This window comes from Pezoporus occidentalis, unplaced genomic scaffold (assembly GCF_034315485.1).
Source record: "Pezoporus occidentalis ecotype Australia unplaced genomic scaffold, CSIRO_AGI_Poc_V1 ctg333, whole genome shotgun sequence".
Classification (NCBI taxonomy): domain Eukaryota; kingdom Metazoa; phylum Chordata; class Aves; order Psittaciformes; family Psittacidae; genus Pezoporus; species Pezoporus occidentalis.
Genome location: NW_026915302.1, coordinates 19378 through 261777, shown reverse-complemented (window position 1 = coordinate 261777; position 242400 = coordinate 19378). Strand labels below are relative to the sequence as shown.

Here is a 242400-nt window from a genome sequence, read left to right as displayed (position 1 = left end):
GTAGATGGAGCGTTCTCAATCCCTAGAGCTATCAGAGCCATCACCATTACTGAGAACAGTTCTTGCTGCCTGTCTGTAGGGAAGAACAACGACTCAACACCTGGAGCTGGTTCTTTCCCACCTGGAGCTGGTTCTTTCCCACCTGTGCTTCTCAAGAGGTCAGTTGTACCAGGGGTAATGGCAAGGCAGCCTGCAGCTGTCACGGTCTCCCTTCCTTCACCGGTAAAGGCAGGAAGGAGAAAAGGCAAACTGGTGTTTTGTGGGGAAATACAATTACAGCAGCTGTAAAGCATGGAGAAAACTCCAGGCCTTGGACACTTGCCATTACCTGTTGTATGTAGGTCTTAGACACTGAGCATATCAAGGACTTGGTTATCATTTAAAAAACATAAAATAAATATAAATTGATTAACCAATGGGAAAGGTGATATGTTTCTTGAAGATCTTTCCAAAATTCCTATTGTAAGGACATGCCAAGCGTTCTCCTGTATTGGACATGGAGTCCCAAGACCCTTAACAGGTGGAATTAAATCACAGTCTTTTAATCTTGCAATGATGACCTCAATTGCAAAGGTATTCCTCATCATCTTGTCTTGGCACTGATCTAGCTCTTCTTAGCATTTCACACTGGAAGCTCAAAAGCACTGAATATAAGTTGAATAGATAATAGACAATTAAAAGCGTTAGCTCATTTTTTAAGACTCACAGGAACACCATCATTGCCTGTAGGAGACAGCTGGGGAATTCAGGAATCACTGTGTTCATAAGGTATTGTTATCATATTGAAGTCTAACTCTTGTAGGTATATGATGATAAAGTTTTGAAGATGAAAGATTGGCCTGTGGAAACTACATTATGGAACAGCCATTAAATATTAATCCTTGGGTACCTGAGAGATTTCCGATTAAAATTTATGATGTAGAAACGTATCCGTGCTCTCTTCACACAAAAGCACCGATTGTCTTGGTAAATGCAGTTACATCTGAGCAGGGAAAACAATCCGGGTGGAGAGCCAAGTGCAAACCATCTCCAAGTGAAAACGGAGGGATTTTTAGGGAAGCACCAGAGCGACTGACTGGCCACAGGAGGGCAGCAAGGAAACATTGTCCTCTCTTCCTCGGGTGCTCCTCGGTACCCAGGGCACCCTGATCCCTCCATCCCGGTAGACAGTTTTCAGGTGCTCTGGGACTCTGGAAGAAGCAAAGACTGTGTAGATACCTGATTTCTTGGCCACGCTTGCAAAGTGGAAAAGAATAATCACCCCCAGGTGAAATTGTAATTAAAGGTGTGCCAGCATTTTCAGTGAATGAGGGTAGAGAAAAAAGCCATCCCTTTAGGCCAAAAGATTCATGTAAATCCCAAGTTTTCCTTCATCTTTTGAAATAGAATTGAAATAAATCTGGAGATTAAGTGTTGATTGGAGTGTATGTTAAAAAAAGTGCTGAACTTGACACTTCAATTTTCTAACTGAATATTTCCAGATTGGTTTACCTTGCTTTTGGGTTATTTTTGTTAAGGTCATGGGTTCAAACTTAAGCAGGTGAGATTTAGGCTGGATATAAGGCAGAAGCTCTTCCCTGTGAGGGTGCTGAGGCGCTGGCACAGGGTGCCCAGAGAAGCTGTGGTTGCCCCATCCCTGGCAGTGTTCAAGGCCAGGTTGGACACAGGGGCTTGGAGCAAGCTGCTCTAGTGGAAGGGGTCCCTGCCCGTGGCAGGAGTTGGAGCTGGAGGAGCTTTAAGGTCCCTTCAACACAAACCAGGCTGGGATTTTCCCAAAGTAAAACCAGAATTCATGGAAAGTTTCTGTGTATCTGATGAAGCCCAACCCCAGCCCTTAGTGATGTTTGTCTCAAAGCCTTGCCCATTTCAGTACCTGTCCATGGCTCAGTCATTTCCTCTTCTTACAGGGCTGTGGGTCCCATCCAGCAGTAGCCAGCCCTATACAAAGCCTACCTCTGTGTCGATGTGCTATAGCCACCTCACTGCTAACTGGCACAACAATTTCATGTGATAAGTGTCAGACAGACTCTTTCAGTCAACAATGTTATGGAGAAATAAAAGAGGATAAAAGGATTTCAAGAAATGACGTGCTTGGGCAGACAGCAATTAAGCACAAGGGCTGAGTGAAGAGCAGATGTTTAATAGGGCTCCAGTGTAACTGAAATGATATGCTATATTAATACTTCTTTTTTTCTATTGATCTCAAAAGCTTCAATCCAGCAAAAGAAAGTCCACTGCCGACTGAACAATATGCTAAGCCTTATCTTTATTGAGCATTAGGGGATGTTCACGTGGGCAGCTCAGGGCTTTTGCTAATTCAGCGTTCACGATGGTATCTTCCAGTTACTGTGATTAGCAATATATGTATGGAAAAGGTTTTGTTCTTTTCCAGGGAGGCTGAGCACCTGGAAGTGTCACTGTGCATGAGCAAGGGTGCAGACCTGCCGTTTGTTAGCTACGCTGCTGTAAGTGCCCTTCTACCTGCTTGTAACCTCCTGGTAAATGCAATGTAGCTCACCCCTTTTTTATACTGTTGGGAAAGATGACTGAGATTACCTTGGACAAAACTGTGGGATTAAAGCCTGTGTGCAGGCAGACTCTTAAATTACTATGGAGAAGACAGCACGCTGTAAATCCACATCCCAGTGTATGCTGCGGTAACTTCTATACAGACATAACCCTTCCCACCCTTCACCTCCCGTACTGCAGACTGGAAGCTGCCATGGTGACTGGACTACTGCGAGAACCAGTACATCCAGGAGGCAATTTCTGGCTATTCACACACAGGAGTTTTGCTAGTTCATTGATTTACCCATTTCTCCCAGCCAGATACATTCCAATACCAGAAATCCAGTTTGTCACATTATCATTTTCCCTTTGGAAATGATTTGTGACTGGAGCACTACAAAAATATACACCAGCTGCAGTGTTATTGGGAAAATCTATTTAAAAATATGTATTTATTTCACCATGCAAATATTAGGGAATTGATTTTTTTGTTCACTCCTTCTCCTGCTGGCTGGAAGTGCTGTGATACTGTAGATCTCTTATATTATGGCCAGGCTTGAAGAAAGCAAACCAGATTGTTTTCTTGGTAACTTCACTCTTTATTCTGGATTTTGGGGAAGTTCCAGTGTATAGTATCTCTCCCTAGATTTGTTTTGAGCATGCAGGCTCCTCCAGATGAAGTTTGGAGTCTGGTGTATGGAGTTGCTGCTGCCAGATTATGTTGTGTGCAGCCTCAGAGATTTTGTTTATCACGTGGTTTCTTTACCAGAATACTCAAGATCATGTTTTTCTCAGTTCTTTCCTGAAGACATGCACAAAGTGATAGATGATTGTCATCTGGCAGAGCTGGTTGCTGTCCAAGAGCCGTAAGTGAATGCTCGCAGGCAGCTGCATAATGTGCAGCTTTAGAAAGAGAGCTGTTGTGTATCGCTGCCTGGCCAAGCAGAAGTTACCTATTCCAATGTAGGCTGCATATGACAGAGAAGACAACACTCCCATGATCTGGCCAGGAAGGACATGAAGATGTAGAAGGCAAAACTACTTCCCCAGCAACCTGGGGAATCAGAACAGGCAGCGTGGGCTTTGGCTAGGAAAAGAGATCACAGGGGAGGAAGTGGTTTTCTCTTGTTAAAGGTTCTAAGGAGAGTTGCCAACTTGACGCTAATTATATAGTATTCACCTACCACCAGGGCCAAAAGTGATTGAAAAAGACTTTTTATCCTGTCATGCAGTTTGAATTGTCTGTGCCTAAATGAAATTGGTCTTTGGAAGTCTCTCCTTACTTCTATCTTGGAAACTGAACCTCTTCAAGGACGAAGCCCTACAGTGTATCTTCCTATTCCCAGCCAGAAATTAGCTTAACAAACAAAAATGATTAAACTCAAAATCCAAGTAATTATAACCATTCAACACACCAAAGCTCTTTCAACAGTAAGTTTTGTGTGTCTTTCTGTGCTTTTACAAAATGCCTCTGTTCTGTCTCTAGACTTTAAAGATTTAAACATTCAAGTTCCCTGTTTCCCCTTAATGCTCTGTATTTTAGCAATCAGCAAGTCTGGATCAGGACTTCAAAGTAACTTATATTCTGAGTCTGTAAGGACCTGTTGCTGTCAGACGTGTCTACTCTGTCTTCCCTTCCATTTACAGCATTGCTGTACTCACAAAGTGCTACATAAATCCCTTTTAGTTGTCTTCCATATTGTCAGATCATTTCAGCTCTGCTGGAACTTTTCTGCTGCTCCTGTCTTCCATTTGGGATATTTTCTTTAATTTTCTCTGCACACCTGGTAGTGTGCAGCGCTCAATAATCTCTCAGGGTCCAAAACACTTGAAATACATCGTCTATATGCAGTCTCACATTTATAATGGCTTCTGTTTCAATGAGCATAGATTTTTTCAGTGTGTCATGCTCAACTCCCCTGTTTCTGAGATCTTTTTCTAAGTTACAGTCCCCAGTAATGTAGTTATCACCTTTACTAATTTTCATTCTCCATTTTTATCTTGGGGAGTTCTTTTTAAGGAGTTCTTGGGTGGGGAAAAAGCTGTAAAATACTTTAGTTTCAGGGTCATGCCAGAGCATTTTGGCAGGCACAAGACTGGTGCTTCATCCCTCCATTTGTATAGGTTCACTTAGCAATAAGAGTAGCTCAGTCATGAAGCTCAGCAGTATGTAGTGGTAAATTGTGTGTGACTTCTAGGAGTTGGACAAAAGATGTTGGCCATGGGGTGGCCAAGCTGATAAAGCTCCACTGCATCAATCCCCTTCTGGGCTGCCTTGGTCCAGATGAGCTGCAAGTACATCCTCAGCAGCTTTCCGAGGGCTTCCTGTATTCACATGACAAGTCAGAGAGCTGTAGCACATCACACATTAGAGATCCTAGTATGAAACCCAACTTATTTACACTGTAATTTCAATGCCTGTGTGCTGGGATGCCACAGGGTAGGTGAGTGCGGGTAGTGGGACTTACCATTGGCTCCATTTCAGCTGCCACCTTTGTGTCTTAATGAAGCTTCATCCTTGGCAATAGCTTCCTCCTCTGAACCCTCACAAAGCTCTGGTGTAACATGGTATTTTATCCAGCAAAGCTGTAGAGCTAGACAACCTCTTGCCTTGCTGTGCACGAGCTTGGGAGTAATAGAATGACTCATCAGCTGGGAGCTTAAAATGACAACGTGTGCCACCACTTCTGAAAAGCTAAAGAGATTAATAGTAAAAAAAATCAGATACAGTTCACTCACCAGTGTAATGAAGAGGTATTATATGTACCAGGCACCTGGTGGTGAAGGTATACCTTTAACAATCTATTACCATTCGAATGCAGAGAGATTGAATACACATTAGAAACTAAGCATGAGGGAAGTTATACTGTTGTTTCTCCAGGACTGTGCTATGAAAGAAAAGCAATGGCAAAGGGAAATGTTAAAATAAACCCCCAAAAGACTTAAAAGCATCTTCCTGTGCTATATTTTGGGTCTCTTGTTGCGCTCAGCACCAGCTGATTCTGTGAGAGGACACAAAGTCAAGGCGACAATGCACTATGCTGGAGGAGAGTTAGGTCAGCTGTTTTTCTTCCACATGCAGGGACTGAGTTTAGTGAGTCTTAATGGAGATGCTGCCAAAAGAGTTTCCAAAGTCCCAGTTTTGTAGCACTTTATATATGTTACTGGCTGTCATGTTTTGTTGGAAATAGCTCTCAGAAGAAGTTCTGTAATAAATGCCTGCCAAACTCCAGGAAACTAATACTTTACACACAGCTGCATCTTACCACACACAGGGAAGTACTTTCCTTGCATTTTCCTTCCCATTATTACCAATAAGTAAAATAATCTTACTTTTATCTAGAGCCTTTGTGAAGTGCTATACACATTATTTGTTCAAGAAGAATGCCAATGGATACATTCTTTTTTCCTTTACTTACACAAGGATAAACCCAAATTTCCCACATCTCCGATATCTAGATGGGGCAAGCCAGATTATTTTTCTATGATTAACTTGAAATTTAACAGTGCTAATTTGGGTGTTTTCTAACAATAAAACTACAAAGCTTTTGGAGTAGATCACTGTTGTATAGAAGTGTTACAAAGTCATTAGGTACTCTGCAAATCCCACACAGTCCCAGTACAAACTAATGTATTGATGGGTAGCTAAGTTTTCTGCTGTCTTCTGCAGCTCAAGATAAATTTCATTGGTGGTCCTTCTATTGCTCCTTCTGTTGATGGTGTGCGTGACCACCCAGAAGTTATTCAAAAGTAAGCTTTTTATGTCTTAAACATGTTTGCCCCGTTTGATGCCCCTCTGACTGCCAAATGATGGAGGGGTGGTCTTTGGAGCAGGTGAGCTTGATCGTGTTGTAACATCTCTTGGCCTTTGTTTCTGTTAGGAGCTGTGGATGTTGATGCAAGCCAAACCGTGGCACTAGTTGAGGCGTAATCTTGGGATCATAGCCATGTTCAAATTTCCTTACCCTTTATACAGATACATTTAGTTCTATACCTCCCTGCTCTCCTGAGTTCAATTTGTGCAGCAGAGTTTTATCAGGACATCCCCAAGCTATCCTGCAGATTGATTTGTTGGCTTATTTTCACTGAGAAAGATGGGTGGCTGAGGAGGAAGGATGTTGATTTTTCCTGCATTAACACCAGCAAAGAAAAGAAAGAAGCTGAAACCTAAGAAAATTGCACCGCTAATCATATTTTCGTAAGCAGTCCTCTGTAGCATTACAGTCACAGAATATATTTATCTCTTGGTTTATATGAGCAACAGTTTAAGTTGGGGAAAATTGGTTTCCTTTTTAAAATGTCATGTTTCTCATTTCCTCGCAGAATCTTGGGTTGCTTCAAGCTTTTATCAGCCTTTAAATCATTCAAAACCACACTCCATAATTAAAATGCCATAAATCCTCATTAATCAATTTAGGTTTTTAGATTTGTTCTCAAACACATTTAAATAAAGCTGAAAGCTTACTAAAATACCATATAAACCACACAAATGCAAAGCAAAGAGAAGATAAACCCACCCTAGGAAAGCTGCACAGTGATGGAGATAGACTTGAGATGAGAAACATGACTTCTGAACACAAGGGACATGGTTCTGGGTTCTCAAACCAGGAATGAGCCAACTGTCTTTTCAGGTATGGGGGCTCTGACAGCTTTTATAGTTTGTTGTTGCTTAGGCTTTGGCTTCTGCTCCTGTATCTTGTAACACAGTTGTTTTGCTCCACTGAAGGGTTGGTGGGTCTATTTGCCTCTAGACCCTATTACCTGTGCCAATGCAGTAACACAGTTGTAAACTGTCCCCAGCTACTTATATTCTACTCCTTACTACACCCATATAAAGGAAACAAATTAGTTATAAGTGTCTGCATGCTTCATACCTTGCTTCAGCAGTGGTTCCTTTACCTGGTTTGCATTTTTGCGTGCTTTGTCACTGACCACTCTGTGTCTTGGGTTAAAGGCTTCAATTTTCAACTTTGTGACTTTTTGGTTTGCTTTGGAATGTTTTCCTTCATCTCTTCTCTCTGAAGTATTTAATTCTCTCTACAGAGCCTACAGTCTCCAAGCAGTCTCCTGGATCCACGAACTCTTCCCTGGACACTATTTTATCCCATATTCCAATCAAGATCTCTATCTTCTAGGGTAAAGGCTCTGAGATGCTTTATTGGGATGGAAAGGTATAGAGCTCTGTCACAGTTCACAGACATTAAAGACATATTTTGGACATTTTTCACCATGATGGTGCTTGTTAGAAACAAATCACTGATGAACACAAGAATCTGCTTCTAAAGTCCTGCACAGTCTTGCAGCATTTGCTCTGGGGTTTGGACTTGTCCTGTTCGTAATTGTAAGAATGTGACAAAATCAGAGCATAGGAAAAAACATGGAGTCAGAAACTGTTGGCTCAAGGGACAAAAATTCTGAGCTTCACAATGCCGTGTTGGTCAGCTGTCCCTTCCTTCAGCCTACTTTATGTAACATGAAAATAGGCTGGTTTATAGCGTTACAGAGGTCCATGCTAAGGCTATGTCCAGCTATTGGTAACATTATTTGAATTTATTCAACCTGAGTAGTTGCCTTCAGATCTCCGTAAGTGATAGAATAAAGGAAAATAAACTGAAATTAAACCAAAGAGAAATGAAATAGAAAACAACTGACCCCTGGGCCCCAACAACATCTTTGCTTCCTGCAATCCTTATGCAGAGGCAGATACAGTTAGACACCGGTTGCATTAGAAACAGCAAATAAAGAAGCCACCCTAGAGGAATCAAAACATCAATATTTCAGAAAGGATAGCTCCAGACAGAAGAATACTGGGCCTTCTTTGTTCAGACTTTTCATGTCTGTTGTTAGGGCAGGTAGAGCCAAAACCAATAATTAAACCTAGAAATTTCCCTTCAAGAAAATGTGGCAAGGGAAAAAAGCAGGTTGCTGGGGATAAGCACTATTAATGCAACACTTCATGAAAAGGAAAAAGGAAGTTTGTCTGGAAAGGCAGACAGATCAGGATCCTTACATGTTTCTAATAAACTGTGATAAAGCCCTCTTCTCTCAAGTTACGGGACATTGACAGACACGGTGCATATAGATTTCCCTTTTCCTGCCAGCACTAGGCTGGATGAAAGCCCAGTGGTGCATTCTGTTAAGGAGCTTATTCATACAATTCAGTTTAATTGTCAGCAGTTTTGATACTTCAGACTAAAATGAAACCTGGCTCTACTTCTGCAGCTTAGATCCACCTGCACCCTAGGAGAATTCTGATGGTATTGAAATCAGAGTCTTGCATGGTTAAAATACCAGCCAGTTACAAGGAGAAATTCTGCATAAAGAGGTTTTTTCCTCCTAGGTCTGGGTAATTGGGCAGCATAGAACAGCATCGAACAGAGTTTATTTATTTTTTTAAGCAGTTTGTTGCATAGGGAGAGCATCTTCCCCCTTCTTGCCAGCAGTGTGGTTCTTCCACAGATCAGTGGGCTTCGGGGCAGGGTTTTGAAAGACAGACACACATACATACCATTTTTCATCTTTACATGAGGCTGAAACACATGGCATTTTGCAAATACCACTAGACTCATACAGTGTGTTAATGAGCCTTAACATTATTGTTTCCCCCAGTATTAGGACAGAAAACTTTAGGAATACTTTACTTCTGCTGTTGCTTCCTCTGACACTTAACCTTCACGCCCTCCTGCTTGAGAGCTCCCATGCTTCATTTCTCTTTCTTTTTAAAACAGGATCACAACAAATCAATGTCTGCAGTCCCCCAGCATCACTTTTTGCTTTTCTTGGTGCTCGTGCACATTCTCAGCTGCCTGGAATGAGGACTTTACACAGTTAATACTAGTGCTAGCTCCCACGCCATAAGAGGTAGGTCTGTCCAACATCATCCAAGCTCTCCTTTAATAACAGTATCAGGGTGGGGAGTAGGGAATTCATCATCTATTTTGGCTTATGTCTTAGTGTGAGGTTGTGACCATGACTGGATACTTTGGCCTGGAGGATAATAGTTGAGTTAGATACTCTTTATTTGAACAGAGATGGAACCAAAGTGCTCCCCTCTGTCCCTGAGTGCTTAGCCACTAGGCTGGGAAGCCTAACAGCAAGAGCAACAGAGCTGTGGCAGAAGACTTTTAGGTCTAGTGACTGGAATACTCTCATAAAAACCAGGAGTATTTGAGTCAAATTGCCACTCTAAGTCAGTGCAGTGGAGGACTTGAACCTGAATCTTCATCGTTTTGGATGAGTCTTTTAACACTTGGTATATAGGACCAGAAGGGTTGTATTCTATTTTCCCAACTGTTTTGTAAATGGTGGCAAAACCTTTTTCTAGATCCACCACTCTACTTCCATTTATCCTTTACTCTTCAAAGTATCCAAACTCAAAAAAAAAGTCTTTTGTTTAATTTAAACCACTGTTTCACATATTCATACATTTTGTTTTAAATGCTGTTTTCTTATGATTTTAATGGACGTTTCCTTTTTTTCCAGACCTCTCATTATAGTCACCTTGCTCACACATTAGTAATCATTTATTTGTGCTATAATCAACATCAACAGGACTATTTGCAGGAACAAGAAAATGTTGGGCTCATGTCACAGCCCAACTCACGTTTCTGTGACATGAGCAGTGCTTTGCAAGAGCAGAATAGCCACAACTAATCACATTCTGGAAATCATGGAAAGTGTAACATTAATTCATCGTGTGCTGCTGTGAACACTGAAACCTTCTGTCCTCCTTTAGAAACCAGATTACAGGAGAAAGACAGTATCATCAGAGCTTTACCTGTCCATTATAACACTGCTGGCTCATTAGGTAGAATAATTAAATATCAAGCAGAAATAATTATTATAATGACATTTGAGATTTCATTTGCCTTCATGAAATATGACTTACATAAACTAATTCCTTTTATAAAGGCCACTCATAATAGCAGTGAATGTCTAAACAGTTATCCTCTTTGCCTAGTTATTTTTGTAGCATTATTGGGCCAACCTTACAGTAGCCATTAAGAACTCAACAATTACCAACTATTATGATACCAGGATCTCCAAATGGCCTCTATATAGTTAGAAAAAAGGAAATTACCATAGTAATTGTATTCATTCGTTCTGTTCCTGCTTCTGGAGGGAATACGGGATGGAAGGGGGGAAGCTATAGGGGAAGAGCTCAGTGTTTTCTCTACCATGCTGGTTACTACAGAAAACGTTCAGCTCCCGATAGCAACAGCCACTGCTTTTATTTCTATGGTATTTTACATTTTGTGTATAGCTGGATTTTGGTCCTGGGATTCCTTGCTCTTGGTCTTGTAATATCCTCCTGAGCTGTGTTTGCTTGAGCATCTTTGCCGGCATGTCTGAGACAATCTCAAGTGATCCAAATTCAAACAGCAAAATGGAGCGCCACTGAAATACTTCAGAACAATACTTCAGCCTTTCCTAGCATAGCTGTTAAGAGAAGTAAGCTGTCTCATATTGAAACACAGGGCAGTTTCCCAAGGGACACTAATGAGCATGTTCTTCTGCAGCTAATCATAAGATTGCTTTGACACATGTATAGAAAAATATAGATGTTGTCAAAAGAGTGCATTAAGTTTAGACACTCAGACTTACGCAAACTACTCACCTCTATATTTACTGCAATAGACCAGATGACAAATGTACCGTGTTAGGTAATCTCATTCACAGAGGCTTGCAGTAAGAAGGCACAAGTCATGCAATAGCAAAATGCATGTGTAGTAAGAAAAAGGGAAAGAAATAACAGGAATATCAAAACCACCAGTATAATACTATCTTACAATTGAATTTCTCCAAAAAAGGGAAGCTGTCAGACTAGTAGGGCTCCAAAGCAACTTAAAAGATGGAAGTGAAACTGGAGAGATTGCATTTATGTAAAAAGCTTGAAACAGTTATTGTGGCTTGGCTAAACAAATGCTGTAGAGCTAAATTCAGAGCACTTGTAGATAGATATTGTTACTATTGCATTTAAACACCCCTGGATCAGTTTGAGGTTGGCAAACACTTCATGCAGGGTACAGGGAGAAGGATACAGTCTTGAAAATACATCCAGAAAATGCCACCAGCATCAGGGCAAAACAACTTTATCTTGCCTGATTTCTACTAAAGGCATTACCAGATTTACTTCCTAACATTGAAGCAGCAAAACAGGGCTCCAGGCTGTGGTAAAGGTTTCTCCCCATGAGCCAGCACAAGCAGAGCAGGGCTAAGCAGTGACAGTGGGCATAAATCAGGGGGAGGAAGTTATCTCTTAACTCTTTTTCCTGCCTCTGGAGTGGGGATACCTGATCCGCATTTTTAGTTTAGTACAAGCCTTCCTATCTTTCTTTCCTGCCCTTTCATGATCTCAGCTCAAATCAGCTATGGCCATCCCTGCTGAGCTGCTCCACCCATGATTTGCGCCAGCTGCCCTTTCTAATGGAAATAGGTCCGGACTGGTCCATGAATACAGACTTCTTGAAAGGTTTCCAGGATTACACTGAAGCAGGTGATTTGGGAACAGAAGATCAAAAAGAAAGTCACAGTCAAGGTTTGCTGAGGCGTCCAGGGAGCAACCTAATGAAGAAGTGTAAATAATGCCCAACAAGAGGCTAAACTTCTGTCAATTCAGTTGTTGGCTTGGCTCTTGGAGAAGCTCCTGCTCCATTGTTCTGCAAATGAAGCTCAGGTGGCTTTTTATTTGCTTATTTAAACACCCTCCCCGCTTTACCCTGAGTCCTGGTGGGTTTGTGAATGTATCAGGCCAGCACTGCTGCTCTTATTCCTTTGAATGGCTGAGTTTGTTCAACCCTCCATGGGATTATCAAACAAGGAAGAAGGTAACAAAGAGATCATCGTCTGCAGGTAGGAGAATAGACACATTTAAAATTAGTTCAGCATCTCCAGAAAAGTATTAACCCTGGCAGAAGATGTCCCTTCTCCTCATGCAGTGAAAAAGGAATTATAAAGCATCACTGAGAAACCAAATTAATACGACAAGCTGCTGTTAATGTATAAACTCAGCAAGCTTGGGTTTTAAATGTTTTTCTCCTATTCAATTTCAAATGCACATAATTAATTATTGCATGTGATCTCCGTTCTCCCTCTGGTCTGCAGCATGCAGACCAACACTTAATGGTGTCAAAGCTCACATCAGTGTTAGACAAAAATATATATAGGTTATTGTTGTGCAATTTCTAGGCCTCTCTGGTATAGCCAGACTAGCAATTAAGATGTAATTGGAAAGAAATTAATTTATATAAGCAAGTTATTAGCATCACCATTGATTAAGTATAATCAGAATCAGTGTCTACATGAGATACTGATTGCTGCTTGCTTTTGTAAGTGCAATTGTAACATGAATTAACTGTGCATGGCTGGACCTTTTATTGTTGTAAATACTCAACTGAAGCAAGAGATTAAATTTTGTGCAAGCTCTAAATTGTCTGAAACAAGTGTGACTCCCTTGCTTTCATTTGGTGCTGTGAAGATTTAAGTAGAGTATGAAGGAGTATTTTTCTGTTTCCTGGATTAGATTACAGCCCTTGTCATGCTTGTATGTGGATAACAGTCTCTAGACTGTGAGGCAGATTTATAACTAGACTGAAAATGGGTCTGCAGTCTCTCGGGGTTTATCTGACAGTGCCCACAAACCCTAGTGTGGTACAGAAGAAGTGAGTTCTGTGAGACAGATAGGCAACTCTACATGCATGGTTTAACTTGTATACATTCTCCAACTTGACCATAGGCTTTATCCAAAACCTAACACAGTAGGAGTTCAATTCTAGTAGACTTTGAAGAGCTGCAAGATCAAACCCACTGCATCTGCCTTTTGCTTATGGCACGTTTTGGTATTTGACAGCAGTATGGGACATTTTCACAGCCACATTACTTGAAAATCTGACTGCATGTTTCATCTGGGGTATTTGTGCCATAAAAAAAATAAAAACATAATTCCAATGATTCAGACTTTTGAAGAAAATACCAAGAATCAAAGAGGGGTTTGGGTTGAAGGGACCTTAAAGCTCATCCAGCTCCATCCCCTGCCAAGGGCAGGGACACCTTCCACTAGAGCAGCTTGCTCCAAGCCCCTGTGTCCAACCTGGCCTTGAACACTGCCAGGGATGGGGCAGCCACAGCTTCTCTGGGCACCCTGTGCCAGCGCCTCAGCACCCTCCCAGGGAAGAGCTTCTGCCTAAGAGCTCATCTCAGTCTCCCCTCAGTCAGCTACTACAATAATTTATGAATAGAAATAATTACAATATAAACAAATTTGGTGCCCATGATGATTAATTAGGAAGGTTACCTATTCAAATTCTTGTTTAAACTTCTTTAAACTCTGCTGATGCTTTCTCACTTTACACACAATGTGGGCCCTTGCTTTACTTTCCCTTTGCAAATTCCATGCAGAGCAGTAGGGAAGGAGGGGCTGGCAGTCTCAGGGCATCAGTGTCAGATTATGGTGTGGAATTCTTGCAGCCTTGGTGCAGTTTGAACAAAGTCTCCAGAACTTTGTGGCTGAGCTGCTTCCATTCATCTGACCAGGGAGTCACATTCTGCAGGTGAAAAATGAGGAGCAGATATCGGCACTCACGCAGCTAACATTGCCCTCAGATGGGTTAGTAGCCACATGAGAAAATCATTTTGGAATGCTTTAGCTTCACTATTGGGTTTTCCAAACCAAAGCTGAAGCTTGCTGATGAAGCAAGGCAAAAAAGTCTGCACAGCTCCTGTGGGTGCTGCCTGTTCTGTGCCCTGGAGATGTCATTCTCCAGCTCCACCACGGCTCAATTCTCCTACTTAATCATCATTAAACAAAATATAGATATTTCTTGATGACCTTGCTGATATCCATAGCTTGCATCACAGATGCAATCGGTTACGCTAGGATAAGATGGGCACTGGCTCCTAACCCATTTAGGCTGTTGGGTCTTGTCAATCCAAGCTGGCCTGAGCTCTCCGTGCAAAGAACAAATGTAGGTTGTCTGAGCAGGGTTTCCAAAGCTGTTTCTTCACCCTCATCAGCAAATTTAGAAAGAAATTTGAACCGAATGCATTCGGCTCGGAGAGTTGCCATGGTTGCAACACAGACGATCTAAATGTGGGACATTATATAATCAGCCAGAATGACTATTTATACAAAGAGTTTAATTTAAACAAAAAGGGAGAGAAAAGCCAATGTGTGGCATAATACATGGCTCTGTCAATTTGCACTCCTGTGCAGCAGAACTGCTGCAGCACCGATGGTGTTAAATCACAGCACTCACATCTGCTCCCCGTGAGGTGTTTATTCTGTGTACTAAATGTAAAATAAATATATAAAAAAGAGCATTAAGTAAAAAGTAATGGGCCGGATCTAGGCAGGCAGGAACGAGCCTATTCTATTGTACCTGGATCAGTGACAGATGTACAAGCTTTTCTATAACGTTTGTTGTTTCACTGTCTTACAGACTTAGTAGACACAGTAGTGTGGATCTCCTTTCTTGGAAGGCTCATCCTATGTAATACTATCGCAGGATCTAATTTATCTTAACTTGAAGCAACAAAACATATGGGAGCAGCTGCTATGGCCCACATGATGTTACCTATATGTGGTAGTTTCATGCTTTCATAAAATCATAGAATCGTTTGGGTTGAAAAAGACCTTAAGATAACCCAGTTCCAAACCCCTGCCATGGGCAGGCATGCCTCTCACTAGACCATCTTGCCCAAGGCTCTGTCCAACCTGGCCTTTAACACTGCCAGGAACAGAGCATTCACCACTTCTTTGGGCACCCTGTGCCAGCACCTCAGCATCCTCACAGTAAAGAACTTCTTCCTTATCTCCAACCTGATCTTCCACTGTTTCAGTCTAAACCCATCACCCCTTGTCCTGTCGCTACAGTCCTTGATGATGCAATTTCCCAAACACCTTCTAGAAAGGAAAGTTTCTGTTGAAAGGGTTTTGCTGTTTTGCACTGGGGGCTCAGGAGATGCAGCACTGAGCTGGGCCTTGGAGCTAAAGGTGGTTTGTTTTGACTTAGGGAAGGTCACTCTGCGGCCTCACAGAGGTTCACAGCACAGGCAGAAAAGCATTTGACATGGCTTTGGCCTCCCCAGGATGCCAGGTTTGTGAGCAATATGCTTTACTCCAAGCAAGACAATTCCTTTCTGCTCCCCTTCCTATCAGCACAGGCTGGGCTGGTCCAGCAAAGCTGTCCAGCTTTCCAACTGCTCCCTCAAGGCTGGTTCACTGGGTTTCCCCCTCTGGCACATATGAAGCCATCTGCTGCATCACTTGGAGTGTGGCTGGAGCGGGGTTCCTTCCCTGTGGATTTCCCTTCAAATGGGCAGTGCAGTTCTATAAACATGATTGAGCTTGGCAGGGATTTTCCTAGAAGGAAATCAGCCATTTTCCTATGAGAATATAAGCCATTAGCTGATAGTGTGGCAAGGAGCAATAATAATAATAAAATACATTAACTACAGGGAACGCAGGAAAATAGATGTGGCCCGAATGTAATGGGGTCTGTAGCTTGGTCTCACCCTTGGCGGTGGCAGAGTAGACAGATGTGAACAGATTGCTTTCATACTTCAACACCATATGCCTAGTGCTCCCATGAGGACCCCTGCATGCCCACCAAATAGAAGGTGGAAGGAGTGTGTATTTATTAAGCATCTCTTTGGAGTGGGGGAACTTTTTGTCCAGTGGCAGCAAATGCTGGGGCAGCCAAATTAAACTGAAGCTGCATTCTGGCATTAGTCAACTGAGCCATTCGTTTGAACAGTGGGTATTTCTCCTCCCTGCCTTTCACTTTCTGTGATGACAGACTTTCCATGGATGTATGGCTCTGTTCAAGTGACAAAGAGGAATGGACTGTGTAAAAGCAGGGAACAAGGACAGTAGAAAATCTCTACTGCAGGCACAAAAATATTAAAAATGTTAATGTTGCACAAGTAAATCCAGTTAGAGAAGAGAGATACAGAATACCTCTATCTAACAGGCCATGGAGGAAAGTGTTTCATCCCTTACTGATTTTCCAGGTTTATTTATTGCCTTGTAGCATAGTGTGAATACATCAAGAATGTAGTTTGGGTACAAATGAGCTCTCTCTATTTTTAGAGAAACTTGGCCCTACCAACCAAGAGGTGGTGTTTGATGCCTGTCACCAAGAGCCAGTGATGGGGCTGCCATAACTTCCCACAATGGGAATGTGAGCCAGTGCTGACCTCTGATCTGCAAGGAAAGGGTTGTGCTCCCCATGGCTGCTTGGAAGATGACAACTGCCGTCAGCGCTGAGCTGTCTGGGCATGTGGCTCCAATGGGAAAACTTGGTCCTCCAAGGAAAATGAAATCAGGCAGTTTTCTGTAGCTGTTCTGAGAGTTAGATGCTGTTTCACTGCAGAGAGAGACATCTTGGACTGTTCCAGCCTGTAGAACATAGTGTCTTTGGTACGACACTCTGCTTTTTGCTGTTCACTTCAAATCCTGTGATGCATGTCTCTTGCCAAGGTAGGGTTCACCTCCTCTATCTTTTGCAGTGAAAAAGACTTGCAAATGTTGGCTTTCTTCTGTGAAGTTCATTTTCATTTTAAGGGATTACAAAGAGAAAGCTTATATTTATAATTCAAGCAGGGAATGCAGACTCTCTTCTGGTTTTCTAAAGTAAAAGCACTGTGTGAGAGAGGCCTTGCAGCAGCCCAAAGCATGTTCCTGCTGCTCTACTATCGATCTCAGAAAACAGGGGTGATGCAGCCTCAGCTCTGGTTTTGTACAGACCGTTGTCACTAGAACATAAAAGGGATTTTTAAAGGTGATTAATGTTGCTCTCCCACCCCACAAGCAGCCATTCGCTTGCTGTCTGCAAAGCTTGTGTGAAAGGAAGGGATATATCGAGCTGGAGAAGAAGCTCCTGAGAAAGCAGAGTGTGAGCACCTTGCTGGTGGTCAGGGGGCTCCAGAGGTTCTGTTCCTATAGAGAGCTGGAGGTTTGTGGTGCATCTGTTAAATATCTGGTGGTTTCTTCTCCCGTTGAGCCTATTAACTGAGAGCATTAGATGCTACTGCTGCAGGCACACTGCTTTGCCTACCCTTTGCCACAGCCTTCTCGGTACTAGTGATCAAAATGAATATGAGAAGTGATCCTTAAACAAGGTTACTGGATGTGGGAAGTGTTTTCCATACACTTGTGGTCTGCCAGGCTCTGTTTGGCTTCCTTAACTGTCAGTCTGGACACAGTCTGAGGAGATGGTCCTAATTGTGTTTTCTAATCAAAGTCTAAGCAGAGCTGTTTTCTCATTATTCTATCTGCTGCATATCCTGAAACACATATCGGACAGCATCTGCTTCCTTCAAACCTTGTTTTGCAGGAGGATGACCCTGGTACTGCTCCTCTGTCCTTCCAACCTCCCTTTAGCAACAGCTATGGATCTAGAAAGATGAAAACTAAAATGTGGGTAAGACAGTGTTAAAGATCAGAGGTTTGTTACAACCCTCCCACCTCCTGCTCATGAGCAAGCTTTTGGCAAATAGTGGGATGGCCTTTTGAAGAGGACTCTGAGCTTTATTGGTCCATGATGTAGACATGATACCGGACTGAGTGACCCTTAGCTCACGAGAGAGGAGTGAATGCTTTTATGGGAGGATTCACCTGACTGCTCTGTTAACACAAGTGAGAAGTACACCCAAAAAATACTTATTTCTCTCTTTTGATAAAGGCAGTCCTGGCTGACTTACTGAAATGCAGACATTTACTTTGGGGCAAAGAGTCCTACCCTGATGGGTCAACAGACCCATGTGTCTGCCATATGAGTGTCAGAGATCTACATGGTGAGGTGATGAGTTCAGTTATTTGAAGGTGTTTGGTTGTGGTTTTTATTGAGATCTAAAGCTTTGCATTGGTTTAATTTTAGACTTTTCATTAGTAATCTTCCCTACAAGACATCATGTTTATTTTACCATTCCCCAAATCCTGTTCACTCATACTTGATTCCTTAGTGCCATTTCTGTGATGACATGGGATTGTACTCAAGTCTGAAGAGGTCCTTTTTCATCTAGTCTTTTATCTTTCTAAAGCCTCGTGTTATCTGAGAAGTACTTCAAACTGAAGTCTCATTGTCCTCTCATGTCTTCTAAATAAAAAGCATGAAATAAGCTTAGCCCAAATCTCTGGAGGAATTTTTTCTGATTGACAAGGCCGTGCAAATATGTCCTGGGACCTGCCTGTTCTGCTTAATAAATCATCATTAACCCTCACCAGATAAAGAGAGATTCTCTTCATCTGACAGCGTATCAATTCAGTTGCCTTAATGTCTATAAGGTTTTAAGTGTCTCCACCAGCAGGCTCCAAGAGAGGATTTTTGTCAAGTGGAAAAATGGAATTCAGGCAGCAGAACTCAGCTGCCAGGTTTGCCAGTGATGGACGATGCAGATGGGAATGCGGCTCTTTCCTCCTCTGCTTTATTGATCCTGTGGCTCTGATCAGTATAGCAATGTTTCTGTATCAGTAAAACCAAGCAGAAATGAATAAGGGGGAAGATGATGGCTTTAAGTCAGTGTCAAAGGCAGAGCACTGCTGGGGAGAGCTTTTGGGAGGTCAGTGGCAATGACAGCTCTAATGTGGGTAAGTGCTTGACCTCACAGGACGCTAAGTTGCAGTGTAGTACCAACTCACTGCACAGGAAAACTAAGTGGAAGGTAGTTTTCCATTTTCTTGGTCATCTCATTTAGGCACATCAACAAATATGTGCTCAGCATGGGCAAATCAAGAAACCAGTACATAACATGCAAGCCACAGTTTCACCGTTCATTGTTGGCCAGAATCATGCCATGCTGGAATTGAGAGGTTTGATCTCATTGTTGGGATGAATTCTTGCTAACATTAAATGTGATACAGATAGCTCACTATCTCCTTGGTTTTCTTTAGTCTTTCTCAATCTTAAGCTTTTTAAAAATTGTAGATTAAAAAATACTATTGCTCTGTTTGACTGCAATTTGTGTCCTTCTGCGTTTTCCCACATAAACAACAAGATTAAAAAAAAAAGTATTTAAGGATATTTCACTTAATCCTTTCCCTGCAAAAGCTGAGCTATTAAGAAATGCACCAGACAGAAGTCTTTTAATGCACTCACAGAAATGGCAATACTGAAATCACTGCAGTATTTTAGTCCTTGTGTTTAAGTATCAGGATTACAAAAATATATGAGTTAATACCCTAAGTAGTTTATTTTCTACCTGTTAGCTTACTTGCTCTGGCAGAGAGTTCAACATGAGTGAATCTGTGGGGAGGTAAATGCCACCTTATATCTGAAACTGGGCTATGGTCTTTAAGGAACTCAACAGAATTTTTGCTGCCCATTGAAGGAAAGCAAACAGGAAAGGACTGACTGAGTGTGGCCTTTGAAGAGCCCAGGGCTTTTCTGAGTTGCTGATGTCCCAGTAAGAGATTAGCGTTTCCAGATCCACACTGACAGCAATGGTACCAGGGCAAGTCAGATAAATATGCTGAGTTGGTTGTAGGGAGTTGATTTGAATCAAATAGACATGGGTAACTTTGCCCTGTTGGGGCAAATTCTGAAGGAGGAAGCTGGGCCATGAAGCAAAATACCAAGGAAACATACAGCAGATGGCCACCGATCATAGAAGAAAAGGAGAAGAAAGGAAAATGCATGTGGTCCAAGCTGTGTTATAAACACAGTTTGGGTGTCCAGATAAAGGTGTCATCTATGGGAAAACAAAAGTCAGTAGTTTTTTCTGTTAGCATCAGTAAAGTTTGTGTTCTGGAGCACAAACAAGATCAAAAGGTCTAGTCAAATGTTTCCTTTCTGAATATGCAATGATTTTAATAGTCATCCTCTTAAAACTGCCCTAGAGATAAACCAGGTCCTTTTTAGTATATCTGCACAACTGGTTTTTCAGCCCTCCCTGAATGCCAGCCCCATTCCACAGCTAAACTGAACACCTGAGTCTGTTCTCCTTTGCAGCCTTGGCTCTATAAATAAATGATAATTATTTCTATAGTGTGGTCCAATTCTTTAAGCTTTTGACAGGGCTTTTAAAGGAAACTGCTTAAAATCTATGTTAACACAGGAAATAAATATAAGCCACCTATATCCCTCATGACTTTGTTCAGTACTCGGTGAGAGCACAGTAATGCAGCCAGGATGTAAAGATGGCATTTGGGGAGCAGAGCTGCTGCTTGCAGTGCCTTTAGGGCTTGAAGATAAAACAGTGGTTGGGGCATGGAGCAAAACAACAAAGAAATGTGTAGCAGATGGCCACCAACCAGCAGAAGAAAAGATGAAGAAAGCAACTCATGTGGTTGGGGATGTGTTATAAATGCAGTCTGGGTGCCCAGGTCAAGGTGTCATCTATTGGAAAGTAAAAATAGGTAGTTAGAATTAGTAAAGTCATCCATAAAGCATCAGTGTCAAGAATTATGAAACAAATAGCAGAGTCCCCTTTTTCTGTCATTCTCATTTGCCCAGCAAATGAAGGAAGTGTTGGCTTATGTTAGAAAAGAAATATCTTAGCATGCCTCCCAGCACTCAACTTGGAGCCACTCAGTCCTTGGCACTTCTGCAGCACCTCTCATATGGGCAAACAGTGAGTGAGAGACCTTGTAACACTTATGTGGTGCAAGGTAAATCACGTCATTCTGATTATCACGAACGTGGTCGCCTTGTTGGATGGACTCAGGGATGCTGGAGTGCCAGAGGACTCTGGCTTGTCCAATTTCTCAGTTGGATAAAGCAGAAACAACCTTGTGGAATAAGAAGTTGTGATGTTTTCTTTATGGGATGTATCATAAACTTATAAAGGGTTCCCAACAGCACAAACACTGTCATGTTTGTTACAGCATTACTGCCTATTTATAACTGAGTTAATAGAACACAGACACAAAAAATTCCACCAAAATTGAACAGAATTCATAGCAGAAACTAACATTAGTTACTTACTGAACAGCAGTTTATCATGATCATTAAATTAGGCCTCCTTCTGTAGCCTACCTATGATTTTGTAACTGTCAGTGAAAGAGGCTAAGCTGTGTCTTACTGCGTGCACTGGCTGTATTTTCTCATGGCCTGTTACTGAAATACTATGTCTGTTACCTTTGTTGATTGCAGCTTCAGAAACCGTGGCCAGTTCCCAGAGCAGTCCCTTTTCTTCATCAGTGTCAGCTTCTGTCAGTTCATCTCTCAGTTACACAAATTATAAAACAAAGCCCGCTGCCTGTTGTCTAATATTTCTTCCATTAAAAGATGCCCTGCACTTTTGTTGCAGGCATCTGACATTAGCTTTTGGCACAGAGAGTGGTTTACAAATCGAAAATACCTTGCTGACACTACCTGACCCTCCCTCCATGCTTAGGAAATTGCCATAACTATCTCTACTTTACAGAAAAGCTTGAAAGAAGCCTCAGAGTGATACCCCAATTGTTGTTCAGGGCTGGTAATTTTGATGTGTTGTTAGCTGTGCTCCCAGCACTTCAGCCTGAATTTCATTCCTGTTAAATAATTGACTCTAGCAGGATACGTGTGTGCTTTATTCTGCCAGAAACATGGTGTTGCTAACAGGGTGCCCCAAAAGGATGTGCAAGCAATAGCAATTTTCGCCTAGCTAAAACCTGAAGCTTTGGTCCTGAACAATAGCCAAGGATCTTGAGGAGCCTTGCAGATCCTTGGCAAGAATTTCAATGTACTTACGACTGTTTTATTATCTGGCCATTACTTACATTTGTTTCCTTATCTGCGCTGTTTTCCCACAGTAATCTCCGAATCTTCTGCTGAGATACTCTCTGCCCCAGGTAGCGAGGTCTCATTCCTTAGTACTGCCTGCGCTGCAGTACTGCAACCTGTGGCTCAGTTTGTAACCCATCGTATTTTCCCTGACTCTCTCCTGAGGAATAGTGCTTCTGATTAACTTTATTAGTGGGTTTATTTCAGTTCAAAATGAGGCGTGGGTTTCCAAGTGACAGAAAATCGTCCCTTTCTTAGAGTATAACAATGTAGTTCAGAGATGTATTATCCAGAGAAAATGAGAAGATTTTAAAAGCTTCTTTAAAGGAGGAAAATTTCAAGCTTGATTAAAGACAGAACTAAAGGGAGAAAAAAAAAAATGCTAAGCAGTAATTCCAAAACAGGAGTGGCAAAGATTGCTTCCATGGGTTACTGCTGTAGTCTGTCACACAGGGAAACAGGCCTGAACACTGGGTGCTAAAAAACGCTTCATGCTAGGAGCTAATGTACAAAATAAAGAAGCTTCTAGGTAGAAGAGAGGAGAGGGGCTGGGAACTTGAGGAACTAAACCTTAGTGCAAGAAGGAAAGGAAGGAACGATAAACTCACGGCAGTCTCTTAGTCTGTGGCAAGAAATAGAGTGGTTTCCATCATCGCATCTCCTGCCTTGAGTAAGACTATTCATCTTCTTTCTCTTGTATCAGAAAGTATCTGATACAGTTAGCCATATAAGGCACAATACTTGATTTTTTTCTTGTTCTCTCAAGAGGGGTAGTCTTTTTCCACTGAGGACCATGGTCCTCAAGAAACATTTGCTCATTCTTATTCCAGCTTCCTACCTTCACAGCTGAGCTCCTTTCTCATCTATGAATCATGTGCCTTGCCTCTTGATACCAGAAGTGATCTGACTGCTCTGTTTTGCTTAAATGCAACGATCTTCTTTCCCAGCCCATCTTCTAAAGCATTCATCAAGCAAATGAAGAAGTCTCAAGAGCAACTGAGTCTTCCTGTTCAGCTATATGCTTCAGTTTACTTAAAGTTGTGAAGACAGAGAGCAGAACTCATTTACAGAGAACTGAATTGCAACTTTTGTCTCTGCCTTGGCTCCAGAGAGCTCTTAACACAGAGCAATTTCCTCTCATCAAAAGCTTTCTTCAAGGTGGTGCTCGCTTTACTCAGAGTGAGCTTATGCTTATTCATCTTCCTCAATACTTCATTAATCACACAGGGGAGGTCTGTTGTGGAGGATCCTGACTGAAATTCTACCTAGTCTCTTGTTTGGTTTAAAATGGGAGTTAATGGCTTAATACCTTTGTAGAAAAAACTCTTGAGAGCAGGGAGCACTCGGGGGAGGCTGGAAGCTCAGCTCAGCTCACAGTTGTTGACTCAAACTGCTTCATTTAAACTGGGAGTTTCCATTTAAGTTCTTCAATGTCACCAAGTCCAGCCCTGCCTGATTCTAACACCCTTTGCTGTGCCTTCCAGAAGTGACTGACTTTTCAGTGGTTGACATTTATAGTAATTTTATAAATGAAAGTTTGCATTGCTCTGTTCGTGGTCATGCAGCTGTTGACAGCTACACATATTTAACTTCATTTTTGTGAGTTACTCACAGAGGCAGTCAGCTGTAGTTGTTTGCTGCACAGTTTGCATACAGCACATACAACTTGCATACAACTTTTACACAGTTAGATTGTTTTCAGCATGAGTACAGTTGCAATACAAGATTGCTTTTATCTGTCATCTGATAGTTTATTGAAATTATTTATCATTGAAGTCTCCCCAACAGATCTTTGGTGAGTCCAATATATCAAGGCACACCTTGAATAGTAAGAAGCAGCCATTCAAAAGAGGAGAGGGTATCAAATAGGTACACTGTTGGTCATAGTTTAAGAAAGGTTTAAATGCATTGAAGAAGGAAAGTATGAACTCCAGACCTAGCACACACATAGGCCTTGCCCCATCTTACTGCGCTACCTGTGGAAAGGAATAGTGTCTCTTTCACCATTAAAAATACTTTGAATCAGGCCCCAAATTAGCAGAAGTCTGACCTAATCATGAGACATACTGTTTTCCCATTTCTCTTTGATTTAAAACTTGTGGGATTCCGAACATCAGCTTCCTTGGCACAGGCTAATAGACAGAAATGTTACTCATGAACTTCAGCTTAAATTTAATTGTAAGTCGTCAGAAGTAGCCCAATTATTTTACTTGAAAAGGGGGCTGAAACAGGGATGTCAGCAGGACTCTGCTAGTGTTGCACACCAACTAGTTAAACTGTTGGGAGTTGAATTAATAGACTCCAGGCTGCTTAATCCCATGGTGACAATCAGCCTTAAAGATCTTTTTAACCTTTCATTAGAGATAGGAAAAGGAAAAACAGTTAAAAAATGAAGATGTTAGGTATTAAGCAGGACTTTCAGTTTAACAATAGCCCTTAATCCTTTTTCCTTTAGCTATTGAGAGAGATTTTTTTTTAAGGAAAACCCAGGTTTGGAGACTTTCAGGTGGTACAAAAAAAAAGACATGTTTAGGAGAAAAGAGCAGTTAGTAGAGATAATGGAGCTGATGTTACTGCTGCTGCTATTGTTCCTACTGAAATCTAATTCTCATTCCCGGTGTGTGTGTGTGTGTGTGTGTGTGTGTGTGTGTGTGAAGGGGAGAAGAGAAGAAAATGAAAACGGGCGCAAGAAGAGATTAGCAAAGAAAAGATGCGTCCTTTGTTTTTTGTGGGGCAGATTTTTCCTGGTAGTCGTACTAGTAGAGAAAGAGAGATAGCCTGTGATCTGATCAGCTTCTCCAGCACTGATGTGATACTGAAACCTTTGCTTTTAGCTTCATTTCCAGTAGCAAACGCAGCAGTGCTGCAAATGCGATAGTGAAGTCTTGCCTGGCTGACAATGTCTTTTTGCTGTTTAAATAGAAGAAAACAGAAAATGAGAACAGAAAATACAAGTAGATCTGTGAGGACTAAAAATTAATGAAGCCTTGTTTTTTATGGACGAGTGTCCAGTAGCTGAGTGGATTTTCTGCCTAAGGATGTTGCAGTGGAAACTTGCATGATTAAGACCCTTATCTTACAACAACTACTTTATGTGCAGTAGCATTAGCTTGTAATACAGCCCTTCATGCCATGCTGGGCATTTACAGGGGACATGAATGTGTTTCTATTTCTGTTTCCCGTTCTCCCAGCTGCTTATGCCCACGAGACTTTTGAGGATCCAGTTGTCTTTGTTCTACTGTTCTGTCAAATTTGATCAGGGCAGAGATACAGGCTTAGAAGTAGTGTGTTAGGTGAGAGGAGTGAGAAAGACGGTGGGATCACACGTGCCTTGTTTCCATAGTAAATGAGGCTAAGAATGTGGAGGAAGAAAGAGGAGACATATGGCAAATGGTGATAGCAGGAACCAGAGCTCTCTTTCTGAGGGTGGCTTCAGGTTTTAGTCATATGTTGGAGACAGGGATGAATTTCTCTGAATCAGCCAAGATGCTTTTCAGGATCACATGAAGCTGCAAGAGCATCAGTGATACAGGAAATAAGATTTGTTGTTATGGTAAACACAGTTCTTCCTCTTCATATCTTTCTATCCAACGTCAAAATGCTCAACCAACTTCCCTTTAATTTCATCTATCTATTTTATTTTAAAAGATCCCCAAATGCTGATGGCTTACATAGTTTTTTAGGTCCATTCCCCCCCCCCTTTTTTGCTGTTTACCACAATAGGTAAAAATTTCTTTACCTTTTCATCCAGTTGTATTTAGAAGTAAATAGCATTTATTATTCTTACAGCATAGACCTCTGCATAACACATTTTCAAGAATTGTTTGTTGTAAAGAATAAACTAAATATGAAGAATTCATGGGGTTAAGGCAATAGCCAGAGTGTATGTGTTTGCAGTTCTAGTGAAAGAAACTTAATAACATTGTGACATTATATAGATGGGGTTTACTGCTTGCTGTTTACTACTAATAATCTGTTTTATAACGTATTCTTAATTATCTTCATTAAAAAGAGCTCAGAAAAAATCTTGTTTACAGCAATGCACTTACTGCCAAAAAAGCAAAGCGTTTTCCACACATTCTTCAGAGAAAATAGGTTTTAGATACATGGCTAAATCATTTGGATCACACACTGGAAGCAGCTGGAAAGCGGTAAATGCTCTAAAGAACGTAGGAATTTTCAGTTCTGCGAACACAGAAGTAAACAGGCAACTGACACACACTTGCTGGAGATGGCAGCTGTCATCTGGTCTGTATTACTGACTCCTCCTCAGATTTAAACTATAATGGTATATCATAGAATCACAGATTGGAGTGGGTTGGAAGGGGCCTTCCAACCCAAGTTCCACCCCTCTGCCATGGGGACGGACACCTTCCACTCTATCAGGTTGCTCCAAGCGCCATCCAACCTGGCCTTGAACAAATATGCCGTAGGCCTTCCCCATGTGCTTGGATGACAATCAGCTGGAGAAGTACATTCCTTGACATGGCAGGCGATGCCAGCAGCAGTGATAAGAAAACCCGAGCTGGTCTTTCAAAGCAGGTGCTTGGGATCCCTCTGCCAGGAATCCTGCCACCAAATCTGCATGCTTGATTGAATGCAACTTGTTTGACTCTGCCTGCCTCGTTACCTCATGCTCTGAATGATTCGTTGTCGGAGCAAAGATAAATGAAACCAGAGTAGAAAGGTATCTTTATCTGCAAGCCCTGCTCTCTGTGGCTTATGGCTGCAAAGAGACCCAGCTCCAGGATGCTGCTATAGGGAGGTGGTAGAAACAGAAGCTACTTGTATACCTTGTTCTGTGTTAAATCAAACCTAACCTTGTCTCCTTTGGCTGTGTTCAAACTGTGGGCTGCAGGGCAATGATAGGGAGGGAGATGCTGCCTTTTGCCAAGTGGCAAAGAGTGAATTAACACAGCAGGGGAAATTTTTTTTGCTTTTAAGTAATTGTAAAACATAATGGCAGTTGCCTGCCTGTTTTCTTGAGGGATTTGTACTGAACAAGGGGAAGAGCTGCTAACAGCACCCCAGGGTTGAAGAGAGATTTGAGAGGAAGGATCAGAAGAATTAAATATGTGGCGTGCAGTGAGGGAAGATGATAATGAATGGGTATATCTGCCTGGCCCGGCACCGTGCCACTCACTGCCAGCCACTTGAATAAATTTATTTAGGGAACAGAGGCAAAATAGCCAAGTTACCATGATTCTCCATCCAGAAACATACCCTTTTTTGTCAAAAATGCCAGTTAGCCTAAAGAAAGCCTCCCTTCCAGTCCCATGGGGCTGAATTGTTAGCATAGGTACACTGTTGGGATGATCCAAGTCAGTCAAGTCATTGGAATCCCTTCCTTTGCCCAAGATGTTTAAATCCAACCGTTTGAGAAGGAAGAGAGATGATAAAACTCTGGAGGCTCTAAATGCTAAAGTAAGAGGAGGGTGTTATTTCATGTTGTACAAAGAAATCTATTTAAGCACAGAGTTACACTAAAATAGGAATTTTTATATGAGCTATAAGAGTGTCAGATGGCTCAGATAATAATAATATCACATAAAATAAAGTAATTGTATTTTATAAAGGTTGTCAGTTTATTTGCAACACATCTAGTCATAAAGCTGATCATTTTCTGTTAAATTAGAGTTGCACAATTTGCCTCTGAGCAAGAAATAACCGGCCTTTTATTTTGTATTTGTAATTTGGGTTACTCTCTTTATTGGATTTTTTTTTTAAGTCATTAACTGAAAGGCAGAGTTTTACTCACTCAAACCCAGCGCATTTCAACTGAAAAGTTCAGGCAGCCTTAGAAAGTTGCTTTTCAAAAAGCCTTTGGATGATGGGAAAAGAGTGTCTCAAGGAAGGCAGGAGCACTGTGACTCAGCGTGGTTAGAGCAGGCAGGACAAGGCAGCAGCAGCCGTGTTGGATTGACTGTGCTCAAGGGTATGGGCTAGCTATTAAATTGGGCTCTTATTGAGGCTGGGAACAACTTGTAGCAGAAAACTCTCTGTTGCAGAAAAGCACAGGCCAGGAAAAATTAAGAGGCCTTAGTGGGCTGACATTAATATTGAACAACTTGGCCTGGATATCAAAGTGTCTCTCAAAGCAGGGGTTGAAAATACGTATTTGGGAAAAGTAGGCAGTTCTCCTTTCAGCACCTATGAAATGTCCCTGGGAAAGGCCTCAACACAACTTCAACTCTTAGAAGGCAATTTCAACTACCTGACAATTGCCACTGGAAACTTATTTTCAAGGTGAGTGACAAACTGGTTCCAACTCTGAATGCTGAGCAGTGAGTCTTGTGCATCTTCCATCACGGGTGGCCTGACTTTAGTGGTACAGCCAATAGGCACTCACATTCTATTTACTCCCTGGATCAGGACATATGTAATTGTCAAAACTTCTAATAAAATCCTTTTTTTTTTTTTTTTTTCCCTGCTAAATGAGTTTAAAACTTCAGCCCTTCAGGTCAGTGAGTCAGGAAGATGAAGTAGCAAAGCAGAGAAGATACTTGTTTCCAAATGGATTAGGAATTTGAGAACTCTCCCTATATAGGCTATAAATCCCAAATCGGATTTGATAAATCAAGTGATATTAGAAGAGGAGATCTGCAGGGCTCAGTAGACTTAAATATTGCAAGGAACTATTGCTCTCATATCCATCTCAAGAGACAACTGAATGATGTATACTAATGGATCAGTCTCCCTACACGTGTTGCATTTTTGGAAGACAATAGATCAGTAATTTAATAAATAAATGAAACCCAGTCCTAATTTTGTTCTGGAACTGCATGAAGGATGATTTGTAGCTATTCATTTATTTACAGATTACTTCTGTGGAGCAAAATCTGCTTCCCCTCCAGGGGTGCAATACAGCCACAGCTGCATTAGCACAGGAGCATGGTTAGGATCTCTGAGACTTGCAAATAATCTTCTGCATTTCATTGAAATTATTCCTGCTAGAAATAAAAGTAAGGTTAGCGCATCATCTTCCCTGCAGCATGTTCAGACACCGTAGTTAGAGAATCTGCACTAGACCTTTAATCCCTTCTGCTCTGAAACACGGTTCTACAATGAATTACAGTGAAAATCTTGCTAGTATTCAAACTCCTTTTGCTCGTGGAGATTCACTTCAGGCTCGTATCATGCAGGGGTATAGATGACATGTAAAGAAACATTGTGTGTGTGACATGCTGTACTGAAAGGATGCACCACAGGGAAATTACTCAGTTAAGATGCAAAGATGTGGCTTCAGCATGCACAGTGTTTACAGCGTACAAAGACAGGAGTTTAGCACTCTTCGGAAAGACTTTAAAGCAGTGGGGAACGCATCTCAGTTCTTCCCTTTTTTGTGTCTAGTACTTCATTAAAGTAAAACATGTGGCATAAATCTGCCACGCTTTCTGTCAGGCTGTCACCTGCACCAGCGTGCAGGGCTGAAAGCAGCAGCTGATGCCTTCGATCTGGTCTCAGGGAAACAAAACCTGCCTCACACAGAAGGCACCTCGGAGAACAACGCGCTCGTCTTCGCGTTGCTCCTGCCTTCACTTCCCACATGCCCTAATTCCTGGGAGCAAGAAGTCTCACTCAGCTCTTTGATTAGTGAGTAACTAGAATGGCATTGGGGATCGCATGTGCCAGCACAGGCAGAGCTGGTGAACGCGAGAGCTGGGGTCAGCCATGTGTTCCTGCTCCCCGAAAGGACTTCCATAGAGTTGATGTTCCTTTCCAGACACCAGCTTTCTTCCAGGTTTCCTGGAAAGTTTTAAGTCAAACACAAAACTTATTTAGACCAAGCGTGATGACCTGGATCATTTTGAGGATATTCATGCTTTTTTAGGTATGTAATATAGTGACTCTGAACAGTCCTATGTGGGTATCCATAGTTCTTGGTAGACAATTTTTTCTTCTAGGTGCAGGTGCTCTAAATTTTAGCTTGGATACCTGTAGTACACAGAAGCAGAGGCCACTAACACCTTCAAACTGCCTATGTCTTCACAGCTAGTTCAGTTTTCACTTTAATTGGGGTCTGACAGTTCCAGTCCTCTTACCTCCTGTACAGATACCAAAATAACAGTACTTATCCCTGATAAACCAAGGATTATTTCAGAGCCTGTATACTTCACTCCCATGAAGTATAAAAGTGGCAAAACAGAAAGGTAAAAATACTTTTGTCAACTTAGTCTTTAGCCCACCTTTAAAGCCTGGGCTGAATTCCACAGGCAAAATATTTCTCCCTTGTAATTATGATGATTTTTCATTATTATCACAACCAAGATCCATTTAACTGAAGATATTCTCATTAGTAATTTCTTCTCCTGCCATTCACCAGTGCATTTACATTGCCAGCACCTATTTTTGTGCGTCCAGGTTATGGAATAACAACCAGAGACTGGCCAGCTGCAAAGTGCGTGTATGTTCAGACATGTGAATTACTCAGTCTTGGAAATGAACCCCTTATAAAACCATCTAATACAGGGAAATATTTGTGTAGTGTAACGTCAGTGTAGGGCTGCAAGGACTTGTCAAAGGACTCCAATTAAGCTTCCAAGGAAGGGAATGCTGTCCAATCCAGCATGCAGTTTTGGCTCGGACAATCAGGCCCTAGACATGTACAAATGTGTGCATATGATGAGCCTATTTAAAGGGAATCTAATTAGAAGTATAGACAATCCACCTTTCTTCAAATGAAATTATTGTAGTCTCTGATCCATAAATCTGACATTTATACATATTTATATTCTACTGCTTAATGAATATCTGATTAAGGAATACAGCTGCCAAGTGAATAAATTTGTTGTTAATCAAATGGCACTATAAAGACAGATCATCAGACCTATTAGTATATACTCATTCAGCAGATAAATCTGCACACCACAGCCTGTTAGTGCAATGTGTAATGCAAATCAAATTGTTCTTTAGAGATAAACCTTGAGCTTTGCCAGAATAAACAAGACTTTGCACAGAGGCAGATGAGATGAAATCATATATTCTTACTGAGGGTGTGACAGCCCTTGGCATTATGTCTTGTATTGAAAGTAAATTTCACCCTAATTGAACACTAAAGACTAAGGAATGCTTAAGTCTGTGCACTAAAGATTTTACTGTGGTATATAATTGCCTCTCTCTTTTGTTAGTGTATCTAATTCAGCAGTATAAATTACCAGCTTAATTTTTTTCTTATTGTGCGATGTACTAATACTATTATTTTGTACTACCAAGAATTAGCAACTGGCATTTACGTTTATAGATCCTTTTATCCAGGGAAAATCTAATAACAACATTGCTCTAAATATTACATTAAAGGGCTGAAGCACGTTAAAGATGAAAAGATAGCCTGAGGTAACTGTGAAATGGCCACAGTGTTTACAGGGATCCTTCAAAACACTACAGTGACTTTCATGAGCTTGGAAATGTTGGTACATTTTTGAATTGAGATTTGAAGTGCTGTTTGCAGGATTGTGTTTCATACTGAAGCTTCAGAAGTGTGTCTGTGCTTCACATATTAACAAACTGCCCACTCTTCTCCAGCAGGCACCGATTCTGCCTGCATAACACATGTAGCTGAAGTTTCTAAATTCCCCTGGTGAAGAACCCATGTCTTTACTTCAGTCCTTTGCCAAGTCTGGGCAGTGTTTTGATGGGCAATGCTAGATCTGCACATAGCTGAAGTGCTCAGGGCAGTTTTATGTTCCACACAGCCCTTTTCACCCTCATCAGATACAGCACATGCAAAACTCCTGGTTACCTTGCAGAGAATATTAAATCAGGCAGATGGCCCATTTTTTCACTTCAAGCCTACTTTGACTCCCTCACCTCCCCCTCCCCTGCTTTTCACCTGATGAGTATTTGCTGATGGCAATAGATATAGTAAAATCATAGAATCACAGGATGGTTTGGGTTGGAAAGGACCTTAAGATCATGCAGTTCCAACACCCTGCCATGGGCAGGGATGCCTCACACTAAACCATCTAATCCAAGGCTCTGTCCAGCCTGGCCTTGAACAGTGCCAGGGATGGAGCATTCACAACCTCCCTGGGCAACCCATTCCAGTGCCTCACCACCCTAACAGGAAAGAATTTCTTCCTTATATCCAATTTAAACTTCCCCTGTTTAAGTTTGAACCCGTTACCCCTTGTCCTGTCACTACAGTCCCTAATGAAGAGTCCCTCTCCAGCATCCCTATAGGCCCACTTCAGATACTGGAAGGCTGCTATGAGGTCTCCACGCAGCTTCTCTTCTCCAGGCTGAACAGCCCCAACTTTCTCAGCCTGTCTTCATACAGGAGGTGCTCCAGCTCCTGATCATCCTCGTGGCCTCCTCTGGACTTGCTTCAGTAGCTCCATGCCCTTCTTATGTTGAGGATACCACAACTGCACACAGTGCTGCAAGTGGGGTCTCACGAGAGCAGAGTAGACCTGCTTTAGGTTGTGTTCAGCTGAAATTACTCCTACTAAGATTATTAGTACCTGTGAGTTAAAAAATGACACGAGGAAAAAGTCCAAGAAGAAGGGAAAAGCTTTTGAGAAGTTCAGATTTGTCCCAGCCTGTGGATGGGAGTACCAGGTATTTCCCTGCATTATTTTACTTCCTCTGGATGTTGAGGGCTTGTTGGAAAAGGCTTGGGGAGGGAGCACAGTTTCCTCCCAAGCCGCTGCCAAAGGAGCTGAGCTGGTTCAAGGGAGATTCAAGAGATGTCAGCATATCCAGGGAAAGATTGTAGTCCTTGGCTTATCTCCAGGAGCAAGGTGAAGGTAAGCATTGTGACTGCCCCTTGGTTGCTGGCCTGCTCCTGGCGCAGAAGAGCAGTTTCCTTCTTTATCTGCTGTCCAGGATTGAATGTGAAAATCTAATCTAGTGCCTTATTAATTGCATTTATCATGTACTTTTACCATGTCACATGAAACTTACCCATTAATTTGTCTCTGATGACTTGCTCTTAAGAAACCTTTGGATCTGCTTCAGAAAATGTTTTTCAAGCAAATGTTCTGGGAAATCTCTCCTTAAATCCCAGTTAAATCCCTTCAGTCTGCTCCATTCATTCAGAACTGCGGTGGGAAATGCACCAAATACAGGTCAATCTGCTTGCGTGTGCTGTGAATATTCCCTTCACCACTGACTATCCAGTGGGCAAACAGCAGTCAGCAATTTAAAGCTTGAGCCAAATAATCCAGTAAATGCAATGGAGGAAATTGAGATGCAAGTGGACACAAAATTTCATTGTCTTCTTTTATGGTCTAACATGAGGTGTTCCTGCCCATGGAAGGGGGTTGGAACTAGATCATCTTAAGGTCCTTTCCAACCCAAACCGTTCTCTGATTCTATGATTTCATTGACTTTTGGCATTCTTTTATATGTATGTGTATATGTATATGTATATGTATATGTATATGTATATGTATATGTAAATGTGTACAGATGTGTATGTGCACACATGCACATGCTACAGTGTTTCTTGAGTGCTTGGAGCTGGTCCTGGTGGATTTCCAGCTGTGGTGGGGATCTGTTCTTCTACTTTCAAGCAAACTGTATGTCCGTAACTAAGCAGCTTTCTGGTGTGATTAATGGGCTTGATGAAGGCTTTAGATATTTTCTTTTTTCCTAGTATACAGCATTCTTTTTCCCTCTAGCATGTGCTCAGAAGGAATCTTGGTGTTCTTTACTGCAGGACTTGTACAGAAGCTTTTTTCACTCTGAGAAGTTTCAACTGAGATTCGTTTTACACTCATCAGCCTTTCTCAGTTTGCATTGAATAACTTAAATGTCACTGAGAACAAGAAATAATAGTTTTGCCAGAGTCCCAGAAGTCTTGCAAGCAGTGGAGTCCACCCTTGTGGCCCAGTTGTGTCAAAAGGTCAGAAAAGGCCATTTTTAGTTGTTTTTTGGGTTCCGTTTTTGAAGTTGACAGAAGAAAACTGAGCAGCACTGTTTTGTTTGAGAATACAGAGGCTCGGCAGTCAGAACTTTGGAATTTCTATATTCAGAAGCATCAAATGTATATAACCTTGGAGGAAAACAAGGCTTGTCCTGAAAGCAATGAGTGACAAAGGGATCAGAGGATGAGCGAGAATTTGATTTTTGTCTTCTTTTTTTGGAGGTTGCATGTCAAGAGGGAGAAAATGGCAAAAAATACTTATAAAATTCAGAACAGGCAGAAGAGAAAAGATTAAGCAGTGATTATACACATGCTGTCTGAAGAATCAGGTCGTGCATATGCTTAGGTTATGCATAGCTCTATGATCTCACATCCCTCCCATCCATCTCCTTTCCTGTTTGTGCTGTTCCTTTGTGTCATCCCAAGTTAAATGGCAGGAAATCTGTGGAGGCTTGCCTGCTGTCTCCTGTTGACATACCATCCAGTGCACAGGATTTCAATACCAACTGGAGTTTCTGAATACCATTCAGTAATACAAGTTCAACCCTCCTTTTCTATGTACCAGAATCAAAATGCATATAGATGAGTGTTCCAGTTTTTCACTAAAGTACATACAATTTGAGTGGTTTAATACTTGCAGTTCAATTTTCAGTTTCATTTCAGCACAGGCAGTCCTTATCTGTGGTCCCATTGTGCTAAATCATTACAACCACTGGAGTATGAGATGGGCACAGATTTCTAATAGCTCTTGGATGGCCTGGCTGAGCAGTGCAGGCACCCTGTTTTGTGTCTAAGGTCCTCATCCCCCATCGTCCCTGAAGGCCAAACTGTGCGTTTTCCCTTGCTGTCTGTCACGGAGCAGAAAGATGTGTGGCAAGTCCTACAAAACTGCATCAGCAGCAAGTCTGAGAAAATTACTGAATCCACAGTGATGATAATCATAGCCTTAGCAAAGTGACTGAAATTAATGCGCCATCTGAACAGTTCTGTGTGCTCTGCCTTGATGTTCCTCATTTCAAATGAATCTCTTTAGACCTGAAGGCTGTTTGGAAACAGCTGATGGTGCCTATAATGAAGATTCCAATCTTCAAGTCTCCAAACTGAAATTAGACATATGTCCTGCCATGTTGACATTCATTTGAGCTGTTATAGCTGTAATGGGTTTATTTTGCTAGCATTTTCAATAGAGTTTCAGGGGAGACAGGCTTTGCTCCCTGAGTCAAGTTGGGGAAAGGCTGTGAGCAGCCATAATTCCAAAGGTTAATTTGAAAATGCTTTTCTCAACAGAAATTTTCTGAATTGCAAGATTACTTAAAATGTGGTATTGTAATAGCTGGTACTATGGCTGCAAAAAAAGCAGGCTGGATGCTGTGGTGGGAGTACACTAGCCTTTCATTTCCAGTATTCAATTCCATCTTGACTCTAAGTAAAATGCAATAATAAATAAATGCAATAAAGTAGAAGTAATAGATTCATTCTACTCCCTACATACGACGTCAATGTGTAAACCAAAAGGCCAGGTCCAAACTGCAGTTTTCTACTCAGACTTTTAAATAGCAACTAGAACACACTGGCTGAGCACGTTAACCCTGCAGAGCGTGGGTTCAGTGCCTGGTTTATGAGGTTTTTAAACCCATGAAGAATAGGTCATGTTGAATCTTGCCTGCTACAGGGAGCAGGGCCGACGGCTGAGCTGGTGGCAATGGTGGAGAGCAGCAGTGTGCACCCCAATGGGGAAGGCTGTCCCACGGCACCTCAGCAATGCAGCTGTCCCCAGCTACTTCAGCTTCCCCAGCCCAATGTCTTCAAGACACCGGCTGTTTATGGCAAAACTGCAAAAGCAGTTGCAAATGCAAAACCCCCTCACCCATTCCAGGGACTCACTGGCACTGATGGAAGAGCCTGTCTGCTGCTCCACACCCCCACAGAAGGTCCCGAGCTGAGCCAAAGCTAAGCCAAAACTATTCACTTGGTTTATTAGGTATCACTTAAACCCAGTTAAACCCCAGTCTTTCTAGTGAGATTTTGGCCCAGGGTGCCCAGAGAAGCTGTGGCTGCCCCACCCCTGGCAGTGTTCAAGGCCAGGTTGGACACAGGGGCTTGGAGCAAGCTGCTCTAGTGGAAGGTGTCCCTGCCCGTGGCAGGGGTTGGAACTGGATGAGATTTAAGGTCCCTTTCAACCCAAAACATTTTATGAGTCTATGATTCTGTGGAGGAGTTCTGTTTGAAGGAACTCAATATAAGAGAATGGGATATAGCAACTAGCTGTTGGTTTTGAAGGGTAAAATGTCACTGTTGGCAGATTTTAACCCAGCTCAAATTAGGAGATATTTGATGCTTTCATTTCCTTCTACTGACTTTATACAGTGGAACAAGAAGTGGTTTGCAAAGATTAAACAATATTCTGTCCACAAATTAAAATCAATAACTTATTTATAGGGCTGATGCTGCTCTCACAACAAAACAGGCCTGCCAAGTGGCTGTAAAAGTCCTGAATCAAATGCCCACATCTCCAGCCCATCTATGCACCTGGCTGTCTGTGACCACAGATAGATCACAGTCTATCCAGTAACTGTATCACTTGGTAATCATAATACATAAATAAAGCTGATTCCTGAGCCAGGCTGTGGTGATGGTTGTTTTAAGATCTCTGTTTTGCCTGGTTGTTTCCCACATTCACCATTGTTAAATCGCTCATCTGGAGTTTTCAGGAATCTATTTATTTTCACAAAAGGGGGTTGGACAGATGCTGCACTGTGTTTTAAACTTCTGCAGGTGTTCCAAAGAGCAAATCACAACCAGTCAGGGGGTATGACAGAAGAATGAAGCTTGATAATTGGCTTTTTCCTGTTCCTTTTGCCACTATGGCAGCAGTGGTATTTGGAGAAAATGAATATCAAAATTCAGTGCAAGTGCAGTTCTGCACTGTTGGTATGCTGGGTCATTATGCTCCTTTTGGGGCTAAAAGGTTTCCAAGATGTTATGTCAGCAGTGAGATCATTAGCTGGATAGGAGGCCTGGCAGCAGCTTTGTTCAACAGGAGAACATCCAAAAGTACTCTCTCCTTCCAGTAGCTGCTTTTCCTCTCCTCACTGGGTGCAAGACACCCTGAGAATGATGTTTGCTAAGCTCTAAATGTCTTTTTTCATCTGGTACCCAGCACTGAGAATGGATATTTCAAAACAAATGTGATTAAGTTAGCCACAGCAACTTAGGGATCGCATAACCCTCCATCGATACACAGCCATAATGAGAACGACTCTGCATGCAAACACTGGACAGCAACACCAGGACTGTTCTATCCTCGAGCCTGAGCTCCTGCTTAACAGTTCAAGTATTTGGCCTGAAGAGCTGGTAAAAGTTCTTTGAACCACCAGACCTTGATGGTGGGATGTAAAAGTCCCAGATTGTAGACTTATCTCTCTCAGGCTGAAATCACTGCATCCAGTGCCTTCTGTGCGTTGGAGAATCTGAAGCATTTAAGCATTCAGGTACTCATGCACTGGAGTTTTTTGCCTACAGCTTTCTGCCCTTTCCTATCCTTCCCTCTGTGTTGGTGCATGGGGCAGTGTCAGTGCCTGCTTCCTTAGCAGCAGAGCAGTGATGGACAAATCTCCCTACTGCTGCCGAGAAAATCGAGTGAATGGGAATGGGAAGAGGGATGAAAATAGATGCAACACGAATTGTCATTTTGCAAAACGACTTTTTGCAAGAGCACTGCTCTGAATACATAGTGACACTGTGCAGATGATTCTTGGCCTGTTAAATAACAGATTTCCTTATATTTATTGCTTTTGAGCTCTGCCTGGCAGTTTTATTGCATGCAGACTGGCACATTATGAAAAGAGAAGTAAATAGGTCTGTGGAATCATGGCCGCAGTATTCCTGTTTAAGGGGAAAACAGCTCTGGGTTTACCACGTGTTTGAAAAGAGAAGACAGTTCTCCCTCAGTGTTTTATGGCAGTTCCCCCTCCCACCACCCCCTTCTACCTTAAACAGTCTGGATTTGTTTTGCTTGTATAATTAGGCAATAGCAGCTGATCAGATTTGAATCAACGGCATTATATCATCCCAAAGCTGCCTCAATTGATGGACAAGAGAGGCAACAGTCTGTTGATTTGCAAAAGCTATAAAATGGCCTGCCTGTGCCATGCACATAGAAAAGAACATTAACTTTAGCTTTTTTATTATTTTTTGAGAGTAGATATACTGCTAAGGCACTTGAACTCTATTATTATGTCAAGCTTCTGCTACTTTCTGTTATCCTTGGGATGAAAGCAAAAGAAATCCTGTATATGGGCTCATAAAAGCAAATCTGTTCTTTGAGAAATAATTGTACCCATAGCCCTTAGTGTGCCATCGAACCTATACAAATTAAAAGACCATTATCAAAGTTAGTACAGCTTTTATTTAGGCTAAACCACCTCTTTGCTAAGTAATTGCAACGATGGTGCACAGCAGCACTGCTGGAAATGTGTTTTACTGACTTATTTCCTTCCTCACAAATTCAGCAAGAAAAGATACAGCTATCTTCTATCAGCCAAGATTTGGATTTAATGACTTGCCCTCTTTCCTCCCAGCCTTTTCTGGCTGGCCAGTTAAGAGCAGAAATAACGCTGTTTTTTCCATGTATACCTCCCTAGTTTTGCCCTCAATTGCTCACTATTATCTCCAGCTGTGAACATCTTCTGGACAGCATTCCTCAGTACAACTGCAAGTGCAATGGTACCTAAATGATGGCTGTACAAAAGGATGCTAACAAACTCAAGGAAGTACAACCCCACAAAGCCATGAGGTTTTCACTCATTTAACAGAGACTCAGAGGCTTAACTAGTTGGGTACAAAGCTGTGCTTAAGAGTTCAGCAATGTCTCTTCCAGCAACACAGCTGAAATTGTCTGCAGGACAGGATTAGAGCTGAATTACTCGGACAAGACATACATCTAATGTAAGCAGGCACCTGTGGATTGTTCACAACCAGATTCATTTACCAACTGAATTATTATTAATACTTTGAAATTTTTTCTTTTTTCATTTGAAAAGCAAGATGTTTTTTCTCAGTGCCAAGCCAATCACACAGATGCTTTGATGTCCCTGCAGCCCTCGGCTTGGAAGCTTGTCACATCAGGATGAAATGGTCAAAGGTCCTGAAAGATTGAGTGTAGGGGAGAGGAAGGACTCACTGTTGGACCAAGTATCACAGAAGCTTATTTGCTTAGCTTAAGAAACTCTGCTGCAAACAAGCTGTACCACTTTCATTCTCGTTTCTCTCCAATCTATGACATCTCTGTAATAGTCTCCAGAGTAGAAAGAATGAAATGCATCTTTGGAAGCAAATTTCTGCAGCCACAGTAGTGCCATGGGTCAAAGCGGTTCTCTGCAGTCCCCACATCACAGCTTTTATTGCTGCTCAGGTCACTATTGAGGAGTTCCTTTGTCTCTCACAAGATATTGACTCATAATAACACCGAATGCAGCAGCACAATTGTGGCAGGCTGGAGGAAGGGGGCTGCAGGGCTCCGCTGACTGCTGCTTGTCTCCATCAAACACAGAGTGCACCGGCTGAGATGTATGTGCAGGAAGATTAGATTTCAGTGGGAGAGGCTGTGCCTGGCCTGGCTGAGGCTCTTGCTCTCATTTTCATAAATACCAGATTTATTGTGACATTACAGTGAGTATTTTTCTCTTGTCTGAGAAGGGGGAGAACAAGCCAAAACCCAGCACTCGGCTGAACAGGCTCTTTCAATTCAGATGTATGAAAGGTACCCTGCCATACTTGTAAATATGAGAGAGAAAATGGTGTCATCAGCCTGTAATAAAGTATTCGAGCCTCAAATTGCCGTCTGTCAATGATATTTTAGCTTATTTTCTTTCAGGAAAGAAAGTGAGGTTATTTTCTTTAATCTCCTGATAAATTACTCCAGTTATTTACAGCACTGGTTTTCCGTTAAAAGGATTGTGCTGCAGCCAAGGGGATTATTTGACCAAATAGGGTCTTCTGCCTTTGTTTCACTGCATTAGCTCATTTTAAAGAAGTAAAGAAAACCTTCTCTGGTGCTTTGTGGAGGCTGCTACAAGTTTCTTTCCTTGCCATTTCTCTTTTCTCTGCAAAAAAACCCCACATGATACAGAATTATCAATGACACTCCTGTTAGAAGTTATGAAACCCAGACTACGAATGACTGATTTTTAAGGTAAATTTTACACTATATATTTTTATGCTTTTATTTGCTCTGTTTTGAGCCTCAGCTCATTGAAAATGCTTTATCATTTGGATGCTATCAGACTAGAAGCCTTCTGAGTGCAAGCAGGCCTTTGTGACCACCTCAAAGAACAGAGACCCCAGATAAAATGACCAAAACCTCAGCTGGTCATGGCCCTAGTTTTGGTGCACATGTACAGTAAAAAGACTAGAGAGAGAAAAAGTAAAGGTGAAGGAAAGTAATCCTGTTTGCCTCCTGATGACCAAGTGACACCCAAGTGACAAGTGGTGTGTGAGTTAATAAAGCAACACGGTGTGGGCATGTTTCCTTTCATCATTTCTAAGTCCTTGAGGAGTGTGTTCCTCACTCCCGATATACAACCTGCATTGAGCGAGCTGAGGCAGGATCAGGAATTCAGAATTTTAATTACACTCAAGGGATGCTGGTGAGATCAAATCCCATATCCTGATAGATGGAGGTGGGGAATACACCTGGAGGCGGCTGCACGGAGCTACTGATGTGCAGATTGGAAAACTGGGAAACATTTCCCAATAGGATTACTCTCCTTAAATATTACCTCTTCTGTTTACTAAAGCTGCTGATGTTGGAAAAAGCCTAAAGAATCAGCTCCAAACCCCATTATTCTCTTCACTACCAGCTAATGAATTTTCCCTCTGCCCTTCTACATCAGTTTTCTTTCAACAAGAGACTTCTTTCGTATTACTTTCAGCTATCTCTGGTGCCAGAGCTTTGATATCTAGTTAGTACAATCTGTAAATATGACTCTGCAGACATCGCTCAAAGGCAGATTTTGACCCTGAGCACTCCGGCTGTCTCAGCCTTAGAAAATACATCTACCAAAAGCTGTTCCATGATAGGGGCTGGCACTGCAGGCTGGTGCTTCAGCAGAGTTAATGCGAGAAAAAGGAAGTGGAATGTGATGGTGGCCAAACTTATCCCTGTCACACACAGTTGTTTTGGCATAAAAATACTCTATTATGACAAAGCGTTGCCAGCTCTTACAGTCTTAGTATGGTTCACATGTTATATTTGTTTGGGCTTTTTCCCTTCAAGTTCTGGTTCCTGGAGTTACGCCAGTGTAAGAAATTCAGCTTTTTTCCCCTCCTAAAAGTAAGTTTTTCTACTTCATGATTAAGAACAAAGGCTTGAAAATATGATTTAAATGCATTTTGAAGAATCAGAAAAGCAGAAGATAAATAACTCAACACATATTATTTTTCTGAAAGATAACACATGTTTTCATGAAGGCTGACTCGTGACTTTTAAATGCCGGTGGTTGGCAGCACTGTTGTTATAATTTATGACTAAGTTTGATTTTTCTTATTTTTTTTAAATTATCAGTCATATCCACATCTATGTATTTCTATACATTCCAAAATAAATGCACGTCACTCACATGTTGGTAATGCGGAAACTGGTTTCTATATATCTGTATAGATACAGTGATAATCTAAAGAGCAGGGAGAAGCAGTAGGCAAGAGGCATGGTTTAAATTTGGACGTGGTATCTTTGTGTAGGTGTATATAAAAAGCGGGGAATTTAGGCCCAAAAAACGTCTTCCTCCTCCCCACATTGAGCTTATCTATTTCAAACATGCTCAGGAGGAATTGTTGGCCCTCTTCATACTAATTAAATGATTGCTTTACCATGTTTGAGGATGGAGATGTTGCTCACACAGAACAGATGTAATGTCCAGTGGTACTTGGAGGGCTGATGAGCAGCTCTGGCAGAAGCAGAGCTTCTCACTCCCAACATCTGCCTCGAGGATGTGTCTTTTTACAGTGCTTTTTAATGAGTTAACCTTCACAGGCAGGTTTTATGCTGAATGAGGTGGCATCCATCATAAAATGTAAATCTTTACAAAATGAGCTTTGATCTGATAGATGGGTATCTATGTGCCTACAGCTGACCTGGGTAAAATGGTGCTGATGAGGGGTCCAGCAGCATGGGGATGATGGGCTAGTGGAGACTGTGCTCTGGTCTCAGCATGTACACGCCAGTGTGAATTATCCCTGCGCAGAGCTATGTCTCAACTCGTGAGCTGATAAACACACTCATTACAGGGCTTTAACAGCCTTAACTCACCCAAGGCACAACCAGCCCTTCCAGAGTGACAATAGTGCAGGGGTGGGAGGCCTGGGGAGCCCTCCCTGCCTGGAGGCTGGTTGAGTTGTCAGGCTCTGCTCCTGGTGCCACCCTGGCAAAAGGGCACCCAAAGCGGAGAGTGTTGGCAGAAGAGAAATAGGATTCAGTATTTGCTTTCCTTTTCACAGCTCCTCCTCCCTTCAGCCCCAGAAACCTCCCTCCTCCCCATAAAAACAAGGAAAAACCTTGTATCATTGACATATGTACCCATTGAGGCCACTGCAAAGCAGAACATCTTGTGATAAAGAATATTTCAGAGAACTGCAGCATCCTGAGCGGAACTTTTCCAGAGTCTCTTCCATGTTGACAGGACAGGATTTCATGTGTGCAGGAATCTCTTGCTCAGTACAAACTTTAGTGAGGGTCTTTATCTCAGTAAAGCCTTGGCATTGCAGCAGTGAGCAAAATATTCAGGAAGCACATGAAAATATATAGAAATAGTAACAAGGAACCAATCATCTTAACCCCAGATATGCTGAACAATCACTGCAAAGCAGCACTTACTTCCCTGAGGACATTTTGTGTCTGCCCACAGGGTGAATAAAGCGGATCTGTAGATACAGAAAGTGCTGTGCTGCAGTTCTGGCCCTGAGGAGCAGCGCTGCCTGCTCACCTGGGATGGGATATTTAGCTCTGCCTGTCTCAGCAGTCCCAGTGTCAAATGGGACCAAGCTGGAAAACAGCCTTAGAGCATGAAGGGCGGTGGAACTAAATGATCTTTCAGGTGTCGTCCAACCCAAACTGTTCTGTGATTCCATGTCTTGCTGAACCACCTTCAGCTTTTGCAGTTAGAGACCTGTTTTAGTTTCTAATCACACGGTTCACAGCTACATCTTCCAGTTTTAGGTCTGCTCTCCAAAACCCAGTCTTCAATAGTTCCTGGGCTTCCAAGTCTCCCAAAAGTGCCCCCTTGCCAATCCACTGCTGTGGCATGTGATCCATCAGCTCACCAGGTGCTCCTTCAACCAGCACGCAGGGCAGCCAGTTCACTGCTCATAAACACTGCAAGAACCATGAGAGCTTGTTTGAATGCCCGCAGAAATAATACTGGATATTGGATTTCCAGTGTTCAGAGCCTCCTAAGGATCACAGCTCAAAATTAAGAAGGCAAAACTTATTTTTAACAGCTTGGAGGATGAGTAGAAACCAGTAACTGCTTGCTTCTTTTCTTGCTTAATTTAAACTTTTGATCCTCTCTGTCTAAACATAGTCTTGATACTTCATTATTTCACTCCGGAAAATTCCTGAAGGGTGACTAGCTGGAAAATCTGGGGTAACATTTAGTTTAAGCTTTTTAACTGGAAAGTATTTTAACTAACTTCATCCTACACATTTCACCCATTTTCACTGATGCTCGCTCTTTGTTTTGCTAAAACTGCATGAGTTTAATCAGTCTGTATACTTTTGGAGCAATAAAGAATTAGTTCAATTAAATCATTTCCTCCGTTATCATTATAAGCATTTTTATTTTTTCAAGGATTTACCTTTATACAAACACCTCAATTAAAAATGTTCAGTATTTTCAGCCCTGAAAAGCATAACAGGGACCAACAAGACAGTTAAGATCTAGGCAGCACCTAACTCAGTTGAAGCACAGCCTCTGCTCTTTAGAAACTGAATGAAGCTGCAGAAACCATGGCCGAATGAAAACAAATCCCTGCTAGCCAAGGTACCCATGAAATTCTGCAGCACACGGCTCGATCCCTCCCAGAAATTGAAAGTACACGAAGGAAAAATGAAGAGATTCACGCAGCGTAGCAAGTTCTCCTCAAAGCAGGAGCACGAGGCATCCTCCTAACGTGTCCCCGGTGACTCTCATTTTGAAGAGAGCATCTTCCTGGCTGTTCAAAGAGTTGCAACTGCCTCTGAACTTCAGCCCTCCGTGCTCGGTGAGGCTCTCTCGCTTGCCTTATCAACACTTCATGTGGCAGATAGAGCTTAGATGAAATTTGCAGTGGGTGGAAGCCCGGCAGCCTCTTGTCTCTTTGTTCCCCACCCTTTCAGTCTCAGAACCAGGTATTCCACTGGCACTCAGTGGCTGTGGAGGGGTGAGTAAAACCCCCCTTTCCTGGGGTCAGATGTCCAGGAAAAAGGTTTGTGAGCTGGCATAAACCAGAGAAATCTGGTATTTTTAGTGAAAGCCTTTGTTTTTTTTTTCTTTAAGTGAGAAAAAACTTCTAGTTTTCCACAGTTCTGGCTGCAGCACCTTTTCCAAATCCCATTGCACTGGCATGGGCAAGTCTGCCACGATGGTTTAGCAGGATTTGGAGCTTGACAGAGCTGTTATCTTAATTTTTCATTCAGGAAACCCCAGTACATGGACACAAAATACCAAGAGAGGATTCCGAAGACAACTGCTTAAACACCTGGTTGGCAGCAGATGAGGAGCTTGAAAATCAAAGCACAGGCTACATGACAAAAATACTTGGTGGGTTTTGGCTTTTCTGGCTTTTTTTCTGTTTGGGGGAATTGTTTAAATTTTGAAGAGTCCTAAGAATTGTTCTCTTGATGTTGGTTTTTCTGTAATAGTATAAAAAAAGAGACTCGGGCCCTTCATTTATATGATAGGATTTTCAATACACACATGAATACTGAAGGTAAGTAACTATGTCCATCTCTCCTGGGAAACAAATTCATTGCTGCAGCAAAGGTTTTCTATCATATTGCTGTGATTTGATAATTTCAGTGCTGGTGGTAAGGGAGTCTACAGCAAAAGCTTAGAAAATTATGAGCTAATAGCTCCTGAAGGCTTGCAGCTGATACTGAGCTTTTATGAAACCAGATTTTCTTCTTCAAAGCTGTAAAAAGCAACTTGAATCTGTGCTAAATGTGAAACCATGTTCTCCCTTTGCATGGGGTTATCTGCTTCAACACCTGCCCTGCCAGACCTGTGGCTAGCAACTAGCAATATTTGGCCACTCCTGCTTGCAGAGCCACTGTTGACATGGCTCTACAACTGCCCACTGGGAGAAAAGGGGTGGTTTCCACACTTGGCTTCTTATCTGCATGGATTCAACCACACTCCACTCTTGATGGCAAGACAGCATATTTGTAGAAGGTTGTGGGGAAAATGTGACAGCTGCCAGCACTGTGGGAAAGACTTAGAATTAGTCATAGTGTACCCACAATGGCCGAGTGGCCCAAAAATCCTTGTGGTGCAGAGCTTTGATTCAAGGCTTGTGGGTATGAATGGGAGGTTTATCACAGATTTGAGAAGACTCAAGTGCAGAAGTTGTAATAATGAATGATTTAATAAAGAAACCATAATTCGATGAGCCTGGAGAAATAAAGGGCATAAGGAAAAAGTCAGGAACTAAACACCTAATGGCATACAACCTGCACGGGCATGTTCTTGCACATGGCTAAAGTAATGAGGAAGCAGCATTATTAGAAACTGGGTAAGATACTTCTGTCACCCTCTAATTGGACACACTTGATCTTGAGACAGAAGGAAGTTATATTCTTGCTATCAATCAGAAAGACAAACTAGAAAATAATGCTGAATTACTGTCTAAGAACCCCAAACCTAGCTAAGAAAGGCCTTTGAGAGAATACTGGATATTCTGACTGACCTTCTCTTTTAATATATCTGTGGAATATGGAAAGTCGCCTTCATAGAACCATCACATTGCAGAATCGATTATTTCTTTGTCATAGTGTGCTGCTGGCATTTGAGACTTGCATGCCTTTTAGACATTGCTACCTTTGTGACTCGCATGATGAGAATAGATCACATACCACACCATATTTTAATCACTCACATTTTATAGAAGAGCTCTTAGCAAGCTAAATGAAGCATGCTGTATAGCCTTTTAGCTGCCTGTTAATACCTAAATTTAATACCTAAATTCTCTGTCTGGGTAAAGTTGCTTTAGTCTGCAGGTGCTTGAGCAGGAGAATTTTAATGGAGAATGAGCAAATCTGGGCCAGGTGCTTGCAGCAAATCTGAGCAAGGCCCCAGCATGGACACTCCCAGGTCCTGGCAATGGGAATGACCCTGAGTTTTCAGGCACTGCAGGTATTCTGCTCCCAGGAGTCAAAACTTCATGAAATAAATGAAGACTGCAAATTATGGGGAGTCTGGTGGCTGTGGTCAATCCTCTTTTTTTACAAGTGATAATGTGCTCATCCATTCTGGTCAGAAGACAATTCAAAGTTCAGTCAGGGAAACCCAACGGTGGCATAAAACTGACTAGGAGGCATCTGAGGACTGGAAGACCCTCAGCTTGCCAGGCTCCAGAGCAAGGAGTGAAGGAGATGACCTCACAAGATTACCATCTTCTGGAAAATCTGTCTGCTAAGAGCAGACAAGATGTGAGAGCAAGCAAAGCTTTGTAGACAGAAGTAATGTCTTCTATTATCTATTTATATACCAATTAATACAGTTATAGAAAAAGATCTGGTGAGCTATTAATTCATTACAGAGGTTTTCCAGGCAAGGCATTGTTCCAGGGTGCAATTGGGAGAACGCTCTCCTAGGGCTTCCATTACCCAGTGAGCCTTTGGGTGTTTTCTGTCACTGTTTAAAATCTTGAGTTTCACCAAAGTGCTTTTATAAAGGTCTGGCTGCAGCAGTCTCATGGTACGTGTTTCTTGTGGACTATAATTAATCTGCTAACTGATCCCAGCTGGAGCACAGAAGCAAAGAAACTTTCAGTTGTGGTTACAAAAATGTGGTGATACACAAAAAGCTAAATCTTCTCATGCTTCTTCCAGGTTTTCACTAAGTTTCTCTGGCTGGGGAAAACCCCATCATTTAGTTTGCTCACTCGTGTTTTAAAGCAGTGCTTCGGCCGGGTGAGTCCATGCGGAGGATGCAGTACAGGAGCCAGCTGTGAAGAGGTGAGGGAAGCAGAGTACAAAGAAGGGGAGGGAAACAGAGAAGCAATCAAATCAGGTGTGAGCAGGGGACCCAGATCACCTTGGTTAATTACACAGAAAACCTAGTCTGCAGCAAAGTCCAGTAGGGTCTAAAGCATAGAGAATAAGTAAAGATAAAAATATATTGAAAAATTACATGCTTTTGATCATCACAGAGTTGCCCATTCTTAAAGTCAAACCCCTCTCTCTGCAACACTGTTAACAAATCCTGCAAACTTTGAAGCCTGCTGGGATAGCATTTTTTTTACTGCCTTGTTTTGAGGTGGTATTGTGAGAGAGGGTGCTTGTGTATCTTTTCCAATGAAGAGAGAAGCTCTGTTGGATAAAGGGAGGTCCTGCTTTTGACAGGGAGGTGAGTAGAGATGGTTCTGGGAGGGGGGGACCTGAGCAAAGGAAGGAGGTGGTCTAAGGGATGTGTCTGGCTAGGGACCTTGCTGAGATGGTGCTCGAAAAGGCTTCCCGGAGAGATGTGAGCAGTGTTTAGAGTTGGCAGCAGCCCAGAATTGTGATAACTGGACTAAAGAAAACCTGAAAAGATCTCACGTGTATGGGTATAGTGGTAGGGAGCACACTCCATTTAGAAATCCCACTTACTTCTACTGTGTTTATTTCCTCTGTTTTAAAACTATATCTGGTTAGTGCCTGTCCAAAGAAAAAGGGGGCTTTCAAATGTCAATGCTCTCAGGTGGTCTAGACTCACCTACCTGAAAGCTGGGGCTCACCCTATGTGAGCCACACTCCTACTATGTCAATCTAGTTGGGAAGATGATTGTGTGCCTTTTTTTACCATTATAAAATGAAGAGTTAGTAAAAAAGAAAAGAACAAAGGAATAACTAGAGGTTATCCTGTGAACTGTTCTGACTTGAGGGATTTCAGCTTGCTTCTAAGTGTGTTTGGGTTTTTTTTTTCTTTCTGATGATCTTTTTAGTAATGGGAATGCAAGTTATTTAAAAGGGTTTAGAAATGTTGATGGTGCATTGTTATTGGTCTGTTGGGTGTTTAAATTGCAAATATACTCACAATCATGCTTTACAAGGCAAGCTCTTCTTGAAAGATTTATGGCTATAGTCACATTGGAGTATAATAAATTTAACATTGGATATGAAGCTGTATTTGTCATGGCTGTCCTTATTGGATTATTCTTTGAATAAGTTTTCATAGCTGCTACCTGCTCTTGAGACTTCATCAAGTAAATCTGAGTGCATGACACTAGCAGGAAGAGCTTTCTGGAAGCTGTGGAAGTCACCACCTGACATACAAGGACTGGAACTGATTGTGTGTGTCTGTCCAGGGGCCTGCTAGTGGAAGCAGGTCTCCTCTGTGCTTGTCTAATGGGGATGAAGTCAGAAGTGAGGTCCAGAGTTTAGAAACTGCACCTCTTATATCTGCTTCCAGATATATTTAAGGTAGCAAAACCAGAAGGAAAACTAAAGAGGCTTCTAAATAATTTAAGATCCATTTCAGTTGTGGGTCAGATATAGTTTTTATTGTGGACTGGATGTGCCTTTTGGGTGTTTTCTTCAGAAGTAGGTTGAATTTACTTATAATTCAGCACCTGAAATTCATTTGCTCATTTTAGTTCTCTTCTTTATACTGTGACTGCAGTGACTGATCAGCTGCAACAGAAACAACATCCCCATCCAAATGGCTTACTGAAATAAACACCACTGCATGAACAATGACCTTAAAATCCCATCTGTTCTGAATGAGTTGCCTGGTAGAGGTATGTATCTTGCCTTCCCATATTCTTGCATACCAAAAGTAATCAAAGTTGCTTTTCTGTTCTTGTTTTGAGTTGTAATTTACAGCACAGCTCCTGTGCTCCACTCCATTCTGAAGTAATTAGGAGATTATTTTGGTCAATATGACTGAACTATGATTTAATGCTTTTCAATGGCTAGTTGCATTAGTGACTCTTTAAGGATTAGAAGCTTAATGAAATGCACACATCAGGGCAGCAATTTAATCTTTTTCTCATAAAAAATGTTCACAACGAGATAATAAACTATAGGAGTAAAAATCATTTTGACAAACCTGTCTAGCTTTGAGGCTGTGTGAAGTGAGAGATAATTACCTGTGGGCCACTTCTGCTATACCAAGGATTATTGAAAGGGCAGCTTTCAGTAAAGGTGTAACGTTCCTTTGTAGACAATTGCATACAGAGAGATGTATCCTCAAACATATGAAAGTGTGTGTTTGCCAACAAGTTACTTTACATTTCCCAGTTTTATTTTCTTTTAAAAATCTCAGCTATTGTACTGGGAGGAATCACTCTTAGGAATCAACTAGGTTTCAACCAGTTCTCACAATTAAATAGAACAGCTAAGCCAGTTTGGTAACCTTTTGCATTCTTAAACAGTATCATCTCATTCCGATTAGTCAAACAAAATCTCTCTCTTTGGGTTATAGAGCTGACATTCTCCAAGGCTGATGGAGAAGCCAAAGGCTTCATTTGGCAGGTCTCCAATGTGAAACAGGTTTAGTGTCTCAGTCCAGCCTGCAGTTTACAGACAGGTCTTTCCCCCTGTGTATGTGTTGTCTTCTACTTCATGCCTGTACTAGGAGCCCTTTGTTCTTTTCTGCATTAACTGTAGGACACGGGTAACAGAGAGAGGACCAGTCCTATTCTGTACAACCTGTTAAACCCATGGCACTTCTTGAAAGTAAATAACTTCTGAATGCTGCTGGAGAAGGGATTTATGCCACAAAAGTAGAAAAAGAAAAGTAAGTTTAAAATTACTCATCTTCCAAAATTGTTTCTAAACTCAAACTAGAGCTCTAGTGCTGATCTACTGCAAGATAGAATGAGCTGAAGGCTGGATGCTTCAAGGCCAGGTTGGACAGGGCTTTGAGCAATTTGATCTAGTGGAAAGTGTCCCTGCCCATGTCAGGGGGTTGGAACTGGTTAAGGTTTAAAGCCCCTTCCAACCCAAACCAGGCTGGGATTCTATGTGTTTTCCCACTCTCTTTTCCTCCCCCTTAGCTCCCCTTTAGCTGGTACATGTGGAGATGTGTGCTACTAGAATCTGTCTCCCAGCTGTGTAGAGAAAGATATCACATCCCCAGATTGTCCTTCAGATAAGATAAGGAAATAAATGGAGCTTGTGCATTGGAGACATTGCATATATGCAGAGTTGTGCTTATTCCTGGACTTGGAAGCCTAGAAGAAAAATGTATTCAAACAGAAGGGCAAATGCTATGTTGTCAACTGTGTCCTAGAGCTTTAAAAATGGAAAATAAGTTGTATTTAAAAAGGACTTTAAAAATAAATGGAATAGAAAAATAAGGTGGCTGAATTTTTTTTCCTCATTAAACCTTATTCTGGGTTTTGCGTATTTTTCCTTTCTTGCTTTGAGAGCTTTTGTAAACACAATTGATTTGCTTTGTAAGTGGTTATAAAATGAAAATTGCCCCTTAAATGGCGTGGTTTTGTCGAAAGAATATGGACCAACAGTTCAGAGTGAGCATAGTAAGTTTTCATATTGTAATGTCTTCTGACAGTCTTGTTCTCCTTTTCTTGTGCTGCTCTAAAACATTGGGAGAGCTGGGAATGGAAAGGGGGAACAGGATGTCTTTCTTTTCAGATTTATATAACCGTTCAGGGAGGAATAGAACTTGCATGGGGAAATCTCATTTATCGTTGCCACTACTTCTAAACTTGGACTTCTAAGACAGATGTGAGGAGGATGAATAAGACTTCAGGGAGGTTGAAATGTATTTTCTTAGGGATAATAGCAAGACTTCCTAGAGAAAACTCTCTTGTTTCTGTAGACTAGATGCCCTTAATCTGTTATTCTGACACCTCTCTCCATATTTCTGGCTTCCTGGTAATCAAAGCTGAAACGATTCTCAGAATTTCTACATTGAAATGAACTGCTTTCTGGTGCTGTAGTTCAGTGATGATTTTTTTTTTTTAGAGGATAGTTCAGAGGTTTAAGTCAGTATTACACTCCAGTTCAGAATAGAACATACAATAATGCACTGGTTATCCAAGTAAACTCTAGTTCATTATTCAAACGTGTATTTGACTGTGATGCTGTGCTTTAAGATAGTCAGTTTTTCAAAACTAAGCTAGAAAAGGCAAAATACCTTTCAGTATCATTTGAAAGCAGATGGGATTGGAATAGATGCCTTTTATCATAGAGCTGTACCAAAGCAAAAAACTCAGATGACAGTTTTTGCCTCCGCTGCCACAAAAAGGAAATGTCATTGTTCGATCTTTTCTGACTAATGAACTAATTGGCTGAGCCCAAATGTTGTGACCTGGGTCTGTGAAAGTGCTTGATTTATATTCAGCTTATTCTGGCAAGCTGTACTACAGCTACCTCTCTTGTTGCTTACTTGTGAGGTGATGTGATGCTTGAAATGGTTCTTTTCATCTTTGAGGTGGCTCCTAGAATCTGCTAACTAGGCTACCCAGACATGCTGCCCCTTCGTGTTTGCTCACTGGCAGTCCCTCCAGTTTGCTCTACATAATAAAGCAGCTAATTCCAAGCAGTATTTTGAGGGCAAAGTCATGTTTTGAATGGTAATTAAAAGGTTGCATGGACAATATCTGAAGGAAAGGCAGGGTACTTAAATGATGCCGTACTGCCTGGACAAGAAAGGAAGCAGAGGAAAAGAGAATGTGATCTCGTTCACCTTCATAAAACAGGGTCTGTAGTGTAATAAATAGGCAAGTGAACCTGTAATGAGGGAAGTACAGCTATGGGAAAATCATGAGCTTAATGCATCTGTGTTGGAATGGTGAGCAAGTAATAGCCTCATTCTCAACTTTCTTGAGAAGGAAATAGTGGCAAACAGAAATCAATATTTCTTCAGTATTTCTGGCAATAAAAGCTATTCCGTCTTCAGAAGTCTCTAGCAACCCCAGAAATCAGGAGATGAAAGTACAGACCTGAGAAGGATCTTAAGAGAGCGGTACCTGCCTTAGACAGGCTGTGCTGGAAATCGTTTCAAGTTAGGTAACAGGTAAAGAGGCAAGGTGGAACTGTAGAACATATGGAGGAGAGCTTATTGAAAGAGAGGAGCAGCACAGAGCTCATTAAGATGTGTGCTGCAGGATAGACCAGGCCATGGCATTAATAATGAGAATTCTCAGGTGATTGCTGGCAGAAACAACTTTGTGCGAGTCAGAGCTGCAGGAATTCATAGCAGCAGAAGCCAAAAAACATGTGCAAGGCTTATGCATAGACAGAAAGGATTTAATAAGCTAAATGTACCTCTTAACAGGTTCCTAAAGGGAGTTTCCTGCGTGATGAGGTTTAAATTCTCATCTTCCACCCACATGTTGAAGTTGTAAGTGATCCCGTGTTCTAAATACCTCAAAATCGGACACTTGAAAATTGGGTTTTGACTTTTACAAACCATGCAAATAACCTGGAAGTGAGAAGAAAACAAAAGATATTTGCCTCAAAAGAATGCAGACTCCTGTGAAGCGGTGGGAAGAGTTAGTCATAAAGTGTTGGTATGTGGACTTCCCTTGTTGCAATACAGTAATACACTTCTCAGCACTGCAGAGCAAAATTAAACATCCTGGTGAATGTAGAACTAGCCATGCATGCTAACAGAGGATAAGCCATGATCTAGTCCCTGTCAAGGGGATATTGGAATGACAAAAGACACAAATTGCTGAGTCTTAATATCCTGGGCCAAAGACAAACTCTAGTTGCAAGAAACTAAAACTACATTTGGTGAATGCTTTACCCACAGGTGGTAGCCAAATTCCAGGGCTCTAGGAAGACTTAACTTTTAGCCAGCCATTTATAAAGGAGTTTTACTGTATTTAGCAAACTTTGTGATTGAGATAGATATCCATCTGGGGGGGGTCCAGCCCCATATTAGAAAGCTGGACTACTGTGTGTCTCCAGAGAGAATGTGAAGGGACTTAAGCATGCCCGGAAACATGAGAGCATCTTAGCAGAAAAATTGTAATGGATCAGCATAGATGATTGATAGACCTGACTGTTGGCATGTTGTCATGGTTTAAACCCAGCCACGCAGCTCGTTCACTCACTCTTTCCGTTCTTGCCCTCCCTCGGCTCCTGGAGGGATGCGAAGAACTGAAAGAATGTAACTCCCAAGGGTTGAGATAAGAACAGTCCGGTAACTAAGGTGTAACACGAATCACTGCTGCTGCCACCAATAATAATAATGATAAGGGAAATAACAAGGGAAGAGAATACAACCGCTCACCACCCGCTGACTGATAATTCGCCCCACCCCGCCTGACCAAGCACTGGCCAATACTTCCTCCAACCCCGCAGTGAACTTGCCCTTCTGGGTAACTCCCAGTTACATCCTGGGCATGACGTGCTGTGGTATGGAATACCCCTTTGGTCAGTTTGGGTCAGGTGTCCTGTCTCTGCTTCCTCCTGGCTTCCCCTCCTCCCTGGCAGAGCATGAGGCTCACAAAGTCCTTGGTCAGACTAAACATTACTGAGCAGCAACTAAAACCATCGGTGTTATCAGCGCTGCTCCCAGGCTGAAAGTCAAAAACACAGCACTGCAGCAGCTACTAAGAAGGAGGAAAATGACTGCTACTGCTGAACCCAGGACACATGTAGAGAGTATAAATTTATTATGTATGAAGTCTTAAGCTTAGTGGTTACTCTGTTCTCTACGCACATGGCTCACTGCTTGTACTATGCATTACTATCTGTGTGGCTAGAGGAAGAAAACTGTTCTGGTGTTCACCTTGCATGTGAACTGCTGGGCAAGGTATAATCAAGGTTAAATGCAATAAATAAGAAGACTTATCCCAGGGGAAGCCTGAAGTTTTCTGAGAGGGAGAAAATTTGTTGAAAGACACATTCTGTAGTGAGGATTGACAGGTTTTCCACACAGCAAGAAATGAATCTGAACATTCGTCAGTGTTGGAAAAGGTGTTTCAAAGATTACAATGAACACAGCTTTTGCTCCTTTTCTTCCTGGAGCCAGATGTGAAATTCTTGAGATGGGGGAAGGAAATACTTGGTGTGGAGACAGTGTTCTCACAGGAGAATGGATAATGGGTACACAAACTCTGAATAATCCCAAGTGATACAGCAAGGCCATGAGAGGCCTGAGGAAGCTTAAGCAAGCAAGATAAGAAGAAGCTGGAATTCACTGAATTATGAGAACTGTGGACTGTTGGCAAGCTTTCGAGGTCAAGTTCTCACACCTGTGTTTAACCAATTATATGTTAGTCATTAAGGGTCTTCAAGACATGTATCCAATCATAATATGCCAAATCACTGTAAGTGTATGTAAGCAATAGTATATAAGGAGTTAAGGCTTTGCAATAAACGGCTTTGGTCTGATCATATTAATCTCTGACTGAGTCCATATATTTTCTGTGGCAACTTGGTAAGAGAGCAATGCCTAGTAGACACATTGCTGTCTGAGCACAACTGCTGTACAGGCTTGTTGGATGAGCTATGGTTACTATAGCAGCTTTCTGCTCTGTTTTCAACATATTAAACATCCATCACCTGCTGGAAGATGCCATTTGCATTGAGCAAAGAGAGGGTTTTCCAAAAGCCTGAAATTCTTAAGGTCCCTGGAACTGCTGGAGCTGTTCTTTGTCAGCATCAAAACGATACCAGCCAAAACTTCACGTGAAGCAGTTGCTCTTTTCTCCCATGAACTATGGGTTATTGGCAAACAGTTTACTGCATATCCATCAAGGTCACCACCCCCGGAGGAGGGTGGTTTCTCCCAAGTCGAGAAAGAAACTAATTTTTGTTTTCTTTTGTTTTAATTTAGATGTCAGTAATATTTGTCTGGAAAGCTCTTTATTCTTCTGACACATCTCAAGTCCTGCTGCAGGGTTTTTAAATGGATGCAAAGGCATGGATGCTGTTCTCTGCCAAAACCAGACCACGTTTCTCCAATGGAGATCCCAACCTTTGAACTGACTTTTTCTTCAAGAAAAATGTAGGTTGGCAGAAACATCTGAATGTAATCTGTATAAGCCCTGTTGCCTAGAACAGAGCCGCCTTTGGAGTTAGTGTGTTCCCCAGGGCTTTATTCCATTCAAGTTTAGAAAATCTCCATGGATGGAGGTCTCATATCTGTCCTGTGTCCTGGCAGTTGTTCATTGTCCTCACTGTGAAATATAATATATAAATATATCTATAATATATAAATTTACTTGTATTTCCCCCAAATCTAATTGGACTTTCCCTTACCACAAGTTACATCCATGGCTGCCTCTCCAATCGCTGTGCACCTTCCATGAGTCTGGCTTTACCTTCCGTACGGTTTCCAGCTGTTAAAGTTCTAACTGAAAGATTTGTTAGTTTTAGGTGGGGTTTTATTGCTTTCCTTGCTAAGAAGCCTTGAATAAGATGAGTTTTGGCAGTTGAAATCAAAGCTGAATTGATGTGTATTGGTTTTGGTTTTGCTTTTTGTTAACCAGACTGTAGGGACCTAACTTTTGATAGGAATTTCCAAATTAACTGAGACCAAGGTGGGGAGGTTCCTAGCAAGGGGCTGACAAACAAACCAGTAGCTATCTTGCAAAGTGTGAAGTGCACGCTCAGGGTTTCAGCATCTGTAAGTGAATGTGGGTTTTGGTACTCTTGAGGAAGAAGGACTTTGTGTGACAATAATCATAAGACATCACCCCGATCATGAGGTGTTCCTGTCCATGGCAGGGGAGTTGGAGCTAGATGATCTTATTTTCCAACCCTAACTATTCTATGACACCCAGTACTGGAGTTCTTTCCTTGGGGTAGTGACTGTATGTAGGAGGAGTAGAGCAGGGCTGCAAGAACATGATTTGGAGTAATAGCAGGTCTGCACCATAGGAAGTATGTCCTTCCTCTGAGGAGAGACTTTGTAGCTGTAAGGAGGTGCTGTTTTACAAGAGAAGGACGCTGTTTAATTTTAAGAGTGCATATAAACACAGTGAAGTGGATGAAGGAGGGAGGCTGACAGTTCTCAGGAGCTTTATATGCAGTGGGGGCTGTTTCATCTTTAAGTTAATAAAAGTTTCTCTTCGTTTATCATTCAAGTAAATTAAGTGGAAAGCTGTAACCCAAAAAGCTGGGAGGTACTTCCTTCCCTCCATGGCCTATCACCAAATGTTTTCCTTCAAGGGGAAAGTGAAGGAATTTCCAGAAAGCATATGACTATGTGTTGGGTTTTTTTATTGTCTTCTATTTGAAGAGGAAGGTGCTAAAGTAGTCTCATTTTGTGGTTTTTTTTCTGGGTTTAGGTCATATCAAGACATCAGGTTATATTGAGAATGACAAGGGACTTTCATAACTTAGCAGAATACCTTGCTCAGCTGCTTTAACTTGAGGGTATTTTGGTGCAGAGGGGAGGAAATACACAGATAAGAAATAAGAGCTTCCGCAAGCTTGGTTTTGAAAAAGTTTGGTTTCTTCTTGTTGTTTTTTTTTTTTAAGTTTAAAATGCATGAAAAATCAAAGCGTTTTTTAAAATGAAACCAAAGCAAACCAACAAAAAACCCATCAAGACTGAAAACTCAACCTGCGAAACAAAATAAATGAGATTACAACACGTAGGCAGTGTGAAGGGACCTGAAACTTTCAGACAGCAGCTGCAACTCTCCCAGCAAGTGCAGGGCTACCATTAGCAAGCGTTGCTACCTGCCTCACATGGACCTGTGGTGGGGACCTTCCATTATGGGCTGAGAAGTGGGAGAAGGTCTGAGATGAGAAGGTGCCCAACCAAAGAGCATAACCAAGTATAGGATATCTCAGTATTTTTAATGCTTGCTACATTATCCCCACAGAAATGACTTACAGGAGATGTCATTCACGTTTTCCTGTCACCCCATTACTTGAAATATGATTGTAGTAGGAAGTTATGTGTTATAGTTGTGTGGAGCACTAGTGTCCTTCGCATGGCTTCACATTTATGCTGTGTACTCACTGTGGCACACCCCGATCTCGAGCGGTGCTCTGAGCAGTGAAGGCTTTCTCCTGGGGTTTTCTCCTCCTTTAGCACAATGATTGAAAAAGTTTTGTGTGCTGAGTGATGCCCCTGCTCTGAGGTATCGATTGGGTTTGTTGAAAACGGTCAAATGAAATAAAGTAGCATTTAGTTTGGTGCAGGCTGAAAAATTCATCTCTTGCAGGCTCTTGAAGATTAGATCACACCGGGCTGATTTTCTTTGCACATCTTTGCTTCAACTTGGCACTAAAAGCCCTTGTGATATCTTAGCTGAAAGACCACAGTAAATAGCTCAGCCATATTTCTGAGGTTCTTTAAGAGAAACAAAAGAACACTTCCCTGTGCCACAAATAAGGACTGATCCAGTGACCTGACCCTTTCTCGAGCCCACCCGTAAGAAGTGAGACTGTCCTTTTTTCAGTCAATAGTCCCTTCCAGTGTTCTGGATAGAAATCGTTGTGAATTTAGTTTTGTCTTCTACCAAAAAAAACCCAACACACATAAAAATAACCCTCCTAATACCCCCAGACCCCTATATTTTACCTGTGAAGCTGATTGCTGTCGTCACTGGGGCTTTGCTAAGAATTGCTGAACAGCCAGCTGAATGATATTAATATTTTCCCGTTTATTAAACCCAATTTCATAACTTGAAAGAACTCCACAAAACCTGAAGTCGTCTGTCTCCTGAAGCCTCTGGGGGGCTGCAGCATTTTACACTCAGCAATGGCAAAATTGTTTCTTTCCCAGCCCACTCAGCAGGAAAGCAGACATACAGAAAGGATCATAGAACCATGGAATGGTTTGGGTTGGAAGGGACCTTAAGATCATCTAATTTCTATCCCCCTGGCATGGGCAGGGATGCCTAACACTAGATCATGTCACTCAAGGCTCTGTCCAACCTGGTCTTGAACACTGCCAGGGATGGAGCATTTGCCACTTCTTTGGGCAACCTGTTCCAGCACCTCTCCACCCTTACAGTGAAGAACTCCTTCTTTATATCTAACCTGAACTTCCCCTGTTTAAGTTTGAACCTATTATCAGCCTTTCTGGACCTGAAATCTGGGGTTTGTACCCTCCAGGAGAAGCTGGTGGCACACAGCTGAGGCAAGGCTGGCAGTGCTGGGCTATGAGAGTGCAGCAGCGAAGTATTTGAGTATATTTGCAGAAAGCATCAGGCTAAGACTGAAGAAGCACTTGGCTGCTGAAGGGCACTGCAGGAAAAGGGAGAAATGCAGAATAACTTTTTAGCCCATGGAGGGTTGCACAGTGGCCAAAGAGCTGAAATTCACACTGGAGAAAACTTCTGCACCCAAAGGGTGAGGGAGAAGGTTTAAATAACTTTTCTTGTTGACAGTATCTCAGCCAGCCGTGACTTCCTGTGCTGGATGAAATCTTTCCCCAGCAGACATACACAGTGTGCTGAGCAACCCCTGAATGCAGGTATTCACTGGCCTAAAGCTTTTGGAGTGTGTATGATCCACATTAATGCAGTTAGATTTACAACTGCATGTGGGAGGCTTCAGCAGTGAGCACTCTTCACCTTGTGTTACCTGATGGTTGCAGGTGGTGTTCTGGTAACTCCAGCTCTGATTATTTTATGCCTGCCCATTTGGAACAAAAAGTTATTCATTGTGTCAGAACGGAATGGTTGCTCTTCTCCTGCGCTGACAGCTAAATGGCTTGATCTGCATCTCTTGTTTGCTTCAATGTTCTCCTATTGTATTAGAACATTTTCAGCGGATTAAAGATTTGTTTAAAAAACACTCGATTTGGCCTTCACTATAGCACTAAATTCTCTTATTCTGTTTTCTGTGAAACAATTTGTTTCCTTTTGTTGTCTCTGCAAAAGGTATTTCAAGCACTTGGCAGAAGAATAAACAGACATAGCTCCAAAATAACTCATGGAAAATAACAAGAAGTCTCTTAAAATGAATAGAGGAATAAACAGGTCTGGGGGAAGCTTATTTAACACTTTGCTGCAATAATAAATTACCCACTTCCAATGTTTTTATTTCTCTGTTAATGACAGAAGTTCATTTTTTGAAGTCATCAGATGAAAGAAAAATTGGGGCTGCTTGCAACTCCCCTTGTAAACTCTGCTTCGTAGCATTTCTTAAGGAACTTTGCTTTAACATATTAGCATAGGAAAAGCCAATAGATTTAAAACAAGGATGTGTTTGATTTGGAAGTTTCTTAATCCTGAAGTCTTCTCTATAAAATACAGCTATTTCCCGGTCACAAGCAGTGCTGTGTTGTGGGGGTTAGCAGCCCACCATGCAGCCTCAACCCTGGTTTGCAGACAACAGTTGTCTTACCCAGCAGCATTGTGCATGTGCTTGAACTCCTGTGGGGAAAAAAGGGAGGAATGTTAATGGAATCCAGACCAAGAGCTTTTTTGTTACATGTAGGTGCTTAGCTTTGTCATAACAGTAGGAAAACAGGTTAATGCCAGTGTCCTTGGTGCCTTGAACACTCCTCACATCCAAGAACATCATGAGAAGAAAAAAAGAGTTATTACATCAGATAGAAATATACATCAGAAAAGTATTGTTGCTGGTGAGAAGCCGCTGATGAGCTCTTGGGCTGGATGGATTGCAAAATAGTTGTGTGTTCCTCTCTCACGCTCTATCCAGTCACAAATGGGCCATAGGGCTAACAGTGTGATCCACTGGTTGTTCCCATCTCCCCAGCGTCAAACATTCTCTTACCACAGTGCTGGCTCTGAACATCCATAAATGCCGGGATGTTTCCTGGGTAGTTGGTTGGTCTCCTCCCTACAGTCACACAGATCCTCTCCTGGGTGAGGTGGGGTGTATTAACCCAAATTTTTAAATGTTAAATGTTTTAAATCCTTAAAAGTGGGGTGTTTTTGTTTGCTTTGGTTTTGTTTTACCCCAGGTTTGTGTCTGCAGGAACAGGACCATGATACTACCACAGCATCCTGCGGCTAAACTAAGCCATATTTGCAAAGCATGCTTAGTATTGCTTTCATTAACTATTAACATATCTTTGACATGGCAGTGTGCAAGGTACGTGAGTGAGTTCATACATGGATTAAGGTGTGAAGGTTTGTTGTTGAGGTTTGTACAGAACTCGTCACTGCATTTTGGCATCTGCTGCTACTTCACATTTCTGATGTGCAGGATGAAGGTACTTTGCTGGTAGTGCACAAAGAAGTCCTATGGCAAATGCAGTTGATGTGCTCGAGTGCCTTAGCACCTTTATACTGTCTGATAACCCGTTTTCTCCAGAATTGTTTGAGTCATTCCAGGTTGCGTAATTAAATGGATTGATGGGTGCCAACAGATTGGATTGCCAAGTCTGCATGTGTTGACTTATTCCTGTGTTAAAGAAAAAAGGCAGGGGGGTGTATGTCTTCTGCAGATCTAGGTAGGGGAGCACTAAATAAGCAGTGTGAGTGCCTGTGATACCCAGGGCTGTTTGAGGTAAAGCTGCACTTTGTGCAAGTGTCTCTTGGTGTATTTTCTCATTGCAGGGCTCTTCTAAGTACTGCTAAAGTGCTGTTTCTATGCTATAAATTCCTAGAGTTAAAACCAGAGAAGCAAGCAGAGCCACCTCTCCAAGAGGCCCTGTAATTACATTTCTGATGACTCAAGGCTGGTGTTTGTCTTTTTGTTTGATGCTGGCAGGTAACATGTAGCAAAAAGGCTTTTGAAGTTAATACCTAATTAAGATGGATGGAGAAGGTCACAGCCCAGGTAGTGTTATTGGTTCAGGCTGTCGACTGCCTCAGTAAGACATCAGTGAGAAGATTTACAGGGAACTGTTCTGTGCATCCAGGATGGGAAATGTTATTTAAAAATCAATGGGTAAACAAAAGTCCCGAGTTCTGCACATGGAGATAGCTGTCTGCCAAACGTGAAAGCTAAGGTACTTAGCTTACTTCCCTGTAAGAATATCCATGTCTCTGTTCTCCTCTGATTAAACACAATATAGCAGGGGCTAGATGCACCTAGGGGAGCTCAAAGTGTTGCTGTTGCACTCACAGGTATGTACTGTAGATGCACCCACAATTTGGTTATCAGGCTCTAGCTAAATGGGGCAGCCCAGAGCTTTGGGTGATGAACCCCCACTCCTCAGCTGTGTTTGTAGTTTGCAGTACAGTCCATGACACTATAGCTGGGCTACCACCGGTACCCACAGCACCACAACACTGGACCTAAATATAGGACGCAAACACTGAAATAAGGACAGGGACATGTTCTTAAGTGTACACCTAATCCTGAGCTGATGTAAAATGCTCAATGCAAGCTGTGTATGAGCTTTAAGAGAACCCCGGACCTCTTCATTATGAGGGTGCTGAGGCGCTGGCACAGGGTGCCCAGAGAAGCTGTGGCTGCCCCATCCCTGGCAGTGTTCAAGGGCAGGTTGGACACAGGGGCTTGGAGCAAGCTGCTCTAGTGGAAGGTGTCCCTGCCCGTGGCAGGGGTTGGAGCTCGATGAGCTTTAAGGTCCCTTCCAATACAAACCATTCCAGGATTCTATATGGCACAGGAGAAGGGGAATTACAAGGCAAAGTTTTAGATAACAGTAAATTAGTTAACATTCTTTAGAGCCCAGCTATATTCGTTGTGCAGCATAGATCTGAGATACTGATAGTGAGATAGACATCAATCTCACAGTAACATGAAGCAGGTAAGAGAGACCGTTTCACAAAGCGTTGATGTGTCCTCTGTGCCTAAAGCAGGCAAAGACTAATGTGTACCTGAGCTACGGGAGCTCACACTGCTGCTAGATGGGATGTAGAAAAGCAAACTAAAACATATAGAATACTTCAGCCTGCTGTGTGTACATATGAGTTTATGCACAGCAAAATTCTAACCTGTCTTACTCCTGAAATGAGTCCCTCCTTGCTTATATTTGCAACCTTACTCGCTGCTTCTGCTCAGCTAGCTGAAAGCTTCCCAAGCCTTAGATGAGGCATTAATGCTAAACTACATGGATGTGGCCTCAAGATGGGAAACAAGAGGAAGGTGGTGCCTCTGGGTAAGCCATACTTGAATTTATTCACACAGGCACCAGTAAATGTTTTGCACCACCTCAAAACCTCAAGATAACTAGAGAGAAAACATTATGTTGGATAATGACAATGCAGAAACTAGTTTCATACTGGATAATTCCTTCCAGCTGAAAATGAGGTCTTGCTGGTGCTTTCTGGAAAATGAAAGCACTTTGGGGAAGAGCATTGGTAACCCAGAGACAAGCCTCCTTTGCACAGGATGGCTCGGTCATGTCAGAGCAATATAACACATATCTAGGTCTAGTAGGTGGGGTGGCATGTTAGATTAGAGAGAAAACCCCCTAACTTTTCCACCTAACCGGGTTTGTGCTAACTACAACCTTGTTTCTTTGTGTCAGTTTGTTATTGCTGCCTCCTACACGTTCCTCAGCACGTTGGCCCTGTCATGATCTCTCCTGCTGCTTCACATAGTTAGAAAAATATGTACTTGTGCCTGCAGTAGAAGTACGTGGTTAAACTGGGAAGCTTTGGAGGTGTGTTTATGAAGATGTGGAAGGGCAGAACATCTGGTTCAGCTGCTAGCTCTGATGTGAAGGTGTGTGGATAATGTAATTGGGCTATACACTGGCTCAGGTAATTGAGAATGGTTGTGTTCTGGAGTTATTTTCAATTGCATTTTATTCTTCTTGCTGCCTATTCAAATAGTTACTACAGCAAAATGCCAATATTTAATTATCATTCTATATTTCTCTAAAGAAAATAAGGAAGTCCTTCAGCAGTATTAACATAAAAACTTGGGAAAATCAGTAATATAGGTTCAACATTGCTGCAAGTATGTTGTTACTGATTTGGGAGAAATTCCAGCTGGGTTTAAATGAGCCCTTTTGTCTCACTTTGTCCAGCAGCACCTTGGATTAATTATGGGAGAGAAATAGCAGTTTTGCCATGCTAGAAGAGACTGCTAAATACCCAGATCAGTAGACCACCAGGGCAGATGAAAGTGGAGAATTAAAATCTGAACGTTTGGATACCCATTAGTAATGCATCTTTCTTCAGTTTTTAGAGGCCTTATTCAGGAGTGGAGACCCAGTCCTGGCTAACTTGAAAGAAGAACCCTTGGTCTAAAGGTGTTTGTGGTTTGGTGTGTTGAAAAGTCTACAGCACAGGGCAGTGGCACTTTGTAACCAGACATTGTAAGGCAAGTATTTACAGTAGATCTGAGGGATTCCTCCTGCTTAAAGGTATGAAAAGTAGTGATGAGGATTTCTGTGTATGCGTGACTGATTTTTACTGAGCAGAAAACCTTTGTCTGCATCAATATTGCAGCTGAGTGGAGGAGGATATGTGTAGGGACTCACATACTATATTGCCCTGTGTATTCAGAATGGCTATGTTGCTAGGAGGGTGGAGAGGGAGGAGGAGGACCTTTGGGATCATCAACCAGGGAATATGCTTGGTTTATGATACTGTTCTGGGGGGGTGGATTATTGCTCTCTCCATCTGCTACACTGAATGCCCAGTGATTGCTGCTTTTTTTTTCACTTCCTTTAACTGTGAGTGCTGCTGATTCATTTGGAGAGTGCAACAACAGATCTGTAAGCATTTAAAAAAGGCACTAGGAGTGCTGGCCCTGAGATTTACATTGGGTATCGAGTCCTCCAGGTGAAGCTGCTGGCAACCTATAAAAGAGTAAAAGCATCCTCTCTGTTCCTCCTTTTCCATCCTTTATGACACATATATTCACCCAGTGCATTTCTTAGGTCCCTGAATTAATTCCTCTGACCCTCCTGTATTGATCTGTATGGGAGATTAATCTCAGATGAATGATGGTTCATGGAAGTGGATATTAAATATTTGGAAATGAACTCTGAAATACCACAGAGGAGTGATGTCCATCAGGGTGTTGCTGTACTGTAAACTTTGCATGATGTAAATATGAGTGATGCTGAGTGGGGTGGTGGAGAGGTTTGTTTATTCTGAGATGAGTCAAGATGTGGTAGGCTCAGGCCACCAGGAGAATGTCTGGGGTGACTGAGAACATGTAAGGTAAATTTGGCTGTAAAGAAGAAATAACAAGATGAGGAGCAGGTTTTCAAGGGCTAAGGAACAGGAGAATTTACAGGAGAAGAAGAAAGAAGGGGAGTTTAAAAGTGAGTAAGGAAGAAGAGTGGAGATGGTAGAAGAAGGTGTGTTCTTGGAGCAAAAAAAAAACCCAACCAAATGTCAAACATTGCTAGAGAACTAAAAATAAGGTGGGTTGACTAAAGGAGTTGATACAAAACAAATCAGTTGTAAGACTGAGGAAGCAGTTAATAAAAGCAAACACAGATACCTAGCAAGGATGGCTTAGGACCTAGGAAGAGATTATTTGGCAAGAATTTTAGGAAACTTTAATCATGTGTGTAATATTTCCCATGTGAGTCAAGAAATACATATGTTCCCAGGCTGAGGAGTCTCCTGGGGACCTACGTGTTGCAGTCCTTGGTGAGGGATAACACAAAGCTCTGCGTCACAGCTCCTTTGTGCCTTGCTGTATTTCAAAGCTGCCTGGGGAAGCCCCACTATTGGAGGATGTGGGTTTGGGGGCAGAACGGGCTCTGTGGCTGAGACTGTTTATGTCCTACCCTGCTATCTTAGTCATAGAATGGTTTGGGTTGGAAAGGACCTGAAGGTCATCCTGTTCCAAAACCCTGCAATGGGCAGGGATGCCTCACCCTAGACCATGTCACCCAAGGCCCCGTCCAACCTGGCCTTGAGCACTGCCAGGGATGGGGCAGCCACAGCTTCTCTGGGCACCCTGTGCCAGCGCCTCAGCACCCTCACAGGGAAGGACTTCTCTGTTCTAGTTCAAACCCATCACCCCTTGTCCTGTCACTACAATCCCTGATGAAGAGTCCCCCTCCAGCATCCTTGTAGCCCCCTTCAGACACTGGAAGCTGCTCTGAGGTCTCCACGCAGCTTCTCTTCTCCAGGCTGAACAGCCCCAATGTTCTCAGCCTGCCTCCATGCAGGAGGTGCTCCAGACCCTGATCATCCTCATGGCCTCCTCTGGACTTGCTCCAACAGCTCCATGTCCTTCATGGACTTCAGAGCTCCTGGAAGAATAAGTATCTGAAGTTTCTAGTCTGCTTAAAAAGGCTTCTTTTTCAGCTGTAATTGTCCAATGGCCTCATGTTGAGCACTGGGACAGTATGGGTTGAGGGTCATTATTCTTGAGACAGAAACCCTCATTTTCAGATATCTTCCTCTGGTTGTTCAGTCCTATTTTAAACTGCTATTGTTAATCAGGTTATTCCCTGGGGGGAAGGTGACGTTTGCCACCTGTGTGTAGTCCTTTGCTTTGCAGTTATTTTATATTTTAAGCAAAAATATTGTTTCTGCATTTGGTCAGAGGGCATCACATTGTCACCAGCCTCTTCGTAATACCCTTGCAACCAGTCATAAATGAGTTCTCCATCGCTAATATTTATTAGTGTGCTACACTACAAAGTACTTTACAGCCTATCATATGTTCCAAATTGTTCTACTTCAGCCAAACAAATTGTCCAGGCTTAATTTCTGAGAAATCATTGTCAGAATCGCTGAACCAGTTTAATTCTAAAGCACATATTTATACTGAGCTGCACAAATCACAGCGGCAAGTGAGATTACAAATGGGAGAGAGAAAAGTTTAATCAGAAATGAGATTAAATTTGAAAACGTAGTGTTAGTGATTGCTGCTGAGGCTCAGACAGGGTGTAAAGTCATAGATTTTTCTTAGCAGGGCTCAGAATAACTCACTTGAGGAAGCTGAAGAGCACATATGCCCTTGTGCTGACAGCGGGAGAGCGGTGGTGGCCTGAAAACGGAGGCTGTTATTTGTAGCAGGCTGCTGCAATGTTGTGTTGTGGAATGAAGTTAAAGTAGGAGGGAGAAAATAATTCAAAAGGCGTGTCCTGGTGCCAAGTGGAGATGAGGGACACGGGAGAAATGAATTGGTTTGTGCTGATGCTTTGGGAGGTCTGAGCCTGTCACCCCCGGCACCTCTGAGGTGACTGGTGATGGCTGGTGGCTTCTTTTGGGCAGCTTCTATGCATCTGAGCAGAAGGATTTGTGAGCTGACGTGAGAGAAGAGGTTAGTAAAATAGCATCATTCAGTGGATGCTAGTGTCCCTGCCGTGCTCCAGCTGTAAAATAATCACACTGTGCTTATTCATACCAGCTCAGTTTTAATGTTGCCCTCACCTGGCCTCATGTGAGAGGTGCCTTTTGATATCATTCTTTATGTCATTACAGTTGGAGTCTCCTTGCTCTTAACTGTTAATACACAGTTGTGCAAACACGTTGTGTTTGTATCTATAGAGCTGTCATACTGCAGAGCACCTGGTTACTCTGTATGAAGGAGCATGGATCTGCTGTGTGGAGGAGTACGAAGAGACAGTACTGCACACAAAACCTTGTCTGAATCTGTTTGTCAGTGAAAATGTACACTTGGCAGTGCTTCACTGTTTCTTGGATATAACCGTTGACGGTTTCAGCTGTAGGAGGAATTCAGAGCCTTGAAATGGGATGTTTTATCTCTGTGGAAACTCTTCTCTCTCTCTCTTTTTTTTTTTATTTAAACATTTTGTTGTCTTTCCAAGGCATCTCTTCAACATTTCTAAATAGGAAAGAGAACTGGTACAAACCCGCTGTCATTGCCGTATTCCCTAAGCTTCATGATGAGCTATGGAAAGCTGCTATCCCCTAACTGAGAGCTGATCTGATCCCTGCCCCCAGCACTTCACAGATGATGTTCTGGTTTACAATCACTCCAGGGAGAAGCAAGACATAGCAGCAGCTTCTTATTACAGAGCCCTGTATTAAAGTTGGGAGACCTCTCTTCAAATTGCAGGCTGATTAGAAGTGCAGCCCAAGAACAAAATTACCCTCAGTTTGATGTGTAACATAGATTACACTTGCCACTGGTAAGCTGCTGGTGTTGACTGCACTCCAAAATGCACATCTTGTGGCCACCACAGGGGTCTTGATTCTCTTCTTTTTCTTCTTCTTATTAATTAAGCATCACTGAGATAATTCCTAGTTTGGTTTGCATTTCTCTGACCAGTTGTTTCTCTGCTCTGTTGGTACTACCTTCTTTTTTTTCTTGCAGCTCTTTGTTTTTGCCTTTCCTCCTAAAAGCTGTTCATCAGGTAGCTCTGTTTTGCTGATAGGTATTTCACTGTACAGTGGGGAGGAAATTAGAGGTGGTATCTGGGTTTAGAAGGCCATGTCCCTCATCTAAGGCATCTTCCAAGGCCCTGACACTTCTCGGTGAGTGGAGAGAAACAGGGGAGTCTGCTCCTAGGTGGGTGATATATGCATGGGAAAGTTAACCCATAGAACAACTGCCAGTTGGGACCAATACAGAAATGGCATTAACCATAGAGGAGACACTGACCACTTGGCTGGATTAACACATCAGGCAATGACAAAAGCTTGGCATCTCAGTAACCCTGCAGTAGGCAATGATGGTGAATAATCCAGCCACAGGAAAGCCTCCTACCTCATTTAAATCTTGGCACTCAAAGTTGCGCTGTTTTGAATTATCTATAAAGCTGCCTGCAGATACATTGGGTAAATGTGTTTGTGTCAGGAATGAGGCGGAACATCCTAGGAAGTAGAAAAAATGCTTTCCTTTCTTTTGTACTTGTATTTGATATCTTGAAGTGAGTGGTGTAATCGTTAGTGGTGCTGGATTTGTAGCGGCAGAGTGAAGTTCACGTTCAGTCACAGTTCAGTGTCTGTGTTTAAAGAACTGGAAAACTGTGGAGCACGGTGACCAGGTGCTCAGCAGGCCTGGCTGCTTCCTACGGACATGAAGCCTGCAACAGTGTTCTTAATTGGCTAAGAAAAGGTCAGAGCTGTGATACAGCACACCAGACTCAACCTTTCCTTTGCATATAGGTAGCACAGGTCTTCTGACATGTCTCTCCTTTTGTAAGTAAGCTGGTACAGTTAAAAGAACAAAACCCACACAAACCCACCATTTTATCCCCCAGACTTTGGCTTGCAAACACCTGATTGCCTAACTCATTTCATATTCTGACTTCATTTGCTTTAGTACAGCTAGCCATAAACTAGGCTGTAGAGCAAGTGCTGCATTTGGTCTTTGAAACACTGACTTTCAATGCAGTAACGGCAGAATGTAATCAGAACGATTATATTGTCATTTCTACCTAATTTATAATTATTAAAGCATATAAGGAGAGGAGCAGAACTGAAGGCAAATGCATCATGCAGTAGACTGTGTCAGGCTGCTGAGGGAATGATACTCTTGGAGGCCAGGGCAAAAGTGTTCCTTCACAAGAGAATAAATTGGACAAAGTGGCAGAAAACTCTGCAAACATTAAAGAGTGGCCCCCAATTAGGAAGGAGAAATGGCACTTCCGAGGACAAGAGGAAGCTGATAGTCACAGCAGAAGCCATGGGAAGGAAGGGCTGTGCTGATGAGATCAAAACTTGGTGCTGTGGAGAAATCCATCAGCATCCCAGAGGGACCCATTAGACAGTAAACACTGTATGTGGTCCTGCACTGGAATGATTGTGAGAAACAGAGGATGGATAACATGTGGGGTATTAAATTGCTTGATAGTATGCCCTTAAGTGTAATGATTGCTACAGTGCTAAAGTGCCATGCATAAAACAGGACTCAGATGTGCTGTATGTATTTTCCCTGTAGCCCTAAAGAGGTGGCATTGTCTGCATATAGCAAGAAAATAAAAATGCCTAGGAAAATCTGAAGTGAAGTAATAATTTTCTTGGGAAAATCATTAGCTTTGCATTGACTGAAAGGAGAGTTCCTCATCTGCATGAGCGTGGATCCTCTCCTTGGTTTTATGTGCTATTGCAGCACCTTCACGAAGCTACACTGTAGAAAGGTATAAATTAGTCTGTAACCTAAATCTCAGCTTTTACACCAGGAGTGAACCTGACTTCTAATTGTGTAGTGCCAGTACAAATTGGATGGGTTTGTAATAGCTGGGCTGTGTGTGGGTCAACCAAGCCTTTAAGCATGGGTTTTTGTTGTCCTATGAAGGACACTTACTCAGTTATTTTCCTCACTGTCCTTCGGAGCATAGATATAAAAAGAGACAAAACTGAAGACCGAGACAGTAATTTTGTAGCATTACAAGGACTCTTATTTTGTTCAGTTCTTTCCTCTTTTCCCCTCAATATTTTGTTTCACATCTACTTTTATTTCAAGGCAGTGCTATAGCTCCTTGCAGAGGACACCCCTGAGATGGTGACCTGGGTGACTTAAGTGTGGCAATCAGCATGTAGCAAACTGTATAAAGGGATGAAAAACTTTGGCTATGGGCACCAAGTTTACAAAATGTGCTTACAAGAATAAAATGCCACTTGGATTGCAAGAGCCTTAACAAGTACTGGAAAAATTATTATCCCTACTCCATGTATCAGAGAGCTGGTAGCAAAGAAGAGGTATAAGGGAGGTTGTGTGTGACCAGTCCAACCCAGTGTTGTAGCCAGGAAACTGAATATGAGGTGGAGCTCATTTAAGACCCTGAAATAGCTTTGTAGCAATTTTAGGCAATAAAATGGTATGACTTGTTTTTGTTAGACGTTAAAGGGAGTGGTGCAAGGAGAGCCTGTTGAGATTTGAACTCGTAGGTCCACCAAGGCTAGCTATTAAAAAATTAGACCATTTGACCAAGCAGCCAGCATGAGGGCAGCCAATGTGGTGTGTGAGTCACCAGCAGCATCCTAGGAGGGGCTGTGCTTTTGTGAGGGAAGGTTCCTGCTTCTGTCAGCCAGCCAGAAATGGATTATTCTGGAGGAACAAGAGACGGACCCTGGGCTTTTGTCAGCTGCAGAGCTGCTTTTCTCTGGTTGGCAGCCAGCAACTTGCTGTGCTACTATTCTGCTCCTCAGCTGGGGTCCTTCAGACAAATGAACCAGCAGTGATGATGAAGAAAGAAGTGGCAGCAGCATTAGAAGATGCCCCTTGGATTCACATTTGCTTAGCAGGCCAGAAGATCCTGCAGAGTCTTATGGGGATGGAAGTGGCAGTGCTTAGCTCTGCCGTGACATGAGATACCTTCTCCCCCCCTCCCTTTTCTGTTATGACTAAAAGGAGAACTGGGCTATGTTCCAGACCTGTAGCCTGTGGCACTGGGCTGAAGAGATAAGAATTCACAGAAATGTAGAGCACCACAAAGTGTACAAGAAAAAATGAAATGACAGAATTCTTAAAGTAGAACTTCCGTAATTGGAAACGTTTCAAACTGTTTCGTCCTTTCAGATAAACACAGTCAGCTTTCATGCTCCTCTCTTATCTTCTCCTGCCATGTATGCAATTATCAGAAGTGTTTGTTTAAAAACTTCCCTTGCTTGAGATTTCTCTTCTGCAGGAAATACTCAGAGCCGAACGCAAGGTGCGCACAGGTGCCACCTCCCAGAGGTCTGAGCACCACGCTGACGTCTTCTGTCTCCATAGCTCAAAACCTAGCATTGTACAGTGGAGCAAGACTTGGTGTTTACAGACACCCTCAGCGCAGGTAAGCCGTGGTCATTGTGTATGCACAAAGAATACACAGTTGTTTGCACTGGGAAACAAGGTACTGCTTGTTTACAAATGGCAGGTGCAGGATTTTGCATATGTAAACTATTTTGCAGGCACATTATTCTGCTAAAGAACTGCCTGGGTGCTGATATAGCCACTACTTCATTGGCAGAGCTTTCTGATATATTGGGGAAAATAAGGATGAGCTGGGCAAATATCTCTGTCATCCTGCTGTGATCCTCCCCCTCATGTTTGCTTCTCAGTGAGCTGGTCTGTCTTGTAGTTACTTGACAGCATTTTGGGGAAGGAAATGGCACTTGGCACAGAGAAGTCCTTCATCTATCAATGGGGGCCAAGGGAAGATCTCGCTGCTCCCGAGTCCGAGAGAAGGTACAGCTTTGTTGTTAGAGGTGTGTGTATGATGCTCTGGTATTCACAGTGGTCATGAGCCAGTACCTGTGGGGTTTGACATTCTTTTAAACTCATTTGTTGCTTTCCTTTTGCCAGTGAGTAACTTATTTGACTTCTTGCACCCTTAAAAATGGTCTGTCTTATAGCGTCCTTTAGTTTCAAAATAGCATTAGTAATCAACAAGTCTTTCCTCCATAACAAACCTGGCCAAACATCAGGGAGGAGGAAGGATGAGTAAGGCATGATCTTGATCCCATTGCAATATATCGTAACTCTTGTTCCTTCCTTCCCTTCCTAGAAAGGAGGATTCTTGTCAAACACCAGCATTGAGGGATGCTTGACTGGAATGTGTTCAAATTTCTATTGCATTTCTTTTACAATTGTTTTTCTTGCTCTTGATCCCATGCTGTTGGGTAGGATTTGAGGATCATTGAAAGAGGAGTTCAGGAGTAAGTCTGCCCATCTGTGCATGTGTGTGTGTATAGTCTTCATCCCAAGTAATGTTCCTTTGCTAGCAGAAGAAAAGGGAAAGGCTAATGTACAAATTTGCTAGATCAGGCTGATCTGATGAATGTCATCAGTCTGACAGAGCTCTTTATGACAATTCAATAGCTGGAATAGATTCAGTAAATTTTCCAAGCCCTGTAGCTCAGAATACATTACACACTGCTGGGTTCCTGACACGGCAGCTACCGACGGCTGTGTAAAGCAGGGGACCCTGCGCAGTTCTGTAACACCACTCCATGGCAGTGTGATTTACATTACCAGGTGTAAGTGGTGCTCTCTGTTAGAAATACAGCGCAATTTTTCCACTCTTATATCATATTAGGAATAAATCTAACACCCATAAAGACATCTTTATTACCCGTGCTCTGTTTTGTATAACAGATGCATGCATCCTGACATACAGTTTTCCATTGCACTGCAGGACTCTGCAGGACTTTGTCTTATTCAAGTCTTCAGCAATAGAAAAATCAGACAGGCAAGTTCATTAGGGAAGGCCAAGAATTTCTTTTTTTGGTGGGGGAAGATAAAGGGGAGGAGGAGGAGGAGGAATAGGAGGGTGAAATATCATTGACATTTATAAGTGAATAGATGGTAATAAATGAATGTTGTAACAAGAGATTCAGTGGTACTTTCCTCCTCTTACTGACATTCAGTGATGCTTTGAAGACAGCAGCGAGCTTTGCTTTGAATCCTGAGCATATCAAAATTAGATAATTTAAATATTTTTCCTTTTTTTTTTTTTTCCCTCCAAATATCCTTATCCTCAAGCAATTTCTGTTAAGGATGCTAATTGCTCAGACCCTGACTAATGCAGGCTGTACTTTGCTGCTGGATCATTCTCCTTTGCATCTTCTGAAGTCAGGCAAGGCACAAATTAAAGCAGAAGATGTAAGTACTCCTTTAGTGCTTTAATATTGCAACTACCATTGCCAGTGTAATTTAGCCTGAAGCCATGGCACTGACGGACAGCTTGCATAGCTCTTGTAGCTGTATTCTTATTAGTACATACGAACTAAGTGCTGTGGACATAGTATCTTGCATGTCAAGAAGCTTTGTCTTTGTCCTATATGCTTGTCCAGCTCTGTATCTGAATTGGGTCATAGTTTCCATGTATCACTTTATATGTCAACCTTATTAAATTGTGGAGTCTGAAGTAGAATAGCCATCCTGCAGTTGATGCTTGTATGTGCGTGTCCTTCAAATGTGTGGGATGCCTCTGTTTGTGTTCCACAGCAAACAGCTACTTGGTTGTGTCAATGTGTGTGTCTTGGATAAAAGGAAAGGATGGTAAAAGTGACAGTTTTCTGCGTGCTTTCCTTGTTGCTTTAAGGCAGCCTTCAGGTTTTCCTTTTACTTTTCTTGCAGTAATAAATCTAATGTCTTAAAATATCAACATTTCTTCATTATTATTATTATCTTCTTGACTCAAGCTTTATTCCCATACAACTTCTTAAAAACCCTCACACTGGGTTTATCTGCTTCGAGTAATTCAGTGCTTCTTTAAATAATTAACTGCCTGAACATTCTGTTCTATATTACCTTCACTGGTAAGAAAAGAGGCTGTAGGTGTTTTCAGGTGAAAATAATCCATAGGGCAGAGTTGTTTATGTTGGATGAGAGCCTGGGAATCTTAACTGCTTTCTTCACAGACTGTAAGCACAACTGACTTAATGGCTGTTATGGATTGTATTGAGTTCTAGCTCTTCAGTGGTCTTGATGCTTATTCACATTGTTTTTAAAGGATGCAGGATGATTCCACAGCATGCACTATATATTTTAATTGTCCTTATTTATATTTCAGTCTACTTTTGCTCTTAAAGCTCTACCAGTTTAACTGGTGACTTATACTGCTGCTTTTTATATGGGGAAGAAACTAAAAGATACAGACAGCAGCAATGCAATTCACTGGCTGACATTACACAGCAGCCCTGCTGGGCACTCACAGGATCTTGTCTGGATTCCACAGGCAGTTTTGTCTCCCTGCTCCTTGGATTTATCCCAGCATTTCATTTGTCTGCCATACTCCTCAAAGGCACAAATCCTGTTTTCCTGACTGTTTCCTAGGGGTAACCTGGGAGAAGCAAATTCTTGCGTGCAATGACCATTACTGGGTTTACTAGAAGGAAAAACTTGATCTGAAAATGAGGATTTGGAAGGTCCTTATTTGCCCTTGTCAGAAGGACCGTGTGAATCCATGGTTGCACAGTGTAACAGGCTGGTTTCATCTCAAGTTGGAAGTTCAGGAAGTCAGCAAAAGTTAGGGTGCCTGTGGCTTATCATAGAATAATGGCCCATCTTATCTAATTCAATACAGAGCAACTTTCAAGTTTCAGGACAAAATAAGCTGAAATGTCCCTCTTCCTTGCTTACTTTAGGTACAGCTGCAGGTACAGAACGGTTTGAAGTTTTTGCTTTCGTTCAAAGAGCAGCTTTGCTCTGTGTGCAAGGAGTGATAAATGTGCCTGAAACACAAACTTTCAGAGGAACTGGGGTCAGTCATGTACTGACCAAAGTGTAGGTTTCCTCCTAGATGCTAAGCCAATTAGTCTTAATTTGAGCGGCTTAAATGGTTAAAGGCAAGGAGACCTTCTTGTACCCCTGGTGAGGTGCAGGAGGTGAGGTGAGGAGCTGTTGGGAGAGTAGTGAGTTTTTATGGGGGTCTAAAAAGAGTTCAAATATACTTTTTCTTTTTTTTTTTCCTGTATTTGTCAAGAGATATTACATTGTATTACATTACAAATGCTCTTTGGATCTAAAAAGCTCTACAAACCACCAGCTGGAAGCCCCTGTATGTGATACCCTGTAAATTCCCTTCACCACTGGTGGATTCCAGCTCCACTGAAAGCATCTGCCCTACAGCTACAGGCTTAGGTGGTTTTATTCTGGGGTTAGAGAGCTTTTAGGAATTAGAAAAGTCTTTCAGGTCAGTATGGGCATGCTGTGAACTGTTTCTTCAGCAATAAGAACTGTAGGATCCTGCCCCAACATTAATGATTTGTTTATGCCTGGAACTCAGCTTGTGCAACATCATAGTTGACAGAGAAGAAGGAAAGATTGATCAAGACTGAATTCTGATTAGAGTACCTTGTAGTCTACTGAAATGTGTTCCTACAATTGCAATCTTCTTCCTCATTCCTGTTTTGGATAGAGAGTGAGTTTAGAGAATGGAGATACACGAATGGACATCTCTGGATGTGCTTAATCAGTGCTTGAACTTTAACTTGAGCCTTTCCAATGAAAGATGCTGTGCAAGAACAAAAATACTATGTAAAATAAACCTAATTGGACGATATAGCACATGTAAATGAGCTAAATATCTGGCCTATGTGCTTAGTTGAAGCCTTCAGAACAGATCCTTGGCTCACAGAAAAATGACTTAGCTGGAGCTTGGGGGAAGATGGGCAATAGGAAGGCAGAGATGTGCAAGCACTCTGCAGCAAGCAGAGGTGAACTTTGAAGTTGAGGAGTGAGCTTTTATGTTCTGATTGCTCTTTGTTATTTGTCATTTCTATTGAGCCTTCCCACTGGGTTGGTATTAGCTGCATAAAATATGTCTTCATGAAGGTGTAGAAACGTGTCATGGGCTCCTTTTTGTTTTGCTTCCTAAAAAGCACTGCATGCTGGGCAAAGTAAGACAAAGTAGTGTGTGTTTACAAACTGCCGGCAGAGAATACAGTAACGGGATGATTATGAATTATTCTGTATGTAGTTTCTTAATAGAGAAACTGATCTTGAAACCAGTTTTGTTCATCAAGGTGATACCACACTTGTTTTTCTGGCAGAGTTTCAGTAGACCCAAGATTGAAACAGAAACGGGTGTATTTATAAAGTTAGCAATGTGCCATATTTAAGAGTTAAGCCATGTCAGTTTGGTCTTCAGCTACTAAATTCAGCATCCCTAATGACTATTTCACACTGCTTCACCAGGTATTAGATTTTTAAGGATGGTGTTGGGGCTTTGTGATTTGCTTCAGATTTTTTCCACATGGTGGTTGGGTAATGGAAAAAAACTCACAGAGTTTTTAAACTGGCCTGATTTGGCCTTGCAGACATTGCTTCTTGTTCTGTTGTTCTTTATTACATTAAGAAGCTCTTTAGTAGCTGATATCTTATCCCCAAGGACACACCTGTAATCAAGTCCCTTTCAATCTTTTTGATAAAATAACCAGACTGATCTCTGTCTTACAATCAATCCAATGTGAGACACTGTCTCCTCTGGCTTCAAAGCAAATATTAGGATGCTTTCCATAGCATCTTGATTTCTGGGGTATTTTTTTCCCCCCAGCGTCATCTCTGAATGTGAACATGGGTTTTAATCATTCCAGTAAGTCTGTGTTCTGCCATATGCAGTGGTTGGAATAACTGCTGTTCTTGTGTTTCTTACATCCTGGAAAGCCTTATTGCTTTCAAATCGCTCTGCTAATTAGTGTGTTTTGTTACTAACCAGTATGACCCATTAATTCCTCTTGATTTCTTTCTTTACCAGAATCTCATTCCACAAGTACTCTCATCCTTTTTAGAAGCAGCACTCAGCATGAAGTTGTGCTAAAATACTTTTTGTGGGAGTGGATGTGTGCATGACAGAGCCCTCCATGCTGCTGGACGTGACTGGCCTTCAGATCATCAGTTAGCACTTCTCCAAACACCTGTAGTTAATGCGTTTAGGTTTACCCCACGTTATTGATATACATGATACTACCGGATATAGTTATCATTCCTTGCCAGAGAACTCATGATGACAAAACTGTATGATGGCAGCCCCTGTTGTGGAGCAATCAACTTCCTACTGATTACTCTAAGTGTTTTACCTTGCTTTATAACTTGCAGTATCAATTAGGGAATTGATATTAGGGAATGATGTGCACCATTAAATCAAATGCCTTAAACCACTCAATATACCTCACATCTGTCAAGGTCAGTTTAACTAATGGATGTCAACCCAATCTTCCATAAATTCCTCTCCCATAGCTATCCCTCAGTGAGAGTTGGGCCCATTTTTCCTTTTTGCCCAGGACTTAGGCCAGAGCTAACCAGTTTTGTGAAGCTGAGTCATTTGACTTGCCTTACTTGGATCCTGGTATGATGTTATCCATCATCAGAGCTGTATTTAAATTAGTAGCAGCATGTCAAACATGTCCCAGGGTGTTTTCAGTGAGTTCCTGTTATCCTTCCTGAGTTGCTCTTGATTGCAGCTGCAGTATGAAGTGCTTCATCTTTCTCAAGTGATACAAGTATATCTTCCTGCTTTTTCCAAAATGTAAACCAGAAATATTTACTGAACTTTTCTCCTATTATTCAAAATTTTACCCTTCTTATGCAGTAATGGGTCTATGCCAATGACAAAAATCTCATTGTTTTAAAACAACTCTCTATCATACTTAGCCCTTCCTGCCATGGACTTTCCCTAGTGTCTTTTGATTCTTCTAAGACTTACTCTACATTTTATAGTCTCTCATGTATATTGACTGCCCTCTGTTAAGTTTTTAAATTTTGGGTTTATTTTGAACTGCTCGTTCCAGTTTTTAGCTGAAGCAGGATGGATTTTTAGTCTTCTAGTATCCTGTTTCTTGCTGAGAGGAATGTTGGCCTCATGTTAACCGTATCAGAGGTGGTGATGATAAAGCTTCTCAGATGGGAATAAAAGAAGACAATTGGGCCCCAGTGCAACTCTCTGTGCAATTTGCCTATTGCATGTGATAGCCAAGTGTAATCTAACCACTAAAGTCTGATGCTGGATAGTGCTTAACGTACTATTTTACAGCAAATCAACTTTTAAGAAACTTCTTTTTTTCATGCCACCTAAGGGAATTCATTTTAACTTTCATGGGATTTACTGGAAGCTTAATGTTACCTTTGAGACTCTCTGTACTCCCAGCCTAATTTCTTTTTTCCTAAATGCCATGAATATATGCCTAAGTGCTGCTGATTCTCTATGAGAAACTGGCTCTTGTATCACTTTCAAAATTTTAACTATCCACTTTTGCAAATTACTGCTTTTTGGTGTGGAAAAAAGTCAATTCGATATCGCTTCACCACATGGAGCACAAAACGGGTGCAAGATGGAACAGGAGCACGCTCTAGGCTTGACACTCTGTGCCTCTCATTTTCAGGGGTATATTTTTGGGGGATCTGGGGGACGAGATACTAGGTATGGCAGAGGTCCAAAGTTGTACCAGCTTGTGATCATTGGGAGTGCTCAATCTGATGTTATTCCTGAGTGAACTGGATTTTTATAAACACTGTGTTGTGGTTGTGCCCCCAAGTTCAGAGGAAATCTTGTCTGTTTATCTACAGACGGAAGCAGAACCAAAGACTTTTGCCTTCTGTGAGCTCTTTTGTTGCTGTTACTGTGCGACATGGACAGTGAAATTTAATCTCTGGCTCTCCTAGCCTGGAGGTTAAAAATAGTTCACCTGTCATGTAAAGGAAAGTTTTAATATTATTAGCTAGTACTTTGGGAAAGCTTTGAGATAATGTAATGGGGGTGTCATGTAGGTGAATGTGTTGGACTATATAACCTGCATCTTATTTTTGCCTGCCTTTCCCCAGTGGCAGCTCTGTTAAGAGCCCATTAAATAATGGGGAAATCCATTTCTGCTGGCTGCAGTGGTAAGAAGCAGGTGAAACGCTTCCTAACTGGAAGTCACTTGTACATGTTTTACAATTAGCTAGCAAAATGTTCCCATGTGAGGTTTCTCTGATTATATAGATTTCGGATGTTGTGCTTTTACAGTTTCTCTTTTTAAGGTATTGCTTTTACTGCAGACTTAACAGGTTTATTTCTGGCTCCAGCAGAAAGCAATTACTGCAGCTACCAAAATATTGAGTATTGAACAAGAATGTTCAGCTTCAGGATTTCTGGAACAACATTTTTCTCCGACGAAGCAGAATCTGGTGGTATTACACCAAGATGCATTTGATTTGGGGTAGTTTTATTTTAAAATGAAACACCAAATAAACAACAACAAATAAATCACTGCACCAGCCCCAAAGAAAACCAACCCCAGCGCCAAAAAATACCCAGGCCATGGTTTGAGGCTTAATGCATGTCAGGGAGAGGTTTTAGAATGGTGGGCGGGGTGGGTTTTTTTGTGGTGTGATTTGGGTGGGGTTTTTTTTGGTGTGGTTTGGGGTTTTTTTTTGGTGTGGTTTTCTGCTTTGGGATTTGGGTTTGCAATTTTTTTAGATATTGTTTTGGTAAAGCAGTGTGTCTTATCTTCAATTATATTTATAATGGCTAGCTAAAGAATTCTAGGGTCTAGTTCCCCTTAAACCAAAGGTGACATGAAATCGCAGCTAAGGGTATTGTTTTCTGTTCAGGTGCCCAGTTTGAATTCAGTCTTGTATTCACTGAAATCAATGGCAAAGCTCCTGTTAGCTTCTCTTGGTGGTTTCAACTGCAGCTTGTACTACGGTTACTTACAGGAATAGAAACAGTGCAGCAAACACTGGGTGAATTCTCAAACGTTTCTGCAAACACCAACTTCTAAATGTGTGAGTGAAGACCTCTTGTTTCTGTTAGCTCATTGACGTGACTCTTGTTCCCACAGGGTTCTCATGATTTGTGAGACACTGAAGCTGAGCATGCCTATTTCAGCAGATACACCTGAAAGAGCTAGCTGGTTTAATGACACTTTTTCTCAGTGTTAGGAGTGCCCAAATTCTGGTGTTCCAACCTGTTACACAGCCTGACTCTGCCAACTGCAGGCACGGGGTGATTTGTGTGGTTTGCAGCCAACCGGCAGCAGCAGAAGGAGCTCCAAGTACCAAAGGCTTGCAACAAGATGCTTTCAGAAAGAGGTGGGACTGCTGCAAGCATCCGTTGCCCCATCAAATGAGTCAAGAAGATGGGAAGTCTGTCTGCAGCTGGTTTCAACAAATAATTGAAACATTTCCATGTACTTTTGCTCAAAGCTGGGCTTTTGGAAAACTGATTGTTTGCCATGTTTTTAATCCTTGGGTTTTGTTTGACTGCTGTGGGCCATAAGGATGCTGATAACGCTAATAATTACAGGTTTTAATCCTAATTCTGCTATGTACCTCTTTAGTGTGTTAGGAGAACCTGACCTCTCAGCCTGTTTTCTATCTGTAAAATGGAGATAACGATGCTACTCTGTTCAGCAGGGTTATAAGGGGAGCTGCTTGAATATGTATGAAAGGATGTTAGCTGAAAATGAAGCTTAAAAAGAAGTTTAGGTATGCTTATATGTCATGTACATAACCAGAAGAATTTGTGTTCTTAGTTTAAGAGTGGGAGTATGATAGCCATACAGGCTGGTAGCAGGAGGCTGGAAATGAGGTTAGATGCTTTTATAAAATACTGTATAAAATTCTCTTTTCTATTAGCTGGTAAAGCTGATGCTTTTGAGTACAGAGATCCCTGCCATGTCCCTGGTAGGAGACTAACTCTTCACACGTATCTTTGAGCGCGTACCCACTTAGTAACTTCCTAAGCTACTGTTTTCTCCCATCATAAGCTTGGAGCTTATGATTTTGTGTTGTTGGTTGGTTTTTACTAGTTTGGTTTTTTTTTAAGAGATCCTATGTAAGTGAGCTGGAAATATCACCAGTAGCTTTGATTCAAGTGCTGCTAATTACACAGGCTTTTTGCTAAAGGCAGTAAATAGAGATCCTTCATGGGTCCTTAGAGGCCTCAAAATCATTCAGTATTCATGGTAAATATATGAGGGAGCTTCATAAGAGAATCATTTTAAAACAAAGTCTGGTCAGCTCTTTAATAATTCACTGATAGTGATAGCAAGGAGAATATCTGATAACTAGCAAGACTGCCTTTCAAGTAGAAAATAAATTAGTGTTAGAGGAGTGGGTTGTGTTGTTGGTTGTCTTTTTTTCCTAAAGAATCATAATTACTATTAGAGAAACATTTGGTTATCGTGTCAGTTCTTGATTGCTTTACAAGCACTTACCAAGGCAATGACACTTTATTTGATTATTTAGGAAGCTGCAAAGCCAAATTTGTTCATGTGAAACTTACCTGAAATGGGAAGCTCTCAACGGGTTTATAAAGTCCAGTCTCAAAACACAGGAATCTTTCATGGGCCTGGGTGCAACATCTGACAGCAGTCCACATTCACTGGTCAGTGTGAAGGGACACTCCTCGACTTTGGCCAGCTGTATACACCTATTTGGCTTCATTTTTAAAAACTAAATTTGGCTTCATTTTTAAAAGCTAAATTTAGAATACCTATAGGAATATATATAGGAAAATATATATATATATATTCCTATATATAAAAATACAAGCTTACGCAAAATTTGAGTCCTTGCCATAGAATATCTTGCATCTGCTGATGGTCACGGCCATGGGTAACCCAGGTTACAGCCAGCAGAACAGTAAGGAATTAAATAAAGGAAATGTGAGCAGTCCTTGCCTCCATTCTTCAGGCCCTGAGTCTGTTTGCATTCAAGTGGCCGAAGTGAGTGGGCCACTGAAAAAGCAAGAACAGGGAGTTTTGGTTGTTGTAAAGAGATTCAGGCCCTCAAACAGGAAATGTGGAAAACAAAGGGAGCTGGGACCTGCCTGCCTTGTGCTGGTCTTGAGGGTTCATCTGCAATGGTTGGTAGTGTTTATCTAAACAGTTTCAGATGGGTGGGTGGTCAAAGAAGGCGGTTGAATTAATTAAATTAAAGTTTCAGTAATTAGTAAAGGAAAAGGTAGATGGGTGATTGAGTTTCCTACAGGCCTTTTGTTTCTAGCGCCATATGAGGAAGAAATTGTTCCCTTGTTTCCAAAGCTACCACAGCTCTGTGTGTGATACTGTGGTCCTGCCTCTTCTACTAACAACTGCTAATGACACAGTGGCATAGCATTGAGAGGAAAATATGGCCTTAATAAACCCTGATGAATACTTACACCTTAGAAAGGTATTAAATGGTATTTTTTGAAGTGGGGAAAAGTGAAGATGCAGTAATTGATTATTTTTTTATGGTATTATATGTTTTCCAAGCCTTTGGTGAAGTTTATGCTCAGCAGTGGTGCTATAGTAAATTCCTAACAATTTATTTTTCTCTCATGATGCTAGCTTATAAATTTCTCTATAGATTTTAATAGCTGAGCTTCATTAGCAATCCATTTAAAAAAGGGTGCTCTAGAACTGGAAAGCTTTTCTGTGCAGTTTTCTGTAAAGTTCTTTTAGTCACAATTCATGGGCGTATTGCTGGGGCTGGCATTTGGCATGCTGTGCAGGAGGAAAGGCTTACACCTCTGGTGAACATTTAGCTTTTTTCTTTATGTGAGCTCAAATCCCTGAGGTAGAACTCCTGAGAATAAGTGAACACCTTATGGTCAACAGTGAGCTAATGCACATCGTCATAAATTTTAACGCAACTGGTTTGCTTTTAAAGGATTTTCTACCGTTCACTAATGTTCTAGGCCTATTTCTCCTCCTAGAGAACTTCTTGTGTTGATCAGTTCTGGGCTACCTCTGTGTAGTGACAGAGACACAGCTTGTATCTGCAAAAGAGAAATGCAAAACCTGCTGTAGGCTCCCATGCGCAGAATGCTGAGGGTTTCTTGCTTCGCTGTTCTGACAAACTGTGCTTTCGTACACTTGACAAAGTTGAAGCTGTTGAGCGCGCTCTTGGCTGACCTCCGTTCTTCACTGATTAGCTTAAATGGCCTCTACTGATAGAGGTTTTTGTTTATTTTTTATCTGAGTTGGGAAGGTGTGAAATATGCCCTGTGGAATCTTAACTTTCAAATTAGGATTCTGCAGTTTCTTGGAGGGAAGAGTGAGGCAGTGAAAGAACTGGCTGTGATTTATCAAACTGAATTTGATGTATTGGGGTGGAAAAAATGACTTCAGATATGCTAGCTAGAGTTAAACTCGCCATAGTTGTTGAGCTTCCTTTTTACCCCTAATATCCAAGGGAAATTAGGAGGAATAGATACTACAGAAGTAGAATTTGTATCAAGATAACTGGAAAATATATATGTACACTGAAGGTTACTAATTACTTTAGTAGTGACAAATTAAGCAGATTTGCCTCCCTGAGTCTGGTGGGATGCAGCAAGTCAAGTATTCTTATGATCTTGCTTCATATTTCAGCTTGAGCTTCTCTTGCTTCTAAATAAACTTTGGCTGCAAAAGCACATAATAATGTCCTTACTAACTGATTACTTGGCGTGTAAGGAGGAGCTGTTTGATTGGCTTTATTGGTGCAGCAGGGTGTGATTTAGAACGGCTAAAGTGAATGCTCGGTAAATCGAGCATATAGGAGGTGGTGCTGGTTATGCTGCCCTGTCGCATGCTGACAGACCTCACCGTTTAATTATTAATCACATTTATTACATTAGTCTCTAATGGTCCTGTTGCTCTAGGCACTGTATATACAAGAGCCGTGTGCCTGGGAGGTTTCCATTCCCAGGGCAGGAACAGGATGAGGGGCAATGGGCATTGTGGCTTGGTTTAACCCAACCTGTTTCTCCATGCCTAACTTGGATGTCGTAAGGAGGCTGAAACTCCAGGGTTCAATGTGCAGTTGGTGGAGAGTTGCTCTTCTTGGAACAAATCAGTTTAGTCCAAGATCAGAATCATCTCCCATGGGTGCTTTTTCTCTTTCCACCCACTTTCCAGTAAGTACAGGGGAACAAAGTTCTTGTTTTAGTTGCTTGAAGGGATGAGCCCTGGTGAAAATGAACTATAAGATGGCAGTAAGTAGCATAGGTTTTCCCTTATTTTTAATGAAAAAGAAGGGGAGGGGGGAGAGGAAGCAGAAGAAAGTATATTGAAATGGTTTGGAGGAGTAAAGGAAGAGAGAAATTAAGGTAAAGGAACAGGGCTGGGGGAAAAACATCAGGTTGAAATTCTAGACGGGGCTTCAACTGGGGGTTTTTGTTTCTGTTTTCTGAGGTACTTCTAGTGGCTTCTTTCTTCTTTGTGAATTGGGTATTTATGGTCTCCAACAGCTGAGTATCTGAGCATGGTTTATTCTTTCGTTATATTAAAAGCAGAACACACCTTAGGGGGATGACTTCTTCCCATATTTAGATGTGAAGTGGAAGCACAAGGTCTGGGTTGAGTTTCTGATTTCTTCAAAGAGAAAGATTAATGTCAAAGGATAAATACTGTACTGGGTGAAGGGGAAAGAGAGACTTTAATCCAGAGGTGCTAATGCAGTTACCCTTGTTTTGTCACTTCTTCTGTTACAGCAAAGCGTGCTCTGCATCACTTAGTGATGGGGGAAAGCACCTAAAAGCTGGAAAGCTGCATTTGAAATTCCATGTGTGTCTGTTTGTGTGGGATTGTTTTCATAGAATCACAGAATCCCAGCCTGGTTTGGGTTGGAAGAGACCTGAAAGCTCCTCCAGCTCCAACCCCTGCCACAGGCAGGGACCCCTTCCACTAGAGCAGCTTGCTCCAAGACCCTGTGTCCAACCTGCCCTTGAACACTGCCAGGGATGGGGCAGCCACAGCTTCTCTGGGCACCCTGTGCCAGCGCCTCAGCACCCTCACAGGGAGGGGCTGGGCTTGGAATAATCTTTAACTGGAGTGCAACTATCTGGCCTCCTTTCTTTAGAGCTGACAGATTTGTTTAGTTACTTATGAATCCAAATAGATCAAAACCTACAATGATACAATATCATTTTCAGATGTTTTTCTGAGGTCTCTTATTGCAGTTGGAATCTGTGAGTTGTCTGAGGCAGATGGCAGCTAATTTATGGCCCCTGTTCCTTTCCTTGTAACTAATGAAAAGACACTTTCTTCCCCATTTAATGGCAGCATCCTCTGGAAAGTTGTGCAGAACGCATGTAACTCCCTGTTTAATAATGCACGTGTAATCCACACCCCCATTTCTTAGTGTTAATTCAGGAAAGTTTTATATCAATTGAAACTTGCATGGAAGCTTTTAATGAGATTAGTGAGCAGTGTCAAGGACTAGTGCTCGGAGTGTATTGTGGTACATAAAAGTGATGAATCTCATCTAAAACATGAGTTTATACCTGTTCAGAGGTTTGGAAACAGCCGAAGATAACAAATTAGTGGGAAAATAGTCCACACAGAAATATGCTCAAGGTACTACTGAGTCAGAAGATGGCAGTAATGACTCCAGCATCCTTTGTCTTTGCTCCTTACCTTGAAAATCAGTTAGAGCCAGCACTGCTGGAATGGCCAGCTTTCTCAAACAGTAAAAGCTCAGAGTGATCTGGAAAATACTGAATACAAATAAAAGGTTGGCTAAGCAAGCATCCCCCTGCCCAATTTGGTCCTTCAGAGTCAGCCTTGTCCTTCAGGTTTGCTTTCATCAGACAACACGGTGGCTTCCTGCAAACGCTGCAGCATCTATTCTGGGTGCTTGGGAAGAGCTTCTCTTTTTATTCCCTTCAAGGCCTGGCTGCTGCTCTTCCCTGCAGTCTCCCTGGCTGTGGTGCTGATGCAGGCTGCCTTTGACTGGCTCTGATTTTTCTGTCCCTGCCATCTCCACATGCACATGAGGCGTTTTCCCCACTCTGAGCAGGTTCAGGTGTTTTCCAAAGGGAATATCCCCCTCTCCCAGGCCAGGGTTTCATCCACCTCAAGTCAGCGGCAGGCATAAAGAGCCAGGCAGTGACTCTTCTGCTGTTCAGCCTTTTCAAAGAAGCACAACATACAGTAAGGTACAGACAGGCAAAATTAATATTGTGTATTAGAGCTGTCTCTGAAGTGTCATTAATTTTAACTATAAATTAAATTACAGCCATGAAGAATTGTGCTTTGTTTTAGAAGGACACTTACAAGAGTAATCTGACCCTTATCCTATTATATGGGAAGATGAAGACTTCAAGTTCAAAATTCACTGCTAATGGAGAAGAACTGTTGGCCTGTTTGACATTTTCAGACTACTTCAGTGTTGTTGCCTTGCTGTACCTCTCTACTTGCTTGCGTCTGCCCACAGTATTAATATATTGCTTTTCCATGATACAGCGTCAGTGAGATAAACTGCTAGATCCAGGCCTTCTAGGCACTTCCCAGAAAGACTCATTGTGTTTGTGTGCAAAGGGGAACTTGGATTTCCAAACAATTGGTGGCTGCTAGTTAGCTTTTTTTTATCTTCAGAAAGGAAAACCTTAACAAGAACGATGCGTAAGAGATCAATGCCAATGTGTCTGACATTGATTAGTGATTTCAGCCTCTAACTGGACTAAAAAAAGCAGCTGGTATCTCTATTTGCACACCCAGTTATCTGCAAGCGTGCTGATAACGTGGTGGGAGTGGAAAAACAGGGAAGGTACCACTTAAAGGGTACAGGTAACTGGGCAGACATCTTCTCCCTAATGTTCAGTGAGTTGGCCTGCATGAATTCCTCAGTATTCAAGGTGATGCACAGCCATGGTATAGGTTTCTCTTTTCTCTGGGCATGGAGTATCTGTATTTGCACATGTACGTATGTAAATATGGGTGAGACACTGGCACAGGGTGCCCAGAGAAGCTGTGGCTGCCCCATCCCTGGCAGTGCTCAAGGCCAGGTTGGACACAGGGGCTTGGAGCAAGCTGCTCTAGTGGAAGGTGTCCCTGCCCGTGGCAGGGGTTGGAGCTGGATGAGCTTTAAGGTCCCTTCCAACACAAACCAGTCTGGGATTCTATGACACAATTTTATTTGTAATAAAAATCTAGAAGGCAGAAGAATGAAGGTGCAAGTGGTATCAGGAGAATGGCACGGGGTGTTAAGTTTCCTTTCTTTGACTCGCCTCTGCCCACCTGTGACAACAAAAAACTTAACAGGTCACGTTCTAGACCCAATAAGAATACTGGGTTCACAATATAAAGAAATGGAAACTTTACCTACAACTTTCCCCATGAATCCTGCTGACTAATTTTAAGGAAGATGCTCCATATTGAGTAGTTCTGTAACAAAAGCTGCAAACTGTGTATTTATTAGTAATAAATACTGCTTGACTCGAGTGAGAAAAAATAGTCTCACTATTGGATCAGGCTGATCTTGGTGTGTACCAAACTTCTTAAGTATGACGTTCTCTTTATGCACCTATTGGGTGTGTGTTCCTGTGTACATGGAGCAAAGTTTCTCCTGTATCTCTAGGAATCTCCTTATACCCAGGTAGTTGAGTAGCAGTTGTGTTTTGGTGACCTATGCACCACCAAAGAAGCCTGTAGAGCTGCAAAAAGATGGGTTCCTACATGTTTCTCTTCAAGCCTGGCAGCAGACTGACTTGCTCGCTAGACACTTCAAAAACATACATGTTGAGTCAAGTCCATGAGCATGAGTCCATTTTTCTTTTAACAGCTTTCCTTGGTTTAATGCATCTGGTGCCATGATGTGACAGTGCCCCCAGTTGTTTGGCACTTTGCTTTCCAGTGGCGCTTGTGGTTGAGTAAAACTAAGAATTAAATTTTCTCCTTAAAAAGTAATTAATTTTTAAAGTAAAATAATTATAGAAAATAAAAATTAATTAATTTTTCTCTCACTGAAGTGAAGGAAAAGATTTTTGGAGTCAAGAAGCCTACAGCCGCAAGCTCAAGAAAACTTCAGAACTTATGTTAATGTTTTCTTGTTTAAGCCACTTGAGACCTTGCTGGAGTTATTAGTAGCAGCAAAATAACGTAGCTGATGATACACACCCGGATGAGGTCAGATGTAGAACTATTCTTTTGCCGTCTTTATAAATAGAATCAGAGAACCCCAGACTGGTTTGTGCTGGAAGGGTCCTTAATGTTCATCTCGTTCCAACACCCTTCCATGGGCAGGGACACCTTCTACTAGACCAGGTTACTCCAAGTACCAGTGGCCCTGGCCTTGAACACTACCAGGGGTGGGGCATATAATAATATATAATAACAACAATTCAAATAATAATAATAATAGTAATAATTCAAATAATAATAATAATAATTATTATTAGAAACATTAGCCCAGAAACATAGAGATCTAGCAAGCCCATTTTAGGATCATAGAATAGTTAGGGTTGGAAAGGACCTTAAGATCATCCAGTTCCAATCCCCCTGCCAACACCTCACACTAAACCATGCCACCCAAGGCTTCATCCAATTTGTTCCATTTTGTAGGGGTTTTAATTCTTGTGCTAGCTCAAAGGCCACAGAATATATAAAAGCACATCCTATGAATCATACCATTCTATGATTCTGTGATACAGTGTTAACTGCTTGGTTAGTGCCAAGAGTCTGGGAGCATGGCTTGTCTGTATCTTTCTTGGTGGTTTATCACTGAACCAATCTTATGGCTCTGTTTGAATTTCAGAGGTTCCCTTGACTGTCAGTGAGTTATACTGATGGTATGTCTGTTTATTTTGAACTAATACATAATACACATGTTTTCTCACTGTCCTTCTCCAGTGATACAACTTTTTGTCATAGTTGCATTTCATCCAACCATCATCCATTCAATTCTCAAAGATGATGATGTTCTCTGGAAGACTATTTTGATCCTCTTGTGTTACAAACATCTATGACTTTGCCATCAGTACATTCCCTTAGAAGTCAACCCATGGTATTAATGTAAAGGTTTGAACTTTAAGGTGGCTCTAGAAGTACCTTACCATTACATTCGCATCTCTGTGATCTCTGCTTGCCCAGCCTTGGTCCCTTTCTCTTTTAGGGCAGTTCACTGCTGCATGTGCTTTCTGCAATACTGCCTGTTTTCCTGGGTGCCATTCAATTGGAAGATCTGGGAAAACGTTGATAGATGTGACCTGATCATATTCGTTTCATTTACAAAACAGCCTGTGTTGTGCGGTGCTGCTTTGGGGTGGTCTTTTTAAGGTTGGATCTGCCCAATTTCCATCGGAATATCCACACTGTACTTTAAACTTTTTTTTTTTTTTGTTGTTTAGCTCTACATCCTTATTCCTCCATAGTTTATTCTACTAAAGGTCTTGCACACTGTGGGAAGATAAGTGGCTCCAGAGTTCATACTGTGCTTGTTGTTCAGCACTTAAGATTATTACCAGCTCAGTGCTGCCGTTAACTGAAATACTCACTTCAGGGTTTGGGTTTTTTGTCTAATATCGCCTAATTTTAGCTTATCCTGTCCTCGCTGCAGTCATCCTGTATCTTATCTCATTCTTTGCTTTCCTCTCTCCCAAGAAAATGGTTTTTAGCTCAGGCAATCCTTTATAAGGCTTTACAGCCTGATTTAGTTCAGCCTAGTATGTGGCTTCACACTATTTGATATCTAGGGCATAATTGTCTCTTCTGATCAGTCTTTTTTCCAGACTCTTGTAGATTGCTTATTTCTAACTTTTTTTCTGCTTTATCTAGTTAGAGGTAAGGATCTTCTGCCTTTCTTCACCTTGCTTATGGTGCTGTCTCCGTAAGTATTATGATGCTTTTTCTTAGTTTGACACCTTTCCTTGGGAGAAGTACTAAGCTTCTCTGCTTTCCACTCCCTCAGCAGCTTGCATCTCAGGAAATCACTTAGTTTATCAATTTTTTGTCATTCTGAACACAAATTCCAGACTTGCTGTTGTTACTTCCCATTTAGTTTTTATGGAAACAGCTGGTGATTTCAGGTTCATTTTTTACAGCTTGTTCTTTGCTGCCATTTGCTTTGCTTCTTACCAGCAACATCTCTGTGTTTCAAGACTCTGGTCTTATTGTCCAAGCATTTGACTTGATATGAAAGAATATTCCAGCAGTTTCTGACTATGCCTACTGTGAGGGCTGGATCCTTTCTACTACCCAGAAGAGTATTTAGTGGTATTTTCTTTCTTTTTGCTGTTCTGTTCTCTGCTTGCCCTTTATTTCCAACTGTATGCTTGTTCATGATCATCCTTATGCTCAACAAAAGATAGCAGCATGTCATAATCGTATTGGTGATGCTAATGCCGAAAGAAAGGAGCACACTTTGGTTGTTGGAAGGCTTTTTTGGACTGGGGGAGATCTGGTTTTGAGTGAGATATGTGGACCTCTGAACCTCAGCTCTGGGTAGGGGTGCTGAATACTTCTGAGGGGAGAGTATCAGTTGCAAACTGAGGTTGTCTCCATTGGCTAGCAAGGTAATGCTTGCACTTCACCGGACAAATGATGCAATGTGAAGCTCTTCAATGGTGATTTCAAAATGCCAAACTTGGTGCTCCAATGCTAAAACCACAAGCCTCATCAATGACCACAGTCCTTTCTGGTCATTGAAAGTGAGCTCGTCAGGGGGCAGCTAGACCTGTGCTTGGTGTTGGCAAGCAAGCACCCTCCCTGAACTTCCAGCTGAGTGCTCTGTCTCCCTCCTACACTCAGGATGCCATGGCTCAGCCCCAGAACCTCACTCGACCTTGCAACTGTGCAGGAGAGGGCACAGTGCTTCCAATGGGTTCCTTCACCAAGGCGAGATCTGTCTCAGGCAAGAGAGTCTGTCAGGATGGGCCCTGAACTGAGCCCTAAAAGAATCCCAGAATGGTTTGGGTTGAAGGGACCTTAAAGTTCATCCTGTTCCAATCTGCGCCACGGGCAGGGACACCTTCCACTAGAGCAGCTTGCTCCAAGCCCCTGTGTCCAACCTGGCCTTGAACACTGCCAGGGATGGGGCAGCCACAGCTCCTCTGGGCACCCTGTGCCAGCGCCTCAGCACCCTCACAGGGAAGAGCTTCTGCCTAAGAGCTCATCTCAGTCTCCCCTCTGGCAGGTTAAAGCCATTCCCCTTGGCCTGTCCCTACAGGCCCTTGTCCCAAGCCCCTCTCCAGCTTTCCTGCAGCCCCTTCAGGCACTGGAGCTGCTCTCAGGTCTCCCCTTCAGGAGCCTTCTCTTCTCCAGGCTGACCCAGCCCAGCTCTCTCAGCCTGGCTCCAGAGCAGAGCTGCTCCAGCCTCACAGCATCTCCATGGCCTCCTCTGGACTTGCTCAAACAAGTATGAAGGAAATAATCTTCAACCTTCCCGTGTGACTTTTAAGTGTCCGGAGCTCTCACGTTAAATACACACCAGTAGTTTTAAGTACAATTCGGTGTTAACGGCCTAGTTCCTGCCCTGGTTTGGGACAGGGCCAGGATTAGGATAACTCACTGGGACGAGAGAGCTCTTCGTGCTGGTGAGAGCCCGTGCGCTGGGCCAGGTTCCAGCGCTCGGGAGGCTCCGTGCGAGAGCGGGGCCACCGCCGGTACAACACCCCCCCCTGCGGGCTGCTCCTGGCCAGGGCTGAGAGGGAAAGGGAGCTGGGACGCGGGCGGCAGCAGCTCTGGGTGTAACGGGAAAGCGGTGTGCTGGGAAACGTGAATTACTCGTGCCCGGCACCTCTGGCATTTCTGTTGCGAGCTGGGGTGCTAACATCCCCCAGTGGTGCTGGTGGTTACACGGATGCTTTAGCCGGGTATTCATCCACTTCCTTCCAGTATGCAAATCCGAGCTCAGGTGGCTTATCGGTATTGATTCATCTACTTTGTGCTTCTTTTTCTCTTACGAGGGGCACGCTGTTTGGGTGAAGAACTTGCCCGTGCAATAAGCAATTATTAGGGGTTTGTTCAAGCTTGTGCCTTCACCTGTGTATAAAGCCTCGGTGCGCAGCGGTGCGCGATGAGGTATTTAGCAGTTAACTCGAAAGTAAAGTGAATAATCATGACAATGAGTATTTTCAGCTGCAACCGCCTCCCGCTGTTCCCAACCGCCGCTCGCACAAAGGACCCTCGGAGCCCACCGTTTCCCACCGCCGGGTTCTAGCAGAGGGTGGCTTCTCCTCTTTCCTTCCCGTTCCTATTCCCATCCTCATCCCCGGGCTCAGCCGCACTCCCCTTCCTCCGGTTAACGCAGTTCTCCTCGTTCACTCCCCATTCCCGCTGGAAGCAGGGCAGGAGCAGGGAGCCGGCACTGCCTGCCACGGCGCTGTGCTCCAGCTGCCGCCGGTGGGAGACTCCGGTGTGCGCAGCTGGGCTTGATTAGGAATTAACACACACACACACCCACACCCCAGCCCTGCAGAAGCCTTTTAACCCGCGGGAGGGTTGGGTCGCGCCCCTCACCGTAGTGGGGCGGCGGGGCCGGCTTAGCGCGGGCGCGGCCAGTTCTGGGCTTGGTGAGGGGGGGCTCGCTGCCTCCCGCCTCCCGCCCGCTCCCTGCGCCGCCACTTCGGCGGCTCCTCCGAGCAGCGCCGCGGCTCCGCGCCGCCGATGCGGGCGATGTTGGCGGGCAGGCAGAGGCAGCGCAGCAGCGCGGGGGGCAGCTGAACTCCGGGGAAGGATGACCAGCGCCGCTGCGATCCTCTTCCTCCTGCAGCTCTTGCCCAAGGCGCACGGACAGGTTTTCGCAGGTGAGTGCCGCCGCGCGGACTGACCGGCTCCCCGGGTGCATCCCCCGCGGCGGGGCGTGCGGCCCCGGGGACGGCAGCGATCCCGTCCCCCGGGCTTGCGGGGAGCCCCGGGGCAGGCAGGGCGGTGCGAGAACGGCTCGGGAAGGCGGCGGGGGAAGGACCGGTCGCCCTGGGAGTCGGTCCCCGGAGCCCGGGGGTTTCTGGTGCTGACTCCACAGGGCTGCGGGCAGCGGCGGGTGGGGGGCCCGGTCCGCGGGATATTGATGCGATTGGAGGTGAAAGCAGCGCCTTTGTGCTTGGACTGACCACCGCTGAGCCCTCTCTGTGGTGAAGAGGCTTTCCGAGGCAGTCAGCTCCCGGGGATGGGCAGCTCGGAGGAGCCGCTGCCTCTCTTCCTCCAGCCAGGCGAAGGGGCTCGGGGCTGTTTTCACAAGTTTAGCGGCAGCTTTTTCTCCCCTTGTATCTCGCAGCTCAAGTAACTTTCTCGGTGGGCTCAGCTACTTGGACCGGCCCCTTCCTAGTTGGCACTTTCTCTGTCACTCTGCTGAGGAATACTCTTCTCTTCTGGCATGTGGACAGTAATAGTAGCCGGCTATTTTCACTCTCCTGCGAGTTTCTTTAGGCATAGGTTGAATTACTTGAAGATAACAGGTGCTTATAGAGCTCTTTTTCTCCTTTTGTGCTATTTTGTACCAAAGATATGCGTTGTCTTGTTTTTCACTTGGCTTTTGTAATATGCCATTAATTTTCTCACTGCAGCTTTTTCTTTACGTGAAAAAATTAGTTGTAACTTTCTTCTCTCCTGACTTCATGTATTAAGCTTTTCAAAGTTATTTTTTTCTTTTTTTTTTCATTTTTTATTTAAATCATTTTTTTTTTTGCACCTATATCTATGACAAGTAAAAATTCCCTGTCCAGCATTGCTAGGAATAAATCTCAGTGCTTGTGGCTCGGGCATGTTGGAGGTTGGAAACTAAGTTTAGATGCTCTCAAACAGCAAAAGATTTTTCTTAATTAAGACTGAGACAGCTCAAATGACTTCGTCTTGCTTCTTTAAGACAGAAATAGTGCCGAGGGTCGTAGATGCAGGGCAGCCGGAGCTCGTGTAACCCCCATTGGGTCCAGCCTGGCTCTAAAGCCAGCGGGTGTGCGAAGGGCTCCGGGAGGCTCAGCTCGGTGAAGTAGCTGCTGTCATCAATCCTGCCCGGTGTGACACCCCCTTGGTATCTTGTCTACATTGCTAGGCAACTGCACAGATCCCCAGATTTATTAGAAAGGCTGGGAAATCTAACCTAGTTCGATAGCTGCTTCGTTGAGTAAGCAATATGCGGAGCTATGTTTTTTTCTCTCTTCCAGCTGTATGTTCATGTTCTTGACATTTGCCATACCAGTTGATATTAGATCTTTGCCTTTTGATGACTCATTTACCCAGATGCTTAGAAAGAAGAGTGTCCTGTGAAAATACCAAACTTTAAGGGAGTAAAACCCACTTTCCATTGTTACTGCCCTCAGATGCAGTATGAGCCGTTTGGGCTAAACACATGCACATTGAAGGATTGGCCAGATGTTGTCATTATTTATATATAGCCATGAAATATTCTGTTTGAATCATCTATTCAGTGGGAATAGTGACCGCGAGGTTTCCTAGTTCTTATTGCCTCCTACCCCCTATTTGAGTGCACTGTTTACCATTCAGAGAGGAGCTCATTTGAAAAAATGTTTTCTGAGCTGCTCTTATTGACTATAAAAGAAAGTTTGCTCCTCTTAGACTGTATTGAGTGGCGTGAAGTGTCGTGGTCTGGTCTCTGTCCATAGAGCTGATATTTTTATGGTGAAAAGCAAAGTTTTTCAGATGCGCGTTGTCTGTAACATTTCACTGAAGTTTGGAGACTCGCTACTGCCACCTGTGCCTTTTCGCATCTTCCATGGGGTGGTGCTGTCTCCATAACTATTAGGATGCAAATAGCTCCCGTCCGATTCTTTTTCAAAGCTTAATGCGTTTATTCAGCAACCTTTTGTTAAACATCCCAAAAAATCGCTGTGCGAGAAGTTGGCTGAGTTTTCGGATTTATTTTCTTACATGGTAGTGAGCTAAGAAGTAGGAAAGACACAAGTCAAGACAACGTGGTATTCTATTCTGACCCAGCTTGCACAGCTGATGCTGCTGCTTCTTCATATTATCCACGGCATATAAAATTAGGAATGCTACACAGTGACAGCAGAACGCCGAGGGCTTTGTTCAGGAATACCTGGTTTCACACTGAGGGAGCTGGTTAAAGGTTATTTCCTTGTGATTTCTGTACTGCTCGATTTCCAACTCTCCTCCCCAGCAATTACTTTCCGGTGCCTGCAGTCGCTGTATTTATTTGTAACTGGAGATATGCTTTTGAGGTTCTACACTTTTTGTTAGCTTTAGGGTCAGCTACTAATCTAATTCCTCCGCTATCCCATAGAAGAGACAGAAATAACACCAGTTAGCTCTAGCAATTGCCAGTTCTATCAAGGTTTCACAAACTAAGGAACTTTGCTTTATGGGGAAGTTTTTTCCTTAAAGCACATGTGCATTTTTTCTCCCCCCCCCCCCCCCAGATTTGTGGGATATTCTTGCAGTGGCTGTCTGGTTTGTGTGTGTTTTTAGCACAACAGAGTGGAGAATAGAGAGATTAAAGTCATGCGCAGCTGTGAGAAAGCATTTGGGGGGAAAGTAGGACAGTGGGTTTACATTGGGTCTGTTCACCTGAACACTGGCTTACTTTGACACTTGGTTTTCTTCTGATGCCAGTGTTTGCTTTATTTCCCCCCTGTATTGCTCCTAGTTTCACTGTGGATGCTCCTGGGTGTTTAGATAGACATGTAGCTGGCTGCTTTCAAGTAGAGCTGCCACATCTTAAAGTTGCGGCAAACCACTAGCTTGTTACACACGGTTTGTCTAGGGAAGAAAGAAGATGAAAGGGGAGCAGGCGGGGAGGGAATTTTTGGGGGAAGGTGAATTAATTTCCTTGGAGTTCATTTACTCGCAGATTTTGCTGTCAGTAAATTGGCAATGAAAAACGGGATCTCCCTCAGCAAGCTACTCTGTGTGGCAACTGTTAACAATGCAGCCATTTAACTCAATAATCACTTTTCACTCCCTCTGGGGAGCTGTTAGCGCTACAATCCCACTTTATTTTTCACTCCTGGCTGCTTGATTTGTTTTCTAGCACATAAACAATTAATATTAAAAAGGTGATATTGTGAAAGTGCCTGTTTCCACAGTGGCAAGGAAAGGTCACGGTGTGTATAAAGGCATTTGTAACTCTTTGAGTGATATTCTCTTCTCGCTGCATTTCAGAGCCCTGTTTTTACCATCCACCCTTCTGAAAGTCTCTCACCACTGCTTTCCCTGTTTAATTGTCCTATTTTAGTCTGTTACGCCCTCTGTGCAGGCCCATATGCTCTGGCTTTCATTTATATTATGGGAATGATTTGGGACACTTATTGCAGAATATGATAGTATTTCTTTTTAGAAGGCACCATCATCTGTTACCATGGAAACCCAAATAGTGGCAAAGATGTAGGTCTGAGGCTTTGAACCTCAAAAGATATGGACATGGGTTGGTTCTTATAGGAACAATTACTTTTGTACATAAAATCCAGTTAAGTGGGGAGCAGAAAGGGAAATAAATCGATCTGTTGAGCACTGTGCTGACAATTCTCCTTTTGAATAACATTCAGCATAGAAGGATCAGTGTCTCTATGTGTATGGGGTTTTTTTAAAGCTCATTATTTATCATAATAGTTGTTTTACGCCTGTGGTAATTTTCATTATAATTTTATAAATGAGGTAAAAGTGTATTGGCAGGTTTTATTCTTTGCTTGAATGGAAAGTGCTGCATGCAGAATGCAGAGGTGTGCAACGTTAGCACTGGAGCTTAAATATTTTGGCACTGAGTAAATTTGTGACTGATTTAATATAGCCCTAATTAAAAAAAAAAGAAAACGGCAGAAGTCATCCAAAATCCACCTGCCAATATCTGCTTGAGGTATATATGGGTTTGCTCACTGATCTGAGCAATAAGAGTGATGATACTTATCTGGTTTGCCATAGAAATACTGAAGCCTAGTTAACATTCATAAAAACTCTTATGATGTTTGGGTGATGAGCAGCAGGAGTGTGTGTGAGTATTGCTATATAAAGCCTATGTCCTTTAGAGACTTCTTAATTTTGTATGGAAACTGCTTCAGTCTATTTCCTCAGTGTCTGGTAACGCATAGATAAAACATGTAATGAAGCTTCTAAAATGTGCTTGGAGGTATGTTCATAGATGAGGCTTTTCTGGCAGATATTCTAAACAGCAGCAGCGTCTAGAGGTCACCTGCTGTTGTAAACTGAGCCAAGCTGTAGCCCAGATTTCCTGCTGCAATGCAAGAAACCTGTGTTTCCCATTGCCCCAGTAGCACAAATCATGGCTTGTGAGTTGACATTTGTTGACTCTGTGGTGTCATTCTTGGAAAAGAATATGCTGGACTTCTTATGGTATTTCTTGAACTTTTCATGGAGTGGTATTGGCTTACTTATCTAGGTGTTCCTGCTCTGGCAGGGGGATTGGACTAGATGATCTTTTGAGGTCCCTTCCAATCTCCGGCATACTGTGATACTGTGATACTTAAGCCCAAGTCACTTTTTTTTTACTGGTACCACTCATGTTTCCTAGTTCTCTAAGGAAACATAAGGGCATGTAGGGATAGGACAAGGAGAATGGCTTTAACCTGCCAGAGGGGGAAGATTGAGATGAGCTCTTAGGCAGAAGCTCTTCCCTGTGAGGGTGCTGAGGCGCTGGCACAGGGTGCCCAGAGAAGCTGTGGCTGCCCCATCCCTGGCAGTGTTCAAGGGCAGGTTGGACACAGGGGCTTGGAGCAAGCTGCTCTAGTGGAAGGGGTCCCTGCCCGTGGCAGGGGTTGGAACTGGATGAGCTTTAAGGTCTCTTCCAACACAAACCAGGCTGGGATTTCTAGGATTCTAATTTTCCTTCTGATGGTGTTCTCCTGCTGTGCTGGTTAGCACTACCTGGGTATAATTTCATTTGGATGATATTCTCCTTTTTTTTTTTTTGTTGTGGTAAATCCTTACCCATCTCTTGACCTGTCACCTTTCTAGTCTTGTATTGCCTTTTACTTTTGAATGCCACTTGCCTCCCACCACTCTGCTCCTTCCAGGCAGACTCAGAGGACAGAGCAACTCTACGTATGCCAGAGCAGCCACACGAAGGCGACTGCTATTGATGGCATCGATAAGAACTTGTTTCAAACTTGCCCTGTCTGTACGCTCGTAATTGCAAAACAAGCATTTGCTTCTAGTGTTCATTATTGCACACTCTAAAGATCATATATCTTCATGGTAGAGGAGGCAATTACTATGTCTTAATCAGACTATATATCATTTAATCAGACACACTTGTTTTTTAATATCCAAAAAATACATCCCATCTATCTTAGCACTGTTCAGAGATGTCGGATGCTTTGCATGCTGGATGGTAGGGCACTGACTGTCCCAGAAGAAAATGCTACAAAGTCAGTTAAAGAAAACAAGGACCTTTGAAGAAAGAAGACTCCAACCATTACTTAGTGCCACAGTTAAAGCTGATGTAATTCTGGGGAGTGCAATATCCACCTGTGAGCAGAGCTGGTAAACAGGGCAAGAAACCCCAGGAAGAGTGAACCTACGTAGTGCTTGGTCTCCTCTGGGTTTCTTCTTTTAACTAGTGCTTGTAAATCAATCCAAGGCCAGTAGCTTGGTTTCTTCCTTTCTCCAGAGAGATCTCTCTGTGACCGTGGGCTTGGAAATTCAAGCCAATTTGGCGAGTTCTGCTGTGTTTGTGGCGCAGCTCATGGAGTTAAGAATGATTGAGCTGCTTATGAATTTTGGGAGGATGGGACCTGGCTCTTGTGCCTTAGTGTTTTTGAGCTCATCCTGCAGAAGGGTTGTGGGGTTTGACAGCTGCTGCTGATGGGTGGGCACAGATCAGTGCTGCAGCCTGAGCAACCTGTAGTTATGCAAACCTCTATACAGCTGTGCTGCTTCCTTCGTAGTGGCAATGCTCAAAGTAACCCATATCTCATGTTTTGTTAGCTGAAACATCTTCAGAGCCAATCTAACAGAGGAAGTGGATTTTTACCACATTTCTTTTTATCACGTACAATCCTTGTCAGTCTTAGCTTCATTCCTGGGTAATGACTCTGTTAAATCACTGGGAAGCAGCTCTTGGCTGCTAATTCAACTGTGCATTGAGCACAAGAGGGCTGCTTCAATACTTGTCTGTGATGTTGTAAAGAACAACAACATAAAGAGTGTTACAACTTAATCCATGGTTTATCTATTTTTTTAATGTGAGAGGGTCAATCCCTCTCTCTTTGTGTTTGAAGAAAACATCATTATGCCCTGCTTAAGCAGAAGTAGGGCTTCGTCCTGTACTGGGGATGATCTAGAAATGTGCTTTTGACTTCAGTACTGCTGAATTTGTTGCTGTTACTGAAATGATCTTAATCTGTGTGTCTGTGTGAACCTTCATTCCCTTAGTATCAGCTCAAAACTCAGCCCCCCAATAACGGAGGTGGGGGAGGCCAAAATAAGCAAAGACAACTTTTGTGTGAAGTGTTGCTTTCAGGTTCTTTATTTAATGAGAAAGCACAGGGATGAGAGTGGTCTTGGTGCTATATTCTGTTTATTTGAAAAGATACTGAAGCTGGTAAAACTATGCCTTGACAGAAAGCATATGACACGGTTGTGCCCAGCTGGTAGAAGCAGGGCATGACGGGGAAGCAGGGGTGTGAGGAGGGAGTTAAAGCAATTTAGCTGCTCTATAGGTGGGTCTTCCTTCCTTTAGAAACTTACTGGAATTGCAGCAATACTTGCTGGATAAGCAGAAGAGCACTTCTGTCAGCAAGATGGGAAGCTGCTGCACTTGATGGTTCATTTCTCCAGAACAGGGATTTTCTGTCAATGCACACCCATTTATGTGCTAGCAGCATTTCTAGGTGTGAATTCAGTGCTTTAATAGAAACAGTTGTTGATGAAAGTGCCAGTGTAATGCCTTTCTTCCACAGTCAGTTGTTTCTTGGCAAGATATTTCACATTTTGATACTTTTTCAGAGGTGTGTGACTGTAAGAAGTGTGTTTTAGACAAAAACCCAACCAAGCAAAACCCCCAACCAACCCAGCCCTCCCCACAACAAACCAAGCAGTTCCACACTTGGCTGCACTGGTTGGTGTCTCTCTCTTTTCAGTTCCTAAGAAGTGAAAAGCACAGATACAAACATTCATAAGCTATTTCTAGTGTTTTCCATGCAGCTCCATCTCTTTGCAAGAGGTGTGCGTACCTGCATTTCTGTTCTAGCAGGGGACCTGCTTTCTCCAGCCTTTAGGTTGGGTGTGTATGTAAGCTTACATTCACTCTCATTCTGGACTTGATGGGCAATTGTCAGCCTGTAACTGTATCAAGTCATCTTTCCTAGTGAGCATCTTTAATAGAAAGTCCTTTTTTTCCTCTTTATTGTTTATTAAACCCGAAGTGATTGCTTTATTGTATAGTAACTTTGAAATATCTGAGGAGCCAACTGTGTTAAGTGCTTCAGAGGCACAAATGACTCATTTTTGTACCCTGAAGATCATTTTTATCTTGCAGTTGTACGAGAGAGAAATAGCAGAAGAAAAGGGAGCAGCATCACAGCCAAGCAGCAAGGGTGGCAGCTGACAAGATGCTGGCATGTTTGGGTGGGGGGTTAGTTACAGGGAAGGGGATGGGAGGGCGGTATGATGAGATTATAGCAGTAGGAAGAGGAAGGGAGCAAGTAAGAAAAGAAATATGAAAGGTAAGAGGAGCCTGACAGGCTAGAAAGAGTGAGGAAGCTGACATGAAATAAAGCTCAGAAATTGGCTGCTGTTCCTGATGCTTGCAGGCTGGGAGGATGGCTGGCACTGCCATCAGATTGTCGTCTCCCTTCTTGCAAGTTAACTGTCAACCAAAGTTATTGCTGCAGAGCTCAGGACTGCAAATTTTGGTCCTTAGGCTGAAATGCTGGCTGCCGAGTTGAGGTGTTACTGTCAACCCTTAATTTTACAATGATGTTTTCTCAAACTGGTTGATCACATCTCTTCACAAGCCAAGCTGATACGGATATTTTGCTTTTACTAGCAGCCCATTCAAGGTTTGCTTAGAGAAGTACAAGATTCGTATCTGTTGTTACTGTAGCTCAAATGATACATCAGAGATCTGTTCCTGTGTTCACACTACAGTTGCACATTGTTTATTTTGGTAATGGAAAAAGAACAAGAGTGAGAAAAGAGAAGACTTTGGTGCATTTGCCCTCTGAAAAACAAGATCATCATCCCCGTCTGTACCAGAGTAGCTCAACATTTCTTCCCTGTGAGGGTGCTGAGGTGCTGGCACAGGGTGCCCAGAGAAGCTGTGGCTGCCCCATCCCTGGCAGTGTTCAAGGCCAGGTTGGACACAGGGGCTTGGAGCAAGCTGCTCTAGTGGAAGGTGTCCCTGCCCGTGGCAGGGCTTGGAACTGGAGGAGATTTAAGGTGGCTTCCAACAGAAACCATTCTATAATTAGGATAGCAACTACGTCTGGGTACCTTGGTGTATCGCTGGGGTTGGTGCAGAGCCTATGCCAGCAGCCCAGATGTGATGGGCAGTAGCCAAACACAAATGTCTGGAAGTTGTTGCTTTCATCAGCAACCTAATGCCAATTCCTCATCTTTGCTCCTTCCCTTCAAAAAATTGTATTTTCAACTTCAGTGTAAGTCTGCTGCAGACCTTTTGTTGCATTGCTGGATCTGGCTAAACAAGATGTCATCTTCTGTTAAATTTGACTTTCAGATTGGTGGCTTCCAGCTCTCAGTGCTCCTGTGGTCTGGCTGTTGGTTGTCAGCCCTGACTTACTCCCTTTAGGGCAAATGGATCTCTCAGAGATGCCCCATGGTGTCCTGTCTGCAAAAGGCAGGTGAGGAGATAGCAGTGCCTGGGTTCTTTGTCAGCAGTCAGACAGTTCTTTCATGTTACTCCTGCATGCAAGGAGTATATATAGTTATTGCCAGGGATGCTGCTGACTGTTTGGATGCTGCCTACTTGAATTGGACCTGCTGTTTAATTTTGGTGGGAGAAGGAAGTGGAAAAAAAATGATTTCATTAAATCCAGGACCAGTTGAAAAGTTTCCACAAATGTGATCTGAAAATCGATTTGTAGGAAAATAGCTGTTCTAAACCAAGCAGTTCCCCTGCAGTTCTTGAGATTCAAGCATTTCAGCATGAACTGGGGCAAAAAAAAATCCATAGAATCTAGTATAAAATAATAGGTTTCAATAAATTCTGTAGGGAGTCTGATATGTGGGCATTTTAAAGGGGTTCCTACAATGAAACTGGTGGTAACACCCTTCCGGCTTCCTGAATAAATGAGTTTTGTCAGCAGTAGGGTCTCTTAGGCAAACAGTCAATGTGTTTTTATGATTAAAAACGGGGAGATGGTGTATGTACTAACAGATACCAGCACGTGATAGCAGTAATCAGGGAAGTGGGAAGCTTGGTAATAAACAAACATGCTGCCTCTGCTGGCACAGGAATAACCCTGGAGACTGCCAAGGCCAGAGCCTGTAAAAATAAGAAAGTATAATTAATTGTCCTTAAATGAACCTACCAAGCAAAAATAACCCTTTTAAAGTAAACTCCCATCTTTGCATCTTTTATTATAGAGCTGTTCCACGTGCCAAAGTTTCTAACGTGCTTGTTAACGTTTCTGTGCATGCTTGGTGTAAAGAATTAGCGCACAGAGCATAGCTGCATTAGGACAGCTGGTTTACTCTTGCACTTCGATGCTTTTCTAGCAATAATACAAAAATTAGTTCGCCAAATGGCTGAGAAGACATGTTTTGGAGCAAAGTCTTGGTGGCGTTTGAAGGTCACTTGGCAGTTGTCTATGTTAAATCACTCCCTTTTTAAGAGGCTTTCTCTTCCTTCCAGTGCTTCCTTATACCTGTGTTGATATGAAGAGCATGGTTAAAAAGCAGAAAAGAGCTATTTCCCCCACCTTCCCCCAGTGCTCTCTGCTGATGCTGTTGCTAAAATAATGCTGAGGAAATGAGAGTTTAATTGACAGAAGTACTGAACTTCCTTGTGTCATTCAGTATAACTCCCAGTGGTTACTGACTTGAGGGTGACTTGCAGGTGTTTGGGACCCTGAGCATGCAGGCAACAGCAAAAGCATTATCAATACAAGACAAAGCTTGGAGTGTATCCTGCTTGCCAAGCGTAATTCATGTCAGAATTTCCAAGGAGAATATAGAATGAGTGCTTGGATCATATAATTAACCTGTAACTTGCTTCCTCATAGTGCAAGTGTTGGCAGAAAGATTATTCCTCACAATCAGACTTCAGATACAATTGCTATTAAAATTCAGGAGAAATTCAGAAGTAATTATTTTGTAAGTTATTTTCTTAGAGCAGGTGAACTTTAAAACCCTGCAAATTGGAGAAGTAATGCTGGAATTAAGAATCCCAGGCAGAAACTCGGCACCAGTCTTGGGAAGTATTGCAATACAGATCCAGGGTAAATAGATACGGAGTTATTTTGAGTGGATGAGAGAAATCTGGGAGTGATTAATGCTGAGATTTTGAGAGGGCTGACAATTGACAGCATATTTGCATGCAACTGAATATGAATTTGGGAAGAGGCAAGTACACCGAAGGCAGAATGTGCCACCTGCTGTGTATGTGGTTTAAAGAAGCGTGTGTCTGGGATTTTTTCCTGTCTGGAATATTCCCCTCAGCCCTGGAGATCATCTTATTCCTGAGAGTGACAAAGTATTGAGAGTACCTACAAGTGACAGCAGTTTCTTCACTTCTGAACAAAGATTTGCAATCTCTAAATACATTCAGCTTCTGGAGCTGTAACTGAGAATGGAGCTGTGAAAGGGAGAGCACCTCAGAGGAAAGGAAGGGCAAGAAGGGAGAATTACTTGATGTGTATCAAGAGTAATAGAATGAGATTAAAACAAGGGAATAATTTACTTTGAGCACTAGGAAAATCTTATTGCACATCCATGAGATTGTGGGACTATGTCCCAAAAGAAATGGTGGAAACTCTGCTGCAAGAGTCATTTTAATTTAGATGGGACAAAATAATTGACTACCTTGTGTAGACAGGGAAAAAGCTACTCCATTCTGTCAGAAAACAAGTAATCCACTGCAGGCTTTTTGCCTCGATATCGCTTATAGTGGTGCTGAAGAGGGAAAAGAGGAGGAGGTACAGGGAGGAAAAAGAGAGAATGCTGTATTTAGCATATAGTAAGTGTGAGTGCTATTAACACATACTAATGCTTCTCAACTGTGTTTTTAATTCATCTGATTATCTGTTGCAGATCTGTTAAATAGGAGCAGCATTATGGTGAAGTTAAGTTTGGATGACTGCCTCATGTCCCCTTCCAAATTCCTCCCACTCCCCCCACCCAAATCTGTATTCAGACTTGATCTAACACGGGGGCAAACAGGGAACATGGTATTTCAAAAAAAACAAAGCAAAACAACCCCAGAGCCCCCCCAAGTAAGACAAAACTCCAGCTATAAGTGCTATGTATGACATGTAGGTGCTAAGAAAGTACATAATGTATGAGTTGGAGAGAGGGGGAGTGTTAAAGTGATGTCTTATTTCTGTGGAAAAGCTCCTGAATGATCCTGGGTGGGGTTGTTTAAGTTAAGTGAGCACTAGCTGTTGCCCCAGGAGGGCCTGAGTTGAGGCCCTGGATGTAACATCCTGAAGGGCTTTAGAAGTACTGTCTGCAGCTAAAATCAGTGCTGCTGTGTTTCCCATGTGTGGTATTGATAGAGATTCCCAAGGATCCTGAAAATCCCTGGGTGATTCAGATGGGGAACATGGGAGTTAACATGGGTATCCTTCCTTCATCTCTTTGGGTCCCTACATTGGGAAGGATTGGATGCGGTGCTGTGAGGTGGGTTGGGGAGTGCATATCTGTTTGTGAATTCTATGTGAACTCTGAAAGGAAATGATTAATGCTCCCTGTGGAGATCAGTTTGCATAGCATGCAGTAAATAATGCATGGGGCCATGGAGTTAAGGATAAGAATAAAACCAAATATTGCATAGCTGTTCATTCAGTAAGTACCATCCACCTCCTGCATAGAACAACAAGAGGTCCCATGGCAAGAAGAAAGTATGTGACCAGGTAATATTTTTTTTAAGTCAAATCTATACAGGTTTTTGTGGACAGCCTTCTGCTGGGGCATTTAATACCTGTCAGAAAGCTTGATTTTTCTTGCCATTAATAACATTACCTTTTTCTTCCCTTTGTGATAGGCAAGCCCATCACCAGTAAGAGCTGGAGAATAAGTTTGGGGCTTCTCTTTTTGGCTGCATGAGTATACTGGTGGGGGCTTTTGTCTGCTGCTTTGCAGTCACAAGCTGGTCTGTGTATAACTGTGCAGTACCCTGCCTCTTTTGTTGTACAGTGTCACCCCAGAATTGATAAAGTAGTAAAAGCAGAAGTTCGGATACTTTGGAAGAGTGAACTGTGCAAACGGCTCCTGTGGAAGGTGGTCATGGAGAGTTGGGAGGATCTGTATTATGGCTTAGGCTTGACCTGCGAGCAGACAGTTGGACTGTAATGAAGTGGGATTTGAGGCTTCATGATTGTTTATGAATGTGTTTACTGCGGGTGCCTCATGGCGCACTCCTCTTGTTTGAGTCAAACCAGCATCATGTATGCAATTAAGGTCACCCTGTGCTTTGTTCATTTTAACTGTAATATTAGAAAGCTGGGTGGGGCAACCAGTGCTGCTGCAATTAAATTGAATAACTGATTATTTGAATCCCATTAAAGAAGAAAGGAGGTGAGGAAACAGACTGTGTTTTTTATCAGTCAACACAGGGAATTCATGTCTGTTGAAAATTAACTTCAATTCTATTGTTCTCAGTATTTACTGCAGTGTTAAAGAGAAAAAAAGAGTTTCTTCGAAACTTTCTCCATTATACCCTCAGGCTTCCAATTCATTTTCCTTACTCTGCTCTTTCCACTTCAAGCCATATATAGTGGCCATTCATTCCTCCCATGTGTTAATGCAATGCCCATCAGTCTTATGCTGTAGGAATTTACTGTGGCACCACAGCAGGTGTGTGTGCCTGTGTGCTCAGATACATATGCTTAATAAATATGCAGATCCATTCCTGTTCTCAGGCCATAAAGGTGAATAGATTTATTTAGGAATCCTCTCTAAATTCTTGACTGTAACAACTCTGGGCTATGAAGAGTAAAAAGGTAAGAGAAAAACGGGAATTAAAAATGCTTTAGCAGAGCTTTTTCTAAGTGGATTTTTTGTCAGTTTTCTGTCTCGCAATTTGAATGTTAAATGTGTTTGATAGAGGGAAGACAGCATTGTGGTGTCTTTATGCCATGCTGTTGGTAAAAGAAGGGAAGTCCTAGCAAAGGGGTTTTTCTAGTGTTATTGGGCTGCCATCAGCTCATGGGTTTTGTTTTCCCAAGGCTGGTACCTGAGCTCATTCCAACCAGCCATGAGTGTATCAGTGGCCTGTCAGCTGCTGCTGTGAGTTAAAGCATCCTCTGCTGAGAATGTGCACCAAAGATCTTGAAATCTCTAGAAAATCATAAATAGTGTGGCCAGTAGGACCAATGCAGTGACTGTCCCCCTGTGCTGGGCACTGGTGAGGCCACACCTTGCATCCCTTGTTCAGCTCTGGGCCCCTCGCTACAAGAGAGACATTGAGGTGCTGGAGCAGGGCCAGAGAAGGGAATGGAGCTGGTGCAGGGCCTGGAGCACAAATGTGATGGGGAACGGCTGAGGGACCTGGGGGGTTCAGTCTGGAGAAGAGAAGGCTCAGGGGGGACCTGATGGCTCCCTACAACTGCCTGAGAGGAGGATGGAGCCAGGAGGGGCTGGGCTCTGCTCCCAAGGAACAAGGGATGGGACAAGAGGAAACGGCCTCAAGCTGCACCAGGGCAGGTTTAGATGGAGATGAGGAAAAATTCCTTCCCCAAAGGGTGCTCAGGCATTGGAACAGGCTGCCGTCACTGTCTCTAGAGGGATTTAAAAGACAGATGTAGTTGTGGCACCTGGGATATGGGTTAGTGGTGGCCTTGGTAGTGCTGGGATAAAGGTTGGACTTCTCCAACCTAAACAATTCTGTGTCATAGAAGCAGCTTGTGGAAGGTCACAAAAATCTGGGAGAAGCATGGTGGGATTAATGAATTTGCTTTTTACTTCATGGACTTGGATTTCATTGGCATCTAGTTTACTCGGGAAGGAAAGGATGTCATTCTTCAGGGTATCTGCCTGTATCAGAAGATGCCTTAGTTAATTGGTCAGAAATAGAATGCACTTACCACTTTTCTTTTATGGGAACTTGGGACAAAACAGAAGCCAGGAAACTTAAACTGCAGTTTATTGATTGTACATGTCCATAGGGCACAGTAATGAAACAGCACATGGTAATGGAAGTGGGAATCACATATTCAAGCGGATATTTGTGTAGGACTTGACCTTGACTCATTCTGCTCCCTTCCTTCCACTTAAATCTTTTAAAAAGAAAGTAAATGCAGATGAATTATTTGTTGTATTGAATGCTGTTCCCCAGAATACCTCTCTGCAGATCAAACTTTGATTCCAAAGGTCTTAAGGAGAAGGAAAATGTTTACAGTGCCATTTTATAGCGAGGCAAATTGAGTGCAAGAACATTATCTGTAATATATGTATAATTACACAAGGGAAATGACTTAAAGAAAATGTATTCGGAGATGAACATGAGTCAAAGCCTTCCCTTTGCCTAGTACTTTATGATGCTTCACTGTTAATTAATTGTTCTAGAAGTAAGTGTATTGCAGCCCTCTGCACTCTCTCTGCTTCTGGTTTTCCCAGAGAACCAAATTGCTCTGACTCACTGTGCTTGCGTTTTGCAATCTCCCAGGTGAAAATGAAACTGAGCCCTTTTTAGCTAACTTGAGCTTTCCTTGATGACAAACCAGCCTATTGAATGTTGTGCTGAAATCATGCAAATTGTGTGAGAAGCATGTTCCCTTCATAGTACTTTTTATACTCACAGGAATTTCTGTATTGTGAGTTACTCTCAATTGTAGGGAATAGATGAATGTTTTTTAATGTATTTAGATCAGGCATTTGGGATTTGGAGGCTCAGGTCTTCTGTTCCAAGCTCTGTCCCTATCTTATTTTATAACCCTTGGCAAGTTATTTTTTCCATGTCTCTATTAAGTGTATTGTAAATGGTATATACGTTTCTTTTCTATCTCATAGGAGTCTGGGGAAGTTTAATTAGCACTTGTGAAATCCTTCAAGATCTCCTGATGAAAGGCAATACGAGTGCAGTGTGCTTTCAGGCTGGCTCCCTCTAGCTCCTGGTATTATCAAATGATACCTTCTCTAGAAGGTTTGATAAAATCTTGACTGTCACCCATGAATACACATTGAATGAAATCAATAGAGCTCCTTACTTTTTACCTTCCAAAAGTTTCTTGGGAACAGTAAGTGGTGCACAGCTCTTCCATGCAGGAAGAGATACCAGTTCTCTACTCACCCTCACCAGTCGAAATGAGAGCTGGTGGTTCCACTATGGTCTGAAAAAAACCACCTGTCAGAACTCTTATTCTGAGGCTTGTGTCTTTCAGAATTTGTTTTAGATTGTGGCAGTTTTGTATCTTCAAGCTCATCTGCCCTTGTTGCCTTCTGTAGCCAAAGTGCAGATGTCAGAGTTAGACATGAAACTGTGCTTTCGTTGCAGACTTGTGTGCAAGAGAGGCAATATAAACCATTATTTATTGTAGGGATTTGGGAGGCAGTGCTTGTGATTATCTTTGGGGAGCTCCTTTAGGTTAGGGATTGTGCACAATCTTTCTAACAAAAGAAATCGAAGGGGTTTCTGCATGGTGTGGGTGACCTTTCTCCTCCAGATTGAGTTTTGCCCTTGGTCAGGCAAAAATGAACTCCTGTAAGTGAGCCCCTGTCCCAGGTGCATGCCCATGTGTCTGCTCATCCTCCTTTTCTCCTTGAAGCTGGTCAGGTTTGTGTTGTAAACAGGCCTGCGTATCGGACTAGTGCCTGAATGAGCAGGGGAGTGCGTTGCTTTAGCAAAGTGGGAGATGCCTGGGGATGTCTCCATCATAAATGGATTCAGGAACTCGCTGTTTTGGGCATTGCTCTGTGGCAGATGAATTGTGGCAGGGCAGACATTGATTTTCCCCACAGCGGACAAGTATTTTTTTAAAGAAAGATGGTGTAATAGTAAATACACAAATGCTGTGAAGTGAAAGGGGTTTGTTTTTTCATTTGAGCTGTTGTTAAGAATTGATTTTGAGATGCAACTATCTTTTATATTTGTGACTGATTTATGTCTGTGTTGTAGTAGAGAAAATTAAATGCATTTCTTTTGTGTACTGGGGGCACTTATAAGGTGAACAGTGACAATGCCTCTAACTTACGGCCTAAAATGCTACTTTTCATCTTCTTGGTCTGTGGTTGCTCAAGTCTAGGTAAAGAGATAGGTAGCTGTTAAGTTAAATGGTATTGATATTGGACTTGAATTTCAGAATGATTGAGACGGGACCTCTGGAGATTGTTTAGTCCAAGCCCCTGCTCAACACCTCCAGCAGGTTGCTCAGGGCAGAGCTCAGATGGGTTTTGAATCTGTGTAAATATGGAAAAGACGGGATCTGTGTAAAGATGCCTTTCTGTGCAACCTTTTCCAGCGTTTGACCACCTTCACAGTAGAAAAGCTTTTTATTTTCATGTTTAAATGGAGTTTCTTGTATTTTAATTCATCCCCTTTCCCTCCTGCCATTTCACTGGATGCCAGTGAGAAGGGGCTGGCTCAATCTTCTTTTCTCCTTCCCATCAGGTGTTTATGGACACTGGTAAGATCCCCATGACCCTTCCTGAGGCTTTCCCAGCCTCTCCTTGTGTGTTGGATGCTCCAATCCCTTAATGCTAGGTTCTCATCAGTACATCCATGTCTGTCCTGTACTACTTGTGTATTTGTGCGCACGTGCATGTTTTAACTCTGCACATATTAGTGTAACCCTAATGCGATAGCTGTTTTGATATACACATTTTTGTGTATCTTCACAGACACACAAACCTAAATAGATTGGGATTTCATTTGGAGGCAGCTGAGACATAGGACAGGATTTCCCAAGTGGTTCTTGTTTGATTAAATTTCAGTGTGTGCTTCAGCAAATATTTGCTTTTGCTGAATAAATTGGTGTATTATGTTAGCTCATCCTGATTTACTGTCTCAGTGCTGTCCACTAGACACAGAAAGGTAATAATCAGTGTGTCAGTAGCTGTTATATTTTCATTTAAAGCGAATCATACTAATTCTATTTTGAGGCAATATACAAGAAGGGAGAGACATTTGTTGGTAAAATACTGATTTATCAGAATGTCTTGCTAGAAGCTGAGACAGTTTCATTTAAGGCATCCTGAGCAATGTATTTGGCTCTAGAAATCCTGAAAAGCCTTCTAGTTCTTGGACCTCCTTAAAGGTGGGAGGTATCCTTGCTGTCGAGGTGGCTTAGCTTGGTAGAAGTAAACTTGGAGTATGTAACTTGGAGTATGTCTGAATTCTGTAAATTGAGAAAACAGTCAATTTATTCTCTCTTAAGGTGTGTTGAATGAGTTGGGGCTGTTTGTGGTTTAACTTACTCGTTAAACTCTTGTTTTGGGAGTGGTACTACAAGGTGTAGTGTTGAATATTTGATACCTTCAAAATCCTTCTTCTGCCAGAACTGTGTTTTAAACTTATTTTTGCATTTATTCACATCTTAAAATAGCATAGCAGTCTGTAGGGGAAAAAAGGGAGGGCTTTTTCAGTGATGGATTTAATCTTGACTAGCGACAACTCTGTGGAATTAGATTTCTGCCTTGTCTGCCTGAATCCATCTCTGCTTAGTCTGGCCTATGGTTGTTGACTCTTGTATGTTCATTCCTGGCTGCACTGGTACTTCTAGTTCCCGTTACAGGATTGATAGTATTTGCTGCTCTGCCTCCTTGGACCAATCTCATTAAATTTAATGATTTGCAAAATATAACTTTGACTACCTGCTTGCTGTAGTCTGTAAACTGCAAGCACTGCAAGTAGTCTTGGAAACACGTTTAATAGTGTTTTAAATGCATGCATTAAACAGGGAAAGAGAAAGCTCCTCAAGGCAGTCCAAGCCTCTGTTCTAAGCTCCTGCTGCTTTAGTGAGGAAAGACATAGGTGTCTATGTAGCTTTGTATGTGTAGCACAAGGTCAATAATGTGATGAGTTTTGTTATTATTCTTTGAACCAGCTGATTGCCAAGATTGTACAGGCTCCTTTCTAGCTTTAGAGAGGGTTTGGTTAGTATCTGCATGCTCACAAGGTAACAGCCACCACCAGACCAGAGCTGGCCTCAGCAGTGTCTTTAACAGACATGAGTCTTAAATCGTGGAATGGTTATAGTTGGAAGGGACCTTGAAGTTAATCTAGTTCCAACCCCTTGCCATGGGCAGGGCCACCTTCCACTAGAGCAGGTTGCTCCAAGCCCCATCCAACCTTGAACGCTTCCAGCGATGGAGCATTCCTGATGGGTCCCTGTCAGGATTGCAGATCTCTTTGCAAAGATCCTCTCAGCTGCTCTGTCAGATGGATGCTGTCGCTTGCTCACAGTCATCAGCTCTTGGAGAATGCTGGGGGTGTAAGAGCCAAAGCTCTGCCTGGGACACCTGCAGTGCAGATGTGTCAAATAGGACCTCCACCAAAACCCCTGCCCAGTGACATGCTGAAATCTCAGTAGGACAGTATTCTTAAAAACTAAACACTGAATAGGAGCTGTGGTACCAGGTAGTTACAAAGGTTTGTCTTCTCATAAGTTGGTGTTTCAGGTTTCTAGTTGCATGGCTGTGTTCAATGTCACTATTGTAATTTCCCACCACTGAATTTTTAACTGCATGTGTTTTAAAATTGACTGTTAAATAAGTACATCCTTCTTGGAATGAGGGGCTTTTGACAAGGGTATGCAGTGGCAGGAGAAGGGGGAATGTCCATGAAGAACTGCAGCCAGTGGGAAGGACTCATCTTGGAGAAGATCATTGAGGACTGCCTCCTGTGGGAGTGAGCCCACACTGGAGTAAGGGAAGAGTGTGAGGAGTCCTCCCCTGAGGAGGAAGGAGCGGCAGAGGCAAGAGTGCGATGAACTGACAACAGCCATCATTTCCTGTCCCTGTGCACTGCTGGGTGAAGGAGGTAGAGAACCTGGGAGAAAAGTTAAGCCCAGAAGAAAGGAAGGGTGGGAGGAAGGTGTGCTTAAGGTTGGTTTTATTTCTCATTATCCTACTCCGGTTTGATTAGTGTATATTAAGTTAACTTCCCCAAGCTGAGGCTTGGGGGGTTCTGCCCATGACAGTAACCAGCGAGGAATCTCCCTGTCCTTATCATGACCCATGAGCCTTTTGCTGTATTTTTCTTCCTTGTCCAGTTGAAGAGGGGGTTGATGGAGCAGCTTTGTGGGGCACTTGGTGTTCAGCCAGAGCCAACCCACCACAATAAGCCAGAAACTTTCTGAAGAGGATGGGAATGCAGGAAAAACCTGTGACAGATGTCACTATGTTCTTAGAGTGCTGCTTAATTTTTAGGTTGGAAACTCTCAAGTTTTATAATATTAGAGGCTGAAATTGAGTTTGTTTTACTGATGAGAAAGCTCTTGATCAATGCTCAATAATCCTTGTTGAGGAGATTTCTGTAGCAGAGAACACGCAGACCTTTACCTTGAATTCAGAACAAAACATTGCTTTGAACTGAACAATTAAAATCTATTGATTTTTTTAACTTGGCGGTATTAAAAGCGAGGAAGCTTGTGTCAGTTTCTAAACTCCTTTCTCCTAGTGGTGTTTTGCACACAGATAAAGCCTCACATATATAGCCGACTACTTCTTTTTTTTATCCAGCACCTTCTTCCAAATCTCCTAATGTCTTTGCTTAGCTGTGGGTATGGGCACACTGTTGCTGGTCAGAATTACTAAGGGGTGTCTGTTTGCATGTGCAGAAGTACTCTGAATCTGACAGCAAGTGAAGTGCTTTTGTGAAGCCTCTGCTGGCTTTGGGAACCTGAGGAGCTTTGAAATGAAGTTTTGTCATGTTTCTCTTCTCCATCCATATCCCATCCCTGCCATGGGCATTTTCTACTGTAGTGAAAAATACAAAGTTTTCTGTGGTGAAATGAATCATGTGGTGAAAAGTACTAAGGTGAAAGAAGGTAGATTTGGGTTAAATCTTAGGCAGAAGCTCTTCCCTGTGAGGGTGCTGAGGCGCTGGCACAGGGTGCCCAGAGAAGCTGTGGCTGCCCCATCCCTGACAGTGTTCAAGGCCAGGTTGGACACAGGGGCTTGGAGCAAGCTGCTCTAGTGGAAGGTGTCCCTGCCCGTGGCAGGGCTTGGAGCTGGATGAGCTTTAAGGTCCCTTCAGCACCAACTAGGCTGGGGTTCTATGAAGTTGTAAATTTTATGCCGAATCAGAGATTGACTTAGATGATGCTTGTGGGGTTTCCGTTTTAATTAAAGGATATTAATCTCCACAAAACCTCTCTCACAAGCTAGTGATCCCTGCTGAGCGGAGCTGGGAATAACCCCCCTGCTCCCCCAGACACATGTGGCCTTCTGCAAGTAAGGTCTTTTACCATCTCAAAATATGAAACTGTGTGTAAGTGTTTTTTTTTAACACCCCCCCGTCTTTGAGAGTTTAAAGCTTAATGTAGCTGCTTGTAAGTCAGACAGTCTGGACTCTTTATTTAGACTCATGAGCAGGATTTTCTGCACCTTCATTTTGCAACTGCAAATATTCTAGAGGGTTTGTTTGTGAATATACATTTATGCACACAGCCCAATGAAGAAGAGGGGACAGAGGCTTCTGGGGAGGTCTTGAAGAGAGTTCCTTTAATTCTAGCAAAGCTGAAGAGTTGATTAGCAATCCTCTAAACACAGTGAGTTATCTTGAATTTCTTTGCTATTAATTATTAAAGGTAAATTACAGTACTAAAAAATAGTCCTTGGAAAGATTGTAATTTACATATATGGTTTAAGTGTCTTTTCGGTTATGGTAATTTCCATTAAAGGGAGAAGGATGCTAAAGAAAAGGCTGGTGGGGGCAGAGATGGTAGACTAATTTTTAGATTGAAAAAAGATCTGTATTTCTGATGATGGGAGCTTTCATTGATGCTGGTCATGTAAAACAGAAGCAGCTGAATTCTGGATGTGACTTCACCCATGTTAGAGGTATTGAGGCCTTCTTTGAATTCATTTGAAGGTTTGGGTATTAACTGGGCAGCTGTGCTCAAGGGTCTGCTTTAAAGCAAAATATGTAGGAAAGCTCCCATTGACTTGCTGGAGCTGACTCACAACCGTTCCCTACTTGCAGCTTTGTTGAAACAGATTGAGTCCCAGCAATTTTTAAACCACCTTTCTTTTTGTGTACCTCTCTTGTGAGCGTATCATCTCTGTCTGCAGAACTTTGACAGGATTATTGCCAACAGCTCAGCTGACCCATCCTGTACTTCTAGGAGGAGAAGGTGCTTGGTTCAAGTTCCAGTAGGAACAGAGACCTTATGCTGCTCTGATTGAGAATCCTCGTGCTCTGTCAACGTTTGGTGGTTCTACTTCCCATCTGTTGGAATATTGCCCTTCTTAGAAAAGCAAACATTTTCTCTTCCCTTGTTTCAGTATTGGGCTGTGAGAGAATGGTGGTGATTACTGCTTCATACCAAGTGCCTAAAAGGCATCTAACTGTTGCTGGGGTTTTTAAATGCCAACTTGTTTTTCTGCTTGGATAATAATGTGTGTCTGTAACTGCTCTGTAACATATGCAGATGAAGGCCCTGACTAACTGTGAGGTTTTGGGAGTAGCTTGGCCCAGTATTAAGAGGATTAATCATATATGTGAAGTTATGCATGTAGCTTCACTTTTGCCAAACACAAAGCTTATCTGGTGCCTACAGTATCACATTTGGGCTGATGTCCAAAAATCAAAACTGGTCAGTGACGATTGCCAGCTCCTCTGGCAAGGCACCAATTATCCCATTCTGTTTCCATCCCTGTGTGCACATGTCAATAAATTATCAGTCACCCATCATCCCAATCAACTCTCTGTGATTAAGCATGTGTGGCCTGAAAGCTTCTAAACTGTAAGTGGTTGCAAACATCAGAATGCCTTTATTCATTTGTATTCTTTCAAGTGGATAAAATACCTATTGAGGCCTTAAGTTGTTTGATTATGCTATGGAAAATCAGTTACACATTTCATGGACTGATCCATATTGGCACAGAAATACCTCTGCACTGTCTGAACTGTGTAATAGCACTAGGAAAGCACCTCAGAAGTGAATAACGGGATGCTGTGCTGCAAATAACTGGATTTCTGTCTGGTTTAGAGCTGTTCAGCTTTGAAAGTGGTACAAAGCGACTTTGTAGTTGTCCTTGTTTGCGAGAAGATTTCTAATAAGCTGTTGTGCATGTAAATTATGCATCCTCAAGACTGAGATAAATCCACAATTAAAAGAATTACTTTATAAACAGTAGATACAATTAGTAGTAAATAGAGTTGGATGATTTGCCGTAACTGGGGTGGTTTTAGTGGTAGTGAAGGCATCACATTCTCAGCATTGCCTGTAGAAGTTGTCCCTGCCTGTGGACGGGCGTTGGAACTGGATGAGCTTTAAGATCCCTTCCAACCCAAACCAGTCTGGGATTCCCCAGCCCACAGCCATGCTGTGCTTGAAATTAATGATCCCTTTGCTCCCTATCAGACCTGCAGCAAACACCATCCAATTAGTTCCTGGGTTCATAAGAGAGCAGTTCTGGCTGTGTAACTTCAAAGCAAATGTGGTATTTGTGTTTCTCCATGTGCATGCTCTGTACTGCAGGAAAAAAGCAGTTGTAGAGAAAACTTGAGTATCTAGGGACCCCTTGGTGCTGCTAGTGTGTTTGCTGCTGTCAATCTCATGTTATGATGTGAAGTATCTTTAATTTTGATGGCATTTTTTTCCTTAAGAGTGTTCAAGAGCAGATGTCCTTTTAGCTCAGGAGGTAACATGCAGATATTGGAAGAGCTGCTGGAATAAGAGGCTGAAGCTTTGTAGGCAGAGTATGAAATTTGCCAGAGGCACAATTTAATGTTAAATGTAAATGCAGGACTGCAGATGGCATTCTCAGGTTTTCAGCATGTGAATTCAAGCTGCTGCCGAGTGGTTTTGAATTGTCTTCGAAAGTGGAAAAGCTGAAGCTGAGCAAATTGGATCTTGAGTTTTCCTTTGTTTTGAGGGGAACAGATTGCTGCTCTTATAACTGGCAGCATTTTGCACCGAAAAAAAACAAGTTCTCACAAAGCTCCAGGTGCAAGGTCCCTCAGCTGAGATAGGTTTTCCTTACCTTACTGCTTTGTTTACCTGATCCAGCCATGCTGTGCTTCATGTGTCGGTAATAATTTAATTTGTAATGATGTTGCAGTACCACGAACTTTCTGTGCCCAATTTTCTCTCAAGCAGAATCTGTTTTTAAAAGTAGTGTTGCTTCCTAGTGACTCTCCCAGGAAAAGAGAGGGGTGTGGGGGGGTGGGGGTTCAGAGAGAGCCGTCTTCTACATATTTGCATTTAGTTCTTTCAGTTGGACGTGTTGTTTTTTCAGTTCTTGCTCTAAATCATTGCAGCGTTAACAACTGGCTCACTCCGTCCCATCTGCATTTAGTACAGTATGAGTTATAATGCCATCGATTTAGGCATTGAAAAGTCTTGTAAGGCTTTTCTTGGGATGAATAAAAAACTCAAATATAAGCTAGGATATTTTATTAAGATTGTTTTAATTATAAAATATTATTAAATATTTAATTTGACTATATCTTGAATCTGGTAAAATTCTTTTCTCTGCTGTACCAAAACCTTAGTTTTTGATGTTTATTTTGCTGGCTTTCCTCTTGCTTATACAAATGAGTTATATCCACATAAATGAATTGAGATTCTGTAATGTGGTAACTGCCATGGTTTAAAAACAGGGGATGGGAGCTAAGGTTTCTGTTGCAGACTTTGAGGTTTAACACCCTTCGATCGATATTGGGCTGTTATTTTGGAGATTGTGTGCTCCAATATATACTTGTATTTAGATCCTGACCTCAGTTCTAAAGTAGTTTAGCTCTTGATAAGATCAGGCTTCTTAACTTCAGTAGCAGTGAACTTGAATATATAAATTTTACTCAAAGAAAGCAACACTTACCAAATGGTTCATTCAAAGATCTTTCTGTGTAGGGCTTCCTCTGATGCTCTGGTTTTTGGGCTTGCCTATTTCTTCGTCTCAATTCATCTGGAGCTCCAGCCTGTGGTGGATCTTGAGGTGATTTGGGCATAATCTGGATGTTTGCAGGTGCTCTGCAGGCTGTTCAGATCATGAGCTTTAACTCAGCTGCAGGATGTTTTGATCATATATACTATACACACACAGTGAGTGTTACCTGTATCTTCTCAGATGCAGTAAACATGTGGCAAGGGTGCTGTTTAAGTAGTGAACATCCAGTGCCCTTGTAATGCTTTGGACATACAGTTTGTGCGTGGTCGTGACACACTTGCTCACTCTTGTGAAGCTGCATAACATCAACTTCCATAAAACTTGCACTACCGTGCTGAGAGTTTTGGAAGGGACCATGGGCTGAATCCATATAAAGAACCATATTTCTGGTATCCCTGTGCGTTCAAGGCACAGCTGGATTCCACCAAGGAAGAAAGAATGTGTTTAAAATACACTCTTCTATAGTAATGCATTATCTGGGCCTGAAGTTGGAGAACTAATGTGTAAGTTTGACTTTATCACAGTGCACAGTTGTTTCCCCTCTTGCAGAAAGGTTGTGTAAGAGCAAAGACGTACTTGCATGACGAGTATTAACTCCTTAATACACGAAGAACCTGTTCAGTTCCCGCTGTGTAACTTCTGTTGTAAAGAACTTCTGCAGAACAGAATTTGAGAGAAATGGTTTGTAGAAGTAATTTTTGTGAAAGAAACAGCCAAAGGGGGGCTGTTCTTGTGTGTGGTGTTTATCTCCCTGATATTTCAGTGGTTTAGTGGTTCAACAGGGATTGTTTTCAAATTAAGGTTGTCTTTGGTTAAGTAAGATGTGGAAATGGTTCTTAAAGCTTTCTCTGTGCTTCATAAAAGTATAAAGCATCTTCATATATTGCCTTTCAGATCTTGATTTTTGCAAACCAGCTGTTCTTTGCCTATTATATTTGGGATAGAGCTCACTGGCCATCCTCTGAGATTGGAGAAATCTTGTCTACTGCAGTAATTTCTCCAATCTAAATAGGCAGAGGCCACGCTACAAGTGACTTGTGTGTGAGAATGTCTGTGTCTAGAGGGTTATGTACAAAGTATTTGGGAAGCTTAACTTTTATTACTTTGGGGCAAGCTAATAGCAGTTCTCACTACACTGAGCATGGAAAATTGCTTAATGTGAACATAACCTGTGCCAAAGGAAACTTGACTGTGCTGTAGATGCCGTGATCAATAGGAAAAAAGAAATATGAAGAGATCAATAATTCCAGATAGTTCTTCTGATTTGGAGAGAGGCACAGCATTGATTTGTAAAATAGGATTATGGATGCAGCAGTTAAAACATGCTGTGTGTACACACGTTAGATAATAAAATAATGTAAAACGCCCTCGGCCTCAATCAAAGGCAGATAGTAAATCATCAAGCAGTAGCGAGCATCCCCTTGGAAGCAGAAGGCGATGAAGCATGCAAATGAACACTGGAGCCATGCAAAATGAACTGCATGAGAGAGAAAATAAAACCCAAAGATGATGATCATCAATCAGGAAGAGGAACAGTCCTTGCTCCACATTGTGTAGTGTTCCTGCATGATTCCATGCGAGAATCAGAAGTGCTAGAGGATCATGGCAAAGCAAAAAAAGCAGCATCTGGTTTGGTTTGCTACCGTGGACATCTCAAAAGCCTTAGCAAGCAAGTTCAGACAACTGCTTTGGGAACTACTTGAATATATAAGGTCAGGAAGGCTCAGCTTTATCTCCTGATGTATCTGGCTGCTTGACAACAAAGCCACACAGAGAGGAAAAACTGACTGTAACTGGAACTGACTGATTGATGTGCCAGCATTTGGTTTATTTTGTTTTCAGACTTGATTCTGTTTATGGTCACCTTGGTGCACCCTTTCCTAGCCTCAGATCCCTAAATGGGCACCAGTGTTATGGGGAGAGATGTTACATGATTCCACTGTTAGCAGTGTATGAAGTGGGGAAACCCAATAAGATCGCAGCAATAGGCGAGCTCCAAACGGCATGCCTGTAGTAAACACCAACAAGCCCCTATATCTGGATGAGAAAAAGATGTTGATGTTGACCAAATGTTAGTATTAAAAACATTGTATTATAAAAACGCCAAACCAAACAACAAACTTGTGTTTTATGGCACTTCAGTGCCTCTTCCTCACATCCTCAGACCCCTGCAACTTTAACCATTGCCATATTTCTAGGTAAGCGTATCAGTTTTAACATGCCGTAGGTTATACTGCTTCAGATGTGGGTGGTATGTGTTAAGATAAACTAGATGGGGTTTGTGTGTGATGTTGATTAACATGTACCAAGATAAGTTATTAACTGCCTCTATAAATTTTCTGCTCTGAACATAACTGAAATTGGGTATTTGGAACCCATGATACAGCACACCACAATTGCTCAGCATTGACTCTTGATCTGCAGGCTTTCAGGTAGTTTTCCTTTTAGGTAGGCAGTGGTAATTAATAATCAAGAACCATACAGGCAGTTGTGATGTTGAGTATTAAGTTTCTTTATTTCACTTCTTGCTTTTGGAAAAAATCTATAATATTAATGAGAAATAAAAGCTGCAGCTTTGTCGTTGTCAGATGCCTTTGCTGCAGCAGTGGAGAGAATGACTCTCCTTTAAGTGCAGATTTCAGAAGTTCCTTATCCTCTGCCAAAAATGATGCAAGTAGGAGTCTAGGTAGTGACTGCACAAGTGTGTGCTACACAGGCATGTGTTCTGTTATGTCTGTGTATAGGGAGGGGAAGAACCTCCAGATGCCAAAATTGTATTAAAAGAGTGTCTTTCTGCTCTAGTTTGTCCTGTTAGACCAGCCCATATTTAGGTTTAAAAGCCGTACAAGATAAGCACTGCCATTATGTTTCTAACTTAAGAAGGTAAGCCCTACACTGTGCTTCCGAGTAGGCTCCTCTGTGCAGAGGAGACTTCATAACACTTTGAGAATCATAGAACTGTAGAATTATAGGATTGTTTGGGTTGGAAAGGACCATGCAGTTCCAGTCCCCTGCCATGGGAAAGGACATCTTCCACTAGAGCAGGTTTCTCCAAGCCCCAACCAACACGGCCTTTAACACTGCCAGGATGGGGCAGCCACAGCTTCTCTGGGCACCCTGTGCCAGTGCCTTAGCACCCTTTGCAAAGCAAATACCTATGTGAGGTCCCTGTGAAACTTAGCTGAAACAGTACTTGAGGATTTGAAAACCCTTGATGCCTGTGTTGGTATCATTGGCAAAGCTAAAAATAGCCACTCCAAAACAACTTCTAAATAAGAAGTTTAATTCACTCAGCCTTGCTTTGCCATCTGAATGATATGCTGTCAAAGATAATGCTGCAGAGAGATGTTGAAGTATTATACAAACGTTATTGAATTAGAATGCAAGCAAGATCCAGCCCAAGCCATCCTATAAATATCTTATTATGAAAGGCTCAGAGATGTTTCTCTTAGCAAATTTAAAATAATCATTAGAATCCTTCAGCAGATTGCTGTTAATTGGATTGAGAATTAAACAGCTTTGTATGAGTGCAACGTTAATTAATAGTTCATTACTTTTTAATAAGGCAAATTCATTCGGAAATAAGTGATGCCACGGAGTTTACCACAGATTTGGTGCGAGACTGGGAATATTGGCCTTCTTTTGGTGGGACAAAAGATTGATAATTGAGTTGCAAAGGTTGGCTGCTGGTGGGGGAAATGGAAAGGAACAGAATTGATTTCCAAGTCCTCGAAGGGATCGAGCCCCTGAGATCCATCCATGTGCCTTGTGTTGGTTCCCACCACTGCTCGAGAAACGTGAGGCATTGCAGAGCAATGATGGAGATCAAGAAGCCCGAAAGCATTGTGTAGTTCAGTTAAATGTTTTGGAGAAGAAAAAGAAAAAGCATGCTATATCAAAAAATGTTTCCTACATATCAATATGTTTGTGGCTTTTTTCCTTTCCTTGGGAAGTAGTTACCTTTCACAATCTTTTCACCAGAAATAGCTCACTTTCTCTATTTGCTTTTTCCTTTCCTATCTCCTACATCTGCCTGTGTCCATGAGAACATGAGACCCTTGCTTCTATGACTTTTCCTAGTCCATGAAGTTGTTGACAATATATTTTTCATGCCTTGTGTGCCAATTTAGCTTCAGACCCACAAACTGAGGGAAAAAGGAGCTGCACTTCTATCTTTGTTGTATCTTTTAGCTGCCTTTATTTATGCCTTGTAAGCTGTACTGAGGAAATGTTTCATGCCAGCGATGCTGAAGGAGGCCTGGAAAGCAGCGAGGCTGGCCTTGGTTCTTGGTATCAGAGGTTGAGAGAACATCTTCACCATGCAGTAGATGTGGAGAAGGTACAGGAGGCAGCTCTTGGTCCATTAGTGTGTGCTGTGTTCTGGCAGCAGGGTGGTTAACTGAGCAGGATGTCGGATCATGCCAAGTGAAATGCCTTGTGGAAGCTTGAAGCATCTTTGTCAATGCTTAAACTTACTGGTGTTTAATAAATTTTCATGGAAGAGATGATGCTAATCTGTCAAAGCCTCTTATTTCAGTCAATATGGTTTTATAGATGAGTTTTAATAGTTTCTTTATTAATTGAGTTCTGTATCAGCCATTCAGTTATTTTACCTGGGATTGATGCCAAGCTGCAACTCTGTAGCTGCTCAGGTCATTTAATTTGTCCTTTAAAAACATATCAATAAAACCCCCTCTATCGGACATCTCCTCTAGGCTAAATCATAATTTTTGCTTTTTTACTCAGTACATAAAACACATAATTTCTTTATTTCTCTTTCCTCCCACCCAAACTCCCAAGGGCTATTTCTGAACTTCCTGTCTTCTAGAGCTACATTTCTTCTCCGTTTCCCCCTTTGCAGGGGTGACAATATGTGGCAGGTATCTTCCCCTGCAGAGGAAGAACTTCAAAAGTGTCACTTTTCTGTATGCACAAATCCAGAAATCTGTTTTATTTCAAGTTCCCCTGTATTTTCTTCCTTGGCTGCAGTTACCAAAGTGGCTTCCAGTCACTTTGAAATGTAGTTAACACTTCATATCATTTATTAAACCTATTTGTTTTCAAAGAACCTTTTCTTCCCCTCTCTCTCCCTCTCCCAGCTGAAGTCAGGATACAATCACCCTGTGCTCTCCTCTGTTCCACACCCTTCCCCCCCCCCCCCCCCCCCCAAAATACAGCTTATGTAAGACTTTGTCATGTGAAAAGTCTATTATGATGGCTATAAAGAAACCTCTATTGTTTTGTGATACCTCTGAGGGGAAGGAGCTCACCTTTGTGTTACTTTGTCACTACCAGCCCTTTTGGCTGGTGCTGAGCAGGATCTGGTCATGCAGCAAGAGCAACCTGTTGTTTAACAGGTTGCTTTTATGAGCAATCACTGGAAATGAATAAGAGTGCAAGCTCATTAACTTTATGGTTTCTTGAACTATGACTTTTGAGAAGAGGTAGGAGATATGACCTGGCTTAAAACCCAAAGATAGTACCAAGTCTAAAAGCTGGGTGGAGGTCACCTGATGTCTTTAGGGAGTGTTAAAACTCCAGATGAAAGCTGAGCATCATCAGCAGCTGCTTCTAGAGTAAGAACAAGGAGAGTAATTTAAGTATCGAGGCAGTTTGTTCCTGAATCAAATAAAGCTTCACGAGAATCTCCCTGCAAACTGTGTGTCAGTTAAGGAGTTGTACAAACTGATAATCACCTGACCATGCAGTTTTGACTGGGTTCATCATTTCCCATCCTCAGGACTCGCTGTGCCATGGGCATATGCCTTGCAGATGGGCCCAGCTGCGCACTGACCTTGGAGGTTTCCCATGGTCAGTGGCTTGTTGTTTGAGCTCTCTGCTTAAAAACTTCTCAGAGAACACTTGGACACTGAGTATCCCACCCCTCAGCTTCTGCTACTAATATTTTAAGAACCCTTATCAAAACCACTGGGTTAGAAACATGGTTAAGGACTTCCAGTGTCACCTGGAGAGAGGGGAGGGGGAAACACCCCAGACTTCTCTAAGCTCATTTAGAAATAATTAGGTCAGAAGTAATGCCTGAACCACACAGCTGATTTTAGTCTGTTTCTAAACTATCTGGATTTATTTCCAGGGCAGAGCACCCTGCTCCTCAGGTGAAGTGATGGTCACTGTATTGGTGATCTTGGCTAAAACCTAGTGTTATTAATGCTTTGAATGGAGGAGTTCTGTAATTAAACCTGTGTCATTGTAGGCAGATAATCAATTTAGATGTCAGCACGACTGGGAGTTTTGCTTTTAACATTGCGATTTCACCAGTGTGTGCTCTTGGTTTACTCACCAGTGTAAGTGGAGTGCGCCTTTTCCATTTAGCACCCTGCAGTACTCATCACTGCTCACTTTACAGCCAGCAAAGTTACACTAAATCCTGGTATGATAATTCACAGGTCTGTAATTGCCATCTAATGCAGTCACTTTTTAACCTATTACCATGCTGTTTCCCACCAGTGGTAGGGAGTTGGTAGTTCAAAGAACTAGGATGCACCTTCAGGTATGACAGTCCAATTAGCACAGGAAGGAGCCGAGGGGTTGCATCTCGGGATTACAAAAGTAAATGTGACCCTGATTAGAGCTGCAGGCAGTGGCACTGCAGGTCCTGAGAACTTGGTTAATGCAGCTCTTTCTGCTTAAAAGAGACATTGACTGGGCATCAGTATCACTTACAGGCTCTCTGAGGCATCAAACCAGGGCTTCCTCTAAATATTTGGCTTTAATTTCAAGATGTTTTGAAATAAGCTGAAGATGAACTTTTAGTTTTAATTCAGAGGTTACATTCCAAGCTTCAGGATTTAAAAGAGCTTGAAATGGGGGTTAGAACTAGATGAATTTTAAGGTCCCTTCAAACCCAAACCATTCTATGAAATGAGAATGTTTGTGTTCTTGGAACATTGCAAAAAAACCCTGTCAGTGGATCTGAAAACTGTTTATTAAACAAAAGTCCATGAAAACTATTCAATTTGAAGCCATTTGTTATCACTTATTTCTGACTAGTCAGAGAAAAATCTTTCTTGTCCACTAAGCCACTGCAGAGACTCTCTTGTGAGTACAGGGGCTCACATGGTGGATATTTTCTGTTCTTTTCATGGTCTTTTAAGGGCTTGCCTTAAATGTTATAGGAATTTCTATTTTTTGGCTGATTTTGTGTAGCTGCCCTTTAGAGGAGAACTTTATTACTGTTCATGTACTTTGTGCCATGTCAAGAGTTTGCTGCTTTTTGGAGCACCTTTTCCAACAGGCAAATCTGGGAGGGAAGCAGCACTGATCTGGAGAGTGGGGTGGAGGAAGGAGGATGCTACAAACTTCATCTTATTGTGAATAAAATAGTAGGACATTACTTCTGCTGTTCTGAGGAATTGGGCTGTATGCAAGAATTGGCAATGTAGTTGCAGGTCTTAGTGTTTTCTCTATTAATGTAATGGGTTAAGATCTTCATAAAAGTGCTGTTTCCTGGAGTCTTCTTGCTCCTCCACTGCTCTCTTGGTGCCATAAGGTAGCTGAGCTGGCAGGTTAAGCTCTCTGGGTTTGTTGACTGGTATCCAGCTAGGACCACCACAAGCATCACCTCCTCTAAAAAAGTCAAGGGTGTCAGTGGAGTGCTCTTGGGGGTAATAATGATCACACCTACTCTATCAGCCCCTGTTCAGCGAGAAGGTGGTGATGAGGTGTGGCCTGTTCTTTGTTTCATGCTCTTTGCTGAGACCTGGAGGGAAGAAGTAGAGGCAGCAAACTGGCTTTTGACTTAGATGAGAGTTAATTGTATGTGGTCATCAGGAGTGGTGAAAAATAGACATGGAGGTGTGAAAAAGTCTGTGGCCAAGCAGCTTGTGGTTAAAAAAGCTAGGTTATCATTCAGATCAGCTCTTAATTTAGGAGCCAAAAAGGTCCTTTCCTTGGTGCTGTGTTTAAAAACCTGGTAAAACCCCAAATGACTAAACCAAGTTGTCTCTTCTTATGTGTACAGTATCTAGTATTTTCGGTAGGACTGGGATTTTCTTGCTTTGAGGTTTTTTTTCATTTCTTCTGTGGTTTTGTGACTTGTGAGAAATGTGAAGATAATGATAAATGGGGCTCTTCTTTTTGCTTCTCGACTTCTGCATTGCAACGCCTGTTAATTATAGTAGGAACTTAAGCTATGCAGGTGTTCTCTGAAGAAGTTGAGTTGCTTTATTGTAAACTAAAGCGTTGATCATCCTGCAAGCAAATGAATAGAAATTGAAATATCTGACATTTCTGACAAGGCCATGGAAGAAAACTCAGAGTTGGTTTGATTTTTATCTTATTTTTAAAGCTCCTGTCATTTTTGTTACATATTTAATACCTACACAAACCACTAGCTGTGTATGTAAAATGCCTTCCGCATTGATGTGCGGATAACAACACTGCTTTTATTTACTTTGGTTTTGGAAAATGAAACTCTCTTGAAGTGTTTTTCAAGATCAATCAGTAACAAATTTGTAATATATCTCTGCCCAAAGCAAGTTTCTTTTAGGGTGATGGATAGCTGGAAAGATGAAATTTGCACCTTCTGTAGTCTGCTTTCCACCACTTACCTCCAGATGGGTATAAATCTTCCAGTATTTTCCCCTCCAGCACTGCTGTGAGATGTCTCAGTCTCTTACCTGGCACTTTTATTATGTTTCAGGAATGTTCGATAGCAATTGTATTTTATACCAGCCAGGAGATGGGCTTGGTCACTGGTTTCCTCAGAGGTTAGATTTGTCTGCTCTGAAGTCCTGATCTTTTTCAGGCAATATCAACATTTATTCACTTTAGGATATTTAATTTTGTATTAAAATCAGTTTTCAGAGATCAACAGGTCCCAAACTTCTGCTTATAAGTATACATGGTCAGTGATTATACCAGTTGCAAGACCCAGTTATCCTTAGGGAGGTGCAGATGATGTTGAATGTCGGTTTGACTTGTCCATAATTGTGGGGGGGTTTGTATCGTGGTGCCCACTATTACGTTTAATTTCCTACAACTACTTTATTTTTCAGCTTAAAAAAGGTGAAGAATAATAATCAGTAATGCGTAATAATAATGATTGAAGTTGGCAATCAAATAGGTATTAGAAAGTTCAAAGGCATAAATGGCTATTCCTGCGTTACCAAAACCTCACAGTCAAAGGAAAGCTAAATCTGTGGATGTCTTCCCATTAGAGCTGAGCAAGTGACCACAAATACCACATGGTTGGAATCCAGCTGACAGCCACTTATAAATCCTTTACTGTTTCCAGGATTGAGCCACAAGGTCATGCTGAGGCATGGTGTAGAGTGAGGAAGTTAAATGAATACTTCAGATCTGTTCTAACTTCTTATCAAACCTCCTTTCCGAAAGGGGCAAATAAGATGAATGCTGCTTTCAAAGAGAATGATGGTACTGGGGAAGAGATGTTTTGCCTCAAGGCAATACATTTGAATAGGTGCTAGCTTAAACAACTGAATAATTGATTTTGAGAGTAATGCTCGATTTTTGTGTATTTCAATACACAATATTGGACCTTTTCTTATTTACCTGAATAGTAATAAGCTTTTCAAGGAATTAAAAGAAACCATTAGGTTTTTGTCCATGTCAGGTAATGCCCTGCGAGCTCCGTCAAAAGACTGGATTTGTTTCTCCCAGTTGTTAGCTAAGCTTGTTTCTGGTTAGACACTAGAGGAAAATTATTCACAATGAGAACAACTGCAGCCATTGAAATAATCTTCCCAGGGAAGAGGTGGATCCCCAACACTGGACACTTTCAGATTCAGGTGGACAGGGTGCTGGCCATCTTGTCTAGACTGTGCTTTTGCCAAGAAAGGATGACCCCTGAGGTCCTTTCCAACCTGGGATTCTATGAAATACATGACTAGCATTGTTGTATGTTTTTGTGTGTGTATTTGGGAGGGGCAGAACACAGGTCATTCGAAAGCTGTGGCCACAACTAAAGAGCATCAGAATCCAGACAACCGGTCAGATGTAAAAATTCCTGTTTCATAGACTCACAGAGCGGTTCGGGTTGGAAGGGACCTTAAAGCTCCTCCAGCTCCAACCCCTGCCATGGGCAGGGACACCTTCCACTAGAGCAGCTTGCTCCAAGCCCCTGTGTCCAACCTGCCCTTGAACACTGCCAGGGATGGGGCAGCCACAGCTTCTCTGGGCACCCTGTGCCAGCGCCTCAGCACCCTCATCATTTTTTCTGTGGTCAATTCTCCTGTGCCATGGGATTTTGGACCAGTGCTTGTGGTTAGCTTTTGCGGGTCAGGGAGGTGTTTAAACCCCAAGTTGAACAGCTCTGTCAACTAAACTTGTACAGAGAAGTGTCTCTTGCGGTGTTTTAACGGCTTCAAGTGCCTTTGGTCTCCAGCAGGATCACAGACAGATTTGGGGGAGGATTCTAGGTGGACATGGACTTGTGTGCTGGCAGAGCTGCCTCTGCTGGGTGGCAGCTGATGGGCTGAGCAGGGCTTCTTGCGCTTAGCTTCTGGAATGTGGGACAGCAGATGCAGAATGGGGATGCTTCTGACAGAGCAGCTGTTATTCCTGTTGGTGAGTCATGGAATAGAAATGTTGCTCTGTAAATCTGAAGCAGAAATGATGGGAGTCAAGGGGTTTATTATATTTCGCTCTCTTAATGAGCAGAGATTGTTTATAAGAAATGTGCATAACTAAGAAGCTGCTTTTATAACATCCAAACATTGTGTTCAAAATGTGCAAGGACAAAACAAGTGATGCTGTGAAGGATTGCCAGTCTTTTGCTGTCTGTGTTGTCCAAAACGTGTGCTGTCTGATTGAACAACTCCCTCTGCCTTTCTCACAGTCCTCTGCCTCTGTGGTGACTTTTTTTTTAAGATGCATTTAGGCATTCAAAACTGAGAACAAAACAGATGCTGATTTATCCCATCTGGAAGGGGAGCTGCCTCCCTCCTCCTTCTCCCTCATTGAGCTCCCCACAGTGCTGTGTCTGCCTGACTGAGCATGTCCATTTATACCTATTTAGCACCACTGACAAGATAGCTAACCTGTGTTTGATGGATTTTTGGCGCTTCCCACTCCACAGCATCCTATTTCTTCTCCGTTTGCAGCATTTGACAGGTTAAGGATTTGATCTACCTTTCCTTTCCACATTGGAATGACCTGATTGCAATTCAGAGCAGGCACAGCTGATGCTTTCCATGTTCTTGCAAATGTGAATGATGGTGCCAAATGCCACAAATAAGCCAGCTGATGCAAGGCATGGGTGGCTGTGGTGGGTCATGTTTGATAACAGCATCTCACAGAAACACTACTCTATAATAGCAGGTTTGATGATCTCCTATTTTTTAAACAATGTCTTGGACATGCTGCTGCTGTGAATCCTCTTGTGTCAGCTTCGCAGCTGCTTTGTGGAGGGGAGGAGAAACCTTTGCTGTGACTCTTAAGCCAGCTCTGTTCTTGCTCTGTACCCCCTCCCCTAAATGCTCATGTCCTGTGTATCGGAGATCACCAGGAAAAGTTGCTGCTGGGTCCTCTCCAGTGGGAAAGGTGGAGGAGGTGAGACCTGTGAGCTGAGTGGGACCTCCAGGAGGGAGGCTCTGGTGTTTGTGGGAAAACAGCCGGGACAGATGGATACATGGTCATGGTTGTTGGCTTCAGGTGCTTGGGACAATGGCCACTGCACTCTCCATCTTAACCTTTAATTATTCTTGGGAACAAAATGAAAGTTCTGCCAGCAGAAACATCCAATCACCACTTGTTATGGATAATCCAGGAGGGATACTCTGCTGAATGGGCCTGTAATGTTCCTTCCCCAAAGCCAATTACTGGTTTTTGCTTGCTCTTGGTAAAATAACCACAACAAGATTTAACATGGAAAGCTGTCTGGTGTGTTGGGGGTGATCCCAAATTTAAGGATGCTACTTCCTCCTTCTATTGCAGCCTTCAAATAAATGAAATTCATGAGGTTTATTGGTGTATAGTTATAAAGCATCAATAACGTTCCCCTTGGCAGGCTTTTTATATGTGTGTCTGTGTGTGTGTATGGTGAATAGAGGGAAATGTAATCTCCAAGTTATCAAACTGTTTTACAGTGTTCTTCTGAACTGCTGAAACCCTTGGGAATATTTATGCTTCTCCTGAGTCTTATTATCACAAAAATTATATGTGTATTTTATGGGATAGAAAATAAATTGTATTTCTTTGTGATAATACACAAAACAGAAATATGAGCTCGTACAAAAAAAATAATTCTTGTGGATGCTTTTGGGTTTCAGTTGTTACATCTCTTACTGATGTTTTCCCTTGATTCTTGACACTGCCACCCCTGAGAAACAAAAGGTTCTTCCCCTTTGGCTACATCATGTGTGCTGGATGCTCCTGCTCATCACAGCTTATCATCCCGCATCAGGGCTGCTGCCCAGGCTGTGCAAGAGCAGGCAGCTGCCCAGGACCCTCAGAGGAAACCTGTGGGTGAAGAGATAGTGCTGAGTGTGGGCTTTGTTTTCCCCAAATAAATTGGTACAGCACCATGGAAGAGTCTGCAGCTCACACAGACCTCGCTCGGAGGTGAGTAGTTTATTGGTTTGCAAGATCAGGCACTTCTGTTGTGTATTTTTGGCTTGGACTCTTCCTCAGGTTGTGCATATCCTGCCTCTGCGTATGAAAGGGCTGTTTAATGATGTGAGGCTGAGCTGTGGACCAGGGTTCACTTGCCTTTTCTTCACAGACTTGTTGCCTAATCTTGGATAACCAAGGTCTCTTGGAGCTGTCAGAACGCCTGCTGAGTTCTCTGTGCTTATCTTGACAAAGCTGAGCTGAGGTTCTGATTTATATGCAGGTGGAATATCGGAACCACAGTTCTTTCATGTCCAAGGATCTAGGCAAAATATTAAAGACTTGATGTGCCCAGATGCTATGGTCATGGAGGGCTACATAAGCCATGTAGCTGTAACTTACAGTTGGTAGTGTCTATCCATCAGGTAATACGTGTTCCCTGTTCCACACAGTATCCAGTCATAGAGGTGATTCTGAAGACTAGGGTAAAGAAGTTTCAGTGATACCAGGGCACAGGATACCCATGGAAGAGTGTTAAATCGGGTGCAAAGGATAAGGGCAGTGTGGAATAAACCTACTGAAGTGTTTCCTCTTAATATGCTGCAGGTCTTCTCACATGTGTGACCATAAAAAGCAGTTTGATTTCTCTACCGGTGACAAATGCACATGAAAGCATTGTTCAAAAACAGTATTTTCTTTTTCACTGGATCTGACATAAAATCTGCCTTTTATGAAATGTACAGAAATTATTTAATATATAATGCAGAACACAGGAGGCCACACTCATGCACCTAAAAAGCTGGTATTTCCTACTGCCCCCGAGGTAGTAACAGTCTAACAAAGGACATTTCCTCCTGACCTTCCAGTGAGTGCGACAGTCTTGAAAAGCAAGGCATTATATATGTAATGCCTTATTTGCAACAATAAGAGTGAGAGCACCCTGTTCTTTATGTAAAAATGGAAAGCTGCCACATACCAGATCAGGGAATATAGCGTATCCATCTGCTAGACATGCTGATGAGTAATTCTTACTACTGCGGCAGAGATTCTACTCACCTCATTGCTGATGCTTTTCCAATTGACTCTAGTTTTTAAAAGTCTTTTTGTGGATGCTGAAATCAGGAGGGTAAAAATAAAACCCCAAACAGGCAATAACCAGACTATTCCTTACCAGAACACAAGAACGGCTGAGGGAATTACCTTGTAGCCTGGACTGTGGTCCTGAGGTCAGCTGGTAATACATGTGCACCGTTGTTTGCTGTAGTGGTGCTAGCGAGGAAGCTGGGATGAGCCCCTCTAGGGTGAGGCAAGCTGGCTTTAGACAAACATTTTACTAAGAAATTTACTTAGTTTCTGCTATAATCCTGTGCTATCACCAGGACTTCAAAGATTGCTATGGCTGTAGGGGCTACTTCTTTTTATTTCCTTAGCTCAGTTTCTCTATAAATATTGTTCAAAGTCCTTTCTTCCCAAAAGACCCTAATTATTGTTAGAAATTGCTCTGTATTTTCTGTACTTCTTTTACCATGGCAGCACAGCTACCTAGAGAGTGAGATATGGTTCTTGCTCTGTCAGTATGGAGCTGCTCTGCTTTTGTGCTTGCTCCCCCTGGCTTCACACTCGGGGTTGGTACTTCTGCTGTTGAAAGGTATTGTGCTAACAATCCTAATTAGGAGTGCCATGAACACAGTTAAGAACAGAGCAGCTAACTAGGACAAACAAATGGGGAAGTGACAGTATAATTGAAACTGCAGGGGAGTGTAGCAGTGATAGTTTGCAAATCTCAATGAGAAATTCAGCAAGGGCACTGGGGAAAACTATTACTCTTAAAACTTGCCATAGGAGTTTTCTCAACGACCATAGGCAGTCAGGACCTCTCCTGGGTCTTTCATCCATGTTTAATTAACTGTTCCCTTGTGATTGATGACTGCTTCTTGCAACCTCTTCTAACAGTCTCCGCCTGTCCCAGCTGTTGCCTTGGCTGAAGCGACCTGTTGCTCTCCCCATGGCTGCTCTTCCATAGATGCTGTTCTTGCATGGCTCCTACCCAGTTGTTAGCGTGGCTGAGGTGGATGCAAGTGCTGGAATTCAGTATTAAGTTCCTGGACACGAACTGCTTCACAAACTCCACTTAGAGGATTTGTCTAATTGACTGAGGAAATAGTTTGAAGTGGAAGAACATTTCTTTCCATTAATGTTCAAATGATCTGCAAATTACAGAACTTTGAAGCCTCCACATTTCCTTAAGATAAAAGCTTCTTAAAAAATGGGAATGGAACTTTGTTTTAAATCAGAAACAGATGCATTTTTATGTGGTGGGGGAGGGGGTTTAAGTAATTTGCTGCATGAATAAATTGAAAGCTGCTGATGACTAGTGAGGATGGGCTGCAAGATTTTCTCAGTCTTAGGCTGGGGAATATATATAATTTTTCTTACTGTTTATAGAATGGGAACTGATGAGACAGAGAAAAGAAATTCCCTCGGCTTAGCAAATGTCTCAGCATCCAAGTTGACTCTAGTGCAGAGTTGTCCTGTTTATGCAGTTGTGGATGTTAACTGGATTTAAGATCTACCTTGCTACTGTGATATACCAGTAGAATTAAGGTGTGGATAGCAGAACTCATCCTTGTGGGATGAAATATTGTGTGTGTGTCTACATGGAGGGGGAGCTCAAAATGGGAGGGAAGGGGCAGGGCTACCAGGTGGACGTCTGCTTTCCTTGTGACTCTTTGGTGACCTATACAAGATCTCCAAAAGTCTTACATGGTGCAGTTAATACAAGGTCTGACATCAGTCACTCAGTGTATGGCAGCTGAGCTGCAGTGGTGCAATAGCAAATTCAGGGTGCTGTTGTATGTCCCTCTGTCCTGGGTTCAGCAGTAGCAGTCATTTTCCTCCTTCTTAGTAGCTGCTGCAGTGCTGTGCTTTTGACTTTCAGCCTGGGAGCAGCGCTGATAACACCGATGGTTTTAGTTGCTGCTCAGTAATGTTTAGTCTGACCAAGGGCTTTGTGAGCCTCATGCCCTGCCAGGGAGGAGGGGAAGTCAGGAGGAAGCAGAGACAGGACACCTGACCCAAACTGACCAAAGGGTATTCCATACCACAGCATGTCATGCCCAGTATAGAAACTGGGGGCAGTTACCTGGAAGGGCGAGATCACTGCTCGGTCAGGCTGGGTATCGGTCGGTGGGTGGTGAGCGGTTGTATTCTCTCCCCTTGTTATTCCCCTTGTCATTATTACTATTGATGGTATAAACAGTGATTTGTGTTATACCTTATTACTGGATTGCTCTTATCTCAACCCCTGGGAGTTACATAGTTTCAGTTTGCCTCCCCATCCCTCCCCGGGGGGGAGGCAGGAAGTGAGCGAATGGTGATGTGTTTTTTCTGGGTTACCAGCTGGGCTTAAACCCTGACACCCTCCCATGATAGCTCATTAAGCCATGTTGTCTCAACTCACACTTGTAAGTTGAGAGTGCTCAGGCACATCATTACTGTGAGTAGCCAGGTAAGGTAACAGCAACCAAGAAGTAGCTGTGGGTGATTCTTTCCTTTCATCTCCTGCAAATTGCTCCCCTTGTTAATGTAGACTAAAAAAAATCGGGACGCTGGCAAGCCTCCTGAATACTGATAACAGCTCTTCTGCTTCTGGCGAGGTTTGTGCCCACTCTGCAGTTATTCTATAGCCACAGGTAAGGGGTTGTGGACTAAACCTAGTTTGCATGCTTCTATCTACTTTTCTTAGGATGCTGCCATTACAAAGAGCTGGCTGTTTGTGGTCTGCAGTGTGTATATGTCACAATACGTTTAGTCAGTATTAAGCATGAAAATCAATCCTTGGTGGTTTGTGTGTTATTAAATACTCCATATTTAATAGCAATGGACTTAATATCAACACTTCCATTATCCTAGCTATAACTGAAAGAAAAGGCTTGGGATCGAAGGAACTACACCTCCATATATGCTAGCAGCAAAAGAAGTGGAGCCACTACATTTAATATGGTGATTTGTTTTATGGAAGCATCATTTACACTGGTCTTAACGTGTATTATAGATTTCTGAATGTAGTCTTTTGAACTCTTTCTGTTCCACACTGACAGCAAGAAAGAGTTTTAGTATTAAGAAATACATCAAAAGTTTCTTCTCTGTGGAGAAACAAACCTCGGTAGTAGAGGCGTTGCTTTAGCTGCTGGGAACTAGATTTCTACCAGTGCTGGTTACAACAGTTGGTAAAACTGCTGTAGGACCTGCAAAACTGTTGTATAACAGTTAAGACCTTTAAACAGAAAACCAAGTGAAAAGTGCAGTTTTGTGGCAGAGGGGATGCTGGAGATCACCTCTTGGATAAAACAAACATCTCTTTTTAAGAGCATCCATGATGATTAACTGGTCTGTTGACAGAGATTGAAGAATATGTGGGTTTCTCTTCTATGATCATCTAGGAGCTGACGATGCTTCAAGTTTAAGCATTTGGCATGAAAGATCGGGGAAGGTGGGTGCTGCAGAAGTATAGCCATGGATTGATGCAAGAGGACACCGCCATGAGAACAGGCTCGCTTTTCCTTGACCCTGTTGCACAGTGATGGAGAAACTCTTAAAAAAGGCCACAAAAACTACTACTATTTTACTGTATTCTCTTTTCCTTTTCAGTCCAGACTGCACATAGAACATTTTAAGTACAAATGCTGCTGTTCTGCTATGAAGAATGCTTATTAAGATCTATTCTATATAGTTTTTACATTTCGAGAAGCTGCAGTACACATCTACAGTTCACTGCTTACAGAAGTTTCCATGTAATATAGCTTTGTCCTAATAATATCCTTGTATTGTTTTTCCCCATCTGTTCTGCAGCCATTATATTTCTGTGCAGAGCTGTATATAAGGAAAAGAGTCTTTACCTACAGCTAACGTGGGTACTCTCGGGAGACATAAATACCATGACCCTTTTTCTGGGAAGGGTAACAGATGGCACCCAGCCACACGCACACTTTGATTTCCTGTGAGCTGTTTTGACACTGTCTCAGGAGAAATAAAGTTTATCATGCAGCCGTTCTTGCTCCCCTCAGCAGCCCCAAGTCTTGAGAGAGCTGACCTCTGGTGAGCAATGTCAGTGTGGTGGGTGAAGATGACAGGGAAATCTTTGTACCTGCTTTTATTTTATGGAGAGAGGATGCCCTCTGAGTTCTGTTTCTCAGATGTAAAAGGTGGATGGGTTCTCCTAATTACAGCTCACCCACGTCTCTGAAACAAAGATGAAAGATGTTTCCTAAGGAGAACAATGATGCAATATTTACTCAGAAGATAGAGAGGCAGATGAAAGGAACCGCTTTGTTCTTTCCTTACGCTGTACAACACTGCTTTGTCTTGAAGAATGTTAAAGGAAACTAGCTGTTAAAAACAGAGCCTAAAGAAAAACAGATAATGGGGATTGACTTCCACGAGGGTTATTTACTTTCGTAGCTTTGCATATCTTTTTTATTAAGGATGGTTAATATTGGTTTGTATTAAACTAATGTAGATCTACACTATGTTAGCTTAATTCTAATCTATAGCACATATCTTACTCATCTTTCAGACTATTTTGGCTCTCCAACTTTTAGAGACTTAACTTTGGGACACTAATTTAGGTTTAGAAATTGTTCTGAACCCTGGGCCTGGATGTGATGCTCATCGCTCTCTGACCTGTGAGTGCTGCTGGGGTGAGCTGTCACAGCTCTGCTTTTGTCAGTGGATCCAGAGCACCTGGGAGCCATCACTTGGAGATTGCTGTTTACAGAGAAATGCAGGCTGTGAATGTGCACACATCAACTGCATTGCGTTAAGGGACTCTTCATCAGGGACTGGAGGGACAGGACAAAGGGTGATGGGTTCAGACTTAGAGGTTAGAAATAAGGAAGAAGCTCTTCCCTATGAGGGTGCTGAGGTGCTGGCACAGGGTGCCCAGAGAAGCTGTGGCTGCCCCATCCCTGGCAGTGCTCAAGGCCAGGTTGGACACAGGGGCTTGGAGCAAGCTGCTCTAGTGGAAGGGGTCCCTGCCCGTGGCAGGGGTTGGAGCTGGATGAGCTTTAAGGTCCCTTCCAACCCAAACCATTCTATGATGATTGCATAATAAATAAATTCTGTATTTGCTGAAGAAATTCACTTTTTCTGAATGATTTTTGAGCATTCTGTGCATCAAGTGATTTCAGGTAACTGCCATTAGTGAAGTTAATGTTCTTTTTCTGTTTCAATGCCCTTTTCACCGTTTGCTACAACAGGCTCTGCCTTCATGCTCAAGACAAGTTCTCTTCAGTTATGAAGCAATTACAGGTTTTTCAAAGTCTTTGCTAGACTGTAATGAGAACCTTGGATCTCAGAGCCACAGGAGAAGCCCATCTTCCCAACAGCAGAGGCTAGGTTTTCATGTATATAGTGCTTAGCAGAGTAGTTTAGAATCTTTTATCATTTTTCAAGGCAGTGTTAGGAAGAAAAAAAGTCAAAATGAATGGGTATGTCAGAAATTTCTCTGTATAGTGTAGAAGATACATGCAGTATACTCTACTGTACAGGTTGAGCACTTTCTGTAATGTTTCTCCCTAGGGGAAATATGATCCCAGAATTGTATGGTGAAAGAAGACGTTATGAAGAAAGGTATGTTATTGGCTGTAGTCTGCAGCGCATAAGCTGTGTGTGAGTATTGCCTTGTCAAACTGAGCTTTGAAACAGACCCCAAATTACACACTGGGATTTGCAGAGGAGATGCAGCCAGCTTTGGGCATGGGGCAATGCTCTAGCAGCATCCTGTGCTCCAGCAGCTTTGTGTTGTGTTTCAAGTCAGTGGTTCCTTTAATGTAAACCAATACCTAACTCTGCTGAACACTCTGAATTACTATTCTTATTTAGAGCATGCCTGAGGTTTTCTACCAGTGCTGCTCCCCTATCTCTCTGTAAAAGTGTTGCTTGGTGATGAATGGATGGCCACGTTTTTTGGTGGTATGAACTGTGACTGAAAACCCTTGTATGGCTGAGAATTGCTTTGAGGGGGGAAAGTAAGGTCCGGGAACTAGAAGGTGACAGTTTCAGCCTGAGGAGGGGATCCTGCCTTTGCACTCTGTGATTGGGGTTGGGACAGGCACACAGCTGAAATGCTCTGTGGAGTCAGACCTGGCTCTTGTCAGAGGTGAAGAACTGCCATCAGCAGGTGAGGTGCTACCAGCTCTGGTGTGGGAATTTCAAGGCTTTTGGGCAGGTCATACAGCTCCAAAGGTCAGCCATCCAGCTGTAATGTAATGTATAGGTACCAGCCTGCAGAAAATCCCTTCATGTCTAATGTCGTCAGTTCATTCATCTGTTGAAAAGAAATTATTGTAATAATAGCTCTAAATGCCTTTAGGAGACTTCTCTTAGTTCCTGTGCAGTCACACACATCTCTCAATCTCCCCTCAAGGCTGCTAAGGAGGAACCTAAATGATAAATCTGTGGAGACAACTAATGGGAAAAGCTATTGATCTTTCAGAGTGTTAACTTTTAATATGAATGGCCTGTACATCAGTTCTTCATATTCAGGTTATTTTTATGCCAGTTCTGTTACGGGGCCCTGGGGATGGTTGGAGTGATGGCAGGTGGTTGATAGGACCTTGTTTTAATTGACTTTAAATTCTGTGTTTGAGAACTAGCAGATGATAGCCAATTCCTGAGTGTGTCATTTCTGTCTATGAAGCACCCTCAGCATAAGAGCTTCTTCTAGCTCTATGAGGACAACTGTGAGCATTCCTTATTTCAGCCTTTTATGTTGATGGAATGTTTTACTGAAGAACAACACACAACTGCAAATGCTCCTGAACAGACAAATCATAGAATCATAGAATAGTAGGGTTGGAAAGGACCTTTAGATCATCCAGTTCCAACCCCCCTGCATGGGCAGGGACACCTCGCACTAAATCATATCAACCAAGGCTTCATCCAACCTGGTCTTGAACACTGCCAGGGATGGAGCATTCACAACCTCCCTGGGCAACCCATTCCAGTGCCTCTCCACCCTAACAGGAAAAAATTTCCTCCTTATATCCAATCTAAACTTCCCCCATTTAAGTTTTAACCTGTTACACAAAGCTGTGGTATCTCTCCATCCGGTATAACTGCAATATAGATTCTACTGATGAAGTTGCAGCTCTTTTTCATATCATTGTGGCTCTTGCATAGCATTGACTCAAGCAGGCTGGAGCAAAGTCCCCATGTGAAATTTAGCCCTTGTCAATGTGTCGCAGTCCTCAGTGTGTGTAACTGGTGTCCAGGACAACTGTGAAAGCTGGATATGAGGCTGGAATGGTAACAAATTCCTGCCTTGCTTGTTTGCCAAGGAGTGAAAATAAGAGAATACTATGCCTTTAAAAAGGAGCTAGATCTCTCCTTAAGATTTCCCAGTTTACATTGTTATCTCTAGCAACTATCATGAGCAGTGAGATTTCTGATGATGGTAAGCAGCTGAAGTTGACCTCAAGCCTGGCTTGTTTGTAATTGTATTAATAAGTAACTGTAGATGCAGTACTATTACACTGCCCTTGCAATCTCTCCTGGGTGTCCGTAAACCAGTTATTGTCTAGTAAAAGGTAGCCTTGCCGGTGGCAGGGGGTTGGAACTGGATAAGCTTAAGATCCCTTCCAACCCAAACCAGTCTGGGATTCAATGATTGCCTTCCTCTAAATTCATGTTCATCAGCCCTGATCTGCTTTGGATGCAACGACAGTACCAGCAGTAAACAACCCTCTGCTCTCTTTTTTGTTGCTGCCAATGTTACCAGATAACCCCTGTCTTTTCTCAGCCCTGTATCAGTCAGCTGTCTAAAAGGCTTAAGAAAACATTGTGCTATTGCACAATTAGCAAAAATGAATATAGATCCCCTGGAATAGAAATGCTATGTCTACTTTTAATGGAATAAAAATGATTAAGTTTGTTTGTCATGGGCTGCCAGGAAAGAATAAATCTCTTACTGGAACTCCTGAGAAGAGACCGAGTAGCACTTTTTTGTCTGCTTGAAATGGCATTAAGAAATAGTGTCCCATAACTCTGGGTGATGTGCTGTATAGCCATTAACTTTAACAAGTGGGTGCTTTTTTGCCACCTCAGATATTTGCCTAGAACATATATTGTGATACTGGAAGACAAGCCATTGCAGAGAAGAAACAGCCGGGGCTGTTCTGGGTAGGCTGAGGATGCCATCGTGGTTTCACAGTTGAAAATGTCGGAAGCGTTGCCTTAGTGTGGGAGAAGTCACTGTATTTGGTACATGGTTTTGAGTGGGTTTGTTTTGTTTTGTTTCTTTCCCTTTCCAATCTTTACTCTCTTCACCATGTGTTTTTGTGGGATTGTCAACTGTTGTTATTACATTTGGCATCCTGAACCCGAAGGTTTTCAAAAAAGAGATTTCAACTGTTGCAATTGCTTTCCTTTTGATAAAACAGACTTTTTTTTTGATGTTGTAAGATCTTTAGAGCAGGTACAGCTCTGTTTGCACACTGCCTAGTACAGGGAGCAGGATACTACAACATTTTGGGCACTGCAGTGTAAATATACAACCAGATAATGTTGGAGGGGAGGAAAAAACCCAAAGAAAGTCAGTCCAGTCCCATGGCTTCTGATGTGCTTGATCTCTGCAGCAGCAGTTTAATCTTTGAATTTCAGCTTTTTGCTATACTTTAAGTTTTGGCCTCACAGTTTATTCTACCTCTGAGAAGTTGCACTCAGAGCAGCCCTGGGTTTCTGGGACCCTGTTCTTCTGCATCATACAGGAGGTGTTTCATTTGTGCTGGCATAAGCCATAGTACTTGGTGCAGGTAATTGGGGGTGGGAAAAAGAACCTTGAAGCTATAAATATTCATAACCTGGACAATGTGTGTGTACGTGTATCTCTGTCTTTGGTCATTTACAGCAAAGCCTCCTATGAAAATGCAGAATAAGCTTTAGGATATAGAATCAGTGAATGTTGAATACTTAGAAGAAAAAGAAGTAAATTGAAAATCTAATTACCTAAAAATCGCATGTCTTTAGCTCGGGAAATTAACCTGGGAGTGTTCAAGGCCAGGTTGAATGGGGCTTAGAGCAACCTGTCTAGTGGAAGTTGTCCCTGCCCGTGGCAGGGGCTTGGAACTCGATGAGTTTTAAGGTTTCTTCCAACACAAACCAGTCTGTGAGTCTCTGAAATTAAAAGCAAAAGATGCTCTCAAGCAATTGCAGTGCGCAGATGCTGTGGTGTGGAACTGCTGGGCTGTGATCTGTAGCCTTCAGTTGCCTAGCTTGGAGCTGAGCCTTGCATCAGTATGAAGTGGGATGTGAGCAGTCATGAGAGCCCCAGTGTTCCCTTCCCATGCAGCCCGCACAGTTGAGCTGTGTCCCAGCTCCAGCCTGTGAATGCCAGGATTGTAGTGGAGGATTGCTGGCTGTGCCAGCTCCTGCTGTGGGGAAACCCTCTGGGGCTGTGGGAAATAGTGGGGGGCCCCTTTCAGCCTCCTGCATGCACCTGGAGGTGCTTCATGGTCTGCCTGGGGTTGGGTGTGAGGTTTCCATATGCTGCTATGTGTTTAAAGCTATATGTGCCTGTTTTCATTAGAAGGAACATTAATATTAGCGAGATTTAAGTGTACCTTGCAGAGGGTAGAGATAGGTTAGGTATTAGGCAGAAGCTCTTCCCTGGGAGGGTGCTGAGGCGCTGGCACAGGGTGCCCAGAGAAGCTGTGGCTGCCCCATCCCTGGCAGTGTTCAAGGCCAGGTTGGGCACAGGGGCTTGGAGCAAGCTGCTCTAGTGGAAGGTGTCCCTGCCCATGGCAGGGGTTGGAACTGGATGAGCTTTAAGGTCCCTTCCAACCCAAACCAGCCTGTGAGTCTATGATTGCCTTTGCCTATGGTCATTTGGAAGGGATTTGTTTTCTTTCCCTCTTGTCTTGAAACCTCATAACCTTGCTTTTTATGTTATGAAGTACCAAAAAATCCCGTTTCATTCAAAACTATAAACATAATAAAGTAATTATAATCTGTTTTTTCCCATTATAGATTTGTGAATGTTCTGGTAATGGTGCAGAATATATTCTTAATCTCTTGTTTAAAGTTTGAGTTAATCTTTTATTTATACATGTATAGAATCCAAAACCCTAAACAACTTCCAAAATAACTCTCCCTATAGGAAAGACTATTGTACGTGTTTTTGCATGCAGTGTGTGCGTCAGCATATCTATGTGATCATCAGTGCAAAGCAGCTAAATTACTCAAGGGACATTTTCTACTTTAGGAGCGTGGGTTTACCTTGTGTACTAATACAGTGCCTGCCAGTCCTTCCAGGTTTTTATGGCTCCTCTGAATAACCGTGGCTGCTGAATGTGAGCTGGCTGTTAAATAGTGTGAACCTAGTGACAGTGTTAAAATTCATGCTTTAAATGGTGCTTCTCCCTGCAGAGGACCAGACAGTGTGTGCTGTGCCCCAGCTCCCTGGGTAGCTTAGGCTTTGGGGTGCTGCTCTACCTCCAGCTGTAGGATCATTTTTTCACTGTTTCAGTTCATTTCTAGGTGCAACTGAAATAAGAAAAGGAAAATAGATTCTGAATGTACTATGGAGAGACAAGGAGAGAAGCTTTGAGAGTGAGGGGTGTTTGAGGGGAAGACACAAGTCCAAAAGATTCTCTCTGAAGGCTTGGCAGTCAGCAGAGGAATAAGCAGTTATGCCGTTGTGCATTCTGTTAGTAAGTTCAAGAAGCATTAGCTAGCAGGGAAGCCGGAGGTGGTATTTTTTTAGCTGCCTTGTGCAGTCTCTGGTTTTATACCCAGTCACATTTTGAAACTCTGAGAAAGAGGAATTCACAGCAGAGAGTTGAGCCCCTGAATGGTTAATCTTGTATGCTCTTAAACTTGACATTTAAAATTGACACAGGCCATAATAGTACTGAGATTGGGCTCTGCTGAGTTTATAGCCAAAGTAACTTAATGATGTCCTCCTCTGCTTCCTCACTACCGCCCTCCTTCCCAGAACACTACAAGTGCCTGTTTTGATTTTTTCAAAATCAAAGACATCCATATTGGAGGCAGTATGAAGTCTCCATAATAAACAACCACTAATGGATGACATAAAGTCGTTTGCTTTAGTAAGAAACAGTCAAGGTCTACAGTAACCTTGTGACAAAAGCAAATCTAACGTCAGCTATTCAATTTAGCATCAGCTGGCAAATTGGAAATGTATAACAGAAAAAGCTGACTAGCTCTGAAGAGCGCAGGAGTGAAGAATAACTGAAAAGCATTATGAATTGCCACATTGAGGAGCACGTCATGACCTCCATGTCCCTGGGGCACAGCATGGCTTTGTCCTTGGGGTACTTTGGAAGGTGATATTTTTCCAAACCTGGCTGTCAAGCCGTGGCCAGGATTCATTTCTGGTGGGATCCACCAAATCAGAGGAGGAAAAGAGATGAGGAAGAATAGCAGAGCTACTCAGTGGAGAGAATTGTGGAGATTGGTTTTTATTCCCAGATACATTGAGATAGCTCCTGGTTGAAATGTTGGTTTAAATGGGTTGAAATATTTCTGAATAAGGGAAATCTTTCAGTCGTAGGGGAATTTATAAGGAGTTTTCTCCACTGTAATTGGGTTTTAATGTTCAGTGGATCCTGACACATCAAAGGGACTTGTCTGTCTGAATGCATCTTACTGGAAAGCAAAGCCATTCTGAGGAAAACTTAACAGGAAAGATCTCCAAAAGGGGAGCATAAGCCCTGGTCAGCCGGTCACAAAGCAGCGACTGCATTACAGCTTTTCCAATTGAGTCTTGGGCTTAAATGTTAAGACTTCCCTTTCTCCTCTAGTTCAAATCCAGCAGTGTCACGAGAGGGATAGGACTGTAATATTAATGATATCTCCTTAAAAAGTGTGGTTTTCTTCCCTTTTTTGGAGAGATGGTGTTGGTCGTCTTGGGGTGGCCTGATTGGGAGCATGTGGGAGCTGCCTGGCTTGTGCAGCCAATGCCGCAGTGGAGGATGACCCTCACAGTTGGTCTGTGTTGATCTGGAGTCCCAACTGCTGTTGCAAGGTGTCCCTGCCCATGGCATTAGGTTGGAACTGGGTGAGCTTTAAGGTCCCTTCCAACCCAAACTGAGACTGTTGTAGGCTTTCCTATAAGCTATATTGTAAGTCTTGGGTGGAAATGCTTTATAAGAAGGTTTAACAAGACAAGAGTGGGAGGGCAAATGGTTGCTTTACTCAAAGTGGCTTCTTGGCTGTCCGTGTGGTGCTAGGAAACCCGGGGGCTTGAGAAGCTGGTGTCAGCGGCTTGAAAAAAAATAATCATCTTTTCATGATTCTGGAGTGGGGAATTAGGAGGAATATTTCACTTCATGAATGGCTTTTTCATTTTTAACATATGTCATTTCTAGGAGAGTGGTTAAAATGAATAATTTGATTTTCTTTTTCTAAGCTAGAGATACCTCCTGTCCTATGTAGAACAAGAGAAATGAGAATAGACGGGAAGATTTAGAAAAGCTTTTATAGTGTAAATGTCTGCTACATCTGTTTATTATGCTTTTTACCCAATTTTGTCTATGGCAAACAGTAAAAAATCTTTTAGCCAGCATTTACAGCACACTTCTTTAGACCTGAGTGTTGTATACTGCCTATGGCAGAGACACTCTGTAAATGACCATAAGAAGAATACGTAGTATTGAGATGCATAATCGTGATTATTTAAATAGGAAAGAATTTTGGTCAAGCAAAATGCTAACTTTATATTTTATTTCTGTCTTTTAAAGACCACTCTAGAGAATATTCTGTCAAATAATTTGTCTTCTGTATAAATTTAATGCAGAAGATGATCAGTTAATTTGCCTCTACTTCATACTCAAGTATGCAAAGCTGCTAAAGAGTTTTTGCCTTAAACATCCCTGGGCTTTTTTGCCCTAATTTATTCTGTATTTCCAATTAAGCTGGTTGTTGTAAAGAGGAAAAAAAAAATGTATCTTTTCCTTTTTTAATTTTTTATTTTTCCTGAAAAATACATTCCTTTCCTAGTTGAAAAAATTCCCAATGGAAGCCTCTTTCAGCCCTTATTAAGACAAAATTATGTTTTTTCCTGAAAGATCAAGATCTGCTTCAGAGTAAAACCTGTAATCTGGCCCTGTAGAAGCCAGTCATAGGTGAAAATGAAGGTTTGATGTAAATGTTACAGAACTCTTTGGCCTGAAAATTCAAATGTGGAGCACTTAACGAGGAGAAGCAACAGAAAATAGTGAATTTGGGCTTTAACATTTTGAGGATAATTTCACTGCAGTTAAATGCAGCTGCATCGATGGATCCTAGTACTGAGTCATGATAGAGGTCTTCCTCTTGTCAGGAATCTCAATCGGTGCCCATGCACTGAAAGGACAAAACTGGAGGGCTGATTTTGAGCACAGAGCCAGTGTTGACCCTCAGGTATGATGCTACTCTGTATTAATTTGCTTTGTTCCTTTTTTCCCCCTCAATCTACCATTTATATCACAATTGAGAGAGCTGGGAAATCACCTTTGCAATATCTTTTGTACTGATCTCTATAGCTGAAGCAGATTAAGAGTTTACACATCCATGTGACAGAGAAGAACTTTGTGTCATTCAGGATGAGGATACCTAGGAAATGGAAGAGGGGGAAGGATAAAGGATTTAACTATGCAAGATCCAGTCAAACACAAGGTTTGGTATCCAGTAGAAGAATGTGTTTGAGTAGGTTTACTATAGCAGACAATGCTGTGTAACTGTTCACCTCCAAGTATAGAGCTTCTTTGATTCCCAGGGATGGGTATTTCCTGTAAACCTGTAAGGCTTTTATATATATATGTATCTAGTAATGATAATAAAGCCAAGAAGCTATCTCTTGCAAGGAAGTATGAAAATGGCTCTTTTAAGGCAAATTCCAAGTTGGGCTTGTGCTGCCTAGGATGTGACATGGCAAGACTGAACCCTTTGCTTCAAGGGCTGTCCCACAGGGTATTTTCTCACTTTGGGATGACTCGCTGGTCTGTCCTGATGTCTGTAGCCTTGGCAGAAAGCTGAATCGTTCTCAGTATTACCACCCATACATGGGTGCACACGGTACTGTAGGAAGCAGGCAAGAGTTTCCCAGGATAACTGGTGCTTCCCAGAAAAGCTGTGGCTGCCCCATCTCTGGCAGTGTTCAAGGCCATGTTGGACACAGGGGCTTGGAGCAAGCTGCTCTAGTGGAAGGTGTCCCTGCCTGTGGCAGGGGTTGGAGCTCTATGGGCTTTAAGGTCCTTTCCAACACAAACCAGCCTTGGATTCCCTATGTCCAACTATTGAATATTTGGGTTTTGATACTCTCAGGTTGTGGCTTTTGAGTCTCTTGACTCTACTGAGAAGTTACTGGGAAGCAAATAATTGGAAAACCAGGGTTTCAAAATGTTTCCCTGCGCTAGAAGACCTTTCTCCTAAAGCCTAGTTTAGAGACTTACAATCAGCACATTGCATTTCTGTGTTCGTGTGACTTTTAATGTTGTTTTAAGGTGCTTTCAGGAGTGTGACAGTGGATATTTTTCTTTAAATATAGGTAGCAAATACTTTGTGTTTTACATAATACTATCAATCACCTATATGCAGAGGAAAAGTAACTACCGCACACAGTACATACCAGGCAAAAGCAGGGCACTGCCTTGATAATTACAGTATCACTGCAGAGTAAATGTATCGTTCTTCAGCTCACAGTATAATTAATAGCATCTATTGAGCAGTTTGACTGCTGCATTTTGTTCCTGTTACAAGAAGGATTATTTTCGGTGGTGCTGAACAGCTGTAGATCCCTATAGCTGCAACTGGAGCCGTTTGCTCAGTGCCCTAGAATTCACACCAGCAATGCCTGCAGTTCAGGTATTTCTCAGCTCTTGAGTTCCGAGAGCTGGGATTAAAGCAAACTCGCCTTTTTGTAGAAAATTCTGCTCCATCTGAGAGAAAGAGGGGGAAATCCAGAAATAGAAACCTCCGGGGTGAACTTTTGGTGCTGGGTTTTCTGACAGTTTAGTCACAGAAGTCATAAATGCGACTATTCTGGTAAAACCTCTGCTGAGGACACGCAGCTTCAGCCTTCCTGTTCTGACGGGACGCGCTGTGCAGATTAAATTTTAAATGTGTCACTGAAGGAACAAAAAGTCTTTCTGCTTTGCTCTCCCAGTCTCTGTGTTCTGACTGCTGCAATGTCCAGCTCATGAAGCCTTTGCCATTGCGGGGCCATTCGTGGTCATAGGCCTTTGGCCATCAAAGTGATTTCAAGAGAGAGCTTTCCGATTGTTTCCATGCTTAGAAGACAAGAGGGATGTAAAAGGATGTAAAAGGGTGAAAAAACTAAGCAAAACCTTCCCAAACCCAACAAACAAACCCAAAACTACAGATAAAACCCAAATGAATAGAGTTTATTTCTGTCTTCCCAGTGATTCTCACGTCTCTGCATTGTCGTCTTCACAAAGGCATCAGGGTGGCTTAGACAAACTGCCACGCTTCATAATGGTGGGAAAGTTATTTTGCTTTTCATTTCATTCTCTGCTTTTACAGCCTCCACTTTTCTGCTCCTGTTTGTTGTCAGGGGCATTACTTAAAAAGAAAGCAAGGAGAAACAAACAAAACCCACCAACACCCCCCAAAAACCCCAATTCTAACAAAACAAACAAAAAAATCCCTGTCCCTCCCCTCAAACCCACAACCAAACCACAAACTAGCAACAGCAAAACTCGCCAAATACCACTTCACATGCTTGGTTGGCCAGATCTGAGAAACTTTAAAGCCATGATAGTATTAATTAATACCATTAAGACTATGTGGCCTCATCATTTTTAATGTTAAGCCTCAGGTAGTAGTTAATGGTGCTGCAAAGTATATGAATAAAATTACTTGTAGTAATTAAGGGAGAAATTAGGAGGATGTGAGGAGCTCAAAGTGTTAGGTTGGAAAGAAATGGGAACACAGCCCAAGGGGCCTCTAGCTTTTCATCTCCATCCTCACCACTGCGTGTGGCTGTTCATGGGTGGACACTTGGGTTCCGGAGCTGTATGAGAGCATCCTCTGCCTTTCGCTCGCTGTGGCAGGGGACTAGCCTGTGACAGAAAGGCAGCTGAAGGAGGGATTGAAAGTGTTAAATAAGAACAGGATAGTTTTAATTTACTCAGAAGAATTAGTCATGGATCGTTTGCAATGTTTTTGTTGCTGTAGTGTAAAGACCTGAAGATTGATTCCCACTGCTGCTTTGTAGGAAGCATCTCAAGTAGTTGTATTGTCAAAGTATCCTCCAGCTTTGGGCAATGGCTCTTTAACTTCTGGCACATAAAGTAACGTGTATGAACCCAGACATGAGAGCAAATGAGAGTTTGATTCTGAGCACCACTGGTCTGTTTTACTTCCGTTCTTCCTTTTGTACATGTAAGTGGGTGCTTGTTTACAGCTAATCATTAAAATCAAAGAGGTTTTGTTGACCGTATAAAGATTGCCCATCCCGCCAGTCTGTTTGTTTGGGTTCTAGTGGATGGGTGTAATTGCTTTGTTAATTGCCAAGCTGCTCAGAGTGAATGCAGTGTGGATTTTGCAAAGTGGAGATCAATAGGCACATGTTTTGTCCCATGCTGCTTCCTCTTAGTGAAGCCTATAACATTCATTCCCAGCCTCATGCTCATCCCTCTACAAACATTATTGCATCTGAATCTCGTGGGTGTCACCTACTTTAACAACTGGAGAGATGAAAAGGTGATCTCTGTATTTTGCTTTTCTTTCTTTCTTTGACTTCAAACTGTGGCACTAACCAGCTTCCTACAATTAAAGGTTGTGACATGATAGCTGCCAAGGGTAACGTATGTTCAGAGTAAGAGCAGACCATTGTGGGGGGAAAAGGGAGAACACGGTTGCCACAAGAAATAGGAAAGGTAAAATAATTGCCTCTGGACCTCTCTTCCTGGAAAAGGAGAGGATTGAATGGTAGTTCATGGCTCAGGGTACTGCATGGCCTTTTTTCAATCCCATGCTATACATACCATAGTGCTAAATACCAAAACTTCTATGACTGCAATATTTTATGTTCATTCTGGAAGCTTCCTCTCCGTATTTAAATTAATTTGATCTCTTCTCTCAATGCAATAGGAAGACTGAATATGAGCAGCTCTCCCAGACGCTACGTGAATGTCTATGCCTGCTGAATTTCCTCTGTTCTGGCATTGCGTATCGGTATTCATAGCTTCCTCGGATGTTTTTGCTGGCTGCTTCAGAAAAGACAAAAAAAAAAGGCAATCGAGAGATTAATGATAATTGGAGTTGATTGCAGGGGGTGCATGTGGCCCATCAAACAGTACCCCAGCCCTTAGAGGAGCATTGAGGGGGAGAGAAGCTGCAATGAGAAGTTCAAACATGCATTAACTTCCAGTTTTACAGAAAAACTGTTTGGGAATTATTAATCATAATTATTTTTACTGTAGGAAGAGCATTATCTTCAAGGTCAGTGTCTCTGTGGAAGCTTTAAGCCTAGAGTCTTGAAAACAAGCAAGAAGCTGCCCCCTTTCCCCTTTAAAGAAAACAAAGTGTTTTTTTTCATGGTCAGTAGAAATACGCTGTTAGCTGGACCAAGGTGTCTGAACTGTCTTCTAGGGTTTTCCTTTGGAATGGTAAAGATTGTCTGTGGCTTTCTTCTGCCATGAACTCCTTTCTGTCCACACCTTGTAAAGCTGCTGAGTGCTCAGCTCAAAGCTCAAGCCTCTGATCTGTATGTCCCGCGACGCTCTCCAGGCTTCCGTGCCGAGTGTCCATGCAGAGGTGGTCCCACCAGCCTGTAAGGAGATGTGAGCTCCGTTGCAGTAGGAAAACAGCACTTAATATCAATCTGACTTGCAGCGCTGAGAACTAGAAGAAGTGTTTGAGAAATATCAAAATGTGTCATTTTGCTTAAAAAGACTATCAAAACAGTGTTTGATGAGTCCTGGTTTAGAGGTTGAAAGAAATTCAACTCCTTACTCTAATCTGGGATGCAGAGAAATATTTTCATGTTTAAATTTTTCCTGACCCAGAAATTGTGAGTTGAATTCAACTTCTATTAGAGCCTGGCAAAAATCTCCAGTGTCTTTGATCCTTCTCTTCATTATGGAGAAATGTTAAATTAAGATAAGAATGTTTTTGGTTTATTCAAATGAGAAATTCTTCATCTAATTTGGGACTTGGAGCATGCAATCAATGTGTTTTCCAATATAGATCTATTTCCTCTTTGAAAATGTAGCAAGACCAGAAAAAGAAGTAAATATCCAGACTGCATTATCCATTCCCTGGTAGAAGCCTGAAAGAGTATTGCTGTTTAGCAGACAGAAGAGCACCAGATGGAGAGGCTGTAGGCTGTGTACTCAGTTGAGTCCTTGTCTGTCTTATGGCTTTTGGGCAAATTATATCTACATTCTCCATTTGTAAAGTGTGAGTAACAGGACTTAACTCCCAAGAATGCTTAATATACTAATCTTTCTGCAGATGTTTCTCCTATCACAGCAAATGTGCAGAGCCTGATCTCATCTTGTTTTCCTCAGGCTTGCCATTTTAGGGTGGAATTCAGAAAGCATTTGACATGGTCTTAGTTTTTCTTCCTTCCATGTTAAGTCTGTAGCAGTACGCAAGCCAGCTTCATCCCGACAGGAACTGAAGTAGGCTTGTCAAAACTCTCTCACTTTTAATTTTCTCTAGTTACTTAAAAAATGGTATTTACCAAGTCAAAAATAGAAATATTTTTTTCATAATGGTTTTAGTAATATTATGCAATAATAGATTTTAAGAAACAATCATGTTTCCAATTTTGGGGGCTGACTTGGGCAGTAAGTAATAGAGCAAGAGTAAGAGCAGTAAGTAACAAGTCAAGAGATTGCTGTCTGGACACTTCAGCAGCTGATATAATACTGTGTGGTAGCAACATCATACTTCCTGCAGTTAATACCAGGCACATGAGAAAGCTGCTCTGCCAGAGCTTCTTCAGAGCCCTGAGTTAGCAGGAATTTATCAGATTTCTACTTGATGGATCCAGCAGGGATGGATAAAATGATAGATGTGGCAAATGCTGGGATGCTCTCTGCTCTGCCCATATCTTGTGACACTGGTGCTTACTGGGTATAATGAAATTTGGGATGCGGAGGTTAGGAGAAGTGCTAGTTAGCCTGATCTCTCCAAAATGACTGACATGGATCATAAAGAATGTAAATTAAAAGCATGCTACTGCTGTTCCTGCACCACAGCTGCTGTCTGTGCAGTATCTCTGGATGGGAGGTATGAGCTTTTGACTTAAAGTTGCAGTTTTGCTCCTAGGCTGGACTGGTAACCTCTGAAAGTCACTTCATCTGACAGCTCTCTCACGGCCTATGTGGAAATGATTTATCGACTCCTATATTCTGATTTAAAAATAAATGCCCCTGTTTAGTGCAGTGCTGTTCTGGTTTGCGCTCAGTTCAGAGCTGACCTCTATCTAGGGGTTCTTTGCTTTTCCAAGTATGTGTTCCACCTCAATTTTCTCTTGTTCCTGTTGCTACAGATGGGTAGCTGTTTTCAGTTGTGGGCACATTATGCTTTCTTAACCTCTTGAAGTATGTGGCTTGGTTTGCCTTCAGTGCCTGCTACACAGCAGGTAAAAGTCTATTAAAGCTCTAGCCAGGGGGTTTCAGATGACTTTTTGCGGCTGCTTTTCCTGCAGGTAAAACAAAAGCCAGCTCAAGCAGTGAGAAAGGCATTTTTCCTTGTGTAGGAAACTAATGCAAACAAGTGGCCATGTCGTAACAGCGAACAGAAATCATCAGTCTCGGGGAAAAGGTCAGAGCCTGAATGAGTGCTGTAACCTCAGCTGAGCTGTACATATAGCTCAGATGTGTTGTGAGATTGAAATATGCCCGCAGTGCACCATAGGAGGCTTCTCCTTGCAGTTTTCATTCTGTAAACCTTTTTCATGCACTAGTTGAAAGGTCTAAGCTGGACACTGCTGTCTGCAGCAACTTCTGAGCTCTGAATTGCCCTCTGCAAGAGAACAGCCTGATGCAACTTTGTGCTGCCATGAGAGCACTGTCATGTGCTGAATTCCCCTCTCTGCTCCATCACTGGCATCTCTCCAGCTTCCCATGAAAATCAGTTTTACACCCAGGGCATGCCTGCTTTATAGCCTACTTGCAACTTCCCTTTTACTGACTGACATTGGCATTATAAAATCCATATGCTTATGTAGACTGCCTAGAAGCTTTGAGGAGGCACCAGTGAGCTACATTTGGATCCGTTAAACCACGGCTCTTCTCTAGAGAGAAATTTTCCCTAAGCAAAAATTATGTTTGATAAAGACATTCATGTTTGCATTGTGGCTTTCATTCTCTGGAGGGTTATTTCATTAACATATGATATTGGTTCTGGATTTGGAAGGTGATGCTAAAAATGGAGCTAAAGGAAAAAAGCAAAGTTAGGTAGATACAACACTCCTGTATCTGATGGCAAAGAATTGGGTGTCAAAACAACGCAGTGTTAAAACATGGAGAGGAGCTTTGAGTTATAGTGAAAGAGAGCTAGCAGGTCATATTTGGAGCCTCCTATATCTTAAAGGCATCTTGAGTCCTTTCCTCTGATTTTAAGAGATTTTGTTGAGAGGAGCTGGTTTCTGAGGGGTCTGAGGTCCTGTCCTGTACTTCCGAGATGGTACTGAATAATGGAACGGTTGAGGTTAGAAGATGTCTCCAGATGTGTCTCAAAGCAGGGTTAATTAGAGCACATTGCTCCAGGCCTTGTCTAGTTTTAAATATCTCCAAGGATGGATATTCCACAGCTTTTCTGGGCAACCTGCTTTAGTGTTCAATCATTTTTATGACTAAATTAATTCTTATGTTTAAATGGGATTAACTGTATTTCATCCTGCTCCCATTATGTCTTGTCCTTACACTGGACATCAGTGAGCACTGTCTGCCTCCATGGTCTTTATTCCCTCCTTACATGAGTCAGTAGTTGCAGTTGCACCTGATAACATCACAACCCTGAAGCTGTTTATTGCAAGTCCCTTAGGAGTACTTTACAGTGTCTCCATCCCCTCTTGCTGTTATGCCTAAATGAGGGATTTTCACTTACCTGTTGTCAAATTCATGGGCTCTCAGGCTTTCTCTCACTGCTAGCTAGTCTTTGATTCCTTTTCCCATGCTGCTGGCACAGGGCTGAAATGAAACTCCGCTATCTCTATCACATATGTTTTCTTCTTCCTTTTGCTCCAGGCTGTCCAAACCCTCTGAGAGATGCCAGACCCCTTATCACTTCAAAGAGCCATGCACAGTCTGCAGAGCTGCTCTCATAGTTTGCCCATGGGTCGGTACAATCACCTAGTACACTTAATGCTGCTGTGTTCTTCAGCTCATTCGTGGTGATTATTGCCTTGCTCCTCGTTTTCATTTTCTGTCTCACAGAACTGCTTTTTGAGCTATTATTTCTGTCAAATTGGTGGTCAAACCTGAAAACAGATTTAAGTCAATCTGTGGTAATTGGCGTGTAACAAAATTAAAGTACAGGTATCACACCTAGATGAAAGGCTTGAGCCAGCTTATAGTGTGAACCAATTTAACTGCTCTAACAGTAACCAGAATGGTTGCGATACTAAAGCTCATACTCCAGGGAGACAGGAGAAAGTTCCCACAAAACCATTTCTGCTTTATCCTCTCCGCCCTTCCCCGTGATAGTTCCCAGATATTTTTTTCTTAACATTTATATGAAAAGATTAAAATTACATTTTGAATAATCAAAATTTAAATCTTTATCTCCTTTAAAAGCACTGTCTAAATAAACCTGAGTATCTGAGAGCTGTGCCATTACTTAAGAGATTTGGGTGCATTATCTTGGTAACCTTTGTGAGCTGTTATTAACAGAGCTGCACAGATTCCCCAGGCAGCATTTGCAGGCTGTGGGGGGAGGGCTGGGATGAAGACACAAAATCCAACCAATCTAACCAGATTATAGCGCTCCAACTCCTTTGTCCAAATATGTGGAGATATTTGAATAGGAATTAGTAAATAAAATAACTGCTCAGAATTGGGGCGGGATAAAGCTCCCCAATCCCCATTTTCATTCAAGGTGCAAGGTAACTGTTTTCTTGCATTTCACAGCATATCCACAGCATCTCAGGAAGGGGATATTAACCCTTGCTGTTCCTGGCAGCTCAGGAGGCTGGGATTGTCTTTCGCAGAGACAAAGAGAGGTTAACAGCTCTGAGATGCCAGATTTAACCTGAGAAACCACCCACAAATGGCAGCTGTTATATAAATCTTTAGATTCCTGCCCAGGCATCAGACAGATGCTTCCTGCAAAACCAACTTCTGGTTTTCTGTCCTTCACTAGGATAAATGAGGTGGTGGTAGTGTCATTTTTATTGGCCAGATGTGCCCAAACATCTGGAGCTGCCTTGCTGCTGCTATGTCAATGTCTTTTCCACTGATTTCTCCCCCCCTTATTTCCACGCTGCTGTAGTTTTAGCTCAGTTAGTGGTGGCAGTGCTAATCTGCTGCCTATGTGTTTGTATTTTTTTTTTCTATCTTTTTTCTTGTCTTGGTGTTCAGTGCCTACAGGAGAGATACTGGGCAAGTAACAGGTCTCTTGCCACCTGCAGTACAGTAGGAGAAGATGGCAATGCTTCTGATGAAGGCTGGCAAAATAGAAATCTTCAAGATTCTCAGATAACATGATGAAGTGAAAAAAATCCTCCAAAAGAATGTTAAATGTTCTATTGAAATCCAAAGAATCATTAATTCAGGGCATCATTTCCACTGATGAAAACCATTCATATTCGATATGGGCAATAAAGAACATTGAATCTATGACTCTATAACTCCTGCCCCTTGCCTCTCAGAGCAGCCTCTTCTTTTCCAGGTATTGCCTCAGCTGTACATAACCTGTCAGGAACAGCAAAGTCATCAGAGCCTAGCTTGGGTAAAATAAGCCTAAATCAAAGACGCTGCATTTGCCATAATGGTTTATAGCAGTATCTGTCATCTCTAGTGTCTTATTTCTAGTTATGTCCAACACTTGATTCTTCAGAGAAAGGGGACGCTCCTCCCAGCGAGCAAGGTAATCCTTCTGCTAAAATAGTCCTGCTGTGATCTGCTTCTTCCCGAGTATGATTCTGTACTTTCGTGTCTAGCTACTATGAGGAGAAAGAAATGACATTTATACCGTTCTGCTTTGTCACAGTCTTAGACGCAACCAATTATTTCAGCTGATGGATCCACTTACTCTCTAGAAGCTATAGCTGGCTCTTTGATATCTAGTAAGAGTATTTGCCACTTTCACTCCTTTACATCTTCAAAGCACTGTATAAACATTTAATTTAATATAAAACCCACTAGGGATAGTAAATGAATGAGGTATGTACAAACTTGCACGTACAGGACTAAAAGGCCTTTTGCAGAACTGGTGGGAACTGACGCTTGCTTTACACAGCATGTTATTTATGCCAGTGCTGAGCTGTCCCTCGCAGGCGATACGTAGGTGCAGCAAAAGGAGCATGAGCAGCAGGTCAAGGAAGGCCTTCTCCCCCTCTGCTGTGCTCTGGGGAGATCCCCCCTGCAGCCCTGATCCAGCTCTGGGGCAGCAGCACAAGAGGGACATGGAGCTGTTGGAGCGAGGCCAGAGGAGGCCACGGAGATGCTGTGAGGGCTGGAGCAGCTCTGCTCTGGAGCCAGGCTGAGAGAGCTGGGCTGGGGCAGCCTGGAGAAGGCTCCTGAAGGGGAGACCTGAGAGCAGCTCCAGTGCCTAAAGGGGCTGCAGGAAAGCTGGAGAGGGGCTTGGGACAAGGGCCTGTAGGGACAGGACAACCATTCTATCATTCTGTGATCTCCCCTGGTCTGATCAGCACAGATTAAAACCTCTTTTCCCTCTCCTTGTCCTCATTTGCAGCTGTTCATTTTACCACTGTAAAACACTAAGCTTGTTCCCTCATCAGATAAAGTGGAGTTTCTAGGAAGGAGGGTAGCCGGACCATAAATTGCCAACTGAACCAAACAAAAGCTAGAGCTTTTATATTTAAAGCACATTTAAAGAATGTATTGCAGATCTCATGCCCTGTTTCTGTGTCCTCAGCAACTGTTTTGTTTGTCAGTACCAAGGTTTCTGTCTTGTGGTATTCATGTTTTATTATTGTGCTGAAGAGATCATAGAATCATAATAGTATCCTAACCTGGTTTGTATTGGAAGGGACCTTAAAGCTCATCCAGCTCTAACCCCCTGCCACAAGCAGGAATGCCTTGCACTAGAGCAGCTTGCTCCAAGCCCCATCCAGCCTGGCCTTGAATGCTGCCACAGATGGGATCTAGTGAAAGATCTTAGAAGGAGGTTGTGACTTGGTTTCAGTGTTTTATATGTGAGTGTAAGTTCAGGCACCTGTAATGGTTTCTTTCCTGTGCTTGCTGGCTCTCCTCTGTGTTAAGTCAACGTTGTGAACCTCTTCTCAACATTGAATCTGATCTACTCACAAAAGAGGCCTTACTTCAAGAGGTTTTATTTCCAAGTCTTATTTCTGTTATCATAACTTCAGCTTCCCAGATTAATCATTGTCATGTGTCTTGTCTGTGGGCTGCACACAGCTGCTGTGTTGGGTTTTGGTTTAGGTGTGGGATGCACAGTGCTGCAGCAGTGGTGTGCTGTCAGGCTCAGATAGCAGCAGGCACTGCTAGGGGGGTCATTAGGGTCCTGCTGTGTTACTTGCCACTGACTGACATGATGGGCTCATCATTTCTGCCACTGCTGCCACTCACTTCCATGCAGTGTAAAAAGGTGCTGCATGTTTTGTTGTTACCAACAGCCCAGTTAAGTGGAGGGTGATGGGTGAGCTCAGTATGTTGCAGTTAAAACTGCTGTTTTCCAGCTAGTCATGGAGACTGGAAGTGTTAAACTAACTTACAGAAATCCTCCCACTGACCAGCTTCCAAGGAGTTTCTTTTATCTTAAACCAACCAGAGATGTGGGTAATGTGGTCTGTCCCCCCAGGCATAGGATGTCTTTTTGTGCAGTGCTCTCCGCTGGGTTTTATGGCTGATGGTTTTGTGAGTTGTTTCTCTGATCTATAGGCATCTATAGAGACACAATTAGAGAGGGGGCTTTGTGAAGTGTGGTCACCGCTGGCTACCAGTGCTCCAGCACAGATTTCAGCGTGAGCTGGGCTGCACCCAGGGTCCTGTGAGATGGAACTTGTATCCTGCTGCTCCATCAGTGGTGATGCCCGAAGGCAGCACGCTCAGCCAGCTGCCCTGCAAATTCACCTCCCAACAACACAGATGGACTTTAAATCAACAAAGGAGGGTCAAGGCAGGCAATGCTGAGCACATGCCTAACAGACATGGTACATGGTGTTACCTAGTTTTTGCTCTACGACATTTGGTTCTTGGAGGTGTTTCCATCCTCCTGGAAGCATTAGGCTTGATGTGGGCTAATAATTAGTGCCTCCAAGTAGCTGTTCCCTCGTACTGTATTCTGAATTCCTCCTGGGTGTGTTGGTAAAAAGTGAATACAAATTACCTGACTAATTTATCTTTCATAAATACCACTGCAAAAGAAACAAACTTCATATTCGCGCATCCTTTCATTATTATGGTAATTAATTTCAATTTATAACTAATTAATGCTGTTCTACATCTAACCTGCCCCTATTAGCAGTACCAAGTGGGAATCTGTGAGTGTCTGAATTGCAGATGCTGGCCTGTACACTGACACGCTACCTGGCAGCAGCCGCCTTTTGAGAAGCCATATCCTGCCACTTTGAGACTGTCACTTTTCCTGCTGCTGTAAAGCATGATGGGTACATTGAGCTCTGCATCACTGTGCTCTGTGAGGAGGAAGGTGAGAAATGGGGATGTCTTGCAGTTAGGAGCTGACGGAGTGATCAGAAATACAAACCTTTCTCAGGGAGCAAGGAGAGGGGAGGAGGAAATACAGTAATGCTGTGCACAGATGCTCTTTGATCTTGGCTGTAATTCAGAGCAGCACAGTCCTGCTGCAGGTGGCATTAGATAAGAGGATGTAATCCCTGGACGGGTTTTGCTGGCACTCTGAAGCAATTAGCTTCTGCTTGTTTGTAAAATGAATTAACCAGGTGTGCTCCCCCTCTCTTTCCCCAAAAAGTGTGTTTGAGACATTCCCATCTCCCAGATGGATTAATTACAGTTTCATCTCCCTCCTGGATCAATTACAGCAGTCTATGCTACTGGGTTTGCTGAGGGGGTTTCTTGTTCTCTTTCTCTCCATCTTTTTTTTTCCTTCCCCTGAAAGGTGCTCTTGAACTGAAATATCTCCTAATGGGTGTAAAGCAAAAAGTTCAGAAGCTCTGCAACATTAAAGGGAGACCCAGATAGTTTTAGTTCAAGGGCTAGAAAGTTCCTTGTTGTCATGTGTGGGTACTTTCAAGGTGGAGGAGGAATGGGGTGAGATGCAAGGGAGGAGTACCTCGGGGAAGGGGAGCTGTTCTTCAGGGCAGAAATGCTGCACATCCTGCTTCAGTGATATACTGTTACTTTCTAGACAATCTTTGCTATACAATACAAGTCTGTGTGGCTGCTTTATTGCTTTGTCCTAGCTCTGTGCTAGATGACCCTTATGAGAAATGGTGATGTACGTTAGGAGCTGCAACTGTGCCTGCATGGCAGCAGCAGCAAAAGGAGAAAGCTGCTCTGGCTTGGTAGAGCAGGAGAGGCAGGTATGATGCTGCTGTGGTTGTAAACCTGCAGCCCTACAACCCCAGACTTAAAGCCTCTGGGACTTCGCTCACCACAGCCTCAGGTGCAGATGAGAGCTTGCTAAGCAGGAGGAGAGGTGTGCTGCTCTGTCAAGGGGATCGGCTCTTGGAGCTTGAGGCAAGCTCCTGCTGCAGCTTATAAAATGCACATGTTAAATAAGACTCCTTTCTCCTGTGAAGAAATGCATAGGTGATGGCTCAGGTTGCTTTGTCACCCAGTCCTTACTTTATATCTTTTTCATCTCGAGGAAGATTGAAGGCTCCTTCTGTAGTATCCCCTTGGAAGCGCTGAGATTTCCTTTTGAGCCATCCTTACCCAAGTTCTTACCTCCAGCAATTAGTCAAACAAATCAGCTTTTCAAGCTCCTCAGCCGTTTGCCGCCTTAGAGTGTAATTGTGCATGACTGTTCCTCATTAGACAGCAATATTTACCTCTAGGGAATGGGGCTTTTCAGCTGAGGATGAATTAAATGGAAACTTTGGCGAATGTCACTGCTTTTGTCAGGACTGAAATAAATGAGCTGGCGTTGAGCACACGTAGCTTTCAGCACCTGGGCATCATGCCTCTGGATGCTGGGGGGGGACGGGGGGTGGTGGTGGTGGTGTATGAAGCTTTGGCAAAGCTACTGGTCTTAAATCCCACTCCTTTACCATGGAGCAGGAATACAGAACTTGAGCAACATTGGTTTATTGTGCACATTTGGGTTGCACTGGAGACCAGTTGGCAGAGTAGACTTATTCATACCAATGCTGCACAGGCTGCCAAGCATGTTAGCAGTTGTGTTTTAGGATATACACATCTGTGTTTCTGACTTGAATCCAAACTATTAGCCTATTTGTGCATGAATGCAAGAGGTAAATTCTAGCTTTAAGCCTGGAGATTGCAGCTCTCCCTTACGTTCATCTCTGCAGGGGAAGGATGGGAATTCCCCTTGGTCTAGGGCTTTGACAGAAGTGTGTGTGTGAAAGTCCTGTTTTGCTCACTTCATCATCTGTTATTTTATCATTTTATTTATATTTTGCTGCTTTATGCAGTTCTGCTCCAGACAGAGGACTCTCCTCTCCAGGGTCCAAGCACAAGAAGTTAATGAACCATTTGAACTCCAGTAACCACTGCCCTCTTGTTTAAGCTGAATAATGCAGGCTGCAGCTGTGTCCTTCTGTAATCAGTGCGGAAGGGATAGTGATAGGATGGGGGTGATGAGAGGGAAAGGAGGAATTGGGCTAGTGTGGAGAAGAGAATTTGCCCAAGATTTGTCTTTTACCAGTAGTTCATCTATTAGGGATGCTGTGTTCCATTGAAGCAGAATGAAGTAAAAGCAGAAGAGTCCTGCATGGATTATTTCCCCCTGCAAAGTGAATTTGTTTCCTTTGGGCTTTGAGTGCATTTGCAAGGAGATGGTAGAATAGAGTCAAGGCTGCCTGGTGACTGCTTTTATATTTTCCCTGGAACTCTGCATGTGCCTCCGTGGAAAGGTGAAGTATCTGAGTTACCATGCCTCAGCCTCAATGCTCCCTGCATTCCCCGGGAATGCCTGGCGTTGGTGTCTGGCAAATAGAATCAGACACCACCACCTTCCAATGGTGTTACTTTTTTTCAGAGACTAGTACAATTCTTATTCTCTACTGTCTGCTTTCACTTATCAATATTAAACAGTAGATGGATTTTGCCTTGCGGACTGTATGTTTCAAACAAGAGGACAGAGCAAATAGATTTGTTAGAATGTGGTGGTGCAGCCTGCCTGGTGTACCTGGCAGTACTGGTGTACCTGGTGGCGGTACTTAGTTCAATGAGAAGCATTTAATCTGGTACAGCTATGAGCTAAATTAATGTTGGGGGTTAGAAGAAAACCAACTCAAACCAAAGCAGAACTCCCCAACCCAACCAAACAGCAAACTCAAAAAGCACTGAAGCTCCTGGAGCTGGGTCAGTTCAGGACAGCCAAGTGAAGGTAGTGTGTTTGTGGAAGAACAGGGCTGTTGTAAGAATTGAGCTGGTACTTTTAATGCCTTGTTCCGATTTCAGTGGATGGATAGGGTATGTTGTGCTTCTGAACCATGAAACATGAAGCGTAAGATTAATCTCACTAACTTTTAGATGTCTGTGGTATAGGTAGCTGCCCTGGAGTGAGCCTTCAGCTCCCCTTAGAGCAAATGGAGAGGCATAGGCGGATCTTGGGGATGATTCATCTCACCTAGACACCTGTATGAGGAAGAGCTGACATGCAGAATAGAAGTACCGGTTTCTCTTCACCAAGAGTGAAGAGAGCAGAGATGATACGGGTTTATTATTTAGATAAATCCCACCTGATACGTTTTCTGTTCCTCTCTGATGTTGGTAGGGCTTCAAAGCATTCAATTTGGTGCCAAGGGATGCTTAACATTCACAAAACCAAGCTGGAACTGTGTGAGGTGTGAAAGCTGTTCCACCTTTGTCCTAAACTTCTGTGGGTGGTGAATGTGTTGCTTTTATTTGTCAGGTGTGACAGTAAGAAAAATAAATATGTATTCTTTCGATCTCTGCAATAAACTGTAATGAGGAGATTTGGAATGAGCTACTGTCCAGTGACATCTGAGCATAGCTCAGTGTATTAGCCTAAAGCTGGATAGATCCAGATACTTAGAGTTGTCAAAGATCTTACTTTGTTATACTAATGTTAATGCTTTTCCAGGGCAACAAAGTTCATTCTCTGCCTTGCATTTTGCATGCAAAGCATCCAGTTTAAATACAAATTAGTCTGAAAACAATCCTCTTTTCACTTCAAATTTTTAAAGCTTGGATTTAGCTTTTAGTCTCATTAATATTCACAAACACTGCTTAGTTAAGCTTGCTTTAATTTCTGGGTGTGCTTTGTTAACAGGGATTATAGTGATGTTTGCATTTGCATGCAGGGCTTTTACTATTGTGTAAATTTTGGTTATTATTATGGAAAGAAATGAAAAAAGCAAGTTGAAATTCTACCTGGGTCCCTCCAGTACTTTCTCCAACTCTTGTACTTCTTGATAGCTTTGTAAGAGTGTTTCTTTCCATATTTATTAGGTGGATTTTTCATCTGCCTTTGAAAGGTGTTTGAGAGTCCTGGAAGCCCAGAGGAGAAAGGCAGGCTTTTGGTCTCCAGGTATGCCTTTGGCACACAGCATCAACAAGGGACCCTTTCAAATCTGGAAAGCAAAGACAGCCTTGGAAGAGTCCCACAGTTGTTGTGTCTCTCACTCAACCCAGGTGGTTGCAGGCGTTAGTTACCCCCGTTGCTCTGGCCAAATGAGCTGGAAAGCACAGCAGCGTTTTCCTAATGATCTGCCAGAGCCAAAGCCTGCTCCCAGCAAAACACCTGTATCTGCAGTCAGCGCTGGCTGTGGGGGCTGCAAAGTGTGTACAGGAGGATAATCCTTCCAGTTTAATGATAAATGTGTTCCGTGTTCTTGAAAGGCAGCAGACTAATCACTCTGGGGCTGCAGCCTGCTGTCTGTCCTGAGAGAACGCCACTGGAGCCCCAGCTCTGGGGCTGTACCACAGGTCTGCCCTGATACCCGAAGAGAAGCTGTAGAGACCTCAGAGCAGCCTTCCAGTATATGAAGGGGACTGACAAGGATGCCAGAAAGGGACTTTTCAACAGGGACTGTAGCGACAGGACGAGGGGGAAGGCTGGTTACAAGGCAGAAGCTCTTCCCTGTGAGAGTGCTGAGGCCCTGGCACAGGGTGCCCAGAGAAGCTGTGGCTGCCCCATCCCTGGCAGTGTTCAAGGGCAGGTTGGACACAGGGGCTTGGAGCAAGCTGCTCTAGTGGAAGGTGTCCCTGCCCCTGGCAGGGGTTGGAACTGGATGGGCTTTAAGGTCCCTTCTGACACAAACCCATTCTATGAATCTAAGATCCCAGGGTGCAGAGCTCTTTAGCCCTTGCATACAGAGGTAGTGAGTGCCTGGTCAATGGGATACCTTGATTGCTAGAAGTGAAGCAAGATTGATGCCACAAGCTCATCTTAGATGAGCAACCATTGCTGCTGTTGAGCTGGGACGATTGGGATCACTTTCTGAGGAGTGAGAAGACTTGATTTAATGTCGAAACTTCGGAGGATTTTTTTGTTTAAGCATAGCTCAACATTTCCAAGACAGTCACATATATGTCACTATAGTGCCCTTTTAATGTCTGTAAGTTCATTTGAGCTTTCTGCACCAAGTCTTCCCTTTGGCTAGGTGCCACTGTGTCTTGATCCTTTTGGTGGGTAGGATAGCTTGAAACTGCTGTCATTTCTTAGGAACTGGACAACAGGTAAGTGTTTGCAGCTGAGGCAGAATCTTAATCCTTGTTTTTCACAGAGTACATGTTATACCTGCCCTGGCTGCAAGATGTGTCAGACCCAGGACTACCTTGTAAAGAAGCAGTCTTGGGTAGCAGTTGTCCATAGAGAACCTCTACCTCATACATGAATGCTATAGACAATTCCTTCAGTCTTTGGAGGATCTCAGGTTATGGTTTATTGTGGGTTTTTGTCATGTATTTTCTGGCAGGTGTACCTAGGTATGTAACTAACATTAACATAAGCTGCATCTTTCTTGATCCATAAAGGAAAACCAGTACGGTGCAGAGGCTGTACCAATGCACAAGGCAGTGCTTGAGTTGAGCAAACACCCTCTGCCTCTCAGCTTGGACTTAGCACAAGCAGCTTTTGGCAAGGCTGGAAGTTAGGGCTAAGAAAGAATAAATGGCTATGTCATATAGGCAACCTCCCTTGCAGATCAAGAGTTAGCAGGTACAGATCACTGCACAATGCTGTGGAGGAGCAAAAGGAATGTGTTTCAGTGTGTGTAACTTGGAATAACTCTGCAAAGGGAGCAGAGGTCTGCTGAGGCATACCAGGAGATAATCCTGCTTCAGATGTTATGGATGCCTGTTTGAGCCCTAGATTCAGCACAGGAGCTCAGAGTATTCCCTTTTCTCTCCTCTTTTTCTCCCTCCTCAATCTCCCAACTCACAGATGAGTAGCCAAAGGAAACTCATACATTTAGGAACTTCCCATGCAAAGAGAGAGCTTCCTGTTCCCTGGCTGTTTTGAATGCATGCATATTGTACCTTCCTTTGGCATCTTTACAGACTACAGGGAGCGTGGTGTTAATTTCATGTATCCCTGTAATTCATCACTCATATAGTTTTGGCTTCTGTAGTGCGAGATGCAGCAGAATCTATAAATCTGATAAACTATTACTGTGCCTGCATAATAAGAAGTACCTATATTTAGTTCATGTTATATCTTCAAGAAATGGGTCTTGGATGTGTTTTCGGGGGGGGGATGTTAAGGGAGAAAAATGCAGTTCTCTGGCAGACCTTTTGTATTTGGACCTGGCAGGAAACAATTTGTTATTTCCTGTAATACCTATTTCAGTAGTCCCTATTTCAGACCAGCAGTCTGCCCAGGCCACTTTTCCTCTACTGAGAACATCTGTTGTGTGGTGCATTGCAAGAGCATGTAAGGAACACAGGAGGAAAGTCGTGGTGTAACTCATAGAGACGTTCTCGTTCCCACTTTAGCTAGAAAGGTGCAGAGAGTTAATACTTAGGATTTGTTTATTTATTTATTTATTGAAGTTCATTCTGATGGATTTAGGGGTTTCCATTATCCATGTCTGTACCTAATCCGTTGAATCAGCAGCAGGATGAATCTTTGCTCCAATTTAATAAATCACAGGAAAGCCTGGAGAGAGATATAATAGTTTCTGTATCTGTTTGCACTACAAAGCGTTTCATCCAAAATGTCATTAATCTTTAAGTAAGCTCAAAAAGAGATGAGAACCTGAAGGTAGCCTTTGAAAAAATCTTGGAAAGCAAAGAATGCCTTTATTTAATACATGTGCCAATTAAAACAGGTTGCATGATAGTTCCATGCATCGTTTTGGGCATCTTTCCTCATATATGTAGGAGTTGTGCGTATGTTTTTTGTCTCATTCATGCCTATTCAAACCTTTTATGAAGTCAAGTTGTGATGGTTATTACTCTGGAGTGTCTTATGAATGTGTGTAATCTCTCCCTATGTATGTCAGATTGTAGGCTTGGGGACTGTAGCTTGAAAGCAATATTATCAGTTGTTCTCTGCTAAATTTCTTTACAAGGATTCACTTTTCTACTTTTATCCTGTAAAATAATTGTCGTATTTTTCACTGCAGTTACTACTGTACCTTGACCTTCCTCTGGCCATACATGAGGCCTCTGCAGAGCCCTATTGAATATACTGTGCGGATCTGCCACGTGGAGTGGATTTTGGGTTGGAATTTGTGTATTAAAGGGAATAAACCAATGCAAATCTAGTGCATATAGTTGAGACTGTCAGAACTTTGTGGGACAACGTTGCACTAAAAATCAATGTTGGCTTTTTGTGCATAAGATTCTGGCTTTCTGATATTGATTTATTTTGGGGGTTTTGTTTAGTTGTGGTGTTTATAGATCAATGCTGTAAGAGGCAACCCATGTCATCCCGTCAAACACACACACCTCACTTGAGTCCTGCCGAGTCAGATCAGAGTGCTTTAGCTTCTGTAAATGAACATCAGCATCATTTAAAGGATTTGGAGTTAAAATAGAGAATCTGCCATAGTTTACAGAATGTGTCACTCCAAGATAAAGTAAAACTGCCAGAAAATCATAAAACTTTGAGATTTAGTTTTAAAGCTTAGGAAAAGAACATTATTAGAACTGCAAAAGTCCTGCTTCCGTATTGGCGATGCTGCAATGGAAGAGGCAGAATCCCTAGAACTTCCACAATTTGCTTTGCAGCAAGCACTGCCTTGCTGAATCCACTGAAATGATCTGACAAAGAGCTGCTGAGGCTGTAAAAAGACCCTTTTCAAATGTGCTTCCTTCTCTCTCACTGTGTATCTATAAAAACTCTTGATATAGCCTTACCTAAATAGAAATTAATCAGTAAATAACTGACAGTAATTCTAACTATCATTATCTAGGACCAACTAGACTTTACTGGGTATAGTTTTTGTTGTGATATTTTGGGATGAAAAAACCCACATGCATATAGTCCCAATATTAAGGGACTAATTACCTGAAATTTTACTGCTACAAGTATTTTCTGTTTTGCGTTAAGTTGTATCATGGCTTCAAGATATTACTTGGATCGGTAACATCTGAACATGTAAATGACTTTGAGCCTGAGGTTTAAGGTATGTTTGTGCTTCTGTGTGGAACTTAATGCAGCATCGAGGTTTAGGAATTCTTGTATGTGTGATGCATTATTGTTGTGAAAGAAAAGAAGGGAAAAAAGCACCTATAGATCCTCTAAAAGCCGTGAAAACACCCAGTTGCACAGATCTGCAAAGCTGAAATTATTGTTTCTGAAAGCATGCTAATAATGCATGCTCTGCTCTGAGACCATGGTAAGTCCCTTCATACCCTTTCTCATTTTAAGAGGTGAAAACTGCTAGGCAACTGAATACTTCAGCTGTGTACAAGGAAGAGCCTGCCGACTACATAGGAAGGTAATTGCAAAATCACTTTTTAAAAGAAGCAACAGTAAATCATCCTTCCAAACTTTCATCACTTACAAATAATAATAATGAAATTCAAAGTATTTATTGAAATAAACCTGAAATAGTTTTCTCTAGGCAAGTCTTTTCATTCATGTTTTTTTAATATCTTCAAACTTATGGTATGCTGTGAGGGGATCAGCGTTGCCAGATATGTTCTTCTGAACATCCTGTAACCCTGCCTATGAGGTGATTTTCTCAAGGAAGCTGAAAGGTGGCTAGGTTAGAAATATAAACCTTCAAGGCTGGGTGAACTGGAAATGAGACTCTTGGCCTGGATGATGGTGAAATCAGGCACTGTGAGATTGAAATGGTTCTCTTTTTCCTCACCTTTCACTTAAGTTCCTACTGCTCAGGACATGTGAACCCATGTACAGAAGCCAGAACAGATTAACTAGTTTATTGCATCCTCTTTTTCATGCTCAAGCCATAGCAGTCACTTTTATCTGAAACAAAGGAATTGTTCAAACTCAAGCTATGGCTTATCATAGAAAAGATCATACTAGGATAAGAAAATACTTGTTCAGAATGAAAGATTTATGTTATCTAAAATAAGACTATGGCTCTGCAGCTTTGAAATCTCAAATTATTGACTTAAAATTCTCTCTCATAAAACCCATGAGCTCACTAAAAAATGGTTCTTGTTTCAGTTCTCTCGGTAGTAGATGATCTTTCTTGGTCTACTGAAGCATGTCACTGTCCTAAGGAAAACCTTGTAAAGTCTATTATGGAATATGCAATGTCAGACTTTTAGGACCTAACGTTTGTAGCAGGTACCAATCCAACTTTTATGCTGTCAGATTTGCGCTACTTAATTTTTTTGGGTAGTGGTGGTGGGGATATTTTCAACTGTAGGTCATTTGCACGTTTCCTTTCCCCATTTCTTTTGTCATGCATACACGCATATTTTGCCCTGGGAAGAATTCAGCACTAGAGCTCATGTGTGGATTTACCCTGAAAATACAAAATCACGGTCGATTGGGCATCTTTGATAAGTATGTGAAAGGGCTTTCACAGCCTCACAGTTCTTGTGTGTATCTTGTAAATTACTGCTTGTTTAATTTTTTATTCTGTATTACCCAGACTGACACAGTCTCCCACAGCATCCTCACGGCTAAATTGAGAAAGTGTGGACTGGATGATCAGGTAGTGAGGTGGACTGTGAACTGGCTGAAGGAGAGAAGCCAGAGAGTTGTAGTCTATGGGGCTGAGTCTAGTTGGAGGCCTGTAACTAGTGGAGTGCCTCAAGGGTCAGTACTGGGACCGGTATTATTTAATATATTCATCAATGATTTAGATGAGGGAATTGAGTGTACTATCAGCAAGTTTGCTGATGACACTGAGCTGGGAGGAGTGGCTGACACGCCAGAAGGCTGTGCTGCCATCCAGCGAGACCTGGACAGGCTGGAGAGTTGGGCAGGGAATAACGGGATGAAATATAACAAGGGAAGGTGTAGAGTCCTGCATCTGGGCAGGAACAACCCCAGGTTCCAGTATAGGTTGGGGAACGACCTGTTAGAGAGCAGTAGGGGAGAGGGACCTGGGGGTCCTAGTGGACGACAGGATGACCATGAGCCAACACTGTGCCCTTGTGGCCAAGAAGGCCAATGGCATCCTGGGGTGTATTAGAAAGGGGGTGGTTAGTAGGTCGAGAGAGGTCCTCCTTCCCCTCTACTCTGCCCTGGTGAGACCGCATCTGGAATATTGTGTCCAGTTCTGGGCCCCTCAGTTCAAGAAGGACAGGGAGCTGCTGGAGAGAGTCCAGCGCAGGGCAACGAAGATGATTAAGGGAGTGGAGCATCTCCCTTATGAGGAAAGACTGAGGGAGCTGGGTCTCTATAGTTTGGAGAAGAGGAGACTGAGGGGTGACCTTATTAGTGTCTATAAATATATAAAGGGGGAGTGTCACGAGGATGGAGCCAGGCTCTACTCAGTGGCAAACAATGATAGGACAAGGGGTAATGGGTACAAACTGGAACACAAGAGGTTCCACTTAAACTTGAGAAGAAACTTCTTCTCAGTGAGGGTGACGGAACACTGGAACAGGCTGCCCAGGGAGGTTGTGGAGTCTCCTTCCCTGGAGACATTCAAAACCCGCCTGGACACATGCCTGTGTAACATTATCTAGGTGTTCCTGCTCCAGCAGGGGGATTGGACTAGATGATCTTTCGAGGTTCCTTCCAATCTCTAGCATACTGTGATACCCTTTCCAGTCCCCACCCTTCGGTACCTCAGCCATAGACCAGTCCCAGAGAGAATCTCATTGTTAGCACTGGATTTTCCCATCTTAATCTGTCTCAGAAACTTTTGACCATATTCCAGAGGCAGAGCATCCTTTTTGTCAGGTCTTGCCATTCTTTCAAGGCTCTCTTTTTAGTCTTGCAGTTCTGTGGCACAAAGGAAGTAGTAGGAGCAATAACATAATAGAATCAGTGAGGTTTTAGTTAGTTTTCCTCTAACAACAATAGTAGCATATATTTTGTCTATATTATTCCCAACAGTGGTAGTTCTTATACTCAGTAGTGAGGTTACGTCTTCAGCAGCAACTTCACTAGAATGTGTTCTGAAGTTTGGGGTTTCCCTTTTGCCTATTTCTTTAAACCAAAGGCTTGGGGTTTGTTTTTTCTCCCCTACAGTCCTCTTCTGAAGAATTACTGGTCTGTCTTGCTCCTTTCCTTTGCTCTGCTGTTTGCCTGTTAATTTTCAGTGAGCTTCTGCCTTGAATTTTAAAGCTCTCAATCCAAGCAATAGACATCAGCAAATATCCTCCTGTATGAGTTTTCCTACCCTTGGAGTGTCTGCCTCGATTTTTATTGAAACAGTCTTTCCCTGGCTGTTTGGCTTCTCTATTATTTTTCAGTAAGACAGCAAGCTTATTGCTTTCCTCCAGTCTGCTCTTTTTAAACTGAGGGCCTTTATGTTATGATTTAAGAGTGAAATCAGTCAAAGATGTCTCAGCAGTTTCTTCTTGCTCTGTTAAGGCACAGAAAGTTCAGAAGTTTGCCAAATCATGTGTGAGAACATTCATTGAAACTCACATTCACAGGAATTGGGCACAGGAGGAACCATCTCGTAGCACCACCAGCATCTCCTGGTAGTCAGGCTACTCGTTTTCACTCATTTTCTCACACTCGAAGCCAAGAAATGAACTGTAACCCCTACCAAAAGCCTGCCTTAGATTTTTTTGCCCACATGTCTTCTGGAAACTTCACCTCAAATACCAAGATACGGAAGACACAGCCCTTTCCCTCTGCAGTGTACACTGGGGATTAACCACCCTTACTGTTAAAAACGTGTCCCTTCTTTCTAATTTGAAGCTGTCTGAAATTCCCTGGAGCAGCAGCTGTGACTGACAGAGCAGTGTTTCATGATGTTTCCCTGAAGTGATCTAATAGTATTTAACATCTGTGGACCACTCAGCTAGCCAAGATTTTACAAGCCTGCAGTTAGAAAGCTTGGGTTATAAAGGGCACCCCACTTCTGTGCTGGGTTCATACATGGAATTTTGATGGCTTTTTAAGAAATCAGCTAACATCTTAGTACTCAGGTAGGTGTGCATTAGACTTATTGTGCTCCAGAGTACAGTGCACATGTGCATTTGCTGTGTTCATCTTCCCTACCTGTATCCATACTGATTCCATATACTCTATGCCTAGAAAGACAGTATCTTGGACAGAAATACTAACTGGGTTTGGGCAAATGTGGCAATTATCTGTCAATCCTAGAGAAGTAAAAATTAAAAGCCAGTATGTGCATTGGTTTAACAAAAAAAAACAGACCCCAACAACCGAACAAAATAAAACATCATCTTTTGTTACTCTCAAAAAGGATTTGCTTCAAATGTATTTGCTATGTATTGCTTTTCTTTAATTAGAAACAGAGCTTGTTGTTTACTGAGGGATGTGCATTCAGAGGCAGAATAGAGGATTTGTGCCTGAAGGTTACATGTTGTCTCTTCCTCTGTTTGTGAGATGCCCCAAAGAGCCTTCAAGGTGGGGCTGTGTGGTGCAGCATCACTCCTAGAGGAGAGCAGCTGAATGGCTTTGGGTGTTATGGGAGATGTGAACAGTGTCTGAACTCATCAGGAGGGGAAAAACATGAGCCCCGGAGGGCTGTTAGTTGTGTGACTGCTTGGAAAAGAGATGGGGGCAGGGAGAGCAGAAGGGCGTGAGGAGTCATGAGTCAGATACCTGTGCCTCGTGCAAAGGCAAATGGAGCTTGTTGATGCAGCATGTTAACCGTTGTTGTCCTTAGTTCTACTTTGCAAAGTATTGGGTGTCAAGGGCACAGACTGCTTCAGAATACCCTAAAAACCTAAGAAAGTTGCACTACAACCTGCTTTGGATGGGCACTGTGCTCTCTACTTGTTTCTTAAGGTACTAGGGGTGATGTTGCTGTCATTCAGATCTGTTGTAGTAAGTGTAGAAATATGCTGAGAAATGGGAAATGAGAGAAGGGTCCTGGTCCCAGAATTTTACTACTTGAGAAATCCACTATCTCTGCTACTTGAGCGTAGTGGTTTCCGCTTTCAAAATAATTTCTCCTTAAGCTAACCTTTACACACTTCTCTAGAGCTTTTGGATCAGTGGCGCAGAAATGCTGAGTATTTGCATCAGGATACAGGCATGTGCTGAGCTGAGTCATTCCTGTCCAGCTGAATGTCCAAGCTACAACCCAGCACTCATCATCACTTGCCTTTTCCAGGCTGGCTGGGAGAAGAGCAACTGACCCAGTGGCAGGTAGGGAGGAGCCTGGATGTTGAGTCTTTGCTGTCCTCCAGAGGTTTTGTGCTAATTTGCTGAACACTTCCAAGGTGTTAAGGGCACAGAAGGTATATAGGAACTTAATGCCAGCTTTAGCGAGGTGTTAAGTGATTGGTTCCCACTGGTTTTCAGTAGGAGTTATATGCCTGGCTGCTGCTTTAAACCCTGTTAATTACTGTCTTATAGCTTTAGGTACATTATTACATTTAAAAACGTGTCCTGTGGCCTTTACACAACAGTTTCTCCCTCATTCAATAGGGATAATGTTTCTTCTTTCACAATAATGACAAGGGTGAGCACATGAAAAATTATGTTCTTGAACTCTGTGGAATCATGGACTACACATTTAAAGTAATCCTTTGAACAGCACTTGATCAGGAACAGTTCACTGCTTATAATTTTAGTTACTTGGGTTTTTTTTTCAGCAACACCTGAAGGATCCTTTCATGTGAAAACTGAATTTTGCATGAAAAAAACCCAAAGTTTTCTCTATTGCCTCTGGAGCAATGCCCAATGACCTGTCAGCATAGAACTGGGGCAGAGGACTTATTTCTGAGAACTACAATTGACACAGGATATTGAGAGGGGAGAGGATGCTTGAATTAATTTCATCTAGTTTCAGGATACATAACAGACTGTGCTCTGCATTGCTGCAATCTCACTGTACTTCTAGGGGCTAGAGGGATTAGAGGAATAGTGATTAAGGTTATCCTTTCCTTTTAATGCTTATGTCAGGTCTGTATTGGAATAGCCACCGTGATTATCCGTATACACTGAGACTGATTTCCTGCTGTCCTCCTCAGATGATGGAGTAGGAGTGTGGCTTTTATGCAAACATATTGTGAGTGCTGGGCAAACTCAATGTTGGTTATGTGCTGAGAGGATCGTTCTTTAGGCACTGGTGTGAGATGCAATCTTGTTGTGTTTTGCTTTTACATGCAAGATCTGCCTCTGGCCTTCAAACAAAACATTTCTGTTCATTCTTGCTCCTCATCTCCAGCAATGTTTCTTGAAATGGATTCAGTTTTTTTCAGACTGGGGTGTGCTGCTTTGTTGATACCAGTCCATAATGTATTTAACTTCAAATTATGTTATATTAAAGTTCAGTGAAGCTGAATGTTTGATTTTATTTCTCTGCCAGTCAAATCAATATCCTTCATCTGTTTGCCAACAGGAGGCAGAAAGACTGGTTTGCGTAAGCGGGATGACTTGACAGGCACAAACAGGAGGGGATAAGTTGTTTCCTCTTCTGAGCTTTTGTTTTCCCAGTTCCAGGTTTTACGGTAGGGTCTTAAGCAGTTCTCAAAATGATGCAACTTCATCTTCTGAGGAACACATGCCCTGCCAGTGTATAATTTGCTGTCAGCTGCAACAGAAGGTGCTTCCCCAGTGAAATCATTCAGGACCAGTTGCTCCTGCAGGTGTCTGTCATATCATCCCAGTCAGACTCAGCTGATTTCTTCGACAACACCTGTATGCACACTAAAAAGTCTGCTTGAAAAGGAAAACGTGAATCTGACCAACTGCTTACATCTATTCCTGTACGTAAGAACTGCAAAGAAAGCCTCTTCACTTCTTAAAATGATAGTCATAGGATTTCATTATTGTTCTTTTTGAGACAATTAAAGCTGAAATACCATTTTGATAGGCTGTGGAGCAGAGTAGAAACTAGGATAAAGCTGTGACACAAGTGATGACCACAGTCATAGCAGCCAGTGGGAAGAATACTTTGGCATCTCCATGCTGTAAAGGTTGGCCACTGTAAAACTGCAGGCTGCTTTTTAAACCTGACACCTCTAAAGTGCTGGTGCCCAACCAGCTCTGGAATGGCTCAGTCTTTAAATGTTAACATTTCCGTTTCTAATTACCACAGAATCCCAGACTGGTTTGGGTTGGAAGGGACCTTAAAGCTCCTCCAGCTCCAACCCCTGCCACGGGCAGGGACACCTTCCACTAGAGCAGCTTGCTCCAAGCCCCTGTGTCCAACCTGGCCTTGAACACTGCCAGGGATGGGGCAGCCACAGCTTCTCTGGGCACCCTGTGCCAGCACCTCAGCACCCTCACAGGGAAGAGCTTCTGCCTAAGAGCTCATCTCAATTTACCTTCTTTCAAGCAGGACATAGTCTTGCTTTGCTTCTCTACTCAGTTTCCCAGGTAAGATCCTTAATGGATGATAAATCCATTTAAAGGTTAACGCAGGATACATTCTTCGAGTTGAGTTTTTCAGTGTGGGAACTGCAATGTAGATACAAGCACTTATTCAAGAAAGTTTATAGATTGATATGGGTTTTTGGTTATCTGTATGTTTCTATCAGTGGATAAACCCTGTGTTGTTTTCATGAGATTTGGTCGTTGCGTTTGATTTGACTATTTGAGTAGAAATTGGGAAACAAAATGGTCTTTCAAGACAGATACATAAAGCAGTCTTAACCATACTGTGTAGAGCAGAAGAAAGTAAGTTTTTAAGAAATGTTTGAAGAAAATAAGTTAAAATGTTTTTTTAAAGAATGATTTAAATCAGGATTCCTGCACTGGGTGATGCTCCTGCCCAAATGGGTGTGAGTCATTACTCTGAACTGACAAACTTTATCATGCTCTAAGATCAAGGGCTATTTTCTGTTCCAGTTCTCTCTCAAGTTAGTAAGCTCTTGGCTAGCAAACTGTAATACCTTGCTAGTCGTCTTTAAAATGTTCTTTTGGATGAATCCACACTCCATATTTTCAGTTAATTCCCACGTTTTCACTTCTGCTGGCCTCCTGATCACTACAAATCCTCTTTATCCCAGTGAATAGTGAATACGAAAACCTTCTTTTAAATAATGCTCGCTATGAGCACAAGATAATTATGTTTATCTATTTCACACAAACCTAACTTTCACACCACATTAAGTCTGCGAAGTCAAGCACTTACAAAAAGCACTATTACAGCTGAGCAGCAAATTTATGTGCTGTTCTTATTGCCTCTTCAGAAGTCTGCTTCTGCCAGCTCTGTTTGCCTTCTTTCTTTGCTGATTTCAGTCAGTTTGGCTCAAAAGGGCTGTCCTTGAGGACAGTATTTCTTCTATTGGAAATCTGTTTTCTCTACTTGTTCCTTTTCCAGTGCCATACTGTAACTTTTGTTGGTGGAGGAAGCAATGAGCTCTGATGCTGGTTCTGCACCTATCAGCTTCCTGCACGGTCGGGATGAAAACCACTAACTCTTTAACTGTAGGCAACTTGGTTTCCTTTTACTTCAGTGTCCAGGAAGGTTGAAGTGATTCTTCACATTAGTTATTGGATTAATCTGTTGGAGCCTTTTAAGAGCTGAGTAGTGGGGCTTGCTAGCACTTTCCTGAATCACAGAATCAAATGCATTGGAAAGCCCTTTCAGCTCATCCAGTCCAACCCTTACCCCAGCACTGCCAAGGCCACCACTAACCCATGGCACTGAGGCCTCGTCTCCACGCTGTGTGAACACTTGCAGGGACGGTGACTGCAGCCCTGCCCTGGGCAGCCTGTTCCAATGCCTGAGCACCCTCTGGGGAAGGAATTGTTCCTCGGCTCCATCTAAACTAGTATTCAATTTGTATTTGTCGTATTTTCTTTTTCTTTTCATTCTGGATAAGTGTAGAGCTATATCAGACTTTACAATAAACCAGAAGGTATCTTTTGGTGCACTCAGCTACTGCACAGGAACAAGACTTATGTAATTTATGTCCTTTATTATGTTTTAACACAAAAGCCTCAGATTGCAGCTGCCAGCCCATATATGTTAAGCCAGGCTCCTGAAGTGGATTATTTTATACGCTGTGAAACTACATCAAATGCAAGCACTTAATGAGATTCAACCCCAAAGACACATCTGATGGCTTTATGCAGCTGCTGTGTATGCACCGATAGAAAAGAACATGTAAGGGTCAGGCATGTTTTTCAGGCAGCTACACCACTATTGATTCACAAACGTGGGTACTTTGACATGTGGGTATGGGCATCCTGTGAGCTAAACCTGTGCCTGACAGTTTTGCCCTTTCATTGACAAAGATGTAGTTAATAACTCGGGCTCACTTCTGTTCCAGAAATCAATCATAAGGCTTTTACTCAGCCCTTTGGTAACTTCCTACTCCTTAATAAACAAGACAGCTGTTCTCTAATGCCAGGATTATGAATAATCTGGGTGAGCATCCCTCTGTTACAGAGGTTGGTTTCTGCCTGCTCTGTGTTGTGGCAACTCATAAAAGTAAATTTTCCTGTGTGCAATACAAACGGGAAATAAAGAGAATGTGTGCCCCACAGTGTTCAGAGCATAAATGCAAGGTGAGAGAGCAAATGGCTGGAGATGATACACAGAAGGATATTATGAACTGGTGCTGCTTTTGTGTTGTCTTGGAGGGAGGGATGTGAAGGCAGAGGCACTGGGCTGCTGTCAATAAGTCAAGATTCTCCTGTTATCAAGTAAATGTTGTTCTGTGATGAAATGCCTTCAGCAAATGATGCCATGGGGTGCTGTGCAAGAATTCTCTGCAATTGGTACCTTTACTATGAACTGGGCAAATACTTGTGTCTTCTAGAGAATTTTCCCTCTTTTGTACAGATGCTTTTAACTGTCAATACTTATTACTTCAGGTTTGTGGTCAATTGTAAGACTACAATGAAAACTCCTGGGTGCTTGTACTGATTCACTATGTCATTGCTTGCTATATCAGATATGTTTTCACTTGTTGGGACAAACCTGTACACTGTTAAGACTGTTTAACTGTACAGTAAGGTTTAAACTTACACTAGCAGAAGGACAGAAAACCAATTCTGAGGGAATTCTCATACATCCTTTAACAAAAGACCTCTTCACTGGGGAGGATGCTATGTCTGTAACTGCGCAGTGTTTAGATTCTCTGCCTCGCTGCTGCCCTGTGACGGACACGTTAACTCACTGGCTGATGTTCTCAACTCATCATAGAAATGGTTATTTTTGTCAATGGCAACACGATATCAGCTGAAGATGGATCAAATGGCTTGGGCAGAATTCTCTTTTCTATGAACTCTCCTGCTCAGATCATTCTTTAACCATTTTGTGATGAAGTTTGGGGCATCAAGTGAAGTAGTATGTTTGTATACATAGAAAAGAATGAGTAAGATGACAAACATTTGTGTTTGGTTTTCTCAACACTTTCCTTTTTGTGTGTGCTCTGTGTTCCACTGATGAGTTTTAGATACAGTGGCCAAGTGAACAGGTTGGAAGTGCTTTTAAATTCAGCCACTGTGGAAGAGTGGGAGCCTTTTTTTGTTGGCTCAAGGGCTGTATGTTAGTAGCTGGGAGGAAAGAGAGACTGATATTTGTGGGTAGTTGCAAGAAAATGCAGTTCTGTATTCAGTGGCTGCTGCCTGGCCAGTCCAGAGATCCAGACTAACCCTGGATGCTGGCTCTGCTGGAGGTATCAGGGCAGGAAAGGGAGTTACTGAGAGGAGGATGAGGAAGGAAATAGATCCAGTGTAAATCAAGCTTCATTACAGCCTCTGCAACACATTTAGCACTGTCTTTACATCTTTCTCTCCCAAAGCATTAAAACCTAAAGGTTTGCAACACTATAAAAAACAGATGAAAGTATTTTGGCAACCAGACGGAACTTCTTCTAATGAAATAGCCACCAAAACAGTGAAAACATGCTATGAAAGTGGCAGTTGCTGACCCAAGCCCATGAGCTGCAGCCCCACAGAGGTGTGCTCAGTTGAGTTTGTCTGACTGCAGAGCCACGGCCTCAGCTGATGCAATGTGAAAAGGATGTAAAAGATCCCTAAGTAACAAGGGATAGAAGAGGCAATGGCCTCAATGCCACCAGGGTATGTTTAAACTAGATATTAGTAACAATTAGCACCAAAGGGTGCTCAGGCATTGGAACAGACTGCCCAGGACAGTGCTGGAGTCACCATCCCTAGAGGGATTTAAAAGATGCGTAGATGCGGCACTGAGGGATGTGGTTTATTGGTGGCCTTGACAGTGCTCAGGTAAAGATTGAATTTGATGATCTTAAAGGTCTTTTCCAACCTGGTTGATTCTATGATTCTATGGCATTAGTTTTGTGGCTTTGAGAACTATAGGCACAAAGGAGATGAGATATCCATCTGGTATCTTGTTTTAGCAGGAAAAAAACCCTAAGTATTTTGGGCATTATAATACTGCTGGAGAGGATCACTGCTGATGGCATGCACTGGAGCCAAATCCTGTTCTGAAACGTGTTAGCACAGATGTAGTGTCACTGCTTTTAAAAAAAAAGAATGAAGACATCTGGATTTGTGCTGCTCTACCAAAGCAGGATGTTGTCCTCTGGGTATAGTTTCCCTGTACTGAACAGACAGATCTTCCAACATTTTAAATATTGACATTTTATGATGTTTTCCCAAGGTGCTCATTTGCAAAAAACTAACCAGGAAAATATGGAAGGTAGGTACTGGCTTTCATGTGCCTCCAAGGGAGAGAATCCATCCCTATGCAAGCAGAGCACTCAACAGCTCACCTGGAGACTTCAGGAACTCTCTAACGTACTATGTCCCTTCCCAAGGACACAAGGATCACAGCTGTGGGAAAAGATTTCCTCTGGACTGGCAGGATTTGTGTACTTTGCACTCTTGGAGTCCGAGGTCTAGGGACTGAGCTGTTGGTATTTGTGTAACCTGAAATCTTGTCTCATGTTTTGGTTTGCCTCGATGCACCAAGTTCTCTTCTCCTCATGTATATTGCATTATCTACAAAGAAGTGGAGCTGAGTTTGCATGAGCGTTCTTTGCTCATCTGCTGCTGGTTTTATTGGAATCCATAATCTAAATTGTGTTTTAAAAATAATGGTCAATGTTGACACAGCATCTCCCCTTTTTAATTTCCTGCCTTTTCCCAGCAACCTCAGCATCAAACAGTTGCCTTTTCAACCACTGCCACACTAGGCTTGACCCGAAGCCTATTCTTAATGATGTTCACTCTGGTCTGCCAAGTAAGTAATTTCTGTCTGCTATTCTGTAGACACCTCATGCTATTAGGTCCTTTATTACATCTCGCTGTGCCTTATCTCCTTGGATAGGGCAAATATTTGCCTCCTTCAGATTGCAGTGAGACTCAAACACCAAGTTGTCACCACACTGATTTTTTTTCTTCCTTGTACCAAATTAAGGTGGGTATTTGTACAAGTTATTGAAAAGCAGCTTAATTAGCCATGTCATTCTGCACTACATAAATCCTTCTCTGTTTAATTGCATGGTTCATTCCTTTGCTGTTGTAGAGGTGTCCTGTTTGTCAGTGCCTTCCTTCTGGGTCTACACAGGGATATATGCGCCTTGGTTTTGTCTGAGTATTTAAGAAGTATGACAGCTCTAGAGATAGCACATTGTCTCAGTTTTGGGGAATGTATGTTCTGTGTGGCATTCCTGGGGTGTATCCTCACAGCCTGTCCTGAAGACACTGTGAGGATCAGCCCATTCTAGGACTTGTTTCATCTGCTGGAAGCAGAAAAGATCAGGAAAACAATGGAGGCATGGCTGGATGATGACTGTGGGTAATGAAATTCATCCTCCCAGTGTCCTTGGTCTGCAGCCTCACCTTTGCTTCCCAACATAAAATAGTAAGAAGGAAATGAAATACTTGATTTCTTTAAAATTTTAATGCTATTGAAATCTCAGCTCTAAGATTAGAGGAGACTTAAGCTGTCGTTTCAAGTGGCTTGTTTTCAGGATGCCGAGATCAAACTTTCATCTTCACTAGGTGGTAACAACAGTGCCAGGATCAGGCACATCTTGTATTATGGGACCTACCTCACCACAATAAACCGTTGCATTTCTTATGTGTCTTGGGCATGGGATGGATTGTTCTGCTACTTCCCAAAATCCAGGTATCCTCCTGGGGATGTGTTGCATGTTTGCTTTGAGAGCAAAATCTATTTCTTCCTTTTTATCAGGACGTCTGAAATAGTCTTAGGTTTTCACTGTTTCTTCCATTATTTCCTGGATATCTCTCTCTAAGATGTGAAAGGCCAATGTAAGATGAAGTGACTGATAAAGTCTTTCCATAATGCTGAGGTGTCTGGTGGCATTAAACTTGCGTTGATTTACCAATTGAGAGAAAATTGCTGTCCTAATTGGGAAGGATGCTAAGAGTGGTTTATGGATGATGACATCACGTTAGTTTTCTACAACTAGTAGTAGAAATTATTCTGTAGATAATAATAATAATTCTTGTTGCTGTAAAGGCAGGAGACTTTCTGCCTTTTTGAGAAACTGAAACATCAAATCTGTGTGAACCAACTTCATGTCATAGTATGTTAAAGAGTACAGTAAACTTAGTTCAGTAGCTGCTGAACTATATTAGATAGAGTTTTGGTCTTCAGCTACTTTATATGGTTGTTCTTTATTTGCCTTTTTTTTATCCTTTACCCAACAAAAATACTAACAGATTTTTTTCATTTTATTTTGCTTAAAGCAAATGATCTACTAAATGACTCTGTTTTGAAACTGAAGCTTGAATAATAATGTAAGCATTTAGAAGTACTTTGATTAACCACGTCACCTTTTGCAATTTGACACAAAATAGGAGCAATAAATTCTAGGCCTCTTGTAATGGGAATTTTAATTCTTCCTATGTCTTTGGGGCAATAGTAAATTGGAGATTTTCTTGCTGGGTCATATCCATGGGAGCTGAAGGATTGTTTTGAGTGAATACTTCCCCTCTTTCACTATTGCTTTGACAAATTCATCTGCTCACTTTTAAATGGACTACCCAGAGTGAAGCATTTGCTCTACTTGCGGACACCCAACAGATGTGACACTTAAGTTGCAAATATGTCTCTTTCTGAACTCCTGTAACACGACAAGGGAGGAAAAAGTTAATTTGCAAACTTTGCAATGGAATTTGCAACAAGATTCAAAGTTAAAGATGAAATATTCTGTAATTAGGAGTAAAAACTGCATAGCGGCTTCTTGCAAAAGTAGATTTGCTGTTGAATATGAATGCATGTTGGGGAGCAAGTTGCCTGACTCCCTGATTTCAGTTCACAGATAAGGGTAATAAAGGTGAAAACAAACTCATGGCTATTCTTTAAAGCTTGCTGTATCTAAAATGGGCTCAAAAGGAATTATTAATGTCTGTGTAAAGTAGGAGGACTTTTTTTAACATAATTCCTATTATCCCTTTTGAAAAGCTCAATATAACTCAAACAGGTCAAGATTAACATTCCAGCTGCAGAAAGACAAGGCATTTCATCTGCGTGTGGGCACTAAGGCTCTTCCTTTTATACTGGCTGGAGGCACTAGCAGCTCAGCATGGCAAAGGCTGCAGCCATTCAGTAAATGCTTTCATCTTATTTGGTGTGTGGAGCATCAGCTGAGAGTTTTGTCATACGAATGAAGCTACTGCCTTATATTTCATATATCGTTTGTGAAGTCCGGAACCTAGACTGTGATTTTTCTTTTGTTTCTCAGCATGTGCTCTGCCTATTGGTAATTTTAGTTTGAGCTTGTTTGCTGTTTGATTTGAAAGAATTTGGGTTCCAGGCATAGGCCTTTGGCAGTATCCAGAAGCAGAGATGCTCGGAGGAGATCTATGTAATCAAAGCTACACAGGATTCCCCTGTGTCTGCTGACACAGAGCTGGGGTCAGGCAACCAGCTTAGAAGGAGAAAATGATTCTTCTCTAAGTGTTCTGCTTATGTTTCTGGAGACTGTTAGCACTCTAGGATTTCCTTTAGGCTTGAGTAGCAGACAGGGCACCTATGACAGAAAAGCACTGTTCATGAGGCAGTCCAGGGGAGAAAAACAAAGTGTGTTCATGTGGCACTGTTTCAATGCAGAGAGAAAAGAACTGCAGGGGAGTTCTGCTGTGCCTGTGTTACAGGGATAAGAGTCTGACAAAGGGAAGGTGGATGTGGGGAAACATTAATGAATAAAATGTCACCTATGGAAGCTGTCATTTTCTTCCTTCTCTCTGTATCCAAGAACACACGGGAGGCTTGGATAGGTAGCAAAAATAGTTAAGTGTAGTGGGGAATAGAGAGTTTGTCCTGGCCTTTTAGTTATACACAAAAGACAATATATGTTGTATTGTCACCACTGACTAGAGAAGAATTGAGATGTTGTTTTTTTTCCTCACTGTTCTTTCTCCAGTGAGATTATACACATCTGCAACTCCTGTGTTAACTGTCTTACATTTTTGCTTTTGACTTACAATTACCATTTCTTGACTCAGCTGTTCTTGTCATCCTTTTATTACAGATCACTTGAATTAGATATTCTGAGAGTTTAAAACTCGGAAGATGCCGTGAGTTTCTCTGAGAGATCCATCCTGTTTATAGTTACCATTACTCTTAGGTTTCTTCCCCCTTACTTGAGTGCTGGGCATTAGCTGCTAATATAAACCTCAGCAATAGACCTTGTCCACCTTGAGCCAGTGTGGGGCTCTTCTTGGTTGACTCTCCAATTACTTTGAGCAATGGGACTTATAAACTTTAATGGTTGTGCATTAAAGTATGCACTGCTCACCTCCTTCAGATCTCTGGTTCTTCACTATAACTTATACAGAAGCAAAACACTGTCCTGCACATAACGCACTCCAAGGAGAAGATGAAATAAAGCTGGAGTGACAGATGTTAATCACAGTACTTTATGTGCTACTGGAAACACTGATGAGGGCTGGTTATGAACCCACAGCTGCTGATGCTCCTCTTTCCATACAGGCGTGAATGTGTGCTCAAGGTGGTCGGTATCCATGGAGTGGCTTTGGGTTTATACCAATGTTACAGAGCAAAAAACCATGCCCGTGATTATATTTGAGGTCTGGCAAACTGAAAACTTCTCATTGATCGCAGCTGCAGCATTCAAAGTAAAACCATGAGGTTTTCTTATCCCTGCTGCTCGTGCTGCCCCGTGCTTTCAGGTTTCCAGGGACCCGAGGGGGGCCCCTTTCATCTCCTAATTGAGGTAAAGGGGGATACTTTTTCTGCTGAATTCTGATTTTGCTGCTTAAAAGCTCTTCCTTCAGGCAAAAGTCTGCACAACACTCCATTAACACCAAGTGGCAGGGTTTTCTCCCCCTTCACTTGGGAGCAGTCTCAGAAAAAGGGAATTAGCAACTTCTGTAAAACTCTGGAAGTGGATGATAACTTCCATTTTCATTTAAGCATAACATGCATGTATGAATTTCAGGAAAGTTGGTATTTCTTCTACCTTACAGAACATGTAACACAGGAGAGACAGAAGGGGTTGAGTTAAATCCTTGAAATTTTAGTGGAGTGCACCAGCCTACCTGAAGTTCCTTTGTGAATCTTCCCTTTTTAACCTTCAGGATTTATGTACCTCACCGAGAATACAGAATGCATGTAATAGTTTCTTCTGGATAAGCTTTACCTCTAAAATCTTTGCTGTTCAGCAAAAGGATGCTGCCCTTCTACCATTACATCTCTAAGTGTTTAAATTGAACATGCTTTCTGTCTGCGTTCTCCAACTCGTGGCCATCAGCAGTTCGGGAAGGACTTCCCCCCGCACCCCCTCTCTCCTGCCCCCTTCAAGCAGATGGAGCATCAGGGCTCAGCCTGCCAGTGTGCTGTCAGTTGAACAGGAGTCCGAGAAAGCAAATTCCAGAGCTCAAGGCCATCCCCATGGATCGCATTGCATTGTGCCCTCACATATACATCTGTTTCCACTGCTGTGTCCCAAGGCGTTAGTAGAGGAACTAAGCAATTTTAGCTATTCCCAGGAGGTACCTCTAATTTTCCTTTTTAGCAGCCAAAATGCTTTTTTGCCTAATCCCCTGGAGCATTGCAGACTTTAATTTGTAGAAATCAGTTTCTCAAACTAAAATGAGATTAAATCTGTGAATTTTACAGAACTTGAGGAAGCCACAGTGCATAAATAAACCAGCAGCACTGAGTTGAAAGAGGTTGAATGCAGGACCAGGGAGCCAGTTCTCTGCAGAACTGTTTGGGGCTGGTCTTTTACATATAACTTCATTTATATACATTCATATTTCAAGTGCCTTGCACATGCTCCAAGTCAAAGTTCCAATTAATTTGAGCAATGGGACTTATAAACTTTTACTTTAATGGTTGCATATTAAAGTATGCATTGCTCACCTCCTTCAGATTTCTGGCTCTTCACTATAACTTATACAGAACCAAAACACGGTCCTGCACATAACACACTCCAAGGAGAACCCTGCCAAACCCCTTTGTGTGGCTTCAGGAAAGCACAGAAAAACTCTTCCAATGTTATAGATGGGGGTGATTGGGTTGCAAAATGACTCTTTTAAGTCATTTTGTAAGGAAATGTAAGGAAAATCTGTACCGAGATGATGCTAGTGCTTGAAAACTTGTTGACCTCTGCTTAGATTTCCTGAAACCAAATCCCATCTGAAGGGATACTGGGCATCCTGTCTGGAAGTCTGTTGCAAATGCTATTGTTGATGTCAATGAATTTTGTATCAGGTTCAAATGATTGTGTGATGTGATGCACTGAATTTTCATTGGGTTTATTTCTTTAAACTTGTCTTTCTGGAGATGTGTGATTTGTGCCCGTTTACAGCAGATTTTTTATACGTAATATCTTTTTGGGAGTTATCTCGGGTAACGTTTGTATTAAGAAGCTGCTTGGCTTTGCAGTGCTGATTTTAAAGTTGTCTGTGTGCTTTCCAGCAATTTTAAATGCCTTGAAAACCTATCAATCCTATTTATAAAGGAAAGGAAGAAAAAAACATTGTGTGCGCCAAGTCTGAAGTTGTAATCAAAAATGTGTGTAGCTACAGCAAGTGCTGCTTTCCTATTTTTGTGTCACAGCACTGGTTTGTAAATGTAAATCAGTGTCACTTTCTAACTTCTCACCTTTTACTCTTTTAATTAAAAGTAAAACTATTAATGGCAGGCTCTGCTGGGAATGCTCTGCTGTTCTCTGCTGTCGCAATGGCATAGGCTTTGGTGGGCACCACCCTCTTTCCTTGTGCTCAAAGGAGTGAACATACTGGAAATAAAAACCAGAGGAGGCTTCTGCAGGTACAAGAAATTCTGGTTAGTCCATAAAGCTCTGCAGCAACACAGATTGCCCTTTGGCTGTGTAAGAAAAGGCGTTTTCCTGAGGGTACGACCTCTGGTCCATCTCTGAATTCTTCCTGTAAGTGAAATAAAAGCTACAGGAGCTTTAGTTGTGCTCTTTTCAGGTATATCTCCCTTTCTTGGTCTTTCTCAGCTGAAGTTCTGGCCAGTCCTTCCCCACTGTGTGCTGTTCCTGCTAAAGCTTAGCTCAAGCTGCCTCCTAATCCTTTACAATGACTTTGAAGCAGCTTCATCAAGGAAGTGAGCTTAACCCTAAGCTAAGGGTCTGCTTAAGCGTGTAGGATGTTCTTCCATTTCCTCTCTGTGCGTAATAACTGTTTGGAAGATGGGAGAGAGCAATGGGAGCTACTCACCCTGTGATGAGCACCGAGTGTCATTTAAGGTTTTAGGAGCCAGGTACATGCTTTTCTTTTTTCTGGTTACAGTGAAGTAGATGTCCTAAATGTATAGGAACATAATTAGGAAGCTTCAAATTGAGGCAGCTCACTGAATGAGGCTGGGGTGGAAGGGCAGAAGTACAGCAACGATGGGTATGCATGGAGACATCTGATAGGTGGTAATTTGCTTTGGTCATTCACTCTAAGCTTGTTGTTTGCTATTACCTAAATGTGGAGAAAAAAGCCAAGGATTATTTTTTTTCCATGGATGGTAGCGTTGCTGGGTTTTTCATGAGAACAATTAAAAGATCTTAGCACTCTGATCTCTTGTTGTAACACCGTCTTCATGACTAAGCGGAAGATTTCCAGTTCTGTACCAGAGATTGTTGTATTTGTGTTTATTCACTTTTACTGTCTGTTCTGCTATTCATCATCTTTGGGTCTTGTTCCCAGAAGAGCTTTTCTTGATGTCACTTTATGATCCAGAAGAAGTGTCCTGCTGCTTTTTATTCTCTTCAGCATCGTAGCATCCTTCACACCGGTTTCCCTGCCTACCTCACCTTGCTCCCTGTGTTTCACTAAACATCATCTCTACTCTAGTTCTTCCTTCCAAACTGATTTGTTCTGTGCTTTTCTCACTCTGCATTCCATTGATTAACTACTCCAGAATGAAAACAAAAATCAGTAAAGTTTATTTTTGTGTATCTTGCTTATAATGCTCAAAAATCCATCGGAGGGAATGTAACATCTGTGCAGTTCTTCATTAGCAGCTATTTGTTATTCTTGTCATGCAGGGGAAAAAAGGGACATCCAAGAAATTTGGAAGGTAGCATATGAAAACTGATAAAAAAAGAGCACACATTTTACTTGTGCTGTTCTGTCTTGAGGCATTTGGGGAAAATAACTTAGTAGGCTTGGCAAAAGATTAGACATTTACTTGAAAATCCACAGTTAAATTATGTAGGATGAAGTTGGGGATGAGATATGAAGCTGCCTGCTTTAGGACATCAGCCAACCATTCACTGCCTGGGGTAAGGCACTGTCTTCCTTCCCACGAACCTTGTTACTGCACATAATGATCTCTTGCTGGTGGTTACACCTTCCTCAATAGCCAGCTCCTGTTGGGGGATGGGTATTGGACAAGATGCTCCGTTGTTTTAATCCAGTATGTTGTAACTTTAGTTTACCTAAGTACACCAATTAATGGGTCATAAAGTTGTTTAGGCTCTTCATTAACAGGGAGTACAAGTGATGTACAACCCATGGGAGTAATGCATCAGATGAGCCGTAGGGTTTGGCGTAGCTGCTTTCCGAAAGGTTCGGGATGGTTATGCCACTTGCATAGCAAAGACCTGTGTGGCAGCCATTGGTATTCCGGGAGTGCTTCCCAAAGGGAATTTCAAAAAAATAATTGTGGCATTTTATCCTTTTCCTCCCTTTTTCCTCAGTGCTTTGCCTACATGATGATTTTTATGGAGACGTACGCGGCGCAGGGCTCCCTCTCCCTTCTCGGTGTACTTTGGCTCATTGTTCCTGCAGCAAAGGGAGGCTGTTGTTGTGAAAAGGAAGAAGGTTACAAGATCACAGCCCTCATAAATATCAGATGAAACCAGCGGGAAGGAATTTAGGTTGGGAGTAAATGACACAAAGCCCTGTGTTGGTTTTACACATGTGGGGGAAAACCTAAACAATCAATCTTTCTGTGCTGACAACTGAATATTTCTTCCCTTTGCTTTACTATGGTATTTCTGTTTCTATGGCAACCAGGGATTTTTGCAGGCTGGCAAACTCCCACAGCAAATCCCGGGAAACAGGTGTTGGCCAAGGCTTTTAGTTTTGCTAGGGATGCTGCAGCTATAGCCTTCAGAGGAGGATTTGGCCATGAGTCTGTGGGGTGCTCCCTGCCATCAATGCTCTGCATTTGCATCCCATGGGTCAGGGCAGCTAGCATTCCAGTGTTGTCTGTTAAGGATTTAGGCTGAAAATTGAAATGAATTTATCAGGACTCCAGTTTCAGAGTCGAAGTTAAGTGCACAGAAGGGCTCAGACAGCCCTGACTTGTCTTTCATATACAGCATGGGGTTGTGGTATTTTATAGAATCATAGAATCCCAGACTGGTTTGCATTGGAAGGGACCTTATGGATCATCTAGTTCCAGCCCTCTGCCATGGAAGGGGGTTTTCAGGAGGGTAGGGTTTCGTTCCCATTAAGCATGAGTCACTATTGTTGCAAGCTCAGTTGCTTCATTCTGTTCCGTTCTCCGGATTCATCGATCCACGTTGTTTCTCATAAGCTGCAGTAATACCCAGCACACATTAGCTTTGGAAGCTAAGGAGTTTAAAAAGTAAGGCTTAATAATTTAGATCCACAAATTGCCACTGGAATAACCAGTCTGGGAAAGTAAAGTCAGAACTGCGCTCTTCTGTTTTCATATGTCCTCTGTTAAGAGAGGAACAAACACAAACTTTTCTTAATCTTGTCTCTGTAGGCAGCCAGTGAGATGTCTTGCTGTGATGGTTGTACCAAGGGGAGAGGGAAAGCTTTCCATGAGCATGACTTTGTTAGTGCTTGGATGTGTGTAGTAGCTTGGCAGCTCTGGGCTGACAATGGGGAGATGTGCTGTCAGGTTGGATTCCCTTTCCCATCCCGTTGGTGGTCTTGGCATCAGAGCTGTGTCCTGATGGCTGCTTTTCCCATGAGTCTGCAAAAAGGGAATGTTTGTTAGACTGTAAAATCAGGTCTGTGAACTTGTATTGCAAAAGGACTTCGGGGTTTTTTATCTTTGTGTAGGGAATGGTTCCGCATTGTCACAACCTGCCAATAATGATCGGTAAGGAATTATACTGCATTTATGCTGTGATTGTAGTATTCTTCTCCCATGATTTCCTTACTGCTGGACATGCTGCTGAATGAGGGGAACTGGGGGAGAGAGGGTTGGCTGGCTAAGTGTGTCTCTGTTTCACTGAAAATAATGAATAAAGTGTAAAACAGTCGCTAAAGCTGGTTTGTTACAGAATGGTATTCTGTTTTCTTGCTCAGGAAAGAAGGTAAAATAAACCAACCAGAGATGAAAAATGTATTGTTTTCCTCCTAGCACTACATTCAGTAATATGAAGGTGTGAACTGTAAAGTATGAACTAGTGTTTATATGCAGGCTTTAGTTTAGTGTAATATGCAGGCTACCTGACAGCAGCACAGATTTGCCTCCTCCCATACACTGTCCAGTCAAATGGGGTTTTGTAAGAAACAAGTGAAATTAATATTGGTTCTTAGCAATGTGTTCAAATTCTTAATGTGTACCCAGGTCTTTTCAGACTTGGTCCAGAAGTGTCATGGGATATAAGGCTGCCATGCCGTGGCAGGAATGGAAATGCTCTGAACCGTCTAATCCTGAACTGGTGAATTTGGGACACATCTATCTGTGCTCCTGGGCATGTTCTGGAGACGGAGTCCAGTGTTTGGAGACAGGCAAGAAACCGGATCTTTAAGTTGCTTGGTAGCAGCTTAAGTGTGAGTGTTCTGTGTTCCTGTCTGGTTGACAGAAGCAGCAAAATCTTAGAGGTCTCAAACCACCAAACTGTAAATGTGCTTTACCAGCAAATGTAAGTGGGGTCTTTTTTTCAGCCCCTGATGGGATGCTTTTATCTCTGTGTGCTTGCTGTTTTTGAGTAGCAGGTGTTCTGTGGTTCATGCTCAGGAAAGTATCCAACCACAAATGATGCTTTAAAGCAACGCATCTCTTCACCGTGGTGTCAAAGCAGTGCTTATTTCTGCCAGACCTGGAGGGCTCCTTGGGGTGAAGTGGCAGGGTAGCAACCGCGGCACTGGGAGCTCAGCTCTTTCAAGCAGAGATGATTTGATGATGATCCTTCTGGATGTTCTCACTCTGCCTGTGCCATTGAGACAAGTATGAGAACTGAGGGGTTAGATGTGGTACTTGTCTGAAGCAAGCTTTCAGCAAAGTCTACGTGCTGGTTGAACAAATCAGTAGGGTCTATGAGCTTTCCCTACTGAGTAGATAAGAGATGGATTCAGGTACTGTGCCAGCCACTTGTCTTTACATTTGTGACTGGAAGAGGAGGATATGTTCTTTTGCTCCCTGTACCCTGCAGAGATTAGAGCCCAAGAATTAACCCAGTCTGAGTGCTCAGAGTGGCAGAAGGATTCAGTGCTTGGTTTTGCTGACAACACCTTGAACTAATCATGTAATCACTTGTTGCCTCATTCAGCCATCTGTACAGAGAGGTACTAATGACAGTACTTATTAGCAATTATAAACCGTGTTCAAGTGATGAGAAAATTAAGCATGGCATTTTGTCTCTGAGAGAAACAAAGTCCGGTGCAGGAGATCCAGTGGCATTCCAGCCTTCCCAGAGAAAGAGGTCCCATTGCTTGACTCTTAACAAGAGATTTGGAAGCATCTCCCCTTTGCAGTGGTCCTCCACAGTTAGTTATGAAAGTTCTTTCAAATGTTTCCAAAGCTTTCAGCATTTTGCTGGGCCACAGTTTGCTTTGAAGTGTTTGTCTCATTAGAAATTTCTGAATCATGTTGGGAAACTATTGTATTTACAACATGAAAAAAAGAAAAATAAAACCATCTCTGCAATGAACAAGTTTCAGAAACAGGGTTTAGAAATCTGATGAGACAGTGTCAAGGTCGTATCAACGTAGAATTGCAGAATGGTTTGATTTGGACCTTAAAGCTCATCCAGCTCCAACCCCTGCAATGGGCAGGGACCCCTTCCACTGGAGCAGCTTGCTCCAAACCCCTGTGTCCAACCTGGCCTTGAACACTGCCAGGGATGGGGCAGCCACGGCTCCTCTGGGCACCCTGGGCCAGCGCCTCAGCACCCTCACAGGGAAGAGCTTCTGCCTAAGAGCTCATCTCAGTCTCCCCTCTGGCAGGTTCAAGCCATTCCCCTTGGCCTGTTCCTACATCCCTTGTCCCAAGCCCCTCTCCAGGTTTCCTGCAGCCCCTTCAGGCACTGGAGCTGCTCTCAGGTCTCCCCTTCAGGAGCCTTCTCTTCTCCAGGCTGCCCCAGCCCAGCTCTCTCAGCCTGGCTCCAGAGCAGAGCTGCTCCAGCCCTCGCAGCATCTCCATGGCCTCCTCTGGCCTTGCTCCCACAGCTCCAGGTCCCTCTTGTGCTGCTGCCCCAGAGCTGGATCAGGACTGCAGGGGGTTCTCCCCAGAGCGCAGCAGAGGGGCAGGATCCCCTCCCTTGACCTCAGTGGACTCTGGGTATCTGGTTTCTGTTACACCTTTATCCGACAGCCTGTTATGTCTTGAGTCTGTGTTGACTGTTATGTTTCCTTATCACTCAAATACATACAGGTGGTTTGTCTACTGTGTGCTGTTGCTTTGAGAAGGAATTTTAACTTAGGTGGCCTATAACTGTCTTTTTTCTCTCTTTTTGATCGGTACTATGTTCACCTTTGTGCATTTTTTAGATTCTCCTCAGTCCTCTAAGTTTTATTCAAAGAAAAAACTATAAAACCACAGGTTCCGAAAATTTTATCAGGTCCAGCCAAGATACAGACATCTGACTTTTGTAGCTGTGTGCAACTATTCTCTCCCCCCTTGCCTCGGTCCATTTTACTAGTTATTATAATACAGTTTTCTTACCAGCTTCTGTAGTGTTAACTCCTTACTTCAGTGCAGTGATTTATTGACAGCTTTTATAGCCTTTAGTTATTTCTGTGCCACTGGCCTTTCTGATTTTGGTCTTTTCCTACCCCTACTGTATTTTTGAGCTCACTTAAATGGTATGGTCCAGTTTCACCACCTTCTTCAGACTTGCACATGAGCTCGTTGAAGAATCTGTGATTCAGATCTTTGTTTCTCACTTCTATCCATTCTCGGTGCTATAAAAGTTTGTTTTATAGAACTGCAGGATTTCTAGAACTGCTGCTGTGTTCTGTGTGGTTTCACGCGGTACCTTACCTGCTGGTCACTTGAACCCTCTGAAATCTGCTTTTTCAGAGGTCCATTGTTCTTGCTGTTCTTCCATGAGTTGGAAACTTTACTGTTTCATAGTTGCTATCATTCAAAATAGTTTCAGTTTTCATAGCATCAGTCACTTCCACTTCATTTAGTCAAGTTAAAGCTAAATCACAAACTGGTTTGGGTTGGAAGGGCCCTTAAAGTTCATTTATTCCAACCCCTTGGTTGCCTTTCTCCTTCTGTATCAAAAAATGGTTCCCAATATATTTATTGTCAAGCCTTTTTGAACAGTTACTGATGGCTTATATTACTTTTCCAACAAGTGGTGATCCCATCACTGCAGTTATCCAAGCACTGATCATGGTTCTGTCATCTGGGCTAGAAATATTTCTATATTATTAATCTTAGAACAGAGGTAAGAACCTGCAAAAATGACAAACATGAGTGTGCTTGTACAAGAAATACGGTTAGCAGGGACGTAACAGGCCATGTAATCAGGGCTGTTCTCCTCTCATCTTTCCAGAGCTGTTGAAGTTGCCCAGAATAGGGAATACTTCCTGCCAAGCTGCAAAGCATTCGGATGAGGGATGAAACACCACTGAGCAACAAATTTTGGGGGAACTTTCCTCCTACAGGTGGAAACCAGCCCCCATTTGCTCTCCAAAGAGCAAATCCCAAACACTAGAACACTACCAGTATCTAGAACTGGTTTCCGCTTACGCGGTGTGTCTATGGGTTAAAATAAGACAGTAATTTAGCTCTGAGTGAGGATGGAGCGACTGATAGCCTTTGCTTACTATTGTCCAGTTAGATTTCCAAAACAGAGCAGAGGGACTTAATGAAATATGAATGAGAGGGAATGCCTTGGAAATGGTGCGGGATTGGAAACATCTTTCCTGTTCCAGCACTAGCACAGGGCTCATTAATATACATTTCTCTCTCACTGTTTGATCTGATTGCTGTTTAATTTCTTGGGCTCCTTCCAGAAGGAGTCTGTGCCTTCTGTCTCTATCTCTCCACCTCATCCTGCAGGAGAGGAGCACCTAATTAAATTGCATGCTCCAACCCAACAACAACCTCTGGTTTTGGCTGCCACTTCACACAACCACAGTGAGAGGGTGAGGGGGAGTTGGGAGGAAACAGTGACTCAGGCAGATGTTAAAACATTCTGAAGACGAGGGGAAAAAAAACGGGAACAAGTTCTCCTTCTGTAATTATTGCAGCATCACTTAATATCGCTTTTCGGGGGTGGGTGTACAGTAAGCTATAGAGTACCTGGGGCTTTGATTTTGGGTTGAAGATGAATGTCCTTCTCAAGAGCACAGAGTTCTCTGCGCTTTCTCAAGGCACAGAAATGATAGAGGCAGAAAATTTAAGGTTAAATGAAGGATGCTTCAAACTACTTCAGAACATCATAGGTATTCAGCACTGGTTACACCTTTTCCTTCTCATAATGGTCCTGGTGTGCTCTTTGATCCTCTGGCAGCCGGGAAGCGCAGCCATCACTGCTTGTTAAAGTGACATGTTAGTGGAATTACAGGAACTTCATTCCAATTCTTGGCTCAGAAATAATGAACAGTGAGTTTAGGGAAAACCTGACTCATAAGAGACCTGAAGAAACACGGGGTTTTAAAGCTCTGTTTTGTACCTTTAATCTTTCTGCAGATTACAGGGTGACAGGATTTTCTGGGAATGGGTAGGACTGTTAACGCAGTGTGTGGAGATCAGCTGTGAAATGACTACTTCTATCATAACCCCTCAAAGAGATCTCTCTTCATGCTGTTGGGAGATAAGCATAGATTGTACCTGGGAACTTATAATAAATGCTAATTGTGTTTAGGAATCACTTCTAAAACTGCTCTTTTTCTGTGCCTAGGGAGGAAAGAAGGGAAGAGGGTAGAATCATAGCCCCACTGAACGGGGACTGTTATTACTGTGCGTAAAGGTATCTTTCTGTGCTTTGTAATAGATTCCTCCAGTTTACAAAACACTTTGTTTAGAAACAGCTATGGTTGCATGAGAACCTGCTTTGCCCACCCACATGGTTGAAAACACAAAGATATTGTGAATGAGGAAATTCATCATCTTTTTCTGCTTTCATGATACCTCCTGAGGTCCACACTTCCTTTGCTTGCAGCAGATACCAGAAAGCAAATGTGCATCCTGCTGTCAGCCAATATGCACAGATTTCCTTGGCTCTGTGGTGAGTGACACTGCTCTGACAGTGGGTTGAGAAGTTTTCTCACAACTGACTGCCTGTTTGCAGGTCTCCTGTGCTTTCTAATCTGGGTCACGGGCAACAAATGTGCCTGTTGTGGCTGCTTGGGTAAGGTTTGGTGCCTGTGTAGCTTTGTCCTCTCTGTAGGTGTGATGAATGGGGTGTGTTAGAAGAGGCAGGCAGCCTTTAAAAAGGAGATACTATAAAAAGTTAAAAGCTGGTCACCTTGTGGCATAGGAGATCAAGGATTAAGAAAATGGTTTGTTCACTCATTCTACCTGTCTAAAAGCTTTACGAGACAGTAGCCCAGCAGCCTGGCCTCGCTAAGCTGCTTTGTCTCAGCCTGTTGTCTTGAACACGACTTGCCAACACAGCCCCTTTGCTCTCTAGAGAAATGTTTGCTGTTCTTAGGTTCTTAGCTCTGACAGAATGCATCCTAGGAGCAAGGCAGGTTTGCAAGTAAGTAACCGAGTCTGCTGCATCCTGTGACAGCTTTGCTGGAGGCATAGTCTTTTTGTTCTCTTTTGCTTCCTTTGTAATTAATTCTGATCATGAGATTTTCAGTGCCACAATAGAGCATTCAAAGCGTAGGCTTAGTATTGAGCTACTGGGACATTGTCTGCCCTCCTCTGTGCTTTTCCAACCTGGCTGGATGAGATTGCCAGGAACTCTGTGCAAATTCTTCCCTTTGGATTTTTGTGGCTGTCCCAGATGCAGGTTTTGCTCCTGTTTGTGCTGTGCCATCCTGGGCAGGGAGAAGGAAATGGATACTGAAGCCTACTTTTGACGAAAGGAGCAGTGTCTACGATAGCTAAATGTTCCCTGTGGGCCTTTGCGGCTGTCAGGAAAAAAATCAGTGTGTTTTCTCATGAAAATTCTACTTCAGGCATGTGCTACATGAACAGCGCTCTTGCTCCCATCCCTCCCTTGTGTCACCATGCCATCTGAAGAGCTTAATGAGGCTCAAGTAAGCAGGAGGCTGAGAGATGTGGCTGTCAGTATCCCCATAGGTGGAGTGAGCTCTTCTGCCAGCAGTGAGAGCCGGGAAGCAGAGTGCTGTCTGTTTAACTACCTGTTGGATGGGTTATGTGCACGTATCCTGGGACCAGTGATATTTTGTACTTGTTAAGTTGCCCACGACACCTTTACTGCAAACACCGTGTAAATGCTGTGAGCCCTCTGCAGGTCTCAGCAGCTCTCCAGGAGCAGCATTGCCTGCTGAAGGTGAGAGCTGGTGTCTGCCTTTGACCTACTTCTGATACTTGTGTCTAGAAATCCATCCCATAGTATTCACTCCCCTGGAGCAGACTCCAAGTAGAACGTCACTACGCATAAAAAAAGCTACTAGGGAAGGGAGCAAATACCGAATAGCTGATGTTAACGCATGATGCAAAGTGCCATGTGCCACAGGAGCTTAAGTAATCTGTGGGGACTGAACATGGTGCTTCCAGGCACAGCAGCAGCACCAGCCAGTGCTCAGGCTGGAGGAGCTACATTAGGTTGTAAAGAATAATATGTTCTAACCTCTATAGGTAGACTGGAAACCATAATGAAGCAGGTGATGGTGCTGTGCAGGTTACAGACTCCTGCTAGTTAGGGAAAGCTTGAATTATGTTTATGGGAACAAAGAAGGACTTTCTCCATCCAACAGCTTTATTGAATGAAAAATACAGAAGAGGAAGAGTGCAAGTCCTGGTCACTGGGGAGGAACAGGAACATTTGAAGTGTAGGATAGCTTAAAGTGTCATCTTCTCAATTTATGTCAGATAAGAGAGAACTGAAATCCTGCACCCATAGCTGTGACTGCTGTTAGTCTGTCATCAGATGATGGGGTCCTCCTTGGGTGGTTATACCTACTGAATGTCAGCAATGCCATCAGTCAGTTATTACAGTGGTAAGAAAAGGTTTTAGAATTTAAACCCCATGAAAACCATAACTATTAATAATAGTATCTGTGTGACTTGCAAGTTCTTTGGTACAGGGAGATGAACCCTGAACGATCCTTTTGGTTTCTACCTTCTGTCCTAAGGTCTCCATAAAAAACCAAACCAAAATACCAACAGCAGCAAAAAAGGACAAAGTTGCAGTCAATGGCATGGGGGAACAGCTATGTTTAACTGTTTTTCTCAGTGCAAACTGCCAAAGGAAAAACAGCATTGAGGTTGTTTGCAAGGTGTAATAAACACTTCCTGATGATGCACTGGCTTAGAGTTTATTTGAGCTTTTTTTTTATGTCATTACAATAGAAACCCTGATCAGCCATGTCCCTACAAGAGGGAACTACTCACTACAAGCAGGGCAGTATAAATATAGAGGGTAATTTCTCCCAGGTCTTGAGAGCAAGAGAAGTGGCTTGCAGGGAACCAGGGGGGACGGAGCAGCCCAATTTTCCTGTTTTTCTTTCCTCCCTGTCCACATGAAGCAAAGAACAGGGCAAAGTCCTTCAGGTGTAATTCTAGGTGGTTGAGTATCCTCTGTGTAACAGAGGACAGCAGCAACTACAGAATCACAAGCATAGCGCTCTTTGAAGCTTAAAACCCCTCCAATAGAACTGTTGGCCACAAAGGACAATTTGAGACCTGTAGCTACTTTTATTTTGGGTGCAAGATGTAGAAATAATTTGTAATTTCATGCTTTAAAATTCCATACACTTCAAATCACAAGGCAATGAGAACCATTTTGTGCTTACAGCAAACAGATGTGAGATTGCATTCCCCCTCCAGGACAGGCAGAGCAAGCAGGGAGCTGTGCATTGCATTTTGGTACCTTTTCAGGTTTTGGGTGATCTAAAGGGGCTCTATGGACATTTTTAGCTGGCCAAATTGGTCATCTTCTGAGACCTACTTCTCATCAAGGAAGAACAGGTTCTTATCTACACAGGTAATAGCCCATGATCTAAGCTCACATTTTCAATTTAGCTGCTGCTGCTGAGGCAAGGCTGACAGCAGTAACATAAAGCAGTTTTAGCCTGAGATTCCTAAGCTTCACTGCCATGACAAGTTACCTTTGCTCTGTCCCTTTTCCATAGTAATTTTTAAACAAATAACCAACTTGAGACACATTCCAAACAGGAGTTAGTCTTGGCTAAAATTTTGCTAAGATGAAGGAGAGTAGTAGGTAGGAAGGAGACACCCAAATTACCTGGTGCTCAGCTCTGGTTGGTTCTGCTCCAGCTGGCTCACATCAGTGAGCTGCTGGTTTATGGAAGGCATGGGGAGGTGCTGTCATTAAGCTGTGGGAATGTAACAACACAAAGGGGACCATGATTGAGAAAGGGACCTACAAGAAACCTGAAGAGGGGCTTTGGACAAGGGCCTGTAGAGGCAGGCCAAGGGGAATGGCTTTAACCTGCCAGAGGGGAGACCGAGATGAGCTCTTAGGCAGAAGCTCTTCCCTGGGAGGGTGCTGAGGCGCTGGCCCAGGGTGCCCAGAGAAGCTGTGGCTGCCCCATCCCTGGCAGTGTCCAAGGCCAGGTTGGACACAGGGGCTTGGAGCAAGCTGCTCTAGTTGCAAAGATCTGGCTGCAGCATCCTTTCTTCTTAATTTGGGCAAGTGGTGGACATTGGAGAAAGTAAGGAAGTGTTCTCTGTGTCCTTCCTATCCTCATTATTGCAGGAATTGGATCATTTGACTGAAATGGGGCATGTGTTTCATGGAGCTAAATCTGATTATAGCGATTATGGAGAGAGGCAATGGGGCAGTTGAGAAGTTGTGGATGAGTTGAATAGCATGGAATCACTGCACTGTGAAGCAAACCTGCCTGTCTCTCCTTGCTCTCTGATAACATATTTAGGCAATTGAATTTAGAATCATAGAATTTGAGACACTAGGTAAGGAACAGAATAGTTTGGTTTTGTGTAAATGCTCCAAATGAAAACTGCTATTTTCTGCATCATTCCTGCATCATTTCTGACGTGTGAATGGTAGCGCTCTATTCTGTGGTCAGTTAAGGCTGGAAATCAAGGTTACCTGGGTCATCTGTATTTTCTGCAGTGCTGGAAGAAATTTTCAACTACCCCCTGGCTGTGCCTCGGGATCTTTTCAGGTCTGCAAGGGTTTAGGATTGGGATTTGGTTTGCTGTTTGTAAAACAGATCAGGCAAACAGCTGAGGATACCTGCATGTGGCTGTTGCACCACTGAATAAAAGGACTGAGATTTTTACTGAGACCTCCTCTCCTGTGGAGGATGTCTAAACAGTACAGCTCACATGAAAGAGAAATTAATTTTATTTGCCCAGCTGAAGCTGTTTCTTCTCCTGTTTGTCTCTGTGGAGAATGCTACACAGGAGAAAAGGGGCCAAAGTAATAATTTAGGACCATTTTGAGCTGCTGTAAGTACCTGGTGCTTCCAGTAAGAGCACTTTTCTAATATTAAGGTTGGCAGCACTCACTTTATAGGTGGAAAAGGAAAGCACACAAATCCCAAATGTCACAAGCACCAGAATGCTTTTTCTTGCAAGGACTTAATCCTGCACATACACAGAGTTTGCCTTGTGGTTTAAGACAAACTTAGGATTTCTCACCTGAGTATTATATTTTCTTTGTCACTTCCATCAGCAGCTGAACCAGCTGATCCTGATTCCCTCACTTTGGTTTCCAATTCCTTGTAGCTGCAGGAGGTTTGAATGATGACTTCCTGAATATTGACAAATTTTGCAAGTGTTTCAGGTAAGAACCAATAGATTTTTGTGACTCCCAAGTCCAGCAGAGCTTTACTGGCTTAAAGGCTTTGTAAAAATCATTTAGAACTAGGATTTGATCTGCACTTGCATTTGTAGCATGCATGGGGCACAGCTGTTAGTACAGAACTGTCAAGGAAAGTTCAATGGGTAAGAACCTCTGAGCGTCCATCAGTGTTATTTGCTGCTGCCTGGCTGTTTCTCTCTGGCGCTGCTGCTGCTTTGTGTATTGTAACATGCCTCAAGTTGTGTTGGGGAGGCTTAAGCTGGATGTTAGGAAAAAGCTCTTCACTGAAAGGGGAACAACTGCCCAGGGAAGGAGCTGAGGCACAGTCTCTGGAGGTGTTAAAAAGATGTGTAGATGTGGCAAGGGATGTGGACTTGCCATTGCTGAGGTAGCAGCTGGGCTCAATCTTGAAGGTCTTTTCCAACCTAAATGACTCCCTGATTCTCTGACACTGGCAATCCCAGCAGCTGCAGAAAGGGCTAAAACCACAACAGTCAGTGGTGTGTCAGGGGCAATGTGCTCTTCTTGGAGCTGCTGTTCTTGTGGGTATTTATCCCTTCACAAGATATCCCCAGCTGTAACCAACCCTGGTCCTTCAGGATCTGTTCAGGTGTCGTGCTGCTCCAGACTCCCATGAAGGACACGTCATATGGATACTGCAGTTTTTCTTAATCACTGGGAAAGCAAAGAGATTTCTCTATGGCATGAGGTGTGCAGCTTTTCTCCAAGAGACGATGAAGCCTCCTTATAGTGCTCTGGCACAGGTTATCCATCTGTAAAGCAGAATTCACGTATCAAAACCACTTAGGTTGATTGATCCAGCCTCTACGAACCAGAAAAAACAGATTTGCTGAGATGTTTAGAGATGGAACATAGCAAAATGGTGACACTTTGATTTGTGGGAAAGCATTAGAAAAACAGCGAGTTTTCTATTTCCACACTATTTGTGGAATTCCTCTGTTCAGCCTGACAAACGGTGGCTACAGCTGTCACTTTCTGTGATGGAAAGCAGACACATATCCATCTTAACCTCTGGGGGGAACTGATGCTGTTTAATCTGAAAGGCAGTTTAAAGTCACTTGTATTTCTCTAGAACAATCAAACAGTCTCTGAGGAATTCTTGAATTACAAGATAAAGTCATTGCTTGAATGCACCAAGCATGAGGATATTCTGTGGGAAGCAAAAGCTGCTTGTATTCCTGCACTCTGTAGAGGGAGAAATAATCCTGCCTGTCCTAATTGCAGCTTGTAAGGGAGGGGGGGGATGATCCATATTCCTGATGGCCACAGCTTTTCTGTGCATGTGGTGGCAGGAATGGAGCACCAGGTGGGAATGGCTGTGGTTATTTCCACATGTAGCTTGCTTTTCCAGATGCCTCTGGGAGCTGCAGGTGGTGGCTGTATGCAGTCAGCTCCACTGGAAACTGCAGCAAACCAAATGGAGGATTTTTGTCATGCTGTTTCTTTTCCTCCCAGCACTCCCTGATGCTCTGTCCCCAGAGTGCTGCTTGCTACCAGCAGCTGCTGCCTGCAAGTTTTATCAGGCCTTTGGTACTTTAAAATCAAGAATCTTTGGCTATTTAAGGTCTTTACTAAGTAAAAAAATACCAGATGCTTCACATGGGATGGGACATGTTAAAAAGAGCATAGGAATTTTAAGCAAGCAAATGCTGTGCATTTAAACCAAGGACAACTGCATCTGAGACAGCATTATGGGGCATCTTTAGGAAATTCATGTTTCTGTCTGTTATGTTCCCCTATAGTCCTAAATGTTTCTATAGTCAGCCCATAAATGCACAGCAAAGAGGTCTTTGTGGAGTAGCTGTGCTACTGGTGGCTGCTTTGCTTTTAAGTTACTACAGAGTAAGGTTAGTGTAAGCTTCTGTGGGCAGGGGCACTAGCAATAATTGCAAAGTCTGTCCAGGTTTCTGCACTAAAAGGAGCTCTGCATTCCAATTGTGTGGAAGGGTATTGCTGCTCTACTGCTGCCAGAGTCACGAGAGTGATAAAAGTGCCAGGAGATGGTGTAACGCTTGCAGAATGGGATGGAACGGAACTGGGCAGTGCTGGGTTCTGTACTATGGGTTGTCAATTGTCTAATACGGTCCTCAGAATGCTGGAAAGCTTTTCATACTTAGCAATTCCTTTAAAAAGCAATTGCCAAAAGGGAGTAAGTGACATTTCTGCTTGTGAAACTGTATTAAAAGCAGGGGACTTGCAGGAACTCTTGTACAATGTCCCAACAGGTTTAAGTCCCAGCATCTTATTTGCATTGCTGTATGGCACTAGTTGGAACCAGCGATCATTTTTGCATCCAGTCATAAAAAATCACTGCTGTTGAGTTCATTTTGTTGTTATCTTCCCTTCTTTTCCCCCATCCCCCCAAGCTGTTATAATTTCTCAGGAAGCTCTGAGTTTTGCTCATTAAAGAAGAAACAGAAGGGAAGGATCTGCACAGGAAAGAGCAGCAAGTTAGCTTTTGGGTCCATGCACAAGCCCACACAAACACTTGAATGGAACAGCAGTGTAGGTGGGAAGGGTGTTACTGCTGGCGAGAGCTCCGGGATGGCTTGATACGAGTTACAGTAGGGAGGGAGGCAGAGGGGAAACTCACACTGCAGTGTGTGTTTTTGCTGTCCTTTCCACAGCCCTAGAAGATTTACCAAATGAGCTCCCCTCTCACTGTGCAGTTTTCGAATGTCCACTTGTATTGCAGGAGAATGGAAATGAATCCCTTGCTTTCACTGAGGCATCTGTACAGTGAGAACAATTGTTCATTTACAGCACTGGGGAGGCCACTAAGCTGCAAACTTCTAATCAGAGAATCCCAACTGGTTTGTGTTGGAAGGGACCTTAAAGCTCATCCAGCTCCAACCCTGCCACGGGCAGGGACACCTTCCACTAGAGCAGCTTGCTCCAAGCCCCTGTGTTCAACCTGCCCTTGAACGCTGCCAGGGATGGGGAATGTTTCTGCATTCCTGATTCTATTGCTTTTAACCGAAGTTTTCAGCTCATAAATTATAGCGGTGGTTTTTAAGTTTTGGGTTTTTTCCACCTAGGATTATCTGTTAAAAGGCGCAGTGGGGTGGAAAAGCACAATTGTTACTCTTTCTTGTCTTGAATTCTGTGTGATGCTGCTAGTACTAGAAAAAAACATTGAAGAGTCTGGCAGTAAACCCCAGAGCTGTCAGTGCTGGCGAAAGGTGAAAGGAAGGGAGAACATGCAGGATGCGGTCAGTTTAGTAGAGTGGAGAGGGAAAGGACAGATGTTACCATTGTTTCAGTGGCGGATAATCCCTTCAAGCAGTAGTAAGTCAACTCGGAGTTTTAGAAAGTTGTATTAAAATTGTACTTCAGAAATCCCACAGTTCTGAAGCTAAGCCATGTTTTCCTAATACATTAAGCAGCTGTCAAAGGAGGTCTTCACACTGTCTGGTCTCTCCATGTGCATGTCCTGTTCCTAATATCCTTGGCTGCTTTTCTTCACTTATTGCCTTGTTGACTTTTCCTGGTGTGTAGTGTTAGGGAGGGCTGCAAACGAGCCCAAACGAAGTCTGTCAGTATTTAAGTTTCTCTCATCTAAGTGAAAAGCATTTCTTTTACTGCAGCATTATCCCTAATGCAGGTAATTCTATGGAAAGAGCTAAAAAGTAACACTCGGAGGACTTTTTCACATGGTCTAAACTTCTGATGAGTATTGACCAAAATTGTGGCCTTTTCCAGAAATACTGCTTTGCCCTCTGGAAGAAAAATCTGCTTATTCTTCTATTTAGGCTTTTTTTGTCTAAGATAGAATCTGAAGGGGGAATGACTAGCCTGCTGTTTAAGAGATCTTATCCATGAATTTAACGTAGTCTCCTAAGGGGGCGTCTGAAGTCTCTGTAGACGCATTTATCTTAGGATTCCACATTATGAAAGTGTTTCCAACGTCATTTGCCTTTCATGGAATTTTAAACTTAAATTGTAAGTGAAAGCTTTATAGTCACAGGTGCTAGAAGATTGCTCACCTGTGAATGCAAACATGACAGCACTCTGTGTGTGTGTGTGTGTGCAGAGTCTTGCATCAGAAAGTAAAATACCATGTTCTGCAGTTGTCCTCTGTGTACTAAGTGTGAGCAGAGCTGCAGGTTCCACCAAACTGAAGGCTTAATGTCTTCTTGCTGCTGGGCTGCTGATGCTTGTTTGAGGAGGGTCAAACAAGTTTGGGGCATTACCTGCAAGGGAGCTTTTGAGTTTGCAAAAAACCCAGAAATGGACAAGGAACACCTATAAATGGAAATGTGTGATTTCCTTTCTGGGACAAATAAGCCTATCTGAAGCAAGAGTCAATGAATGATACAGGATCATAATATTTGATTTATTTGAACAAACTGTTTCATCTCTTAGGGAGGAAAAAAAAAACAACACCCAAGAACTCCTTCCTCAAAAGCAGCATTTGCATTGAAAATTCCAGTTTGTTGTTGTCTGGTGAACATTTGATACCTTATGCAGTAGAACATCACTGGTGTATTCAGTTTCTCTAGAGATAGAAGTATAAAGGTGGCAGTGGTATGAACTTTAGCAGTCAAGCTTTTTTGTTAAGGTTTTTGCACCTTTCAGGCAGTCCAAGTACGTTACTTGTGTAAGAATAATTCCATGAAACTTTTGAAAAGTAATTAAAATACCTAATGACCTGAATTAGGTAAAGTCTGCACAGTCCTGTGTGAGGAAGGGACATACGCAAGTCTTAATATTGACATTTCTTCCCCTAATCTGAGGTTGTCAGTGTCTAAAATCTGCCTCCCTCTACCATGAAACAGTCAAGTCAAAAGTAATCCAAGCAGATGCTTGAAGCCTTGTATTTAAAAACCTGACACCTTCAGGTATGAGACTGGCTTGCTGGTGGGCAGCCAAGTTTAAGTTGGGTGAACCGATAGTAACTGCTTTTTTATCTGTCTAGGAAGTAGCAGGTACAGACTTGATGGGTCAGTATTCTAAAATGGAGAGTTAAGGTACCAGCCAGGGACTTGGTTGTTAAAAGTACAGTATGTATTACCCCTTTTAATGTATTTCACCAAGCTAACTATTACAGATTGGGATTACATAATGGGGTGCAGCTGCAGAGAAGAGAGCTCTAGCATTTGCACATAATGCCTGACCGGTTACCAGAGATCTCCTACCCTTCTACTGCCTGTGACACCAGGGCGAGAATGTTACCTAAACAGGAATAAAAGATATATTCAAATTACTTGGGCATCACTTTTGGCCAGGCAGCTTCTAAATCATAGAATCCCAGCCTGGTTTGTGTTGGAAGGGCGTTAAAGCTCATCCAGCTCCAGCCCCTGCTGCGGGCAGGGACACCTTCCACTAGAGCAGCTTGCTCCAAGCCCCTGTGTCCAACCTGCCCTTGAACACTGCCAGGGATGGGGCAGCCACAGCTTCTCTGGGCACCCTGTGCCAGCGCCTCAGCACCCTCACAGGGAAGAGCTTCTTCATGGTATCTAATCCAAGTCTACCCTTTTTTTGGTTTAAAGCCATTCTCCCTTACCCTGTCATTACATACTCTGGCAAAAAGTCCCTCTCCAGGTTGTTTGTAGGCCATATTTTGTTCTAAAACCATGTTTTAGAAACCAAATTATACCAAAAGTAAGACACTCTGTAATTCTTCACCTTTCCCCTCCAAAGCACACCTTTTTTTGTGAGGGCTCACGCTCTAATCAGGCATAAGGAAACAAAGGTTTAGTGGGTAAATAAATCCTACCCTAGCAACAAATCTTAGACTTAGTATGTGGACTCCTAGCATCAATCCTAACCTCTCAGCCTCCCACCCAGAATCTCACTCACCTATAGAATCCACTACCAATTTTTACTGCGGACTTTAGTATGCAGTGTAATAAAAATTCTAAAGGAATTTTAGCACAATAACGTGAACTTATTCAGGTTCTGGCCATCATTTATGTCTCTGGCATGCTACAAGAACATGGGAAATTGAATGTTCAGCTGGGGGTATAGTTTGTATTTCTGGGAAAAAGGATGAATATCCATTTGGAGATATTTTTGGATAAGACCTGTGGTTGATATCTTGGCCAGAAAGATGTAAGACTATTGGAAAACACTTTATACTTGTTCAGAAATGCTGGCACTGAACAACAAATTTAAAAATTAAGATAGAAATATAATAATTTATAATCTGATGATGTCTCATTACATGCCTGTGGTGTGGGTGGTTGCAAGCAGATCATGCTGCTTTAAAAGTCATACAGAAAAGGAATGTAATTTAACTAAAAAGCCTTAATAATAATAAAAAACGTAAATAATGGGTAGTCCAGTTACCTGTTCTGTGTATCTTCTGGCAGCCTTTTCAACATACCCCATGTTAGACAGTGGGTAATGTAATGTAATAGCTTAAGAGTTCATAAAGGACACAAAGCTCATTAAAAATAGGTGAAGGATTTTGGTCTGCTTTAGAAAAAAATCATATATTTAAGGATAGAATTATGTGACATTTATAGGAGCCTAGAAATACATGAAGCTAACTGAAAATCTTACAATATATTAAAAAAAAAAAACAATCTAAATTCCCTGGTAGACACATTTATTATGTATGGAATCTCTTCTTTTTGAGATAACCTTAAACAACTAATGGTAGTTCAAAGTGATGTGGGGTTCTTGGTTTTTCTAAACAGTCTTGCAGGAGGTGCTCAGTTTGGTCTCTGGAGCAACAGATCTTCCACTCAAATGTAAATGCACTGTAGACCAGTGGAAGGAAACAGTCATCATGCATGATTTATACTTCTCATTGACACATTACTGTTCAAGTTGTAAGTGTTTGAAGACTTGCTTCCACTAGTATAAGACATTAATTTGAAGAAACCTGCAATGTAAAATGTCTTAACAAGGAAAAGGTTGAACTTTTGAGCAGAAGGTTTCATTTCTGTAACACAGTTCCCCTAGTGATGAGTGTTCTCTCTCTTCTCTCTTGGAATTTAAGTATAACCCTTTAACTTGGACAGTTCTGTTGTGAAGGGTTGTAGAGAAACAAAAAGAAGCATTATGATAGCGTGGTCCTCTGGGATTTAGCAGAATAACCTAAAAAGGACTTCAGTTATTTTTCTGTGCTTTATCAGTTCTGTTACGTTGTGTTTACCAGTTCTGTTGCATATCTCATAGATTGGGTAGTACCACATTGTTGCCCTATAAAACAAGGTACACGCCCAATGTTTTCAACAGGTTTCTGGGGCTTGTTCCTGCCCAAGCACTCACCTGTTATCTCCAAGGAGTTGTCTATTGCCTGCCTCACATGAAAAATGGAGCAGTGACTGCTGTTGGTGTGTTTTCTCACACAGTGAAGGAAAAGCAACAGCTACTACCAATTCAAGTATAATGTAGATCAGCTTCCTCAATGTTATAGTTAGCAGAAAAAGGATCGGACTTCTTTTACTAGCTATGTGTACAAATATACTTACTTCTGTCTGTATATAAAAGAAGTGAACTCTCAAAGCCAGGGTGGGAATCAGCTTTCTATGCATAGTGTGCATCTGCAATATTGTGAAATTCTCCCAAGATTCAATGAGGAAAAAATCTAAGCTTGTAGTAACTTATAAAGGTACTTATGAGTTCTAATTCAAGATTGTTGATGCTTCATGTCAAAATGGGAACTTCAAATTTAAGCAAGCCCAATGGAAGCTTGTGATATGAAGGGGTTTAGAGCAAGTGTACTTGTTCTTCTGTTATTCATCATCATTTTCTCCTCTCAAATACTGTATCAATTTGACAGTACTGGAAATCAGATTCTATTTAATAACTGCCCAATTTAATCAGTACCAGCATGCTAGTCCACTGACTTTATCCCAGACATTAAATCACAGTCAACATTTAATATCATATGGAACTAGATGGATGGAAAATTGGTGCAAGCAGGTACAAAACCTTTCATTCACTATTGAATCTTGCCGTATTGATTGCTAAAGCCAGACAGGTTTAACTTAGCCTATGGTTTTGGAAATGCACTTATATACATGTGAAATAATACACTTTACTAGGGAATCAGTGACTGGATGTTACTGAAAAATTAGTTGTGGGTTTGAGCTACAGTGGTAGGGAGGCACTGCTTTGGAAAAGGTAGTGTAGGAGCTCTAACTCGGGTTTTATAACATTATTATGGAAGAAGTGTGTCTAAATGGGTGAGTCTAGGACTAAATAACAAGGAATTGGCTAAATACAGTCAACCACACACAGCTGGAGGAGGATACAATTATGAGACAGGAGGAATTAGGACTTCGAAATGCGATGAAATGTTTTATAATGGAACGTAATTTAGCATTACCGAGTGCAAGGTCATGCACCTCAGGACCAATTAGTTTTTCACTTTAAGATTATAAATCAGTTGGAAATGACAAGAAGCTGTTGGAGCATTAACAAGCAGAGATGGAGCTGAGTCTCTGAGAATTGGTCCTGAAAAGAGAACATGTTTCTGTAAGGTGGGATGGTGAAATAAGAATACTGTTATATAGACCAAAAATCATTTCATCTGAAGTACTTGGTACAGCACAGGAACTCCTTCAGAAGAAAGATTAATTCAGCACATCACAGAAGTCAGACTTCTGCTAGAGTGAACCTGTGGTTTGCACAAACTGCTTCACAGTTGAAGTATTTTCTTTTCCTAAACAGCAACAGAGCTTCACTTTTACACTATTCTGTCCTTGCCACAGTGTCTTCCAGCCATCCTAGGGAAGTTGCGATGATTCCTGGTTACACTGGGATGAAAATACCAATGCCGTGTCACTAGTCATAGCTCTCTTGAGCATGCCCAGCTATTTGTTTCCTCATTCAATGTAGGTCAAAAGAAAAATCAGATAATTTAGCTGATTATCTGCTAATAAATGCTGTAATTTTTACTTCAGGCGTACAGCTCATGCTGTCACTATGAGTACAGTGCTCCCTGTGGCTGCTGTCAACTCAAAGGAAAGAGAAGGTCACTTTTTAATAGCTCATATTTTCATGTTCATGTTTTCAGAGTGGCGTGTAATTAAATTCCTTGTTTGTGATAATGCTCAGTCCATTAAAGAAGTGTCGTGGCAATTAGCTCTACATACATGACAAACCTCACTATGAAGATTGCACTGACCCTCAGTGGTGATGTGAGGAGTGGGATCACTGAGCTATAACTGCTTTTAAAGTTAGTAGTGTAACTAAGTCAGGTCAAATGTGCTCAGTAACTCAGTGCTGACACCTGTCCTGCAGCTGAATGCAGCTGATTTACGGCTGTATCATCTCCTTCTCTGAGGAAAGACTGGAGGGGAAAGAGGAAAATTTCATTAAAACAAAACCTGACCTCTGCAGCTGCGGCACAAGCTTCATGGTTGAAATCAAATCCACTCACTTTGATTCTTTTTAGACTTTATGCTAATAGAATTGTAACTGCTGTTTAAATATTGCTTTTTTTAAAGTCCATTTTAATTGTAGTCTCTGTTCTGGGAAGTTCGAATAGTTTTTGCCACAGATGAGTATTTTTAGATGTACTTAAATAACACCTTTATTCCAGCTGGGACCTCATCATTGAGTTTGTATTCATTATCTAATCTTAAAATAGTCTTAAACTGCTAAAAACGCTGCAGTACTGTCAAGGACCACAATTTTGTCCTCCCTGTGAGATAGTGCCTTAGAAATCAAAAATACGCACTGTTGATGGATAGCCTAGTGAGAAGCCTGTCTCCTCCCAAGGTGCAGAATGTGATTTACAGCAGCTGAGTCTCCTGGGTACAGCCGGACAGGCACACTTTCTTCCATGGGAAAATATACTGCAAGCCCTTTCTCAGACCTGGAGTATGAGTTCAGCACAGGGCAAATGCTGTCTCTGCAAACACACTGCTGCTGTCCCATGGTTGTACAGCATTGCATAAGGACAAGAACGCTCCTGCCCTTCCTGTTCCTAGTTGTCCCCATGAAGGTAAGAGCCAGCAGCTGTCAGAGCGTGGCTAAGATGTAGAAGTATCATAGGAGTTTATGGATTCCAGAATCCCAGACTGGTTTGTGTTGGAAGGGACCTTAAAGCTCATCCAGTTCCACCCCCTGCCACAGGCAGGGACACCTTCCACTAGAGCAGCTTGCTCCAAGCCCCTGTGTCCAACCTGGCCTTGAGCACTGCCAGGGATGGGGCAGCCACAGCTTCTCTGGGCAACCAGAAGTGTGCATAGATCTGGAAACATTTGGGCAAATCCATTGAAAAAACAGCAGTCTGTACCAGTGAGGCTTGTTTGAGGCTGGGAAGGTGTTTCAGGGAGTATTCAGTGTGTGTTTGTTCTGCTCTTGTGACTTTTCCAATTAATGTATAGCAGATGCCTGACATGTTTCAGCCATTCCTCTATTTTTAAGCTCCGTGCAATGCTCTGTTGTCTTTTCCTTTGCCAGTCCCAGATATGTGATGCTCAGGTGATTGTGAAAGGACTCTGGCATAAAAAAGATAGTCTGATGCTATACTTGTTCCAATAGGCTGCAAAGCAGGTAGATAACAAATGGTGATGCCTGATTAACTTATTACATTATTGGTTTTACCTATGCAGTGTGCTAAGGCTTGCACCTGATAGGTATGGTTGCATCAGGTTACGAGAAGGATCATAGGGCAAACACCAAAGAACAAGGCTTTTGCTCCATCTCTCACATTTTTCGCTGTAGTGTCTCATGCAGTTAACTGATATATCGATATAATTGCAGTATGGTTCTAATTGGGTAAGTATATTCAATTCTAATTCAGTTGATCAGAAACTGAATTAATTTCTGAATTACTTAATATCACAATGATAACCTTTTGAGGAATCCTATATTTAATGAAATGTATTCTTGCAGAGGTTATCTTAAAATGACAATGACCTGTATGAAACTGAACAATGAATTCATTAGAAACTTTATGCTCAGTTGAACTTTTGGAATCTTTAGAAGGATGCTTCCTCTGCTCCCAAGTGCCTATGCTTTCACCTGGGGGCTCTGGGAATGCATTACCTTTTAATGAAGTTTCTTATGCTGTTAAATACTACATGCAGTTGTACTCAGAAATACCCTTCTAGCTACCAAAATCCAAGTGGAAAGGTGTTTTATAGGGCCTGATGAGGATATGGATAAAGTGATGTCATGCAGAAGGTATTTTGTCTAATTTATGGAGACAGTGTCATTCAATGTCTAGTGTAAAGAGAAATCTTTCAAGCAAGGACAATTATCTTCTTAAATTGCTTGTAAGACCTTATTTCCAGAAGTAAATGGCCAATAGATGAGCTTTTTGTGCATCTGAATTGCTTTTATGAGCCTAGACAGTGCAGGAACAGCAACAGAAAGTTTGTCTGCAGTACTTCCAAGTGTCTTGTTTTATACTTGTGTAGGTGTTAACAAAATCCTCCTAAGTTACTAAAAGGAAATACTGATGTATTGCCTGTTAAACTATTTCACAGCATGTTTCAAATGTAGATGTTTAGAATCTGTCCTTCACAAAGCCATCTCTGTTTGGATGGCAACATGAGCCTGGGGATAAAAAGCTGAGTGTCTAGCTCATGTCTCGAGGAGCCAAGGGTTAAATGATGACAGAAACCATGGTTTATATGACAGAAAAAGGGCTTCTTATTAGAATCTGGTCATTCAGTATCCTGAACAGTGATTACATTTAGGTTCCTTCACCTTGTGCCTTTCAAGTCTCAGAAATGCTTTAAGCTTTTAATTCTTCCTGGCAGGGTTCAGGCTTGATGCTATTTTAAAGGCATAAGAACTGGAGAACTCGGAAAGTCTTTCTTCAAAAGTATTTTCTGTTGGAAATGTATTATTCTATATTTCAGCCTCAAACTGGAGATGATATATCCCAGAAACAGAAAAAATGCCTTGGATAATGGAATAGGGAATCTTCTGCTGTATTTTACCAAGTAAATTTTGTATAACAAGGATAGTACAGCCTGAAATTGTTTTGAAATGAAGTCCACAGTGACCATAAACCATTGCAAATTAGTACGCTTTACAGTTTGGAATTCCTCTAATATTAAGAAACTCTGCAGATATTGAGCTGCCCTGTTATTAGCAAGTAATTTCCCCACACAAGGGGATAGGGGGAAGCTACCTTGTAGTGGCTTCAGTGGGACTGTCTCAGCAAAATGTGGCTGGTGGTCATATTTGGAGATCGCCTGTGATTGTCACTGGCTGCAGGTGGCTAAGGGTAGGTCAGAACAACACCCTGAGTGGGGAGGTGTGTGTGATGCCTCCTTTCTAACAGAATGCAAGCTGGTTTTAGAGCGAACTGCATTTCTGGTAATGTTGCCCTAAATTTCCCCTCCTTTTCCTTGTTGTCACTCTTTAATACAGAGTTTAGAACACTGCAGCTGCAGCTCTGCTAAATGCATGTTCTAGGTCAGCTAATGTAAGTGGAAAATTCATAGCTGTAATTAGAGAGGCACTTTTGCACATCTGCTTTACATAGCGTAGTAGGAAATTTGGTTAAACAGAAAAGGAGCTCTATATATTTTCAAGAGCTCACATGTGCTGTTAGGCAGGGATCTATTTATTCCTGGCACGTATTTACTCTGTTTTGCTTTTTGGGTAGAGAATTTACACAGAGGAGTCTGGAGGCTAAAAGCAAGCAAACCTTCCCATCATTCCCATGTTTACAATGTGGTACAGAGGACAGCAGGGTTCCAGTGCTCAGTGCTTGCGCCACTTTGCTGTGATTCCGAAAAGCATCCACAAACATCAAGGGAGAAAATGGGTATGAGAAATGGAGAGATAAAATAAACATATATATATATATATATATATCTTTTCATATATATATGTGTATATGAAAGAATCAGGTAACAGATTGTTAAAATTGGAACCTCTACCTGATTGTTAGTCCCTCAACTGTCAATCAACCAGCCAAACTTTGCAAGGTCTTTTGCATAGTCCAGTATTTATCCTCCTGTTCCCTGATGACCCCAGGGCATGTGAAAGCAGAGCAGCTGGCTAACCACTGTCATTTCTGAGCTTGACTTGCTCCTGACACATCGAATGAAGATCATGGTTCAACTGAAACCAAATTAAAATACGTATTTTCGCATATCCTTGCCATTGCACTTTATATGTAATTTGAAGCAGTAACTGTTAGCAGCAAGCAAAAGGGTATCTAGTAAGAGAACCTCAGTCTGAAGAATGCACAGTCTTGTAGCTATAAGGATTGCTAGACCTCAATAAAAGTTATTGATAGAGCCACTCCCTGGGAGTAGCTACCAGTAAGCCAGCTATTAAATTTAAGAAGATCTATCAATTGCTACACCCATTGCATGTTACTGCCATTGTATCAGTCAATAGATTTTATTTGTTGATGATCAGTATCAGATGATATTTATCTTTTTAGATAGTTTTCTGTCATTTAACCAGCATACAGTTGAGCTAGTTTATATTAAGCCTGCTAGCTCAAATATCAAGGAGCAGCCTTTGGAGACTGGCACAATGCTGGAGCTTTAACTGCATGTGGTGTTCTTTAGAAGCAATTTGAACAAAATATCAGTATTGTTCACCAAGAATCAACTGACCATATTAGACTCTTCTACAATAAAACATTTAAACTCTTTTTCGAACCACTTGGAATACAGATGGGATGTGTGCGTATAGATGTACCTGTTTGCCCTTATGCATACTGTGGGTAGTTTTCTGTAAGTGCACAAGATGTGGTCACTAGACCATGGTAGGTGTTAGGAAGGGGTTAGCTTTGCTAATGTGGTGGTGAAGCTTCAGAGAGTGCCAAGTGCAAAGTTTCACAGAGGTCTCTGCAGATGGAGTGTTAAGAATTTCTACAGAGAACAAGGGACCTTCTGAAGTTCAGCACTGCTTTGACTGACTTCCTTTGGCTTCATTTGGGAAGGCTGTTTTGCTGATGGAAGTATTATGAAAATGCCAGCCCAATAAGCACTGAACTTCTTCTCTAAAATATGTCTGTTCTGGTTACATTTGACTGTAACCAAATCATGTTTAATTTTATGCTGTGGTCACTGGCAATAAACCAGACTTCCTACCCCTTAAGTTTGTCTTCATGTCTTCTGACTGTAAGTTCCAAGAAAACATCTCGGCTAAAAGGAGATCCTATTCCAAACCAGGAGCCCCAGCAGCAGTAGGAAAAGAGAAAGATCAGAAGACACAATTGTAAATGGTATTGGAATCCTTGAAATTGTCTCTTTTGAGATATTATTCATCACCAAAGACAATGTGAGTCAGTCAATGCCTGCTTCTTGCTTACAGTCCAAACACATGCATTTGGTTTGTACAAAAGCTTATTGAGGAAGATAGGTTTTTAATGGAATATAAATTGAGAACCAGTTATCTTCAGACAGTTTTTTGCTGCCTTGGTGGATGGTAAAGTAAAATAAATACATCATTTAAACAACTGCAGCTTGAATAGGTATTCCACGTGACATTACCTAATGCTGAAATGAAGTAAGTCAGCAGAGAGTTCTGACTGATCCAAGACTCCAGTGCAGCAGTTGATGTAGCACTTGGCGAAATTGTAAAAACAATGAATACTCACAAATGGTTATTGACAAATACAGCACATTTTCAATAACTATGGCTAATCATTTCAGATGTTTTTGGAATACAGAATGGCACTATTTTAGGGAAAAACAAGTGGCCTTGTAAGTTAAAAAACAAATGGAAGCAAAGTAAGGCTTTCTACTCAGACTACAAGAATAAAAGTGATATAAATTTGCATTTTTAAAAAGGAATCTTCATTTCATCTTATGAATAAAGCAGGAAGCCACTAACTACTGAATTACAAAGGTTATTAGCTAGAAAAATAAGAAAAGATGGTGGGGAATGTCTGTTTAAGGATCTTGTATGGTTTTGAAGACTCTATTAATTTTACAAGTTTCATTACACTGGGACAGACAAGTCTGAAATCTCTTCACATAAATCTTGGTGTTTCAGCAGGCTGAAACTAAACTGAACTTGCAAAGTTAGGGTTCTTTGAAAGATGCAGTGTATTAACGGGCTTTGTTCCATAGTTTAAGAAATCCAATGAGATTATAGATATGTTAATAATGACACTTTTAAATAAAGCAATAAAATGTTAATATTGAGCTATTGAAATAGTGACAGCTAAGCTGTCAGCAGGAAAAAGATATTCCTGGTATTAAATAAAGGACAGACATTCTGGCAAGTGAAGTTAGATGAGTCATCCTAGAATTTGGGCACATAAATTTAAACAAATGACATTTAGTGTTACTTTTACTCCTAGGATACTTCAAAGCGCTTTCACTCATCTTTGGTGGATTATAAAGTACAGAATTAGTAATGAATGTATGAGCTGGTCCAGGGCTCAAATCATGAGATGTAGGTAAGCTTCTGCAAAGAGAAACCTATAACAATGAATTCAAGAATGAAAACTTAACCTGACAAGTTTAGGAAATATAGCTTAAATACTTGTTCCATATATGCCAGGATCCTAGGCACAATGGTTGTTTTGCAGCAGAGTGGTTCCATGGGATTAGAAGATAACTGATAAACTGTGTCAGACTCTATTGCGCATTTGGGACCAATAGCTTCTGTGGAGAAGTATTGGAAGAAAAACTTGTTACTGGGAGGTGATTTTGTCTTTAGGTGTTTCACCAGACAACGTTAGACCTATTTGATCTCTTCCTTTCACAACATTCAGATATGTTATTGGAGACAGTCATGAAGACCGCACAGGATTCCTTATGCAGTGTCAGTAATATTTTGAATATAGCAAGGCTTCTATGAAATGAACATGCAGCCACTGAGTTTGTGCATATGTGTTGTGTGTGCATGGAAATTGTGCTCGTGAACCGCTTCAAAGCGTGCGGAAGTAGATGTGTAACGTTGTAATGTAAGTGACAGGATGAGGGGCAATGATTTCAGCCTGCCAGACGGGAGACTGAGATGAGCTCTGAGGCAGAAGCTCTTCCCTGTGAGGGTGCTGAGGCGCTGGCCCAGGGTGCCCAGAGAAGCTGTGGCTGCCCCATCCCTGGCAGTGTTCAAGGGCAGGCTGGACACAGGGGCTTGGAGCAAGCTGCTCTAGTGGAAGGTGTCCCTGCCTGTGGCAGGGGTTGGAACTGGATAAGCTTTAAGGTCTCTTTCAAACCCAAACAATTCAGTGAATCTATGCAGAGACAGCAATGTGACATGGCATACAAATTTGGAAAAGACTTTAAAAAGATGTACTGGTATGAAAGTCTTCCTTAATAGGTTGATAGCACTTGAAATCACAGTGGTATAAAAAAACACCAGTCTTGAGCCTACTTTGCGACCATTACCGTTTCCAGTTGAAATGAAGAGCTTTTCTAAGCTGCGCTCCAGTTTTGGGGGTTTAGTTTTTTTTTTTTCCCAAGGATTAGCTTGATATAGGAAAACAAACCCTAAAGCTATACACATATATATTAATCCTGAAGTGATTTTCATTGGTGCAGTTGAAAACACACACTTTCTGAGAGATCTGATTGCCAGAACAGAGACCATGAGAAAGGAATGAAATTCAGTCAATTCTAACAACGATTCGTACCTAAACCAAACAATTGTTACCACTATCTCAGAGGACTTGCACCTTCCAGAGTGTAGAGAAAACTTTCTCTGCTTATATGTGACTCTAAAAATACTGTGTTAAGAGTAAGATGGAAAGGAAAAGAGATGGAACTCATCTGTGGCAGATGAGTAATACCTCATCAATGAGGAGTGATCTTGCAGCAGAAACCAAATCACATATAGCAATGTGTTTGAGGCACTAGAGAAATCACTGATGTTTACTTCTAAACCGCAGAACATCTGGATACCTGGAGAGAAGCACTTTTGTGAGCACCAGAAGCGGAGAAGCCGGTTTTCAGTGCATCTGTGTTTCATGGTTGAGTGACTTACCTGAATTTATGGTAGGCCTAAGCTCAGTTCTTAAACAACTGACATCAGAAGATGTTATGAATGTTTTACTTTGGAGTTTATGCCTTATTACACACTGGGGAATCTTTTTCTCTGTTTCTTTTGGTGTAGATCCTTGAAGCAAGGCACACAACTTGATCAAAGCTTTTCCTTGCAGTTTGAGGACCTTTCCCTTGCGGAGTTTGAGTTTAAATACATGGTGAACATATGGTGCCCTTTGACTCAGTAAAGAGAACTCCTTTTTCTTTGCAGAAACCTTTTTCCTGAAAATCTGGGAATACAGAATAAATCAGTAAAATAATGAAGTACTGATTGAAACTGGCCAGTTAGAAAAACAAATATATAATAACGCCACTAATAACTAATATATATAATAAAATAATAAATGCTACTACTAATAAATAATATTAAAAATAAATATAAAATAATGAAGTACTGATTGAAACTAGCCAGTCAGAAAAGCAGGTTGATAGTGTGATGGCAGCAGGATGATTTTCTGACAGATGAGATACCCATTACTGTTGGCTCTTCTCAAGCTTCCCATCCTGTGCTGTGCAGATACCTAAGGCTATACAAAATGCATTGCTTTCAGGGTGTCACATTTAAAACTAATGATACCTCAAGTGACAAGTTCAGTCTCTCCATGCTTGTCCTCTTTGGCATGATGTCTGTTGAGAGCTGAGCCTGTGGAGAGTGCTCGTTAGCAATAAGTCTAGTCTGGAGAATCTGGATCTGCTTTCTTGTTCAGCTTAGCATTTTGGGTTGCTTGTGTGCGTGTTTCTGATGTCTTCTGTCGTAATCTTTCTGGAAGGAGTAGAAAGCACATAAAACACTAAGTACTCTTCCTGAGGGAGGGAACCCCCAAATCCCTTTGTTTATCCCATCTTAAACAAAGCAACTCCACACAGACTTTACATGCGCATTTTTATTCTCCTCTCTCTCCATAAGAATATGAAGTAAGATTTCTCAAGCATCTACTGCGTGAGGTCTCACAGTTTGATAAACAAAAAAGTTATTAATGTGTTTTTGTATAATAAATCCCACAATAGAAATTATCCTAATGAGTCAAATGTATCTCTTACAGCCCTTGTAAGCAAGAATGTCTTTGGAAAAGATGAGAATGGATGATCAGAAACAGCAGCGTGTTCATTTCTGGAGTTTTATAGTTCCTACCTCATCATAACAGTGTTTGTTTCTTCCTCTGCTTGCCTCATATTTCTTGAGGCCAAATTCTAAGCTGATGAACTAGTATCTCAGCTCTCAGGAGAGCCTCAGAAGGGATGTTCCCCAGCAAAGTACTGCATGCTTTTAAAGCATTTCTGTGCTATTCCCCCCCCCCTTTTTTTTTTCTTAAGTAGTTACTTTTCTCCCTTATTTATTATGTCCCAGAAAAAGACCTGAAATGGGACAAAGGAGACTGATGTACTTGCTATGTCTCTACCCCCTTCCCACCTTGGGAATGTTGTAAGCACTCCAAACGATGTCTGAATCTGTGCTGTTTTCTGTGTGTGTTTAGAAGCATAGGATAACCAGTGAGGTTTCTCACGCAGTGTTTCTTTATCTCTTTTTGGAAGTATTGGATTTTTTTAGATCTGTTTTGTCGTTGGGAGTTTGACATTGGATGACTTTATAAAACATTTTCCTAATTGGATTTGTTAAAATAAATAAATCAAACACTAATTGGACTGTGCCCTGCCATTATTTTTGCTTACTGAATTAGATATTATGGCGTGAAGTTCTTTTTATCATATTTGCGCACTTATTTAAACACCCCCCTGGCGCACATTTCTGCAAATTCAATTATATATTCAAAGGAAGCATTCAATTTATGCAAGGCTGGTTTACATTTAATCCGGGGGCAAGTCTCAGTGACTGATGATAGGTCTGCTCAAGATTAATTAGCATCATTCATATGAGCAGTGGCATTGTTACAAGCCTGCAGTGTAAAACAAGGGATATTTTATCCTTCCTATGTGAGCTGTTATTTGCTTCAGTATGACCCTTTTCAGGAAGAGAAGAGCTTCTTGTTTGGGTTTCATTTTCTGAAAAGGGGTCAACACCACATGCATTATCTAACAATATCAGTCATATCCATTCGCTTTTCTTTTGCCCCGCTTAGCAGCTGCATTTGTCACTGTTTAATTTTCAGCCAAACATGGGAAAGACTCCAAGATCCCCGTTAGCTTCCTAAAAAATCCTCATTCTTGTTAATACATGAAGCTGTAGAACCCTGTTTTAGCAGATGTGTAGGTGTTTTCATGTTCCTCAAACACCTTCCTGATACTGCAGCTAAAATGATAACGTGCCAACCTGGTACCTAAATTCATTGAGTGGTATCGTCTTTCAATTTGAGGATTATTCTTTCTATGTTTATGAATAGCTCTGCTTTCCTGCGAAGCAGTCTTGTTTCAGCAATGGATGATTCTGCATTAGGATGGATCTAACCTTCCCCCCTTCCCCTTTATGTTCTAATGTATTTAGGTGTAGCTCATATTTAGGTATCCACGTAAGCAGCGCGTCTTCGGAAATACTTGAAGTTAAGCTTATGAATGTAAGCCATCTGGTCAATTTCGCCTGTCAGTTCACTTGACAGTTATTACCCCCACTGAAGTGGACGCTTTAAATGTAGTCTAAGCTGAACTTCGCTAACGGGGTGTAACCGCGTGTTTAGGGGTCTTGCAGCGCGGACCGCTCGATCCAGGGGGTGAGCACGGGAAGCGCCTCCTCCAGGAGCGGGACGGGTAAACACGAGCCGGGGCTGGGTTCGCGTTTCGGAAGCCGGTGTGTGTCTAAGAGCCCGGCTCCACGGCCCCGTGCTGCAGGCGCGGCCTCGGCGGGGAGAGAGCGGGCTGCGCTGCCCCGCAGTGCGCAGGCGCGGGGCGGAGTGCTGCGGGAGCCGCGGGGGAGCGCACTTGAGGAAGGGGAAAGGGCGGGAAAAGGGGAGAGGAGCAGTGAGGGAAACCGTCCTGAGGGGAGCGCGGTGGGCATGGAAGTCCCGAGGTGAGGTGAGGCGGGGTGGGGTGGAAGGTTCAGAGCCGCTTTTGAGCGTGGCTGCCTGTAACTGGAGCTGTGGTGCTGTGTGCCGTGCTCTGCAGGAAGGGTGGGAGTAAGGCCACCTATGGTACGCTCGTTTGGCAGGTATGAACAAGTAACTGCTACGTCTGGAATACTGTACATGTTGTGATTTTTCCCTTCCTCTTTCTGAAGTTTCTTTCCTGTTCTGTAGTATTATGTATGCTGTAATAGCGCAGAGGAGTTGCTGACTTTTATCTACCAAGTTAATACAGCGCTGAGTCCAAACTTCCCTTTTAATTCTGCTCTTTTGACGCCCCATAGCAAGAAGCAGATGGAGACTTCCCTCCTCTTGGGTACCCAAGATTCCTGCAGCCAGCCTGCTTGTCTGTGCCTTAAAGTTGACTCGGATTTTTTCTCCTTGTCCTCATTTCCTGCAAATTCACCTACAAGCTCCAATTCTGTTGCTTCTGGTAAATTAATCCTTCTGGTTTATTGCCCTGCCACTCTGCATTTGGAGGTTTCTCCACTAACCTGTTAGGTCTTTAAAATGTAGGTGCCTTGCTGCTATTTTTCAGGCTCTGTATGGTTTATTCTTGCCTTTCTTACCTAATTGTACTGCAAGGTTAGCTTTGACTTTCAGACAAGGCACTTTAGAAGCTTTCCCAGGTGTTCTCTTATCAGTGGAAACTCCCAGTCTTGCCCAGGTTCTCACCGTATCCTCTCTTCAGTCCCTCTGCTGACTTTGCCTGCTTCAGCGTGTGTAAAATAACTTACTTAGCTGATTAGAGCAAGGTATTGATAGTTACATTCCCTGTTATATGAGGATTGCTACCCCATATTTTGCTGCTGTTGCTTGTTTTGCTTCTGGGACCTCGGAACAGCGCCTGTGCAATTTTCTCTGTGTGCATGAGACCTCGTACAATTGTCTGGCTCCATCAGAGACTTTGTGTGCAATCCCTTCAAAGTGATAGCTCAGAGACAGCACCGTTATTGTGCGCTGCATTGCGCTGAGCAGAGGTTGTGTGGGGATGGTTTGTGTCTGGAGTTGTGCTATTAAAGGGGATCTGTCGAAATTAGAATGCTCTGGTTGGAGGCTGAGAACAGGCGGTTTGATGTCTCTCATACCCTCTCGCTGTGAAAAAGGTGACTTTCAGTTGTATTGCATACTCCCACACAATCTGGAGCACCTTGATTTTTCCCTTAGACGTTTTAATGAGCATGTTTAATATTCTAAACTTGAACTTTTTCACCTATATTAGATTTATCAAATTAAGGAAACATTTTAAGTGTAATCCTGCTCATTTTGACAGCTGGCAAAGCTTCACAAGTGCAGTAAACTTAAAGAAGAAATTACTAAAATAGTGTAAAATAATGACACAAAGGAAATATTTCTAGAGACTTGACTCTAACAGGCAAGTTTACGAGGGTTATAGAATGTGCTGTAGTCAGATTTATTTATCATGGAAATATATGGTCTATCAAATGTTTTTTTAGGAGAAGCTCGTGTTTAAAGTCTTCTTCAGCAACAGGGTATTTTTACTTTATTGTAAGGGTGGTGAGGCATTGGCACAGGGTGCCCAGGGAAGTTGTGAATGCTCCATCCCTGGCGGTGTTCAAGGCCAGGCTGGACAGAGCCTTGGGTGAGATGGTTTAGTGTGAGGTGTCCCTGCCCATGGCAGGGGGTTGGAACCAGATGATCTTAAGGTCTTTCCAACCCTGTTCTATGATTCTGTGATTTTTTTGGGGTGTCAAGCACTCTACCCAACAAATCCTTCCAGTATACACTTAAATAGAAATACTATGTGAAGCTTTGTAGAAAACCAGTTGTGGCTGGAGTGAGCATAAAATCCGTTAGCAGAATGAGGATTTATAAATATTAATGACATGGTATATATTTGTGTTCATCATTTATGAAGAGTTCTACAGGAACAAAGACAAGTTTGGGCTTTTCTGGAACTAGACAATAGAAAATATACGTGGAAACCAAAGAAGGCTTCTATGTCCCCATGTTGGATAATCCTTAAAAAAGAACCATGGATCACTCATGTTCCATCTATTCATTCAGTGCGTATAGGCAGTGCAGCCTGTGGGAAGGAGTAAAGAGTCAGGAGCATCTCTGCCTGTAACTCTGATTAGTGTCAAGAGCAATTGGCAACTTGGCTGGCAGAGCAAGTTCGTGTTGTCTTGAGCTCAGTCCTTGCAGCCTGAAAGTGTGAGATGTCCAGTTGCCTGTGGAGGAATAGTATCTGCAGAGAAAATGTATCCTTGCTTCCATAAGAGAGAAAGAGCTGTACAGAGACGCTGTTGACATGATTAATGTCTAAAGTCAAGGACCTGGGCTGCCTGATCTAATAGATCCAGTACTGGAATATGTTTGGCAGACTAAGTTGGGTGGATGTGAAGAGGAATGTGCCTGAGGTACTTGTAAGGGACACCAGCAGAGGAATATCCATCCTAGCAGGGAATAAAGTAGCTTGATTTGTCTGTGTGACACACATTTCAAATCTGTGCTGGAATACAGAATTTCATTGCAGTGTTCATGGATTTCCCTTGATCCACAAGTGTTGAGGCAGCTGCCAGGTTATTTGTGACAGTTAACTCCTTCCAAGTATTTCAGGAACTGCAGTAGGGAAGATCACAGTCAACAGTCTGGAAGGTGTGAATGTGGGTTGCCATCCACTCCTTGTTACTCTCTTGTTGTCAAGAACGACACTGCATTCAAAAGTATCACAGGAAAGACCTTGAGGAATGGTCATGTGCCACTCAGAGCTGCATGTTGTTATGCAGAAGAGATGGTTAAAAGGCAGGTTGCACTTTCCATAGGTGTAACCCAACCTTGTGTAATTCGAGGCTTAAAAGTGAAGTGAGGATTCCCTGTAGGAACAGCAGTGTACTTGTTTACCATCTGTGTTTCTTCTTCCGTCCTCCCACTTCTCACTCTCCTGTTCTATTTTTCTGGGGTATTTTTGCTTTTAATACCTGACTTGGGGGGGTTATGTAATGAACTCTCAGTTTCAGGGACCCAAATGCAAATTTTCTTGCATGTGCACATCATATGCTTGTAAATGTAAAGGCAATAAGCTGAAATAAAGGGAACTGATCTAGGAAGCAGTAGCACGGAAGGAAGAAAACAAAGGCTTCCAATGGATACAAAGTGTGGAAAGAACAGAAACGTTTTCTGAATACCTCCTCTGCTGCCTGAAACCTAGTATTTTTTTTTTTTTTTCCCCCTGGGTAAACTTGGGTATGAAATATTTAAGTAATTGACCGGCCATAATGAGGGATAAATAAATAATACAGGAATGTGTTTGTTTTTCTTGGTTTTAGGTGGTTGTTCGTTTGATGAGCACTACAGTAATTGTGGTTATAGTGTGGCCTTGGGAACCAATGGATTTACCTGGGAGCAGATCAATACCTGGGAAAAGCCAACAATGGATCCTGCTGTCCCAACTGGTAAGTAAGAATCCCCAGCAACAGTGGGGAGATGCTGTTCTCTGAGAGAATCGGCTCTGAGCCCTAAATGGGTGTGTACAGGGTCTGGGTACCAAACCAGAACCCAGTATGACTTTTGTGTTCAAAATAATTTGACAACAGAGTTCATAAATGTGCGTGTCTTTTCCCAACATTTGCCATTTGATATGTTTGTTGAGTCATTTTACATAGCTTATTTATACTTTAATCCTGTGTTCAACAGAGAAGCAGTGTTTCAGGTCTAACATTCTAAGGCTTGGCCAGTTTTTTGCATGTTTCAGAATCGCAAAGCTGGCTTTTCTGGGAGAGACATGTTTGAGAGGTCAGAAAAAATAAAGTGTTGTAATGCCTGGGAATATTGGACCGTCCAGTAACGATTTAGCTCTTAACTGACAGCTTTAAATTCTAATTCTGAGAAAGACAAACTCCTAAAAAATGAACTGCAGTAGTCAGTGCTTGATTTGGCTGGGATTTCAGACTGCAATTTTCATGTGCAAAACCCACCCATTTCCAACAGGGAGTTACCAGAATATCTAATTTACTAACATATATCGAGAGCATCCAATAATATCAGTCTTCCGCGTGATAGGAATATTCTCTGAAGAGCTCACAATAATGGTGATTTCCAATAGTTTTGTTTCCCACTGGAGTCACCGTTGTGATATGTGTGGGAGTCGGTTCTCTAGCCTTAAAAATGTTGTGGAATGCTTTATTCCCATTGAAAAAGAACTTAAGAAAGCCTGTTAAATTTTTGTTCCTTGCCACCTACAGTAGCAGCACAAGCCCCTCTAATGGAAATAATGATAGTGAGACCTGACCAGCCAGTTAAGACTTTGATTTCAGTCTTAAGAAGGAAGTATTTGTTACAATTAGTGCATTGCACTCTGAGAAGCATGAGCTATGTGGCAGAACCGGAATGTTGTGTTGTTCAAGAGGTATTCTTATGGCTGTAATTACTGGGGTAAGAGACTTGTAATTGCTCACTGTGTGCTAAGGCTACCATGTAGAGCTGATACAATAGCTCCCCGATTGACAGCCCAGTCTTCATCCCTGTATGCTTTTTGTCAGTAGAAAACAAGCACACAAGATACCAGCCTAGCTGCAGTTTCTCCGTCACTAAAGGCTGGTTAAGTTGTGGGGTGGTTTTATTATTGGAGCTTGTTCAGAACAGGATCTTTCAGAGCATGTAAAGCCTCGTTCAAATTGATTTGGCTGTGGCATCCGCAGAGTTAATTTGGAATGTTGCAGCTTTCTGGTATTTCATTGTTCTGGATGTTGTTCCTTTTTAATCATGGCAATTTAATCTCCGTAGTATCTTGGCTCTTACCTTGTGTCCTGTTCCCTGACCCTGCTGAAGACCTAGCTAGAGACACATAGCAGATCTTTGAATTAACTGATACCAGAGTGAACTGAAGGAATAGGAACATGTGCAGTTTTGATCCAATTTGGAAAGCAAAGAATTAATAAGAGAGCTTATATGGCTTGGACTGAATGAGTTCAATACTTGTCAACTCTGAATGGTAAAGGATCTATCTTTCAGGACTCTATATGGAAATGTATTATCATCTGAAGTACACTGGAACCATAGAGAAGTAAGTAGAGAAACAACAGTCTGGAATGCATGGTAAAAATGCCAAACAAACCAAACCCCAAAGCACAAATGTAATTTTTAACAAGGCTTTCAGAATTATTTCTTCTAAAACTAGCTAGAGGTGTTTTTCCCCCTTAATACATCGCTTCATGGTATCTAGTAGCACTAATAAATGATACAAAGATCTTAGAGCAGCTGCAAATTTAATGAAGGCCAGACAACAAATAAGAAACAGAGTTTTGTTGTAGAAAGATGCACAGGTAAAGCAGCTGCCAATGTGAATGTGCTGATAAAGAAATATTACCTGAAGAGATTTGAAGGAGCATACGGAGAAATTACTCAGATCCTTATGTTACTAACTGATGTCTTGTCTTAGGAGTATTCACACAGCACAAAATGTGAAATTAGTAGGTAGAAAAAGCTTGACCGCAGCGAAAGTGCACAGAAGGCTCTAGTAACAAAAACACGTATTCAAGGGCTGTCCAAATCACACTAACCTTGAAGTAAATTATAGTGGTCAATTAGAGTCCCTGAAGCTAACAGAGACGTTCGGAGCTATTATTGAGAGTCTGGGCTGCTGCACAGAATCGTAATGCATGTTGCTTGTATTTGGTATGTATTGAAAAGTCTGTTTTGTGAGAATTAAAGATGTTTATTTAAAATTCGTGTAGTGGCAGAGTTGGGCGAATCAGCTGATGAACAGCACGTTCCATTCCCACAGATAGGGACATCTTTAAAGCCAGAGGGCTGGAATGATTATGGTGGTTGGTTTTCCATTGCATTTAATTTCTTCACAGTAGCTGGAAGCAGTGGGATGTAAATCCATTGAGCTGCAGGGTGTAAGGGATGGCAATAGAGGGTAGCTTTAGATTAGATATTGGGAAGAAGTTCTTCCCTGTGAGGGTGCTGAGGTGCTGGCGTAGGGTGCCCAGAGAAGCTGTGGCTGCCCCATCCCTGGCAGTGTTCAAGGCCAGGTTGGACACAGGGGCTTGGAGCAAGCTGCTCTAGTGGAAGGTGTCCCTGCCTGTGGCAGGGGTTGGAACTGGATAAGCTTTAATGTCGCTTCCAACACAAACCAGGTTGGGACTCTATAAGTGAGTATCTTCTGGTGGCCAGCTGTAGCTGGGAAAGCTCCTTGGCATGAAGGGAGGAGTCAGGAGTGCCAGAACACATGGGTTCTGAGAATGCAATAAGTAATATAGATTTTCTTTATCAGTATGGCAACTTAAATATTACCTTACCATTACCTTTTTGTAGTTGTTAATAGGTTAAAATACTACATTGTGGAAGTGGTGAAAACAAAATGGGAGCAGGAGTTGGTTTGGTTCAATGATACTAAGCAAGACTGCAGCGCAACCTGCTGGGAGCCGGTGGCAGGAAGCATGGCCTGGCCCCGGCCTGGGCAGCCCGCCTGCCTTCACAGCAGAGCTCTTTTCTTCTCTCAAATGTGTCTGCTTTCAGAAGATCCCTTTGAATTCAACCTAAGCCATGGAATTCTGGCCTCCTGAATACTAATGATAATATCCAGCCCTTTTTACAGTACTTCTCATCCTTAGATCGCAGTTCAGTACCATGGGTGAGAGCCTGAGTCTGCAGTGCTGTGTAATCCTCTGCTGACACACTGCTGCAAAGCTCTGCCCGGGGACAACTTTCTACTCTTTATTTTTTAAATTAAAATGTCAAAAAAGAGGGGAAAAAAGGACAGTTCTCCTGCTCTATTAGCAGTGTAGACGTTGGTAGGCAATTTGTTTTACTCCATTGCTGGCAAATAAACTGTTTTCCATGATTTCTATGATTAATTCCTTAGGGCTGAAAGCAGCATTAACTGGGGGATTAAGAACCAGATGTTTGCTCTGAGTAAATGTTTCAAAACCTGAAATTAATTGATGAAATTAATGAAAGAAATGAATTGTAGGTGTTGCGTCCTCAGTCTTCGGTGGGACTCTCATTGCACCGCCTTGCAGGAGGTATTACAACAAAACATCCTTTAACAGATGGGTGTTTACTTAAGCCTGAATACCCTCAGCGATGAGTAGTAGACAGCCTTTGGGCTGTTTGTTCCACTGCTTAAATTAGAAAGTTTCTCAGTCCTTCATTTTCATTTTTATGGCTTCATCTCAGTGGTTTTTTGTTCAGTCCTTCACTAGGGAGAACAATCAGTTGTTGGTCTCTTTTATAGCCTCCTTTATATAGTTGCACGCAGTTAAGTCTTTGTAGGGCTGAACCTGACCTACTCCTTTTAACCTTTCCTAATTCAGTGTCTCATTTCCTTCTCTACCCTATACTTTCAGTCATCGCTTTCTGATCTTTTTGGGGTGTTTGCCTAAGTTTGTGTTACCAAGGAGGGGTTCAGTCCTCTGCATGGCAGGGCAGGGCACAAGACTTTAATCCTGTTATAGAAGTTCAAAGTACAGCCAGTAGATTTCCCCTGCGCCTCTTTATTTCCATCTCACAGTTTTCATTGCCCTTTTTCTGTAAATACTCAGTCTTTATGTGCTGGTGTTGGGTGATGTATGATGGACATGGCTGTTTAGTTTATGTTGGATCACAGAAGTGATTGCCTTGGTGGTAAAGTAGGGCCTGAGCTTTCCTGTATTTTTAAGGCCGATGCTTGGTTGGTACAACAAGGAAATGTGTTAAAGCTAGCCAGGCAAAAGTACTGGCCTTATTTGTCATGTTACAAGCTTGCAGTATTCCAAGGATTTGGCCCTGCCTGTTCCTGCAGCAGTTGCAAGAATAATATTAATAAAGCATTTAATATTTGCACATTCAAAGGATTTCACCATCAGTTGCAAATGAACTCTAACGGAGACTTACCCAGGGCTGACTCGACTGAAGTAACTACTTTTAATTGTATTAAATATGATTCTACTCTTTCTACAAAGCCATCCTGCCATGTGCCTGTCTCCACAGCATTCCTTGGTGTTAGATTTACTGTTAAATCTCAGGCTTGCTTTTGTGAAGTTTCCCTGTTCCAAGTTAGCACATACACAGCACACAGAGGCTGAAGATCTGGCTCCATCTGCCTGACTGCTTACCCCTTCATGTATGTAAATCACACTTAGTGTAAGCGCTGCCTTACTTTTTGTGTATGTGTGTTTGTATATACATAGATTTGTATCTATACCCGTGATCCGTATCATGCTGTTTCTTGCTGAATTGCTTTCTAAGTAGACATTCTGTTTGTCTAAGAAACAGTTTAGATACTATGAATTTATGGATGAGCAAATTATAGTATTCGGAGTGAGAATTGCTGGGCTTTGCTTGCTTATTCCAGAAAGAGCACACACATTCTCTGCAAAGGGAAACAGGATCTGTTATTTACCAAAGGTGTGTTTGTGGTTGAAATTAATGCATTTTTAACTTGCTAAGAGCCACACTTGCTTGCAGCATCTAACTCCTAGTTTGGAAGATGCAATATACATGTGGGGAATGCCACTGATCATATTTTCATGGATTGTGTGTGTGTAAAGCTTGTCGAGTAGCAGGAGGCTAATGCTAAGCAGTGGTTCAGAAGTGCCGCAAGTGTCCTTGTGCTTCTCTGTTTGCAACTGAGCTAAAGGATAGGAGCTATTTTATGGTGCTTTAGGAGATTATGGCAGGATATTACCAAAGGGTTGCTGACTATACCATTAGTGTTCATGGCACTTGCAGCACTGACAGGTCTGGTTCACCCTCCAGAGATGCAGTCAGCATTTGCTCTCTAATCTTCCCTCGTCAACTTGGAGGAGGAGCCTGTTCTGAATGCTCTTAATGGGGAGCATTTTGAGGTAATAGATGGCAAGGTTAAGGCACAAATGGGTTCTGAGTGCTTTCTTACCCGAGTCTGCTTTGCCTTGCCTAGGGAAGTGAACACAGCTCCAGCCGTGTGTGCAACTCATCACTTCCCTTGAATGCGTTGCATCACCTCACGGAGAACTTGTAGCAGAATTCCTTTCTTCTCTCTGCAGCAGAGAGGAGGAATGAGGACTCTTCCTACTTCTGAGTGGGTGTGTTCCTTTTGTTCTAGTAACTGGAGGGCTTTCTGAGCTTCTCCCGGAAAGAGCAGAAGGGTTGTTATCATCATTAGTGTTGCTTCGTGAACTACTCATTTAGTGGGCAAACATCATAGACATGATGTATGTATGAATACCAGATGGCTGAATTCTGCTTGGACTCCACTGAACTTAGTGAAGTTTTATGTTAGCCTAATAGGCCAAATGCTTTCCTAAGTCACCTTCCTGGCTTTGTGGAGTTACAGCATGAATGAATAATTAGGGGACAGCTTTCCTAGGGGAAGGTGATAATCGTCTGTCTCTGCCCATGCTGAAGATGGGCAGAATCCTTTTGTTCGGGAGATCACTGATATGAAGTTAGTGTTATCCTCTGCAGAGAGCAGAGAACCTCTGCGCATAGGTCACACATTGGTCTTTTTTTCCCTTCAGGCTGGAACAAATGCCAAGAGGAGTTAGACTCAACATTTGTAAATCTGAAAGGCAATGCAGTAAAATTAACATTTGCCTGTGTCTGAGTGTATTAATTCTTGCTTACAAGAAAACACACAAAGGAACTTGTTAAAGGCATAAATTATAATTCAACTGTGTATGTATGATGAATCATGATCCAGTTTTGTCTGAGAGGGAGAAAGAGATTTGGCTCAGCTGTCTGGGTATCATTTTTCTCCAGAATTGCTAAGAGTGAGTCAAATACATTTCTCCCCACTTTTTTTTACATCCATACAAGTAAATATGTTCATCTGGGGCTGGGTGATGCACCTGAAGTCATTTCTCAGGTTTTAAGCACAGAAGGGGATCTCTGGAGGCTTTCCTCAGTGTATTTTTGTTGTGCTGTTTACTGTGCAGCTCTATAGCTGCGTTTTGGGGTTCTTTTTAATAGCTGCAGTTGTAAATAGTCTTTCCCCATTTGCAGAATTTCATCCCTGTTTTATGCTAACCTGAGTTCGGGGGTTGCTTGCTTCATTTCCTGGATTGAGTGGATATGCATGGAATGTTTAGATTATTGGGGAAGTACTGTTTTGGCCTATTTGTGAATATAGCTTTGGGAGAGAGGTAACCTTGCAAGCAAGTAGAGGGAACTTTTGCACTCTGGCCTTTGGTTGCTCCCTCTTCTCTATCCAGTAAGTCCCCCAAAGCCATTGCTATAACTGGTACTGTAATGGTTTCTGGAAGCCCAGCATTAGGATTTGGCTGTCCTTGGATGAATGTGTTGTCACCCATAGTTTTTGACTATCTCCCAGCAGGTCTGGGCTGTCAGGAGCTAAGTCATACCTGCATTAGTATACAGTTCACCTGCTGCAGGCAGGGAAAGGCAGCGATGATGACTGTGAACTTCTTTTGTGTAGAACTGGTTTCAGGAAGGTAACAAAGCAATTAGTCTTAAGAGTGATTCTTACGCATTATTTGCTTTCTGTCATGTGTCCCTGTGTTCCAACACCAAGTAGAATCTTTCTTCTGTGATTAGGTGTACTAGTTCTGGATGAAATAGAAATAGTGAAGGACCATTTGACCCAAGTACATGTGGAATCACAGACCTGTAAATTAAGACCATCACACTTAACAGCCAGATAGCTATTCCATGATGTAAGGTGCAAGAGGAGTGATTTAATTAAAAACATTTACCCCTCAGAGGCCTTATACTGAAGTGAAATCACATCTGGGTTTAATACTTGTCATTCCTATTGTAAAAATGAGATAGAATTTCTCCTCAGTGCTATTGAGAGAGGTTAGCAGAAGCAGACTTCCACTTAGATGCAGATGGTATGTCGGTTCTGAAATCCGGTTTAGCAAGGATGTGTAGCCTTCTTTGAATGGGCATGGTATAAAGAAACCTTATCAAAGGAATCTGAAAGAATCTCTTCTAGGGAGGCCTTTTAATGACCTTGAAGGGATTGCTGTCTGTAGGGAATACAAGTAGTTACTGCACCTTGATGTGTTAAATGGTACATTTGAACTGTTGTCAGTCTATTTGTGATCCTTTTCTGTGAAAGCTGTCGGAAACAGATCTGTTGGTGAATGTCAGAACCTTTCCATTATCGCCATTAGTGAGACCTTGACATTTTTAAAGCCCTGCTGCAACATCATTCAGCATCACACAGGCGGGAAGGACAAGAGAGCCACTGTTGGTATGTGTTTTTACCTCCATAGTTTTGAGTACTGAAACATAATTCTCTCAGCACCTCTTGGCTCTAGCAGGTGCTGATGCCTTTTAGCATCGTAGCACACAGCCTGTGGTTTTTGTAATCTAGCGTTTTGAGCTCGATTAGGACATGCTGTCCCGAGGCCAAGTGTGTTAAAACTGGTTTTTATTGGAGAGCCAAGTTAGGGAATTGTATAGCCACACCAATGGAAAACCATTTTTCATGGAAAACTTTAAAGGCTTCAGGAGTTGGGGGATGGAAGTAAGAGAGGTTTCTTTGAAGTAGGTGAAATCGAGTTGAACTTCTGTTGAAATAAACATGGTTGCATTGAAATAAAGTTAAGAGACAAAGCAAGCTTTGCCTAAGATCTTTCAAGTACTTATTTCTGTGGAGATTCTTTCTGTAGTGAGGATCACATTGATAATTTAACAACACCCTTTTGCTCATATTAGAAAATCCCGAGCAAGAAAAGTGTGCTGGAGGAAGAACAGGGTAAACAAGGTACATGGGTAGGATGAGGAATGGGAAAGGTCTTTCTGGGGAAGATGGGATAACAAAATTAATGACTGTGAAGCAGGTGGATAATAAGGACCAGAACAGTGTCTAAAGTAGGAACATGTTTTGGAAGGAATAGGTAGCTACAGTGAAGGAATTGACAGGAGTAGGGAATATTGGAGCTCTAGTAAGAGCTGAGGCATTTGTCACAACCTTCCACAAGGGAAATTTATACAGAATTGATATTTTTGTTTTCCCAGCCTGTGAACCTCCTCTCCATTGGGTGCATCTTCTTTATTGCTTAGATGTTAAATTCAGTGGGAAATGGGTGTAATCTTTTACACAGACTCTGTACTGCAGTGGATTGTCTGGATAATGCTCTAATTTCTTTCTCATTTGTCTTCTTTTGCCCTCGTCTTTCTCCTTACTTACTTTCTTCTGACTTCTGTCAGAAAGCTGTCACACCTCTTAACAGACTCTCAGCATCTGAGTAAGGAGCTGTAGTAAAGTATCTTATGTTCCAGTGTTAAGAGTCATTTAATGCTGTCGCTTTACCAGAGGCCTGATTGAGTGTAGAGTAAAATTAACTGGAAGTCTTTTCAGCAGCTTCAAATGAACAGGATGGGGATTCATAATGAGCAGCATACCCAGTCTGGATTTTCACATACTTCTATGTGAACACAGAATCATAGAATAGTTAGGGTTGGAAAGGACCTTAAGATCATCCAGTTCCAACCCCCCTACCGTGGTCAGGGAAACCTTACGCTAAATCATATCACCCAAGGCCTTGTCCAAGCTGGTCTTGAACACTGCCAGGGATGGAGCATTCACAACCTCCCTGGGCAACCCATTCCAGTGCCTCACCACCCTAACAGGGAAGAATTTCCTCCTTATATCCAATCTCTAAACTTCCCCTGTTTAAGTTTTAACCTGTTACCCCTTGTCCTATCACTACAGTCCCTAATGAAGAGTCCTTCCCCAGCATCCCTATAGACCCCCTTCAGATACTGGAAGGCTGCTATGAGGTCTCCACGCAGCTTCTCTTCTCCAGGCTGAACAGCCCCAACTTTCTCAGCCTGTCTTCATACAGGAGGTGCTCCAGTCCCTGATCATCCTCGTGGCCCTCCTCTGGATTTGTTCCAACAGTTCGATGTCCTTGTTATGTTGAGGACACCAGAACTGCACACAATGCTCCAGGTGAGGTCTCACAAGAGCAGAGTAGAGGGGCAGGATCACCTCCTTTGACCTGCTGGTCACGCTCCTTTTGATGCAGCCCAGGATACGGTTGGCTTTCTGGGCTGCAAGCGCACAATGCCGCATACTTAACATACTTAGAAGGATGCCAATTGTTTGGATGGAATGGTAGTAACAACCTCTGTTCACTGGTTCCACTGAGAACTGCTGCTATTGGCAATTTGTGCAGGAGAGAAAGAGTTGTTTTTTTTTTTTTTATGCTTGGGATATATTAGCATTTGCTACTCCCATATTTGATTTTTAGTGCATGTAATTTGGCACAATTAAAATACTGGCTTTAAGTAAGTCTGTTTTCCAAAAGTCATTTATATATGTACAAAAGGAAATGGATAGCGACAATATTAATATATTCTCATGGGGAAAAATAATTGTGTGCATCTCCTGCCTTGGCAATCCAGCCTGCTGTGTAGCATTCACCTCTTTTAGAAGAGAGTGGGAACTGTTGTGGTTGTATTCCTTCGAGATAAAAGCTTTAATATTACAAATTATCACTTGTTTTCAGTATTGACTAGAAAAATAAATGCAATTATGTTTATGAATGTTGAAAATTAAGCAAAATAAAGCAATTGTATGTGTTTGAGGAGCTTTTCAAATGAAAAGCTGCATTCACTGCGTTCTCATCGTCTCTTTCTCACTGTCATGTTTCATGATGTGTACTCTCAAAAGAATGAACAGCTGCAGTAAAAATGGCACCAGCCAAGTCCCAGGGAGCTCACAGGGAATTGAGACATCTCAAGCTGTAACACAGCTCTTTGGGCCCTCCGTTACCTTGAGAAATGCTTGGCTTTTGATAGGATAGCGGCTATGAATACAGAGGTGTCAAGCCCTTATTTGCAGTACTTAGACTTGGTTCTTCAGGGTTGGCATTGTACAAACCGAACAAAGCTGCTTTGCCAGCACTAGAGGGTTTCTGTTTCCAATCATGGCAGCAGTTTCTTCTGCTCTTGTGCTTTGGGTTTACTGACAGTGTAAGTATGAGGGTGGTAGCAAGGAAATGTGTTGGTCAGAAGGGTATTTTGAGGAAAGCAGAACATGAAACCCGCAACACACTCCGGTGTCCAAGAGCTGTTTGCTTAATTTTAAGATGCTATAGAACAAATGTTTTATGTACTGAAAGTTTATGAAGTGTTTCCATTTTTTAATTCAATTTTATACCACACATCTTTCGCACCCCAGTGAGTGTGCTGAACATCTTCACAGGATAGCTGTTAGCGACACCTCCTCACGAGTCAGTCTGCACCATAAACTCAGGTTTAACTCCTCACCATTCAAATACCACATGAAAATATAAACACTTTAAAAATTCCTTTTCACTCATCCCCATTTTGTTTTCTATGTGTATGAGACTCTTTTTGCATTTCTTGTCTCCTGCAATACCATGTTCATTTATAATCTGCTCTGGTTATGGTAGTGAAGCTCAAGCTGTGAAGAATGCTGGCAATAAAACCCAGATCACATCTCCCTCACCTCCAGCCTAACTGGGATATAATCGAGATACTTAAAACCAAAGCAAACAAAACAACCACCACCCCCCACCTATATACTAAATTCTTGCTAAATGCAATGCACTGAAGATGTACCCTGGATATCACTGTGTGATCTCATGGCCACTTTTACTACTCCATCTGTCTCTAGCAGACAAATGCCTTCTCCCCTTTCAGTTTTATAGGTTTAAGTTGTTTAGCAGCATAGTTATGGGAATATTCAAAGGAGGAATCATAACCAGAATGAAGTGGTTTAGCTTAGTTCTCATTAGCTGTTCATCTAGAACAGATTGCATAGGATGGTCTTATGGAGTGTGGCTAATTGCTGCAGCATGGGAATTTAATGGGGACACAATTTGATAAGGTTGTTCAAGTGCATGCGTGCCAACTGACCTCACAGCTTGGTGTGCAGTGATTTAGCTCTAGAAACTAGACTTTAAATGTAGGAGCTTGTTTGTATGGTCCCCTTTGAACTCCATTCACTGTTATGTATTTGTTTGATTTTCACACAGCATCTGGCATCACTGTGATATCTGAATTGAAACTTCACCCTTTGTGCTGTTCACCAGCCATAAATGTTTTCTTTAGTCCAGCTTTCAAGTCCAAACAGTCCTGTTTCCTACATTTTTACTTCTTTATTCTCTCAGCTGCTCTTCTCATATAACATCCATGTTCCTTGTCTTTCTTTGCCTAGGAGCTAAGATTTCCTCTTTTACTTAAAGGGGTTTTTGCATAGTACCAAACCAAGAAGCTTTTGAAACTCGCTGCTGTGTCTCTTCCTGCATGGTTTCTGAGTGTCTTTTCTCAAGACCTTATGTCCATTTCCTTTTCTCCTTTGTTCATTTCTTCTTTGGCCTCTTCTCTCAGGATTCTGTCCCTCACAGCCTCAAGTGCATTGAGACACAGATCTGTAAAACTGTTTCCTTGAGAGTGCCAGAAAAAGAGGCCAAGCACACTCTGTGTAACTCAGCTGAACTTGTACAGAAGGGATTCCTCAGCCTTGCAGCCTTTAAGTGAGAAACAGGATTTCAGAAGATAATGTGTTTGTTTTCATAGCACGATCTTAATTCTACAAGGGTGAGAAGATGATCGGATCTAATTGAATTTTCCTCTTTGAGAAGAAGGGAGATCACTTGCCCAGCTGCTGCTCTGAGCAAGCATGGGAGCGTGCAGCCTGCAAGATAAGCTTTGAACTTTATGGAGTCTCTTGACAGTGGATGCTGATGTGTGCTGCTGGAAGAGGGCTGGAATGTCTGCCTCTGGTTGTATTAATTAGTGTGGTGCTCCAAATGAGCTGCAACTTGCTGTAAAACAAGTCAGAGCTGTTACATACAGGGCTTTCTCCATCCTTGATGTTGTAGTGTTTGGGTAGGGTGGATTGCAAGTGTTTGGCCTGATTTGTGAGATCACAGGACTGGTGTCTCCCTTGATTCCTTTTAAAACTTGAAGCACAGTCTCTTTTATTCAAGATGTTCATTTGTTGGAAGATCAAGCATGTGCTCCAGTCCTGTGTTTGAAGAGAAACTTTTTTCTCCCCCAGTATTTCAACTTTTAATGTAACTTCAGGAAGTATCTCAGAGCTTCAGTGGTCATATGAAATTCCCTCAGAAATGAAATCTGCAATAATTTAGAGGTTTTGGGCTCTTTAATGTTCCCCTGAGGTGGATTTGTTATACTCTCAAACCTGCAGTTCCCAGGTGGAGGAAGTTTGCTAGTATGTTAGGATACAGTTTCATGTCTATCCCTTTCAGAGCTGCAGGCAGTGCCTCAGACCCTCCAAATCTTCCATTAACTGGAGTCTGCCCTCTCTGCTTCCATCCCTGCTGTGCATCCCCAGTGTGAGCCCTGGCTTCCTCCGAAACCTAGAGAGGTGCATGCTGTTGGCAGATGTCTGTTACCCATGCACAGTAACTTCAAAGTCCTAAATATTTTTGGGAAAACAGAGCTTTGCTGTGATTACTGTCTTAGCTCATCTTGCTGATGAGCTCATTGAACTGGTGCACAATATGCTCTGCCTCTTTATATATCTTCTTGCAATGCAGTAGTGGTCCAGGCTGCTTGGTTGAGACCTGCCTGTCTTCGGAAAGATAAAACTCTCCAGGAGTCAGTTACAGTAATTTTATTCTGTATTCTTAGATGTACAGCAAAAGTCCGTGACTGTTCCAAGAGAAGAGTCAGTGTTCAGTGCTTGAAAGACTTCACTGCTGTCCTGAGTAAGACACAGGATGAAAGCAAATAACCTGTGTGGTACTACAGGGAGGGGCTCATAGCGTACAGTGCATTGAAATTGCTCACCAGGGTTGGTGGGAGGCTATGAACACGTGCAGTTGGTAACTTCAGTATGTCTCCTCCCTGCATTCCAGACTGCTTTCTGTTTGCAGATCCATATTTGCAAATTTGCAGTCAGGACAAAAAGATTAACTTTCTCTCCATTATATCATCTTAAGATATTATAATTTCTTCACACACGTGGCTTAAATCAAACAACTGACTTTCCCATCACCTGTAGTGAGATCCTGGCAAGCACAGGTCCAGACTACAGCTTTGCATCTACTCTGGCCTGCTGCTAAATGTGGTGTACCTTATGCCTGCAGGTTCCAGGTTATATTTAGCCCCCCTTAGGCATCTCTCTAAGCAGAGAGATCGAAACATTTAGTCAAAATCTTGGTATTGGCTCAAAGACAAGAGGGAACGGCTCAGAACTCCTCATTTGGATCCAGACACTGCTCTAGGAGAGGTAATACACTGAGAGTTATTTTAGCTTTTTTATTCTGTCAGCTCTCTGTTTAGATTTCTTTTCCTCTTTGAGACATGAAAAATAGATGAATTGCCAACATCCTCCCTCTGAAATAGAGTTCGTGCCTTCCGTATTAAAAATAAAACACTGCATTACGTCCTTCCTAAGATCTTCTCTCCGTCTCCCTCTTCTGTGGGAAAAGAGAAGCCACCATTTCCACCTGAAATGCATCTTTGCTCAGATTGATAGCTCAGTGATTCTCCCCTGCTACTTTTAATTCAAGGGCTGTGACCAGCACTAGGGGTTTTTAGTCACCCTGCATCCCTGTGCCTTACTCTTTTCTTCTTTGGCTCTTGAGACAGCAGACTTTACCCTCCCACCTGCTATTCTTGAACACTTTTCATTATTCCAAAAGCAAAGGCAATAAGTATTATCTCACTTGATGGTAAATATATTTAAAGCTTTCTCAAATGAAGTTCAGATCTGAAAACTTGAGCAGCACTGTATCATAAATGTACAGTGGAATAGCCTATAGAGAATTCAGTGGGCTATGGCAAATGTTCTACACTGTGCTGTGTGTTTGATGCATGTACTCCCGTACATCTGCTTGAACTTGGAGAAAGTGATAAAAACCTGTCGGCCTTAGAGCCAGTGCCATACTTTATTTAACAGGTGTTTTTAGGGCAGTGACTTAAGTCTTTCCATTCAGTTTACACACACTCTTGGAAATTCGTTGACTATGTGCATGTCTCTTTGGTTAAGAGTTGCAGCTCTTCCCTTTTGCACCTCTGCTGGCGTGCTTGGACCGCTGCCGAGCCTTCTTGTGCACTCATGGTAGAGGTGTAATTCTGCAGTAGGATGATTACAGGGCTGTAGAATGTATAGCCAGTTTGCAGCTAAATGTTTGTTCTGCCATTACCTCATCCTGCAACCTGAGCTCCAAACACCAGTCTGCCCTTTTTCCTTGCTATTTACATCACCATAAATAATTATGCTTTTACAAACCAATTATGTTTCAAAAACATATGTATAATCCCTGTTGCCTTAATTTATTGTCTTACTTGGAAGTTTGCCACAAAACCCATGTTATCTGGGACAGTATAACATTTTCTGTTGTGTTTGTTACTGTCAGCTTCTGTTGGTAAGGCAGTACAGCAGTGCTGCCATGGCCATGGCTGCACCCGTATCAAAGTGAAATCAGCGCATCCCTGTACACAAATGTAAGCTATGCAGTCACTTCAGACCAGCAGGGCTGTGGCTGACCTAGGTGGATCAGTGTTCCATAGGTGAAAACTGTGAAGCTGAAGATGTCTGCATCTTCAGTAGCGAGTTCAGTATGTAAAAGAATTCAGCTACTTTTTGATTGCCTAGAAGTAAATGCAGGGTTTGGTGCAGAAGTGAAGGAAAAGTGAAGGCGGTGCTGGCACAGGGTGCCCAGAGAAGCTGTGGCTGCCCCATCCCTGGCAGTGTTCAAGGGCAGGTTGGACACAGGGGCTTGGAGCAAGCTGCTCTAGTGGAAGGTGTCCCTGCCCGTGGCAGGGGTTGGAGCTGGATGAGCTTTAAGGTCCATCCCGTCATGAACATTACTTGTATTTCTTCAGGATCCTGGTGTAACTGCAGGCGCAGTCAGTCACCGTTGCAGTAGTGCAGAATTCCTGAATCTCTGCCAGGAATGTAAATGAAAAGCCATTCTGTTTTCAAAGCGCTAGCTAATATAATTAATTGCATTCATTTTCCAGGTGATGTTTGGGGGAAGTGAGCAATAGGGGATAAAAAAATAGAGATTTCATCAGTGATTACAAACGAGACAGTGATTTACTAATTGCCTTTTGCTGGTGCCTGACAGTTTGTATCTCTTGCCACCGAACAATCTGCCTCAAGTCACTGGGAACATTTTGTGTGTTGCGAGATTAGGATAAATATACTGCAAGTAATTCTCTAGTGGTAAGTTTGTTGTTTTCTTTCATGGGGAGCTAGATTTGTCTCCTGTGTGTCATAGCAAATGCAGCCATTTACCATGGGACCCCAGAAAAGTGTGTCCTGAAGACCTCAAGCGAGGTTTCAGCAGAGCAGAATGGAGTTGGGAGCGATGCTCAACCCCCTGTTGGACGGTGCGATGGAGCTGAGCTCTCTTGGCACCTCTGCTCTCATGGTTTTAGCTCCAGGAATCATGAAACCAGTGGTGACTTACATCAGCTGAACCAAGGGGCTGGGGGCTGCTGCAGTGGTTGCAGGTTTCCCTGTATTGCTGCCTCTTTACAGCTCAATCTCCAATTAAATGAATGGAGTCAGACTTCATAGTCCCATTCAACTGCCAGGTACCTGCTAGGACAGCAGCTCACCTGCTGGCATGGCTCCTGGTTCCTTCTTTGCTGCCATGAGATTTCATTGTGCAGTGACCTGTGCTCAAGGTAGTACATGATCTGTTCGTGGTTGTGCAGGTTCAGATTGTAAAGAAGCACGTTTACCTTGAAGCCCAGTGAGCAGCATTTAAGGGAAACACTCCTTTTATGTTGACATAAATGCATCTGGGCTCCTGTGCCAGTGCAAAGCTGGAGCCTGGCTTAGGTTTTACAAGACAAATTGTAAAAAGAGAAAGCTTCAAAGCCAGAGAACCCCGAGAACAGTGTGATAGGACAGACAGGGATCTTTCTAAAGCTGTTTGAGCTTTGATAGAACCTATATTTGTACTTCAAATGGTTATACTTCTACTCATACGTTAAAATGTTCCTCATTTCATACCTACAGGACACTACCTGTGCTATGACTCAGGATGTCCAGTGTACCCACCTACATAGATTGACTTTCATTGCAGATCACTGTGTATCACATGTAGCTGGTGCAGGACAATAATGGTGGCTGCAACCACACCTATGAGGGGCTGAATCATAGAACCATAGGTTTGGGCAGGAAAGGACTTGAAGTTCATCCAGTTCCAACTCCCTGCCACAGGTAGGGACACCTCACACTAGACCGTGTCACCCAAGGCTCTGTCTAACCCAGCCTTGGACACTCAGGACAGTAGTTTCACCTCTGGTGTATTCTCTCTGGCAGCCTGTGGATAACTTGTTAATCTGTTTAATGAGATCGATCTGATTCTGTTGAATTCTGTAGAAAAACATATTGAATGTGGACTGCATCATGGCAGTGGAGGCTCAGACAAGTGCCTGATGTGTGTGGGGTCCTTCAGGCATTTCTAAGTTTTACATAGAAGTACAAACAGTGTCAGCTTTGTGACCTGAGCGAACTGGCAGATTTGGAGCCGTGAGTCTGTGGATTCAATGAGGCAGAGCCCCTGCTGATGTCGGCAGTAACCCAGTTCCAGGTTGTTTAACAAACCACAACAGGAACCTCTCAAAACTATCAGTAGATAAACAAAGCATCAGAAGCTGAGTAAACAATAAAGGCTTGGACAGCATATGGAGAAAGATCATAAATGATGCCTGTGATTCACTGAGGCTTAAATCATTTCCCTGTAGCTAGTTCTGTTTGGGAGTGAATAAGTAAATACTTTGTACTGCAAGACTGGGCTTCTCTAGTAAAAACAAGTTGACAGTTGTTCTTTTTTCCCTGAAATACTTCTTTTAGGTAAAATCAATGCAAAAGAGCAGACAAACCTGGAAGTAACAGTGTGTTAAGTGAAGTTGCCCTTGATAACTGTGTGTGAGGTTTGCCTCTTGCTGCTGGCAGAGTAATGGGATTCAGCATTTCTGTGCTGTGATGATGTGAGATGATCCTGCCGTACTTTGCAAGCTGGCTCCATTGTAAATTTGCTTCATTTCCCCTTGGTTCATCTGCTATTCTCAAGAGAAAAGCAGAGCAGGAGCAAATGAAACAGAAGTGGTATTTCTCCTTGTGGAGGATGCTCCTCTGTTCTGTTACAAACTCGTGTGTTGACTTTGTCACCTTAAGTGGTGACAGAAATCTGAAGCTATTTAGGACACCCATTAAACTGAATTCAGCATGTACTCCTTTTACTCCCAGTAGTTTTTACTGGCATTTAAAGCCCCTGAGCTCAGTTGAGTTAACAGTTGTGACTGTCACCCAGTTGTTTTTCTTTCCTGCCCAGATGAGATGTGTCCCCTGAAGTCTGGTTTGCAGGAGCCCAGCTCTGGTGCATTAAACAGATGGCAGTTATCCTCAGTTACTGTCATTTGTGATACTCCTGGGTTTTGGATTCATTTAAGGACTTGTGATTACTGTCCTCTGACATTTAAAGACTTATTTGCTTTGAACTGGTTGCTAAAGCCATGTACTTGTGTGTTAGAAAGGCACTGGATTTCTCCTGGGGACATGACAGTGGCACAGATGTGCAGGAGGGACTTGGCTTGCTTCTCATCTATAGGGAGCATTAATGGTCCAGTACAGAACAGGAGACTCCATAACCTGTGTTCCTGTTCAGTCAGTCTACATCATTTCCCTTTAAATGCCGTATTTGCTCTATACCATATTCCTTTGATGTTTTGAAACTTTTCTTTCTTTTAAAATTGTTTTTGAGATATAACCTGCAATAGAAGTCAGAAAGCAAGAGATTGTCTACAATCTTATGTAACTTCCAGTTACATAGGCTGAAGATGGGTTGTGGAGCCTTTAATCTCTGAAAATGACTGTCAGAAAACTCAGATCTGCCTCCTTCAGGTGCAGGTAATGTTCTAGTGGTAACTATGAAGATGCAGAACAGTTTAATTTTCATTTTGTAGTATTTCACAACCAAATCATTGTTTGATCAATGAGAGGAGTAATGTGGATTTTAAAAATGTGAATACTGATATATCTGAAATGTGAAGATCTGAGGTATTCTTGTGTAATTTCTCTGCAACCAATTGAAGTCAGCGTGCCTGGATCAGGAAAACATGGAAGAAAGTTGCTGCCTCCATAGAATTATTCTGCCTTTTACAGTTGCTCTGTGATCACTTTGGGGATGGACTGTAGAGTGAAAAATAAGTGGTCACAAATGTTTCATTCCAGTACATTCAGGATATTTGTTTCAGTCTGTAAAATACAGACATCCCTCTGTCTGTTCTGATTTGTAACCTCACTTGTCCTGGCACAAGCCCTGAGGAGGGGTTTGAAGAGCAGGGGGACATCAGGTGTTTGTGATCTGAAAAGGTCTGAGGAAGTGGGATTTGTCTTACATAAGTCCAGGTTTGCTGTTCAGGGGACTCTGTTCTGGTGGGTTTTAGTCTTCCTAAGAGAAGTTTCCCCTATTCACTGATTGCTGGGGGTCACCATATGGAGTTTCTTCTCTGCAGGAAAACAATCTCTGACAGCTTTGGGCCCACATCTGCCAGGGGCACAGTGAAGGTGAGCATTGCCATTTGTTATTCAAGGTAATAAGCAGTTCTCAGCTTCCTTTCGGTATCTTCCTGAAAGAAAGATTGTCGAGCAGAAAAGAGAAAGGAAAAATGAAAGTAGCTCCGGAAGCAGAACTTGTCTGTGTGGTTCATCCAGTCTTGCTCATTTTGAGGACTACCAAAACTCACTGGCTGAAAGAAGCTGGGCATCAAACCCAGAGTTCTGTAGCTCCCGCTCCAGAGACGATGGTATCGCTGAGACATACCGGGGAGATCAGATATCCTTCTTTATCCAGCAAAGTACACATGATTGTTATTTGTATGTTCACAAATGAAATCTTGAATATGAGAAATCTTAAATTCTGGAATCACAGAGTGGTTTGGGTTGGAAAGGACCTTAAGATCATGCAGTTACAACCCCGTGCCACAGGCAGGGACGCCTCACACTAAACCATGTCACCCAGGGCTCTGTCCAACCCGGCCTTGAACACCGCCAGGGATGGAGTATTCACCACTTCTCTGGGCACCCTGTGCCAGTGCCTCACAGCCCTCACAGTAAAGAACTTCTTCCTTATATCTAACCTGAACTTCACCTGTTGAAGCCCTATTGGTGCTTTCTTTCTACCTCTTAGGTACTTTGGAGAGTGTTAGGTAAGAAGTGTTTATTTATAGCCATGGACTGTTCTAAGTACATGCAATAATGCTGCATATTTCTAATATAATTCCTAATAAGAGGACAAGGAAATGTTTCCTATATCACAATCAATGAGCTGATACCAGGATCAGAGTATTCACAGGTGCAGATCTGAATTCCAAACCAGGAAGTTGGATGTTCTGCAAACATTGTACTCTTCTTCCAAATCCTGTCCTCCTTATCTGGATGTAAAGTAAGCTACTAAATGAGAGAGGAAATGAGCTGTTGAATTTATTCTTGAATCCCCTTGGATTGAGTAGGCAACAGAACTGAAAAGGGGAGTGTTTCTTGTGTAGAAGTGGTGATAAAGGAAGAACAAGTGTAATCTGAAGTAGGGGAAGGAATTGCATCATCATCTGGAATGAAAGATGATATTTGTATACATGAAATTAATCAGAGATGCGGAGTAGGTCCACTGAAGATCTGAAATTGGTGCATGAGCTGAGCTTCAGTAGGTATTTCACCCCTTTGTTATATAGCAAGTTATCAGAATGGTAACTCCTAAAATTGGCTTTTGGAATTTCTAACAGGGATGTCACTGGGAAGTCTGTAGCAAGATGTTGAAAAATCAAATGTGAGATTTTGTATAAAGGTTATTTATAATGAAAGGAATAAAAAAGATTAGAACTGGTTCCAGCCCAGAGGGTAGGACATAGGTGATTTGGGATTTCTGGATAAATGTAAGGCGATGAAGCTGTAAAAGCCAAAAATAGGGTGAATATAAGTAATCATATAGTTTAAAAAGGAACAGGAAAAGAAAGAGGCAGTAATAGAAAAAAGGTTTATAAAGGATGAAGCTGCTGCCTTTACTGCATTGCTCAGCAGCCTTAAACACAATAAAAAGCAAACCAATTCTGGAGTGAATGTCACAATTCTGGCTGTCTGTTCAGCCCTGCAGGACTGGGGGGTCTGAGTTGAGTGGAGCTCAGCCTATTGCAGAAAGGCTGTTAGGGAAGAAACGAGAATACAGCAAAGGTCAAACTGGAATGGTCTTGGGGTCCTGAGGATCTAAAGGTATGAAGGGAAGTCGGGAAAATGCAGGTTTAGCAGCCTTTGGAAAATAAAGGTGGGAAAAGCCATTAACGGGGGCCCTCATGGAATTAAAGATGTTCTGGTGGGAATACAACGGGCAGATGCTCCAGGAATGTTTGGGCTGGTTATACCTGTGAGAACAAGGCTTATGAACTAGAAGTGAGGCAGGGCTGTGCACATTAATCACAATTCCTTGGAATAGAGGGAAATACATCAAATAGAGACCTTCAAGGGCAAGAGTAGGGTAAATGCTCCGTGTGTACTATTAAAACAGAGCATTTAAACATTCTTTATGTTTTCTTAGGAGAAACTTTGCTGAAGACACAGGCACCGCACTCAGAAGGGTGCTTCTACTTCTAGAAGCACTCCAGGTTGTTTCTTGCAATACCAAGCACTGGATTTTTTAACAACTGTATGTAATCTTTCTAAAAAGGCTACAGAAGGATTCATTCTCCAGTAGGATACAAGTTTATAGAGGAAAAGACTCTCTTTAACTGAAGATGAATGAGATTAAAACAGAAACTTTATTGCCTGGAGTTAATTTCTGCATCAGGAACTGTAGTGTTAAGACTAGGGGTGATGGGTTTAAACTGAAACAACGGAAGTTCAGGTTGGATACAAGGAAGAAATCCTTTACTGTGAGGGTGGTGAGGCCCTGGGACAGCTGCCCAGAGAAGTCGTAAGTGCTCCATCCCTGGTAGTGTTCAAGGCCAGGTTGGAGAGAGCCTTGGGTGACATGGTCTAGTGAGTTGCCCCTGCCTGTGGCAGGAGGTTGGAACTGGATGAGCTTTAAGGTCCCTTCTAACCTAAACTGTTTCATGATCCTATGAATATCAAGCTGTTCCACCCATCAGACCCAGCTCCTCAGTGATAAATTGATAGTGACAGTGCTCCACTGTGTGCTGCAGACCTGTTGTACTCAACCTTCCCCAACTACAGTACTTGTCTGAGGTTGTTGCTTATGTGTCTTTGTTAAGGAGATCTGATGTGCAACACTGTACTAGTGATGAAAGTTATGGGCAGCAGGGCTGAAAGCAAAGAACTGAAACCAACTCTCCTTTTTGTATGACTTCTCCATATATACTACTGTTGTGTTTTTCTGTTCTCTGTGAGATTTTTAATGGACAGCTTTAATTATATATTCAGCATCCAGAGTGCAGTCAAAACAGTGCATCTGGTACATTTTGTATGTCCTAAACATGATGTTTGGCCAGTCTGTATGTTCTTCCTGACTCCTGTGGAGGAGGCATTTGTGGAGTTTCAGAGCTGGTTTGACTAAGAGACATTGTGTTTATTAGCTTGTCTATATGTTTATTGTGTACGTGTCAGGGTTTTCAACACTTCGCTTGTACAGCTGATGTTTTTCAGGCTGGGAAGACATTGCTTTATCGTCAAGAAATGATTGTTGTTTGTCTTGGTAGATAAGAATTAACATAAGTATCTTGATAAATAGCAAATAGAACAAAGTCATAAATATTCTTTCATTAAAACAACCTTTATTTTTTGTTAACTTGTTTCCAAACTAATTCTTGCAGGCTAGAAGTAGACATTTAAACATTTTTGTTGTTCATGAAACTGTCAGGTTTCCCAGAATGTGTGCTTCAGATTCCCAGGTTGGTTTTGACATCTGTATATGAGGATGCAATCACTACACTGTAGAACAGCCTGGTAATATTTGACAGCAAAATAAAACGAGTGCAGTCTATGATCCTATTCATGATGGGAATGTCCCTTCTTTTCCATCTGCTTGTCCTGACTACCCATATATACCTGACTACCTTCTCTTCCATCTGCTTGTACCTGACTGCCCAAACATACATGGTGTGTTTGAATGTTTTAGCACTTCTCTTGAAAATACTCCCATGGAAACTATTCCGTCACACTGTGCTTTGAGAAAACCATGTACAACATCATTAAAGCCAAGGCAAGGTCTTGCCCCTGGGCTGGGGCAGTCCCGGGCACAGCTACAGGTTGGGCAGAGAAGTGATTCAGAGCACATTCAATCTCCCCTCTGGCAGGTTCAAGCCATTCCCCTTGGGCTGTCCCTACAGGCCCTTGTTCCAAGCCCCTCTCCAGCTTTCCTGCAGCCCCTTTAGGCCCTGGAGCTGCTCTCAGCTCTCCCCTTCAGGAGCCTTCTCTTCTCCAGGCTGACCCAGCCCAGCTCTCTCAGCCTGGCTCCAGAGCAGAGCTGCTCCAGCCCTCGCAGCATCTCCATGGCCTCCTCTGGACTCACTCTAATCTCAGTGTGTTTTCATCTTCCCTCACAGTGTTCTGTGAGCAGTACTTTGCAGACTGGCCCCAAAGAGAGCTTATTACCATGGTCCCTTTCCTCTTCCAGTAAGAGGTGCTGTTAGGAAAGGCAGAGATGATCATTCAGCAGCCCTCAGTCACTGGTGCAGTACTGGCTTTGGTGAGCTTGTGATGAAAATTGTTAGCCTTCAGGGTTATATTTGGGCAAGGGATGGGTTGTTTACTGTCATATGGCAAATCTTGTGGCAAACTTTGTTGTATGTCTTTGCTATTTGAGCTCTGCCACTTGGTATGAGGTCTTAAATCCTGTTGCAAGTGCAGAGCTGCACTTGAGAAGTGTTGAAGATGTGTCCTTACTTCATGTGCAAATAACAATGGCACCAGTGTATCATGAGGCTAAACTGAAACTAAATGGAGCTTTATGGGCTTTGCTGGTTCTCTGGAGATTTTGGTTTGTGTTTTTTGAGGTTTTGTTTTTTTGTTCATTTTCTCATTCTTTAATATAGGCCTTACCAGCAGGCCAGATTCTCGCATGGTGGGTGCAGTATCTCTCAGTTTATCTCTCCCTCGTCTTTCCTGGAGCCTGGCAAGTTTGCAGCAGTTTAGGGTATAATTCTTCCCTTGAAGGGCATGTGTCTGTCAACTGCAGTTGTTTTCCCAAGGAAAACCCAGTCATTTTCCCATTGTGCAGCCTGCCTTTCTCCTTCATGGTGCTTTTTGGAGGTCAGCATATCTTAGCACGTTTGAAACGTCGCGGAAGAGTTGAAAAACTTCCCCTTCAGCATATGGGATGTGCCATCAGTGAACTCTGCTGCGGACCCTGGGAGATGCAGGCAGATGGCATGAGGGAGCCTTGGAACAAAGTGAATCAGGTGGAAAGAATAAAAATGGGGAACTAGTGAGATAAATCAATAAACCCCTTTTAGATATTTGGATAAAGTAATATGCTTGAAACCCCAGGAGGAAGTACTGGCTTCTTTCCAGTCCATGCCCAATATTTATTTAATTTTATGTCTTCTGCCTGTTTG

General features: G+C 42.4%; 1 protein-coding gene across 1 annotated transcript; it reads left to right on the top strand.

The window, feature by feature from the left end:
* The first annotated feature begins 91543 nt into the window (after nt 1–91543).
* On the top strand, nt 91544–220235 carry LOC134169128 (receptor-type tyrosine-protein phosphatase T-like). Its single transcript, XM_062629383.1, has 3 exons — nt 91544–91877; nt 218262–218387; nt 219946–220235. Exons 1-3 carry the CDS (start codon nt 91808–91810, stop codon nt 219999–220001), a joined length of 252 nt encoding a protein of 83 aa, XP_062485367.1. The 5' UTR covers nt 91544–91807; the 3' UTR covers nt 220002–220235.
* Nucleotides 220236–242400: the final 22165 nt, after the last annotated feature.

Coding starts and splice junctions, on each gene's coding strand:
- LOC134169128 (XM_062629383.1), top strand. CDS start 91,808: ATGACCAGCGCCGCTGCGATCCTCTTCCTCCTGCAGCTCTTGCCCAAG. Junction 91,878..218,261: donor GCACGGACAGGTTTTCGCAG/GTGAGTGCCGCC, acceptor TCTTGGTTTTAG/GTGGTTGTTCGTTTGATGAG. Junction 218,388..219,945: donor GGATCCTGCTGTCCCAACTG/GTAAGTAAGAAT, acceptor TCTATCTTTCAG/GACTCTATATGGAAATGTAT.